The following is a 288,358-nucleotide window of genomic DNA, read 5'->3' on the forward strand; positions in this document are numbered from 1 at the left end:
TAACGGCGGTGGGGTGTAAAAGGAGGTGAGACCAATTGATTTTACTGTTCATAATGTACTTATAAGGAGCTTCCGTTGCTCAGGCGGCAGAGCGCCGGCCTCTCGTAGCTGGGTCCCGTGGTTCAAATCCCGGTCAATCCATGTGACATTCGTGCTGGACAAAACGGAGGCGGGACAGATTTTTCTCCGGATACTTCGGTTTTCCCTGTCATCATTCATTCCTGCAACACTGTTCAATTTTTAATTTAATTTGTCATTCATCGATCATTGCCCCAGGGGAGTGGTTCGGCAGCCGGCAGAATTCCTATTGTCGCCGCTAGATGGGGCTTTATTCATTCCATTCCTGACCCTGTCGAATGACTGGAAACTGGCTGTAGATTTTCGATGTACTTATTCTCATCATAAACCGATCATTTTCAATATTTCCTGGGATCGTTTTCAACAGCCATCTTTTCCTTCGGAGAACGTTCATAGATTACAGTAGATTCTTCTGGCACATAAATAAAAATTTAAACACATTTGAAATAAACGATAAGTATAAGATTGACCGTGCAATTGTTCACCTCTATAATAAGGTCAAAAATACACGGAAGTATGTCGTTCATATCGCCAGAAATCCCGCACACTTTCCTACGCGCGACAATGGTGCTTGTCAACAATGACAATGGCAGCAGATGTAATTTACCGCCAAGTAGCGATCTAGTATTTTGTTGTGGCTTCCAGACCATCAATGATAATAATAATAATAATAATAATAATAATAATAATAATAATAATAATAATAATAATAATAATGTTCTGGACCGTCGTTAAATGTGCGGAACGCGCTGGAAACAGGTCCTGGACGGGTAATGACTACGATTGCAGTCCGGCGGCGGGTTCAGTACCGCCAAGGCACCCAAGATGACACCACGCCAGATCTCCTGAAGGATTTGATCCGTATTAAAAATGCTTATATGAAAATATGGCAAAGATTTTGTGACCCAAATGACCGGGTGGAATACCTGGACCTAGCCCGGGAAGCGCGAAATCGATTGCTGGAAAGGAAGATTGAAAAATGGGAGGAAACTTGCCGTAATCTATTAGGGAACGAGTCAGTTCGCGAACTTTGGCGGATTCTCGCAGGAAACGAGTCGGATCGCGAATTTCGGCGGATTGTGTATCTAAAACAATAAGCATTCAATTTTAAATTTCAGTATAATACCGTAGCGAAGCACGGGTATCTTGCTAGTATAATAATATAAACATTGTAAATTGTACCGACAATATTCAATCGTGTTCAAAATAAACTAAAAGATGTCCCATGAAATCAGCATAGATATATTATTTCCGTCCTACATATAGAAATATCTGTCATCTAAATGCGTTCCTCTGCATGAATCGTCACCTTACTCGAGTGTGTTCTGTCCTCTGTTTCTGATCTGCCACCATCCTTGACAACAATGGTAACAAATTAACAATAATTGCCTTATACTTCCGCATACATTAATCTGCATAGTTGTTTAATATCTGTACTATTGTTTTAGATTTTTACAATACGACATTTTGACCCGTTGCTGGAGTCACCAACACTAAATTGTCACATTTATACAGCCTTAAATTTCACTAGCTACAACTGGGATCGAATCTACTGCCTTGGGAGCAGAAAGACGATGATTAATGACTGGGTAACTGAGATCTGCAATCGAAAATTAATATCGAGTTGTTCAGAATTAGAACTATTACAGACGGGGTTTCAATGGAACAATTACTTTTACCTGCGGTAATAATATTGTTTTCTTGAAGTACTTGGAATAACGCTTCTTTGCAACTAATAACGTGAAACTATGGTTTTCACGGCCAGTACAAGGATGGTGAAGGAATATTCCTGGAGTTGTAGACTTGCACTCACATTTAACACGTTTGGCGTCAACGGGAAAATATATCATTCTTTTTACAATTCTCACTGCATAAAAATATTAAAACGTAGCAAAATGTTAAAGAAAGGAAGCAGTTGAACACGTAAAGAATGTCTAGACGCCCATAATCAAAACCATGAGTGAGGAACAGCAGGAGGAATGAGAACCATCGGCCCGCCACCATTGCAGACCGACCAGCGTCGACCACCTCCACAGAGAAAAATTTCGGACCACAAGGAGAGCACTTTACAATCACGATATACGCAGTGTGAGTTTTCTGCTCTTTCGAATGTAGTTTTAGGCCACACTTCGCACACACACGTTTTATGCACATCCTACAAACATCAGGCCATACCGGAGTGCTCATATTACGGATGTTATTAAGATTCCTACACTCCGTAGAGCTTTACTGGCATTATGCAATGGATTTGGGAGTGTTATCGCTCCTGAACGAACTCGTTAGCCAATCGCAACAGCGAATAAATCCTTTATACACGTGGAAGAGTGCATTAAGTCTACGCCAAGCGTACTGGATAAAGTACAATCTTCCGAAAACTTTTTTTTTTTTGCTAGGGGCTTTACGTCGCACCGACACAGATAGGTCTTATGGCGACGATGGGATAGGAAAGGCCTAGGAGTTGGAAGGAAGCGGCCGTGGCCTTAATTAAGGTACAGCCCCAGCATTTGCCTGGTGTGAAAATGTGAAACCACGGAAAACCATCTTCAGGGCTGCCGATAGTGGGATTCGAACCTACTATCTCCCGGATGCAAGCTCACAGCCGCGCGCCTCTACGCGCACGACCAACTCGCCCGGTCTTCCGAAAACTAAGCAGGACCCTCGTTATCTTAGTGTGAACCGACAGTGAATTCATGAGGGGTTCGATAAAGTGGAAGCTGGTTAGAATCCCCGGAAGTGCTATTTTTATATTCTTATTTCGCCTTACTTCACGGGTATGTCGTCTCATGCAAATGTTTTCAGCGACTGGATATTTATATGGCCCTGAAAGGGGTAATTTTTTGATCAGGTCTGGACGGGAGCAATATGGCCGATGGAAGCGACTTGAGGTACGTGAATGCAAGTTCGCTAAGCCAGTATGTCCTCGAAATGGTTTCCTTGCTTAATGCATATTTGGGCACTCCATTCAACTGCGACTCTGACTTTCTGGAGCTTGTTTATGTGTAACGGAGCTGCAGGCTTCCATCATTCGATTTCGAAGGCTCTCAGGATCTTCCGGCTGTTGTGCGTAGACTAGTGGTTTTAAATGTCCCCACAGAAATAAGTCCAATGATGTTGAATCTGGTGATCTGGCGAGCAGGAAGACAGGTCCTCAGATATCTACCCATTGACCGGGGTGTGTAGCATTCAGGTGGTTACGGACGACTGCCGGTTCCTGCGCTAGAGCTCCGCCATTCTGAAACCACGCTTCCCTACAGACACATCCTCAAACATAAGTGGCAATTAGTGGCGGAGAAAATGTAGGTAACGGGCTTCCGTCAACTGACCGCAAAGAGATGTGAGCCAATTAGGCCGTTACCCAAAACACCACACCAGATACGTATATACCCCATTAAACCTGATATACTGCCTCTCTTATCTAGTGGGGATTATCAAGGCTCCAGTTATGTATGTTATGTCAATTCACGGTCCTATTATTGTGAAACTGTGATTCGTCCGAAAACAAGATTATCGAAACGAAACGCCCCATCATCACAACCTTTGCATGAGCTCCAGAAGGCACAGACGCTTCTCTAACTTGAGGTAGTCGGAAGAGTGACCCTGTTGTACGATGACGATGTTCGACATTGCTAAAAGTATCTGTGGGGTGTTGACGTCTGAGTGGAAAACTCTTTTTGTAAATGCGCTGTGCCTGTAGTGCGTTCGCTCTTGATTCGTCGTAAATTAGGAGTATATCAATGTACTCATCCGGTGAAAATTTAGCGAAGAAATGAACAGCACTCCTCAGACCATACACTACGGTATTTGAGAGGGGCCAGTTAACATTTATATCCCAATAAACCAATGTCCTATTGGTCGAATGTGGCATGTACAGGCTTGTGTTTGATAGCCGAAGGTCCGATTGAAAAGAGAAAAAGACAGACAAAGTATCTTTCGAGGGAAGATTCTAACCATCAATGAACGAGGCGTTTATCCAACTGAGTCACCCCACCAATACATGCAAAACGTCTACAAATCGTACTTAACGTGCCTTCACTTCCGTTTCATCAAGGCGAACACTTTTAATACCAGTGTATCGTTGTTTTCAGCATTCACCTCATATTTACAGTACCAGATCATTGGCACGATCTGCTGACAGTATCGTTTCACAGATAGATGCATATTGTAATCGCTGGGTGCATACAACCACGTTGGTGTGATGACGTAACCTGATGTCACCTAAATTTAGAGGCTAGTTTCCCCTGCAATTTCTATTCAGTGTCATGTTACAGTACCACAGGTAGGCAAATGAATTTATACATTCCATGTTCTAGATATCTGAAGGGTGTTCGAAGACCTAAGATTGGAGGAGGCACATGATTCTTACTGTATAGCTGGACCTCACACCCTGAAAAATATCGGGTACAGTATCCAGTGAAATGCTGAAAAATTCAGACTGAACTGGACCACGGCATACAAGCCCGTAAAACGTCGATTTCAAAAATCGATATCACCGACTGAGGTATATTGTGACGTCATTGCTATGCAGCCCCACATAATTTAAAAGTTAACCTCTTCCTTGAGCATTTACATGGGTTGCATGCGGACATGTAAATGAAAATAGGTATTTATGAATGTTTTAGATAATTTATGTTAACAGTCCCTATCACTCCTTTTTACCACCAGTCTACAAATACTAGCACGTGCTGATCCAATCATTAAAACTATCAGTTTTAAGGATGGGCTTCTGACATTTAAGAAATAATCGGTAGAATGATTTGTGACCTGGGATACGAGGCTGCAGTGTTAGAGACTGGCCAAATAATGAATACAAAAAATAACAGCATAATAGAAGCAGTGAATATGTGAAAGCATCAAGGTAATTCTTGTTTTAACGCTTCTCTGACAGGTGAGGTGGTATGGTGGGTACAGCGTCCATAAAAGCAAAGCAAAGCAAAGCATACAGCACTTTTCAGCCATTCAATGAACATTACGCTTCTGGTATGACCTGTCATTGATTTATAACTTTCTATTTAAGTGTGACATTTTTCATGTTGGACAAACAAAGCGTTTAGTTGAGGTCAGGCTGAAATAATACGAAGATATATCTGTCAGATTCAGGAATATCCGGAAACTAAATGTTTAGTCCTATCCCGTGAATTATGTCTGTAATACATGAATGTTTAATTGATGTCAGAGTCTGAAATTATCCAATCATAAAAAAAGAATCATCGGTGATACGCAGGTGGAGATAAGTATTTGATTTTTAAACTAAGATATTAAACTTAAAACAGAAAGAGACTGGCTTTCTGTTACAGGCCTTTTAACAAGGGAAAGGGAGGACTTTCTAATTAATTTTTTTATGTTATCCATTCCTTAACGATAACGTTTCATGGGCCATCCTATGTTTTCATTTCGTACACACTTTCTCATTTTTCCCCGCATGTTTTCATCGTTCGGAAGGTTAATATCTATCGCATCTCTTTTACTTTCCAAGGTCGCTCATTGGCCTACTCTTTTCTGCTCCAACAACTTCATCATTTTATTCGCGTTTTGGTTTATAACGCTGGAAAGGAAAGTAAAGCAACGACATCGCCGTGTAGGCCATGAAGGCCCTGGGAGGGGTGGAAGGTAAGGGCTTCCAATACACGTAATCTCGGCACTTACTGGGACAGAGCGTTTAACTATATGCCCGGCCGCCTTTTCCTCAAGGTATTAACCTGGTCCTCATTTTTGGAGTAGGCTGAGTTAACCTCAGGGCCATATGCACCTTCAGAATTGGAAATTACTTTTTTAAATTTTTCGCGTTCCTGACGGAGAATCGAACCCCCTTCCTTTTGGGTGAACCGAGCCCACCTTTACAACGTCGGCCAGGCAGCCGCTTTATAACGCTGAAGGGCTGAAAAAATAAACATTTGATGCATTGTATCACACGTCATTGCATAGTTGCCATAGGGAGCAGGCGCAAGTTGTTCCGCTCGGGACGGCGGACTACTGCGTGAGAAGAGAGCAGCGGGCCGGCAGGTTGCATACTGTGGCAGATAACCGCACGGAGATGTTACCATATGAACAACAAATGCCATAATAATAATAATAATAATAATAATAATAATAATAATAATAATAATAATAATAATAATAATACCGGGCGAGTTGGCCGTGCGCGTAGAGGCGCGCGGCTGTGAGCTTGCATCCGGGAGATAGTAGGTTCGAATCCTACTATCGGCAGCCCTGAAAATGGTTTTCCGTGGTTTCCCATTTTCACACCAGGCAAATGCTGGGGCTGTACCTTAATTAAGGCCACGGCCGCTTCCTTCCAACTCCTAGGCCTTTCCTATCCCATCGTCGCCATAAGACCTATCTGTGTCGGTGCGACGTAAAGCCCGTAGCAAATAATAATAATAATAATAATAATAATAATAATAATAATAATAATAATAATAATAATAATAATAATAATAATAAAGATATGGAGCATGGATCGTGTGGAACGAATAGGATACAGATTATATAGAATAACAGGGCAAGAATATTATTAATCGACAAAGGAAAAACACAACAGTATGCAATATGTCTTGAATATATACATTTTTACGAGTAAGTAACTAGAGTTTTGGGACACGTGCATTTATTCAAAGAAAATAAAATTTACGGGAATTTTTTACACATGCTTTAATCTATATTTCAATATACATATATTGTACCAGTAAAAGATGAGCCCGTACTAACTTGTTATTTGAAAAGAGCATGAATTTAATTTCTCAAGGCGTTTCCTAGGCAAGAATCGCTAGGGCTTTGTACAGGAGGATAGGTTATACCTACAATAAGTGAGGATGTACTTTGAATAATCTGTTTATTCAAAATATTGGCAAGATAAAATTCATATCACCTTGGTACAGTGAACCGCCATCTCTCGAATCGCCTTCTCTAACGGTTCTCCCGGCAAATCGTACTCCAGGCTCCTCTCGTCACCATGAAATTGGACTCGTACTCCCAAGTGTGCTCGCCATAATGTAATCGAAACCGTACCTCGTACCTGAAGGTCTCGAATTTCTCGGAGGTCTACGGCGATCCTTATGTGGGGTAATCTCTAGTGGTTTAGATTTATACGAGTGTCCACAGTCGTGCAGCCCCCGACACGATCACAAGCACTTGTCACCAAAATTTGCAAAATACTGTCTTTAATTTATATGGGTAAACAACACGTTGTTTGGAATATGCCGATAAACTTCACTTGATACTTGCAGATAGATTTTAATGAATGCCATTTCATTATGTTTAAATTGAAAATGCGGATAGCATTAATTTAAGAAACGAAGTATTGGAACACAGTTCATGGATACATACCACTGAAAATAATGAAACTAACACAGTTCACTTGTAGTTTGTGGTTATTTTCCGCAACGAAAAATAATACTGTCACACTTGACGCACAAAAAGTTGCTTTACGTCGCACCGACACAGATAGGTGTAATTGCGACAATGGAATAGGAAAGCGCTAGGAGTGGGAAGGAAGCGGACGGTGCCTTAATTAAGGTTCAGCCCCAGCATTTGCCGATGTGAAAATGGGAAACAAACGGAAAACAACTTCAGGGCCGCCGAGAGTGGGGTTCGAACCCACTATCTCCCGTATACTGGATACTGGCCGCACTTATGCGACTGCAGCTATCGAGCACGGTACGCAGAAAGAGAGCTATTAAGGAGTTTATCTGCATGACATTGCTAATAGTGATGAAATAAATAATAACTCTTCAATCATTTTTAGCACAGTGAGTCTCGTAAAATAATAAAGTCACTGAAGAATATTTAGAAGCATTTATATACAAGTATGTCCAAAAATCAGTTCGAATCCAATTGAGATTAAAACTATAATGGATTATCAGTTTAAGTTGCTTGCATTTAACAGTACGGTTGGCACAGTCTAACGTACTCAAAGTTTATCACTAATTAAGGAGCACTTAAATGTTGAATAGTAAGAAATATGCAAACACTTTTGTAATAATGATGAAATGCTTCAAACACTTTTAAATATCACAGTTACCGAAATATTAAATAACGTTCTAACACTTGCACAACACGAAATAAATTAAACATTTTACTTGGATTTTGGTGGAAGAAATATTGTTTCGCAGTTCTAGAGTTACGCTGAGTTCAGTTCTCGGCGTGAGCATTTACAATTTGTGTCTGATATTCTCCACGTCGTCACTCGACTCTACTTCCGACGGAGGGCATCGCATAGGGTTTGACCATGCCGATCCCTTGACGAAGGACGCCTGTCTGTCGCTGGGTAGCTCCGTCTTGTGTATGGTCAAGGCCTACACGTCATAGGATAACGTGATTGTTTTAAAATGGATTTAGTCGAAAATCCCTCGATGGATTTTCTTGGCATTTGAAAATAGAGACGTTCTTGTGATTGGATTCAGAATGGCGCATCTCCCAAGACGGTACGGCCATTATTAAAAACGTTTTATAAATTTCTGAATCGAAAGTTCTCGAATGCATGACTCATGGTTCCAGATGCATCCAGTGCTCGCCACGAGGTAGGTTGACAATTTGGGCGGGATAGCCTGTCTTTCTCCTGCATCTACGCCACGCACAGCTGTTTGTTCACACGCTGGCTCGTCCTGGTAGATGTGTACACATCGAGCTTTGAGTTCTCGGCGCGCGTGATTGTTGACACGACATTGCTCTTAATAAATACGGCATGTACCGTGCGTTCCTGGTACATATCCCTCCATCTCAGGGAAAAAGAAAATACGATGCGGATTTTCTTTTTTTTTTGTCTCGCTTCTCAAAGTACTTTTTTAAGAATGGATGCGTTGTAAATACACTTAGAGCTGTCGTCTAATTTGTTAACCTGGTAGGTACCATCCATAAAATCGCTTAATTACATCTTTAAGCGGACGAGTGTGATCGTATTCTAAGACCAGATGGTCATCGAGAGCGCGAGCATCAAGACACTGCCGTAGACTAGAACTGATTCTTCTTACAATTTTGGGTGGATTAACATAAGCAGTGACACATTTAGAAACAATTCCGACATCCTCCATCTGACGATAAGTACCCTGGTCTCATATTTGTACTTCTCGTGTACCGGGTATTGTTTACGTTTGTAAACATGATAAGGAAGAGATATTTGAACCATCTGATTTCCCCTGGCTTTTTGTCGAATACATCAGGGTAGGTACGATACATCTCCTCTTCTGCCGGAACTAGGTCTGGATTGTGTCCTGTTGCTTCAATCACACTGGCAACATCGGTACAGAAATCAGGTCTTTCGTCACGTAAATTTCAAAAATGGGTCCCTCTTCCTTAAGATCACCCTCATCAAGTAACATGCTTCTCTCTTCTTCCTCCTCGGGATCACCCTCTTCATCTTGTACGTGGTCGACTGGGGCGGAATCGCCAATCGTACCATCGACTTTTATACTGGGCAAATACAGTCCCTTGGAGTCAACTCTCTTCACCATCTACCAGCTGAAATTCTACGGAACCATCCTGCATAGAGTAATGACGTTGGGAGAGTAATCTATAATTTCCTTACAGTTTCATAGAAAATCTGAACCTAGTATAAGTTTGAATTTCATTTGGGAGATTATAAAACAATATGTTCAACATTTCTTCTTCTGTGGCAAACTAAAGAAACTTGTTCTTTACAACATTTGATGTTTCTGTCAGGAATGATACCCTTAACCTTCACTTGTGCCGCTGGTAAGATAAGAATATTGTGTTTATCCTTAATCATGGTTACTAACTCATCTGAAAGCAAAGAATCGGAGCGCCGGAATCCAAAAATGAGGAAATCTGAAAGTCCCTAATGGTAATGGTAATGACTGAGAGGCTACGTTTTACCCTTTGACGAATAGGGGACTCGTCCTCTTGCAGTAATCACGCGTCGCTAATGTGCCAATTATTGACCATGTCCACATAGAATGAATCTGGGTCCTCGTTTTCAGGCAGTCTTGTTTGAGAAAAATGTAATTCCTTTTTTGATAGCAGCACCTGTGTAATCTGATATCTGACCAAATGTGTTGTTTCTTCTATTATTCTCTTATAATTCGATAGAAGTTGCTCGTAGCGGATTATCTTCCTGTTTGAGTTGTTGGATATAGTCCTGCGCCTCTCTCCGTCTCTTATTCAGGTCAGCTCGATTAGAGTCTCTACTCTCTTCTTGCTGTCCACCTTGCCTTCGCCAAGCAGATTTTGGCTATTACGGTGCTTGCCATGATATGGGCGTTTTCCGTACCTTCTATATCGCATAGGTGCAGCTGACTGAGTATCTTTCTCTTCCCTTCTCTCACCCGCCCTGGACTTTGATTAGGTTGTTCAGGAGTGCTGATCTGAACTTAATGTGCAATTAGGTCCTTACTCTTGCTAGGTTTTAGAGTACCTTCTGCATGAGCAGCATCAAGATGTCTCAGTATCACATCTAATTAGTCTAAGTCTTGAATATTAGCAGCTACTAAAATCTCTTGGATTTAAGAAGGATACTGCAAAGTAATAACCTGAATAAGTTCTTTCTCAGGAAAAGGAGGATCCAATTATTGCATCTCCTTTAATTTTGACAGTAGATATGTGAATATCGAGAGGTATTAATCGAGGTGTTGTGCCTTCTCGAATACAGTTGAAGTTTGATTAAGTTCTCTGTTTCTGCGTTCCAAGAGCGCTTATGCACTCTATCCTTCAACTCTGAGTAGGTTTTAATGTTAAATTTGAAGGCAGAATACCACGAAAGAGCCTTGCCTTCTAATAACTAGGTGACAGTTCTTAACTTCCTATACTCACTAATCGTATGCTCTTGGAAGTATTCCTTTATATTAAGCAAGAATTCCTTGGCATTATATTCTTAATTGCCGGAGAATTTAGGAGGTGTTTAGTCTAGGACTTTGATTACTGTCGTCTAATATGACGTCTCTCCTACTCTCTCTATCGTAGTATAGACTGGTCTAGGTATCTCTCGAGACTCTAAGTTGAGAACTTTTTCTGCCAACTGGTCCATCTTTCCTTCCAAATTGGTCTCAAGATCCCCTGAACGAAGTTGGACGATTCCTCATACCTGTTTGACGTCATTTTTTAAAATCCGTCTTTAGTTCACTAACATATTTACAAATACGAGTGATTTGCGTATTCGTCCTTTTAGCTTGTTGCGTTAACCGTTTGTCAAAATCGCCCCGTTTAGATTTTAACAACATTATCTCATTTTCTACTTTGGAAAATACCTTTCTGATTGAGTCTCTAAGATTTTGTAGCACGGAAATAATCTTAGCCTGCGCCTGGGAAAGCTGATCATGTGACTCGTGAAATTCGGTTTTAAAAATTTCATTGTCTCTTGTGAGCCGCTGGAATGAAGGAATAACGTCTTTTATATCTTCCCTAACGACTTATATTACTTGAGGTTTAATGGTTTTCCTCATCACTTCGACATTGTTGGTGAGTTAGGAGGTAATATCTGTGAATCGATCATGAATCTTTTCGTTAGATTCTGCAAACCGTTTCTCTATCATGGCACTTGTTGATGTAGAGGCAACCCCAAATTATCATTGGTTTCAGAAAATCTGTCCTAAAATTGGGTAAAATTAGCCTTAGACTAGGCCAACAGTTCAGCATTAGATTCTGCTAAACGCGTATCTAGTTTAGCATTAAGTTCAACTGAAATGTTGACAGTGGATTCTTTTTGAGGCTGGGCTTAGATCGCTGATCTAAGTTAGCTAGATTAGCGTTTGCTCCACCATTGGATTGGGCTAAGTTACTTAACCGCTGATCAAACTTAGCAAGATGAGCATTAGTTTGGACATTAGATTCAGCTATACTAGAAAGATTGTTATTGATATCTGTAAGACGTCTCTCTAAGTTAGCGAACGTTTCAGTAAGCCTGGTTTCTAAATTAGCATTTGCTTCAGCACTGGATTGATCTAAGTTATTTACATTAAGACTAAGGGCTTCAATGGCTAAAAGAATGTTATCCATTTTATTACACTTTAATACTGAAAAATACAGCACTAGAAATTTTAAACTGTTAATTGTATAGAAATGGCATTCAAAGTTCAAAAAAGCATTCAGTTCTTTGTAAACATCTAAATATCAGACTTGGAAATGTCTTATGTAGAGTATTATGAAGAGAACAAATAGAAAATATACAAACACTTGTACAAGAATAATTTAGTTGCCACTTCCAGGGCATCGATTGAATTTTACTCTAACACCACGTCCAGGGTGTTGCATTAATCTGTCTAACACTGACAGCACTGTTTTTCCTAGCTATCGAGCCCCACGCTCTTGCGGGACTCGTATACCTATTCCTCTCTGTACCAGTAAAAGAGCCCGTACTAACTTGTTATTTGAAAAGGGCATGAATTAAATTTCTCAAGGTGTTTCCTATGCAAACATAGTTAGGGCTTTGTACAGGAGGATAGGTTCTGTCTACAATAAGTTAAGGTGAACTTTGGATAGTCCGTTTATTCAAAATATTGGCAAGTTGAAATTCCTATCATATTTGCGCAGTGAGCCGCCATCTCCCTAATCGTCTTCCCGAATGGTTCTCCAGGCAACTCGTACTCTAGGGTCCTTTCGTAGCCATGGAAATAGACTCGTACTCCAGGATACTCTCGTTACCATGGAACTGGACTCGTACACTCAAGTTCGCTCGCCACCGTGTAATCGAACCCGTACCCCGTACCTGAAGGTCTCGAATTTCTCGAAGGTCTACGGCGGTCTTTATTTGGGACAATCTCTAGTGGTTTACCTATGTACGAGTGTTCACATTCGTACAGTTCCCCGACAGGTTCACTATCACTTGTCCCCAAAATTTGCAAAACACTGCCTTTAATTTATATGGTCGGACAACTCGTTGTTTGGAATATACCGATAAACTTCACTTGACACTTGCAAATAGAAATTAATGAATGTCACTTCATTATGTTAAAAATGTTGATAGCATTGATTTAAGAAACGCAATCATGGAGCACATTTCATGGTTATATGCAACTGAAAATGATGAAACTAAACACAGTTCACTTGAAATACACTGTCTGTGGTTATTTGCCACAACAAGAATAATACTGTCGCACTTGACACAAAAAAGAGCTGTTAAAGAGTTTATCTGCATGACACTGCTAATAACGATGAAATAAATAATAACTCGTCAGTCACTCTTAGCACAGTGAGTGTCGCAAAATAATAAAGTTACTGAAGACTATTTAGAAGCATTTATATACAATTATGTGCAGAAATCAGTTGGAATCCAATTAAGATTAACACTATAATGGATTATCAGTTTAAGTTGCTCGCATTTAACAGTACGGTTAGCACAGTCTATCGTACTCAAAGTTTATCTCTAGTTAAGGAGCACTTAAGTGCTGAATAGTAAGAAACAGGCAAACACTTCTGTTATAACTATGAAATATTTCAAGCACACGTAAATATCACAGTTACTGAAATATTAATTAATGTTCTAACACTTGCACAGCACGAAATAAACTAAACACTTTACTTGGTTTTTGGTCGAAAAAAATATTAAGTTTCGCATTTCGAGAGATACGCTGAGTTTAATTCTCGGCGCGAGAATTTACAAGTTGCGTCTGATATTCACCACGTCGTCACTCGACTCTGATTCCGACGGACAGAATAACATAGGGTCTGACCATGCAGAGCCTTTGCCGAAGAATGCCTGTCTATCGCTGGGTAGCCCAATCTTGTGTATGGTGGAGGCCTACACGTCATAGGATAACGTGATCATTTTCAAAGTGGATTTACTCGAAAATACCTGGATGTTATTTTCTTGGAATTTGACAATAGAGACGTTCTTGCGGTTGCTTACAGAATGGCGAATCTCCCGGGACAAGTCTTTCTCGTGCATCAACGTCACGCACAGCTGTTTGTTCACACGTTGGCTCATCCTGGTAGATGTAAACATATGGAGTATTTAGTTCTCGGCCCGCGTGCTAATTTTACGGCATTGCTCTTAATAAATACGGCATGTACCATGCGCTCCTGGTGCTATATATATATATATATATATATATATATATATATATATATATATATATGTTATTTATGAATTTGACAACACACTAAACATACGAATTTAAACCTATCACTTGTGTACTGCTCCTCCAAAGGGCTTTCTGGTTCGTTTAAATAGTATTGTCTTAATGTTTGGTACCATCATTTGCGTACTGGCAACTCAAGACACATTTTATATTTTCATCGGTGAGTTTACGCGTGCAGATTTAAAAAGATCGTCATTAATAAAACCAGCTGTTCGCATAAATTTGTTGATCTGAATATGCTGAAAGTATGTGCATTACGTTTGTTAGGTGTAGGACATCTCTCTAAGGAAACTAACATATGATTCAGTCCAAGTGTTTGTGTTTGCAAAGTTACATTTTCATTTGAGTATTGCACTGTAAGTCAACCAGCTCTTGCTGGAGTTCTAATTGAATAGTTTGCACATCGCCTGAGAAGTGTGTAGCTAACACTTGAAGCTCTTTTCTAATGGCTACATATCGTAGAACCTATTCCCACATTTGTCATGGTGTGGCACATTTCTCAAGAAAGGTGGTAGGTCATCTTGGAAAAACCGCATAGAGTGTTATTCCGTCATTGTCCCTCGAAGAAATTGGGACCAATGAGGTGGTCACGCACGATGCCACACCATACGTTCACGCCCCACTATTCATGAAAAGTTGCCTGTCGTACCCAATGGGGATTTTCCACACTTCAGTAATGCATATTATGGCGATTACTGGTTCCATTGTTGTGGAACAGTGCTTCGTCCGTAAATATGATGGCCACTAAAATTTAGTATCCGTGTTCACATACTGTAGGCTCCATTGGCAGAACGCCACCCAGGCTTCGAAATCATGACCATGGAACTGTGGTGTAAGTGTAGGTGGTACGGATGAAACTGCTGGGTATGCAATATCCGCACTACAGACGCCCGGGTGATGTTCGTCTCCTGAGAAATGGCTTGTGTGCTCGAGTGAGGGTTATGAGGGATACCGTCCAATGCTACCTCTTCATTGTGAGCAGGCGTCGCGGGATGATCTCGAAGAGGCCGTGTCCTTCCCAGGAACGCAGAAGCCCTCAGACGCCTTTGCACACTCCGAAAAGTCATGCCTGTCGATCGTCATGTATCCGGATAGCGTTCTTGATACAGGCATTGTGCCTGGCATGCATTCTGTCTAGCTTCTCTATTGATGAATAACATATCCACAAACCGACCGCTGGAATGCATCACGAGGCAGTGAATAAGCTTTATGTTTTGTAAACTTTGTGTTGTGTTGTAACTTGCCTCTAAGGAGGAGAGTTCGCGCTGCTACATACCTACATGCCATCGAATGTTGTTATCGTTCCAATGGGACACTCCTTGCCCTACCTGTGGTCTACGAAGTATGGAACAGGTACGACGTAGCTAACTCGTTGCCTGTGTCTTAACCATAGACCATTACCTACTCATCTTCGTCCAATTCAGCTCCATACCCTATGCCATGACACACGGTCCATTACAGGACCAAATAAACAAATCAGTTTGAGGAAGCTATACATTTATGCAACCATACCACATCCCAGGCAGTTGGCATTAAAGAAATATACTTCATTGGGACTCGATCTTTCGAGCCCTGTCAACTACCACATCTCACCGCGCCCTTGCCATGTGAGCTAATGCAAGAACGTGCAGTTCCCAGCCTATACAAGACCCGCTCCTGGACTGTGTGTACACCTCCTGTCGTAAGGTACTTGTTCTTCGTACCTGTGCTCGTTTTACAGGTTCATATGAATTAATAGTGGCGTTCACAATTCCTGCTGTCTTCTAGCCCGTAATCACATATCTCATTATATGTTTCTTAATTTCTACTGGTTTAACTTCGCCCTAAAGCATCGAAGTTTTGCGATGACGGAAGGATGGGAAAGGGTAGGAAAGGAAGCGGCTGTGGTGTTAAAATGGGAAACCACGGAAAACCATCTTCAGGGCTGCCAACCGTGGGATTCGAACTCACTATCCCCCGAATGCAAGCTCACAGCTTCGCGACCCCAACCGCACGACCAACTCGCTCGATCAAGTCGTTAAATTCCACCGGTTTAGAAGAGGTACGGTCCTTTTCGGAATTTTAGTGTACACAGCGTGATGCATAAAACTAGATCGAAAAGGGCTTGTGGACCACCTGGTATAACGGTAGGGCAGTGTAATGCAGTGCGGAGTCTTCCGCCACATTGAACGCACTTTAAGACCAAACTCCGCATACACGCATTTTATAGACCACCTATAATCATCGTTGTGGACATAGTACGGATTTCATTGGGTAGCCTACACTCCATGGAGCTTTGACGGCATTATGCCATAGAGTTCGGAATAGTAGCCCCGCTGAATGAACTCATTAGCCATTCGCAAGAGCTGTTGGCGTTCCATGCAAATATCAACATATTTCATCTCCGTGCAAGTGTCTCTTCATGCAAGTGTCACAAATTCGTGATAAGTTAGGAAGGGGCATCCGCATTTTATTCCTCGTCCGGTTTATTTACAGCGTGCATATCAGGTGTTTTCTCCGTTTCCATATGTTCGCTTGCGGTCAGTGGGGTATCCCCAAGATTAGCTAAACGCTGTATTCTCTGAGTTAAGTGTGTGGATTCCCGGGTTAACGCCAGTGACTGCCTTAGAACACTGCACGCTTCGGGAATATTTACTGCTGGCTGCAAGCGGAACGATTCGGCTCGGATAGTTGTTACATAAATGGTTCGTTTCATTACACATGAGGGCATGTTTGTTCCTGTCCATTATACGAGATGTACCCGGGGTGGCCACCGAAATTTTCTTTTGAGGGAATCGGTTTCTTAATAACCGTAGATACCAAATAAATGCCATTATAAACAGGAAATATATAAGAAGACGACCTCTGTTCTTTACGCACTTCACTAACGGTGCCATATTTAGTGAGTACTGATTTGAATATTTCAGGTGGGAGCTCTAAAGGAACATTGAAAAGAAAAATCGTAGACAAATTCATGTCAGCTGTAGTGATCTCGACATAACACCTTTCCCCCGAATTAGTGTAAATGCAGGGGTTCTGCAACATCCGGAATCCGGTGGCCCCTGGACGAGGCCTTATCCGGTGAGTGACGTCACAGCGCTGTGCGGGCTCCTAGCTAACAGCGCGCTCTTAAACTCACATAACCTTACGCTGGCTCATTGCCAAGGCTTAACCTTACAGACCACGGCTTAGACCCCAAGATTCCTATTCGGGTTACCGAGCTCGTTAGCTGCAGTTGCTTAAGTCCGGTCAGTATACAGTAATCGGGAGATAGTGGGTTCGAACCCCACTGTCGGCAGCCCTGAAGATGGTTTTCCGTGGTTTCCCATTTTCACACCAACCAAATGCTGGGGGTGTATCTTAATTAAGGCAAGAAAGCTTCCTTCCCATCCTAGGCCTTCCCTATACCAACGTCGCCATAAGACCTATCTGTGTCGTTGCGACGTAAAGCAAATAGCAAAAAAAGAAAACCTATTCGGGTTGAAGACTTTTTAAAATTTCTTGTACATCGAAAGTTGGGTGTTTTTTAATTCAACGCTCACTTTCGAAACGCAGTCATTTACTTATAACGATACTCAGTGGTCCAAAGGGAAGATCCCCCGTTTCCATTCCCAGTCGAGTAAAGCACAAACTTCATTTTTTCGGTTCTGAACACAAAATTTTAATCTCAAAGTGATGTCAACATTACAGTAGGCAATTGAAACTCTCTAATGTTCAAATCTATAAGCTCGAATATTACAATCAAAAATTAATTGTTCCAAACACCAAAAAATTATAGCTCGTTACGCACAAGCTCACAATCTAGCATCTTTGACACTGGAGCCGCTCAGCTTTAATAACTTGAAGTAGCTTTCTAAAGTTATGTCCCCATGAATAAAGCACATGTATTAAGCCTTACACCATCTCCATAGTCTTATTAGTACAATGTGTAGCTACCGTGTTGTTTCAACTTCAGCTTCCCCCAAGCTCAGCATTAAAGCCCTTGTATGGGCTTTAGGTTCGAATCCAGAGCCTGTGAGGTTAAGTCTGGAATCGAATCCCTGCCTGTTAGGTTAAGCTTGCACTCAGGAGCAGGAGGAAGAAGAGAAGGAGGCAGTCATACGCTACTTAGTCTATAAGGAGGAGCTCTTTTGCCCTTTGCCAGGCGAATGAGGAGGAGAAGCATTTTAGCCCTTTTGCCAGGAGACTGAGAAGGAGGAGGAGAGCGCGGTTACTCAGGTCCTATAGTCTATATGATAAACTAACACTGGTTTATTTCTTCGTTCCAATAAGCCTGTCCCTTTGATCATCACTCGTATACCTCAATTTAATTTCTACTTTCATCAACGAACACAGGTACAGCTATGCAGAAATAATTTACTGTGCTACAGGTAAGTATTATTTCATGAAGAAGTTTTTAAAATATTAGCCTGGCATCAAATCCGTGCCTGTTAGACCAAGCTAGCACTCTTACCCATAATCAGGTTGGTAGTTAGGTCAAGCCAGCACTCTTGGGCATCAAACTTAAGTCTGTAAAGCCCTTAAAAGGTTAAGCTTGGAATCGAATCCAGAGCCTGCTAGGTTAAGATTGTACTCAGGAGAAGGAGGAGAAGGTAGTCATACGCTACTAAGTCTGTGAGGAGGAGAATGAGAAGGAGGAATCACTTTGCAGTCACTCAGCTTCGAGCCCCAAATATGCCTTCCAATGTTACGAGGCTAAGCTTGGAAACGAATCCGTACCTGTTAGGTTAAACTTGCACTTAGGAGGAGGAGGTAGTTACACACTACTAAGTCCATGAGGAGGAGGAGGTGGTAGTTATACGCTACTAAGTCCATGAGGAGGAGGTAGTCATACGCTACTATGTCCATGAGGAGGAGGACGAGGAGGTAGCCATACGCTACTAAGTCCATGAGGAGAAGGAGAAGGAGGTCATATGCTACTAAGTCTATGAATAGGAGGTCATAAGCTACTAGGTCCATGAGGAGGAGGAGGAGGAGGAAGAGGAGGTAGTCATTCGCTACTAAGTCTATGAGGAGGAGGAGGAGGAGGTAGTTATACCCTACTAAGTCTATGATGCGGTGTAGGTGGTTATACGCTACCAAGTCTATGAGGAGGAGGAGGTAGAGCCCTTTTGCACTTTTGCCAGACGAATGAGGAGGAGGAGGAGGGATCGATCGCTCAGCTCCTAAAGTCTAAATTCATGATTATCTCTGTTGGGCTAATGCCCAAGCAGTTTTAAAGAATCTAAACCTAGCGTTTTGCCGCCTGAGCTACACAGCCTAAGTTGCTTTCATCTCTAATGTGCTAGTCGTCTATATAGCATCAAGTCAGAAACCCGCAGCCTCCCACTACAGTTGCAGCGCGAACTGTTTTTCGATTCTGAACATAAAGTTTTAATCAGTAAGTGATGTAAACATTACGCAGGCAATTAGTATAGCAGCTATCTTGCACATTACACCCTGCGTAGCCTTCTTTTATTATGTTACGCCCCTATGAATAAAGCACATGTATTAAGTTTTATGCCGCTATTTTTTTCCAATTTCAACTCAAAATCCTGGGAGGTTAAGTTACGTTAACGCCTGGTCAGCGTGAGCTTAAACCTGCAGTTAGCCCAGGTAACGAACTTGAAGTGTGGGTCGGGAGATTTTATTCTTTATTCGGGAATTATGATAATACGCGAAATCCTGCGAAGCTATATTCCAGCACCACCTTTTTTTAACGTAATATATTAAGTATTCAGTACGAAGATAGGTTGAGTCCTCCTGTGTGATTGTATCTAAGTCGCGAACTTGTAGAAACAATAAACTTTGTATTCCCTGTGTCAGCAAATACTTCCAAAGCTAGTCAACTTGCACGTGCAGCTATTTTTTGCTGATATGTGCATACTAAGCTAAATGCTAAAACAATGCACTTGTCATATCATGTCTCAGCAAGTACTTCCAAAAATAATCATCATCTCACTCCGGGGAAAGTACAGCTTGTTACTGATTTTTTCTCTTATACACTTAAGCTATTTAGTTTAGTCCAAGTGAGCTCCAGGTTCGAATTCTAGTCAGGTCGGTTCAGTCTAAGAAAAAACTGTAGTGTTCGATATTCCTGGTTAATGTTGAGCTTCAGTCTATGAGAGTTTCAAGTTCGATATCCGTTCTTCTTTTGTTGAAGGGAGTCCTAGACTTGATCTCTGTGTAGGTTAGACATTTCGACTAATGTTACTTTTGTTCAGGGACGCCCCACAACTCGATCTCTGTTTTTGGTCAACTATTAATTATGATACTGTCTTTAGGTCCTACTAGTCGCCGAAGTGCCGGAATTTAGTCCCGCAGTCGTTCTTCTCTTGTTTAGACTCGATCTCCGTTTTAGAACCTCAAGGATGCTTCCCAGTATTGCGCCCCTATGAATAAAGCATATGTATTACACCTTACACCATCTCCCTAGTACTATGTGTAGCCGCTATCTTGTTTTAAGTTCAGCTTCTACCAATCCCAGCTTCTAAGCTCCCTAAAGTTACCCTAGACCATGTATCATCTTGTCTAGTTTAGTCTAAGTACGTTTCGAATTAGGGTATCTACGTTTAACGCCCTTTGGTTATGAGTATAGAGTAACCGAAGTGCCAGAATTTCTTCCCGTAGTCGTTCTTCTCTTGTTCAAGGGAGTCCCAGACTCGACCTCTGTTTAGGCCAATTATTACTAATGACATTTGCTTTACGTCCTACTAAATACGTTTTAGAGTCGCCGAAGTGCCGGAATTTAGTCCCGCAGTCGTTCTTCTCTTGCTCACACTCGACCTCCGTTTTAGAACCTCAAAGATGCTTCCCAATCTTACGCCCGCTATGAATAAAGCATATGTATTACGCCTTACACCATCTCCCTACTCCTATGTGTAGCAGCTATATTGTTTCAATGTCAGCTCCAAAAGCCTCTGGACCATGTCTTATCTTGTCTGGTTAGGTTAGGCCTGGGATCGAATCTCAAAATGGAGTCTGTAACGCCCTTGTAAGGTTAAGCCTGGCATCAAATGCGTGCCTGTTAGTTTAACCTAGCACTCTTGACTATAATCACGCCAGTAGTTAGGTAAACCTGGCATTCATGGGTATCAAACTTGGGTCTAAAGCTAACGCACTTAAGCCTAGGGTCGAATCCACGACCTGTAAAGTTAAACTTGGAGTCCAATCCGTACCTGTTAATCACGTTAGCAGTTGCGACCAGCTTGCACTTTTTAGCATCGAACTTGGGACTTAGGCCCTTAAGCCTAGGGTCGAACCCGGGTCTGTAAGGATAAGCCTGGACATGGAGGTATGTAAGGTTAAGCTTCGACACGTAGCCAGCGTAAGGTCATGGGACGTTAACAGCACGCTGTTAGCTAGCAGCCCGCACCGCGCTGTGATGTCACTCACCGAATCAGGACTCGTCCAGGGGCCACCGGATTCCGGATGTCGCAGAACCCCTGCATTTACACTACTCCCCGATTCATGGGAAAATTGTACAGGATCCTGAAATTTTTTTAAGCATTTCTGATAAATATAAACACAAATTAACTTACTGTACATGGCTCGCTCCTGGGCATTCAGTTGAATGGCTTCCACTTGGTCCTTATAGTGGTAGCAATCCACCGATGAATTTCCATAGGTGAAGGTCGGGGGCTCTGGCTATCCCACAAACCGCGTCGACATTTTCTCGTTTTCTTTTTCTTTTACCGGGCTAGTTGGTCGTGCAGTTAGGGGTGCACAGCTGTGAGCTTGCATCCGGGAGATAGTGGTTTCGAACCCCACTGTCGGTAGCCCTGAAGATGGTTTTCCATGGTTTCCCCATTTCACACCAGGAAAATGCTGGTACTGTACCATAATTAAGGCCACGGGGTCTTCTTTCCTGCCTGTGTCGGTGCGACGTAAAGCAGCTTGTTATGCTGTTGTCTTTTTCTTTCCACTAAAATTAAATAGAGAAGGGTTGTTCACTTACACTTATATTACGCTTTAATGAGCCTTTCTTATGCTGTAGACACTGTTGAAGCACAAGCAGACAAGTAAGACGCACTTCCTCTACCAAATACATAGCAGAACTGCCAAATTAGCAACACCACCAAAGTAAGTCAAACGTCTACAAATCGTACGTAATTTTGCGTTCACTTTCGTTTCAATAAATTTAACACCTTTAGTACATCTGTATCGTTGTTTTCAGCATTCCCCTCATATTTTATAATGTCAGATCATTTGGCAGGATCCATTAACATTATCGTTTGACAAATAGATGCATTTAGTAACCAGTGGAAGCACACATGTTTTAACAACGATATTCTTGTGAAGACATCATTGGAGGCTTATTTCCTCTGCAACTTCTACTCATTGCCATGGTACAATATCACATGTAGACAAAGGAATTTAGACCTTCCGTGCTCTTGACGTTTGAAGGGTGGTTGTAGAGCTAAAATTCAAAGGGGCAGAAGACTTACACTATATAGATCCATAATCTCTATTTAAGTGTTTACTCTGCATAGTGATAAAAATATTTACCGCACTGAGTATCATTGGATAGCAATAAAGTTCATCTGAACAAATTATATTAAAATAGCAAGCACAATGAAATGAATTATAAGCATTACAATGCCAATGAAATATTTGCTGTGCTCCATTACAGACAATAAATAAATAAGTAAATAAATAAATAAATAAATAAATAAATAAATAAATAAATAAATAAATAAATAAATAAATAAATAAATAAATAAATAAATAAATAAATAAATAAATAAATGTATTTGACTTCAATTCCACTGTTGCTTACTAACAAACAACAGCATGGGATAATATTGTAGTGATAGTTCTCTAATTTTACAAGACATATTTCTGATTGAGCTAGTGAAGGGATGGTTAGTGCATCGTGGTCATGCGTAAACGATAGTCCGGCTCCTAGTCTGAATGGCCAGCTTACTGTTCTTCGGTTCAGAGGTTCCGGAATTCGATTAGGGATTTTAACTGCGTATAGGTAATTCTTCAGTCTCGGTGACTGAGTGTTTTTGTTCGTCTGAATACATATCTCTTCATTTACTAACAACGTAGCACATAGCAACCACTTCAGAAACACTCAATAGTGATTACGTCCTTCCACATAGGATTAGAGTGAGAAGGGGGATCCGGCCGTGAAGCTGGGTGCAAAGCACACGAGTGCCAACCTCGAAAACATCCGGAAAAGGCTAAGAAAAAGAAGACGGTTGTATGTTCACGAGGTGGGGAATTACCCCATAGTTAGCCCGTGCGTGTATGTGTGTGTGTGCGCGCGCGCGCTTCTGGTGTTTCCGTTTAGTTCATTGCTTATTTTTGTACCATTAATAACCTTTACCTTCATAACGTGAAACGGTTCTTCCATGTTTAATGGTCTGTAGTTCCGTACAGGCTTTAGTTGAGCCGTTTCCAACCGGTGATTATTACTAAAAGTTCAAAAGAATACCGGAAGTTATCATACATGTTAGAAAGTAGTGGTACCGTGCGCTCCAGTATTCAGGTCATTACATCAAATTGGCTAGAGACTGTTAAATAACGTGAATTTAAATCTGTTCCATTAACTAATGACAACGACATTCATTCCATTATTGACAGACAAGTCTGGTAGTCAGTTTGGAGTTGAGACACAGTCATCTGATTGAAGACTATGAAATGACAATTTAGACAATAATATCTATGACAATCTTACTAATCACTCAAATATTCTGTACCCATCTGAATAGTGAGAAATCTGAGATGCATTGTATGGAAAGGGGAGTGACATGTTTTGTGTGATCAAATCAACATTCAGGAATCAAGGAAACTAATAATAGGTTACAGACAATACATGGAAGACAAATGAAAGAAAGCAACCAGAAGATTTCCTCCCCCTTTTGTCACCAGTTACAGTATCCATAGCAGAGTGTGAACGAGCCTTCATTTAAATGAATGACATTTTGACCCCTATTAGAATCACTCTTTCAATGAAAAACGTAGTGGACTCTCCGTTTATTAATATTAAGTGATCGACACTCCAGCATTTGGATCCAATACTATATGTGAAAATTTGGTTGTCGTCCGGAAGACGCTCAGCAGATAAATTCAACTCCCGAAAAGAAAACTTCATCCCCGGCGAATCCCTGTGGAAAATGCTGAGACATTTGGTGAGTACCAGTATTTAATATTTTATGATTGAAGTATTCGTTTACCTCTGTATTACTAATTTATGTTTTTTCGTAGGCCAATAAGTCACAGTATATATATTTAATTTAATTTTAACTTTTGGCCTATATTCGATTTTTGTGTTATTTGATGCCATTTTTTCAGCTTCGACTCAGTTAATTTACAACAGTTCTCCAGATTGTCAAAACTAATTTAGAATAAATACATTTAGAAACTACCTGAAAGGAAACATATGATAAGAAAACTCTACCTGAAAACGAAACAACGTAATTAAAAATAGAATGTTCGTTTTTGAGATAACATCACCAGATTCTATCAAATCACTTCGAAATGTATAAAAATTTATGTTTATATCCTTAAATACTAGAAATCTGGAACATATCTTAATGAAGTCCTCACTCTACTCCTCATTCTATTTTTTAATTAAGGGCCTGGCTTTCTGAGCCTAACTTGGCAGGGTCGATCATGGCTCAGACGGTGGTATTTGAAGGTAACATCAAATGTCGTATGGCTTTTAGTGCCGCGATATCCCAGGAAGTGTTCGGCTCGCCAGGTGCAGGTCTTTCTATTTGACTCCCTTAGGCGACCTGCGCGTCGTGATGAGGAAGAAATGATGATGAAGACAACATATATACCCAGCCCCCGTGCCGTTGGAATTAACCAATTAAGGATAAAATTCCCGACCCTGCCGGGAATCGAACCCGGGTCCCTCTGAACCGAAGGTCAGTACGCTGACCGTTCAGCCAAAGAGTCGGACGTATTTGAAGGTGCTCAAATACGTCAGATCCGTGTCGGTAGATTTACTGGCACGTAAAAGAACTCCTGTGGGTCAGAATTCTGGCACCTCGGCGTCTCCGAAAACCGTTAAAATAGTTAGTGGGACATAAAAGCAATACAGTTATTATATTAGTAATATTTAAGTTATTTCTTATCCAGGTAGATTATAAATTTGTTTATTCATAAATTATCGACAGAGTGAAGAACCTAACTGTTATAAATTAGATTTACTTATTACCAATAATTATTTTCTGTTAGCAACCGACAGTTTATTTTGAATACCTTCTACATTTTTTACAATTTATTTTACGTTGTACCGACACAGATAAGTCTAATAGCGACGATAGGATAGGAAAGGACTGGAAGTGGGAAGGAAGCTGCCATGGCCTTAATTAAGGTACAGCCTCAGCATTTGCCAGGCGTGAAAGTGGGAAACCACGTAAAACCATCTTCAGGGCCGCCGTCAGTGGGGTTCGAACCCACTATCTCCCGAATGCAAGTTCACAGCTGCGCGTCCCTAACCGCACAACCTACTCGATCGTTTATGATAATGGTGTTTCTTATTTACAAATAAGCCCTGATAAGACGTACTGTTAACAGTGCACTATGTCTTACGGTATGGGCTGCAACAAGTTTGCTACTTCCCCCCTGTCGCATTCACATTCTGACAATATGTAAATGAGTGAAGTGTGAACGATGCTAGTACATTTTGATGACGTCAGTCCCTTTGATGATTGATGTGAAAGTGTCGTTCATAAGTCGGTGGTGTGTGCGGACTGATATGTGATAGAGGCATGTGGTTCAGTCTGAAAAGCAACGGGAAAATACATCACTCCTCATTTCCCTGGATGCCTTTTCAGTGACAGCCAAGCTCTTTGTGACAGCCGCTGATGGGGATCCACCCAGACTTCAAGCTGAAAACTGAACATTCTATTACAAACACACAACAAAGTTCTCAACTGATGAACTTCTCATCAACATTCAGAATAGTCCTGGTGTTCACTTCGGTCAAGACTGCTGATATCTGGAACTCCAAGGAACTTCACCTTGTAACGATTGGAAAAATCATACACACATGAATATTTGAATAGCACCTCCACAATTATTTAATACTTTCCCTCATACATAAATTACTTAACCAGAGAGAAATGTGTCACTTGCACGGCTCTGTAGTGAATGAGACATCGTTTTCTGCTCTAAGAGGTGAGATGTGCTCTGAACACTCGACATTAATATTCCACGCACTCCTCCTTGAGCTACCAAGGTGATTACTTACCATCTGCGAGCAGATTTAATTTGAATCAACTTGCCGCTATGTCTTGCAAGAGAGCAAAGTGAGTCAATCAAACACGAGGTTCTTAAATAACCTCAAGTTGTAAGTGACCTGTATCTAGGACTTCGATTTGCTATCGTAAGAGTGTCGCTCCATATATATCTCAGAGAAATAATTCCATGGACCTTGTTACAAGCCATGAGACCGTCAATTCTAGCCCAAAAGTATCACCGTTAAGTTAAAAAGAAGTCGCTATTTTATGCAACTGAATATGAGCCATGTTCTAATCGCAAACTTGTTCAGGTGAAGGATGGTCACGATTGTCCTGTCTCATAAAAAACAAGTAAACATTTCAGCTAGTCTATGTAAAAATCACTTACAGTTAAAAGTGCACATAGCGAGGACAGATTCATTCCATCTGAGTTGAAGATTAGAAATATTTGAAAAAATATAAGATATTTCTGAAAATAGAGTACAATACAGTGTACACAAAGCATTGACAGGAAATAGGATGGTACATTAGGCATTTGAAAGTGACTGAAAAGTTATTCATGTCATTCCGGAGGAAAACTTTATATTCGGAAGTCATAAAATCCATGTTTCCAATTTCTACATTTTTCTGCTTTTGAAGATCTCGTTGTGTAGGTAGTTGTTGAGATGTATCTAATATTGATTACTGCAGAGTTACTGAGCCGGTAGAGTAATGGTAATACGGCAGAATTTCTTATCTCACTTCCTGTAGTGTAATTTGTAGTTAACATTGCACCTGGTAGAGTATGTGAAACGTAGGCGTAAGTAAAATGCCAGCATGCACCTGATTGTCCCATATGTCTGCCTCTTACCTGAGAGCCTGGTGTTCAATTACCGACCAAACCATGGATTTTAGTTCCAGACTGAGGACTGGAATGGGATTCGCTCATCCTCGTGAGTCTAACAGGGGAACTATTTGATACGAGAGGCATCATACCCGGACGTGAAAGCCAAGGAATACGGCTGAGGATGTCATCAGGCTGACCACGTAACGCTCTATTACGTGCATGTCATTTGAATGGGCAGTAGTCGTCTTTGCAGGACGAGGGCCTTAAAGGCTATTGCTCCATTGTTTCTTTGTATAACTAAACCAAATTTAGTAAAACATTTAACTTTTATGAATAATTGGCAAGAGTTTACTTCTTAATTTTACTTATTACGCAAAAAATGGGTACTTCCAACGTTTAGAAACTTAATTACCAATTTTGTTTCCTTGTTGTTGATGAATTGCCCCCGAATTGTTATTAGAGCCCTCCACTGTTCTGCTACTCACGATCGACGTGGAAGTTTTCAGAATTACACAACCGTGTCTCGACTGTAGACTGGTATCGGAAGTCATTAACAATGTACTGCAGTGGAGTAGGAAAACTCTTCGTAATTAGACTCGGTTAATACCGTTTTAATATGTAAACCCAAACACACCTCCCCGCACAGTGATCAGGACCACAAAGGCATATTCAAACTTGAAATTATTTTCCCACATAAATGATGTTATACTGCACATATTTCAAGAACCTTTGAAGTCACAACACCGTTAGTACAATGTGAAATTCACTTGAAAACGTCCGATTTTAATATATGTAAATCGTTTTAATTCACTGACACTCAAATTTCTACATCAATTTTGAAAAATGTGGAATAAATTCATGAAGTTTCTTCAGAACAATGTTAAAGAGATGTGCCGGAAACCAAACAGATTTCTGAAGTTGCAGAATTCATTTAACTGTTAGCGTACTGCGAGACGGCGGAAAGTTACGGTATTATTTATTTACAAATTGTTAGATAATAATATTATTGACAGTCCATGTTCGCTTTTACAATACTGTGTTGTATTGCTACAGTACAGAATAACGCCTTTCTTACTTACTCATCAGAAACATTGTTGAACGTTACTGTACGCCGATTTTAATGATAATAATCGTTACAATTAAATTTATTATTATCGAACATTTCCGTCTTACAGAATTCAGAAATATTTTCAGTACTACAACTATCTAGTTTGGTACAGTTGGTCACATATACATGAACCATAAATGTCTGTACGAGGCAATAAATGTATACGGAATATTTTCAGCTTCAGTACAGTAGAGGATTAAAGGAAAGTTATTCAGACATATTTATTCTTTTTTAAATTTGTACAATCCATTTAGTCCTATAACAAGACGAAGGGGCCTTTTATATACAACCTTCAATTGGCGGAACTCTTAATTTTGAAAAGTAGACTTATGCTTACGAGAGGAGTTTCCTTCCAAACTCATGAGAAGAGCTATATAGAAAGTTAATAGGAAAATCAAAGTCTTGTAACATATTTTTCCGTCAATTCAATCAACAATGTACGAGAGCTACATAACTTAAGATTGCTTATGACACTAAACACCTTCCTTATTAGTTTTTCTGTTTCCTGCAAGTATTTAATTCAGTTTGTGACAACTGTGAGATCGTGAGTGTAAACATTACCATAGTAGACAACTTCCTCCATAACAGTCATATTCTGTTTTCCTTACTTTGTACCTGTATTTGATTATCACTAAATAAATAAATAAGTGAATGAATGAATGAATTAACTAACTAATTAATACTGACCTTAGTACCATATTTTTGGGGTAGGCGCTTGAAGAAGATTAGTCCTAGTTTTACGGCCAAATGCCGATGTCAACGCTGTGTGGAGGGAAGTATGTGCTTATGTGGTGGTTCGTAGAGTTGTGTGATGTGTATTAGTAGAATATATGTGTTAAAGGGAACACAAACACCAAATCTCCGAGCTAGACGAATTACTAATACGCCGTTTAAGTAATCGATCCGGAGTGAATCGAACCCAGGGCTCTCTGACGATTCAGCAAATAATTTGAACCACAAAAAGTTTTTGAGCAGTGTGAGCATACTTTATGTAAAAGATAGATCTTATGGTGACGATGGGATAGGAAGGAGCTACTAGGAGTGAGAAGGAAGAGGCCATGGCCTTAATTAAGGTACAGCTGACTGGTGGTATGAAAATGGGAAAACACGGAAACCAATCTTCACAGTGGGGTTCGAACCCGCTATCTCCCGAATACAAGCTACGTATAGCTACGTGACCCAAACCATGAATCCACGTGCTCGGTGGTATTAAAAGTAGTGCGATGGAGATTGTTTAAAATGTTGCCGTTAAGATTAATACAGAGGAATATTTCCAGATTAATTTGTAGGCAGCGGTACTGTTGGTTTCCTAGCCCCCAACATTTCATCAGAAACTTTACCTCCGTTTCCAAGAGTACACTATCACCGAAAGTCAGTAGTGATACAGAACAAACAAATCATACGCACTCCATGGCACTAGAGCCCTGGTGGTCAGCGCGATGAATCTCTCAGCCGTTATTCTTGGTTTTCAAGATCAGGACCACTAACTCCCCCTCAGATAGCTCTTCAATTGTTATCACTTACGGTAAGTTGACCTCGAACAAGCCGTCATTTTAAGGCAAAAATCCCCGACCTGTCCGGGAATCGAATCGAACCCGGAACCTCCGGGTAAGTTCAAGTACTTCCATTAGAACGCGCGGCTGGCACTTAGATCCGATACAATTCTGGAAATTTTTTTCTGTAATAGTCGTGACGCCGGCCATGGAAACTTAAGCAGTTATGTTGGTTGCCGTAAACTAAGCACAATATTACTGTTGTATCATGCAGTTATTGCTGCCGTAAAAACACATCTAAATATTCGTATACGTTACCCTGACCAACGTAGTTAAAATTATTCACAATAACTTCGTGTACAGAGATTATTTGTTCTGTTTGTACAACAGATATTCCTAAAACATGAAAAATGTGTTCATAATACGATTCGATTTGCGTAAATCAAAAATTGAAATATTTCAGATTCCCAGATGCTGACGCTGTGTAGTGAAGTAACTCAAGGAATAATATTTTCTCCTTTCTTAACACGGTTCTTGGATATTTGAAAATATATATCAACATAACAATTCCGTTATCATAGAATTAGTTACACTAATCCGCTTGACGTAATCAAGAGTGTTCTTTCGGAATTTTTCTGACATGCGGTATCAGTCAAGATGTCAGTCGAAAGGGTGGTGAAGAAGGGAAGGGATTGGGTACATAAACATAAACAATGGTCTGTAGACACACTAAAAGTCAACATACGACCAGGAACTAGAAATATATATTACCGAAATAATTGTAGTTGTGAATAATATTCCGAAAGGTACAAATTATGAATAGAATAGTGAGCCGAGCATATTCAGTACCGAACGTTGTAATTGATTTTTGACACCTTCCATGCATTATGTATCATTATGTCAGTTGACTATTCGGTAAAAGATAAACAGAGATCCTTGTGATGGTGGTGTTCTAAATCTAAAATCTCTGTCGCCCGATAGTTACTTCACTAGACAGTGTCAGCACATTCGTTATCAAATGAGAGTCACCAGTAATTTAAGGGGAACGAATCAAACCAACGAATTAGAGAGCAGAGGTGGGAGTTCCTACTCTCTCTTACATCACAGCTCAAGCGTCTATAATTTACTTAGTTTGTTTTCCGGGTTGAACCGTGTTGTTGTTGTCTGTATATCACGTACAGTTTGCCGACGTTTGCTCACTTTTAAATGTGGATAGCAAAACATTTAATAAGATGCCTTCTATAAAACAACTTGAAATATATCTAGTATCAACATTTTGTTCACATCTTAACTAGCACACGACAGTCTTCCGTTCGGTTTAGATCATAGCTATAACAGTAATTGCCTGCATGACATAAGATGCAATAGTCCGACGTCAAGGCATCTGAAATACCCCTACTCGATCCGAGGTAATCAATCGGCAAACTGTACGTGATGTACAAACAACAACAACACGGTTCAACCCGGAAAACAAACTAAATAATCTATAATTTACGACTACTATATGGAATCGTACCTTTACATATTATACAAGAAGCCTCTGTTCACATTATTTATTAACACAATGAAAAGCGAAGAGTACAAATTTATTCAAGCGATATTCCATAGATGAAATACTTCTCACAAGTTCATATAAAGCTCTTCACATGAGTTTATATGTTCCTTGCATCGACAGACGAGTGTAAAATTCTTGGCAGTATTTAATACTCTTACAGAGAAAATACAATTCTATATCAATTAAGTACAATGATATAAATATATAAAAATGTTCCCTCTTTGGTTGTTACATACTAGTAAATAATAAACATTCGAGACACACATTATGAATAAATATATGCTCACTTGTAAATGTGGATAGCAAAACATTTAATAAGATGCCTTCTATAAAACAACTCGAAATATACCTAGTATCAAAATTTTGTATATATTTTATTCACATCTTAACTAGCACACGACAGTCTTCCGTTCGGTTTAGATCATAGCTATAACAGTAAATGCCTGTATGACATAAGATGCAATAATCCGACGTCTTTCATAATTTCATGATCACTTAAATTACTAGTATCATAATCTAATCTAAAATTTACCACACATTAATAAAAATAAATGGTGACTTATTTTTCTAGCATAAATACAAAAGAAATAGAAGTAATTTCCTTGAACACTAATCATAACTGACTGTATAACACATTGAAGAGCTGCCCACTGTGGCAAGAATTTTAGTGTTAGTTTAACATCAAACTAAGTAGGATACATTATTTGTAAATGTGGACTGATTTTTTGATACATCTCCATAGTTATAGAATACCTTCCGTTCTGAGGAACATTTACTAACTGCAGGTAGTAAATACATTTTTGTTAATGGAAGAAAAATAAACGAACATAATTATTAAACATGCTCAAGATCTCTAGAGTGTATTCCGTAACGTCACATTTGTTCTAATAATAAATTGAAGGAATTTATTACTATAACACAGTGTACTCGTGAAGAACAGAGCAGAATTAATGCGGAATGTGGTTAGTAACTAATGGAATGAGGAAAATATATACCATATTGTAATTTATAGCCAAACTCATCATATAAAATATAAAGCATATATTGATAATTTCTGTGGACCCGCAGTTCTGAAGTCTGAATAATTAGTTGAGAGAAAATGTCGATAAGTGTATCGTAAAATAAATCTCAAATATATTTTCCTAGACAGAAATAAAGCATATGCAAGGTACGTGCCATACTGTTTTGTAGTTATGACTGATAAGAATTGCCTAAGTCCTTTCCACACCAACGATTAACTAAATTATAAATATGGCGAATTTGTGCTTATTGAAATTTGTTGACATAGAATTGCGTGCACCAGTTCAATAAGCCAAGCTGGTAAGTGATATTTCTGCGGAGGTGCTTCACCCGGTTTTTCGTCCGTGTTTTTCATATATTATACTGCAGTTTATCAATGAACTCGATTATTATACCTTCTGGGCAATTCCTAAAGTTGAAGAACATCAAATATAGGAAATCCTGTACAAATTTCTTAAATTCATATTTTATATAAATAGCCCTCTGGAGAGAGTTTGTAATGGCAAGAAAATTAGAAACTTTCGTTCCCTGACTTTTATATGGATTCGGAAGATTTGGAGAATCAAATTCTCGTCCAATATCTCTCAGTTTCTTGCCCTGTCTCCATCATCACACCAAACTTACAACACTCCCTAAGAACTGAATAAATGTATACATCAAGGACTTCCAAATATTCAACTTCATTATTTTTAAGAAGTACATAAGATGAACAGTTTTACAATAACTGACTGGTATATAATTAATGTATTAGACTAAGGGACGTACTGTAGGTAATGGCAGCATTAATATAAATGATAATCTGTTATTACAGACAAACGTTTCATTGACAGCAGTGACTTCAGTAATTTGCTCTGTACTAGTGGAATGTGTTCGAAGGTGTAAGTAATGGAAGATTAATGAAAAATAAATTGTTCTGCATTTCTTACGTATATCTTAATGGTAAATCAACATAATTGCACTTATGAAATACAGGCATTTTTAAGGAAACACACATACAAAAATATGCCATGCAAATGATAAACTTGCACGTCTTATTGGTACATATTAAAGATCACAATTGTACAGTCCCTTGTAATTGATGTGTGCCTCTGGTTATTGCTTTTAAGGTCCCTTCATTTGTATTGCGTCATGGCGATGACGTAACTCACAACGCGTTCCGTAGTCCTTTTCATATGCAAAGTGCTTGGTGACAATAGCAGCAAGGATGACGCACTTCGATCAATTTCACCCTCACACTGGCCATGGGGTTGGGGATGTAAATAAATGAAGTAACGAGGGGAAGTACTGATCCCTCAGTGTACAGCTGGGCACTCTGTAACAGAGGGAATGTTCAGAAACAACTGGTAAAATAATAATAATAATAATAATAATAATAATAATAATAATAATAATAATAATAATAATAATCGTAATAATAACAACAAGATATGCGAGTAAAATTTCCATCGACAATGATGGACGGTGCCATGAAACATTCAAATATTTAGGGAAGGAAATTCAGTTAGGCTCGACGTTCATTAACATTATATTAAATTATTTAAGGAATGGAGTGTAATGGGCACAATGACCACTACAATATAAAAGTCAGATATTGAAGGCAGGAAGTTTATATTTGCCCAATGTTCACGATAATACGATATTCAGACATTCAGGTAGAAAGATCAGATAAGCGCAATGCTCGCTACAATATAACATTCAGTCATTTAAGGTAGAATTTTTGGATAGGCAAAATGTTCACAACATTATAATACTCAGACATTTAAATTGGAAGTCGGGCTCCATGGCTAAATGGTTAGCGTGCTGGCCTTTGGTCGCAGGGGTCCCGGGTTCGATTCCCGGCAGGGTCGGGAATTTTAACCATCATTGGTTAATTTCGCTGACATAGGGGTTGGGTGTATGTATTGTCTTCATCATCATTTCATTCTCATCACGACGCGCAGGTCGCCTACGGTAGTCAAATCAAAAGACCTGCACCTGGCGAGCAGAACTTATCCTCCGACACTCCCGTCACCAAAAGCCATACGCCATTTCATTTCATTGGAAAGTTTGGGTAGACACAGTGTTCACTACAATATAACATTAATACATTTCAGATTTGCTCAATGTTAACTACTTTTCAACATACAGACATTTAAAGCAGAAAGGTTAGATTGGTTCATACGGACATATAGGCAAGAAATTTCTCTCAGGACTGGCGTTCGCTACAATGTAGCATTCAGATATTTAAGGTAAACGTTTAGATATGCACAATGTTCACCACAGTATAACATTAAGACATTTAGGGAAGTGAAATCAATTAGGCTTCACATTCAGTACACAATAACTTCAGATATTTAAGGTGCGAATTTCAGATGGAGTCTCATATTAGACGGACAACTCTAAGCAGTGTACTGGAAAACATGTGGAATGAGTGATATAACATAGCAGAGAATATGCGGTTTTCAGTATCTACTCATGAAGGTGATAAGTATGCATGAATTAATTGGCACTTAGAAATTACTTTGCCATATTTTTTACCAAGCGAAGAATGTCTCAGTAATCAAATGAATTTGTTGGCATTTTTATCGTCTTCTGACAAGCCAGATAAATGCGAATCCACAAAAATATTTACATTTTATTATTTCAGTGTCCATTATGTGGCACTTGTACAGTAAAAAGAAACAAGACGCTATTCTTTCTTATCCAATAGTGTAAGTAGTGTAGGTGCTTCTCAAAAAGACTATCATATTGCAGAAATAGTTCATGACTTTATAAAACTAAGTAGATAGTTTCGTTCTGTGGTAATTGAATTCCTTGCGGCTATTTCTAGACGAGTGAAGCCCTTGTACGACAGAACCTCCGATTAGGCCTTCCGTGGTGTAGTGGTTAGTGTGATTAGCTGCCGTTCCCGGGGTTCGGATTAGATTCTCGGCTCTGCCACAAAATTGGGAAAGTAGTACGAGGACTGGAACGCGACCTACTCGGCTTCGGGATGTCAATTAAGTACAGGGGGTTCGATTCTCACCTCATCCATCCTCGAAGTGTTTTTCCATGGTTTCCTACTTTTCCTCCAGGCAAATGACGGGATGGTACCTAACTTAAAGCCACGACTGCTTCCTTCTCTCTTCCTTGTCTATGTCTTCCGCGGTGAGGCCACCTTGGAGAGATTCAGGTCCACCTCGCCAATTGTCTCCCCACCGACCCGAAGTCTCACGATCCAGGTCACTGCCCTTGAAGCTGTAGAGGTGGGATCCCTCACTGAATCCGAGGGAAAAACGAAACGAACGCTGGTGGGTATTTAAGTTGATTTGGTTAAAGAAATTTAAGTTTGTTGATGCAGTAAGATCATTATGACTATGGCTTGGGAGGTTTCGTTTTCTATTTACTGGATGATTCCGCTTTTGGAGCAAGAATTCAGCTTTAGTTATTTCATGCTAATGCGTGGAGTAAAGGCTTTCGTCAAATGTATTTTAGGGATACGTTCTTCCCATCACGCGTGATTCGTTTCTGCTGAGTCGGTTTATTTCAGTTAAAGCTGGCTCGTCTTTCTCGATATTCCATAAAACCATTATTTGTAAGAACGGTTTTCAATAAAAATGATATGGATACTATTTTGCTGGGACTATCGTGGTGTTGAGTCCAGCATGCTACTGCAGTTTACTGAGGACACTGCGATTTAAATTCGGATCAGTGAATATGAGATTTCAGAAATGGTAGAGCTCTAAGGTAAAGCCAGTGGGTTCCACGGCGTACGACAAACGAATGTAAATTGGAGTAAACCGGGAAGTTAGAACGTCGCAGTTTGCTGTTGGTACTAACCATTGCAGCCTCTGAATCGCACATCGGCAGCCATCTACTGGGAATCACTACCAACTTCTTTAGCTCTCTGCAGTGGTATGCCACCCGTTTAACAGGCATGCATTACAACCTCGCCTTGTGGTTATGTAGCATGTTGGACACTGGTGGTAAATAAGTTGCAGCACTTTCGCCTTTGAACGCGCGCTGGAGTTCAAAGCTTGAAGTAAAATAAAATCTAGTTCCACTATATTAGTTCTTACTTTCGTTCTGTCCTCGACTATGTCATACATAAATGATGCTAGCAACTGACGAAATGATATAATTGATGGAGAAGAGTTATTCGAGTCGGGGATATTTTGAACATCTATGCATATAGAGAGGACCCTCCGTGTCTCAGGCGGCAGAAAGTCTCAATAGCAAAATTGGAACTGGCATAGAAGCAAAGAATAGGTCCAACCCGAGTTCATTCTTCTTGAAGAACTGTAGCCTAAGCAGTTCGTCATTTAATCTAGAGGGATGTTTTATGGGATTCAGCTTATAGCTCTGGGCTGCCCAGTCGTTTTCTGAACGTTACTATCTGCAAAAAATTTCATTTTCAGCTTAATTCATGCTACAGTATTATGCACATTGGTTACCAGCATCCTTCTACAGATATTCATCGCATTTACACTCTCATATCTGACCCGTTTCACCATTCCAAAGAACACGTTTCCCGTCTTCCACAGCACAGTGTCTCACTATTTACACCACTCTATGCGGCAATTAGCATTCAGTGGAGAAATACTTCATCTAGAACAGCTACTTGTCCACAGAACACCATTCCTCTCAACTCTCGATATACAATCATGTGTAATATTCCAATAACCATTACTAACCCACTATTGGGTGCCATTTGTAAAATAAATAAATATGACAACCATGGAATGAATAAAATAAAATAAAGGAAATAATTAACTGAAATGTCATTAATTTGGGCCCCAGAGTTCACTTAATGGATCTCTTTAATTTTGACAGAGCATAATAATTCTCTCCCTGGGCGTATAGATAAATCTGCGTACTAGTACATCTGCTTCGGGCCTTATCTAACACTCTCAAAGTTATTAAACAGGTAGGAACTGCACCTAGCTTCTCCAATAACTCCTCCATTAACTTAAAGTAACTATCTATATTCTGACCTAATCAGGATCTGTACATTAGCACATCAACAAGACACAGTAAATATAAAATAACAACACATTCAATAAATATTTACAACTGCTGGAAGACTCCCTATATACATTCAATAACCGTAGAACAAAAACTGGAAAATTCCAGCGAGCACTGCACTACCTTTCGTACTGAGCCCAATAACCAATAGTTACAATTCATTTATATGTTATATTGTCCTTCACTGTTTTTGCGTGTCAACGAAAACTGCCGGCTCTCACCATCAACACACGGTACACAACTTTTATACTTTGCCACTTCAAGCACTGACAGTACCACTTGATTTTATAGACACTTTTGCTCGCACAAAAGCACGCTGTTCGTCTATGTGTTGAAAACAGGGCATAGATTACCGAAAGTTGCCATGAGATACAAGAGGACCAAGTATATGCACTAGATAAGTACACTCTTTTTATTCAGTGTATGTATTTTATTTATCACAATTTACAAGGTATGAAACGAACAGACAAAAGTAACACAAGAAACAAATCATAGCCATCCCTCAATCTCTTGTTACAGTATAATGTTCACTTGTCACATCTCCTTTTGATATTTGAACAATACACTTTACATTATTTTTCTCTTACAACGTTTGTCTAGAATATATTCATTTCAACTAATGAAGAAAGAAGAGCGTTGGCACAAAACACACCATAGAAAACACTGCACTGTTCACTGCATGATCAATCGAATGTTATAATGCAACATTCATGAGTTACTTGACGTGATTTTTCTCAGTCGGTGGCACACGTTTCAATAATTTTTGTTTGGCATCTATTAGAAGGGTTATGAATGAGTTCAGGGAGCACTGTTCCTTTTCCTGGACATAATAGAGATACCCCATGACAAGCAAAGTGCTGTGTACTGAAACCGAGCTCTAAAGCTGTTCTCTAAGCTTCCTTAGGATGAGATCATCCTGTCCTCCGTCTTAGCACAGAACAAATCCATTTCCAGACAACTTTGACACTTCCACAGTTAGTAATTTTATGCATCTGTGCGTCCACCTCCAGACATTGTTTACGGAGTGGGGACTGTGTGATTTTATGACGGAAATTTTTATCTTCTGTTGGAATAATTTCGTTAAAGCGTTATATGCGGCTACTCTCCAGTCAGTCGGGATATAAGGATTTTTGAAATTTCTCCATATATCATTCCATTTCCTATTTGGATACTTATCCATGATCTGGGGTCGTGTTTCGTTCTTCTCTTAACAGATGACCGTATATTTGTCTTGTAGAAGGTACGTTGTTTTCTGATACTCTTATCGTCTCTATCGCTTGCAGCGCTCTTCTAAAATCTCGTGTCGGCACTGAATAATGTGGGTTTTGCTGACGTGTATTCCAGAAATACGTATCATGATCACTTCCTAATCCTGTCTTAGCAGTCATTAACTCTCGCTTTGAGAGCGCTTGGCATTTTTCACCGACTGCGATGAGACCCAGCCCTCCATTATCTACTGAATATCTCACTAGTGATCATCCTACACGAAACATGTCCTCGCCAGAAATAATAAGTAATACATAGTTTAACTCCCTGGGTTATTTTTACCGGCATGGGTAGAATTTGCGCCGCATACCACAATTTAGATAAGGCAATCAGGTTTATATACCACACCTTTTGAATGATATTCAGGTTTAGACACAAGCTAATTGACAATGTGGCGCGTACACTTGAAACTATGATTGTCCAGTTTAAGTCAATATTTTGGACCATATTAGAGGTGAATACTAATCCCAAAACCTTAATTCTATCTTTAATAGGTACTGACGCTATTTTCGTATCTATGGACCAGCTGCTAAGTGGTATTATCTCTGATGTTTGATAACTGACTTGGGCTTTAGAGGCTGTCTCGTAAGTTGTTATTATGCACTTCAATTGTGGGGCAATGGTTGGTGCCTGTAGTAATATGTTGACGTCATCAGCATAGGCTGCAACCGTGAACAGTCTATGGGGATGGGGTATGGTGTACATCACAAAGTGGACTGACCGAAGAAAGGGCTCAATATCTAAAGCAAAAGAGTCATTGATGGGCGACATCCTCGTCGTACCGATGTTTAAATTGGAATTGGTCTGGAGAAGTGTCCATTAAGAAGTACGCGAGAATGCGCCCAACTATAAAGGGTTCGAATAAGATTGCATATAGCGGTTGGGAGACCCAAGCCCTGCAGCACTGCTAACAAGTGCCCGTGATGCACTCTGTCGCAAGCTTTTCGGAAATCCAGGTTGAGAATCGCGCCCATTTCAGTTGGTTCTGCTTTAAAGTATAACACTGCATTTCTTACTGCTTGCAGGATGTGAGTTATTTTCCTTTCGGGAATAGCACATGTTTGCCCTACTTTGCTAGTTGCTTTACGTCGCACCGACACAGATAGGTCTTATGGCGACGACAGAACAGGGAAGGGCTAGGAGGGGGAAGGAAACGGCCGTGGCCTTAATTAAGGTACAGCCCCAGCATTTGCCTGGTGTGAAAATGGGAAACCACGGCAAACCATTTTCAGGGCTGCCGACAGTGGGGTTCAAACCTACTATCTCCCGAATACTGGACACTGGCCGCAATTAAGCGACTGCAGCTATCGAGCTCGGTGCCCTACTTTGATGATGTTATTAAGATAAGGTCGAACTCTTTTTGCCAGTATTTACATGAAGAGTTTGTAATCGGTGTTGAGGAGTGTTATCGGGCGGAAATCCGATACAGTTCGCGGTGTTGGGACTTCGGGTATAAGCATTATAATTCCTTCATTAAACCCTGTGCACTCTTCTATATTAGTGAACAACATTTGCATCAGTGTTAAAAGGGTTCCTTTCATGATATGCCAGTACTTGTTGTAGAAAAGGAAACCCAGGCCATCAGGGCCAGGAGCTGATCTCTTACTGGCTATTCGCAGGACCTCGAATAGTCCACTTTCTTCAATTTGACGTAAGAGGTGCTGCCTTTCATTATCATTTAGTTGTAGATCGACAAAGGACAGAATGGTCGTTTGATCTAGCGGGGAATTTTCAAAGTCCTGGAACGTTTCTCAAAAGTATTTCTTTCATTTAGACAGCCTTTGGTAGAAAAGAGTCATCTGCTGTCATCTGTATGAATAATAGACATTATTTTGCTTTTCGCATTCCTTTGTCCATTGGCTACATGATAGAGCTGGGTTTTTCTTCTGCTAATTGTGATTTAGAACACGAACGAACTAAGGATCCTTTTAGGATGTTTTTCTGAGTGGCTGTTATTTTTTGTTTAAGTGCGGCTATTCGACTGTTCACATTGTAACCTGCTTTATAGTGTAGAGGGAGTGTAGAGTTTTCCTTCTCTTACTTGCTTCTTCTTCTTCTTCTCCGTGTTTCTTAAAGAAGATTTGAATCACTGGTTTAACCTTATGCAACCATTTGTGAACAGTTAAGAGTCACTGTTTTGTGAGACGACTGAGCATATCTGACCACATCTGATGAAAGTTCTCTTTCACTTGTTCGTCATCTAGCAAAAACGCATTATTGACTTTCCAATATCCCTTCCCGATAGCAGGTATTCTTCTAGTGGTACTAATCTTCAGTGGGTCAGCGTGGTGATCACTAAAGGGTATTATTTTAACACTGATATCATGTAGATTCGATGCTAGGTCTCTGTTTATGTAAAATCTGCCATATCTAGAGGCATATGATCGTCGTAAAAATGTAAATTGTACGAAATTTCCGTGTTTACTTTCCCATGCATCGCGAAACTGTAAGTCCTGATATATCCTTTCAAAAGCTGGAGAAGGGTTGAATTCTCCTCTCTGGTCTTTCGCGTGTAAATCACAATTAAAATTCCTACTGAAAATTAAATCTTGGTAGTTATGTCGTAATTAGAACGGTAGTTGAGAGGTCGGAAACTCCTCTCGTTCATGGCGACGATGTGTTCCATAGTGCAAGTAGATGTTTACGTACAGTGTGTTATCTTCTGTTAATATTGACGTGATCCTCCCACTCGGGTGTGTTTCTCAAATTTTAATGCTTAATCCAGATCTGTATATAATTGCAGTACCTCTCGAGTCTTCCTCAGGATTGGCAATATATTGGTAATTGTTACCAAGGCAAGGCAATGCAAAGACGTTAACTTCTTGTAGGAAAAGTACATCGATGTCATAATGTCCAATAAATTCTTGTAATAGTACTTTGCTACGACTTTCCGGGCAATTTACATTAAGTTATGTTACGGAATGAAGAAGTAGAATGATTAAGGAAAATAACACAGCGCCAAACATAATGCTGAGTTTGGAGGTGGAGACGAGTGCGGAAGTGATTTATTCGGAACATGTTTGATAATTTTAGTACCTTTCTTTTTGCCATTTTCATCTTTCGGCCGCTTTAACTTAGGATCCCTTTTGCTAACTTGAGGTAGTTTTGTTTCCGCAATTTCCATTTCTTCTACACAGAACCTATGACTTCGGGATGTCCATGTCCCATGACTTGGCCTCTCCGTATGATTCACCAAAATGGTCCCTGGATGTTTTTCCAATCCTGAAGTAGTTCTGTGTTTCCCAACTGGCTGTGCAAAATAAATTTCTAATATCTAACATGGAGACCTCCCAGCTTCAAATATTTTGACATCAATACACCAATGAACTTGCCTTTGCTGGCAAGATGTAGTGTTTACAGTGCACTATGTCTTCTGGTATGGACTAGAATAAATTTGTTACATTCATTGACCTGTCTCAGTCTTATCCTTGGCTTTGACAATATGAAAGTGGCTGAAGTATGTGTGATGCTAGTAATGCCATTCCTTATGTAGTCAGTCCCTGTTATGAATGGTGTGAAAATGTCGTTCATACGGTTGGTTGGTGCACGCATTTAAGTGAGCTTGGCAGACTGATATGCAATAGCAACTTCTAGCCCAGTGAGGAAAGCAACGGGAAACTACCTCACTCCTCATTTCCCTAGTACGCCTCTTCAATGACACCTAGGCAATCTATGACAGCCAATGGTGGACCTGTTGAGGATCCAACCAGCCTTTGGTCTGAATACCCAACACACACACACACACACATACACACACACACACACACACACACACACACACACACAAACACACCAATGAACTAATAATAATAATAATAATAATAATAATAAAGTAGTAGGCCCTAATAATAATCACAATAATAATAATAATAATAATAATAATAATAATAATAATAATAACAATACTTTGTAATAAATACAATGCGGTGTTGTGATATACATACCATCACACATGGTACTGACTGTACAATTAGTGGGACTACGGAACTCACAGATGATTGTGTCACTCTATATCTCATCTGGCGAGTTTTATGAACCACTTTCTTCAAAGCTCAGTGGGTACTCCGTCTCTTTAAACGCAGCTTACTTGAACGTCCAAAGCGTCATTTTATGAAGTTCCTCATTGATTTATTACAAATGTGGCAATCACTTTGGAAGTAAGTGAGCTCCTCTAATGTACACAATCTACTGATATTTCCTACTAATGAACAAAATACCATTCTGTGGTATGGTAAGTGTGATCATAAACACATATATGCATCAGTTTACTATTAACGAGGGGTTGTTCAAATGCAATTCGTGGCAGTTCTAAAAGATCCCTGTCCTTGTTGAGGCAATGACATTAAAATATGCATTATACTTTGTTTTAAAATCCTAAATGCTTTGCCAGGTGACACTAATAGTGTTCAACAAACAGCTTTTGTTCAGGGAAGTTCTCAAACACGAAATTAATGTTTTTATTATTTGTTCATCATATTATAAGTATTTTCGTCTTTCAAAAGTGAAAAAGTAGTTAAAGGGGTGTACAACCAGTAACATTGTTATAAAAGATACTGTAACTATTCAATAATAAATAATGCGCAAATCAATTTTTTTCTACAAGTTCCTTTACGTCGCACTGACACAGATAGGTCTTATGGCGACGATGGGACAGGAAAGGGATAGAAGTGGGAAGGAAGCGGCCGTGGCCTTAATTAACGTACAGCCTCAGTATTTTCCTGGTGTGAAAATGCGAAACCACGGACAACTATCTTCAGGGCTACCGACAGTGGGGTTCGAACCCACTATCTCCCGAATACTGGATACTGGCCGCACTTAAGCGACTGCAGCTATCGAGCTCGGTGCACAACCCTCAGGTCATAATACAACATAAAGTGTATGATAAATCAACGTGTGGAGTGCACTGTCTCTTCTTTATGCTAGAGTGAATACTTACCAAATCCTTGAGTAAATGTTATTAAATAGACACGTAATGCATGCACACGTGAGAAGTAAGAAATACTGTTAAATGATCATCTGTGTTCTACGTAGAAATTTAAAATATCCTCTATCTTTTCTTGCTATAAAATGAGATTGCATTTTCAATTCGATTCCCTAGGATATGATTTCAAAACTCTCACTTGTTTTGTAGGTTTTGAGACTAGAATGATACAATGTTAAAAACACATTTACAGATGAACTACATTCACAAATCTACGAATATTCTTTGATAATAATTGGAGAAGTGATGTATTTTTCCGAAAATTAAAACCTTAAAACACTCGTTCATGTCGGTAACTCTACAGCGTTACACGCATACACGAGAACGACATAAGAAAACGAGCGTAATAATTGAATGACTTCGTTTCCTTATACGAGTCGAAATGAATGACAGATAAGATTATGATCAATCGATTGAATATACCAGTCCGAATAATGAAATTTATAATATTTAATTCATTAACAAAATAATTCATCCACCTGAAATGTGTATGCTAACAAATACTCTACAGACACTGACATTAAGAAGTATTACTTGTGTACTTTGGAAGAGTGATAGCAATAAATTATGATATCATATGTACGAAGGGCTATTGACACCGGGTGAATCAGCCAGCCCTATTTCTTCGGATTTATGCAACCAGCAGGTCATAATCTAACGTAAAACAATTCTCTTGTTGTCCGATAATAAGTCCGTGTGTAGGTACTTTGCTTGAAATATAGGTATTCGTTGCTGAGCAATAAGGAGGTAATACTGAATGAATACATAAAACCGTAAAACGAACGATCCGTGTTGATTAGAAACTGCTTTTACTTTGGTAACTTTACGGTATCAGGACAATTGCAACCGAATCTCTATGGCCTGTTAACTGCCGATGTTGAGCAAGTGTTCATCTGTGTTTGCAGAATATTGATATGCTTTTCGTTCGTAATCTGTTTACCCTCCAGGGTCGGTTTTTTCCTCGGACTCAGCGAGGGATCCCAACTCTACCGCCTCAAGGGCAGTGTCCTGGAGCTTCAGGCTCTGGGTCTGGGGATAAAACTGCGGAGTAGGACCAGTACCTCTGTCAGGCGGCCTCACTTGCTATGCTGAACCGGGGCCTTGTGGGGGGAAGGGAAGATTGGAAGGGATAGACAAGGAAGAGGGAAGGAAGCGGCCGTGGCCTTAAGTTAGGTACCATCCCGGCCTTTGCCTGGAGGAGAAGTGGGAAACCACGGAAAACCACTTCCAGGATGGCTGAGGAGGGAATCGAACCCCGTCTAGTCAGTTGACCTCCCGAGGCGGAGTGGACCCCGTTCCAGCCCTCGTACCACTTTTCAAATTTCGTGGCAGAGCCTGGAATCGAACCCGGGCGTCTAGGGGTGGCAGCTAATCACACAAAACACTACACCACAGAGGCGGACCTTGGTATGCTTTTACTTTATTATATTTATTTATTTTATTTATTTTATATGACCCGCAATCATTCGCCAGATGTGGTGCGATAGCCTATCATATTTGACGTACAACATTTGTTACGCAACATTGTTGTCTGGTTAACATTCAGATCATGTGCAATCGTTAAGGAGGTTTTGTGCGGATTGTTCTCAATTTCGTTATGCATAACTTCTTCGCTATCATCATACGACGCTGTCTCATCCAGAACAGTCCCTTCCAAAAGACATCTTTAAACCCTTCGAAACGTATCCGAATCCGGTGGTATTCATCTAGGAACTCGTTCTTGGTATAAACTTTGTGGTTTTCAAGCAATACGTCCAGCTTCTCCGTAGAGTAATATATGCACGTACTTATTACCTTACGCTTAGTGGTTGCCTGTACAAGAACTATGACTCGAATGTATAGAAACTATCCTAGTCGTTTCACATCCTTGCGTCGCCGAAAATCTTCGCTGTGTAAGTTTGACGTTGAGTCACCAGCAATAATACACTACAAGGTATAGACAGATTTACTACAGCGAGTTGAAACATGCTCCTTGTAAGCCTTGGTAGTTGTAAGCATTCCTAATGAGCGGCGTGTGTAACTATTACTTAGTTTAATGTGTCTAGCATTATTCTGATAATGGTATGGACAATATTGTACGTTTGTCCGTAGTCGGTGTTTATGGTGCGATATTTGTTATTTATTATAACTTATATTTATATTTATTATAACTTCATCGTAAGGATATCTGAGATTTCAGGAATGTCAAATTGTCCTAAGGAGGCCTGTCCGGGTACAAAATGGAAATTAAAAGGTCACAAGTATTGGAGGGGTAGGACCCTCCCTGCTCTGAGAAGATAGATATATCAACCGTATATAATTCCACACAGCTATCGAACGCGTGCAAGGTTTCGAATTCTAACTCTTTATCACTAGGAGACGGGAAGTTTTCAATTCGAAAAATTACTTATGACTCAGCTTTAAGCCTTTATTGAAAACTCTAAAGCAGTAGCAATTACATGACGTAATATATCACACCTACTTTATACTATTTAAGTACCACAGTGCATAACTTAATTAACAAACCAACTTTTCTATCAATGTCTATATGACGAGAATGTGGTGAATAGGCATGTCTGTAATTGGCGGCAGCCAATCACCTCTTCTGTGATACCACTCCGGCATTCTTCTCAAAACTAAATGGCTACTTGGGTCAAGCAGGTTCTTATTCTTCCAGCGACAGCAATAGGGGTGGGTATAGTTTGTACAGTACAGTAATATTTCATGTAAATTTTACATAGAAGTGTTTATAAAAAAGGCTCCGCTCACTGTTTATACATTGAGCGAAGAAGCCTTTATCAGGCTACATGTTCGTAAAATTACTGTAAGATCTCGCCTAGTATACAACTAGAGGATGTTCAAGAAAAAATAGGCCCAGCTGATTCAGTATACAGTTTATTATTCATTTTAAAATGGTGTGTGTATATAATGACTACTCATAAAATTGTTTTTATGATTATGGATATGTTGCTTCTTTTAAAGGGGAAGACACCATGGACGTAGCCATCCACCAATCGTAGTTTACGAACCCTTATAAATTTGGAGTCTTAGAGACGTGCGTGCTTTTCAGCCTCTTGAGGCTCTGAATGCACTAGCCTGTGTGGAATAGTTTAAAATACCATCGTTAGTGGATCATATTTTGATGACAAAGGGACCAATTTGATGGTCGTCATGTTTACTGGTATTTCCCACCGAGAGAGAGTTTAGATGTGCTATTGAACAGCTACTGTTTGGGAAAATTATGTGTTATTCTAGTGTATGAAATGATGAATCTGTTTCACATCGCGTTTTACAGTTGTGTCTCCATGTGCGTAACCTGTGCATCTCTTGGTCTAGGTTAGGAGACATTTCTCCGAAAATTCAAAGTGTATTACTCCAAGATTTCTTTAATATGAGGAAGGACAAAACAGCCGTAACAACTTGAATTGAGGTCACCATACCCTTGGATCGAACCAGACAATTCTGAGTTCTGCACCTTGCATTCTCTCGGGTTTACTACACACTTTTATGTACGTACATGGACAAGTGTCCTTGATAAAGGAATAACTATTTTCATCCATTCATTCCACTTGATGATTATTTGCCTATAGGTGTGTTAGGTTTCTGGTATTGCTAATGATGTGTACTTACTGCAGACAGAACAATGCGCCTCGTCGGAATGGTCCCCACAACCATCTCGACCTGAGCACAGGATGGCAGTTGACCGACAGCGACCGTTGTCGCAGCGGAATGGGCAATAAGCAGAATTTCTCCTCCCTCGAGCCTTGCAGGCTGCTGGTGGTTCGTCGCTGCCATCAGAACATGTCACCACGGCGTTACAATACTCGTACTCCGGTAGACAAGTTCCATCTGAGCACCGGAAACTGTTGTCTGGACAACCTGAAAGGAGAAAACTGATTAGAATACTTCAGCAGTAGCACTTTAATTCTGTTGAGTCCTCACGCAGAAGAATGTACCACAGCCATCTTAATTCTGCTGAGTGCTCATGCTGAAAATTTTACCAGTGATATATTAATTCTGTTTTGAGTCCTCAGCCAGAAGACTACCAGAGGTATTTTCATTCTGTTGAATCCTCATCCAGAAGACTCTACCGGTGTTCTTTTAATTCTGTTCGGTATTCACCCAGAATACTTTAACATTGGCATATTAATTCTTTGAGTCCTCACCCAGAAGACTTTACCAGTGGCATCTTACTTCTGTCGAGTCCTTACGTAGAATACTTTACCATTACTCACTCTGAAGTGTGGTCGGATCTCCAAAAGAAAATGTAAGGGACACTAAAGATGTAAATATCATAACTGAGGAGTGAGTTAATGTTGCGTTGCTTTCTTAATCGAGTTAGGAGTTGCTATTACATATTAATATGCCACGTCTACATACATGTATACATGCGCAAATAGACAAGTGACACTCTCACTTTATTTATCACAGGAAGTGGATGCACAATTGATAAAGCCAAGTATGGAACTGAGACAGATGGACGAAAGTAATAAAATTGTTCTAGACCTCATCACAAAATCTAGTGCACTATAGATCTCACCAGGTAAAAAACTGGGTGCGTCTTTATTCTAAGACTCCGAAAATTCATCACATACAAACATGTGTCTCATATTTATTGCATTTGAAATCTAGAACTATTCCTGAAAAATGTACTTATTTATCCGTTGTTCACAAAGGAAGAAATTTCCTTTTGCTTTCCTTATTGAGGAAGGATATGCTGTCACATATGTGTATGCCAAGTCTACTGAAATGAATTCCTTCATCGATCATACGAATAATACCTCCACATTTTCCATCACACAAACTGTGTGTCACTGTAGCTACTTGTATTACTGACAGTGTCCAATTGTCAAAGCCAGATATAGAACTAAGACAGGTCGCAAAGTAATACATTTGTTTAGTCCATACCGGAAAATGTGGTGCTCAGTAAACGCTGCATCTCATCCGGGATGTGTCTGGGAGCATTTTTATCCTAAGATCAATACGTTTATGCCCCTAAAGGAAAATTATAAATCACCGCTTAAAACTTATTGCGACTAAATAAACGTTACCAAACAGTACAAAATATGGTCTCGTGATTCTCCTACACCTGTGGTATTGTCTAAAATCATTATTGATGATCATCTTGAATTGATAATACACACAGCAATACTCTATGATATTTTATATAAATGTACACAACGTACTTGAAGTAATTAAAACGAAACTCATATTAGGTCTACTTGTGATTGTGCTAAAACGGATGGATCAGTTCTCTGGAATCTCTGCATTGATTTCACAAATAGAGGGAGCAGGAATGAAACAATCGAAAAACAAGAAGCTGTAGGTCAGATTGTGGGCATATGTAGGTAGTGGATATTCAAGCGGTCTGTCGACGGGATTAATAACTACCTAGGACACAACTCCGTCTACATTTCAACCAGGTATATATTCCCCGTCGTTTCCTCGAGTTAAACACGGTTGTTTCGCTACAGGTTGGCCGGAATGTTGCCCATTATGTAACTAAATTTAGACAGTTTGAGATATGAAATGGGAATCCTTAAGCCTGAGAACTCAGATGAAAAGTAACATAACACATAAATTGCAGTCTCGGTCTTAATAGATGTGGTTTTTCCGTGATTACACACTTCACCCCAAGGGGAATGTTGGAATGGTATCTAACATAAACACGCCACAGTTGCTTCCTTCCTAACACTAGCCTCCATTTATTACTTATACATCTGTCAGCTGCGCTGGTTTACACGCAATGAACATGGGGCTGTTGACGACGATGTACCTTACATGGAGTAAACGAAACAAAACAACAGCAATACAGTGTCAACCAGTAAAGCATTCTACAGCAAGTGTTATCAATTGCTCTGAAGTTTTACAGTATATTGTTTCAAAATTTATTTAAAAATTAGGTCTGTATTGCATTGCGAACATGACGTAATTTGTTCGTATTTGAACACCTAACATATAACATAACAGTTTTCGTCATACTAGCCCGGGGGGGGGGGCATATATAGTAGCAAGTGGAGATGCAATTCTCCCCTAGTACGTCGGCACTGCATTGTGCTTATCACACGTATAGCTTGCAGTGGTGTCCTACCGGCGTGCTAGCCGGCCAGTGTCTTGGTAAGGTGCGGTATCCAACTGATGAGCCCATGCCGCACTGGGGCGAAACACTGGTAATTTTTTACGATTGAGTTTCCTGAATTTTATTTACTAAAACATGTATGTTCTGTTTCTGAATCTCCTAACTCACATTCTAGGCTATGCACTTAAAGAACGTGTATATAATGTGTTATAAAGGGAGAGAAAGAGGAGTATAAATTTAAACTTGAGCTTGCATCCGGGAGATAGTAGGTTCGAATCCCACTATCGGCAGCCTTGAAAATGGTTTTCCGTGGTTTCCCATTTTCACACCAGGCAAATGCTGGGGCTGTACCTTAATTAAGGCCACGGCCGCTTCCTTCCAACTTCTAGGCCTTTCCTATCCCATCGTCGCCATAAGACATATCTGTGTCGGTGCGACGTAAAGCCCCTAGCAAAAAAAAATTAAACTGTAATGTGTATTTCTGGAAATAATAACTTAAGACGATTAGTGTAACTGAATTAGGACATTTAAATGGTTATGTTATGAAAGTTATGATAAATAACCCTCTAAGGTAGAACAGCACAACAACAATACTAGTTTTATTCAGCTTTTACAGATAATCGACCACTGGTACTTCTGGAGATAGCATATTTCATCATAATGCTGAAGAATTTGTTTCAATTAATAATAATAATAATAATAATAATAATAATAATAATAATAATAATAATAATAATAAACAATAAAATAAAGCCAGAGACTTGAAATCGCTTCAAGGATAAAATGACATGGACTTATTTAATGTTTAAATTCGTATGAGGTGTCCATAATTTCAGTGGTATGGACGTCACAGTATACAGATGACTATCAGGTGCTGGTGACATGGTCATCATAGTATCCAGATGACTGCTAGTTGTACACAAATCCGGTGGTATGGACGTCACAGTATTAGATGTCTACAACGTCAGTAGCATGGGCGTCATAGAATTCAAATGAGAATCAGGTGTCGAAATCTCCACTGTCATGGAGTTTATAATATCCAGATGTCTATGGAAATGACATTCTGTTTCACTAATGTATGACTGCTGGGAATGGCATTTCCGGATCTATCAGGGAGTGTACCGTAGACTGTAGATAGTCTGTACCTTACTATTGCTATACTGGTAGGAAGGGAGACCATTGAAGATGAATACATTTCGAACTGGGTATCAAAGGCAGAATTTATCTCACCTCTGCAACTTCACATTTCTCGGAATTATGTCTATATTCACGTTCTCCATACGTCATCTGCGTTGTTTATCACTTCACCTCTACCCTTAGGAGTAATTCATAGTTTCATAGACATGTTGTATCAATAAATGTAGATGTTAAAACAATGTTCAGAATGCTGGCCATTGATAAAAGGGGTCCCGGATTCGATTCACGGCTGGGTGGGTGACTGTAAACTTCATTGGTTAATTCCGGTGGCTCGGGGACTAGGCGTATTTGCCGTCTTCAGCATAAGAATTCATCATAGCTAAGGGTCCCATCGTCATAAAGGATCAGTTTGCCTGTAGGCGTCAAATCGAAATACCCGCACTAGGCCTTTCCTGAGGACACACATCCTTGTTATTGGATGTTAAATATTACGACAGCATATCATAACAGCGTAATGTGAAATTCGAGATCACATGATTGTCTATCTTCATAACGACGCCTGTTCAACATCATGAAACTTAGGATTTGAAACAATTTCCATCCGTTTATCCCACTTCATGAAGAGTTATCACAGATATATTATAAGTATTATAACTTACATGCCTCTATGTTGATGTGACTAAATTTTCTTCTGTTCTGCAGCACTATTCGTTATCTTAGAACCGAGCAAGTCGCCGCGAGGCTTTGGTCACATAGTTATCAGCTTGCATTCGGGAGATAGTGGGTTCGAACCCCACTGTCGGCAGCCCAAAAGATGCTTTTCCGTGGTTTTCTCTTTTCACACCAAGCAAATGCTGGGGCTGTACCTTAATTAAGACTACAGCCGATTCCTTTCCACTCCTAGCCCTTTCCTGTCCCATCGTCACCGTAAGACCCATCTGTGTCGGTGCGGCGTAAAGGAAAATGTAAAATTAAAAAAATCTTAGAAGCGGACATTAGACTCAAGTTCCTGGCGGGACATGGTACCTGCTTCCCCTGATTATAGCCTTATTCATAGCAAAACAGACCTCAGGTTGGTCTGTGATTAAACAGAGCGGAAAATTATACCCAAAACATTACCCGTGACTAATATGGAGAGCAATCCTTTGATACCAGACGTCCTGTGGTAATATATTGGCAGTTCCTTACATTGATGTCCTCGTTCCATATATCCTGCATAAGTCAGTCGCATCTGCCATTAGTCATTTGGAAATATGGAAATTAACCAAGTGTGTTATGCTTCTTATAAATAATACAATACCTAAGAATGCACAACTTGTAATAACACTTGTCATGAGGTCGTAATACTAATTTTAAATATGAATATGAAGACAAAACTAAGACTAGGGATTGATGTGGTGCTGAAATTCCTTGGGTCATGAGAGTAAATAGTTGCGGTCGTTCTCTTTATCCAGAAAACCTCATTATGCAAATTCTCATGGGCGACTGAACGGGTGGCCTTTAAATTGTGAACAATATTCTGAAAGAAAAAAAACGTTAAGCAAAATATTATTAACATTTCTCGAATGAAACGGTGATGCTTGATGAATTTATAAGGAGCAATGTAAAACAAAATTATCCATTACGTTCGAAAGTCGTAAATACTTATACTAGCTCCAGTAACCGTCCTTGACGGGAGAATGTTTACGTTGACACTTTTTCCCACAGTTCACATTGTTCCCCAGATTCTGCGGGATGCCTCCTCAGTCAGCGGCTTGTGAAATTTTTTGAATAACTTATAACTAAAATCCTACTCGGCCTTATTCTAAAGTGAAATACGAAGTTTCATTAGAATCCACTCGTCCATTTTCCTGTGATGCTGTAACAGACACGGACAAATATTTAACTGAACTCGACATAGGTCATTACAATACAATATTAACAGACTGGAACCTTACGTTTTAAAGCAATGTTATCAGATGAAAATGTTCGATCATATGGAAAAGGACACAGTTTCTCACTTTAGACGAACTGTACTACGCTGACGTTCTAACAGTACCAAGTCCCACAGCTGGAACGACCCGGGCACAGTCAGCGCTGAACACTCCTCTGCCGTTTTCCAGTAAGTACTCACACTCCCCTTTCGTATCAGTACTTCGGAGCAGACATCGAGTAGTTGGAATACTATGATGAACCAGTGTGTCACGTATCAGAACATGTATGAACCAGAGGAGTTATCTACCTCCCCAGCTACTTCCCGCCAATATTGAGTCAGGCTGTTCTATTCGGGAGGCAGCAGTAATCCCATCTATCGGAGATGAGTGGCAGCAGATGAGACAAAGCACATCACAGAAATTAGTAGTCAATGTAAAGTTATTGATGATCAGTATTATGGGCTTTCGATGTTGAATGCCTTCATATTTAGATTTCTTCCGAATCTCTGATATTAGAGCATCTAATGTGAGTGGAAGTTCTATTCCCGGCCAGGTGAGTGAGTGATTAACCTTCATTACTTAATTCCAACCACTCGGGAGGTGAATGTGTGTTCTGTCTTCATCATTACAACTCATCATATGTAGGGTCTCATCCTCATAGGCGCGCAGGTCGCCTATATGACGTCCACTCGAAAGACCTGCACCAGGCCTCTTCGGACGCCACATGCCATTATTATTATTATTATCTTCACAATTTTCCTCGTCGATATGGGCTGATGATCACGCGATTTCTTACCTCACAATCGCGACAAAACTACCAATACCGCTAGTTAACACGATGCGCTGCTCGGCGTTGATATAGACTGAGCAACAAAATTCTGAATTAATGAATTCTGTTATCGAACTCGGCACGGTAACCCTGTAAAGGACATAAAAGATCGCAAATTGTATTATGTATAACTTTAGTTATGTATTATTTATCGATAGGACAACTAATAAAAGATATTTGGAAAGTATATTTAAGGCTTTCCACTAAACTACCATTTTACCCAGCGTGAACAAAATTATTTATAGGCAAGGCTGTACTGCCTAATTCCGCGACTTTACGACCCGATTTTCATTTAATCCCGTTCCCCCATTTCCCCGTGCCTTGGCGTTCACATGAACTAAGCAACAAAAATCTAAATTCATTAATATCACTGTTGTGACAACCGGCACAGTAAAACTGTGTAAGACATAAATGATCGGAAATTGTATTCTGTATAACGTTTTTATGTAGTATTTATCGATAGGAACACTAATAATACAGATGTATAAGACTAAACTTTTAGGCCCTGAAACTACCGTTTCACTCAGCATGAATACAATTATTTATAGTCTAAAGTGTAGCACCCTTTTCCCCTACTTTATATACGATTTTCATTAAATTCATGATGATGCTTGTTGTTTAAAGGGGTCTAACATCGAGGTCATCGGCCCTACAAACAGACAGATAGACAGACAGAGATGACGGAAAAATAAAAGCTATATTTCCTTCTAACAGCGGACATGAAGGATTCTTAAAAAACATTTTTTTAATTCTTTGTATTTTTCCTATTTGTTTTACGTCACACCGACACAGATAGGTCTTATGGCGACGATGGGACAGGAAACGCATTGCAATGGGAAAGAAGAGGCCGTGGCCTTAATTAAGGTACAGCCCCAGCATATGTCTGGTGTAAAAATGGGAAACCACGGAAAACTATCTTCAGGGCTGCCGACAGTGGGGTTCGAACTCACTATCTCCTGGATGCGAGTTCACAGCTGCGCGTTCCTAACCGCACGGCCAAATCGCCCGTTATTTTTAATTCTGACCAACGTACAGATAAAACTCCTATTTTATATGGGGACGTCTTATAAAGCATGCAGATTTCATTGGACCTGTCACATTTGAATCGTCAATATGCCTCTTAAGTTTATACATGACAAATCCAGATACAGTAATCATGGGTTATGTGTTTCATTGTGGCATTACTGCCTTCGACCTCGAGTGCTGTCAGTTATTTAGCTCTCGTAAGGAACCACTGAAATTGTATGTCTCCTTAATCTGTGCTGAGAAGTGTTCATTGATGAATCGGAAGTCTTTCGAGTTGTAACTGGACCATGCGGAAAAACATAATGTGTAATCACTTTGAGACTCGGCTGAGAACTAGGTGGATTCAGAGTATCCATAATACAGTATACAAAACCACTCATTTATTGAAGTCCAAGTATTTCCTATTATAGAGAAACAGAGTGAACGGTCACCGTTAGCTTCTGTCCCTTGACTTTTGATGTAACAGACAGTTCCCAAAAGCCACTCTGTGCTGGAAAAGACAAAATATGATGTGGTAGGTTATTCCTTTACTTGGCAAAGTATCAGATCTCACAAATTTGTTAGTGGAGCAACTATTTCAAAGAAACTAGCTGCATGAAACTATGAAACTACTTCGCCATGTGAGAACAATGTCATTTACATGGAGAAAAGCTCGATGTTCCCTTTCAGCAGAATCATGTCTGGCAATGTTGAAGAAGACCTCCTTTGGGGGAGGGTATGTGCACTAAGAGACATCCTCAAGCCACATTCGATAATGTTCTTTTATACAGGTAAGGTGGAAATCCAGCCCAGTGAGTTTTTCAACCATAAATCGTGCAATATCGAGATTTATGTGGCATTCGGATGTGACAGTGGTCTGATGTTCGACTGCATGGGAGCGTGAGAGCAGGTATACTCATCGTGTAGGTTCCGGTCGACCGCGTCTGACCACCACAAGGAAGGATCGCCGTTTCATGCACCAAGCATATCGTAACCCCTTCATATCTGCTCCTGCCATCCGAGAACAAGTAATGGACTGCACGCAACATTCTGTGTCATCTCACAGCATTGGTCGGAGACTAGCAGCAGACGGACTTGGCGACCGGTAACACCATGACACAAACGGCTGCGTTTGGAGTGGTGCCGTGACCTTGAAGCATGGATGCCGCATTGTCTTCAGCGATGAATCGCTGTTCTGCACTGCCCCGGATGATCATCGTCTGCAAGTCTGGAAGTATGGCGGCGACCTGAGAGAGGTCCCATTCTTCCCATGTTTTGGAGAGGCACAGCGGTGTTACTCCTGGCGTCATGGTGTGGTGAGCCATCAGGTATGACTTCAGGTCACAGCTGAGGAAACTCTGACGGCAGAATGGTACGTCACGGACATCCTGCGTCCTCGTGTGTTACCTCTCATGCGACAGAATCGTGGTGCCATTTTTCGACAGGGCAATGCTCTTCCACACACGGCAAGTGTGTCTATGAACTGTCTGCGTGATGTTGAGTTACTCCTCTGGCCAGCAAGATCCCCAGTTCTGTCCCCGATAGAACATGTGTGAGACCAGCTCTGTCCCAGTGCCAGTATCCACGATATACAACAGTTGTGGACCAGCTAGCCTCAGGAGTGGGCACAGCGGTTTTATGAAACCATTCCCAACCGAATCAGCGCACGGATTCAGGCCAGAGGGGTTTCAACGTCATACTGGTAAATGGGTTCGTACTGCCAAGTTCTTTTGTAAATATGACTCGATTTTGTAATCACTGGAAATAAAATCACATACCTTCTCAATAAGTGAAGTTCCAATTCGTTTCCTCATCACTTTCTGGGTTCTTTAATTTTTTTGGTCAGGCAGTGTAACATAAGCCGGCCCTGTGGTGTAGGGGTAGCGTGCCTGCCTCTCGCCCCGAGGCCCCGGGTTCGATTCCCGGCCAGGCCAGGGATTTTTCTCTCGACCTGAGGACTGGTTCGATATCCATTCAGCCTACGTGATTAGAAATGACGAGCTATCTGACGGTGTGATGGCAGCCCCCGTCTCGAAATCCCAGAATAACGGCCGAGAGGATGCGTCGTGATGACCACACGACCCCTCGTAATCTGCAGGCCTTCGGGCTAAGCAGCGGTCGCTGGGCAGGCCAAGTCCCTTTCAAGTTCGTTAAGTGCCGTGGGGTTTGGTTTGGTTTTAGTGTAACATAAGGGAAACTAACAGGTAAAAATTAAACCTGCCTTACCAACACTAATAACATTTTGATGTACAAAGATTAAAGTGTCACTGAATCGCAAAATGTGTAACAATAGTTATATCTAAAAATGAAGTGCACTGATTCGTAATGCCCATCGTTAAATGATAGAATTTAATTATGGAACTTGAAAGAGCATATCGTCAGCTTTACCTGTGTCCACCACCATAATGTAATGGGTTAGAACTATTACCTGTCATCCTCGGAGGCCCGGGTTCGGTTCAGGGAACTGCCAGAAATTTAAGGTTGGCAGGAATGTATGTGGTTGAAAAGATGCACGTAGCTCACCGCCATTGGGAATGTGTCTGAAAAAAGCTGCACTAGCTCGGGGCTAGGAACGATCTTATATTCAGTTAAACATCTACCAATTATACTTATTCAGTCTCAGCTAAGCCTGAGATATTCCAAGTCAACTTTTAATATTGTAAATTGATACGTTGTTGAGCATGTAAATGTAAGAACACAGCTCACGTATCGAGTATAGGATCTGTCACCAAAATAATAGTGTGGAATGCACGGAGTGAATGCAAACTGGTCACTCACAAACTACACCACATTTCTCTATGATAACTTGTGAATTTCAAACTCTTACGTGCTTCTCTGAGCGACTCATGGAGTATAGTTCTTCTGTTTCCTCTTATCTTGGTCCCTGACTTGCCCGCCACACTCTTGTCTTTCTTCTTTACAAGTTACTTAACGTCGCACAGACACAGATAGATCTTATGGCGGCGATGGGATAGGAAAGGCTTAGGAGTGGGAAGGAACAGGCCGTGGCCTTAATTAAGGTAAAGCCCCATCATTGGCCTGGTATGAAAATGGGAAACCATGGAAAACAATCTTCAGGCTACCGACAGTGGGGTTCGAACCCCTACCTCCCGAAGACCAGCCCACAGCTGCACGCCCCTAATCACACGGACAACTCGCTCCGTACGCTCTTGTCTTAGAATCTTGTCAGAAATTCTCAACAACCGAGAAGAAATAACTTTAATAATTTTACACTGTTAGAGGTCAATAGCTCCTTTGATCAAGTGCTACACCTTTCTTCAAAGATTTTACAGTTAGATATAGGCTTTGAGAGAGCAGATGAAACTGGTAAACACAACTGAAACTTGAGGTTAGGGGCCCGCTGCTGTGCGCTTGCATTCTGGAGATAGTAGGTTCGAACCCCACTGCCGGTATCCCCGTGGATGATTTCCCCCTGTTTCCCCATTTTACACCAGACAAATGCTGGGACTGTACCTTATTTAAGGCGACAGACGCTCCCTTCCCACTAGGAGGCCTTTCGTTCCCCCATCTTTGCTATAAGGTCTATCTGTGTCGGTGCGACGTTTAAATAATAATAATAATAATAATAATAATAATAATAATAATAATAATAATAATAATAATAATAATAATAAGCCGCCTCTGTGGTGTAGTGGTTAGCGTGATTAGCTGCCACCCCCGGAGGTCCGGGTTCGATTCCCGGCTCTGCCACGAAATTTGAAAAGTGGTACGAGGGCTGGAACGGGGTCCACTCAGCCTCGGGAGGTCAACTGAGTAGAGGTGGGTTCGATTCCCACCTCAGCCATCCTCGAAGTGGTTTTCCGTGGTTTCCCACTTCACCTCCAGGCGAATGCCGGGATGGTACCTAACTTAAGGCCACGGCCGCTTCCTTTCCTCATCCTTGCCTATCCCTTCCAATCTTCCCATCCCTCTACAAGGCCCCTGTTCAGCATAGCAGGTGAGGCCGCCTGGGCGAGGTACTGGTCATACTCCCCAGTTGTATCCCCGACCAAGAGTCTGAAGCTCCAGGACACTGCCCTTGAGGCGGTAGAGGTGGGATCCCTCGCTGAGTCCGAGGGAAAAGCCGAACCTGGAGGGTAAACAGATGATGATGATGATGATGATAATAATAATAAGTATGTGAGAGAAGCATAATAGATGTAACTGGTCGCAGCCCTTGTTAACTAACGTAACTTTAGCAGTTGTCATATGTTTAGTATACACGTATCGTCGGAATATGTGGCAGGCTATGCCCATTCTTTTTAGTAATGGAGATACTCACGGCCCCTTGCAGGGGTACAGCCAGCTTCGTCTTCTCCTGCAGGACAGTCCAGCACGCCGTCACACCGACCGGCTCGGGATACACACACACCGGTCAGGCCGCAGCGGAAAGCTTGGGATGGACATGAGTCCCCGCTGCACTCTTCGTCTGATCCGTCTGTGCAATCCCGTCGTCCATCACAGACGAAGAACCAGCTGATGCATGCCCCAGACGCACGGCACTGAAATAAACCCACCAAATGAACTGTTTGTCAAAATACATTAACTTTGCAATAAATATTATTTACTTGAGGTTTAGTGTCGCAAATTCTCTTTGGTAATGTTTTAATAATGAAGCCATTACTTTGAACTGTGGACTCACTTAATATAACTTATAAGCTTTTGAGCCAGTTGAACACGCATATATTACTAGAACACTATAAAGTACCTGTAAAATGAACGTAGAAAATGAACAATTATAAGTGGAAAAATAGTTCGTTTTTACAGATAGTGTTCTAAGTGTTCGACACACTCACCAACTTGTAAATTATATGTTTGATTATGCTGAAGTTTCCACGTTTTCTTTTTGCACCATTTAATTTATATAAAAGCTCGCATACCGTAGGTTTCAGGAATTTACTAGAAAACATTTAAATTATCACATTCTTTTAAATTACAGTCACAAGTTATAACATAAGAGTGAAATAAAATTTCTGAAAATATTGAACTTTGGACGATGGACATTTTATTAGGCGTTTCTAATAATAGAAGTCATGGATTCAATCTCATTGTTCAATATGAATTTATAAAACACAGTTCCATTAATTATATCAATGAATGGAAGAAGAAAATAGGCCTACGATGCTGCTTCTTCGAACTCAGTTACGAACTCATGTGATTTAAATTAATATTGGGAGTTGACATGATATATTTTAGCGAAGACTAGGAGAGATTTTACATTTTCAGCAAGTTTATGTTTTGTTCCATTAGAGATGATAATAATGATGATTGCTGTTTCAATGGGTCTAGCACTAAAGATCACTCTGTGGTTCAGTGGCACAGTCTCGGCCTCCGCATCAAAAGATAGTGCGTTTAAAGCCGGAAGGGAAGGATGGCAAAATGTCCATTCGACACTCCAGTCATACGATATGGGCATGTAAAAGCTACCTGGTGATACATTTGGTGTTCACCAGAGCAAATTAACTAAACCTCGGACACAGACCAGCGAGAGATATCCAGTTTAATCTTTCAAGTGGCAGAATAAAATGGAACATCGTAACTGACGCATAGGCAGCCAGAAAAGCTTCAAATAAAAATGCCATCACACAGTTGCTGAGGCCATACGATTATTATTATTATTATTATTATTATTATTATTATTATTACCATCATCATAATCATCATCTGTTTACCCTCCAGGTTCGGCTTTTCCCTCGGACTCAGCGAGGGATCCCACCTCTACCGCCTCAAGGGCAGTGTCCTGGAGCTTCAGACTCTTGGTCGGGGGATACAACTGGGGAGTATGACCAGTACCTCGCCCAGGCGGCCTCACCTGCTATGGTGAACAGGGGCCTTGTAGGGGGATGGGAAGATTGGAAGGGATAGGCAAGGATGAGGGAAGGAAGCGGCCGTGGCCTTAAGTTAGGTACCATCCCGGCATTCGCCTGGAGGTGAAGTGGGAAACCACGGAAAACCACTTCGAGGATGGCTGAGGTGGGAATCGAACCCACCTCTACTCAGTTGACCTTCCGAGGCTGAGTGGACCCCGTTCCAGCCCCCGTACCACTTTTCAAATTTCGTGGCAGAGCCGGGAATCGAACCCGGACCTCCGGGGGTGGCAGCTAATCGCGCTAACCACTACACCACAGAGGCGGACATTATTATTATTATTATTATTATTATTATTATTATTATTATTATTATTATTATTATTATTATTATTATTATTATTATTATTACTATTATTATTATTATTTATTGACGCCGTCAGCCCCTTTTGTCCTATCGTGTCCTGTTACTGTGAATATAAGGAGTCATTACATCTACCAAATCATGTGCAACCATTGTTTAAGTCAATATATTTCATCAGTATCTTTGAAGACTTTTTAAGGGAAGAGAGGTAGTGGTCATTCTCCCCAGTTGTATCCCCCGACCAAGAGTCTGAAGCTCCAGGACACTGCCCTTGAGGCGGTAGAGGTGGGATTCCTCGCTGAGTCCGAGGGAAGAAGCCGAACCTGGAGGGTAAGCAGATGATGATGATGATGATAATAATAATAATAATAATAATAATAATAATAATAATAATAATAATAATAATAATAATAATAATAATAATAATAATAATAGAATATTATAGTAATAATAAGAAGAATGGTGCGTGGCCTCCAGAGAGGCCTGTTACTGGACTATCGTGTTGACATCCATACCTGCACATCTGTTGAGATGGGGCCCTAATTGGATGTGTATCACGTGATCACTGCGGCTAATAGCTGCCTCTGTGGATCAGTGGTAGAGTGTCGGCCTCCCGATCCCAAGATAGCGGGTTCCAACCCGGCAGAGGTAGTCGGATTTTTGAAGGGCGGAAAAAAGTCCATTCGACACTCCATGTCGTACGATGTCGACATGTAAAAGATGTCTGGTGACACATTTGGCATTTACCCGACAAAATTCATTAAATCTCAGCCATAGACGCCCAAGAGAGTTTCGGTTTAATCGGTCTGCCATCTAGTGGGCCTAGAGTAAAACGGAACGTCGAAATTGACGAGCAGACAGCCAGATGGCGTCAAATTGAAATGTCTGCACACGGTAGCTGAGGCCATACGATTATTATTATTATTATTATTATTATTATTACTGAGACTAATCTAATGAAATTTAATACTGAAGACGGCATGAACACCCAGTTCCCGCGCCATATCCAATAACCAATGAAGGTTAAAATCGCTAACCCGACCAATATTCAAACCTGGGGCAGCTTGTACCAAAGGCGAGCATGCTAACCAGTTAGCCACGGAGTGGGACGACTGCAGTAGAGTCTCCCTCAACCGACCTTCGCTTATCCGACCTTCCGTGTTATCCGACACTGGTATGCTTAATTTGAACTTTAGGTGGAGGCAATTTTGAGTCACCCTGTGTGGAGGGTGCGACCATGGGACAAGCACTGGCAGTCATGCGGTAGGATTGTTCAGTGTAGTATTGGTTGGGCGCGGATGTTATAGTTTTCATATCCTCCGTGAGTATGGCGAGTAAACAGAAGAAAGTGATTGTTTCTGTGGAAGACAAGTTGAGTGGGTTAAAGAGACTGGACAAAGGGGAAACTCTTCAAAAGTGGCTTCAGATTATGGTCTTGGACGTGTTACAGAGGGAGACTGGAAACATAAGAGGGAATAAATTGAAAAGTGGTGCTCTACCGGAGCAACAAGTAATGCACTGAAAATTTTAAAAAATGAAGAATAATGTGAGTACGAAAAAGGAAGTGAAGCACTATTCCTTTGGTTCGCTCAAAACCTGGAAAAGGGCTTGTCAATCTGGCCCCATTCTGCAAGAAATGGCAGTGTTATTTCCAGAAGGAGTTTAATGAAGGGGACCCTAATTTTACTGCCAGTGCCGGGTGGCTTGATCGCTGGAAAAAACGGTACGGCATTGGGCAGCTTAATATCTGTGTAGAAAAACTGTCAGCTAAATCCGATGAGATCGTGAAATTTAAAAAGGAATTTCAAGAAATAATTCTTGCTGAAAGATTAAACCGGTGATCAGATTTTTAATTGTGATTAGACTGGACTGAATTTCAAGATGCTGCCATCAAAACTCTCTCAGCCCAAGCCAAGACGTCTGCACCTGGCTACAACGTAGTAAGGAAAGAGTTACTGTTCTTGCCTGTAGTAATATTACTGGGAACTTACAAGTAAAATTGCTTATGATCGGTAAAGCAAAGAAGCCTACGGCATTAAAAAATATTTCCGTTAATGCTCTTCCAGTCCATTACATGAATCAGAAGGCTGTCTGGATGTCTGATGACTTCTTAAAATACTGTTCTTTACACAGTTTCTTCCAGATGTAGAAGCATTTCTAGCTTCAAACAATCTCCATAGAAAAGCTCTTCTTCTACTAGACAACGCTCCATCACACCCAAATGAAGAGCAACTTAGAAATGGTGACATCAAAGTCATGTTCCTCTCTCCTAACGTGACGTCATTAAGCCGCCAATGGACCAAGGTGTACTGGAAACATTGAAGAGGAAATATCGGAGGAAACTCCTTTCATCCCTGATAGAGAAAATGGTCAATGGCAAGGACATGATAGAAAAATTAAAGCGAAACAACATGAAAGACGTGACATACTGGATAGCGAAATCTTGGGAAAAAGTTGAAATGACGACGTTAGAAAGTCATGGAACATATTGTTGAGTGAGTTTGAACATCGAGAGGAGGTGGGACAACATTGTTCCCTTACTGAACTGCATTCCTGGCTGTGAGGATGCTACGACTCAAGATGTAAGCAAGTAGTGTGCACAAGATCAGCTATTTGAACTAACTGACCCTGATATTATTGGTTTTGTGAATGCTAACGAAAATAAGGATGAAGAAGAAGAACAACAACAACAAGAACGAGGCATTGCGGAACAAAAGGAGAAAACGATGACTCACAGTGAACGATTATCGTCGATGGCGGGATCTCGCAGCAAGAAAACGTGAATCAGCAGCCAACGAGACATTATTGACAAGTTTCTTTTCCTAAGACATTTGGAATGTTTTCGTTCAGTACTGCATCTACTGCACAATTGAATTTAAAGGTCAATAAATAGAGTACCGTAAAACATAGTAATACAGTATAGCCTTCCTGTTTGTTTCAATTCATTTTCAATGTTATTCTGTATTATCCGACATTTTCGGTTATCCGACGTACTCCAGGTCCCGTTTAGGTCGGATGATCGAGACTCTACTGTATTACATTCAGAGGGTTTCGGGTTCGATTTTCGGTAGGGCTGGGATTTTAGCCGCATATGATTCATGTCGCTTGCTCGGGGACTGAGTTTTTTGTTCATCTTAATACACATCACTTCATATAAATAAAACACATCACACTACCAATCACCACGGAGACATCCCTCCACATTGGGTAGGCGTCTGAAAGGGCATCTAGCCGTAAATCTAAAAAATTTTGCTAGTTGTTTTAAGTTGCACCAACACAGATAGGTCTTACGGCGACGATGGGACAGGAAAGGGCTAGGAGTGGGAAGGAAGCGGCCGTGGCCTTAGTTAAGGTACAGCCCCAACATTTGCCTGGTGTGAAAATGGGAAACCACGGAAAACCATTTTCAGAGCTGCCGACAGTGGGGTTCGAACCTACTATCTCCCGAACACTGGATACTGGGAAATCTGAATCTAATCCGCATGTAGAGGTGACTCCATTTAACTGAGAAAAAGGAAGGAAGATGACATAATATAATTTAAATTATTTCTACAGCAATATATGACGATATCAGTAAGAAGATATTCTTGATAATTGGCGATAAATATACATTAATGTCTAATGCGTAATTGTGTTTTAAAACATTTCCTTGATGACGTAAAAATATCGACACTAATGTTATTTCCAGACATTGATTTCAGTTCAGTGCATTTTCCCTTCAAAATTAGAATACGCACATTCCTAAATCTTACTCTCATCATATTTAGCAGCTGTTCGTTCTTGTCGTATAACTTACAGGAGGAGGCTAGGTCTAATGAGTTTCTGGAGTGGTTTGCTCTGTATTGTGAACTGTTCAGGCAATTAAGAAATAATTTTCCAAGTCGAAGCACGTAGTGCTGACAGGATATAGGTGGTACGGGAACTTGTTTGTATGAGTCAAGTTACTGCTGCCGTCTACAGGAAGAGCGATACAATCAACAGTGCGAGGACGTGCATATTTTTCAAAACTTTGTTTTCATTTGTCCTGTATAATGGACTGTGATTGGCTGCGTGTCAGTACCATTCAGCTGAACAAAGGGATGTGAAGCTCATTTGAACGGAGCACTGGGTACGTTTGACGAAGTAAAGACATGAATATTGCATTCGTTTACAAAGAAAGAAGTACAGAAGAAATGAATTAAGAAACTATGCAAAGGTTGAAGCAAAATAAAAGAAGATAGATTAGGTTCGTCAGAAAGGCTGATATTAGAAAAAAGCTACTTTGAAATACGTATATTTAAATGAGTGAAACTACACGATGTGAAGTTTTCGCTAGAAATGGATAATATTTGGCCCAATCTTATCACATTCCTTTGTCTAAATGTGGGAAAATTCTAACGTAACCACAGCCATAAATGCAGAATCTTAGGATTAGCTGTGATGAATTCTAATGCTGAAAACGGCACACACACACCCAGTCCTTCGATCTATTGAAATTAACAAATGAAGGTCAAAATCTCCGACATGGCCGGGAATCGAGCCCGGTAACTCTTGGCCCACCTTGACCCACCAGTCAACACGCTCACCTTTTAGCCTTGGAGCCTAAAAGAAGGCAGTGATATCTCATGTCTCACACACCTGTAAGCGTTTTGGAATTAAAAATGTAGTTCATGCAATGGTTCATAGCCTATCAATAATATCAGACGAGGTCCATAATTTAAGCAACAACACGAATCTGACGAAGATCAGTATTCCCTATGAGATTTTAATATATATTACAAGATATAGAAAAGTCAGTATAGTAAAACTGCTGTACCATGGAGAGAAGGGGGTATGGTATCGAGAAAAATAACTCATAATATGCGACCCCTGATGGCTCAAATTGCACCCTATACCTGAATAGGTGGAATTATAAAGAAATGGATTTAGAAGACGCATGCATGCTTTCCGATATCAAATGAAGACAAATAAGCACCAAACGCTTCTAACCATTCCAACAGGATGTCATGATTCTTATACTGCATACATTTCATGATGTTGTTTTCAGTTGTCTCATTGTAGACTCTGAAGGCCCCTTAGGAGCAGAAAGTAAACGTTTCACTGTCCGTATCTACGATAATAATAATAATAATAATAATAATAATAATAATAATAATAATAATAATAATAATAGTAATATTGTATGTCAGTCAACTGGTTTTTAAGGATTCTTAAATTAATGAATGTAGATCTACTGGTATGTTAAGGAACCACTTAGCAGGTGAAAATTCTGGCGTCTGTTGAGAGTTTTATTCGATGGCTTTAAATATTAACTGAAACCACACATAGCATAGTTATTCGAATGAACGCTGTGTGAGTTGTGTTACACTCTGGAGTATATGGTAGATGAATACGTCAGAAATATAAGTGAACATTTTACCTTACATCCATAGTGTAGCAAACAAGCAATATACAGTATTTTAAAATACTCTCACGCTTCAGGAAAGTACATCTTGAAACAATACATATTTATAAAAGTAGGGAAAGAATATATTTTACTTTGTTTGCCCATATATTGTTTTTACTGTGAACTTACAAACCATCTCTTGGGGAAGCACGAAAACCTACACCTGTTTACATTTAGCTAACGTTTATTCTATCTGAATTCTTACAGCTTAATTTTGGAAGGAGATAAGATTACTAGGATTAATATCCGTAATCATAGTATAGAATATTTTCAGGATACAAACATGTGTATTGTTTTAAAAATGAAATGGTATATTTTTGAACAATATTATTTTTATATAAAGTCCTGGTGTTTGGCTGAATGGTCAACGTAGTGGCCTTCGGCTTACAAGACTTGTGGGTTCGATTTCTGACCGAGTCGGAGATATTAGCCACGTTTGGTTAATTCCTCTTGCTCGGGTCTGGATCACAACATACAATACTACCAACAATCAGAGAAACATGCACTAGAGGAGACATCCCTCCACATAGATTTGCCGTCTTTGAAGAAATCTGATCAAAAAATGGGCTGACCACCAAGTAATAGGGAAACAGTCCAGGAACCAGAAGAGGAAGAAGAAGAAGAAGAAGATAAATAATGATTTTTCCGTACGTTTCCAGGAGAATCAAATTGTTATATTTAAATTCAAATGTTAACATAAGAAAATAACGTAGTTGAAGGTTAATGCATGTCGATGAGCAGTGCAGACACCTATCGTCACCTTGGTATTTCTTCTGAAGTTCATGACAAGGAAACGTCTCCATAAGACATTGACATGAGGAAAGAGGCAGTACTTATTGAACGTTCCAACACGTAGCCCACCTTTACTTCTGCCAGCACGCGCGTCATCTAACATCTATTGCTTTGTGCTTCTTATAACCGTTACTCCATTCATTTAGTAGGTGCCACTCGCGTGCTGCCTACCAAGTGTGCTTTAGGTGGTCCTCACCTCTGTCGCTGTGCGGCTTCATGGCTAAATGGTTAGCGTACTTTGGTCACAGGGGCCCAGAGTTCGATTCCCGGCAGGGTCATGAATTTTAACCATAATTGGTTATTTCCGCTGGCACGGAGACTGGGCGTATATGTCGTTTTTATCATCAATTCATCCTCATCACGACGCGCGGGTGGCCTAGGGGTGTCAAATTAAAAGACCGGCAACATTCACCATTGTGAATTCGAAACCCATAATCAGGCATCCTCCAAGGCTTTTCCCGTTGTTTCCCTCTTATCTCTTTCCTCTGCACAGCATCACAGATTTTTAAAGACTTTAATCATCACCGATTTATGAATTCTGTCAACATCACTTTTCTCAAAAATACCTGTTGATGATCTTTATTGCAACCAACAACCAATTTCATTGTTTGTAATACTTATGGTCAACCATTGTATGTTATTTTTACGTAGGTTTTGTTCATAATAATTTCGTATGGCTATTTCTAGCCGAGTGCAGCCCTTGTAAGGCAGACCCTCCGATGAGGGTGGGCGGCATCTGCCATGTATAGGTAACTGCGTGTTATTGTGGTGGAGTATAGTATTATGTGTGGTGTGTGAGTTGCAGGGATATTGGGGACAGCACAAACACCCAGCCCCCGGGCCATTGGAATTAACCAATGAAGGTTAAAATCCCCGACCCGGCCGGGAATCGAACCCGGGACCCTCTGAACCGAAGGCCAGTACGCTGACCATTCAGCCAACGAGTCGGGGTTTTGTTCATAATGTTTATGTTCTTCAGATTTCAAACTTCAGATTTTAGTTTAATTTTCTCCATTTCTCCCTGCAATAATAGTTCTGTGAACAGTTTTCAATGTAGATGCTAGAAAAAGGTGGTCATTAGCCCCAGTGGCTCATCAATAAATTCAATTAATTTCAATTCAATTCAATTATCTCCCATAGAAATGAAATCACATTTACAGCTAAGCAAATAAGTTCACCCCGTCACAAGTGGGAAACTGTGATGTTCGGTGAACTATGATTCCAATCCCAGCGCTGGTAGCGGCTGTCTTAAGTGTGATCACTTCTTAAGACTTTTGCACAATCACGTTGCAAAGCTTAAGGATAATATTGAATTTATAACCTGACTATCAGACAATCTCTATATGTTCTTCTTTTTTTTTTGCTAGGGGCTTTACGTCGCACCGACACAGATAGGTCTTATGGCGACGATGGGATAGGAAAGGCCTAGGAGTTGGAAGGAAGCGGCCGTGGCCTTAATTAAGGTACAGCCCCAGCATTTGCCTGGTGTGAAAATGGGAAACCACGGAAAACCATTTTCAGGGCTGCCGATAGTGGGATTCGAACCTACTATCTCCCGGATGCAAGCTCACAGCCGCGCGCCTCTACGCGCACGGCCAACTCGCCCGGTTCTCTATGTGTTCTAGCACATTTATAACAATAACATGTATTGTCAGAATGTATACGTGGCTGGTGATCTTAATGTCTACTGCCCATAATCCTTTCAAAGAAATGACAAATACACTGACTGACAGAGCAAATGCAACACCAAGAAGGAGTGGTCAGAACTTTATGCCAATTGCAGGGTAGACTGACGTCACTGAGGTATGCTCATGATGTGAAATGCGCCGCTGTGCTGCGCACGTAGCGAACGATAAATGGGACCCGGCGTTGGCGAATGGCCCACTTCGTACCGTGATTTCTCAGCCAACAGTCATTGTAGAACGTGTTGTCGTGTGCCACAGGACACGTGCATAGCTAAGAATGCCAGGCCGCCGTCAACGGAGGCATTTCCAGCAGACAGACGACTTTACGAGGCTGAGAAGGGCAGGTTGGTCGCTTCGTCAAATCGCAGCCGATACCCATAGGGATGTGTCCACGGTGCAGCGCCTGTGGCGAAGATGGTTGACGCAGGGACATGTGGCACGTGCGAGGGGTCTAGGCGCAGCCCGAGTGACGTCAGCACGCGAGGATCGGCGCATCCGCCGCCAAGCGGTGGCAGCCCCGCACGCCACGTCAACCGCCATTCTTCAGCATGTGCAAGACACCCTGGCTGTTCCAATATCGACCAGAACAATTTCCCGTCGATTGGTTGAAGGAGGCCTGCACTCCCGGCGTCCGCTCAGAAGACTACCATTGACTCCACAGCATAGACGTGCACGCCTGGCATGGTGCCGGGCTAGAGCGACTTGGATGAGGGAATGGCGGAACGTCGTGTTCTCCGATGAGTCACGCTTCTGTTCTGTCAGTGATAGTCACCGCAGACGAGTGTGGCGTCGGCGTGGAGAAAGGTCAAATCCGGCAGTAACTGTGGAGCGCCCTACCGCTAGACAACGCGGCATCATGGTTTGGGGCGCTGTTGCGTATGATTCCACGTCACCTCTAGTGCGTATTCAAGGCACGTTAAATGCCCACCGCTACGTGCACCATGTGCTGCGGCCGGTGGCACTCCCGTACCTTCAGGGGCTGCCCAATGCTCTGTTTCAGCAGGATAATGCCCGCTCACACACTGCTCGCATCTCCCAACAGGCTCTACGAGGTGTACAGATGCTTCCGTGGCCAGCGTACTCTCCAGATCTCTCACCAATCGAACACGTGTGGGATCTCATTGGACGCCGTTTGCAAACTCTACCCCAGCCTCGTACGGACGACCAACTGTGGCAAATGGTTGACAGAGAATGGAGAACCATCCCTCAGGATACCATCCGCACTCTTATTGACTCTGTACCTCGACGTGTTTCTGCGTGCATCGCCGCTCGCGGTGGTCCTACATCCTACTGAGTCGATGCCGTGCGCATTGTGTAACCTGCATATCGGTTTGAAATAAACATCAATTATTCGTCCGTGCCGTCTCTGTTTTTTCCCCAACTTTCATCCCTTTCGAACCACTCCTTCTTGGTGTTGCATTTGCTCTGTCAGTCAGTGTATATTTGGATATTTGGAACTCCTCTGCAGTGTCCTGGTAGTTTAGACTTGGTGACAATGACTGTGATGGCAGAAGGAAGTAACTAGAACAAATTAAATATCTCACAAATACGTGGTGTTCCTGTTTGAGTAATCACACAAATGTGTTTTGGGAGAATGGAGATGAACAGCCAGCTAGTTATAATCCACATGAGAGTATAATTTAGTATACCTGTTAGAAATATGAGAATTACTTCCTTAGGAGATTCAGTGTCATTATCGATAAAAATTTGTCTAATAAGTTCAGTGTCCTCATTATTGGGCAATAATGACGAGCGGCCTCCGGAGAGGACCGCTTCAGGTCTTTCGAGTTGACGCCTACAGTCGGCCTGGGGGTCTTTCTGGACGGCATCCTATCTACGATGAATTCTAATGATGAAGACAGCACAAACACTTCCAGCTACCGAACCTTCGGAAATAATCAATGAAAGTTAAAATCCCCGACCCGGCCAGGAATTGAATTCGGGAATCTTTATACCAAGGGTCAGCACTGTAAACATTTAGCCATGGCGCCGGGCATTAGTAGATGATACTACTGGAGAGATATTTGGTGTTCGACGTGAAAAAAGTTTTCATTCATTATGCACAAGTTATTATGGAATTCATTCTTTCGTTGAATACTATATTCCTACCTCCACCTCATGGTATCATGATAGCATTGCTATTTGACCTTCAACCCTGTGACTCCAGTATAGCTGGATCGTAAATTCTACTAGCCTTGTGTAGATGGTCTCGTAAAGAGCGAACTTTCTCACCAGTGTCACTGTGGGATTCGTCCCTCACGTGCGCCAGGTTCAACGTCACTCACCTGCCTCTGTGCTCGAGGTGGTCGAAAATCAAAATCAAATAAGAAAAACGTACTCTACAGTACGTAGTATTTTTCATAAGATTACTTGGAACCTTGCAACCCTGCCTGCAACGGCTTCAAGTGAAATTCTTCCGCCATGGGATGTACAGAAGGACTCCAATGCTTATTTTGAAATAATTTAAAATGTCCTCTTATAAAAATTAGGTAATCCTATTACTATTTGTTGATGGATGCAGTATTTATGGCACAGGTCTGAGCAAATGTCTCATTTATCGTAGTAACTGTGCTGAATAACGCATCGGGATGATATGAAATGTGTTACTCGTACGGATCGTCGTGCTGCATTAGAACTTTCTGGACCGAGCTCCATAGCTGTAGTCGCTTAAGTGCGGCCAGTATCCAGTATTCGGGAGACAGTACGTTCGAAGCCCACTGTCGGCAGCCCTGAAAATGGTTTTCCGTGGTTTCCCATTTTCACACCAGGCTAATGCTGGGGCTGTACCTTAATTAAGGCCACAACCACTTCCTTCCCACTCCTACCCCTTTCCTGTCCTATCGTCGCCATAAGACCTATCTGTGTCGGTGCGACGTAAAGCAACTAGCAAAAAAGAAAGAACTTTCTGGCCAGGCAAGGAAAACAATGGCAAACCGCTCCACTTCTCATCATGCATTATATGTTTCATAATGCACCGCAATCGGATTTTGCGGTCTCCTTTAAACTTTGGCGGTGATTTTTGAGGATCCAACCAGCCCTCGGGATTACAGCTACTAGTGTCCCTACAGTTCAACACTTTACTTCAAGCTTTGTTTCACAATATCTAATAAAATTAAAGAAAGAGTAACAGTAAATGAAATTGCATATGGCTTTTAGTGCCGGGAGTGTCCGAGGACATGTTCGGCTCGCCAGGTGCAGATCTTTTGAGTTGACTCCCATAGGCCACCTGCGCGTCTTGATGAGTATGAAATGATGATGAAGACGACACATACACCCAGCCCCCGTGCCAGCGAAATTAACCAATGATGGTTAAAGTTCCTGGGACCCCTGTGACCAAAGGCCACCACGCTAACAATTTAGCCATGGAGCGGAACAGAGTAACAGTATTGGGATGCTTTAAAGCTAACGAACCCCTAAAACATCGGTCAAAATTTTACTTAAATCACCTTCGAACGATTTTAACCACTGAATCCTGCTTCAAAACTATGAGATTTGGTGGCCATCCGGTAAGTGTTGACACCACCGTCTTCGACTTCACTAAACATGCAGGTAACTATCTGCGTTATAAAGTGGTGTGGCGCTTGCATTGTATGTTCAGGACTGTGGGATCGAATCTCAACGCAGTCAGTGGCGTTTAATAGGGGTTTGAAGTAGATTTACTGCCACATATGAACCTATATTAAGTAAAAACGCTGACGTCGTCTTATCTTTTAAAAGCCATTGCAACTGAAGAGAAGTCAAGCAGGTAAACTGGCATTATTATTATTATTATTAGTAGTAGTAGTAGTAGTAGTAGTAGTAGTTGTTGTTGTTGTTGTACATATACAAAATGCGGTTCTACTTGGGTGAGGTGGCGCTAGTATTTATAGATCACAACTGAGAGAGGACAGTGTGGCCATCAGGGGCACGTCAGTTAACACAAGTACGGTCATCACATGAGTCTCGCATTACCGACAGGACATGATGCATTTTAGAGGAGAATTTGTGAGTGCTACAAATGCAATAACAATAGAGTGAATTAAAAATTCGAAGGTGTGTGGATCGTTCTGGGGCTAGCGATGTTATGGTGAAAGGAATCACTCTGTCACCAAGGGCTGAACAGTGATAGATTAAGCGCGCTGCTGTACCAGTCGACAGAACCGGATGACAGAGCACCGAACGTAAACACGCAGTAATTTCTGGCACGGCCGATTGCAATCATATTTTGAACACGTAATAATACTAATATTACAAGACATAAAATCCCATACTGTCTTCCACCTGATAGTTTTCGATGAGCTGAAATATTCTCTAGTTCGTTGGCTGTGTATTCGAATCCCTTTCTTCTAAGTTGATGATTGTTGTTAAATTACTTTCCGGAATTTTGTCATCTTTGGTCATGAGTCTCATGGACTGCGTGGTAGAATCTGCCAAGTTGCCTGCGATTGCCTGGGCCTGCGGTAAAATGAACCAAGGATTGAGATACACTGACTGACAGACAGAGCAAATGCAACACCAAGAAGGAGTGGTCAGAACTTTATGCCAATTGCAGGGTAGACTGACGTCACTGAGGTATGCTCATGATGTGAAATGCGCCGCTGTGCTACGCACGTAGCGAACGATAAATGGGACACGGCGTTGGCGAATGGCCCACTTCGTATCGTGATTTCTCAGCCGACGGTCATTGTAGAACGTGTTGTCGTGTGCCACAGGACACGTGTATAGCTAAGAATGCCAGGCCGCCGTCAACGGAGGCATTTCCAGCAGACAGACGACTTTACGAGGGGTATGGTGATCGGGCTGAGAAGGGCAGGTTGGTCGCTTCGTCAAATCGCAGCCGATACCCATAGGGATGTGTCCACGGTGCAGCGCCTGTGGCGAAGATGGTTGGCGCAGGGACATGTGGCACGTGCGAGGTGTCCAGGCGCAGCCCGAGTGACGTCAGCACGCGAGGATCGGCGCATCCGCCGCCAAGCGGTGGCAGCCCCGCACGCCACGTCAACCGCTATTCTTCAGCATGTGCAAGACACCCTGGCTGTTCCAATATCGACCAGAACAATTTCCCGTCGATTGGTTGAAGGAGGCCTGCACTCCCGGCGTCCGCTCAGAAGACTACCATTGACTCCACAGCATAGACGTGCACGCCTGGCATGGTGCCGGGCTAGAGCGACTTGGATGAGGGAATGGCGGAACGTCGTGTTCTCCGATGAGTCACGCTTCTGTTCTGTCAGTGATAGTCACCGCAGACGAGTGTGGCGTCGGCGTGGAGAAAGGTCAAATCCGGCAGTAACTGTGGAGCGCCCTACCGATAGACAACGCGGCATCATGGTTTGGGGTGCTATTGCGTATGATTCCACGTCACCTCTAGTGCGTATTCAAGGCACGTTAAATGCCCACCGCTACGTGCAGCATGTGCTGCGGCCGGTGGCACTCCCGTACCTTCAGGGGCTGCCCAATGCTCTGTTTCAGCAGGATAATGCCCGCCCACACACTGCTCGCATCTCCCAACAGGCTCTACGAGGTGTACAGATGCTTCCGTGGCCAGCGTACTCTTCGGATCTCTCACCAATCGAACAAGTGTGGGATCTCATTGGACGCCGTTTGCAAACTCTGCCCCAGCCTCGTACGGACGACCAACTGTGGCAAATGGTTGACAGAGAATGGAGAACCATCCCTCAGGATACCATCCGCACTCTTATTGACTCTGTACCTCGACGTGTTTCTGCGTGCATCGCCGCTCGCGGTGGTCCTACATCCTACTGAGTCGATGCCGTGCGCATTGTGTAACCTGCATATCGGTTTGAAATAAACATCAATTATTCGTCCGTGCCGTCTCTGTTTTTTTCCCAACTGTCATCCCTTTCGAACCATTCCTTCTTGGTGTTGCATTTGCTCTGTCAGTCAGTGTATATGTACCAAGATTAGAATGTGGTGCTCCTACACACTTTGTTGAAAGTCGCTGTTATATGATGCAGTGTATAGCTCCTTAGAAAGCCTTTGTCAGCAATGGTATGCAAACCTTGGAATTTTTTCACAAAGTTTTATATATAACTTGCAGAGAAAACACACATCGTGACAAACACTGCCTTGATCACAGCTTCTTCACACTCAGTATTTAATATGATACAAATATGACCCTTAGGGTCAAGATCAACGGTTTATACCATCAGTTTTACTCGTAGCACTAAAATATGCAGGTTTTCAACGACGTTGGGATAGGGACGGACTAGAAGTGAGAGAGTAGCGCCCGTAGCCTTAATCAAGGTACAATTCAAGCATTTACCTTTTGTAAAGTGGGAATACACAGAAAACTAGCTTCAGGGCTGCCGACGATTGGGTCCGAATTTACAATCTCCCGAATGAAATCTTAAGGCTAGACGAACCGCAAATAATGTAACAGCTGTGATTTGGTGGCTCGTAAGCTTCAGCAGTTAGGTGTTGGGAGTTCAAGACAGATAGGGGAAAGTGGAGCAGTGGTCTGAATGCTTCATCATCCGCATTCCGGGAGATTAAGAGGGTAAGTGAAGGTGACTGTGAAATGATTCTCTTCTCTGTTATTGAGTCGGTGTTTGATACAAGAGACAGTGATGAGACCGGTAGTTAACGATTTATTGTAAGAGCAAGTAATATTTTCAATTAATGAACAAGGGGAATTCTAGTTTGAGGGCCTGCGAACATAACTGGGAAGGGAATTAGCTAATAGATTCTCCCTCGGCCATCTTAGAAGTGGTTTTCTATAGTTTTCATACCTCAGTTCCAAGTGAATGCTGCGATGGTACTCAGTGTATAATATATATAATCCAAAGCCTCTTCTTTACTAAAACTGGAGTGAGTGGCTCAGGTGGTAGAAGCACTGGCCTTTTTAGTCCAAGGTGACAGGTTCAATCCCATCTCAGTTCGGTGGTGTTTGATGGTGCCAAAATACGTCAACCTCGTGTTGGTAGATTCACCGGCATATAAAAGAACTCTTGCGCTACGAAATTCCAGCATATCAGCGTAAAACCTTAAAAGAAGTTGGTGTGACGTGGTTTGCTAGTGGCTTAACGTCGGACCGAATTAGACAAGCTTTTGTGGTGACAATGGGGTAGGAAAGGGCTATGACAGGCAACGAAGCAACCGTGATCTTAACAAGGTCCAGCTCATTTACCTGATGTAAAAACGAGAATACCTGGAAAACTGTCTTCAGTGCCGCCGAAAGTACGGTTCTACCCATCACCTCCAGAATGCAAATTAACAGTACAAGCCATGCAACAAAATTCACTGGATATTATTCTTATTATTATTCTTCTTATTATTATTATCATCATCATCATCTTCCTTTCTGAAGCCAGCTCAAATTAATTTTAGGCACATACACCAATAGAAACATCATACATCATGTCACCACTTTATTAAACTACAACAACGGTCCCTCAGAGGCCTATAACTAACTCTTCTTCAGTATGGTCATGATCAAATTAACATACCTCACAATGATAGAGTGCCATTTAATATTACCGCTCCATATGTTGTAATATACGTAGTTTGGTGTTAAACGAATCTACTGTAGAGTCTGGCAGGTGCCTTACTGTAGCCCGATAATGAGCAAAGCTACCAACCAGTTTTACCGGAGTGGCTGGATGAAATATTGTTTGCATAAATCTCACGAGTGGTTTAACACACGAATATGATGCCTAAGAAATTAACTAGAAAACAATGAATCATTATTATGTTGATTTAGGTGGAGTAGGCTAATAACCTACAATATTGTTCTCTAGTCTCAAGAAGTGAGGCCCCATAATCGGCCTTGGCTTACCATGCAACCACTGCTCAACCAGGAGGCCTAGAGATAACGAGGTGACTTGTGGTCAGGACAATTCCTCTCAGCCGTTATTCTAGGCTTTTTATATCGGGGGCCACTATCACACCGTCATACAATTCCTCAATTGTTCTCGCTTAGGTTGAATGGACCTCAAACCAGCCCTCGGAACTAGGTAAAGAACCCCAGCCCCATACCAAGACAGCTGCGTTACGAATCCCGACGAAAGGATGCGGGATTTTGTAAATAAAATGTTGTGCCCCTGTAGTTCAGATTCCAAGTAAAGGTGAAGGTTCTGTTGCTAAAAACACAATATCAACAGTCACGTCAAACTACAAGATTGTTTTCTCTGCAGTTTCATAACTGTGAACGGCAAGTAAACGAGTCGCTCGATAAAATGGCAACTGATATTCAGTTACTCTGCTGATAGAACCAAGCGAGAACCATCCCAGAAGTATCTGGGTCAATTCCTCGTAAGTAATGTTAATAGCTATGCATACGATGATTCGGCGCTTCTGTGTAAGAACAAAGCAGCAGCTGAACATCTTACAGACTCCAAATAAATACCAAGGTCATATTGATGCGTAAAGGTCCGCTGATCACCTCTTCTCTCACAACTCAGGACGGGAATACAATGGAGTGCATTTGACCGGCTGAAGCAATATGGTACGCTGGGTAACATATCAAGACGAAATTACATTTAATCCTGCTGCAGTAATCGATCAGGTCACAGGGAATTTCAACCAGCTGGTTAGTTCACCACTTCTCGTTCTGGATCAGGACCTAAATACACACAACCAATATATTTGGCTATAGCTAATCTATCCATTCCACTGTGCACCTCTTAAAAACCTGACAATGAAATTTCTTGGCGACATTGATAAAATTATAATGAGTTCCGTTAAAGAAATGATTGGATTACTTACTGAAGCCCCAGATGCAATGATTTGCGCACCACGCTGTCTTAGAGGACTTGACATTTTCAAAGCTCAATGGCAGGTTTTCATTCAGCATATAAATATTTGCAAAAGGCTGATGGGTGTGAAAAGCCACTAAAGAGCTCAGTACAAGGAACAGGTTCAACATCTCGAGAACCCTGTTACCGAAATCATCCGAAAAGTACTCCGTGAAGGTTCCTTTATAAGTTGGTACACATTATCATCCAAGGGTAAGGGAATTTTTCTTTTCCTATTGGAAGAAAGGAAACCGTTGGATCAGTAATAAGATAGGTATGTCGTGCAGACAATGGTCTGAAACAATTAAAATGAACTATAATATCATCCCAGTGAGATCTCTCCAAGGAAGGAGCCTTAATACTTCCCATTTCAGAAGATATGACGTGTTCGAAACCTCATCTCATGAATTAGGGTTCTATCGTAAGGGAGAGTTGATGACTCACAAGTAACCTGCGCCTAACTTGGAGTACTACTGTCATCCCTTAGCAGAAATGTACTCAAATATGGTATAAATAATTCCAAATTAAAACAAACACGATCAGTGCTCCACTAAACATGTTAAATTGTACTTAGCTCACTTCTCTATCAGACGGTGGCATCTCTTTGCACTTTGAAACACAAGAGAAACAAAATTCCACCCTATTGCTACAATGCACACCACTCTGGGCTTATCTACAAACTGCACACGTGTCTATGACACTCGCCACCTGTTTCCAGGAAGTATTATAAGGCTCTGAAGGTGTTATTATTATTATTATTATTATTATTATTATTATTATTATTATTATTATTATTATTATCCTTTAACTACCTGCAGTATATGCCTACATCCTTTGTACGTATTTAGTCACTAGTACAACCATTCACATGATAATTGTGTAAACTAATAGTTAAATGGCCTAAACCATAACCCATTAAAATATGGATATTATTAACATCAAAAGGAAAATGTATGAGGTATTTCTGATATAAATAAATCAGTCATTAATATTCCAAACATGAACTGAGGAAGCAAGCCACCTCCTGAATTTAACTTCAAATTGAGCTGACCCGAAACTTATTATCATGATTATTAATTCACAGATCCTAAGCCAACAGAGATGCCGTACCGTTCTACTGTGACATGAAACGAAAACCTCCCTTGACGCAGACTAGCTACATTAGCCCACACGTATTCAAATATGCCTAAAATGGCAGAAACAGCCTTAAATATTCTATTAATAAAATGTATTCTTGTTCAACCCTCCCATTTTAGGAGGGGACATCCCTCCTAGATTTGCCAGGTGACCATCGTGACGACTCTGCTGGATTTAACCAATCATATTAAATCTTCTCTTCTTACATGTATTTTTCACAAATTTACACACAACGTGCATAGAAAACACCCACCAAGTGTAATATATGTGAATAGCAATTAGAATAAGAATTATTAACCATAGCAATATGATAAAAATAATAAAATATGAATGAAATAAATACCTAATCGCTTCACGCTTGGGTGTAAATTGTAATCTAATTCCAAATATATGAATAAATAACTGAATAAATTACTAGAATAAAATTATTAAAATAATTGATCGAAATGTCCGTAGTATGGGCGTCAGAGTTCACCCTCAAATTTTGATACACCGTGATAATTCTTTCTCTCCCAGAGCGTGTACATAAAGCTACGTGCTGGTACATTTGCTTCTGGCATTACCTAACCTTCTGAAAAAGACTAAATAGGTAGGAACTGCACCTTCGTTCATCAATAACTCCAGTGATTCTAAAAATAAGTAACTATATTCTGAATAACATCCGTGCACGAACACTTCGTCAACGCACCAAATTATACGTAAAATACACTCACAAAATATTGCTGGAAGACTCCATATTTACAACAACAACAACAGCAACAACAAAGAAAACAGTGGGTAAACAAAAGCGAGGACCAAGCTACCATTTGCAGTTACTCCGTTGAATAATACACATACACTGACTGACAGTGACAATGCAACACCAAGAAGGAGTGGTTCGAAAGGGATGAAAGTTGGGGAAAAAACAGAGACGGCACGGAAGAATAATTGATGGTTATTTCAAACCGATATGCAGGTTACACAATGCGCACGGCATCGACTCAGTAGGATGTAGGACCACCGCGAGCGGCGATGCACGCAGAAACACGTCGAGGTACAGAGTCAATAAGAGTGCGGATGGTGTCCTGAGGGATGGTTCTCCATTCTCTGTCAACCATTTGCCACAGTTGGTCGTCCGTACGAGGCTGGGGCAGAGTTTGCAAACGGCGTCCAATGAGATCCCACACGTGTTCCATTGGTGAGAGATCCGGAGAGTACGCTGGCCACGGAAGCATCTGTACACCTCGTAGAGCCTGTTGGGAGATGCGAGCACCAAGAAGGAGTGGTCAGAACTTTATGCCAATTGCAGGGTAGACTGACGTCACTGAGGTATGCTCATGATGTGAAATGCGCCGCTGTGCTGCGCACGTAGCGAACGATAAATGGGACACGGCGTTGGCGAATGGCCCACTTCGTACCGTGATTTCTCAGCCGACAGTCATTGTAGAACGTGTTGTCGTGTGCCACAGGACACGTGTATAGCTAAGAATGCCAGGCCGCCGTCAACGGAGGCATTTCCAGCAGACAGACGACTTTACGAGGGTTATGGTGATCGGGCTGAGAAGGGCAGGTTGGTCGCTTCGTCAAATCGCAGCCGATACCCATAGGGATGTGTCCACGGTGCAGCGCCTGTGGCGAAGATGGTTGGCGCAGGGACATGTGGCACGTGCGAGGGGTCCAGGCGCAGCCCGAGTGACGTCAGCACGCGAGGATCGGCGCATCCGCCGCCAAGCGGTGGCAGCCCCGCACGCCACGTCAACCGCCATTCTTCAGCATGTGCAAGACACCCTGGCTGTTCCAATATCGACCAGAACAATTTCCCGTCGATTGGTTGAAGGAGGCCTGCACTCCCGGCGTCCGCTCAGAAGACTACCATTGACTCCACAGCATAGACGTGCACGCCTGGCATGGTGCCGGGCTAGAGCGACTTGGATGAGGGAATGGCGGAACGTCGTGTTCTCCGATGAGTCACGCTTCTGTTCTGTCAGTGATAGTCACCGCAGTCGAGTGTGGCGTCGGCGTGGAGAAAGGTCAAATCCGGCAGTAACTGTGGAGCGCCCTACCGCTAGACAACGCGGCATCATGGTTTGGGGCGCTATTGGGTATGATTCCACGTCACCTCTAGTGCGTATTCAAGGCACGTTAAATGCCCACCGCTACGTGCAGCATGTGCTGCGGCCGGTGGCACTCCCGTACCCTCAGGGGCTGCCCAATGCTCTGTTTCAGCAGGATAATGCCCGCCCACACACTGCTCGCATCTCCCAACAGGCTCTACGAGGTGTACAGATGCTTCCGTGGCCAGCGTACTCTCCAGATCTCTCACCAATGGAACACGTGTGGGATCTCATTGGACGCCGTTTGCAAACTCTGCCCCAGCCTCGTACGGATGACCAACTGTGGCAAATGGTTGACAGAGAATGGAGAACCATCCCTCAGGACACCATCCGCACTCTTATTGACTCTGTACCTCGACGTGTTTCTGCGTGCATCGCCGCTCGTGGTGGTCCTACATCCTACTGAGTCGATGCCGTGCGCATTGTGTAACCTGCATATCGGTTTGAAATAAACATCAATTATTCTTCCGTGCCGTCTCTGTTTTTTCCCCAACTTTCATCCCTTTCGAACCACTCCTTCTTGGTGTTGCATTTGCTCTGTCAGTCAGTGTATGTACTATCAAACAAGAAAAACACTGCCTTGATCACAGTTCTTATACTCAATATTTAATTTGATACAAATGTGACCCTTACAGTCAAGATAAAAGGAACGCTAGCACTTATGCATTCGATATGCTCTCATTTCCACACACAAAAAATGGTCCCGAGGTTTGTTCCGGACGGACTGAACCAGATTTTACTTTTGCGCGCGAGACATACTCTAGCTGCGCAGTTCAGTGTTAGCACTGCTCAGACTCGACTTTTGCTAGTTCACCGAACTGGCAATACTGGTAATCAACGATCCATATTGTAGGTTTAACCACACATTTGAGCACTTATATAAATTATACAAAATAAATTTGGCATATAGAATCTCAGAATCTTACAAATCTCAGCCGCGAAACAGACAAACACAGTTAGCACTTCAAGAATCAGTGACGCCTTAGTGTTTGCCAATATTTATGTGTTCATCATTCCCGCAGAAAATATTGCAAAAGTACCATGATTCAGGAACTTTTATAACCATTTACTTAAACTACCAAGATCTGAACTTCCTTCCACTACACTACAGTTCATTAAGTTAATCCCAGATAAGGCATAAATTGATTTTGGTATTTCGATCGTTTGAAATTTTGTAATTTAATATTTTCACTGTATTTTGTGTCCATTTCTAGCCTCGCCACGCTACGAGGAGAAATTTACGACGTTGTGATGTGACTTTTATACACATATCAGTACTTCTTTAATGTAAAGTCATTTGTTTCAAAAATGGAGTTAATTTTTGCATAAATCTTTCACCATAGGAAATCGCTAGTATCTTGAAAGTAAGCATACTAAGCCCTTAACTAACTTTCTCATGATCGTCCATTAGTAGATTCAAGTTTGAATAGACAATAAGGAAGATTTCAGGCTTCATTGCTGAATGGTTAACGCGCTGGTCTTTGGTCCAGGGGCCCCGGATCCGATTTCCGGTCGGGTCGGGGACTTTAACCTTCATTAGTTAATTCCGATGGCTCACGGTCTGGGTGTATGTGCCGTCTTCATCATTATAATTCACCATAGGTACGGTCCCATTATCATTGATATGCAGGTCGCCGATACAGCGTCAACTCGGAAGACCTGCACCAGGCCTCTTCGGAAGCCACACGCCACTATTATTAGTCAGAAAGGTAGGCGATTTGGAGCATGAAGTATTAAACATAATTTTGGTCATGTCAAATACAACTCTGAATGAGATGGATTCCACCCTTCCGTCATGGGTTCAGTACCGGTCCTGGCTGGTGAACCATTATATTTGACTGAGATAATATCACAGTTTTAAATTATGTAGTTTATGTAATTCTTTGATAGATCGACTCCTTCCAATCGTAATCCAAGTTACTTAGAGATATACTTATACGTACACCGGGCACGTTGGCAGTGCGGTTAGGGCCGCGCAGCTGTGAGCTTGCATCCGGGAGATAGTGGGTTCGAACCCCACTGTCGGCAGCCCTGAAGTTAAATGCTGGGGCTGAACCTTAATTCAGGCCACGGCCGCTTCTTTCCCACTCCTAGGCCTTTCCTATCCCGTCGTCGTCATAAGACCTATCTGTGTCGGTGCGACGTAAAGCCTAATGTATTTTAAAAAACTACATCTACACATGTTAAGTAAGAAACGGTCTTCACACGAACTAAGTCACCGAAGATGTTAAACGCTGCGTCCAAGGCTAGCATTGCCGATGTGGAAGTGTACGGGATAAATTGAGCATTTTAAAAAAATGAAGTGGCGTATGGGTTTTAGTGCCGGGAGTATCCAAAGAAAAGTTCGGCTCGTCAGATGCAGGTCTTTTGATTTGACTCCCGTAGGCGACCTGTGCGTCGTGATGAGGATGAAATGATAATGACACATACACCCAGCCCCCGTGCCAGCGAAATTAACCAATTAAGGTTAAAGTTCCCGGCCCTGCCGGGAATCGAACCCGGGACCCCTGTGACCAAAGGCACGCACGCTAACCATTTAGCCATGGAGCCGGACAAGTGAACATTAAAGGTACCGTACAGAGTCGCTTTGTCGCGATGCGAAGAAGTTGGCGTAATTAAGAGCTGGACTGGTTGTTTAACGTCTCAGTAACAAATGGAAACATTTTCAGCGGAGAAGGGCTACGAATGTAATTAGACTTACCGGACTATTATAAAATTCCTGGCAGCTTTACAAGGATGTTTTTTCTGTCTCAGAAAGTAGAATGACTGGCTGAAAGAGAGAATCAAGCATTTAAAAAACATTAAAGGCGAGAAAGATTCTTTTTTGCTATTTGCTTTACGTCGCACCGACACAGATAGGTCTTATGGCGACGATGGGATAGGAAAGACCTAGGAGTTGGAAGGAAGCGGCCGTGGCCTTAATTAAGGTACAGCCCCAGCATTTGCCTGGTGTGAAAATGGGAAACCACGGAAAACCATCTTCAGGGCTGCCGACAGTGGGGCTCGAACCCACGATCTCCCGGATGCAAGCTCATAGCCGCGCGCCTCTACGCGCACGGCCAACTCGCCCGGTGAGAAAGATTCTAAGAGATGGACGAAGCAAAGACATATTAGGCCTAATATCACTCACTACCACGTCGACATTCATTGAAACTGGAAATAAATTTTGTGCGTTAGGTTTACAACAGTAGTGAGAAGATACATCTAAACTGGTAACCTTCCACATCGATAGCGTTTGCTTCAGGGAAGAAGACAATGATGACGACAGGCCTAACTTCAACAACTTGTTTTGAGTCGGTCTGACACATATGGTGACGATGGGATAGGAAAGGTCTAGGACTGGGAAGGAATCGCCTTGACCTTAATTAAGTTACAGCCGCAGCATTTTTCTGGTGTGAAAATGGCAAACCACGGAAAGCTATCTTCATGGGGGAGCGAACCCACTATCTCCAGGATGCAAGCTCACAGCTTCGCATCCCTAACCTCACGGCCAACTCGCTCGGTACCTAACTTCAGCGTATCCTCAAGTCTTGACATATTCTAACAGCCATGGAAGAAGCGTAGAAGAAAGAGTGAAGGGTAATCTGAAGGACACTTCAGTGCTGGTATGTCATGAAGCCTGGTGCATATAAAAAACTGGTAGCAGATTATAACCCGTTGTGGCTAGAAAATGTTCTTATTGCAATTCTAGAGGGGACAACTGATGTTACTGTATTGACGTAAAACAATATGTTAAGGTCTTCAAAGGCAAATTAGGTGTAATAGACACTAATATGAAGACTGCAAGCATTTGCTATTATTTATTAAATGTAGAGGTTTTAAAACTCATAATTTTAGTACCGAGATATTCACGATTCATGCATGGGATGCGCAAAAATCAGGGAGTCACTGTATGGTTAGGTACCATTTTCAAGGGAGAAATGACTAGAGAACAATGCTGGGTTGACTGAGAATTTGTTTAGAATGAACCTATTAATGTTGTGGTATTAAATTAATCTACAGTAATAGAAATACACAGTAAACCTACAGTATGTCAGGAATTTTACCTGATTCCTTCCCTTGCCAAGCAATATTTTGCCGATTTTCCAGTAAAATATTTTGAATTGTGTCAGCATAATAGTGGCGAGATCTGTGTCTCATATGCCATGTCATGTATTGTTGAACAGTGGATCATTTTCTAGTGACGTTTTAACCAAGAAAGATGTTTCACAGACTGGCTAGACAGCAATAGAGATAACACTTTCAAAATAATCCATGATATATATGCAGAGGCCCAGGTGAAGACAATTATCTAATTTTATTGACGACGTTTGTAATTACATATTTTTTACGTGCTTATCCTAGCAGCTTGTTGACCTTCAACTCAGAGAGTCCAAAGGCCAGAATGAAGAGCAATTTATTATGCAGTATGACGTGACTGATCAATGATCCTAACGGGTTTCTTGCGGACAGAGCACGAAATAGTGAAAAATTTTATGCACATGATTCAAGTATTGATACGGAGACACTTCCTGGACAGGACACTAAGTTCTTACGACAGAGACAGAGGTACAACTGAGGACGTGACGCACTGTCTACGTAAACAACAGCTGGTACCATGTGTTTTGAGTTCGATCCTTGATAGAGGATGTTATTTTAGCGTCATGAAGCTAAATGAGTAAGAAGCAAGGTGAGAAATATTACAAAGGAGCACTTAAATTCTGCCTTGAGGAAAACTTCAGATTTTGAAGCAAGCTATCAGTATTACGTCACTGTCACTGCAGTGATCATAGTTACAGCACCACTAGTTTTAAGTGGAATCCGAACTACGGGGATGCCACTCGCCTATCATGCCCTCATTTCGAATTTCAACTCGACGCTGAATAATAATATGCCGGGCTGAGTGGCTCAGACGTTTGAGGTGCTAGTCTTCTGACCCCAAATTGGCAGGTTCGATCCTGGCTCAGTCCGGTGGTATTTGAAGATGCTCAGATACGTCAGCTTCGTTTCGGTACGCTTAATGACACGTAAAAGAACTCCTACGGGACCAACTACCGGTACTCGGCGTCTCCGAAAACCGTAAAGGTAGTTAGTGGGACGTAAAGCAAATAACATTATTATTATTATTATTATTATTATTATTATTATTATTATTATTATTATTATTATTATTATTATTATTATTATTATTATTATTATTATTATTATTATTATTATTATTTAGTAATTTCTTGTACCATCCTTACCTACCATCGGGACTAATGATAAGGAACATCCCGTGCTCCTAACGAAATTATCAATTTCGTTTACTGTACCCTCACATGAATATAACTTGTAAGTTTTTCGGTCCGTCGAAACAAGAAATGTATCACTTCGAACACTACAAAATATCTGTAATAAAACGAACATTTTTAAGTGGAATGATATGTTTAGTTCTACAAAAAAATGCTGAGATCCTATCAAATCACCCTTAAGTTTACATACGTAAAAAATTGTGTACGTTGCGTAAACGATTTTAAATGATTCTTGAAATGGTGATATTATGAACAGGTGAAGTGAATTATGAATAGAAGTCCTGTGTTAGCACTTAGGAAATGTTGAGGAAGTTTTCTGTACTATCTGACTTAGAATGGTAGAGGCTGGTCTTTTTTTTCACTAGGAATTGAAAAGAGGTATTGTTAATAAACACCACTGAAGCCCAAGGAATGCCGGTAGTTCCACAGAAACCGAGCTTTCTCACAGGATAGCAGTTCAATAATCAGGGACAACAAAGGAAGAAAAACAGCCACTAACATAGGAGCATTCTGAAACGATTTGTTGCAAAGACATAATGACTAACAGACGAATGAATGTATCGCTGCCACCAGTAGAGGATAGTATATCGTCGTTGGGCATAGAAATACCAGAAATACCACTATGTGACAGTATTTCAGCTTAGAACTTTGACTAGAGCTGTTCTGTCATCAAGGGTTCAGTGTTGCTCGAACTAAATCAACGAATTTTCTTTCTAAGTTATTCATGTGCTGCAGGTGGGTATTTCTCCCCCACAACATTGTCACATAGCGGTGTTTCGAGGCGCAACGACGGTATAGTATATGAAGTAGGCCTACTATGTTAAAATACTCCTAGTAAATAAATACAGTACATATATCGGTCGGTGACACCCCTTCTAAAGCATGAAGGTAGGACATAACTGTTACTGTTCACTGGTGGGAAAATTCCGTTGTGTCACTCCCCCAGCAGAGAGTGAGAGAGATCTTCCGTCCCTTCCCTTCCCCGTCAACCACCCTTTGCTCTCCACACGCTACAGTGCAAATTTCCAAATATAGGACATAATATCGTCATCGCGATCGGGGAAACAAGTGAATATCACAGCGCGTGGGCGGATCGTTGCTATGGTAACAGTGGCTATGCTGCCAACGTCACCCACACATGGTGAACAATGGCTTATTTTCAGCCCAGCTACGTCTCGTATTTGATTTGCTTTGTTACATTTACTCCTTCTCGTGTTATTAGTAGTTGACTATTTTACAGTATTGAATTAGATTACTAATTTCACAGTTCAAATAAGTTTTAGAGGAGTTCGGATGATCGATTTCGGTAATGAAAGAGTCAAATTCTGCAGAGCATATCTGATTTACTTTTTGCAATTTCTTCTCCCAAGTAGCTATGATTCAAAGCACAGAGTAGAGGTACATCATTATTCGTCGAGTTTAACAAATTACTGGTAATATAAATCTCTCCGCTCGAGAATACGACCTATTTTACTTCTACTATCGTTGTCACATTTATTATTATTCCAGTGCTCTTAAGCTTAAAATTATTCACTTCTAATTATGAACAGTCCACCCCAAATGTTATATAAAACATTAAATAGTGGAACAATAATGCACAAAGATCTAGTTTCTCCATTGTAACCTTAAAATCCAACGCTTCCACCACGTAATAATTATTGAACTGAATTGCTAATTATAATATTTTGCGTGGAATTCTCAATGAATATATAAGGCCTACTTCAATTATTGTTCTATTTATAAATCTTTTAGTTAATTGTCAAAAATAAATAGAAAATGAATGTCGGTATTATACTTGAATTCCAGTACATGGTATATATTTTATAGTCTTTTATTATATAATTTTTATTGAACCCTTGAACTTACCATTCCATCGTAAAACAATATCGTACCGTTGTATCTTGGGATCGTAGCGAGTTCTTTTCTGTCACTTCATCGACCAAACGATAAGGTTCAGAGGAGAGCATAACTACTTCAAATAAGGAGCAAAAATGTGCTTACTGAAATATTTATTCAGTTTAAATCACGATAATACATTTATTAAATTGGCAAGGAAGTCACTCAAAATGTTCACAACATTTTTAACGCAGTCACAATGCATAAGGTGAGTAGTAAAGATTTATTCAAATATTAATTATTGTCTTTCAGAGAATTAAAACGTAGTGTAAAATTCGTGGACAGCAAAAACCAGAAAACGAGAATAAAACCTGAAAATCGGGCACCATTGACCCAAACAATAACTCAGAGATAATCTACACGATCTGTGGAAAATCTAACATTCAACAAGTAGAATGCCAAGTTTACATTTAATTAAGGTTATCCACCAATCTACTATCCTACCGGATATCGGAACAACCCCCGAATGCATCCTTAATCGAACCAAATCGACTATCATTTGCCTTGGATAGGTTGCGAAATATTACTAGAAAGCATGGTGTTCATTACAAGTTAAGAGCAATTGTCACAATCAAAAATAAAATTCCAAAATATATTGTCGTCTCATGACACCCTTAAGTTACAAAAGAATCCCGATGCTGAAACATGCATCACCCCAACCAGATGTTCAGAAGGAACCAACAACACTTGATACGATGTGATCTAACGTTTCAGCGCCTGAAGGAACAAAACTGCGAAATGCAGGAAAACAATAATTCATTATGTATTTAGAAGAAATGCCAAACACTGAAGTTAAAGAAGAGTGATAAATCATTTGAAAATGTTCTTATTAAACCAACTTTCAGGTTATGAAACAATTACGTCGCTAAATTCGTTAAAATATAAGTCCACAATAAAACACACGAAAGGAAATCTTTCCAATTTTTCTATAACTACGACTACAAAAATATTCAATTCGGTCTACCTACACTTGTCCCATTAAACTAAACTACAAGTGATCGGTAGATCAACGTCTCACATAAATAATGTGAATAACGAAAAATGAAAATAAAATATATACCAACAGCTGACAAATCAAAAACGCATTCGTAACGTAAATCCAACGTAAATCAAGTAGGTGTCAACACACGGCACTATCATAATATACCGGACATCTGAACAATAAATCTTAAAGTAAGGAAAAGTAAATAAATATGAACAAAAGTTCATCGAACTTGAACACGCGCGGCTAAGCAGTAAGGATCAGTCTCCATTAGGTAGGTTTCCACGTGCGACAACCCTTACATTCGTGTCACTACTGGTGCAACGCTATTATGGGAACACCTTCTGGCTGGTAAGAATTACGCCGAATTATGGCCTAAATAGTACCTGCTAACACCTTTCACATTCGTATCCACTACTGCAAACACTAACATCGTTCAAGTCGATTCGCAAAAATTCCTAACCTCTGACTTGACTGTGTACAGACCACGGCCTAATCATGTAGTTGAGTCAAGGTTAGTGTGTCTACTCATCCTAAAGTTATATAATGCACGTGGCATCCTAAATCTATCGTTGAGCCAACGTTATGGTGTGAACACATGATTCATACTGCCAGGCGAAATCGAAACTTTAACACAATGTCCGGATGTTTAGATCTGATCTTCGTTCAAACTGTAACACATGAAGTGAAATTCGCTAAAAAATGAACCCGAACCTGGAAATATTACTGTGTCTATTTTCTACAATAAAAGCGTTAAATCGAACTTAAACAACATCCGAATAGTTTAATCTATTCCTCAATGCAATATCAACACATGCAGTGAAGTCCGCTAAATAAAAATAAACTAAATTCTCGTTTAATATTACGTAATATCACTGAAACCAGTAATCACTACCATCACGATATTCACAGTATAACTCGAGTATGAGGCTCCAAACTGACCTTCCATGTCAACATTCCAAACATGTAGCGTCGTGAACTGTCTAGTGAAGTAACTTCCCATCGATCTACGTAAGCCAAACTCCCAGTCTAATGAAATTCATTTTTCACACCCGCAATGTTTCTAGCCAGCGATATTTCGTCTCGTAAGGATACAGCATGGAATTTAATTTACAATAAGTAAGTATTATCTTAACCGTGCGTCAGAATGTATTTTGTTCGTGCGGTTGGCTATCACAAAATGAACTTCGCTGGTATCAAATAGAACCATCACATAAACATAATTGCCGTTACCTACGGTTTTACATAAAATGGTACACATGGGAGAATATCAACTTGTACTTAAAATAGGCGTTACAACGCGCTCACTTGGATTTGACAACCTTTAAATTCGTCAACCGTTCTGGATTGCTACAGGACATCGTTCACCTTACACAGCCTGTCTCGGAAATATAATATCTCAACCTATATAGCATGTCAAAAAAATTCATCTCCGTCGAAATATAGGGCCTCTTATCCACAGCATCCCGCTTATTCTACATCACTCATAAAATACAGGCTTACTCTGCCTTTAACACCTTCTTAACTATTCTCATAATATTTCATTTCCATTACAATCCATTTCCTTTACACTTGAAACTTTTTAATACAAGCGATCCCATGATCAAACAACTCTATAATGATCTCACAATTAGCTTCTCGAAATTTTTGATAAGCTCAGGAGAAAAATAGCATACCGTGATTTTCTGTATCACAAATACACGGTGTCACGAAGTTTAAGTTTTTCGAAAACTGCCAACTTGATCATAATTCACTGGATTTCGATATAAGCCGCAAATCTCGCTTATAACTGCTGAACGCATAATTTATCATCTCAATTTTATCCTGACGTGAATATTATTACTATTATTGGATAATTTGATATTTGACTTTATCACACTCATAACGGTTATTTTATCGTTATCATTATTGTAGCTTTTAGCGGCCCGAACATTATTTCATCGATTTTCGTTGCAATATTTAACTCCGTTTTATTTTTTAAAGAAATTTAAACACATTTTAAAGACTCGCGCGCTGACATAAATAATAGAAAATTCGCCTCGACACTAGAATGACAAGACACTTCCTCATCAACGCAATATACTTGATTAAACACGCCCCATATACAACGCGATGTTATGATTACTTAATTAATTAGTTAATTAATTTAAAGGGACAAGCATTTACATCTCTAACTACAAAACATAATATTTAAATTAGACAGACCTGTAATTGTAGTCGTTTGGCGTGGAGTTATCTCAGCTTCATTTTATGCCAGACACCTCAAACTTAGCCTCGCATAATTGCAGGATACATTCTTCACTTAAATATTACCTTATGGATACAGATTTTACACTTGGCTTGAAGAAACACGCATTAAACAAAATTTATACTATACACATATAACAATCAAACCGCCCCGCAACGTGTCGAGAACTCAACTAGTGCACTTTGCGGTATCTTCCCAACTCATTTCTATCCAGATGTTTAAGAGGTGTGATTGACCGTGAGAGACAAAGCTTATCTCCACCAGACTATCGTCCTCCCTTACCGATCAAAAAATATAACATTGTCCGCACTAAGTCACAAAAGCTGTCTATGAATCGGCGGTCTCCCTATGAGAAGTTCAGGAATTATTAATTATTATTAATGTTTCAATAGCTAGTTTTGTCTTCGTTCACCATTTACCAATTGGTAAAATATTCATCCCTCATAGCTGACTGGTTTTAGAGATTTTACAAGTCTATTTCACCCACTTCATATCTTCTTCTTAATGTTGCCTGACGTAGGTTCACACTCTCGGAACATAGAATTACGATTGACGCTCCTGGTTGAGGAGGGGCATTTAAGCCTTTTCTAGGGACGCTCTGCTTGGCGTTATCTACTGTGGTGCGATCACTCCAACTGATGACCACTGGACAAATTTCTTCGAAACTCACCCCAGAGATTCCACCCAATTTTCCAGTCATGGTGGTGTTGTTTGCTGATTTTTCCTGTTTCATTAATGGGCGTAATTTATTTATTTCACGCAGCAGAATTCCCGCGTACTTTTAAAGTATGTCCTTGACACGTGTCACTACTCTGCCAGCATGTATACCAACTTCTCTCCAAGCCTAATTTAATACATTTCCATCCTGTGGACTTAAGCTTAATCAGATATTTCCCAAAATTCTTGCTTAGTTATTTCCTTGTTAATGACAATGCCGAAATCTCTCGCAATGAGGGTTATTATCCACAATTTTATTTTTAATTACCCCAGGTGTGCCGAAATGTTCCGACTTCGTTCGAACGTTTGGTGGCTCGCTCCCCAATGTGAGTTGTTACGCCACAGAACGCGAGATGAGCTTGCAATAAAAAGGTCAAGCTTGTAGTTGCAATTTTTTGCAAGGTTGAATTATGGGTTCAATATACGCTGTACATGTAGATTAAAGAACCCTACAATGCTAGAAAATTTTTAAATGGTCTTCTGCCTCCCATTTCTACGTATTACTACGTTATAAGGTGCATGCACACAAATAAGTTATTATTAATTAATATATTTTCTCTATGATATTAACTGAAGGCCTATATATATATATATATATATATATATACGAAAAGAAAAATTTCATACCAAATTTAGTCAACAAAACTGATTTTAATAGGCATGTTAATGTTGAACTAATATATTAACTGACTGCCAAAAATTCTTATATCCTCAAATCTGTGCTCTAAATGATATCTTTGCATATAGGAGGTGGTGGGTTTGGATCCGGCCATCGGCCTCCCAGAAGATGGTTTTCTGCAGTTTCCCATTTTAACACCAGGCAAATGCTGGGGCTGTACCATTAATTAAGGCGAAGTCCACTTTCTTCCGCGTCTTTGTCCTTTCTCATAGTTGCGTATCTGAAAACCTTCGATGTGTTAGTGCGACGTTATATCACTAGCAAGTCTATATATATATCCAATTACGCCATAAAACTAAATTTAAAAGACTACTGAACCACTATTTACAATTTGCAAGTAGGAAACAAAACTAATTTGATTCATAACAGGCAATCTGTCATGCTCGTGTGGTAGGTTCATGACCAAGAGTTAAATTCCCCTCACTAATTAGGTGTATAATAGTCAATGTTTATACAACAAGACCTTCATATCATGATGGGAATAAACCTACTGTATTACCATTTAAGTCTCTTTGGATTGCAGCCTATCCTACTTGTACACATATCCGTCAATAACACAGCAGTTTACAAGCAGACTTTTGATACACACTGATCAATTTAATCACAGACCATGGACGTTTCCACTACGACAAATAAAACGTCCTCAGAGTGATATCTTCTTCACTGCGTCAGTCCGTTACGGCAGTTTTTTTTTTACATAATTATAGCATTAGCACGTATATAAATGTGTAATTATTTTAACGCAGACTTCCGTCCCTCGACAACGGGAACATGGAAAGAAATATTTTAAGAGGTATTTAGTGTTTGGGTAGAACCCGTATACCGCCGAGAATATTTAGCTTGCGATTATTTTTAATGTCTCAAATGACTTACAAAAGAGGAAGCTACCTGTTGCAAAATCTGGGACGTAGTTTTCATGAAAGAGCGCTTCAAATTAAGGCGAAATTTGTGCTAAATATGTGACGTCACACGCATACTCTGTTATAAGATGGCCCTGTGTTGACTCGCTCACTCAGTTGGAGGTTAGCTGTCCTTATGAACAAAACGTGGTCAGTTGTAAAGAATAGAACATTTAACAATGGAAAAAAAATTGATTGCGATTCGGCAAAAACGTGCAAAAGGAAGAGTTGAAACGGGACAAGTGAATGATGTAGGAATAATGGAAATGAAACGAATAATAAGTAAGTCTACGAAACCCTCAAAATCCTGCGGCCATTACAATAGTGACAGCATACCGCCAATGTTCTTCTTTTTCGCAAGACCAGTTCCTGAGTTTTCTGTTTTATGTAATAAAGTCATCGGTTATAGATTCCAAATTACTCCTTGGCGATTAATATTATCCTTGACTATTCTCTAGTTCATCATACGAATAGATTATTAATGTATATACTTCTGAGACAAAAGAGTTAGAATAATAATGTAACTGCCTTTGCATCCCACTAACTACTCGTACGGTTTTCGGAGAATCCGATGTGTCGGAATTTTATCCCGCACTAGTTCTTTTACTTGCTAGTAAAACTACCGACACGAGGCTGACGTATTTGAGCACCTTCAAATACCACTGGAGTGAGCCAAGATCGAACCTGCCGAGTTAGAGTCAGAAGGCAGGCACCTCAGCAGTCTGAGCCACTCAATCCGGCCAGAGCGTTAATTCATAATACATCCAGAAAAGAGTGTCACAAATGAAGATGTATTGAAGACAACTGCTTGTAAAACGCTGGATCAAGTATGACCTGGAACATTCCAGATACCAGTGCTTCTTGCCCAAAATGTAGTCTAACAATTTAAAGTTATTTTAATGAAATGAAAGGGGAAATCCATCAAGACAAAATCATAGTCACGGGATTGAATCCAACTATCAACAAACAAGTATCATTTCATACCTTATTATGTCCAGCCATGGGCAAGATTGCCTATCATGCGGTTCATTGTGTACTTTTTAATGTCCTCTTTAATGCTGCGAAAGCAAGTTTTGCCATACCCTGTGCTTTACTAATGAAAATAAGATTTTAAAGGTGACTGTAGTTTCAAATCGTATCTTGCCCACCGTAATGACGGACGGAAAATTTTGCTATGTCCACGGACGTAGTTTTTCACGTTGGACACAATGGGAATCCGTTGCAATCTTGTTGGATACTCTCCAAATTAGGCGCCATTCGCTTACGACAACAATGGACAGACTGAAATCAGTTGCAGGTGGCTTGGAGATAGCTGAAGAGTAACTGGAATTTAGATTTCCTTTCTCACATTAATGATGCTGAGAATATCATTAGCGACAATGGCCACGGTCCCAATAGAGACGAACACCACCTGGGTGACCGCCCTAAATGCAGATCATTGATTGATTGATTGATTGATTGATTGATTGATTGATCGATCGAAGAAAGTGGGAGGGATGATCAGAATGTGAAACTCCATAAACGAAAGCTAACCACTCTTACCAGGGTTGCACATGAGAAAAATGTCATTTTGTGCGCGTTTTTATCCATAATATAGGCATATATTATTTCTTATGAAAGCATTAGTCTCCTTCATTTACAATAAAGTTTAATCATTTAAGTCATTCAGTGCGTAAATTATCCTATGAAAAAGAGGCGTGGATCGTGTCATGTTTATGTATGAATTATTTTCTTTTCCTATATTTGTAAAATCCAATTCTGAAATGATTCCATTTTCTGTGGTTCCTGGAAACATGTGTGACGTAGAAAAAAATTATTTTACCTGCTTTGTGATAATTTGCTTGGTTTGACTATAATCAGGCTTTCGTTTCTATCAAAAAAAGTTCGTTCAGTGGGCACAATAAACCTAGCAGCGATACTCCTCATTCGTCTTCCATACTATTTCTACATAATTTCCTTCATATCTCGTTTGCAAGAAATTATTTTTGAGATGAATCGTTACATGTTTACATTTTTCACATTTCACGTTTCATATGAAGAAAGACATGGAATACCTGGAAAGTGGACGAGTGGCAGCCACGATTGAGTGCACTGCATCCGTTGGAAGAGTTGTCTCTCCGAGCACAGTCACAGCGTCCCTGGATACATCTGGAATTGTTATCTGCAGCTTGACACTGGGCATCAACAACGCAAGGCAAGCCAAGGCTCACACTGCTCTCCTCGCCTCGAAGTCGGGCTGGTTCAGCTACAAACATGAAAAGCGTAATTGGAGTAGACGTATAAGTTGACAAGTGGACAGAGACACCCAAGGAGTCATTGATATATACCTATTTCTGTCGTTATTCTGTATATGTGAACAGAGCTGCGACTGGCATGGCGTGGCTGTGAAAGATTTTCTAACAATGTTAGTAGACAAGTTATCTAATACCTTCGATAGACAACAAATTGATAGAACTACGAAATTAAATTTCCCACAATTGTTTCGTTTCTCACAGCGAGAATTTCAACAAGTTATTTGTTAAGATTGAGTGACCTCCTTTCGGCCACTCTGAAGGAATATACACAGAACAGAATTTTACGACATAGCAATCAAGTAGAAATGTTCATGTTGTGTCATTTGTGTTGTTAAATTTGATATCCTAGACCTAAGAGAGATAGCTTATTCCATCTCACGTTGTATGTGTAAGTGGTAATTCCAAATAGGAGTTTCTCCTTAACTGAGCAAAGCAAACATCTGCGAGTTCACTTTTTGTCTAAATTCCACGCATGTCCTTTCTCATTTCCTCTCCGAGATTTAATCCTCTTGAAACTAACAAATGGGACAAATTCTCTCGGTTTTCAGATAGTTTTCTAATTTTATGTACGCTCGCTTGTGCTTCATTTACGTCCCACGATTTCCGACAGTTTTTGTTCCATACGTAGAACATTACAAATTTTTTTATCAATAAATTCATGTTTTTTAAAGCTCCTCAGATTTGAGAAAGCTAATAAAATAGAACACTCTATTATGAGTATGCTTCTTCTTCTTATGCTTCTTCTGATTATTATTACAGTAGTATCAGTAATAGTAATTGGAGCAGAAGTATAACATAAGGTTGCAATAAACCTTTTTCAGATTTTGTTCATAAAAATATTTCATTATATAACAGAAGTAATAATATCAATCCAAAAGTCATTGCAACAGGGGAATTTCAAATATACAGGTTAATTCCCCTGTGGTTTTAAAAAGAACTCAATTAAGGATTAACAGTTTATGTTCAACAAGGTGTCAATTTTAATCTGATACGAACAGTGGGGCTTCCCATGTACCCCAATCCCTTATTTGTATTGTTTTCTTTTCTCAGCTGAACATCCTGGACAAGTACTCATGATTCTCCCTCGCTACTAACTGTGCATTTCTACCAACAAAGCTATGACTACGAAATAGAGCAAGTTAGCCATGCGGTTTGAGTCGCATGGCTGTAGGCTTGAATTCTGGAGATAGTGGGCTCACACCCAACTGTCGGAAGATTGTTTACCATAGTTTTCCATTTTCACACCATTAATTAAGCCCAAAGTCACTTCCTCACCTTTCCTATGCCATCACCATCATAATCGCTGCGACGTGAAACCGAAGGAAAAGTAAATGAACACCCAGAAATACGTTACAATAAATGTGTACTGGAAATAGTGGAATGCCATTGACATACAGTATATCGTCTTAAAATAAATGAAAACGTAGATTTTGAGACAGACGAAAAGCACTATTTATGGAATGGAAACTTTGCTTTCAGTTCTTGCCTCAGCATGTTTATTTCATTATGTACGAGTAGATTTCACATTCTCTTCCCATTGAATGGAAAAATAAATTATTTATACGGAAATTTCTACTATTTGAGAACGTGCATAACGTAAGCGAAAGAGAGAAGTCCATTTAGAAATTTGTTCCTCTCTCACTTCGAAATCCCTTCTATAGTAAAATCCAAAATTAATAAATGTTACTTCAGGTGCATCCATATGACACACACCATACCAAATAAATGGCATCGGAAATTAAGGGATGAGTATAAATTCGGATAATAAAAACTACTACTTAAAAAATAGGCATAGTACGAAAATACATATAATAATATGAACTTGAATTCAGATGTATACTACAACTCTCTATGTAATTGGTGGAAAATATGATGGGAAATTACTTGAATATTATGCGGAGAAAAAGTCATGGGTTTGCCTTAATTATATGCGGGGAAAGAGTCATGTGTTTGCCTAACCTGTGTTACAAAGAATGAAGGCAGATTATTGCAAGTGGAAGTAATTTATGATAATACTATCATAGGAAGGACAGGGTGTAATGAAAATTGTGAAAATTTCTACATAATCGATCAGTGGTAACTAATTTTAACCTTGAAATATATTCTCTTAGCTGCTCTACTTACGAGCTATGAGGAACCTGGAAACCCTCTATAACGAGCTGGAATCGATGTCATGAGTCGTAAATAATAATCTGAAATTGTCGGGAAGGAAACAGAGAGTGTACCCAGATTATTAAAACCATCCTGTTTAAATCTGTGAAAATTATGCTTAAACTGAAGAGTGTGATTAAGAGTTATCATACTTGTTACCATAATGTAACCGTGATCCTCGCTGCATTTGGTGAAATTAAAATATCCTAACGAGTAAAATGACTTACCACGAAGGCTTTGTTTTCGGAACTTGGCATTTAGATCTGGTAGTTTAATCATCTGTTCATAAACTTATTTGTAACCTCTTTTAATCTGCAGTAAATGTTGGCATATTACGACTTGAGATTTACTAATATATACAGCGGTGTTATGATAATATGATTCTTTTCTTTTTTGCTAGTTGTTTTACGTCGCACCGACACAGATAGGTCTTACGGCGACGATGGGACAGGAAATGGCTAGGAGTGGGAAGGAAGCGGCCGTGGCCTTAATTAAGGTACAGCCCCAGCATTTGCTTGGTGTGAAAATGGGAAACCACGGAAAACCATTTTCAAGGCTGCCGACAGTGGGGTTCGAACCTACTATCTCCCGAATACTGGATACTGGCCGCACTTAAGCGGCTGCAGCTATCGAGCTCGGTAATATGATTCTTCCCTTCAGTTTAATTTTATACTAAATCCTATGACAAACTTGATAGATAATACTATGATTACCATTTGATTGAAACGTGTATATCTCTAACTGGAGTAGACTATGAACTGTAGCGAAGTAATGGTGAATATCCGGAAACAAAGTGATAAATCCACTCTGTGAAACAGCAAATTTGTTCAAAAGGAATGTCTATATTTATATCTTCCACGATTAGCATGAATTTGTAGTAGTAATTGAAATCCGTTGTTTTAACTTATGTACTATTTACCTGTTAATAGAACAGTGGACGCAGCTAGGAGATCCTCTTCAGTGGTTTCTGATGTTGATAGTACAGGTTCTAAAGTTCCCTCAGACATAGGTTCCATAGATGAATATATTCCCGGTGGACGTGGTGTTGATTTCAAGTCTGATAGCGGTGACCAAAGGAGATGCGTCATCAGAGTAACATCAGGTGGAACTGATGATGAAAGCTGCTCCGTTGGTACTGGCCAATTTGTCACCAAATCAACTGGAGATAACGGAAAAAGTGTGTTGATATCTTGCACTAATGTGGAGGAATTCTGAGGCTCAGATTCGGATGTAGGTGAGACAGATGTTACTCCGACGTCTTCTTCTATCGCAGTAGACGGGAAGTTTGATGAAGAGGGTTCCTCAGTAGCACTTTCTGAAGACGACTCAAAAAATACTGTTGTTTGTGAAGAAGAATCTGCTAAATTCAACTGCTCGTCAGACTCAGTTGATGTTGATGTATCCTGTTGACCATAAAATATAACTGGTTCAGTAACGAACGATTGGTCGTCAGCCACGTGAGTGGATGGTACTCTTGTCACATATTCCCAAGTGGACGATATTGGCTTGGAGGCAATACTCACAGTTTGTGATGACCTCTCTGTGGACGATTCCGTAGATAATGCATATTCTTCAGATGTTGAAGGAATGTTTGGTGAAGATATTTCAGTAGTGTGTGTTGGCTTTGAAGGGCTTCCCTCTGTTGCTGCGGACGTTTCATATGAAACGGAAAGGTAACTTTGCGTTACTGGTTGTGAGAATTTCGTTGGGATATAATTGTCTGCTGTTACTTGTGATGTAGCTTCGTCCTGTTGGAGTTCGATGGACGTAGATGAACCAGTTGTCATTATATCATGTTTATTATTAGTGCCTGACGAAGCAGGTGTACCATTCTCAGTGGAATACTGTGGTGATGACGAACTGGAGGCAATGTCAGCGGATGTAATTAACGCTTGATATTCGTCAGACGTTACTGTCACATTTGTTGATGTTAATGTTACTGCTGATACAGTTCTAGCTGTCGTTGTTCCATCAATGTTTTCAGTCACAAGAGACGGCGCTCGTGTACTTGATTCATATGTATTGTCATTCAGCAGAGCTGGTGTATTATGTGATGTGGAAGTAGGAATATGATGGAAAACGCTGGAGGAAGTGGCATAACTATCTGAAGTACTACCGTGGGTAACCGCTGGACGATGCGTTGAACTCACACTGGAGGTGTTGTCACTGAGAATGGTGGTTGAGTGTGACACTGGGAGGCGATTTTTCTCCGTAGATGATGTTGTATCAATTTCTGCGTCGACAGAGAAACAAGAGTCTCGTTTTTGTTTCAGTGGCGAGTTGCAGCGGCATCGGCCAAAGAGTTTGGGAATTAAGAAATCACAGTGTGTATCAGCATTCCAAAGACGGCAGTGAGCATCACTGTAGCATACTTCAGTGGGGCGTGCAGCTGTAACAGAGATATTAAATTTAATTAGAAAACATTCCGTGGCACAGAGACAGTAAACAGAATTGTATAAAAGGAGGCAAAATATAAACCTGGTGTCTACTTGAAACTTAGAATCCTTGTCTCACGAAATAGGTTAAACGCATTTGCTAAAGGTAATTGATCGGGGATGGATGAATATAATAGGAGAGGCACAGGCACGTTAAAGTCTCCTGTTTTATAATTTTGAGTTGAGACACATTATATTAATTTGGTTTAGAATCACACTACACTGTAGTGTTACTGCCGCCTGGAAAGTAAAACTATTCGTATAAAAACTTTGCAGAAGTACTGGAAAACTATCAGTAACAGTCCGTGTTACAGGAAAATATCACGCGATTTCAACTTCCCCACCTCCCATCTTCCTCCGATATCATACAGTATATTCGTTTAACTTCCTCGTTGGCAGTGTGTGTACTGCCATTGTGGCCTCCAAACATTAACTACTGCTGTAATTGAGGTTATGTTAAAATGACTATCTACATGGCTGCTTAGAAAACAATAAACTCAGAAAAAGCTAGTGCAATTGAAACAGTGAAGAGCGTAGACAAAATTACCCAGACAATGGGAAAAATTGCCAATATTATTATTCAAGGAATTAAGCATCGGTGTTATTCAACAGGAAAATATTGTTAGTGTAAGTTTGTTCGAATGCGAGGAGGCTGCCAACTATGAACTCCTAAAACAACTAAAGGTTAAACGTCATTCAAAACTCTTCGGTAGAGTGAATTTCAGTTTTTTATACGATGTGGAGACGAATCGACAAACGCCATGATAAAAGGTTAGAATGAAATAATATATTCTTGGGGATATTTAGAGATTCATCAAATTGCTAGTGAAAAGTTAATTATATTCCCCCGCTATGGGCTTTACGTCGCACCGACACAGATAGGTCTTATGGCGACGAGTTAATTATATTAAGATATACTGCAAGTACAAATGCATCCTAAATCGGGAAATAAAAGTAGAATTGCAAATACAAGGGATTATGACAGGTAAGAATTATAACATGAGAATGACTGCCAAGGGAGCAAGGAAGCCTATCTCGTCAGTATCTCACGATTTTCTTCTTTGTTAACTTAGCATCTTTAACATTAATTGAAGTCAATCATTTTCACGAGAAAGCTCGTTTAATACATATGTCTCTCATTCTTACCAAAAATTAAGATACCAAGGATGTAGATAGATAGATAGATAGATAGATAGATATGATTTATTTTAATTGGCAAAGTTAGGGACACGTGTCCCTGTCTTACACTTAACCAGTGAAATACATAATTAACATAAAAATATATAACATACTGAATAAATGAAAAAAGAGACTGAAACAAATTACTATGGTACTATGCTATCCTGCTGTACATAAAAATAACTATTATAATACACAAATATAAATTAACATTTTGCTTCCTGCGAAGAAATTAACATACAACAAAGAACGAATTACAATTTCAATACTAATAATAATAATAATAATAATAATAATAATAATAATAATAATAATAATAATAATGTAGATAACCTACTAATATTTACAATTAATTTGTCCAATTCCAGAAGTATATCACATTGACGAATGTTCAGTTTTCATGTGTTTACTGTGGGTGAAAAACATTGCAAAATGGGGATAGGGATAAGGATAACTATGCAGGAAAACCACAGCTGAGTACTTTCTAAATCTACTGAATAATAATAATAATAATAATAATAATAATAATAATAATAATAATAATAATAATAATAATAATAATAATAATCAATAATGATAATAAGAAGAGGAAGAAGAAGAAGGACCATGGGGTGAAGAAGAAGAAGAAGAAGAAGAAGAAGAAGAAGAAGAAGAAGAAGAATGACCATTAGAAGAAGAAGAAGAAGAAGAAGACGGGGGTAAGTTAATTCTTATTCAACATGGACCAGATGTGCTTGGTAGCCTTTGGTCTGTACTGAATATTAAATGCAAATAAGCATTGGTTACGTCAACCATATGCCATATTGAGACATCATACTCCATACTTCGCCATATTTGTGCTTTCCACTATGCAAAATGTCACTCATTGTGACACAAAATCTTGGAGTACGCCACGGATAACAGCATAACAGGCCTCTAAATGAAAATTATAATTTACTACACGGTTATAGATTATGGCGAAGATTACCAAACTGTCTAATTTTGCATTAGATTTATAAATTATTTATCAAATTTCCCCGTAGTACATACTCTTATTACTTAATTTCTATGGCTCGAGGGTTGGGTGTTTGAATTGAGCCAAAGCTTCGCTCTCTAGGAGTTCGAAGTTCACATATTACTTTTACTAAAAGTATGTAGTATTTACTGCGAGCTCTTTGAAGTGTGAAATACGTAGTACAGTCATTAAATTCTGAGACTTGACGCCTGGAGGATAGGCACCCACACGACTCTTTATGTTACACACGATGCCGCATTACATGTCGTACACCTACACAGAACCACATCCACCCTCAAAATAGTCGCCGTTGGCCGTTAACCAATTAAACAGAACCACATCCACCCCCAAAATTGTCGCCGTTGGCCGTTATGCACGTTTGCAAACGTTGGTATAGCTGCTGGAAGTACCGCTGAAAGGAATGAGTGCGTTAAAAACAATCAACCTTCCGAGTCATAGGGATTGACTAGTAAACGTTAAAATCTGCGATGCGATTGAGAATCGAAACCGAAACTCTCTTGGAATGAATACTAGCATACTAAGGTACTTAACTCTAATATAAAAGAAGCTTGGGTTTAATTCAAACACCTAAACCCGGTGCTATGGGAACTAACTAATAAAATTTAAAATCCCGACCCGACGGGCTATCGACTCCGGAACTCCCTTCGACTGAAGACTAGAATTCTAACTACTTATTAGTACGCTAAAAGCATGGGTTCACTCCAAACCCCTAACCCCACGAGCCTTAGGAATTAACTAATAAATGTTAAAATCCCCTACCCAACCGGGAATCCTTAGACTGAAGACTAGCATGCTAGGTACTTAATCAAGCGCAAAAAGGTTGGGATCAATTCAAACACCCAACCCCTTGAGCCACGGGAATTAACTAATAAAAGTTAAAATCCCCGACCCGACGGAGAATGGAACCTGAGACTCCCTTGGGCTGAAGACTAGCATGCTAACTATTTAACTGTACGTTAAAAGTTTCGATTCTCGGTCGCGGATTTTAACTGTTATTAGTTCATTTCTGTCGGTCGTGGAAGGGAGGGAGTTGAGTGTTTGGACTGAACCCAAGCTATTAGCGTACATTTAAGTAGTCCCGGGTTCGATTCCCAATCGGGTCGTCCATTTTAGCTTTTAGTAGTTAATTCCTATGCTCGGGGGTTGTATATTTGAATTGCACGCAAGCTTATACCGCAAAACTCAGTAGTTAGCATCCTAGTGTTCAGTCCAAGGGAGTCCCGGTTTCGATTATCAGTCGAATCAGGGGATTTTAACTTTCATTAGTTAATTCCTATGGCTCGGGGGGTTAGGTGTTTGGAGTGAACCCATGCTTTTAGCGTACGAATAAGTAGTTAGAATGCTAGTCTTCAGTCTAAGGGAGTTCCGGGTTCGATAGCCCGTCGGGTCGGGATTTTAAATTTTATTAGTTAGTTCCCATAGCTCCGGGTTTAGGTGTTTGAATTAAACCCAAGCTTCTTTTATCTTACAGATAAGTACCTTAGTACGCTAGTATTCATTCCAAGAGAGACTCGGGTTCGATTCTCAATCGCATCGCAGATTTTAACGTTTATTAGTTAATCCCTATGACTCGGAAGGTTGATTGTTTTTAACGCACCCAAGCATTTAGCGTACAAGTAAGTATATAGTATGCTAGACTTCAGTACAAGGGAGTCTCGAGTTTGATTCTCAGTTGAATCAGGGTTTTTAACTTTTATTTGTCAATTCGTATGGCTCAGAATTTGGTTATTCTCTCCCAGCTCAAGCGTACAAGAATCGAACCTTAAACTAACGCACAGAAATCGCTAACATCTAAACTACCTCAGCCCGAGAGTTAACTTCGAGCCTGATAAGGCTAATAGGTCTTAAGTTACAAGTTGTGAGCCTCTCAGGTAACGCTCCGGACTTAGTCCTTATAAGCGTAATGTGTATAACAGCCATCTTGCCTAGCAGGGCGTTTAGGTTAAGTCTGAGATCGAATCCAAGCCTGTAAGGTTAAGATTGCACTCTTCTGCGATTAGCTCCTAGGCATCGAACTTGTGTCTGTTAAGTTAACGCTCCTGTGAGGTTAAACCTGGAGTCGAATCCGATCCTGCAAGGTTAAGCTTGCACTCTTATGCGGTTAGACCGAGTGTCGAACTTTAGATCTAAAGTTCCGTGATAGTGTCTACTGATAGGTTAATCTTGCACTCTAGGCCATCGAACTTGAGTGTGTAATGTTAATAACCCTGTAAGGTTAAGCCTCGAGTCGAATCCAAGGCTATTAGTTTATGCTAGCACACGTAGCCAGCGTCAGGTCATGACGTCATGTGAGGCAAAGCACATCCGTGAGGAGGAGGGGGCCGAACTCGTTAATTTACCGTATTTATATACCAGGTGGCTCTTGTACGCCGTACTTTGTACTTATAAATGCCCCGCATGCACAAATGATGAATGGGATGTCTCCCAACTGATTTTCACAAGGGAACTACTGCCAGCGGGCAGGTTACGTCAGAATAGGAAGCGATAAGGAACGGAGTGTCGCTCGCAGCATGTTACTCAGCGCTACCGATCTAATGCACCCCTTGCATTAGTAAACATCGTTTTCGACCGCATAGTTCTAGGCTGGTGTATGCTACAGCCGCACTATATTTTCTGTCTGCATATCAGCAATAGCTAGTATGATCAGCAGCGACGAATACACAGACATTATTTTAATCTGGACAATCTGGTCAGAATTCAACAGAAGCTCCAAACAGACGTATGCCTTCTACACACGTACTTCACCGAACAGTATTAGTTTTTGTTCATACAAGCAACTCTTCCATCGAGTGGAATGTCTACACGGGTATAAATTAATACGTTATTAGATTTCCTTTTCTGCATCTTTGGCGTGTCTACAAATAGTAGAGGCGATTACGGGGTGGGGCGAGGAGGGCAGTCGCCCCCACCCCTCACTTTGTGGAGTAAACATTATATTTTTATTCCACTTAGCCAGCTGGAACTAGGGATTATTTTTAAAAAAGCTGTTTGTACAAACCTTGTTATCTTATCTGCTAATTCCTTCGTTCATTTTCTTTTATTATTAACGTAATTATTGATGGAAATACGCACAAAATGCTGTTCGTCGCGGCTAACCAATTTGTATAGCACTACGGCAAGCAGTGTAGACTTTGCATGTGCTGTGAGGAAGGGTAGTAGGGGTACATATTTTTTTGCCAGTTAGTTATAATTCACCCACTTGTCGCGCGCGTTCATCAGTCTGGCAGTCTCTTTAGTGTCTGTTAGTTTCTTAGTGAGTATTCAAATACTAAGTGATTTTTAATTGCATAATCATGCCGTAATTCTATTTAATTATACCGGGCGAGGTGGCCGTGGGGTTACGGGCGCGAAGCTCTGAGCTTGCACTCGGGAGATAGTAGTTTCGAATCCCACTGTCAGCAGCTCTGAAGATGGTTTTCAGTTGTTTCCTATTTTCATACCAGGAAAGTGCTGGGGCTGTACCTTCTTTAAGGCAACGGTCGCTTTCTTTCCACGCGTAGCCCTTTCCTGACTCATCGTCCCCATACATCCTATCTACATCGGTGCGACGTAAAGCCAATTGTAAAAAATATTCATTTGTAATCGCATTTCAACGGGACCTAATACCAACGTCCCTAAATTATTTCTTTGTGTTATGTTATTTATTAAGTAAATGCCCCGTAGTATGTTTGTGAGACCTGGTGAAAATTTTATTATACAGCATTGAATCAAAATCTCAAAAAACTATTATTACGAATAATCCACGGGGCAAATTAATTACATTCACATTTAAAATAACATAATACAAACGAAATAATTTAGTCCGGTGAAAGTAAAGTTGGTATTCTCTCGCGTTGACATTACAATTACAATTAAATATATCTTTTTTACAATTGACTTTACGTCGCACCGACACAGATAGAATATATGGGAAGGAAGCGGCCGTGGCGTTAATTAAGGTACAGCCTCAGCATTTGTCTGGTATGAAAATGGGAAACCACGGAAAACCATCTTCATCGCTGTCGACAGTGGGATTCGAAACCACTATCTCCCGAGTGCAAGCTCACAGCTGCGCGCCCGTAACCCCACGGGCAGCTCACCTGGTACAATTACATAGATATACGGCATGATTATGGAGTTAAAAATCATTTAGTATTTGAACACACACTAAGAAACTAACAGACAATAAAGAGACTGCCAGACTGACGAATGCGCGCGGCAAGCGGGTGAATTATAACTCAGTGGCCACGACCTCGTCAAAATATATGTACCCCTACTACCCTCCCTCACAGCACATGCAAAGTATCCACTACTTGCCGTAGCGCTATACAATAAAGGAAAGATTTACCATATAAGACAACAAGGCTTATACAAATAAAAGCAAAGCAAAGTGATCTCCGTACAGGTCATGAAGGCCCTTGGAGGGGTGGAAGGTAAAGGCTTCCACTATCCGTATTCTCGCCACTTGATCGGGTAGAGTGGTTAGCTCTACGCCCGGCCACTTTTGGTACTCATCTTTGGTGTAGGCTGAGTGAACCTCAGGGCCATGTGCACCTCCGGAAGTGGAAATCTCGTTTGTTAAATTTTACGACTTCCTGATGGGGATTCGAACCAACGTCCTTCCGGGCGAAATGCCTCGGCCAGGCTTGTACAAATAGCTTTCTTAAAATAATTCCTAGTTCCAGCTGGCTAAAGTGGAATAAAATGTAGTATTTACTCTACAAAGTGGGGGTGGGAGCGACTGTCCCTCCCCATCCCACCCCCTAGCCGCCGCTACTCTTTGCAGACTCGCCAAAGGTGCAGTAAATGAAATCGAATGACTTACTAATTTATGCACGTGTAGACATTCAACTCGACAAAAAAGTTGATTGTATGGATCAAAAACTAATACTGTTCGGCGAAATATGTGTGTAGAAGGCGTATGTCTGTTTGGGGCTAAGGGGTACGTCTGTTTGGAGCTTCTGTTGCACTCCGACCAGGTTGTTCTGCTTAAAATAATGTGTGTGTATTCACCGCTGCTGATCACACTAGCCATTGCGGATATGCAGACAGCAAATATAGTGCGGCTGTACCATACACCAGCCTAGAACTATGCGGTCGAAAACGATGTTTACTAATGCAAGGGGTGCATTAGTACGGTAGCGCTCTTTAACATGCTGCGAGCGACACTCAGTTTCTTATCTCTTCCTATTCTGACGTAACCTGCCCGCTGGCAGTAGTTCCCTGTGAAAATCAGTTGGTAGACATCCCATTCATCATTTGTGCATGCGGGGCATTTATAAGTAGAATGTACGGCGTTCGAGAGCCACCTGGTATAAGAGTTAGGTCTGTACATTTATCAGAATTTAAAAATGATAGTATTTCTGTATCAGTCGTGTCTAAAATAACAAGGAAATGCACTTTTTAATTTTCCATAATGTCTGTCTGTCTGTCTGTCTGTCTGTCTGTCTGTCTGTCTGTCTGTCTGTCTGTCTGTCTGTCTGTCTGTCTGTCTGTCTGTCTGTCTGTCTGTCTGTCTGTCTGTCTGTCTGTCTGTCTGTACACGCATCACGAGAAAACGACTGAAGAGAATTTAATGGAAATCGGTATGCAAAGTCGGGGAATAAGTAGCTACAATCTAGGCTATAAATAATTGTATTGACGCTTAGTGAAATGGTAGTTTAGGGAAGGCCTACAATTTTATTCTCAAATATTTATGTTATTAGTGGTTGTATCTTAATGAAATTTGGTAGAAAAAGTCGGATAATATGACGCTATAATCTAGGCTATAAATAAATGTATTCACTCTGCGAAAATGGTAGTTTAGGGGAAGGCCTAAAATTTAATTCTCAAATATGTATGTTATTGGTGGTCGTATCATAATGAAAATAGGTATGCGAAGTCCAGCAATAAGTAGCTATAATCTAGTGTATAAATAATTTTATTCACGCGAGTGAAATGGTAGTTTAGGGAAAGGAATATAATTTAAGTCTGAAATATTTATGTTATCGATAAATACTACATAACTAAAGTGATATAGTATTAAAATTCCGATCATTTATGTCTGATACATTGTTACCGTACCGGCTATGACCACAGAGATATTAATGAATTTTGATTTTTGTTGCTAAGTCCACATCAGCACCGATTCATGAGAAAATATGTAAGCAGACTTTAATGAAAATCGGTATGTAATGTCGGAGAATAAGGAACTACAGTTTACGCTATAAGTAATTTTATAAGACGCCCTAATATCGCAGTCGTAAGAAAACTAAATATGAAGGGCTACAATATAGAAAGCTCATAAAATTGATCAACAATAACATTTCATTGAACATTGTTTGTTGTGATGTGCTTTGTGTCTTCTGTTGCCACTCATCTCCGAACCGAGTATTTTTTTAAACTTGCTTTACGTCGCACCGAAACAGATAGGTCTTATGGCCACAATGTGTTAGGAAAGACCTAGGAGTGTGAAGGAATCGGCCTTGGCCTTAATTTAGGTAAATTCTTAGCATTTGCCTGGTGTGAAAATGGGAAATCATGGAATACCATCTTTAGGGCTGCCGACATTGAGGTTCAAATCCTTTATTTCCCGGATGCAAGCTCACAGCTGCGCCCCCCTAACCACACGGCGAACTCGCCCGTTCGTACCTAGTCTAATAGCTTGCCTGAATACTGGCGGGAAGTAGCTGGGGAGTTAGATAACTCTCTTCCTTAGCATGCCATTCCTCTGGTTCCTAAATTTTCTGATACTACTGGTACGTAACACGCTGGTACCTCATAGCATTCGAGCTATTCAATCCCTACTGTGAGGGACTGATTGGAATGAACAGTGTGCATATTTAACGGAATAATGGCAGAGGAGTGTTCACGGCTGGTCATTCCAGCTCTGAAACTTTGGACTGTTAGATCGGCACCATAGTACTGTTCGTTAAATGTGAGAAAATGTGCAGTTTTTCAATCGATCGAGCATTTTATATGATAACATTGCCTTTAATCGTTACATTCCTACTGACATTTTTGTAATGACTTATGTTGACTTCTCTTAGGAAAACCACAAAGCCAGTCTTTTTGAGAATCCCGTAGAGAAGCACGGGTACATCAGCTAGTAAATAAATAAGTAAATAAATGCATTTCGTCTCTCATAAAGCATATAGGCTAAACTATTCAATTGATTACTGTCAATTTCCCATCATAACACATATTTCAGCTATCCTGCTTGAATTAAAGCGTCTCCCATCAGGATTTTTATTTGTGTAACGTTAACTTCCATGGTTGTAGTCATGAAATAAACAGTGGCAAAAAGTTCGTGTCAGTAAAGTGTCCTAAATGGACTTATGTTCTTCAGTAGTAGCGCCAGAATCACCAAACACGGTAAGAAGAATATATTTATGCGACAGACCTCTACTTGTGAATTCTCCGAGGGAGGAGAGACAACTATTAGTAAAGCAAGTGGCACATGATGGTGAATCGTGGGGAAAGTTCAAGAGAGGCGCAATGAAAGAGCACATTTAATAACTGAAACCTGAGATTTATCTACTTGTGGTCCTTCAACACCAGCGGGGGAGGCAAGGCAGGTTCACTTCTCACCTTTGAATTGTGTTGAATTCATCTGCCGAAAATGCGTTTTTAGTTTATTAGTCAAGATTTATTCTGTAAGTACAGTCGGTCAAAAAAGTGTAGAGCGTGAACCTATCGCATTAAAACTGAAATAAATAATGCAATGTTCCGTTTAACAGAAAAAACGGCGCTGCTTAGTCTATTTTAAGCTACTATATGAACGTTTTCCACAGTTATTGATTACATGACAAGAACATGTAAACGTAGGCCTAACGCTATCCTTATATTTAGTGTTTTGGTACAATCTTCTAATATATATGTGTGTATAATGATCAACTTCCGATTCATGCACATGCGCTTCGATGGAATTTTAGACCTTTCTTGTAGATAAATTGCACCAAATAATAAATATCCCCAACGTATTAAGCAGAACTATTAAGAATAGCTGACAAATACCACAATGTACTCAATATCACTCTACTCTGACTACACACGTATATATACGCAATGATATCGATGGTCAAAAGATATTTCAGTGCTTTGCATAGTCAAACAAATTTATAATCGTTTAACAAACAGCTAATGAATGCAGTACCAATTTCTTGATTTTTAAAATAATTCAACAGAATAAAAAATTTAGTATGAAAGTTACACACACAGTGTCAGTAACAGAGCACTAACACAAAATTCATGAAATGAATAGCTGTGGGGTTTTACGAAACCGTCTCTTAGGCAAGAATATTCCTTTCCCTTTGAATTAATTGTATGTTGGCTCTTGGCTCTTACTACTAATTTTACTTCCAATAATTGCAACCACCAGAAAAATGTCAAATATAAGTTCTGATCTGAAGTCTGTTAATTGTGTTTAACCAAGTATTTTTATCACTTTTCTTGTTTGTATGTACATGAGACTGCGGAAGGGAAAGTGAGCGACTCGCTTCTATATGGAGATGAACCTTGGTGACTATACTGAATGTGGCCTTCGGAACCTTCTATATAACGTCCAGACAAATCCTGAAACTTTAGTTTCTTGATACCCCTGTGCACTTATTTTGGTTGTTTAGTCCAAAGAATATTGTTTCACGCTGCTGAAGACATCTTAAAATAGGTTATCTGACAATACAGTATCTGTGCACACATGGAGCATCCCTAAACACAAAATTAAAACAAGAGAGGTTGCATATTTTTCGTAATAGACGTCTGCATAATGCTCCAATTACCATATCTTTCTATGTTACAAAGTGGCAATACAATTCGGACACTGATTTAATGTCCCTATAACCACTCATACGTAAGCTTAAATGACACCCGTGTCTCAAAAGTTGAACTTTGACATGTCCGGATATCTCATGACTTAAATCGGTACCACTCAACATTTATCATATATGTGCCGAATTTTCAAAATAAGATTTCTACTTCCGCTTACCAATAAACATAATTTCTCCTTATTATCAGTTTAAGTTATTTCTATATCAAATGTAACATTCAAGGGCCAAATGTGTGTTTATCCTTAAAACTGCATGTTAAAAACGATTTCATACTTTCATTCACTTATTCGTAGATAACGAATTTGAATACAAATACATTATTTAATTTTCCATCATGCATGATTTAAAATCAGTTCACATATTCGATATATTGGTAGAAGAAGACTGCTTTGAGGTGTGGAACCGGATGAAATTAGTCTTGTGAAGACAACTGAAATATTTATGCGTTACTAAAGCGTAACAGCCTTTGATAGCTGATAACAGGTGCAAGATTTGCTGTACTCTCCCTATGAGGCTTATACCATAAACTAGCTGTACGATACATTAATGGAATTGATTGAAGTAGTGTGATTGCCTATCAAGACGGTTGTTGGAATAAAATCATGGCCACTTGAATTCAGGTTAAAGAAAGATTACATCTTACGATTTCAATCCTTCTTTAAAAAATAAATCTACCGACATGTACAGATTTAGTTCTATTATTCACATGTTACCTTCAGATTATCATTAAAATTGATGTAAAATTGATCAATAAGTGTAAAATATCTTGAACACTTTTTAATCGGTTTGTTTAACTCGGAATATGTGTGATGAAATGAAATGGCGTATGGTTTTTAGCGCCGGGAGTGTCCGAGTACAAGTTCGGCTTGCCAGATGCAGGTCTTTTTATTTGACTCCCGTAGGCGACCTGCGCGTCCTGATGAGGAAGAAATGATGATGAAGACGAGAAATACACCCAGCCCCCGTGTCAGGGAAATTAACCAATTAAAGTTAAAATCCCCAACACTGCCGGAAATGGAACTCGGGACCCCTCTGACCGAAGTCCAGCACGCTAACCATTTAACCAGGGAGCCGGACTTCGGAATATGTGTGATGATGTACAATATGAATTCGCCGTATTGAACAATCAAATGCAGAAATACTGAAGTAAATCGCAACATGGTAAAACAGTAGAAAATATTGAATCCCCTGTGAAAATATATTGTCGTTGGTACAGTATTCACAGTCACGGAAATACAAGTAAATGACTTCAAAGCATTTTGTACCCTGGATTTTCCTTAAAGTTCCATCAGTTCAGTTTGCATAATCATAATTCCTGATTGAAAACTGCATTGGTTTCCAATAATTTCTATCTTTCTGTTGGATTTTATAATGGAACAAAGGGACATCGAGACAGACAGATAGACGTATAGTTTCAACTTACCAAGCTCTATAGCTGCAGTAACTTAACTGCGGCCAGTATCCAGTATTCGGGAGATAGTGGGTTCTAACCCCACTGTCGGCAGCCCTGAAGATGGTATTCCATGGTTTCCCATTTTCACACCAGGATAATACTGGGGCTGTATCTTAATTAAGGCCACGGCCGCCTCCTTCCCACTCCCAGCCATTCCCTGTTCCACCGTCGCAATAAGACCTATCTGTGTCGGTGCGACAACTAGCAAAACAAAAGGTTTCAACTTAACTGTCACATTCAAAATAATATTTCGAAGTGCATACATTACAACGTGCACATGTGAGTAGCAGATATACAAGAAGCGTAGAGTACAGTGTCCTCAACGGGCACCTTGCGGAATTTTAAAAAAATAATTCCTACGTTGATTTGTGGGCAAAGGTCTGTTCTTCCAAGATATTGCGGCTGTTTTAAATCGTGTAAGATAGCTCTTACGAATAACCTCGTCCCTTACGTCGCGACGTCCAAATGGGTGTGAAGGGTGATTCAGTGTTTCTTTGCATTTCCGTAGAAATAGAAGCGAGTAGCAGATTCTTTGGCCTTGGGCACTCGGCCGTGAAGGTCGCTCTTCCACCTGACCAGACGAACACCATATGTCCATATAACTGTAAGGTACATTTCTTGCGCAACTTTAAACATTCGCTGAGTCAGTGACCGCTCACTGTAAATAATGTTATAGTTCTAGAAACAATATTATCTCCTGTCAACTGGATGGCATGTACAGGCAAGCCTCATATCCATTTGCTCGTACAGCGCCATTCACACAGAACTGATAACAGTCTCTGCTTCTCGGTTAAACTAAGGGTAAAGGAAGCCGTCTGCAGCTCTCCAACAGCGTTACCCAATGCCTAGAGCAGACACGAACTGTCTACCAGTTAAGAAGCTGAGACAGACTTCTGCTCGACGGAGCACACAGATAAGCGAAAAGGATTTCTCCCTCCCCATAAAAGTACTGAAAATGTTGAGGTTCCGGCAATTTCTCTCTCTCTTCAGTGAAACAAGCCTGCTCAGAGAAGAGATTTGGCGGATAACAAAACTTCAAAGTGCCTTACGTATTTGAAGAGCTGACACAACAGTTCCAAATAACGAATACATTTTTTAGTCTACAAAAAAGAACAACTTCTAGGTTAACAACCAAATTATACAGCAATAGTCTACTAGTTGAGTCAATTTACAAGTCCTCAGGGCTTGATGGACGAGAAATCATTCAGGACTTCAAGGTGGAAGTGTTTGTCTTCATGAGGCCTACGGCATCTTTTTGATTTAAGAATGGAATTATGACCTGAAATTGTGGACAGTAATGTGTTTCCCTCTTTTCAAAACACTTATTTCAATAGCTCCTCTACTTTAACGTTTTTGTAAAGAGAGAAGTGAAGAACGCTACTACATCCTTCAGCTGTGATGTATACTCATGATAAGAAGAATTCAGGATGGAAAGGGAAAGAGGTAACGTTTAGGCGTACATTTTGGCCAACCCTGAGGATGGAGAACAGACGAGGATGAACAACGTTATATAGGTTCTTCTTCCAGAAGGTGTTTACTAGTAGCTTTACGTCGTACCGACACAGTTAGGTCTTATGGCGACGATGGGATAGGAAAGGCCTAGGAGTTAGAAGGAAGCGGCCGTGGCCAGAAGGTGTGGCTTTGTGCTCATACCGCTCCCTCACCCCCTACCCCTTCCTTTCTTCTTTGTTCATCAAACCACTCTGTGTGTTTTGCACTCTGGCTAAGAATTATATCTATACTGCCTTTTCCTAATCAAGGAAAATAGTTAAGTAACTGTGAAGAAATGTTCACAATGTAATCCCGTCCCAATACGTATGGTATTTAAGTGTTTGATCAGCGCTGATAATAACTTCATAGGAACGGTTTTTCAAACACACTTGTGTCTCTCATGATCGTATTTAATGCCAGTTTGTGTTTACTTTGATTGTTGATTATAAATTATGAAATTAATAAAAATAATAATACACCCTTTAGGAAATAAATTCGGCAGTTATTTAAAATTCAACTGCGTTATAAAGGTGGACTATTTTATATCACATGACAGCTCGTGTAAAGTAATTAAAAGAAAACAAAAACTCGCCTACATGGCACGTTTTCGCCTGTGAATATCTTCTAGACCTGTAATTATTTTGTGGCAGTATAGCAATAGCACACATTACCTCGACCCATTCGAATACGAAAACCGATATCTCATGTAATTCTGTGTTTCCAAACTGCTAAAACATCGGAGTTGCATACAAACGTTCAAATGTTTTCTTTGTTTTTGCTCTACGATCTTACTGTCATCTCCGTTCACAGTCTGAGGGGAAGGGGGAAGGAGTGCGGGAAGACACAGACACAACCGACCGTATTAAATGTGAATGAACAAGTCATAACTCCGCAATGAATGGAAGTTTATAAAACACACCCTTCTCCTTCAACTGTATACATGCTTTACACCTGTCACATTCTACACACCATCCGTCATCCTCTATACATCAGAAGTGACTAGAGGACGTATTGTAGGTATGTGATCGTCCGATATCAAATATTGCTGAAGCGATCGGTCACTCAGAAGTCATAGTTAAGTTTTGGGTAAGAAGGAACCAAGAAGAGGGTGCGGAGGGCCTTAAAACTTACAGAAAATAGGGGCAACCTAAGAAGAAAACCGAGGAGTGCCTGTTTAAAATGTGCCATTTTCACTTCAAACTTTTTTTTTAGTATTTCTTCCACATGCATAGCAGTAGTTGAATACGATTGAATACCACGAGCAGTCCAGACCAGAAAGATGTAATTCCTTATAAGTAGTACCATACCCAATCATGGGTATATTCCATGTGCCATTTATTATGAATTTCCTTGCGTTTTTCATAACTTTCTTAGAGTGGAAATTACACCTTTTGAACAGACCTCAACTATGGAGTGGGACAGAGCTATTTTAGAAGCCAGAAGTGAAAATCCTTTCCTTTTAATCAAGTAAGGACCCATTCAGTTTCCGCTTTCCCCTGATTAATTTTCTGCAATTTTTTGAATGCCTATACTATTATTATTTTTGTGGAAAACTAGTGAATTGTTTAAGAGTATAATCTTTTTTTATTTTATAAAATGCAATTATTTTCGTGGGCAGGAAGCGAACATTTTATTTATTTACTTTTTCTCACAAAATGCATTCCTTTGTTTCTTTAAGACAGGTTATTATGACATTGTGAGAATATCTTTTTTTCCTTTATTACAACTCACCTATCGTTTTCCTGTATTTTGTTTGGATTGTGAAGAATATTTATCATGTACACGTTTTTTAAATGTAAGAATTGCCTCTGTTTTTTATTTTTATACGTCATTTTATCCCATTTAATTACTCTCCCATTTCCTATGATTATATTAAGAAAAAGCGTTGTATGATATTGCAGTAAAATAGTATGTCTTTAAATAAACATGAATCACCTGAGTTCTAAATGAATATTAACTTCGTTCATCTTAATGTTTTTAGTTCAAATTTGATATCCATGCATATATTAGGGCAAGATGTATTAATTCTTTTTAGCAGTGCTTGCAAACGTATTAAATTAGTTTAATTTAATACGGCCTATACTGACGAGAATAATGGTCATTCTTCCTTACAAAGGTTGAGCCCAGTGCCATCTGACAATAAAGTCACGGTTGAGAGCGCTAACATTTCAGCCAGCCTTCGCAAAAAAGAAATGAAATGAAATGGTGTATGGCTTTTAGTGCCGGGAGTGTCCGAGGACAAGTTCGGCTCGCCAGATGCAGGTCTTTTGATTTGAATCCCGTACGCGACCTGCGCGTCATGATAATGATGAAATGATGATGATGATTAAGGTTAAAATTCCCGACCCTGCCGGGAATCGAACCCGGGACCCCTTTGGCCAAAGGCCAGCACGCTAACCATTTAGCCATGGAGCCAGACCGCGAACAAGAATTACAAAGAAACAGAGGAATTTGACCCTCAATGAGTTGACGTCTCTCACCTTCATCCTGCCGTGTGGTTCCTCGCCTTATTCCCCTCTCTAGCGCACCTTCTTGGTCGAGCCCGTGTGGCGTTTTGGCAGGCGGGCAGGCGGGCAAGCTGGGAAGCAAGTATTTTCCGAAAAAGCAAATGCGTGGTTCGTTATTTTTAAAGGAGATTCCAAATACTAATTTTCACGTCTGTAACATCTTCAGTTTTTGAGACATAAGTATACTCATAAACGTAACTCAACACGTTTTTCATTCCCCCTTCCTACACGATAAGTTGATTCTCCATTCTCCAAAAGTGTGTGTTCCTTTATTTTTAAAGGAGATTCCAAATACCAATTTTCACGTTCTTAACATCCTTGGTCTTTGAGATATAATTTTCCTCATACAAGGAATTCAACTAATTTTTCAATTCATTCACCCCCTTACGTGGTTTTTACGAAGACCAGAGAACACGTATTTCTTCACTTTAAAAGAAGATTCCAAATACAAATGTTCATGTCTCTAACTTCTTCGGTTTTGGATATATAAGTATAATCATCAAAAGAATTCAACTCCTTTTTCACCCCAGCCCTCTAAGTTCATTCCCCCCACCATCCAAAAAATGCGTGTTCCTTTACTTTTAAAGGAGATTATAAATACAATTTTTCGAGTGTGTAACCTTAAGTCATTGAGACTTAAGTCTCTCCATAAAAAGAATTAAATTATTCACTTCCTTTCACCCTCCCCCCTTAAAGTGAATTTTCTGGAAACCAATAATACTTGTTGCCTTATTTATGAAGGAGCTTCCAAATGCCAATTAACACGACTGTCACATTTTCAGTTTTGAGATATATGTATCCTCATAAAAAGGAATTATTCTCCTTTTACACCGCCCCCGCCCCCAAGTTGATTTTCCCCCAAAAATGCGTGTTTCTTTATTTTTAAAGGAGATTCCAAATACTCATTTTCACGTCTGTAACATCTTTAGTTTTTGAGATGTAAGTATCGTCATACAAAGAATTCAACTAAATCTTCAATTAATTCACCCCCGCCTTAAGTGGATTTTCCAAAGACAAAGGATTACGTTTTTGTTTACTTTGAAAAGAAATTCCAAATACAAATTTTCATGTCTGTAACATATTCAGTTTTTGAGATATAAGTATCATCATGAAAATAATTCAACTCATTTTTCACTCCACCCCCGCCCGTTAAGTTGGTCTCCCTCACCCAAGAAATGCGTCTTTCTTCATTGTTAAAGGAGATTTCACATACCAGTTTCCAGGTTTGTAACCTTCAGTTTTGAGATATAAGTTTCTCCAGAAAACAATTCAATTTTTTTCACTTCCTCTCACACTCCCCACTCAAGTGAATTTTCCATAAACAAACAACAGTACCCGTTTCATTAAAAGAGCTTCCAAATACCAATTTCACGACCAATTTTCATTCCCTCTTCCTACCCTTTGATTCCCTCTTCCCCAAAAGTACGTGTTCCTGAATCTTCAGTTTTTGAAATATATGTATCCTCGTAAAAGGAATTCATCTCCGTTTTCACCCCACCCCCTCCCAAGTTGATTCCCCCCGCATTTTTCTTTATTTTTAAAGGAGATTCCAAACGCCAGTCTTTATTTTTGTAATATCTTTACATTTTTGGTATACATATTCTCATACAAATAATTCAACTAATTTTTCAATTCCTTCTCCTCTCCCCCCTCCGTTAAGGGTTTTTTCTGAAAACAAATGAATACGTGTTTGATTATTTTTAGAGGAGATTCCAAATACCAATTTTCACTCTGCAACATGTTAAGTTTTTGAGATATACTGTAGATGTATTAATTTTAAAAATTAACCACTTTTTTCAATTCCCCTTAAATGGATTTTCCCAAATAAGTATTTATGTTTCTTTACTTTTGCAGGAAATTCCAAATGCCAGTTTTCAAATCTGTAATATGTTACGTGTCTGAGATAATTCACCCCGTTTGCCACTACTGTTCACTCCCTATTCATCGGATTATCCAAAATCACAGAGGTACGTGTTTCTTTATTTTCGAAGGAGATTCCAAATCTCAATTTTCATGTCTGTAACATCTTCAGTGTTTGAGATATAAGTCTCCACATAAAAGGTGTTCAAAAACTTTTCCCCCTTTTTTCACCCCCTTAATGGAATTTTCCGAAAACAAAAAGAATACATCTTTCATTATTTTTAAAGAAGATTCCAAATACCAATTTTTACATTTGTGAACTTTTAAGTTTTTGTGATATAGATATCCTCATTTTAAAAATTCACCCACCTTTTCACCCCCTCAGCGACGGAATATCCAAAAATCCTCCCTTAGCGAGCACTTACATGTTAATATGATGTATCCCCAAAATTTAATTTCTTTACGTCCAGTAGTTTTGGCTCAGCGATGATGAATCAGTCAGTCAGTCAGTCAGTCAGTCAGTCAGTCAGTCAGTCAGTCAGTCAGTCAGTCAGTCAGTCAGTCAGTCAGTCAGTCAGTCAGTCAGTCAGTCAGTCAGTCAGTCAGTAAGGGCAAGTTGTTTTACATATATAGATATAGATTATCTAGCAAGATACCCTTGCATCGCTACGGCTTTAAAATGAAAGTTATTATTCAACGTTTTATTCTTTAGAGAGTCCACTGTCAGCTGAGCCTGTAAAACACGTCCTCAGTTCGTACGTCAAACGGTGTTTGGGGAATGCCAATTTATTTTATGATCTACCACTAACTTGAACCCCGCACGGAAGAATTTGAATGTTTTAAACAATATCTGATTTATCATCTAGAACGTAAAGGGGACCAACCTGTGAAATTTTTATTTCGTACGTCGAACAGTAATGGAGGAATGAATACTTTTTAAGGGGTGAATGTTTTGAAAGATTTACTAACATCTAGGATACAGAAGAAAACCCTTCATAATAAAAGTTACGTTTGTGCCCTAAACTGTTTCGGAAGAATGGATATTATGTTTCTGAGAGTCAACTACCATCTAAACCTCTTAGGGGAGAAATATTTTGAAGTACTGTATATGGTATTTTACACCTAGGACATAAAAGAAGACCCTTCTCGTAAAATTACAAATTTGTACGCTAAACAGTTTTGGAGGGATGAATAATTTAGTTTACAGAGCTTACCTTATTTGACACAATAGCGGTGGAACGTTAAAAAGTATGTTCTATTTCACACCTAGGATTTGAAATATATACCGCAATTTGGAATTATGTCTTCGTACATTAAACCATTTCGTAGGAAGGAATTAATATATTGGTTTTTGGATCTTAACCTAAATTCAACTCTCTGAGGCGTTAAATTTGTTACATACCTTCCGCTATTTAACACTTAGGATATCATTTGACATTTTAACGTCGTAATTCAAACGGTTCCTTATAAAGGCATATTTTTGTCATCATTCCTCATCCCCCAGTCAAAACCCCTTAGGGATGTATTGTTTTAATTCCACTTCATATTTGTAACCTCATAAAAATAATTCAACGCCTTTTACAATCCCCTTAATTTTATTCCCACCCCGCCCCGCAACACAAAATGCGTGTTTTTTTATTTTTAAAGGAGATTCCAAATACCAACTTTCACGTCCGTAACATCCTTCGTTTTTGTAATATAAGTATCCCCGTACACAGAATTAAACCCATTTTCAGTTCATTTACCCATCCTTAATTGGATTTTCCGAAAACAATAGAGTGCATGTTTCTTTATTTTTAAAGATTCCAAATACAAATTTTCACGTTTGAAACATCTCCAGTTTTTGAGATACAAGAATCCTCATCAAAAGAATTCGACCCCATTTCAGTCCTTTTTAACCCCCCTTAATTGGATTTTACGAAAACAAACAAATACGTGTTCCTTTATTTTCAAAGGAGATTTCAAATACCGATTTTCACGTCTGTAATAGCTTCAGATTTTGAGATACCAGTATCCTAATAAAAATAATTCAACCCTTCTTTCAGTCATTTTACCCCGCCCCTTCGCCCCCATGTGATTTTTTCCGAAAAAAAGTATTTGTTACTTTATATTTATTAGAGAGAGAATACCAATTTTCACAAACGTAAGGTTACGTTTTTGAGATATACTCATTTCAAGAATTCACCCTCTTTGTCATTCCTGTTCAACACCCCCCTAAGTAGGTTTTCCAAAAACAAAAAACAATACGTGTTTATTTATTTTTAAAAGAGATACCAAACAAAACTTTTCAAGACTGTGACATATTCAGTTTTTGAGATATACGTGTCCTCAAGAAGGCATCCCTTTCTCACCTTTTTCACTCCTGAAGATGATTTTTGAGAAAACAAAAAAGGTTTTCCTTATTTTTAAAGGAGATTCCTAATACCAATTTTCACGTCTGTAACATCTTCAGTATTTGATGTACAAGTATCCCTATAAAAGGGATTCAACTAAGTTCACTTCTCTTCACCCACTTCGCCACCTTAAGTGGAATTTCCGAAAAGAAAAACTACGTGTTCATTTTTAAAGGAGATTCCAAATAACAATTTTCATGTCTGTAACATATTAATCTTTTGAGATATAAGTCTCCACATAAATAGAATTCAACCCCATTTTCAATCCCTTTTAACCCTCCCCCCCCACACACACACAAACAAGTGTTTTTTCGAAAACAAACATATACCTGTTACTTTTATTCACAAAATATTAAAAATACCAATTCTCGCGTTTGTAACGTGTATAAGTGGTTGAATAATTCAACAATTTCAACAGTAACACAGGCTATCAATTAAGTAATACCTGGTTGCCAGCCATTAAGAATTTACGTAGGTATTTCCCTTCCCTGTCCCTTCACTATTGTTATTTCGTCTCAGTGTTTTCCAAATTCGTACGTTCCTCGTCGCCAGATGTTTCATTCTAGGCTTGTGTCTATGTCATACACCTGTCAATGTCATATGTTATATACACACGTTATGTGAACCGCTTAGACTGGTTCTGATGGCTCGGTCAGCTTCCGCTTCGAACGCTAGCGTTGTGCCACGTCCTGAGACCCATCTGATCACGAATGAACGTACCATTTCCACTTCTATTATAACGTCTAAATTCAAAGAGTCATTGTTTAAGAAGCCTTTCTCGTGGACAATCGAGATTTCTTCTGAGGACGCAGAGCACAGTTATCTGCGAAACGTAAAGCATTTCACCTTGTTTTCTTGACACGGCATACGCCCAAAAGCCTATACAGTACCATGTCTATCAATACCATTATTATTATTATTATTATTATTACTCGAAGGTGAAGGCCAAATATCATCATCAATACTCCTTATCAGAAAGATTTGCTAAAGCATTCTGCTGAGTACTGTGTGACGAACAGGTCTCGATAGTAGCCCACTATAAGTACCGTACTTTATTCTAGGGTGGACACATACATTTTGTAAGAGCTTTGGAGTTAAACCTGCTACAGCGTACACTGTGTCTGAGTTCCACGGTGCCGTATATAGCAACAAGTGGCGCTGACAAGGTTATCAATAGTATTACCTGACTGTGAACGATATTTCCTTTCTTAACGAGATAGATGGCAACTGAGAAAGGGAATCTATTTAACGTGGTATGGCACGAACAGCGGGGAAAGTATTATCGCTGTACATTGCCACTGTTGCCCAAGGCCAGGCAGCAAATGACTGGACATGATGCTGCTAAGCCCTGGTGACCGAACAGTGTGGGAGGCATGCACTAAGCTAATAAACATTTCCTTATGGAAATAACGCATAAATCCAGAAGTAAATTGGTAGGACAAACGTTTCCTGAAAAGTGTTATGGTACCAGATCTAACCCAAAGATTCAGATAGAAGAATAATGTTCTTATGAACAACTAGTCAGGAAATATTACGGACAAGAATTTGCTATAGTTAATTAATTTGAAGATTGGATATAAACTTGGGTGCGGAGGAGAATGTACATTGAATGAAGGAGAGAAAAATTTCAACTCTTCGAAGACATGGTATAGGTAATCGAAGATGAAAACGATTTATGCAGTAAAAATTTGAGGTGAACAGACAAAATTGTGGTTTTCTTTGTGTGGATGTGTTCTATTCCTTATCCATGAACAAATTAGCGATTACTACAACTTCGTCGAAATCGATTTAGATCCCCGTTGAGGATTATCAAATGTGAATTTCTGTAACATGAATGTTGTTTAAGATACGTATGGCTTACTTATTTATTCAGCATCATCTTACACGTCTGGGGGTAATAACATTAACAAGGTTGTAAATGAAGGTTGCAAATCTCTTCATAAGGTTATAAGGGTATTTATAGGTTGTATTTAGGATGTAAAGGTAAGACCTCTATTAGAGTATGGATCCTGTGTATGGAACCCTCATCAGGATTACTTAATACGAGAAGTGGAAAAGATCCAATGTAAAGCAGCACCACTTGTTCTGAGTGATCTCCAACAACAGAGCAGAGCTGGGAAGACTTGGGAGTAAGTAGACGAGCTGCTCGACTAAGCGGTATGCTCCGAGCTAGCAGCGGAGAGATAGTGTGTAATGACATCAGTAGACGAATAAGTTTGTGTGAAGCTTTCAAAGGTAGAAAAGATCGTAATATGAACATAAAGTAGGAATTCAAGGAGACACATTGAGGTAAATATTTACTTACGAAGCGAGTTGGCCGTGTGGTTAGGGGCGCGTGGCCCTGAACTTGCATTTGGGTGATAATGGCTTCGAACCCCACTATCGACAGCGCTGAAGATAGTTTTCAGTTGTTTCCCATTTTCACACCAGGCAAATGCTTGGACTGTGCCTTAATTAAGGCCACAGCCGCTTCCCTCCGACTCCTGGCTCTTTCCTGTCCCATCGTCGCCGTAAGACCTATCTGTGTCTGTGCGACGTAAAGCAAATTGAAAAAAGTATGTATTTACTTATTTATAGGAAGGGGGATTTGGGATTGAAATTATTTATCAAAGGAAATGGCCAACTTCTTAGAAATTGTTTAATAAAAGACCAGGGATGATTCTGCCATCTGGGCGACAGCCCTAAGTGCAAATCAATGATGACGATGATCGACTGATGGTCTTTGGAGCTAGAGAATTCCTGCATCTGGTATCGTTTAACTTAACATTGATTTGAGAAACCTCGCCATCACCTGGCGTGAATCTCCTAAGAGAATAGAAATGGAGATAATCATTATGCTAAGCTCTTAATTGCACACTTTTCTACTGTTATTTCACAGTTATATATAATGTCCATGAATGCGAGCCGTCAAAGGTATAGCACAGTCTACCGCTTATAACCAACTGCCTCGTCACGCTAAATAACGATGTTGGGTTTGCTTCCTCGTGAGAAAAATTATAGTACTGACTAGTTCTCTATAAAGATTGGAGCGGTAACTGACAGGAAGTGGACCGCAGAAACATTGCCTTTGTTCCGTGTTCTACTTGGTAAACACAGTATTTAGCGAAATACAGTCTACTTTAGGAAGAGCCAATAACATAGTCCGAAAACCAACCAGATGTTAACCAGACTGCATGACGAATGATTTCGCACCTTCTTGTGCTGGTGTAATGTGACATTTGCCGCTATATTTCAACGGTATATTTACATTGTAAATTGTACATTTGTGGGTTACAAGGAGAAGCACTGTCTTATATATATATATATCAACAAATTAGGAAACGACTTGGCTTAAAAATATACTGAAATATGCAATAACACTGGATCGTCTGGTTCATTGGCTGAATAGTCATCATACTGGTCTTGAGTTCAAAGAGCCCTGGATTCGACTCCTGGCCGGGCCGAGGATTTGAACTACGTTTGGTTAATTCCTCTATCTTGTTAGAAACATACCATGTAGACTGTAGGTAATTAATCAGACTGATTCTGCAATAACGGAGCGAAAACCGCGCCGATTCAGGATAGTTTATTCATAAGATGAAGGTAAGAGAAAGAAGAGCAGAAAATAATTTTGGTTTGAATAAATAGGAATAATATCAGGGAATGTTCATTATGAAGGGATAAATTCTGTTAGGGTGTAAATGCAGGATAAAACTGCCTTTTCGGTTCGACTGGGATTTTGAATCCGAGTGAAGGAGATGAATGAGGAAAAATTTCCCAGGAGAAATGAGGGATGAATACCAATAGCTAGGGGACAATGGATAAACATTGTAAGAAATCGCCTGACAAGAATTGGGGTAGGGGCGGAACGTGGTCCCTATTTCAAATGTGCGAAGAAGATCGTGGGGGTGCCATTCATTCGTTCGGAGGTTTGTAGACAGTACACTGAAAGACAAAAGGGCCTATGATATATTTATGCCTTCTGGTTCAATAGTTGCTGTTCCACATAAACGGGAAGAATAATGTACCATTAATATAAATGAATGGTATTTGGAGAAACGTATACACTGCGGTGTTTAGTGACTGAAGATGAACTTTACTGCGACACTAATGTCCTACTGCTTTGTCCTAGTACTGTATAATGGAGATTATTCAAATTGCTGTTCTTTACTCAGTGTTACACGGTAGAATAGTCTGGAGAAAAATTAAAGCGCAATGTAAGAACATTCCCTGAAGAAGAAAACTACAATTTGATAAGGAACAAACAATGACGTTGGAGTGCACCAAATTTATTCACATTGTTTGGTAAAACAATTACTTATGTAGGATTCAGACAATGTAAATAAGATGTGAATGTGTGCACACAACACAGTTGGAAACTGGATCAAGAAAGTGAGAGACTGAAAGAATAAAATAAATACAGACTGCATATAATGAAGGGAGAGATTACACATCCAAGTTCAATGCTCATATACAATACCGTGTTCCCTCCCACACATTACTAGACCTGCAATACCGTGTTCCTTCCCACACATTGTTAGACCTGACATTATCTTTCTCTTCCCTTGATTAAGTGTTCTCCCTGCCCAAGTGTTACACTCTCCTTGTCTGTTGTTATATTCTGTCTACTTAAATTTCATGAACTTAATACAGATACTCTCAGGAACCACTTTTTAACACAAATATGGTATGAGGAATGGAGTACTTACGACTTAGACAAGTATGTCTCCGAAATTGTAGGAAGCCTGGCTGACATCGACACATGCCCTGAATGCAGCTGCTGTTGGCCACTTTGAGAGAACATTGCTCCTTCACCAAGCATGAGAATCCCAGGAGGGAGGCTGAAACGAAAAATACATTTATATTATTATTATTATTATTATTATTATTATTATTATTATTATTATTATTATTATTATTATTATTATTATTATTATTATTATTATGCCAGTTTAATCAATTTTCCAACATAATAACATTGTTTTCCATTTGACAAAATAAATCCATTTGTCACTGGAAGTACTACGATAATTAAACATACGGAGAAAAGTAGGAAACCAAAGTACTTGTTATTTTAAAATTGTATTTTTTGTGTGCTTGCATGCTATTTAGCACGTATTGTATCCCATAAAAAACAAGTGGAATTTTTTAACTTGGATTGGAAAAGTGACAGGGAGAGACTGGCATTTGGTGGAAATAATTAATCAATACTTTTTACAATTACGGCAAATATTCGATCGAGTTGAGCGTAGAATCAATATAACTACCCTCACTTTTCTTGTTATGTATGATTACACCTTCAAATTGAAATACTGGAAATATCACTTATTGATAGACAATTTTTCAATTTGTAAATTGCAAATGAGTTACAAAATTCAACTTTAGATACGAGATCCAAAAGCTATATAACACAGTGATTGTTGGTTATTGTACATTGCTTCCCAATTTTAAAACAGTAGCATTATTACAGTAATTCATTTACGTACACCAACAAGATCCAACACTTTCTTTCACGTCGCACCGACATCGATCGGTCTTATGGCGACGATTTGAGAGGAAAGTGCTACGAGTGGGAAGAAAGCGTCCGTGGCATTAATTAAAGTACCTACATCCCCCAGCATTTGCCTGGGATGAAAATGGGAAACCACGGAAAACAATCTTCAGGACTGCCAACAGCGGGGTTCGAACCCACTATCTCCCGAATGCAGGCTCACGGGTGCGTGACCTTTACAGCACGGCCAACTCGCTCGGTAATTCAATTAAAGTTATGCAATGAAGCAAAAGGAGTACGAAATATTCACTTATTATTTAATGAACTGCTTCTGATATGCCCTCAGTGTATATTTGAGTAAGAAAATATAGAAGACGCTACAGTGCCCCATTAAATTTGAAAATTATTTCCTCATGCAAATTAAAGGAAATATTAAATTATTTGATCTAGATCACTGCTTTTGTAAACTGGCCATTTTAGAGCGTACGTATGTGCCACTGAAGAGGATATTATGATCATTTTAACCCTGCTGTAATTCATGTTTGTAATATTTTATCACACTTATAATAACAGCTTGCAGAAGTCATTATCATTTAGTTTCAAACATCAGTGTGTATGTTCAGTGATTAAACCTTCTATTTGGGTACCTTTCACTTGAACTGAATTAGTAAAATCACTTGTATTCATGGATATAAAAATACCTTTCCACTCAGATTAGGATTGTTTATTTCTGCTTCTCCCAAAATTACATTACATTCGTTAAAGTCCTCAACTTCCTATATAGAAGTTATAATTTCCTTTTCTAAAAGGCTGTTACCTTGTAAACACATTATATGATATACTGGAGATAATTAAGTCAAATTCAAATGTTTGAATGATTAGAATAGTTGGTGAGACTCCTGCGTCTTATTTTTAAGGTTTCCAAATCAAATATCTGCTCAGTCGGTTGAAATTTATTAGTATAATATGAGTGAGACCTGTCAGTAGATTAGCTAATCGTAAAGCACATAGCATAAATTCAAATGAAAATATATTCTATAAAGACTCAAAATAAGTGTTGCACAGTTGCGAGTATGTTTGTTATTCGAATCGAAATTTGAGCTCCAGAAAGCTGGTATATAAATATTGGAAACTAAATAATTTGTAACGGAGTATTCCATTTAAACTCCCCGTGTAACGACAGTGTTACAAAACGGCATACATATAACAGTAATTACATGCACTAGTGAGACAGCATGCCTTGTTAACGAAAATTACGGATATTACCAAGAGCAAGCTGATATGTAGAAAATAAAGAAGTATCATGATGACAAGGAACTAACTTTTAATAAACTGAAGAGTGGTGCTCTCTTACAGAAACATGCAAAACACTGTAAACTACACAGTGTAGAAGACGTCAAGAATGCTATAAGACGTTAACGATCATACAAGATGTTTGGATTGAAGAAGAAAAAAAGTTTTCGATTTTGGTATTGTCTCATCGAAATTCAGATGAACGCGCTTGCGTTGCGTACTGAGTCCCAATTTCTGGAGAAGTGCTACCGCGGCCGGGCTGATGCCTGTTTTTGATTACAAATTGTTGGAATGTTTTTCTATTCCAATCAACTCTCGATGTAAACGTGTATGGGACTGAACATCTATTTCTTCGAAATTCATAGTTAAATGCATATTCGGCTGCATCAGATATTTCGAATTGGATCAGAAGACAATGTACTTGTGTTCCCCTGTTGTCGCTATCATCACTAACAGTTTAGCGTCGTACTGAAAATATATGTTTTCGGCAACGTTCCTTTGTTGTCGCTATCATCACTAATAGTTTAGCGTCGGACTGAAAATATATGTTTTCGGCAACTTTCCTTTGTTGTCGTTATCATCACTAATAGTTTAGCGTTGGACTGAAAACATATGTTTGCGGCAACGTTCCTTTGTTGTCACTATCATCACTAATAGTTTAGGGTCGGACTGAAAATATATGTTTTCGGAAACGTTCCTTTTATCTTGTATTTACACTACCTTTTTGTTCCTATATACACCGCTCCGCAAGAATATAGAATGCTATAAACTTCAGAGGTGAATTGGTGAGCCTATGGGTCATTTTCTCTACGTAACTGATGAGCTGTATCAGACGCAAAAATATGAACCAAAAAAACATTTGAAGCTCATTAGGGAATATAGGAAGGAGAAGAAATGCCCAACAATTATATTAATTATGCCCATTAAGATCAAATGAATATTAAATGAGAAACGTGTAATTATCTCAATCAGTTTAAGTCCCTAATAATAACAGTAATAATAATGATAATAAACAATTTCATGTGGCTATTACAGCCGGATTCAGCTCTAGTAAGACAGACTCACCGATGACGTGTATGGGAATCTGCATGTTACTTTGGCGGAGGATAGCGTTGTGTGTCACTTGTACAAATGTTGTGTAGAAAGCACAAGTATCCATTCACCAAGCTAAGGGAACTGAACGCTTCGATGACAAACCCACAACCCAGCCGGTAATAGAGCCCGGTGCTCCGAGGCCTGAAGACCAAGCCCTAGATCATTCAGCCATGGAGCCATTTAAGTAATTTATTCCTCAAGACCTTAATTTACTTTATGGTGATTTGCTTCATAAATGAAATAACGTAAAGATGCTGAACGGTATAATTCTAGTGAAGAGATAGTTGTATTTCTGTACTGTTCTACTGTAACGTACCTTCAGACTTATCTGTTGATGCACTAGGTCTATTTTTATAGCAACGACAACACAATTCTTTGAAAATTTGATATACAGATATGAATTATCGAGTGCAACAGAATGAAGACTGTGGTTGTTGAGAGATCTTCTCATATTATGCTCTGCGGTTGTTGAATTGTGAGTTAAATATAGAAAAAGATTTGAAGATGGCAACTTCTGTACATACATGATGAGAAGAATCGTCTCAAATGATTTACCTATTCATTCATCTCTTTGTTGTGATAATTCCAATTACATTCCAAAATAGGTGTTGTAAAATAACATTTCTAATATTTCCTTAAATATACATATATTTGATGAAACATTTTGATTTGATAAAAATAGCAAGTAGTATAATTGGATGGTTCGGGCGCCGCCGCCGCCGCCCGCCTCCTCCTCCGCCGCCGCCCGCGGGAAATTTGAATTTTGGCGGGAAATTTGAATTTTGGCGGGAGATTTGAATTTGTAAACAAAGCCACGTGCTTTTTGACAGCTGTCATCGACAACAACGCATCGCTAACCTCACTGCTGCCATCTTGACGGGCCTAAACCTCACTAGTGCCAACTTAACCTAACTAGCGTGAGGTAAACAAAGCCACGTGTTTTTGACAGCCACGTGCTTTTTGACAGACAACAACGCATCGCTAACCTCAGTACTGCCATCTTGACGGGCCTAAACCTTAGTGCTACCAACTTAACCTCACTAGCTCGAGATAAACAAATCCACGTGCTTTTTGACAGCCACGTGCTTTTTTGATAGCTGTCATCCGCCATCTTTAATCTATAGAGCACAGTGCTGCCCTCTTTAGCTACTTACCTTTGAAATGTGGTGGCGGATAATTTGAAAAATGCTTTTCGACAAGCAGCCATCTTTAATCCAGAGAGAACAGTGCTGCCCTCTATGTGGTGGCGGCAAATTGAAAAATTCCACGTGCTCTTGTTTGAAAACAAACTCACGTGCTTTTTTGACAGCTGTCATCTGCCATCTTTAATCTATAGAGCACAGTGCTACCCTCTTTGTTGTGGCGGTAAATTCCACGTGCTCTTGTTTGGTAAACATAGCCACGTGCTTTTTTGACAGCTGTCTTCTTGACGAACCCTAACCTCACTTTGGAGGACAATAGAGCGTCGCTAACCTCACTGCTGCCATCTTTACGGCGGTAAACCTCAAGGCTGCCATCTTATGCATGTTATAGCGGGGAATTTAAAATCCAACAACAGAACATTGCTAACCTCACTCTTGCCATCTTTACGGCGGTAAACCTCAAGGCTGCCACCTTATGCATGTTATAGCGTAGAATTTAAAATCCAACAACAGAACATTGCTAACCTCACTCTTGCCATCTTGAAAAAGTTCAGTGTTCCAAACACTAGTTCGAAAAACGTGACTCATCGCACCTCAGGGATTTTATTAGGTAAGACGTAACCCCTAGGTTCCATTCCTTGTTCTGAACATAAAACCATTTACCAATAAAGATTAATATTCTACACTTAACAAAGTACAAGCGTTCTTGCTGATAGCGATCGATGAGGTTGTTGCTCCTTTAGCCCTTTAGCCCATTAGCCCATTAGCCCTTCTGCCCATTAGCCCTTTAGCCCATTAGCCCTTTTGCCCATTAGCCCTTCAGCTAATTAGCCCTACAAGGAATGTGCGGTAAGGAGGAGGAAGAGTCCTTTCATCCTTTTTGCCCTTCTGATAAGATGTAACCCCTGGGTTCCATACCCTATCACGATTTTTTTTCAGCCATGTTTATGCGATAACTTGTTCGACTGATTTTCACATAAGACGAATGATGGAAGGAAAATAATTTGAAGTTATACTTCGGCTATATCGTTTACCGAGCGAGTTAGCTGCGCAGTATGGGTACAGTGTGTTTTTGATTTTTTACACTATGCAAATCATTGAAGTTGTAGTTTTGCAATATTGCTTACTGAGCGAGTTAGCTACGCGATATGTGCACAGTGTGTTTCCATAGTTTTTGATTTTACACTAAGCAAATCATCAAAATTGTACTTTTGCTCTGAACACATCAAACAATGTTCTGATCATATGCTGAGGTTAACAACATCGATTACAGTGTTCGATTCTAGTATTGTTATGTTTCATTCTGATCTTCTTAGAACAAGGGTACCCCCTAACATGTTCTAAACACATGTTGTATTGAGTACAGTGTTCGATTCTAGTCTGGATCACTTATTTTGTGTTCTGAACACATCGATCAATGTTCTGATCACATGTTGTATCGAGTATAGTGTTCGATTCTAGTCATGATCACTTATTTTGTGTTCTGAACACATCAATCAATGTTCTGATCACATGTTGAAGTTAACAACATCGATGACAGTGTTCTATTCTAGTCTTGTTATGTTTCAATCTGATCTTCTTAGAACAAGGGTATCCCCTGACATATTCTAAACACATGATGTATTGAGTACAGTGTTCGAATCTAGTCTTGATCACTTATTTTGTTTTCTGAAACGCATCAATCTATGTTCTGATCACATGTCGTATGGAGTACAGCGTTTGATTCTACTCTTCTTATGTATCGAAAGTCTAAACATGCACAATAATGTTATCGCTGCACACGTTTGCCTTCGCGATGCAGGTTTAAACTTGTTCGATATAAAGCTATGCCTTGACATAAGAGGCGGAGGAGGAGGTAGAGGAGGAGGAGGGGGAGGAGGAGGAGGAGGAGGAGAATGATAAGACCTTAACAGCCTATGTATAGTCGCCATTGTTTTTAAAGATGATAGCTGTCAAAAGAATTTTTCAAATTATCCACCACCACATTTCAGCTAAAGAGGGCAGCAGGGTGCTCTGTTGATTAAGCACATAGAATTTCAAATTGCCCTCCACCACATGCATAACAGCAGCTGTTATCTTGCGCAGTAGCCTCTAAGCTAGCTTTCTTCATAAGAGTAACCGCCATCTTGTGCGAGCACCCCTAGGCCGTCTCATAAGGAGCTATGTATAGTCACCATTTTGTGTCTGCCATCTTGCGTAAGCATCCCTAGGACGTCTCAAGGCATCTTGTTTCTCATAAGAGCAGCCACCATCTTGTAGAAATAGATAGCTGCCAATGCCAAAGGGCTTAAGTAGGAATCGAACCGTTGATCTCATCATTAGACTATGTTTTTTCTTGTTCCTGATACTACGAACCTACGTATTAAGCGGAAAAATTTTGTCCGTTTTGCTCTACGATGCATCGTTTTCGATATATTTAACATTTTGCATTTAAGCCTCCAAATTTAATGAATCGAGCCAGCACGGTACGTTATACTCTCTACCATAGCTAGACCTGATCTTGTTACGAAGACTCGCTTCAATACAAGCTAAAACAGAGCAAATGCCAAAGGGCCTAAGTAGGAACCGAACCGTTGATCCCATCATTAGACTATAGTTTTCTTGTTCCTCATACTGCGAACCTAGGTATCAGGTAGAAAAATTTTATCCGTTTTGCTCTACGATGCACCGTTTTCGAGATATTTAACATTTTGCATTTAAGCCCTAAATTTAATGAATCGAACCTGCACGGCACGTTATACTCTCTACCATAGCTAGACCTGATCATGTTACGAAGACTTGCTTCAATACAAGCTAAAACAGAGTGAATGCCAAAGGGCCTAAGTAGGAACCGAACCGTCGATCTCATCATTAGACTTATGCTATCATATTCCTCGTACTGCGAACCGAGGTATTGGGCAGAAAAATTTTGTCCGTTTTGCTCTACGATGCACCGTTTTCGAGATATTCAACATTTTGCATTTAAGCCCTAAATTTAATGAATCGAACTAGCACGACACGTTAGCCTCTAAGCTAGCATTCTTCATAAGAGTAGCAACCATCTTGCGCAAGCACCCTTAAAGCGTCTCATAAGGAGTTGTGTATAACCGCCATCTTGTGTCCGCCATCTTGCGCAAGCATCCTTAGGGCGTCTCAAGCCATCTTGTGCAAGGACCCTTAAGCCGTCCCATAAGAGCAGCCGCTATCTTGCGCAAGCATCCCTAGGGCATCTCATAAGGAGCCATGTATAACTGCCATCCTGCGCAAGCATCCCAAGGGCGTCTCATAAGAACCTGTGTATAGCAGCCATCTTGCCTAAGCACCCTTAAGGAGTCATGTATAGCCGCCATCTTATGCAATTAGCGTCGAGAGAGGGCTGCTGTAGAATTTTTCTTTTTAAATTATCCACCACCACATTTCAAAGGTATCTAGCTAAAGATGGCAGCACTGCGGATGACAGGTGACGAATTTACATCTACTACGATAAAGAGGGCAGCACGGTGCTCTCTGGATTAAAGATGGCGGATGACAGCTGTCAAAAAAGCACATGGCTTTGTTTCCAAACAAGAGCACGTGGAATTTGCCGCCACCACATTTCAAACTAAAGAGGGCAGCACTATGCTCTGTTGATTAAAGATGGCGGATGTTAGCTGTCGAAAAAGCACGTGAGTTTGTTTCCAAACAAGAGCACGTGGAATTTTTCAATTTGCCGATACCACATTTCAAAGGTATCTAGCTAAAGATGGCAGCACGGTGCTCTCTTGATTAAAGATGGCGGATGATAGCTAACAGAACTTTTCAAATTGCCCGCTACTACATGCTTAAGGTAGTAGCCATAAAGAGGGCAGCACGGTGTTCTTTGGATTAAAGATGGCGGATGATAGGTGATGAAATTGCCCGCATGATAGCAGCACGGTGCTCTGTTGATTAAAGATGGCGGATGACAGCTGTCAAAAAAGCACATGGCTTTGTTTCCAAACAAGAGCACGTGGAATTTACCGCCACAACAAAGAGGGCAGCACTGTGCTCTATAGATTAAAGATGGCAGATGACAGCTGTCAAAAAAGCACGTGAGTTTGTTTTCAAACAAGAGCACGTGGAATTTTTCAATTTGCCGCCACCACATAGAGGGCAGCACTGTTCTCTCTGGATTAAAGATGGCTGCTTGTCGAAAAGCATTTTTCAAATTATCCGCCACCACATTTCAAAGGTAAGTAGCTAAAGAGGGCAGCACTGTGCTCTATAGATTAAAGATGGCGGATGACAGCTGCACGTGGCTGTCAAAAAGCACGTGGATTTGTTTATCTCGAGCTAGTGAGGTTAAGTTGGTAGCACTAAGGTTTAGGCCCGTCAAGATGGCAGCACTGCCGATGACAGGTGATGAATTTTGCAGCTACTGCGATATAGAGGGCAGCACAGTGCTTTGTGGTTTAAAGATGGCGGATGACAGCTGTCAAAAAAGCACGTGGCTGTCAAAAAGCACGTGGCTGTCAAAAAGCACGTGGCTTTGTTTACCACGCGCTAGTTAGGTTAAGTTGGTACCACTAAGGTTTAGGCCCGTCAAGATGGCAGTACTGAGGTTAGCGATGCGTTGTTGTCTGTCAAAAAGCACGTGGCTTTGTTTACAAATCTGTCAAAAAGCACGTGGCTGTCAAAAAACACGTGGATTTGTTTACCTCGCGCTAGTGAGGTTAAGTTGGCACTACTGAGGTTTAGGCCCGTCAAGATGGCAGTACTGAGGTTACCGATGCGTTGTTGTCTGTCAAAAAGCACGTGGCTTTGTTTACAAATCTGTCAAAAAGCACGTGGCTGTCAAAAAGCACGTGGCTTTGTTTACCTCGCGCTAGTGAGGTTAAGTTGGTACCACTAAGGTTTAGGCCCGTCAAGATGGCAGTACTGAGGTTAGCGATGAGTTGTTGTCTGTCAAAAAGCACGTGGCTGTCAAAAAACACGTGGCTTTGTTTACCTCACGCTAGTTAGGTTAAGTTGGCACTAGTGAGGTTTAGGCCCGTCAAGATGGCAGCAGTGAGGTTAGCGATGCGTTGTTGTCGATGACAGCTGTCAAAAAGCACGTGGCTTTGTTTATAAATTCAAATCTCCCGCCAAAATTCAAATTTCCCGCCAAAATTCAAATTTCCCGCGGGCGGCGGCGGAGGAGGAGGAGGGCGGCGGCGGCGGCGCCCGAACCATCCAATTATACTACTATAGCACTCAATATGTCCATCATTAAAACCAAACATTTACTGTGTAGACATTTGTTTCTGCTCACTCTCAAATTTCGATGCCCTATTTTCAACAATATATTCCAATCAGTTCATGAAGAGTTAAAATGTATGCATTCTGACGGGAACCTCTTTTCCAATCTATCTCTACTATGATATGAATAGCCGGGCTGAGTGGCTCAGACGGTTGAGGCGCTGGCCTTCTGACCCCAACTTGGCAGGTTCGATCCTGGCTCAGTCCGGTGATATTTGAAGGTGCTGAAATATGTCAGCCTCGTGTCGGTAGATTTACTGGCACGTAAAAGATCTCCTGTGGGACTAAATTACGGCACCTCGGCGTCTCCGAAAACCAGAAAAGTAGTTAGTGGGACGTAAAACAAGTAGCATTATTATTATTATGATATGAATACATTTCCTCTCTCCATATAAGTTCGTAATTTCAGAGTTGGGAAATTTTGGGATTCGAGTTCTTACATTTGCGTAAATACACTCATCAGCATTAACCTAAGTACTGAGAGTGAAACACGCGAAAGTGTTTCTTCCGAAGTAGTTATGTAGGGCCTATAAATATGTTCCTTCACTTTTATGTTAGTATAAGTGTAAATTCACGGGGAATAAACGGATTCTCTGTACTTAAAATACATTCTACATGATGTCATCATCATCATCATCTGTTTACCCTCCAGGTTCGGCTTTTCCCTCGGACTCAGCGAGGGATCCCACCTCTACCGCCTCAAGGGCAGTGTCCTGGAGCTTCAGACTCTTGGTCGGGGGATACAACTGGGGAGTATGACCAGTACTTCGCCCAGGCGGCCTCACCTGCTATGCTGAACAGGGGCCTTGTGGAGGAATGGGAAGATTGGAAGGGATAGGCAAGGAAGAGGGAAGGAAGCGGCCGTGGCCTTAAGATAGGTACCATCCCGGCATTCGCCTGGAGGAGAAGTGGGAAACCACGGAAAACCACTTCCAGGATGGCTGAGGTGGGAATCGAACCCACCTCTACTCAGTTGACCTCCCGAGGCTGAGTGGACCCCGTTCCAGCCCTCGTACCACTTTCAAATTTCATGGCAGAGCCGGGAATCGAACCCGGACCTCCGGGAGTGGCAGCTAATCACGCTAACCACTACACCACAGAGGCGGCTTCTCCACGAGTATATGCGGTTTCAGCAGGATATGTTATGTGATTAAAAAAACATGAAATGATAATTATGTGAAAAATCATATACTGCTAAACCTATAACCATGGAGGGCTGAGTGGCTCAGACGGTTGAGGTGCTGACTTTCTGACCCCAACTTGGCAGGTGATATTTGAAGGTACTAAAATATGTCAGCCTCGTGTCGGTAGATTTACTGGCACGTAAAAGAAATCCTGTGCAACAAACATCCAGCACCTCGGCATCTCCGAAAGTGGTAAAAAGTGTAACATGAGAATTATGTGATCAGAGTGATGCGTCACTCAATGCAAGCCCTAGAGTCCCACAACATACTGGCGCCAATATTCACTTGAGTTCAATTATCCAGTAACCACGAGATACTATAACAAAACCCATTGTGCTACAGTCCCGATTGGCTTTGCTCCACCAAGAGATTGCTCCTCATCCCGAAGGCCTGTAGATTACGAGGTGATGCGTGGTCAGCGCAACGAATCCTCACAATCGTTATTCTTGCTTCCTGTAGTGGGGTCGCTAGGTCACTGTCAGATAGCTCCTCAGTTGTTCTCACGTACGCAGAGTGACTTTGAATTAGCCCTCGGATCCGGGTAAAATCCCTGACCTGGCCGGGAATCGAACTTGAGGCCAACTCCCCTCCCCCAGGCAAGAGTTAGACATGCGATCCCTAGAGTGCGGAGCCACCATGAGGTACCGTACTACATGTCAGTTATACTATAATCCTGATTGTAAGGAGAAACGATTCATCAAACCGAGTGAAAGAGCTAACATATGACGGAGACGATAAGGAGCTACGAAGATAGTTGCTTTTTCTTCTTTTTTTTTTTTTTTTTTTTTTTTTTTTTTTGCTAGTTGCTTTACGTCGCACCGACACGGATAGGTCTTATGGCGACGATGGGACAGGAAAGGGCTAGGGGTGGGAAGAAGGAAGCGGCCGTGGCCTTAATTAAGGTACAGCCCCAGCATTTGCCTGGTGTGAAAATGGGAAACTACGGAAAACCATTTTCAGGGCTGCCGACAGTGGGGTTCGAACCTACTATCTCCCGAATACTGGATACTGGCCGCACTTAAGTGACTGCAGCTATCGAGCTCGGTACGATAGTTGCTATGAAGGCTTAAAACAATTGCAGAATGTCAGGATGATTGCACATCTTAGAGTCACTCAACAAACCTAATAGAATATTTAATAGAAATAAGTGTCATTCTAACACGAATGTAATATGTAGGGATACTAAGAGTAAGAAGAGCAAACAAACCATAAGAACCTTGGCCTGACAAGCTCAGCCTGTTTGCCTACATGGTCAGTGCGTCAATCTCAATCGAACCACTTAGAATTCTGTCTCTCGTGTCAGAGCTGAACTTACGACGGCAAATGAACCCAGTCCTACGTGTAAAGACAGACAAGTTACTCCTACATAACTGTAAGCATATCATTATATGCATGGAAATTTGTATTGTTTTAATCCGTTAATGCCTAGGATGGCAAATTCTGGTGTTCTAAAAGTAGAACACCTTGATAATAGAAGTTTTCTCATCATCTCAGAAACAAAATTGCTAATGAATGGCCGGGGTGAGTGGCTCAGACGGTTAAGGCGCTGGCCTTCTAACCCCAACTTGGCAGGTTCGATCCTGGCTCAGTCCGGTGGTATTTGAAGGTGCTCAAATACGACAGGCTCGTGTCGGTAGATTTACTGGCACGTAAAAGAACTCCTGCGGGACTAAATTCCGTCACCTCGGCGTCTCCGAAGACCGTAAAAGTAGTTAGTGGGACGTAAAGCAAATAGTATTATTATTATTATTATTATTATTATTATTATTATTATTATTATTATTATTATTATTATTAGCTAATGAATGGTCCGATTGTGAATGGCTTATATCTACTTAATGAATACCTGAGGGTCTTCAAGGTCACATTTCCAGCTAATTCACTCGAGGAGTTCATTAAATTATGTAAAATTTATAAATGAATGGCTCTAGAATTCAGATGCATGTAATTACCGTAACATTTGCCGCCACCTCCGGAAGGACTGCTTAGCTTCCTCGCGTGCTAACGGTAATGCATACTGGTGGTTCACAGGCTGGACAATTGAATCGTCATGGGAAGGAAGGACGAGAAGTCACTAAGTGTCAGGTTAATTGTAGCACGTGGTAGTTTTCACCATGAGAAGGCATCTACCGGAATCACGGGATGGCAGGAAACAGATAGCCATGTAAGCACCTGCTCTACCAGTTCAGCTAGCACCGGGCGAGTTGGCCGTGCGCGTAGAGGCGCGCGGCTGTGAGCTTGCATCCGGGAGATAGTAGGTTCGAATCCCACTATCGGCAGCCCTGAAAATGGTTTTCCGTGGTTTCCCATTTTCACACCAGGCAAATGCTGGGGCTGTACCTTAATTAAGGCCACGGCCGCTTCCTTCCAACTCCTTGTCCTTTCCTATCCCATCGTCGCCATAGGACCTATCTGTGTCGGTGCGACGTAAAGCCCCTAGCTAAAAAAAAAAGTTCAGCTAGCTGATTAATTTGATCTCAGGGCTAATCGTTCTATTTGAAAACACATTTCGATCAAAGTTACTTCTGACTGGATGAAGGAAGATGTCTTGCAAGAATGGATTAATTGAATTAACGTACAGTAATGGAGACAGGACATAGAAAGAAAACGTATCCTTCTCCTACAGATTCAACGGTCCTTGAAAGTATAGTTCACTATATCACATGTTCAATGTAAGCTCCATTGCTGCGTACAAACTCTTCAAGTTGAACAGAAAATTTCCCATCACTGTTCCTCGTATACCTCACCGCTGAATAGTCCCGGCACACATTTGCGTAACAGTTTGAGTCATTAGGGGATATATTTTCTCTTCAAATAGCGCACAGAAATAAATAAGGAGGATTTATGTTAGGGCTTTAGGGAGGCCAAATTTATCCGTCATGATGGCACTGTGGGTAAAAGTGGGATAAGAACACACGACAACCCAATGTCCAGTACAGAGAAATTTTCCACATTGATTCCTCACAATCTTATAGAAATGTGTACACAGATTGTGCATTTGTAGGGTGAGACAGTAAGTAAACTCGTGTCCTCGTCCCAAGGTTGTGCAGCGCTATTCAAGCACATCCCCAATGGAGGTGAGATGTACGTACCATTTTCACCACATACCAGCCGGCCTGCCATTCTTAACTCTCTGACAGTAATGGGAATTAAACCCATACCCCCCGAGGACGGCAGCTAATAACCCTAACCATTACGCTACGGACTCTGATATGCGGTGAGATTAATAAGGAACAGTGTCGGAAAGTAGTTAGGAATATGCCCACTCATCTTAAAGAGATTGTAGGCCCCCCATAGAGCCCACATTGTACATGTGATATGGTCAACTTTATTTACAAGGACCATTAACATCTGCGGGTGAAGGCAAGCTATTTATTTCATTAGATAAAGTTTTTTGAAAGGATGGAATGTGCCAACTAGTTGTGAGTCACTTTGTTCAAGACAGGGCGCCAGAGAGTGTTACAGTCGAGTGATATTGTTCGAATCCCGATCAACGCATATTCTTGAAAAGAAGCGTAATATCCTATTGGAACGGATTCAGCGTAAAATTGGAGGTCCAGTGTCGACTGTCACGGTTTCAGCAGTCATGTAAGAATACAAGATTACTTGTTTACATCACAGGTGTATCCACAAAGAAAGAAAAGTACTACCACGCTGAGTGGTCAATTCCAGTATCTTTCTCCACTATGATTTCGCTGTATCCTTCCTCATTAATGTAGATAAATGCTTGAGCAGTAACTTATTACGTGCCATGTGACATATATTCCTATCCTCGAGCGAATGATCACTGTACATTACACTGCTATAAGGATTAGCAGCAAAGAACTTACTGAGCAGGTTTCAAGTTCACAAGTACAGCGAAAGTGTGGCGAGAAAACCGTATATACACCTGAAAGGCGGTGGCAAAGGTCACGTTCACTGACACAGAGAATTGAAAAGAACCATCGGAGAAATTTGTAATGATTGTTATTGTATTGGACAAAACAATGACATGATAGGAATCTGTATCTTGTGTGAGCACAGTATTTCTAATTTTAATGATATTCATAGTTCATTTGTCTTTTCCTCGAACTATGCACCGTATCTAGATCCAGACCGTGGCACTAGTTGGAATTTAGTCACTTGTCTGAAGGAAGCTTGTAGTTTTAGGCGATTGTTGATGTCGTTTGTATTGGCACGGGTCCTCTAGTTACACGTGGAATTCGAACCACAAGGACGTAACGTTTTGTTGAAAAACCCCAATAGGACCTCATTGGTAGAATCCAGTGACAGTGTTATTCGGCTCTCACTTCACCCCACCTAATTCACTGACTAAAATCATTAACTTTATTATTAATAGTACTGGTATTAACGCCCCACTGGCTATATTGTTATGACTTTAGGAGACGCAGAAGGGTCGAAATTTCATCCCTCATGAGTACTTTTACGTGCCAGTAAATCTACTGACACGAAGCTGACGTATTTGAGCACTTTTCAAATACCACAGGCCTAAGAAGGGATCGAAATTGCCAAGTTGGGGTCAGCACACTGCCACCTAACTACTCACCCCGGCATTATTATTATTATTATCATTAATTGATTAATAATAATAATACAGGGACATTTAAAGAATATAGCACATAATCTGCCCGAGAGTCAATTCAAAATTTGTTAGTGGTCGTAGAGAAATCCATCGATGTTTTCCACTTTCCTGATATCATCATATCACCCTAGAACCAGCAATACTGTAATCTTCACGATGAGTTTTTTTTTGCTCCATCGATGATCCTTTACCATGCTAAGGACCGAAGGGCATGTTACCTATACTCTGATATAAATTATATGCATATGTATTCACTAATATCATAACTGGTCACATCACTTACCCATATTAAGTATTTGGATCCGTTGTTCACGACATCACTTGCTTCTAAAAAGCAACAACTACTACTGCTATTGCCTCAGTAGCAAAAGCAAAGCCATTTCCGTTCAGGCAACGAAGGTTTTTAATGGAGTAGAAGGTAAATACTTCCACTTTCTATAATCAGGTCACTTAGTTTAATGCAGTCGCTCTATGTACCGCCACCTTTGACCCCGGGAATTAATTTGGAACTCATTTTTGGCGTAGGTTGTGTAAGCCTCTGGGACAGTTGCCTCTTCAGAAGAGGAAATCTCGTTTCTAAATTATTCAACTTCCTGACGGGGAATAAAAAACACGCCCTTCCGGTTGAACCGACCACTTCTTCACTGCCTCGGCTAGGCACTAGACAGCCCATAATTCATCAGCAACAAAACAACAATGAAAACAATAGCAACGCAAGAGTGTGAGTTAGGTTTCGCCAACTACGCATATTAATTAACTGAGAGAAAATGCCCGTGTACTGTCATGGATTATCATTTAATTGTATAGAATGGATGTCGTAACATATCGCTCAGCTTTGTTGTTTTTAATATTTCTGTGAATGAGAAACCTTTGTATTTCAGCTTGAATTACCTTGTTTAATAGTGTATGATTTTACAGGTATTGCACCCACAAGACCTTGAAAAGGGCACAGTATGTATAGTGTGATATTTATATTGACTTTCGTGTTCGACGGACTGAAAAGCTTTTAGGTTACATTTAACTGAGTCGACACAGGAAAATATGGCTTCCTACTTAACAAAATGGTAATTCACTTTCGTCTACGCTACTAGGTCGTGTCGAGAGATGTTAAATACAGAGGTCAACCGGAAACCGGAAGGACATGAACCGCAGCTTTCGGATTCGGCGTCCGATGCAGTAGCCACAAACAACTAACAAAAATATGTCATTAAATATAAATATTTACTTAACGACATCTGTAGACTGAGAAACGCAGGAAGAGAAATATACAAAAACCCTAGCCGCTGCTGAGTACACCTAGTGACTTTGCAAACGACATTCATCAGCGGATATGTTTGGATCAAAGTGCACCTAACTATACTGAGAGTCAACTCAAGACCTTAGCGGTCCCTTTGATGTTAGTCAGACTTCTGGTCGGTGAAAAGGCTTCCGCAGCGCCAAATAGTTCCCTAGGTTTGTTACTTGTTCCTGAAGTCAGGAGCTTTCTTCAGTTTGGTTAGATATTCTGGTGAACTGACTTGATGAATTAAAATTTTTGCGCTGCATAAATATGGAAAATATATCACAGGTTGTATGTTAATCGGGCTCGTTACCAACTCTCATATTTCATACGTAGATGGCTATGAATAGTTATTGTTCTCAGTGGTGTATGTAGCAAAATAATAATTATTTAATATGATATTGATATCTTATTGCACTGCGTACTTAGTAAGTATGTTCGAGTTCATTCTACTGCTGATAAGTTCGCATAATATGTGCGACGTTGAAGATGGATCCACGAAAACTGTTGGCAATACTGGCTGCAACAGCGTGTTCAATATTCATAATGGCTGCCAGCTGTGAGCAAGACGTGTGTGATGCTGTGACGCTTGAGTCCTCTGTGAAATACTTAAAAGCTAACAAAAGTGGAGAAAAATAAAGTAGAAAATCTAAACCAAATTGTTTTAAACGTTTACAGTAGCCTACGAGGTTAGAATCCACTAGACTGTGGAAGATGTGAAAAAGACCGCGCAGCTGACCGGCGTTTCTGTGTACAGTGTTTACGCCGCTCGCTTGGAATTTAAACTCCACGGAAATTCCAAGTCTCCAGCGAAAGGTCGATGTGTCAGCTCAGCACTCGCCGTAGATAAAACAGGAAGGGCCTTAACACGGTATGGGAATAGGATCCTTGGCTTATTCGATGATGATGGTAATAATAATAGTAATAATAATAATGTGTACTTTACTTTATATTCGTAACCGCCCTCTACCTGCAGAAATGTTGTCATGAGAGGATCATGAGTTCGTTTTTACCTTCCGAATGACGAGACTACAATATTTATAACATTCCTGGAAGCATTGTATTTTGCAATCCCACTAACGGGTGGGTTTTTCAGCTTTTCTTAACTGTGAGAAACTGCCACTGACAGTCGTTGCACGAGAGCCGAATCGTATATTTATGTTGTAAGTCTCCATGTGCCTCACACAAATTGCATTATGAAATAAAAATAAACCTTGCTTCTCTTGCCTCGGAATTCGTCAGTAATCTGTAGGTTTTACATGGTCAATAAAGGAATAAATAGTTATACTACGTAATCAAAGTACAGCTATGTGAAAGGAAGTGATTTTGTTTGATGCTTCACTATTTCAGAATGAAGTACTGTACTTGTCAGATGGACGCACGGCGTTAATGATAAGCTGGTTGTGGCGAAGATGGAGAACGGTGACGAGACGGGAAGGAGGAACAGGAGACGTGCTCACATGCGGAAGGATACTTTTCCTAAGCTCTTGACTTGAATTTCAGTATAGTGGCGTGCATTGTTCGAACTTGAGACGGGTAACCAAGACGGACCAATATGTGCCTTGCTGCATATGCAATCGCCATCACGTATTAGTAAAGTATGTAATCTAAAATGTCCGAGTATGGTTTATTTCGTTCGTCGGGACATGTTCGAAGCGAAGCCTGCCGACTAGGGAGAATAGCCTTGCTTGCTTACTGACGTTACAAGCAGTGTGCTTCATCCAGTAAACCCTTGTTTACAAACAGCAAAGGCCACGAATTCGGAGGTATAAAAGGACGATGTAATGGTTGAATTAAACATTAGTTTTGAGCTGAAGTTTACCACGTCACGTGAATCGACGGGTAGCGTTCTGGCTATTATTAAAACAGTGAATATAAACTAATCGAGAGAGATGGGCTCAGTTCTCGTGTTTGGAATAAGGTCCTGCTTGTGATCACTGTACACAGTCAACGGATAGGGTATATTTCCTGTGAAGCGTGCAATGCACTGTTAACTTGACTATCCGGTACAACTCATTAAAAAAATAAACTCGTTTGCAAATTTAATGCTAGCGCTTCTTGCCAAGCATTTCCCGGCAGTACAAAGCAAACCATAAATAGCGCGTTTGTTTCGTGTGCGTCAAATATTTCCGACCATTCAATACCGTTGCCGGAGATGGCTTTAAAGAATTAGGGCAAGAATTGATTAATACCGGTGCTAATTTTGGCAATATTGTTAATGTGTTGCCATATCCTCCCACCATAAGTAGAAACGTCAACGGAAAGGTATATGAAATACGGAGTGATGCAATGCCTCTGATTATTTCTGCCATGCAGGTCAAATGTTGCTCCGCTATTGTAGATATGTGGAGAGACCAGTTCAACCATTTCTATTATTCGACGCTGACTACGCAGCGCACAGTCACAGACTGGAAGCTATTCAGCAACGTGCCTTTTACTACAAAATTTCCAGGTACAAGAAAACAAGTGAACGCGAGGAAGTTTACGAGAGAATGTCTGATTTAAACATTCGTCATTATGATTATAAGGACATGTTTGTCGTAACAGACTGGCGTTCAAAGATAAAGAGGTTTGAAGATCGTAGACGTCTGCCTTGTGCTGCTCACTGCATTAATACAGCAATTTCACACTTATTTGATGAGACGAGATTATCTCTTGTGGAAGATGCTCCAGTGTCTGCAGATACAAAAACGTCGCAAAGGCTGTAGTGATGTATCTTAAGAAAATGCGGTCTTGCTGCTCAGCTTCAAACAACGGTACAGCAGGAAGTAATTACGATTTGAAATATTCTATATATACGTACGATGTTACAGTCTGTTTTTAAACAGTATGATCAAATTTTTACAGTCTTGAGAAATCGTAATGCCTTGCAGAAGTTAGATGGCTTCAGTTATGAGGTTGCAGATGACCTGGAACATGAAATAGCTCCAACAATTCACTTAGACCTCTTGTGGTACCATAAACTGCGGCAGTACGGTTGTCATTGAAGCAGACTGTGAGGTATTCGTAAGTGATTGACTTCTGCAGTTATGTGAAATGAAATGTCGTATGGCTTTTAGTGCCGGGATATCCCAGGACGGGTTCGGCTCGCCAGGTGCAGGTCTTTCTATTCGACTCCCGTAGGCGACCTACGCGTCGTGATGAGGTTGATGATGAAGACAACACATACACCCAGCCCCCATGTCATTGGAATTAACCAATTACGGTTAAAATTCCCGACCCGACCGGGAATCGAACCCGGGACCCTCTGAACCGACGGCCAGAACGCTGACCGTTCAGCCAACGAGTCGGACACCAGTCAAGTAATATGCATGTAGTAATTACATTAATAATATGTTGAATCTTGATTTAGCTTTCAGGAAATCCGTAACAGGAAGATCAGAATTCAGAAGGTCTTAAGTGAAATGGAACAGGTCTCAAATGTACACAAAATAGCCACATTTCTATGTCCGTCGTTTGGCCACCTGAAAATGCTACAAGAAGATGGAAGGAAGGCCCTAATGGGCGAAGTTACACGTACCTGTGGGACATATGATATTTTAGGTTAGTATTATAATTTGCTGTCTGTAGTTATTTAAAGTAACAGTGTTCCAACGTCCATCAAACATTACCTTATTCTAATTTCATCTTTTCCCCCTGTAAATCCTTCACATCGTCGCCATAAGACCTATCTGTGTCGGTGCGACGTAAAGCCCCTAGCATTGATTGAAATCCTTCACGTCGCACTGTGCATGCATCGACCAGCCTACAAGAACCTCCAAAGAAAGAGAACAAATTCAGTGAGTGGATAAGCGACAGTTCAGCTGCTGAAGACGAAGTGGGGATGTACCGTGATATGTATGCTGGTGGTGATGACATACTGCGGTGGTGGAAGGAGCATGAAATCAGTCTGCCTACTCTGTCAGTAATTCCCGGGTGCATTTTGTACATTACAGCAACCAGTGCAAGCAGTGAAAGAAACGTCAGTAAAGCTGGAAGGCATTTAGCGAGTCGTAGGAGTCAGCTAGTTCCAGACCAACTCAACGACTTGTTATGAATTCATAACAATCATAACAATAAATCATTATTTTACAATTTATTCCCAATTTAGAACTATCTCCTGGTCATATCTCCTTGGAAAGAAAATCTTGAACAAAGAGGATTTTCTTAAGTTTTGCGGATTATATTTAACTTTACGCGGTATAATGACAATAACTTGTACAGTCATTATTTAAGGGTTCATAAATAGTGGTTATTTTTAATAAACTTAGTTTCATTCGCGCGGAATTAGGCTCCATGGCTAAATGGTTAGTGTTGTATGTCCGGCGCTCCCTTTCTCGCTCCGCCAGTCAGCTGCACGCGCGCCTGTGTATCATTCTGCTAGCTTCGACGCGCAGCCCTCAGTGCGCGTGCCTGACCATCGAGTGTACTATAAATAGGAGCTCCCTGCCTGCTCACTTGCCCACTTGCCCCGGTGTCCAGCTCCAGAATACACCCTACGTCGAGCACGGAGGCTACTCCTCTTGAAAATGTGCTTCGACCAGGTGGACTGAATTTCTGGCAGTACGAGGTTTCACCTCTGGTCACCGCTCCCTTACCTGTTTCCACTGCCCATGTTCCGTAATTCTTTTACAAGCCACTTTCATTCCCTAAGTTATGCAAGCTCCCTTAGTTTCGCTAGGTGGAATTTCTTCAATCAATTGAACTTGCTTTTTAGGAATTCAGGCACTTCAACAAACAAGGACTCTCAAAGACATTTATGTTAGTGTGCCAGATAGTTCTCGACTATCAACGTGTCAATTCACAAAGACTATCTTTTCAAGATAGAAGTGTATATAAAGACTGTAAACCTGTACATATTGTATAAAGACAGACTTTTCTCAAGATTCAATATTCTTTTTTGCTTCAAAATAAATTTCTGTTATTTGTGTAAATATCATAAAGTGAAGCAAATAAAAGTTGTGTTCTGTAAATTTCAACCTTGGTTACAACACAACTCTATGGCGACGAGGTAAAAAGCACCAACCTACGATTCTTCGACCCCAGTTGCCAACTCTATGGCGACGAGGTAAAAACGCAACAACCTACAATTCTTCGCCCCAGTTGCCAACTCTATAGCGACGAGGTAAAAAGCAACAAACTACACGTCATCAGCCCCAATCGCCAACTCTATAGCAACGAGGTAAACACGACACTACAATTCAACAGGCCCAGTGGTCAACTCTACGGCGACGTGCTAAACAACAACGACACTCCAACCAGTTCTGACACACAGCTTACCTTACTCTTTCTTGCACGCATCTCGCAATGGCTACTGCGGAACAACTCGCTACGGTCTTCCAAGCCTTACAGCAGCAACAACAACAGTTTATGCAACAACAACAGGCAGCATTAATTCAGGCTATTCAAGCTATTTCTGTCTCTACACAGCCATCAGCTATTCCTCCGTTCTCTACTTTTGATCCGGCTAAGGAAGAATGGTCAGTTTATTTAGCCCGTTTACAACAGCATTTCATCTGCCATTCTGTCACAGATGATCAACGCCGCCGCGCACTATTTCTTAGTTCGGTTGGCAATGCTACGTGTGAATTACTACGTAAATTGAGTCCGGAAGAACACTTATCTGAGGTACCATTCACGCAGCTCTTGGTCCGTCTCACGGAACACTATGCCAAAGCTCCTCACATAGTGGCTGCTCGCTATAAATTTTTTCAGAACAGAAAGCAACCCCATCAGACACATACTGAATGGATAACTGAATTGCGTGGTCTAGCTAAACCCTGCCAGTTCATCTGCTCCAAGGACGGTTGTGGTTCATCCTACACTGATTCTCTCATTCGGGACATGATAATTTTACATACTCCTGAAGACAAAATACGTTTTGACGCTGTCAAGCAGAGTAACCCTTCTTTAGAAGACGTCCAGCGTATTGCTACGGTTTATGAGCTTACTACCAAGACTGCCGCAGCCATAGCTTCTCCACACGAAGTTGCACAAGTCTCGCCTCAGGCCCGCAAGTCCTCTGCTACAGTGAACCGTACGGATAAGGCGCTCTCCACCAAGCATTCTCGCCAGGTTCCCTCTCGTAATGCTACACGGAAACCCAATTCTAAAAGCACCTCGAAACTCCTGCCTTCCTGCCGAGGTTGTTTCAAGCATCATGAACGTCGTGACTGTCGTTTTTTCAAAGCTACTTGTGAACGATGTAATAAACTTGGACACATTAAGACTGTCTGTCAAAGTTCGCTCCGCCCTGCTAAGACTCCTGCAGCACGCCGGAAGCATATACAGCCCCGCCAAGACATGGAAGTTGATCAGATCAATCTTATTCTTCCCACAAAGGATTCTCACAAAATCATCATTCCTCTCTCATTCTCTGATCGATCTGTCGATTTTCAATTAGACACTGGATCACCTGTCTCTATTATTAACCTGACTACCTACCACGACTTAGGTTCACCTTCATGCTCTCCAGCTGACATCCAGCTCGTGACATTTAACAAGAAGAAAATTGACATCAAAGGTCAAATCAAGCTTCAGGCTAGTTATAAAGGAATTCAGAAGGCCATTCCTCTTCTCGTAGTTAACAACTACACTGCATCAAACATTATGGGCATGGATCTATTTAACTTATTTGGTTTCCAGATACATGACAACATTAACGTCGTATCTACATTGCATCCTACTTCTGACGTTACCGCTCTCCTAGCGCAGTTTCCTGAAGTCTTCGACTCTCAGCTCGGAACAGCCAAAGACTATACAGCTCACATACAGCTGAAATCCGGAGCTAAGCCTCGCTTCCTCAAAGCACGTCCAGTACCCCTAGCACTTCAAGACCAGGTCACGAAAGAATTAGAAAGATGGATACAAACTGGAATTGTTGTACCAGTTACTTCTAGTCAATGGGCTACTCCACTCGTGGTAATCAAGAAACCTGATGGTAATGTTCGACTTTGTGGCGATTTTCGATCTACAGTCAACGCACAACTCGACACAGATATCTTTCCTATTCCACGTCCAGAAGACTTATTCCATCCTGGTAATAAGATCCCAGAGAATTCCCTCAGAAAGCTTCAAAGATGGTCCATGTTCATTTCTGATTATTCCTATCAGATTGTATATCGAGCCACATCCCAGCATTGTAATGCTGATGCCCTCTCCCGCTTACCCGTTGGTCCTGATACTGCCTTCGATTCTCAAGAATCTGAATGTCTTCAGTTGGACATAGAACTTGAAGATACTGTATCCAGTTTTCCTATTGATGCTACCTGCATAGCTAAAGCTACGGATAAGGACAGTACACTTGCTACTGTACGTACTTACATCCGCAACGGTTGGCCTCTTCAGAGCACACTTCCTGCCCACCTGGCACCTTATCATCGTATGCAGCATCGTCTCACGACTCGTGCCGGAGTTGTATTACTAGAAACAGGCACCATCTTCCGAGTGGTTATCCCACTTAGCCTACAGAAACAAGTTCTCGAATTATTACACCAAAGCCATTGGGGTATCTCCAGAACAAAGCAACTCGCCCGTCAACACTGCTACTGGCCCGGTATTGATGCCGCCATCGAAAAGCTAATACGTCATTGTGAGCAATGTCAAACGAATCAGAACGCCCCGTCTTCTGATCTTGCTTCATGGCCTCCTGCTACTACTCCATGGGAACGAGTTCACATCGATTTCGCAGGTCCTTTCCTCAATTCCATGTGGTTAATAGTCATCGATTCACTGTCAAACTTTCCATATGTCGTGGATATGCATTCGACTACTACAACCCAAGCTACCATTCGTGCTCTCCAGAAAATCTTTACTACAGAAGGTTTACCGCAAGTACTCATTTCAGACAACGGACCTCAATTTACAGCTACTGCTTTTCAGAACTTTTGTACACATAATGGCATTCGTCATATCCTAGCACCACCTTTTCACCCTCAATCTAATGGTGAAGCTGAACGCTTCGTACAAACATTTAAAAGAAGTATGAAGAAAGCTGTCTCTTCAGGCTTAACTAAAGACCAAGCCTTGCTCCAACTCTTAAACAACTACAGAACTCTACCCGGCGCTGATAATATCACTCCTGCACAGAAGCTCCATGGACGACCTCACAGAACTTTACTTTCTCTGTTACAGCCTCTTCCGGCCCAGCATAAGACCTCACCAACGAAGTTCTCCCTCAACGACAAGGTCTACACCAGGACATTCAAATCCAACCCACTCTGGATACCTGGAGTCATCTGCAGATCTTTGGGTCATCGTCTATACGAGATACAGACTACGGAGAAACGTATCTGCCGCCATCAAGATCAGATACGTCTGCGCTACCGCCCCTGTCCAGCTATTGATGCTATTGCTAAACCAGATAAATCTATTGCTGAACGAGCTTTAGATCATTTAATAACAATGGGTTCCTTTCAGGACGAGACAGCGCCACTCCGCCCAGTTCCAGCTCCGGACAATACAACAGAGACATCAGCAGCTCCGCCCCAGCATCGCAGTCGCCGCCAGCGCCGCCGCCGTTTCACGCCGTACCGGCGTATTTAGGAGGGGAGGGTGTTGTATGTCCGGCGCTCCCTTTCTCGCTCCGCCAGTCAGCTGCACGCGCGCCTGTGTATCATTCTGCTAGCTTCGACGCGCAGCCCTCAGTGCGCGTGCCTGACCATCGAGTGTACTATAAATAGGAGCTCCCTGCCTGCTCACTTGCCCACTTGCCCCGGTGTCCAGCTCCAGAATACACCCTACGTCGAGCACGGAGGCTACTCCTCTTGAAAATGTGCTTCGACCAGGTGGACTGAATTTCTGGCAGTACGAGGTTTCACCTCTGGTCACCGCTCCCTTACCTGTTTCCACTGCCCATGTTCCGTAATTCTTTTACAAGCCACTTTCATTCCCTAAGTTATGCAAGCTCCCTTAGTTTCGCTAGGTGGAATTTCTTCAATCAATTGAACTTGCTTTTTAGGAATTCAGGCACTTCAACAAACAAGGACTCTCAAAGACATTTATGTTAGTGTGCCAGATAGTTCTCGACTATCAACGTGTCAATTCACAAAGACTATCTTTTCAAGATAGAAGTGTATATAAAGACTGTAAACCTGTACATATTGTATAAAGACAGACTTTTCTCAAGATTCAATATTCTTTTTTGCTTCAAAATAAATTTCTGTTATTTGTGTAAATATCATAAAGTGAAGCAAATAAAAGTTGTGTTCTGTAAATTTCAACCTTGGTTACAACAGTTAGTGTGTTGGCTTTTTGATCAGGGGCCAGGGTTCAATTCCCGGACGGGTCGGGAATTTTAACCTTCATTGGTTAATTCCTAATGGTTCGGGGGCAGAGTGTGTGTGCAGTCTTCAAGCATTAGATTTCATCACAGATTTGGTCCCATCCTTACAGGCACGCGGGTAGCCTATACGGCTTCTACTCGAAAGGCCTGCTCCGGGCCTCTTCGGAGGCCCCATTCCTTTATTATTATTATTATTATTATTATTATTATTATTATTATTATTATTATTATTATTATTATTATTATTATTATTATTCATATGTTTATAAGAATGCCTTTGGCATGCCCAGTGTTTCACTATATGGCTCTCATATATATATATATCAAAAGTAACATGTCCTGACTGACTGATTCATCATCGCCGAGCCAAAACTATTGGACAGAAAGATATAACATTTTCGGAATACATTTATATTACATTGTAGGTTGGATATTTCATCGCTAAGGGTGTGTGTAAATGAGTGCAGTATACTTATATCTCAAGAACACGTGTTCTTTATTTTTCTGAAAATCCTCTTAAGGGGGGTGAAAAGAGGTGAAAAGTGGGTGAAGTTCCTTTTATGAGGATGCTCATATACCAAAAACTGAAGATATTACAGACATGAAATTGGTCTTTGGAATCCCCTTTAAAAATAATCATGTAACGTTTTCGGAAAATCCATTTAAAGGGGTGAAAAGAAGTGGAGATGTGGGTGAATTAAAAAAAGAGTAAATCTACAGTATATCTCAAAAACTGAAGATGTTACAGACATGAAAACTGGTACTTGTAATCTCCTTTAAAATAAGGAAACATGATTTTTGTTCAGTGAAAATCCACTTAAGGGGAGGAGGGGGGGAGGGTTTCGAAAAGAAGTGAAGGAGTTGATTTCTATTTATGAGGATACTTATATCTCTAAAGCTGAGGACGTTACAGACGTGAAAATTGGTATATATCTATATAAAAGGTACCCACTAATGAAGAGTTTCAAAAAAATGTTACCCCTAACGGGATGAAACCGGGGTAAAAACCTAAAGATCAAAATATTCATTCGTCCGAAACCGTTGACCACAAAAAGTTGAAATGGCACTGAATGATTGCTTACTTATGTACTGGATGTTAAACAAGACAAGTTCAGATCTAAATTCAGCCCGTAAAGGCAAAATGGGTGTTAATACCCAAAAACAAATATGTTCATTTATCTGCAATCGTTTAACATACGAGGTTCAAAGTTCATACATCATTGTTTCTGCTATATATATTCGATTTTAAATGAGAATTAGTCTTGAAACAATATATTCCTAACGGAATTTGACTGGAGTTTGGGGCCTGATGACAAAAAATTAGTCATTTCTCTAAAACCCCTTGGCATACGACGTTGAAACTTCTCATGATGATTGCTCCTATGTGCATTACATTTTATCTAACTAAAAATAGCCTTAAACTGGGGGTTTTGACTGGGGGTGTGTTATGATGATATAATATCCTTTCCTATAAAACCGTTTGACATTCGAGGTTAACATTTTACATGATGGTTGCTCCGATATGTTTTAGAATTTAAACAAGGAAAGGTCTTAAAACAATACACTTCCAACAGGTTTTGGCCGTGTGGTGACGACTTATGACGAAATTATTCATCCCTCAGTCCGCCTCCGTAGCGTAACGGTTAGTGTTATTAGCTGCCGTCCTCGGGGGCCCGGGTTCAATTCCCTGTACTGCCAGGAATTTAAGACTGGCAGGAGGGCTGGTATGTGGTTGAAATGGTACATGCAGCTCACCTCCAATGGGGGTGTACCTGAAAAGAGCTGCACTACCTCAGGATGAGGACACGAGTTTACTTTTATTCATCCCTCAAAACCGTCTGAGGTATGAATTTGACTTTTTATAAGATCTTTGTAAGTTGTAGGTGTCAAATATGTTATCATTCAAAATATTTCACGTATACGGATTGGAATTGCGTAGGAGTTGTTGAAGTTGTAAAACTAAGTCTCCACAACAGCCAAGGTACTCGACCGAATTTCCGACCCCTTTCCTTCATTGCCGAAGGAAGTCATTTGTAAAACTCAGGCGTTTAACTGAAACAATCTTGGACTTACAAACAACTGGAGGAAGATGTTTTGAGACCTTATACCTTTAATCGTATCTATGCATTCTTGCACATGTTGAATGTATAATATTTAAAGATTTAAATCTCTCAAATTACTAATCACTTTCCACAAGCTTAATACATATAACAAACCAAAATAATAAAGGAGGTTTCATCTCGATTTTTTATCAGATATCGGTGCTGCCCTCTGTACACACTAAATTCTATGTCTTAGATTTGAAATAAGAAGTGGACTTCAAACAGTACACCCCTATGGGTTCATGACTGAGGGATGTGGAATGTTGACAAAAAATTCAAATCTATGAAACCATTTGAATTTCGAAGTTAAAATTTCAAATCATGCTATACTACGGAAAGTTTGAGACAAATTTAAATTTAAATGGGGGTTAAGATCCGAAAACATATATATTCATTCCTTCCTCCGAAACCGTTTAACTACGAAGACAAAATTCCAAATAGCTGTATACATTTTTAATCGTAGGTGTGAATTAGGAAATATTTTGAAACATCCCGCCCTTAAGGTGTTATATGGAATTATCTCCGCAAACAAAACTATTCAACCCTCCAGAACCGTTTAACGTACAAATTTGTAACTTTACGAGATGGTTCTTCGTTTATGTCCCAGATGTAAAATAGCATATACTTCAAAATATTTTATCCTAACGGATTTAGATAGCGGTTGACTCTCAAAAACCACAATATCCCATCCCATGAAACCGTTTCAGGCACGATCTTAGCATTTTATATGAAGGGTAGTCTTCTGTGTCGTAGATGTTAAGTAAAATTTTTAAAACATTCACCGCCTAAAAACATTCATCCCTCCATTACTGTTCAACATACAACATCCAAATTTCGCTGGTTGATCGCTTTTACATCTTACTTGTTAGATGTTTGATAAGATGGGGTTTAAAACATTCCAATTATTCTGTACAGTGTTCAAATATCTGTTAGATAAGAAAATTAATGATCGTTCACCTAAAACCGTTTTACGAACGAACTGAGGGTGTGTTTTACAGGTTCAGTCGACAGTGGACTCTCCAAAATATAAAATTTTGAAAAATAACTTTCAATTTAAAACCGTACCAAACCACGTGTATCCTTCTACTGTATTAATATAAATAACCGAATAATGTGGGTTTATGTTCCATATATAAGTGCTAGCCAGGAGGAATACGCTTAGCAGTACGTCAACTTCAATAACCATTTCTTCAACAGAAGTGATATTTACTAACGTATTTCCAGTGTTGCTTACATAAGAGATAGACCCAGCCCAGTTTGATGCAGAAACACAGTCTAAACAATTTCATGTCCAGTCATGAGTCCACCATTGAGGCAAAAGCGTAATGTTTCGAGAGATAAAATTATGCGAGGCAAACTTACGTAAAGTACGGCTCAACAAGGACGGTGGGAGGGGAGCACTTCTACCTGTGACTGAGATAGCGCGTGAAGGAGTGAGTAATAAGGCGCAAGGTCGAAAAAAATTGCTCGCCTCGTCTTTGAGAAGACGACTTCGGTCATGGTCATGAACTAAGCATAGAGCGTGTTTTGCATGACACTACACCCCACTGCAAATATCGTCCGTACGATAACCAGGAGTGAAACGTGTACTGGATGAGCAAAATACAAACTGACAGATCAACAAGTTACAACCAACCTCATATTGTACTGTGAGACAAGGCGTCAGAGGTGACATATCTGATCGATATTGCAATCCCAGTTCCTGGGAACATCCACACGAAGATCAGAGAAATCTTTCATAAGTACCTGCCTCTGAAAATTGAAATAAAGGACATCTGTCGTCAGAATATAGTTGCTGTTTCAATAGCGCTAGCAGCAGTAGTACTAATTGTCCACCAGATATACGATGCTCTTCAACTGCTAAACTTCAAGAAGTACATCTACACTGAGCTTCAGAAGACAGTGGCCTCAGAAACCTACAGTATTATGAGAAAAGTGGTGAATAGGGATAGGAAGGATACATAACTGGAGAGCACCGTATGATCAATGACGTCAATATAACTGAACATGGGAGAAACTTAGAAATCCTCAATAATAATAATAATAATAATAATAATAATAATAATAATAATAATAATAATAATAATCATAATCATAATAATAATAATAATAATAATAATAATAATATAATATTAATATTCAGGGATGCTAATATTTTATTATTATTATTATTATTATTATTATTATTATATGCCGGGCTGAGTGGCTCAGACGGTTGAGGTGCTGGCTTTCTGACCCCGGCTTGGCAGGTTCGTCCCCGGCTCAGTCCGGTGGTATTTGAAGGTTCTCAAATACATCAGCGTCGTGTCGGTAGATTTACTGGCACGTAAATGAACTCCAGAGGATCTAAATTCCGGCACCTCGGCGCCTCCGAAAATGGTTAAATTAGTTATGGGATGTAAAGCTCATAAATTATTATTATTATTATTATTATTATTATTATTATTATTATTATTATTATTATTATTATTATTATTATTATTAGACTATTATTATTATTATTATTATTATTATTATTATTATTATTATTATTATTATTATTATTATTATTATTATTATTATTATTATTATTATTATTATTATTATTATTATTAGCAAACTTCACAGTCATATCCAAGGAAGGGAAAGGTTACCATACCGTCACAAAATAACTTCAAACCGAGTGAGTAGCTGCGTGGTTTCAGTCACGTAGCTATCAGCTTGTATTCAGGAGATAGTAGCTTCGAATCCCATAGTCGGAAGCTATGAAGATGGTTTCCCGTGGTTTCCCTTTCCGTTTTCACACCAGATGGGGCTGTGGCCCTTTCCTATCACAACGTCACCATATGATATATCGGTAACGGTGCGATGTAAAGCAAAAACACTTCCGAAAAGCGGGGAAGGCAATTTGGCGCAAGTGAACTAACCAGGTATGACACCATACCTTGGAAATAGCCCAACAAGCGGGCTCACCTGTATGTTGTCAGGCAAGGTTACTCAACACCCACAGAGGTCCTCGACCCAGACCCAGTCTGGGGAGGTTAACGGGCTCTACATGTTCGACGATGAGCTAGTTCAAGGGGTAAGCTCGACCGCAATGGCACTAGGTCAAGCATATGCACGCAACGAACTGGATAATTGTGTTGTTCGCACCAAAACGAAAACAGTTTCTCCACCTCGAGGAAACCAGTACGGAAGATTCATGTGTCATTATGGAATTTCCGGCAGATACTAAATCTAGCGGCAATGTAAACTTAAGAGATGTTCTTCAATTGCGAGCGGGAATTTAAGAGACGGACGTATGTTTCTACCCTGTCTGTCTGTGGGAAAGTAAGTTGCTTCGAAATCCCCTCAAAAATGTATATTTTAAAGGAGATATTCGATGGCATAGTTATGTATTTAAGGTCCGGCCCCGTGGTGTAGGGGGCAACTCGTCCGCCTGTCACCCGGCGGCCCCGGCTTCGATTCCCGGCTGGGTCAGGGGTTTTAATTGTAATTGGCCTGGGGACTGGGTGTTTGTGTAGTCCTTAACATTCCTTGTCTCACACTCAACACTTCCGCAATTCCACTTAACGCAGGTTCTTCTCAAGGGGTGCAAGTAGTGGAAAAATATCCCCATAGGTCGACGCCACGAACACATTTTTAATAAAAAAAATAATAAACAATAATATATATTGCAGACTTCGAATACCCGTTTCTTAAATATTTTAAGTGCATGCAGAACAATATCACTCTCTGTGATTAATTTCAATAATGATAATTCCTAGCACCGCAGCCGGAAATAGAATTCCATCGTGAAAACTTAAGGAATATATTTCCTTTTGTCTAGTAAACAGTACAACGAAAAGGAAACTGAAAAGTTCATTGCAATAGTGACCAAATCATAAAGAAATATGCCAATGAAAATTTTGCTCTTTTATTTCAGTTATCGTACCGTGAATTCTCTGAAACCAAATACGAATGACAATGGTTTCTCATTCTGAAACACGAGCTGATTGGTATGAATGAGTCTTATTAAAGAGAAGAGACATTTCCTACGTTTTGATTCTTTTATATAGAAATGTCTCCAGTTTACTACCTGTTAAATGTATGAAGACATACAGTAGAGCAGACCTCGCGAGCTCTGTATGGAATGCTGTGAGAGGCCACACCACATTGCAGCTTGCGAGTGCGTCATTACTCTAAATGACCGGTACGGTGAGAAAGTCATTGCAGATGGCAGCCTGACATGATGATCATTGTATTCCTCATGTTGGAATGCGCTTTATTTCTTTCTATTAAACCATTTTAAGTCATTAGTTCACCAAATTAGTGGATCGGCAGGAATACCTTCTTGCACGCATTCAGACAGTATATAACGTGATCAGAGTACATGTGTCATCGTTGTGCTGTTTGTAAATTGACATGTAATGTTGGAATCAGACGTTCACTTAGAACACACTGTGCAGTCACAAATACTATTTATTTCATATCTGTTATAGGAGCTGAGCTGAGACTGTAAAATTATGTGCTGATATCCTTTTGGATTAAAAACACACCATAAAAATTTGTCATTTTAATTTTGAAAATAATTTGCTATTCAAGTAGCAATCCTTTCTTTAATAAGTATTAATTGGACAGCTTCTTAAGGGTTAATAATGGTTACACTTCATTGACCTGCGGTAGATCTACTCCATGTATTTCGTGACATTAATTCGGGATCGGACATAACAACCAAGAATGAATAATAATAAATTATTGTTTTTACGTCCCACTAAGTACTTTTGACTGTTTTTGGAGTCGCCAAGATGCCGGAATTTTGTCCCACAGGAGTTCTTTTACGTGGCAGTAAATCTGCCGACACGAGACTGACGTATTTGAGCCCCTTCAAATACCACCGGTCTGAGCCGGGATCAAGCCTACCAAACTGGGGACAGATGGCCAGCGCCTGAACCGTTTGAGCCACTCAGTCAGGTGATAATAATAATAATAATAATAATAATAATAATAATAATAATAATAATAATAATAATAATAATAATAATATAAACTTTTTACGTCGCACTAACTATTTCTACGATTTTATGAGACATTGAGGTGCGAGAATTGCTTTCCGCAGGAGTTCTGTTATATAGCAGCAGCCATCTATCGAAACGATACTGATGTACTTCAGCGCACCCGCAGATTGTTTACAAGCTGCTTTACATCGCACACACAAAGATAAGTCTTATGGCGACGATGGGGCAGGAAAGAGCTGGAAGTGGGAAGGAAGCGGTCATGGCTTTAATGAGGTACAGCCACAACATTTTCCTGATGTGAAAATGGGAAACCACGGAAAACCATCTTCAGGACTGCCGACAGTGGGGTTCGAACCCACTATCTCCCGAATACTGGATACTGGCCGCACTTAAGCGTCTGTAGTTATAGAACTCGGTGCACCTGCAGATACCGCTGGACTGAGTCGGGCTTCGGCTCAGACATGATTAAGACTTGATTATTCTCCTAGCACTTACTTGATACAATTCCTGATTTGTAGAGCTTATTGCAGGTCCTAAGAAGAATGCTACCCTGCCAAAGGCTTGTGGGCATTATAATATTTCATTATCAGTGGCATAATTCCCTCCCCCAAATTACTTGACATTTAAAGAAAACGGTTTCGCTATTTCTCATATTATACCGTTCGTCAAGTGAACTCATGGGACAAAATGGCGATTGCTTCAACTCTCAGAGTAGGTTTTAAAACATTACACGAGACTGAAAACTAAACCGGAACTTCCGTGTAAAAGGTAGAGATATTGACACACCATACGCTACTATACACAAAATTACTCGATCAAAAGTTCTAATGCAAAACTTGTAAGGACCAGAAAGCAATATGTCGAAGGACTCTTAGGAATACTGCCCTTAGATTCACTGTAAGAACGAAAGTTAGAAGTAATTTTGAACAATCTACACCTTGTGATTGTTTTAAGTCTTATATTAAGATATCTTCGAACCTGGTGCCCACATAATGTGAGACGTTTTGCCTCGTCACTTATAGATAAAGCTAGTAATTACTTCATTTGAACTAGAATCCTCGTGTGTAGATATCTGCTAGCCGTTTGGAAAACTTAATTCAAATTAAAAGCTTTGTAGTTGGCGGCCTCTTGAATGAGACCTCATCCAAAAGTGTCGAAACGTCTGATACTCTGAGAAACTTAAAATTAAAGAAAGACTATATTAATCATTGTTACTAACGGACTTTAATAGTAATGCCATCCAGGAAAAAATATTTAAAATGTCTACCATTAAGGAAATGAATACTCATTAACCCATCATTGTCCTGTGGATAAATAGCCGAGCCGGCTCAAAATTCTGTATAAGTTATCTGTATAACTGAGCATTGGCTTCAAAAAGATGGAGGTACAGTTATATTCACAACGGAGTCTTTAAATTGAGAGGTTGTTTCTTCTTATATGAAGAGAAAATACTTTGAGGTAGCAGAAGTATTCCTTCATGACCTATGTACAATTATGATTACTTCATATCGATCACCAAGTGGGGATGTCAATACGGTTTTTTTTGTCAGACTTGAAGAATTATTCACAAAATTATAAATGAAAGCTAAGTGCAGTTACAAAGTGTGTCTTTGCGGTGATATTAATTTAGATGTAACAATATCTGAGAGGAACGTAAGGTAATTTCTAAAAACTTTAAAGGAACTTAATTTATACTGTGCAAAACAAAATCCTACCACGGGAAGGGCAGTGTTTGAAAATATTATAACTAACATCCATCACTCTGAATTTCAAATGAATACAATGAATATGGGTATCCTGGGATGTGATCATGAATCTATACGGATGAAGTTTCATAGCAGCTGTCTGGAACTGTCTTCATTCTCACCTAAAATACTGTATAAACGATTTTTTTCACAAAGTACAATGACTAACTTCATGTCAAGGTTATTATTGGTTGACTGGGACGTAGTGAAAGGGGATTCATCAGATTGTGTTGGAAATAAATTTGACAGGTTTTATTCAGGCATTGAACGTTTTTCAGGAAAAAAAAGCAAAAACATCATTGTCTGCAAGGCTAAAATGGTACACTCCAGAACTCGAAATTATATAAAATATAAACCTTTGCTTAATACTGCCAATTCACACAATTAAACACGCCCACCTGATGTAAACAATTCTTTTCAAAATTCATTCACTAGCTGAATTAAAACACACTTTGTGATGGTTTCAGGTTTGGTTTTCTTCTTGCACGGATCTACTTGGGCTGTACTGAGGTGTAAAGTTATACTATAATAGTTGTGTCCAATTCCTTCTCATTTCCATTTGTTCTTGGCCTTAACGTACGCAGGGACCAATGACTGGTTGTGGCGGCGGCTGTAAAGGCTGGTGCATTCGTATTGATGTATACCTCAGTCACTACTGATCTGCATTTAGATCCGTCGCCCAGGTAGCGGATTCCCTTTCTGTTATTTCCCTAGCCTTTTCTTAAATGATTGCAAAGAAATTGGAAACTTATTGAACATCTCCCTAACTCCCCTTCCTATAAACGAATATTTAACCCATTTTTTCCTTTGGATTCCAACTTTATCTTCATATTGTGATATTTCCTACTTTTAAAGACAACACTCAAACTTGTTCGTCTACTAATATCATTTAACGCAATCTCTCCACTGACAGCTAGGAAAAATCGCTTAGTCAAGCACATCGTCTCCTTTCTTCCAAGTCTTCCCAGCCCAATGTGCTAGGGACACGTTAGGAAATACCTTTCCTAATTGTCAGAGTTCTGTATCGTGTTTCTACACATATCTCGGAAACACTGGACTCACACTTAAACAGGCTTTCCATACTCTTTCTTAATACCAACTGCCGGCCAGTTTGCTCGGTCATTAAAGTTATCTTATAAATTTAACCATGTGTACGAAACTTTCATAATTTTTATGTTGTCATTTGTGGACTTTTATCAGTCTGGCAATAAATAATACATAAATTAAAAATATATTTTTAAATTATCTAGAACTTTTTCAAAATTCCATATACTGACATTAAACCTTCTTGAAAGCTTAAATAATAATCGGAAATCGGTGAAGTACGTAAAAGAATGTAAAATAAAAATGTGTTATTATAGTTTATTATATCGCATAATGAATTCGTATACTAATGAGCAAATGGCTAATGAAAAGGGAAATAAGAACCATTTCAACAACATACACTGCTAGTGACGACTGTAACCAATACGTATATTAACAGTGAATTACTTAAAGTCTTTGCTTACAAAAACGAAGTCAGACAGAGAGGTTACACTCACCACTATAATACAAGCTCTAATAATCGAGCCGATATACGTCGATGCAGACTAAATACCGCATCATCGAGCCATCATATTATGGGTTTGAAATTTCTCAACGAATTACTACCAGGGCTGAAAGAACGCTCATTTAACAAGTTCGAGTTAAAATTTAAGAAATTATTGTATTTAATCATACAACCTTGTTATTATGTTCAGGAATATTTAGAATTTTAAAATATTGTTGTATAATATTAATATAACCGTAAGTATTTTTATTTCTTTTATGGATAATTTGAATTAATTGAAATTGTGATACGATAATTTGAAGGTGTTTTACCGCGTTGTGTGGAGAGAGAGTAAGACATTGCAATATAATCATCTCAGCATATTTTAGTCCATACTTGATGTAACATTAACACAATCTTTTTTTTATTCTGTGTACATGAATGTACTGTTTTCATACAATAGTTAAATTATTTACCTTTGCTGGCAAGACCTAGTGTTTACAGTGCACTCTGTCTTCTGGTGTGAGCTAGAACAAACTCGTTACGTTCAATCACCTGTCTCAGTCTCATCCTTGGCTTTGACAACATGAAAGAGACCGAGGCACAAACGATCTTAGTAATGCCATTTCTCATGCAGCCAGTCCCTTTTATGAATTGTGTGAAAATATTGCTCATAGGGTCGGTTGGTGCAGGCATTTCAGTGGGCGTGGCAGACTGATATGTAATAGAAACTTCTAGCTCAGTGAGGAAAGCAACGAATATATCATACCTCATTTCCCTAGTACTCCTCTTCAGTGACGCCTGGGCCACCTATGACTGCTAGTTGCGGAGCTGTTGAGGTTCGAACCAGCCTTCGGGCTGAGGACTCAGCATACATAAAGTTAAATCAGAATATTACACATGTAATACATATTGTATTTAATGACCAATAACATTATTATTGTCATTATCATTATCATTATCATTATTATTATTATTATTATTATTATTATTATTATTACTAGCAACATAACCGTGCTTCGCTACGGTTTTAAATTGTAACTTATTTTTCAAAATGTTACATTTTCAACAGTCTACTGTCGACTGAACCTGTAAAATACACCCTCAATTCGTACGTCAAAACGTTTTGTGGCAATGATCATTAATTTTCTTATCTAACAGATATTTGAACCCTGTACAGAAGAACTGGAATGTTTTTAAACAATATCTTGTTTAACATCTAAGATGTAAAAGCAAACAACCTGTGAAATTTAGATGTACGTCGAACAGTAATGGAGTAATGAATATTTTTAGGCGGTGAATGTTTTAAAAATTTTACTTAACATCTACGACATAGAAGATTACCCTTCATGTAAAATGCTAAGATCGTGCCTGGAATGGTTTCACACTAATGGATATTGTGGTTTTAGAGAGTGAACCACCACACAAATTCCTTTAGGGTAGAAATATTTTGAAGTATATGATACTTTAGATCCAGGACATAAACGAAGAACCGTCCCGTAAAATTAAAAATTTACACGTTAAACGGTTTTGGAGGGATGAATACTTTTGTTTGGAGAGATAACTCCATTTAACACCTTAAGAGCGGCATGTATCAAAATATTTCCTAATTCACACCTAGGACTTAGAATATGTACGCTACGGTTTTAAATTGTAAGTTATTTTTCAAAATTTTACATTTTGGAGAGTCTACTGTCGACTGAACCTGTAAAATACACCCTTAGTTAGTTCGTCAAATTTTGTCTTCGTAGTTCAATGGTTTCGGAGGAAGGAATGAATATATCTGTGTTCAGATTAACCCCATTTAAATTTAAATTTTTCTCAAACATTCTGTTATTTTGTTAAGAATCAAGCCATGTTTTTTAAATGTAACAAAGGCTTTTCAGTCTGTCAAACACACAGCAAATATAATGTAAATTATAACACTATAAACATACCTGTAAAAAACACACTAACGTACAAAGAATGCCATGTTTCGTTCTACAAGAACATCTTCAGATTCTATCAAATCACTTTAAAAACAATCTTATATATGTACAGAATTGTTTACGTAGCGTAAACTTGTCAATGATAGAGAGTTTAGTGATAACATGAAACAGTAATGACAAAAATACGTACGTAAGTTTTCATTATATTAATACTAGTATATATTTTTATTTTTGTCATTACTGTTTCATGTTATCACTAAACTCTCTATCATTGACAAGTTTACGCTACGTAAACAATACTGTACATATATAAGATTGTTTTTAAAGTGATTTGATAGAATCTGAAGATGTTCTTGTAGAAGGAAACATGTCATTCTTTGTATGTAAGTGTGTTTTTACAGGTATGTTTGTAGTGTTATAATTTACATTATATTTGCTGTGTGTTTGACAGACTGAAAAGCCTCTGTTACATTCTGTTATTTAACATGATTTGAAGTTGCAACTTCGTAATTCAAACTGCTTCATAGAAGTGAATATTTTGGTCATCATTCCTCATCCTCCAGTCAAAACCCCATAGGGGTGTACTGTTTGAAGACCACTTCTTATTTAAAATCTAAGACAGAGAATTTAGTGTGTACAGAGGGCAGCAACGATCTCTGAAAAACATTGAGATGAAACCTCCTTTATTATTTAGGTCTATTACATGCTTGTGGAAAGTGATTAGTAATTTGAGAGAGTTAAATTTTTAAATATTATACATTCACCGGTTGTAAGAATTCGTAGGTACGATTGATGGTATACAGTCTCAAAAAATGTTCATCCAGTTGTGTGTAAGTCCAAGACTATGTCAGTTAAACCCCTGAATTTTATAAATAACTTTCTTTGGCAATAAGGGAAAGGAGTCAGAAATTCAGTCGAGTACCTTGGCTGTTGTGGAGACTTAGTTTCACAACTTCAACAACTTCTACACAGCCCTATTCCTTATATGTAAAATATTTTGAATTGTAACATATTTGACACCTACAACATCTAAAGATCCTGTAAAATGTCAACTTCATACGTCAAACGATTTTGAGTGATGAATAATTTCGTCCTAAGTCGTCACCCGCCAGCCAGTACCTATTAGAAGCGCATTGCTTTAAGACCTTTTCTTGTTTAAAATCTAGAACATATAGGAGCGACCAGCATGTGAAATTCTAACCTCGTATGACAAACGGTTTTATAGAAATGCCATCAGAAATCACCGATAGTCAAAACCCTTTAAGGTTGTCTTGGTTTAAGACCACTTTTTAGTTAAAATGTAATGCACATAGGAGCAAATTTCATGTGAAGTTTCAACGTCGTATGTCAAGAGGTTTCTGGGAAATGACTTATTTTTTGTCACCAGGCCCCAAACTCCAGTCAAAACACCTTAGGAATATATTGCTTCAAGACCAATTCTAATTTAAAATCGAAGATACATAGTTCAAAAAAATTTGGGGAACATGCTTTGCAACATCTGTTATGTGTACGTTAATTTGGCAGATGGGGTTCCAATGGTCGTACAGCATACCTTGAGATCTTAGCTACTCAGGGTATGTCAAATCGAAGTTATATTCCATCTGTAGGCGTAGCCGTGCATTAAATTGTCAGGTGAACCCTCAAAACAAAGTGACTAGCGGTGCATCCGTGTGTTGTTGTGAGATGCACAGACTACTGCGGTCATTTGAGCACGTTGTATGTCAACCAAACCATCCCATGGGACATCTTAACGAGGTTCAAGACGCAAGGGCCGTCACTTTAATCCAGGAAAGATCTCAACGTCTCCCCGTCATTTATTTAACTCTTGTGGAATCTCTACAGTGAGACAGGCTAGTTCACATTGAGTGTTGGACAAGGTTGTGGACGCATGGCAACCCCACATGATGATCGATATCTGATCATCTGTGCGTTGCGGCGTCGTTCAGCAACTGCCAGAGAACTGCAACAAGATCTCAGGAAAGTCACTAGAGTTACGGTGTCTGACCAGACAGTAAGAACAGGTTGGAAGAAGTGTCCTTACGACTCAGACGTCCTGTACGAGTGCCCCGTTTAACGCAGCAACATCGCGCAGCTCTCCTTCTGTTTGCCCGTACCCACGTCAACTGGCAACTTCGCCAATGGAGACCTGTGTTGTTCACAGACGAGTTCAGATTTCCCCTGACACAGCGTTATAAGCGTCAACGTGTATGGAGACGCCGTGGGGAGCAATACATGCCAAATGCTGTCCAGGAAGGCGACCGAATCAGACAAGGTTCTGTGTTAGTGAGGGGTGGCATCAGTATTGATGACCGTAAGGATCTTGTCGTTGTCCGTGGTAATCTTACCGCTGCGGGGTACATCGAGCAAATACTGCTACAGCATGTTTTTGTTGCTGCATACGGTGTTGGCCCTGAATTCGTACTCGTGCACAATAACAGGGCTCATGTAGCGCGCATCACCAGAGCTGTCTTGCGAGAACTGGTCTTTCAATAGATGGAATGGTCAGCAGTGAGTCCCGACCATAAACCCATCGAACACGTGTGGGATAGGTTTGACAGAAGTGTTCGTAGGCGTCCTGTTCCACCACAGACTCTTCAAGACCTCGAACAGGCTCTCATTGGAGAACGGGACCTGATACCGCAACGTAACCTCCGTCGACATATACGGAACATGCCTCGTAGGTGCCAAGCTGCGATAAATGCTCGTGAAGGACGTACACCATACTGAAGCTCTCCAACTGTGATAAAAATCTACCCTGGAGAACTGTTATCACTTTGTTTTTGCCCCTGTTTGAACATTTCCGTTTGTGTTCTGAAAATGAACGTGAATCCATCGAGGTTCTTTTGTATACTTCAACGGTGAAAAATAAAGGTTTATTTGGAAATATACCTGGGTCTGACGTATTGCTTTTTGGAGCATGGCATACGTTCAAAACATGTTCCCCTAATTTTTTTGAGGTGAGTATATAGGATCAACAATCATGTGAAATTTCAACCCCATATGTCAAACGGTTTCAGAAAAATAAATATGTTTGTCATCGGACATTATTCTCAGTCAAGACCACTTAGGGGTGCGTTGTTTTAAGACCAATTTTTATAAAAAGCTAAGATATTGAGTAGTAACCACTGTGTGAAATTCCAACCTCGTATGTCAAGGAATTTCAGAGAAATTGATATTTTTGTAATCAGGCCTCAACCCCAACCCCAGTCAAAACCCCTCAGGGGTACATTGTTTTAAGATCAATTTTTATTAAAAATCTATTACATAAAGGACAACCATTTTATGAAATTTCAAGCCCACATGGGAAACGGTTGTGGAGAAATGAATATTTATGTTGTCAGCAACCATCCCTAGTCAAAAACCCTCAGGAGAGCATTATTTTAATAGACATATGGCAGGAGCCATCATGTTAAATTTCAACCTCATATGTCGAAAGGTTTCAGAGAAAGGAATATATTTGTATTAAACACTATTTTACCTTTAAGGGTTGAATTTATATCTAAAATTGTCTTATTTAACATCTAGTACTTAAAGCAGCAATCATTGAGTGCCATTGCAACTTTTTGTGGTCAACGGCTTAGGAGGAATGAATATCTTGGTCTTTAAGGTATCATCCCCGTTTCATCCCCTTAGGTGTGGCACTTTTTAAACCCTACCTTGGTGGATGCCAATTGCCTTTTAAATAGATATATAACCCATTTTTACTACTATAAAGTCTATTGTTTTAGAGATGTAAGTATCTTCATAAAAAGAATTACACTCCTTCACTTCTTTAAAACGCCCCCCCCCCCCCTCCCTCTGCCCCTTAGGTGGATTTTCGCATAACGGAACAACATGTTTCTTTAATTTTAAAGGAGATTCCAAATACCAGTTTTCCCGTCTGTAACATCTTCAGGTTTTGAGATATACTGTAGATTTATTCATTTAAAAAATTTACCCATATTTTCACTTCATTCTACCCCTTTAAGTGAATTTTACTAAAATATACGTGTTTCTTTATTTTTAAAACAGATTCCAAAAACCAATTTTCATGTCTGTAATATCTTCAGTTTTGTCATATGTGTGCATCCTCATAAAAGGAACTGAACCCTTCTGCAACTCTTTTCACCCCCGTTAAGAGGATTTTCAGAAAAAGGAAAAACACGTGTTTATTTTTAAAGGCCATTCCAAATACCAATACATTTATTTATTTATTTCTTAATCTGTTTACCCTCCAGGGTTGGCTCTTCCTTCGGACTCAGCGAGCGATCCCACCTCTACCGCCTCAAGGGCAGTGTCCTGAAGCGTGAGACATTGGGTCGGGGAATACAACTGGGAAGAATGGCCAGTACCTTGCCCAAGCGGCGTCACCTGCTATGCTGAACAGGGGCCTTGTGGGAGGATGGGAAGATTGGAAGGGATTGACAAGGAAGAGGGAAGAAGCGGCCGTGGCCTTAAGTTAGATACCATCCTGGCATTTGCCTAAAGGAGAAGTGGGAAACCACGGGAAACCATTTCGAGGATGGCTGATGTGGGAATCAAACACACCTCTACTCATTAGACCTCCCGAGGCTGAGTGGACCGCGTTCTATCCCTCGTACCACTTTTCAAACTTCATGGCAAAGCCGGAAATTGAACCCGGGCCTCCGGGGGGTGGCAGCTAATCACATTAACCACTACAGCACAGAGGCGGAAAATCCCAATTTGTACGTCTCTAAACTGTCAAGTTTTTGAGATACAGATATAGGGTGGGGTGGCCAATATCCGGACAGCTCCTATATCCGGACACTCCTAATGTCTATGTGGTTTATATTTGAAGTAAGAGTCAGATGTGTTTTAGAAACAGATAACTAGATGACAGCACCGTCTTGCAGCAGAGTGAAACGGTAGTGAATGGCAGGAGTCACGCGGTTCTTGCTCCAGACAATATGAAAAGAAACACGGGAAGACACGCCTCCTATACTTTTCCTTCACTGTATATTAATTCTGATCTTTCGTTTCACTTAAATTGAGAAAATTTACAACCTGACGGTAAATCTGTAGTATTGAAGATAAAATGTTAAACCACGCAATGTGTGGGTGGTAACATGTAGGCCACGGCACGTGTGATCATGGCGCGAAATTTGAATGATTGACAGACTTGTTCCTATTTCCGGACGCTCGATTGTTCCTAATTCAGAGCACCAAAACGTACCAACGATATATCCAAAGCTGGTTAAAGGTACATGTTAAAGAGACCACCGGCATATATATAGATAATTATTAAATATTATTACTATTTTGCGTTGATAACTTTGGTTCTCAAACTATCAGTTCTACTTATAGGTGTGTCCAAGATAAGGGGGTATGATTTTTTCTTCACATATCAGTACAGTAGGGTAGTGCTGTAGATACATTCTTAGAAGATGAAATTACTCAGTAAACGCAAGATACTACAGGCGTCTGACTGGTAGTCGCGGCAGCTTGCAGGTACGGCAGGAGTAACAGATATTGTACTCATTACAAACATTAGACGTGACAGAAAAATAAGATCCGTGTTCATTATTAAGCTGTTAACTGTGCAGTACTTATAGGAAATGTATAACTAGGCACAATAACTGTACTACCACTTCAAATCTCCACAACAGCACCTCAGATCGCAAGAGACACCGCGGACGGAACAGATGTTTATTGTCAGGCCTTGACACTTGAGATAGACACATGCGTGGCAGCAATGCTTACCTCTCGCACCCCTTACCCCGCAACCATACGACTTCTCTCACTTACTGCTTATTCGAATGCCAGGTGGAAAAAGGAAGATACAGTTACAGGGAAAACGCACCCTCAGAAGCAATTTCTCTAAAACCATTGTGTATTGACTTCATGATGACTGAACCCTTATCAGGTACCCATATCAGGCAATTTAGCACTTTTAACAGGACAGACTTGATATGAACCTTAGGGATGACCAGCTTAAGAGATAGAGGGGAAATGAGGCTCTACTTCAACCCCGTCCTGAAAAATTAAAAAATGATAATTACAATGCATGTTTATGTGTTTTAGTGATATTGACTGTGGGTTATGGATTCAGTCCGTCTTATGCCAGATATGGTTTCACGAAGTTTGTGTGGGAACATCATGTAAGCGTGATTTTGTGTGTGGCAAGTGCGTTGTAAAACAGTGTGAAATGTAAATAATAACGTACTGTGCATGTGTTAAGTTGAATAGTGGGTCACTTAACCGTCGTAACTGGCAAAAATATGATGTCCGGAAAATGGCACAGTATGTTTCAGTGATGTCCGGATTTAAGAGCACCGGTTCCTATTATCGGACGTTTGAAATTAATTTTTAAAATATTCTTTTTGTGTAAGTATGTAATATTATCTAAATATTATTAAACGCACCAGTATCATTAAATCATATTATTTCTTTCTTAATCTGTTTATCCTCCAGGGTTGGTTTTTTCCCTCGGACTCAGCGAGGGATCCCACCTCTACCACCTCAAGGGCAGTGTATTGGAGCGTGAGACTTTGGGTCGAGGGACACAACTGGGCAGGAGGACCACTACCTCGCCCAGGCGGCCTAACCTGCTCTGCTGAACAGGGGCCTTCTGGAGGGATGTGAAGTTTGGAAGGGACAGGCAAGAAAGAGGGAAGGAAGCGGCCGTGGCCTTAAGTTAGGTGCCATCCCGGCATTTGCCTGGAGGAAATGTGGGAAACCGCGGAAAACCACTTCGAGAATGGCTGAGGTGGCTCATTTGACAACCCGAGGCTGAGTGGACCCCGTTCCAGCCCTCGTACCACCTTTCAAATTTCATGGCAGAGCCGGGAATTAAACCCGCTCCTCCGCGGGTGGCAGCTAATTACGCTAACCGGTACACCACAGAGGCGGACGCAAATTATATGAAACTGTAAATATTTCAATGGTAGAAATATTCACTGTCCGCCTCTGTGGTGTAGTGGTTAGTGTGATTAGCTGTCACCCCCTGAGGACCGGGTTCGATTCTCGTCTCTTGCAGGAAATTAGAAAAGTGGTACGAGGACTGGAACGGGGTCCACTCAGTCTCAGGAGGTCAACTGAGTAGAGGTGGGTTCGATTCCCACCACAGCATCCTGAAAGTGGTTTTCCGTGGTTTCCCACTTCTCCTCCAGGCAAATGCCGGGATGGTACCTAACTTAAGGCCACGGTAGTTTCCTTCCCCCTTCCTTGTCTATCCCTTCCAATCTTCCCATCGCAAGGCCCCAGTTCAGCATAGCAAATGAGGTCGCCTTGGCGAGGTTCTGGTCATCCTCCCCAGTTGTCTCCCCTGACCCAAAATCTCCAACCGCGGAGGGAAAAAATATTAAGTAAGTAAGTAAGTAAGTTACGTAACCAGGTTGGATTACGACGTGGTGGTCTGTAGATAGGAAGCAGTGTACCCTCCATATTCAGAGTTTACAGTGTTCATTTAACTTTTTACCATTACGGAGCACGTGACATACATTTTAATTCGACAGCACTTTCTCCATAAATGAGTAACAATTAAAGGTACTCTTCTTCTTAATTTGTTAACAATCCAGGGTTGGTTTTTCCCTCGAACTCAGGGAGGGATTCCACCTCTACTGCCTCAAATGCAAAGTCCTGGAACTGGAGATTTTGGGCCGGGGAGACAACTGGGGAGGAGGACCAGTACCTCGCATAGGCAGTCTCACCTGCTATGCAGAACAGGGGCCTTCTGAGGGGATGGTAAGATTGAAAGGGATAGACAAGGAAGAGGGAAGGAAGCGGACGTGGCCTTAAGTTAGGTAACATCCCGGCATTTGCCTGGAAAAAATGAAATGGCGTATGGCTTTTAGTGCCGGGAGTGTCCGAGGACATGTTCGGCTCGCCAGATGCAGGGTTTATGATTTGACTCCCGTAGGTGACCTGCGCGTCGTGATGAGGATGAAATGATGATGAAGACGACACTTACACTCAGCCCCCGTGTCGGCGAGATTAACCAATTATGGTTAAAATTCCCAACCCTGCAGGAATCGAACCCGGGATCCCTGTGACCAAAGGCCAGCATGCTAACCATTTAGCCACGGAGCCGGACATTTGCCTGGAGGAAAAGTGGCAAACCACGGAAAACAACTTCCAGGATGGTTGAGGTGGGAATCGAACCCACCTCTACTCAGTTGACCTCCCGATACTCAGCGGACCCCGTTCCAGCCCTCGTAACCCTTTTCAAATGACGTGACAGAGCCGGGAATCGAACGCGGGTCTCCGTGGATGGCAGCTAATCACACTAACCACTACACCACAGAGGCGGCTTCATAGGAATACATTGTGAGAAAATGAGTAAACTCTGTGATGTGACCTCGTAGGAGTGGATTATTATTTGCGTGCGTTGAATTCGATAGGTTGTGGATTTGAATCCCATGCTGGCCGTCATGAATAAGGTTTCCTTCCATCGGTTTCCCATTTTCACAACCAGGCGAATGCTGCGACGGTACCTTTATAAAATACCAAGGCCGATTCCCTTCCCAATCCTTCCCCCACCTATCTTTGGGAGGGGCTGCCTGACCGAGGCGGTAAACGCGTGCTCGGTTCGCCTGGAAGGACGTGGGTTCGAATCCCCGTCAGGAAGTCGTAAAATTTAAGAAACCAGATTTCCACTTCCGGAGGTGCATATGGCCCTGAGGTTCACTCAGCCTACACCAAAAATGAGTACCAGGTTAATTCTTGGGGGCAAAGGCGGCCGGGCGTAGAGCTAACCACTCTACCCCATCAAGTGCCGAGGTTAAGGATAGTCGAAGCCTTTACCTTCAACCCCTCCAAGGGTCTTCATGGCCTGTACGGAGATGACTTTGCTTTTTTACCTATCCTTAGGGAATATATGCCAAATCAGAGAGCACCCCTTAAAACCAATAGCAAAAAATATTATTGTCGTATTCCCGATAAAATGGTGCACCTCCGTCATTTAAATAGTATGCTCTATGCCGGATTCGAACCACTACTTTGCCGACGCACACATATCTTGCGTTCCAACACTTAACCGACTCAGCCGCGAAAACAACATATATTATGCTTGCTAGAAATTTAGTACTTAAATACGGCCGTTCCACCTCGAAAGATAATATGCGTGTCAAAAACTTCAGTGAAGTCACATTACAGTGAAGTTACATTACAGAGCACATGGCATAACCTATTAATTAGATCGTATTACGGGTATCTGTGTTATTTCAAGGCGCAATAAATCACGTGTTTGCAGAATGGTCCTTAGTATTAGTATTTAGGCTGAGTGGAATCCGTTCCAGCCCTCGTATCACTTTTTCAAATTTAGTGGCAGAGCCGGGAATCGAACCCAGGCTTCCGGAGATAGATCGCAATACACCCAGCACTACATTATTCTTCATCATCATCATCATCTGTTTACCCTCCAGGTTCGGTTTTTCCCTCGGACTCAGCGAGGGATCCCACCTCTACCGCCGCAAGGGCAGTGTCCTGGAGCTTCAGACTCTTGGTCGGGGGATACAACTGGGGAGTATGACCAGTACCTCGCCCAGGCGGCCTCACCTGCTATGCTGAACAGGGGCCTTGTGGAGGGATGGGAAGATTGGAAGGGATAGGCAAGGAAGAGGGAAGGAAGCGGCCGTGGCCTTAAGTTAGGTACCATCCCGGCATTCGCCTGGAGGAGAAGTGGGAAACCACGGAAAACCACTTTCAGGATGGCTGAGGTGGGAATCGAAGCCACCTCTACTCAGTTGACCTCCCGAGGCTGAGTGGACCCCGTTCCAGCCCTCGTACCACTTTTCAAATTTTCGTGGCAGAGCCGGGAATCGAACCCGGGCCTCCGGGGGTGGCAGCTAATCACGCTAACCACTACACCACAGAGGCGGACACTACATTATTCTTGATTATGGTAAATACGTACATTTCGTTTTTACATCGAAATTTACAACTCATTACACTAAGTACAATACTACTTTCCTATCAAAATGAATGTTTCTCGCTGAATAAATGAATGAATGAATGCTATTGTGAACAGCGAAGATAATTATTCAGTCTAATTGAGTCACCTGAACGTTGTGTATTATTTTCTTGTTTTCAGTATAAGAAAACTTCCTATAACATAACACTACTTGTTTTGCATAAGATCCTAGAGTTCACCAAATCCAGCAATTTCTATTTTAAGTAGCCTTGTATTACAAATGCTTTACTTATTCTACACTGTGATAGATTCAGTTATCTAGGGCTTTCAATAAACATCATCTACAAGCACTATCTTCACCTAGAGAAATAATAATAATTTCGTGTGGCTATTTCTAGCCGAGTGCAGCCCTTGTAACGCAGACCCTCCGATGAGGGTGGGTGGCATCTGCCGTGTGTAGGTAACTGCGTGTTATTGTGGTGGAGGATAGTGTTATATGTGGTGTGTGAATTGCAGGGATGTTGGGGACATCACAAACACCCAGCCCCCGGACCATTGGAATTAACCAATGAAGGTTAAAATCCCCGACCCGGCCGGGAATCGAACCCGGGACCCTCTGAACCGAAGGCCAGTACGCTGACCATTCAGCCAACGAGTCGGACACCTAGAGAAATAAGCCAATTACAACAGTATTTCACGTGCAAGCAAAATGATTGAAGTACAAACTTCAGACATTGAAATTAATTCCATCTTGTAGTCATACTTACATGGTAGACAGCGTGTGGTATTATACTTTGCAAAGTAAGGCTGACAGCTGCATATGCCATGAGAGCAGCGACTGTGTGGCACGATAGAGGCACATTCGCGATCGCTATTACATTTCGATCCCAGATGCCCCGCAATGGTCTCGCAGCAAGCAAGAGCACACGCTACCTGAAAGATGACAGAAACATGACTAAGTAAGCACTTGAAAAAATGTGAAAATATATATCATATTTCAGAATTAAACTCTGAAGAGGTGAAAAGAGATGAAAGTGTGCAGTGTGCTGATTATTAATTTACGAAAAGAGAACAAGCAAACGGCTATATAATTTACTGTCATTGCCAGCAATAAAGTGGACAAGTGAAAATATGCGTACTGTGGCAAGAAAATTTGGCTTAGAAGTTTTGCGGAAGGTGTCTTAAGATCAAGTTACTATGTTCAGAATTAATAACATAACAGACAAAGGTAATATTCAATCTCAAGATAAATGGTAATAATTTTCTGATTCTCAGCTTCGTTTACATACAAGGGATACCTTATTTGTACACGTTAATTTATATGTCTGGGGTCAGTTATTGTTGCTTCAAATCTGGGGGACTGTAACTTTCGGTGGCCTTCTAGAACGCTTTTCCCTTCATGCACTCCGTTATTTACAGGAAGGATTTCGGACTTCGTAATAATTGGGCATCTTTCTCACACCTAGACCAGAATAATTACATGAATAATGTTGTTATTTGTTTAACTACCCTTCAAATGCTATACATTTTAAGAGACATCAAGATTTCACAATTTTGTTCCCTAGAGTTATTTCACGTATTGAAGGCTAGATTCACGATTAATGGCATTTAAACTCCCTCAAGTACCACACATTTCATCCAGAAAGGAACCGATTACCATGGAAAGAAAGGAGAACCTGGTAACCGACCGTGCTACTAAATCTGGCCAAACATTATTACAGTTGCATACGTCGATGCAGTGGCCTTACTGGGATAGAAAGTTGTAATATTTCAAAAATCACAAGTAAGCCGGGTGTCAGGTAGTAAGAGATTTCTAAACAAGAAATGTCCAAAATAAAAATACATATCCGGATACTTTTATAATTTATAGCCTCAGACCAACGTCACTGATTTGGAAATCCATAACCAATGGTAGTTCTTACCACACCCTGATCATGAAAAAATGCAAATCCTTTTCCTGAATTAAGGCATACATTTTCAATGTATCGAACGAATATAATTTAGGTAAAACTATACTAAACATGTGAAAATTCAGAGAAGTTCCCACAGGTTAGCGTTCCACTGCCTTGGTGAAGATCAAGTTACTATTTTCAGAAGTAATATAGTACACTTTCCCAATCTTCAACTGTGTTGATTTGTCTCTTCAATTTCTGGTGTAGTGCAGTACGTTAGTTAGTTCATTTATTAGTTAGTTCTAGTTAGTTAATTAATTATGAAAGATTTTAATGTCAAAGGAAGACAACAGAAGATCAGCAGATTCTTCAAACCAGTGAGCGTGTCAAGTGTGGTCAGTGAAGGTGTGTCTTGATTGCCATTTCCTAATTCCGTACTGCATTAGTTATTCTGTATTTTGTAGGGCCTAATACTATATTACATTGTATGCTGTATACTAAAACCTTCGTATTTTTAAGTTTAAAATACTGTACTGTACACGTTCTCTTTACTGAACACAGTGTTTAAATATATACCATGGCTCATTTAATAAGTCATTGTTTAATCCGGACAATTTAGAGCCCCAATTAGTTCGGATTAATGGGGTTTTATTGTAATTGCATAGAAAGTGATATTTATTTTCATCACTGAATTTCTATCACACTACGCACGGTAGTTCAGACAATGGTGGAGCTCTTGTTTGGACGTGATAAGCTGAAATTCTGCTCCCGAACATTTCAACGCCTATATCATTCGTTTCTGATGCGTAGATATTTATATCTTTCTCACTCATCTTATATTTTTGGATTAATTTATTAAGTTTTTGTTCCTTTTAACTCTGCATACCCGAAGGGGAGTTACTTATGATTACATCGTTTTAACGCTACAGTAATACAACATGAATTATATGAAATAATGTCTCTAAAACTTTCGTCCATCATGATATGTGCAGATATGTGGGCACTCTGAGAATTGCTGGAATAAACAGTAGATTAGAAGGTACTAAGTATCCCTCAAAAGAACTTTCCACCTGTATGTCACTCTTGCGAACCATATGACGTTGCCGCAGTGGGGAGGTTTGCGCTCCCCAATGAAACAGATAGCCGAGTCGTAGATGCAACCATATCGGATGGGTATCTGTCGAGAGACTAGACTAACGAAAGGTTCATCGAAAGGGGGTAGCAAGGTTATGGACGTCGCAAGAACGGCAGTCTGGATTATTGACTGATATGGCCTTGTAATAACATTTAACATTATTAACTGAGTTGATAGTGCTACACGGTTGAAAGCAACGGGAAACTACAGCCGTAACTAACTCCCGAGGACATGAATCTCTCTCTGTATGGATGAATGATGTACTGATGACGGCTTTATTCAGCGTAGAACATTCCGGAGGTGAAATAGTCCGCTATTCAGATCTCCGGGTGGGTACCATACGAAAGGGGGCAAACATCAGGAAGATGAATACTAACATTTAGCGAGTCGGAGAGTGGAATTTTAGAAGTTTGAATCGCTGTGGTAGGTTAGATAATCTGAAAAAGAAGATGGATATATTTAATGTAGATAAGTGAAGTACGTTGGAAGGAAGAACAGGATTTTTGGTCAGGCTACTACAGAATTATCTGCACAAAATCAAACATGGGAAATGCAGGAGTTGGTTTAATAATGAATAAAAATATAGGGCAGCGGATAAACTATGAAAACCAGAAAATTGAACGAATTATTGTTGTCAATATAGATACCAAGCCATGCCACTACAATAGGGTAGGTTCATTTATGCCTGCTAGTTCATCACACGGGGAGGTATACATAGAAATTTTAATATAATATGGAAAAGGAGACAGAAATCTTATTGCGATGGGAGACTGGAATGCAGTGGTAGGCCAAGGAAAAGAACGTAATGTCGTAGAAGAATTCGCACTGGGGCGAAGGAATGTAAGCGGAAGTCGGCTAGTTGAATTCTGCACCGATCATAATTTAGTCCTTGCTAATACTTGGTTCAAACACCACAAACGACGACTGTATATGTGGACGAGACCTGGATACACAGGAAGAATAGACGTCATTATGATTAGGCAGAGATTCAAAACCAATGTAAGATTGCAAGAAGTTCCCAGGGCAGACGTGGGCTCTCACCACAACGTCACGAAATGTCATTTGAAGTTTAAGAAATTGAAGAAAGGAAACAATGCAAGAAGATGTACACTAGATAGGTTGAAAAAAGAGTGTGAAGGATTATTCCAAGGAACATGTTGCACAAAGAAGAAATGAAAAGGCTGAAGGAAACACAATAGATGAAGAGTGGAGAGTCGTGAAGACAGAGGTCAGTAGGATTGCTGAAGAAAAGTTAAGAAGAAAGGTAAGATCAAGTAAGAATCTCACTGATTCTCCCGAAATACATTAGAATTGATTGATGAACGGTGAAAATACAAGAATGCAAAAAGAGAGGAGGCAGAAAAGTAGATAGGAAGTGTAGGACAGCTAAGGCTGAAAGAGAAGTGCAAGGATTTTGAAGATTGTATGATGGTAGGTAAGTAGATGCTGCATAAGAGAAAATGAAGGAAGCCTTTGGAGAAAGGAAAACTAGGTGTATGAAAATTAAGAACTCAGGTGGGAAACTTCTTCCAGGGTAGAAAAACAAGGCAGAAAAATGGCAGGAACATTTTACACGATTGTATCAAGGGAAAGAAGTACAAAATAAGGTTCTGGAACAAGAAGAGTCTGTTGATGCTGATAAAATGGCAGACCCAATTTTGAGGGCAGAATTTTACAGAGATTTTAAAGACATAAATAGAAACAAGGCACTTGGAATTGATGACATGCCCTCAGAATTACTGCCTGACTTAGGAGAAACCAGCATGGCGAGCTTATGCCATTTAGTGTGCAAGATATATGACACAAGGGAAGTGCAACCTGATTTTAGACAGAATGTTGTCATACCTATTCCTAAGAAAGCGCGCGCCCACAAATGTTAAAAACTACCGCACCATAAGTTTAGTATCACATGCTTGCAAAATTTTAACTCGCATTATTTGCAGAAGAATGGGACAAGTTGAAACTGTTTTAGGAGAAGATCAGTTTAGCTTCAGAAGATATGTATGAACACGTGAAGCAATCCTGACTTAAAGACTGGTCTTGGAGGATCAAAATAAGGAAAAAAAGAAAACAAGCCCACGTACATGGCATTCGTAGATCTAGAATGGACCAAAGTATGTTGAATGGACCAAAGTATTTGAGATTCTGAAGGGGATGAGATCAGATACCGAGAAAGAAGTATTATCTACAATCTGTACCAAAATCAGTCTGAAGTGATAAGAAACGACGGCTATGGAAAAGAAGCATCAATCCAGAAAGGAGTGAGGCAAGGCTGAAATTTTTCACTTCTCCTTTTCAATGTTTATATAGAACAAGCGGTAAAGGAAATCTAAGAGGAATTTGGAAAAGGAATTACAATCCAAAGAGAGGAAATCCAAAGTCAGAGATTTGCCGATGATATTGTTATTTTATCTGAGTCTGCAGAAGATCTGCAGAAATTGCTGAATGGTATGGACACAGTCTTAAGAAGGATTACAAGATTAAAATAAATAAATTCAAAAGAAAAGTAATAGAGTGCAGTCGAATGAAGTTAGGGAATGCAGGAAATGTAATATTAGGGAATGAGGTATTAAAAGAAGTAGATGAATATTGTTTCTTGGGTGGTAGAATACTTAATGGCAGAAGTAAGGAGGACATAAAATGTAGACTAGCACAAGCAAGGAAGAAAGGAAATGTGTTCACTTGGAACACTGATATGACAATTAGATAGACTTCCGTCTGGAGCGTGGCATTTTATGAAAGTGAAACGTGGATAATAACTTGCTCAGAAAGAAAGAGAATATAAACATTTAAAATGTTGTGTTACAGATGAATGCTAAAGGTGAGATGGGAAGATCGAATCACAAATGTAGGGATACTGAATTGAACTAGTGGGAGGAGAAAATTTGGCGAAATTTGACCAGAATAAGCGATATAATGATAAGACACACCTTAAGACACCAAGAGCTTGGTCAGTTCTTTTCTGAGGGAAGTGTAGGCGGTAGATATGACAGGGTTAAACCTAGGCATGAATACGACAAACGGATTAGAATGGATGCAGAATGTACTAGTTAAGTAGAATGACACACAGGATTGAGAGCTGCATCAAACCAGTCTATGGACTGATGAACCAAACATCAACATACAATATCATGATCTGATTGAATCCATATCATATATTACAGGACGTAGGTGGTAAATATATTAAATTTGGAGTAATTGTTATATTTATTTCTGTGTAAAGTCTATTAATGTCATTTTATACTTTTATATTAATGAAATAACAGCATATCAGGCATACGAAAATGTAATTGATTCTCTCGGTTTATTACATTTCCGCTGCTACTACTATTAATAATAATAATATTTGAACGTGGATCCAACTTGATGGATGTATCCCATAATTAAACATTCTTCTTCCTTCATTTTCTATCCAACATGGTCCATGGCTTAAGATGTTCATGAAATACACTGCAAAGATGAGCCAAGCGAACAGCATCCCAATTTCATGGCTTTCAACGAAAGTAAATGGAAGCCCACTGGTTGTCTTGGCATCATACGGTGGCTAGAAATATCTTGAATATTTGCTTCCAGTACATGTCTATCATTCGATCTACCGGTATGCTATTCCAGTAGTATATTTACTTGTACCTACTTGGATCTGAGAAAAATAATGGACCAAGGAGCCCGAATAACTGAAAACAATTATGATTTCATTTCCTCACTTGGGGGAGTGTGGAGAAATTCTGGTTAATTTACTCAGAATAACCACTGAAATAACCGGGTTTGTATCTTGAATATCTGACAGTCACAATTCTCCATTCAGCCCGTTTGAATCCAAACTACTCTAGGTGGTAGCACTGCAATGGTCAATTTTGTTGAGAGGAACTGATAGTTGGGCGTAGAATCCTAACATAACGGTCATTATTCATGAGACATATCAGTAGATTTAATGGTAAGTTTTTGGATTCCAGTTAGAGCATAATGGTAATATTATTATGACAGTAAGAACGTAAAAGTGGATATTGGTGGCTACACGTGTTTAGAAAAGATCCTTACAAATTTTGGGTGAGTTTACATTCCTGCCACATCAGAAGTTTATTTTTGTTACATGACAAGTTACTTGCCCCTTGTTTTTATAAAATATTAAATAGTAATCAAACGGGTTATCAGGCCGTAGCTCTTACTTTTCGTAAATATATTTTTATATTATTTTATTTTGCTTTACGTCCCACCTACACAGATAAGTCTGATGGCAACAATGGGGAAGGAAAGGTATAGGAGTGGGAAGGAAGTGGCCGTGGCCTTAACTGAGGTACAGTCCCAGTATTTGGCTGGTGTGAAAATGGGAAACCACAGAAAACCAACTTCAGAGCTGCCAAAATTAGGATTCGAACCAACCATCTCCCGATCTCGGGCTCAAAGCTGTGAACCCTATCCGCACGACCAACTAGCTCGGTTTTATGTGATGTATGGATTATGTTATAGCATGTGAATTGATATTAAATGTGTCGACATAGAAAGGTTCAAACAGCAGTTAGTGCAGAAAGTATCTGTTTAGTTCGTAGTGTGAACTATTGACGTACAAGCAGACCGGCAATGAAACACCCTAATGGACTTAAAACATTATGGATTTCTTACAAGGTAAAACTTAAAAGTTCCGATATTCCTTGAGAGATTTTGTCTTTTCTATCGTGCACGACTTTGTTATAAGTAAAATGAAAGTTGTTATTAAGCGAGTAAATTAAGAGGTACTCCGAGATCGAAATGAAGTGGATCCTAGCAACAGGCTTTAATGAGCGAATAAAATTTACGAGAAATGTTTACTATAGAAAATTAACTAGAAATTCCACCATAACCTGGTTTTTTTTCTATTTGCTTTACGTCGCTCGCACCGACACAGATAGGTCTTATGGCGACGATGGGATAGGAAAGGCCTAGGAATGGGAAGGAAGCGGCCGTGGCCTTCATTAAGGTACAGCCCCAGCATTTGCCTGGTGTGAACATGGGAAACCACGGAAAATCATCTTCAGAGCTGCCGACAGTGGGGTTCGAACCCACTATCTCCCGAATACTGGATACTGGCCGCACTTAAGCGACTTCAGCTATCGAGCTCGGTTAACCTGGGTTTAAATAGCTTAACCTCTAGATTCGAGTTCTCTATTGTTAGCGACTCTTTGGCGATACCAGAGATGACTTACGATGACGAGTTCTGTGTAATTATGATTCCTCAAGACGCATTGTTAAGGTGGTTGAAATGTTTCAATACAAAAACGAATTTCCTAGCTTTTATACCTTTTCAGCGAGTTTGAAGTGCATATGTTAAATGGTTTGTTTAAAACAGCAAACTGAACAGCATCAGCAAATATTTGCTCTGCGTCCTAGGTAAAGCAGCCAAGCAGTTCATTGATCTATATGTGTACACAGAGATGTCCAGGAAATGAAGTACTTGTGCAAATAATTCTCTGTCGTGTTGGTTCCTTGAGAAGATATACTTCATCTTCTGCAAGTCACTTCTTGGAGATATTCTGTCAGTTCGCCATCAGTGGAGTAGGGAGCTATAGACATAACTCCTAACTTTACTAAGAGGGAAGGCAAGTAATTTTGAACCCTTTCATGTAAATATTGCTATCAAAATAATACGTAAACTTCTTCACCAGCACTTGACCTCATACTTGATCACCGTAAAATTTGATGATGGAAGTATTATTGTATATTCTTTCAGCTTTCTAGTCGAGTTTGTACATATTTTTAAACTTTGAGTATCTTTGGAGGTTGACAGGTGCATTTACAAGGAAGGGGGTATTTAAAATAGAATAATTTCTAATAAATAATTCAATTGTTATAGGTAAAAACTGCTCTGATTCGTCACGGAAAGTTAAAATATCGCATGTAGTTACGTTTCAGGCGAAGTTAGGTTTAGACTTATGAATAAATGAAGAGTCGATTGTTGGATTTCTTGTTGTTGGTTTAACTTGGTCTCATTGACTCACTTGATGGTATGTCCCTCTCGAAAATTGGTAGTCTCCGATTTAAGTTCCGGTGAATAATGCATTTTAAGCACATTTTCTTAGCAGATTGAATACCGTTTAATGGAGTTTCTTGCCTAGTTTCAAATCTTCTCTGTGGAAAGCGAAAGAGCATCATATTTTAATTTTAATTTTAATTAGAGCCAAGAAAAGAATACACCGGTAAATGGAAAGATTTATTCACTCCAGGCGGGGCTCAGGGGACTTTCCAAGGATAAAACATCTATTATTAATGTTTAATTGCATACCTTATGCTCAAACTTGAAAGTACAGGATTCATGTCATTTGTTTTACGGAAGGTGCAAAAGTATGGTATCGTCGCCTTGCAGGTCTCACTTGCAATTTGGTTGATGAAAAATATCTCGCAGAAGAAATGAGAGGTCGGCACTTTGAACGAGCCGTAATGTCTCAGTGACCTCCAAGCGGGCGATTTGTTCCGTAGCAGATGGGCACAAGTTGTTGGCTCTTTTCAGAGCTAGCTTCAGATGCTGATGCCTCACCTTTTGTAACGAGTATCTCGAATAATAAATTATCACACCCCATATCTATCAGAAAAAATGTTATCACACTATGTTGCAATATATTGCAATGTCCATTACTTGGTTGTTCCTAACATGAAGTAAGCGTTATTTACTTAGTCGAATCCTTGGCAAATGTTCTCTTTCTTTCTTTCTTTCTTTCTTTCTTTCTTTCTTGAGTGTAGACAAAATATGAGCCCTCATTCCTATTTGCTCTGTGTCCACATGCATATGTAATTTGCCGTAATCTATTGCCTCTGGTGTTCTTTAGCACATGACATCTTCTTCCATCAAATGGAGCCCAAGAATTTCCATTTAATATATGGATTTTTCTTTGAACAGAGCGTGCCCCATACCAAACAGCCGAGGAAAAGTGACGGCGTTGCAATGTTAAACTAGTAGTAAACTTAGCCTATGGTATTGAAAGCCTTAGTTTTAAGTGCTGGAAATGCTTACGTTGTGTGTGTGAATTTGTATATGTTGATGCTGGATTTCAAATGTTAAACGAGTAGCATTTCTTGTAATAACTTCCTTCCATGGACATGCATGTTGTACTCTTGTTGCTGCTGCTGTTGGTGTTGTTGGGTAATTATATTTTAATTTTACTTTATTATCACACTACTGTAAATGGTTATTGCCATCGGGATATTTCCAAATTTCGATGCATTTAATAATAATAATAATAATAATAATAATAATAATAATAATAATAATAATAATAATAATAATAATAAGTATTAAAGTAATACTGATTGGATACTGGCAGTATGTCTGTTAGGTCATCAGCCCAGAGGCTGGTTGGATCCTCAAATAGCACCACCAAAGGTTATACGGTTATAAGGAAACCGTAAAAACCAATGGCAGCACAAAATGAGGCGTACTAGGCAAGACGAGGAGTGGGGTAGTTTGCCATTGCTTTCCTCACTGGGTCAGAAAGTGCTATTGCAGCACGACTGACCCTATGAGCAACACCTTTCATAACACTCAGATGCACTAGTCATGCTCTGAATGTCATTACTCAGCACTACCCATACCCCAGCAGCTTCCATATTGTCACAGCCATGGATGTTGACTGGGACTTCGGTGGAAGCTACACTTTACTCTGGCCTGTGCCAAGGGATGGATCCAAAAGTACTGTATCCATCAAGAAATGGCAACAGGCACTGGCAGTAATAAGAAGGAAACAAAATTAGAAGGAAGTACTTCATTTCATGTTAGTTGATCTAATTCCGTGACTCTGTACACCGAATTTGGTGACTCATGTTTCGTCTATCACTCTTACTGTGTTATTCTTGCACATTATTACACATGAAAACATTAGGTGTGTTGATAATTTTTTGTGGTACCATTTTAGACAAAAACAGCACTGAATCCACGAGTTTTTATTCCACCCCCTCCCTCCCTCATATATTTCTGTTTGCATGAAGTAACAAACTAACCTCACTTTCCCGAAAACAAACATTTTCTCAGCCAAACCGATTGCACCATCGTGCTTAATGTAACACGAAGAGCATCGCTGATTTTTGTCGGTATAGTTCTGATACATGCTGAACCGTTCAGTGAACACAATTAACCCAGCGATTTGGCTGTGCGATTAGGGACACGTAGCTGTGAGCTTGCATTCGGGAGATAGTGTGTTCGAATCCCACTGTCGACAGCCCTGAAGATGGGTTTTCCGTGGTTTCCCATTTTCACACCAGGCAAATGCTGGGGCTGTACCTTAATTAAGGCCACGGCCGTTAACTTCCCAATCCTACAGTACTGTATATTGAATTTTAAAGTAGTGTTAGGCGTCTGAAGAGCCTGTACTGGTGGCAGCGAGCGGGACAGTACAACACTTGTGAACTGCCTTCGGAATAATAGTAAATGTGTTGTTATGAATTGCCGTCAGAGATCAGTTGTTTTCATTTTACTTTTCTGTACGTTAACAGAACTGTAGCTAATTTTAGAATGGAAACGCTGCAAATCAAATCACGTAAATTGATCCGTTCTCAGAGTAGAAAGATCATAAATCAATGCTCTAAAATCAGTGTAAGGAAAAAAAGGGGAAGGGTCTCAGCATAAGATATGCTATAACTCCGTGTAAAACTTAAAAACAAATCACAAAATCACCGGGAGAGTTGGCCTTGCGGTTAGGGGCACGCGGCTGTGAGCTTGCATCCGGGAGATAGTGGGTTCGAATCCCACTGTCGGCAGCCCTGAAGATGGTTTTCCGCGGTTTCCCATTTTCACACCAGGCAAATGCTGGGGCTGTACCTTAATTAAGGCCACGGCCGCTTCCTTCCACCTCCTAGGGCTTTCCTGTCCCATCGTCGCTATAAGATCTACCTGTGTCGGTGCGACGTAAAGCAACTAGCAAATCACAAAATCAGGTACATCACGGAATTAGTTAGGTTTACCTATTAGAAGCAAAAAATTATTAACTGATTGTATTACAAAGGTCGCCGGATTAATCCATTTATAAAATTTTAACCCAGAGGTGAAAAAAAATTTGTCTGTGCGGAGACAGCACTAGTTATATTGTCCTCCTAAGTGCTGGCGATGAAGCAGAAATTTGAAATAAAGATATATAGAACCATTTAATCCAGCATGGTTTTTAAACATCGTGTGAGATTTTCGAGACAGACTGTGTGGAGCAAAAATGAATTTCTCTCGGACATTCTATGTACACTATTCCATTCAGCTCCTACGTAATCAAGCTTATGACGCGTTTGACATTATATTTTCAGCAAGTTTCTAAATCTTGACTTCTAGTAATTACAGGTAGAAACATTACAGTACAATTCACAGTCATGAAAGCACCAGGCAACATTGAAGGCGGGAATAAGGATGCAGGCCTGAGTCTTTACCGATAATGGTCACTGCTACAAGAGAGCTGACGGAAGTGGAGGAAATGCTCCGAGACGAGATGCCTGAACAATCATCTCTCTGGTATTTAACATCCGGCCAGCCTCGCGTGCCATCTCCTCCTGCATTCAATTCGCATTCAAAGTACGTGACTATGAAGCGTGTTGTATGTTAATTAGTCTGTTGTCTCCAATAAGACATAACAAATGTGCTTAATTAAATATTGTATTTTCAAATTTGTTGCCAATATTAAGAAACGGACGTAAACGCTGAGAACAACTGAAGGATATATTTACATACACAGGCTATGTAATCTGTGCAATTAACTCAGGTAAAGATAAACAAATTTTCCTTTCCCTTGAGACTGGGACTGATAATATCCTTTACTGTGGTCCCTAAATCACCACCAGTACAACGTCATCCCAAGCTCTACGAAGAACACAAGTCTAATTTCTCATTTTGTGAGAGGGTTTACTAAGAAATGAAACAGTAGTTAGGCATCAACCTCATCTGAAAAACGTTTAGTCCTTGTTAGGAAACATAACTTTGCGGTGTTGTCGAAACATGTGTTTGCCAGAGACGACCTAAGTCACTCAGTAGCTTATGGGTCCGCGAGGCCTCTGACGGCATTGGGTTTAATTATTTTTATTACAGGACAAGGGATTACTATTAGACAGAATATTTAATAGTTTTAGTTTCGTTTAGAAGATATACTATATATTAAATTTTATAAAATGAGTCATATACGTGAAGGTAAGGCAATAATAATATTCTATTTCCTATAATTTTGTGACAACATTGTACCAATAGGATAACCAGTGCGTTGAAAATTAAATAACCCCAATGAGGAGAGTATAAGTTTTAAGGAAAGCTCCTTTACATTCACATTGCTGGCTATAAATGTCTTCCTCACTTCTAGCTTTAATTCATTAAAACAGCCAGTAACTATTAAAATGACTAATTTTCAATTCTTGAGCTCTTCTTCATTTACTTTCTAATTCGCATGGCGATAGTGTCGATGTAAACACTTCCTTGTATGAATTATTTATGTCGTCGGATGTGTCCGGTTTCCTCTCCTGTTAATTCAAATACAAAGTATTGTGAGAAGGAAAGTATTATTATTATTATTATTATTATTATTATTATTATTATTATTATTATTATTATTATTATTATTATTATTATTATTATTATTAATGCCGGCCCCGTGATGTAGGGGTAGCGTGCCTGCCTCTTATCCGGAGGCGTCGGGTTCGATTCCCGGCCAGGTCACGGATTTTTACCTGGACCTGAGGGCTGGTACGAGGTCCACTCAGCCAATCCACTCAGACAATCATACCGGTAATTTAGCGAAGAACGATTTCTGCATATCTTTGCGCATTCGATAAACTATGTATAGAATACTGTAAACTCCGTTTTAGAACATTGTAATAACTCACGCTGCAAAAGAAGATTCTGGGTTTAACCGATAGCCCACTTGTCTGCAGCCCTGAATACGGTTTTCCGAGGATTCCCGTTTTCACACAGTTCAAATACTGGGGCAGTACCTTTATCAAGGCCACGGTCGCCTTCTTCCCAGTCCTGGTCCTTTCCTATCCGCCATCGCCATGAGACTTATCTGTGTGCAGGCGACGTAAATCAAATTGTAAAAAGAAAAAAAAATAGTTAACAGCTAGTACCTATCCTAAGAGACACTCTTGACACATTCGTTGACATTGTCTTAGTCCAAGTTTCAGAGCACTTATATAAGTCACTGCCCTAAGAATTTTAATAAGAATTATACCGCCTTCACCACTGTCCTGAGTTACTTTGTTGGAGTACATTTTCAACCATTGGAAAGCGGTCGTCCACAAGAACGTCTCCAGGGACAGGAACATTTCTTGTCTTGTGCCCGATACGAACATTTTGATTAGCAATTCATTTATGAATAAGGTTTTGTAGTGTGTGTGATATGCAGATTTGTTGTGAATGTTGTTATCTGATATCGCAATGTTGATGAGCAATACAAAACAGAAAATAGTCGTGACTAAGGAGTCAGTTGCCGTAGGTGGCCACTATTAAACGATTGAAAGAGATCTATGTAAGTATTTAATTTACTGTTCAAAGACGCTGGGTAATCCGGTATGATTCCTTCTACTCGAAATATTGATCTCCAACCTTGATAAACTAAAAGTGGCTGTAGTTACAGTACCACAGACCGCATGAGAACACAGTTTTTCAGACAGATTTTTGGGTCGATGACTTTCGTTAGGCCCCTTAAAACAACAAGCAAGCAGACAGATTTTTCGCATCGAAATATGAAGGATAAATATTCAGAGATGTATTAAATCCTCAAAATAAATCTTCGTAGCCGGGCTGAGTGGCTCTGACGGTTGAGCCACTCGCCTTCTGACCCCAACTTGGTAGGTTCGATCCTGGCTCAGTCCGGTGGTATTTAGAGGGGCTCAAATGCGACAGCCTAGTGTCGGTAGATTTACTGGCACGTTAAAATCTTCTGCGGGACTTAATTCCGGCAGCTCGGCGTCTCCGAAAACCGCAAAAATATAGTTTGTGGGACGTAAAGCCAATAACATTATAATTGAATCTTCATCAGTGAAATGAAATGACGTATGGCTTTTAGTGCCGGGAAATCCCAGGACGGGTTCGGCTCGCCAGTTGCAGATTTTTCTATTTGACACCCGTAGCTGACCTGCGCGTCGTGATGAGGATGGAATGATGATGAAGACAACACATACACCCAGCCCCCGTGCCATTGGAATTAACCAATTAAGGTTAAAATCCCCGACCCAGCCGGGAATCGAACCCGGGACCCTCTGAACCGAAGGCCAGTACGCTGACCGTTCAGCCAACGAGTCGGACATCTTCATCAGTTAAAACATCATTAACATCATCAATGAAATACGACCCTCGGCGGTGATATTCTTGGGGAGAACGTGATGAGCAGCCCACGAACCGTTCTTGGTCTGCGGGTGGCTAGTCTGATGTTTGCAGGCGTTTACCAAGCGTTCCAGAGGTAACGCTCAAGCTATTTATTAGTTGCAAGTACGCTCGTATTCTTCAAATTTTCTGGACTGATTATCCTAAATGTAAATATATGTCGAACACCACATTACTGGAAGTCATTATTCAACAAATCAAGAACATGATGAATTAAATAACTGTATCATAATATAACTTAGAGCTTGAAGAAGTGGCATTTAGTAAGATTAGACAAATATTGTACATCATACTACACTATAACTAAATACACTCTGCATGCATACCCGGAATTTAATAGGTGTTTTCAGTAATTTGCCTTTCCACTAAATTTCGAAACTTTTCTTGTCATTCATAGTCTCAAGGTTGGCATAAATATGTGCTAATGATTCGAACGACCATACGATTTTCCTAGGAGAAAAAATTATTTGGATGTTCTTAATTCATGATTTACTTATGGTCTTTACAATGACGATTTATACGATCGTACTGCCGTAAGGACGTCTGGCAAATTATCTGAATTACGTGTTTGTAGCTGATATAGTCACAAGGATGTAAAACAGTAATTGCAACCATGTATTATATTATATCCTTACCCGTGTTGAAAGTATTAATGAAACTAGAAGAAGCCAAGTTTAGGATGATTGACGTGGGTCCTTGTACGCACTTTAGAACCATTCCTTTTTTTGTTAAAGTTCTGCCAGATGGATTTCCTCATTGTGTAAAATGTGTAGCTAATAACGTTTTAAATATTCACATTCAAAACAAGAGATTTAAGTAGAATGAATATTTGGCTGAATTTCAAAACACAAGGTCAGTAGCTCTTTCAACACATTTCAACAAGTTGTCTGGTGTGATCGAATCTGGACTGCGTAGTTGTCATATTAAAGGTGTTCGTGATTTTGGTGAACCATGGATAACCCAGCACCCTGAAAAGTCATAATACTAAATTTCGGGCACGGACAACGCAAAGCGTGCTGGTGTTCGTGTTTCCACCACACACCATTCATTAGGCCATTCTCTCAGCTGCGGTATTAGCCACTTATTCAACATTCTTGTATAAGTTGCAGTATTAACTCTGGGTTCATCGGATGTCCCGTATTGCTAGATTTACCGAAGCGGTCATTTCGACAGCTAAGTTCTAGGTAGTTTAACTTTAGGATATTCTTTTCTGCCAATTTTTTGATACTGGCAGAAGCTGTGTCGCACCTCTAGATCTGGCACGGTTTTCCGGCCGAATGCCCCTCCCGACGCCAACCCATCATAAAGAGATTAATTCACTATCGTGTGTTTATGTGGTTGTTGATAGTGTGATGTGTTGAATGAATAAGAAGAGTAATATGTTGGAACAAATACACCTACCCAGTCCCCGAGCCATATGTATTAACAACACACAAATGTTTCCAGCCCGGGGTCATATGAATAGGAGGCCGTTACGATGATCATTCAGGAAATGAGCCGAATGGTTTAATTTTAGGATAATTATGTTAACTATAAACACGTTTAATGCAGCACCATCACATCATACAAGAAAACAAAATATTTTTATTCATATAATAATGACGTTTTGCTTCGGTGGAACATAGTGTTACGTCCTGGTGCATTATTAGTACTGTGAGATAGAATTTTGGTGGCTCTGACAGAGAAAGGAACTTCTCTCCCGCTTCTGTTCAGCGTTCATAGGATACTAGACTTCTTACTCCTCGATATTTTACCCAGTTTTAGTAAGGTAAAGGAAGTTATAACAGGTAACATTTCTTTCGTGATTAAGAAACGACTCTGAAAGACGCATAACAACGCGTTCACTGAGAGTTCAATTGCAGAACCTTGTTTCATATTTACGAAGATAGGAGGAAAAGCATTCCGAACGTAATTTAGCTTGCACGTCAACAGCTGTCACTGAGACGTTACAACACCAACGACCAACCACACAGGGCTTCTTTTGTTATAAATGAGTTACGAATTGAGTAGTTTGATGTGTGACAATTTACCTGGAGTAAGAGTGGATCATTCCTTTCATAAGAAATTTTCCTGCCAATTCCTGCCGTTCGAAGTGTATATTTGCCTTATACATTCGACGTTTATTATCTTGTTTGCTTCACGTGAACTTTTGATGAGCTACGTCTGATGGTGATGTCCTAATGCATAAGATATGTCAATATCTCTTCTGGAGAGAGTTAGGTAAAAGGCGCCTTTAGGAGGGTATCGGATATTGTCCTCGGTATGGGGTGCTATAAATCAGTTTATTTTTCTATTCCTTACGCTGCAAATACATTGGAATACTATGTGCTATTTTGTGAGGTTGCACATGCATCACTGTTTTTATGCTTGACATTAAGTATATATTGATCGTATATCGATGGCCTAGATTGAATACCTCGTATCTCACGAAGTTCTTCCTATCCATTATTTCTCTTAAGACTGGTTACGCCTCCCAGCCACACATGGATATGCAGTTCATCAGAACAATGTTCGTTGGGTTTATTTTCCTATGCTTACGAGTAAAGGAAAATGAACCTTATAAAAATTATACTCTAGGAGTTAATAAACACGTCACGCAAACATATTTTCCTATATTACCGTACAGTAAGGTTCAGTTTCCTTCACACATCGGCATAGGAATAAAGAACACTACGGCCATTGTTCTGATGGACTGTATATCCATGTGTGACTGGGAGGCGTAACCAGTCTTAAGGGAAATAATGGATAGGAAGAACTTTGTGAGATACGAGGTAAGGGTTAAAACTACTAACTAGTGTTTAAATTTCTTCAGCATAGCCGTGCTTGTACCATTAAATAATTACGACTGCCCCAAATGACACACTCCATTATTATTCTACTACCAGTGTACAGCTGCCGTTATTTGCTCAGTCTTTTCGGAACAATACGTAACCACCCCATCCCCGCGACATTAGCAGAACAGCCTTTGAAGTACGCCTGGAGGTAAACATCAATTACAGGAAGATCTAAAAGAATTCAGTGATTCCCTGAAATATGACGAACATAAAACGTAAGATTACCAGACTCAATATTCAGTACAAGGTGTGAAAGAAACATTTTAAATATCTTTGGAGGTTGAAGGGAACGTCAAAGCCAGCAATCTTGTATATCACTCCACAGCTTGGAAAACCTCCTTCATGTGCTTGAAATGCTGTCACGTAGATTTTTATGCACTCTGTCGCTGGAAATGTGGTAAGGAGGAGGTAATAAGAAAATACATTTTTGTGAAGGTTTGGAAGTAGTACACTGACACACTGACGAAAATAATGCACTTACCAAATAAAAATAAAATAAACATTTCTCGTTGAAACATATATTATTATAGGTTATTAAGAAACATTTCTTCGATTACTAAATTAATCTAGTTATGTTTGAGTTGAAAATATTGGTTTATACTAATGTTTATGCCACGAAGGGAAGAGAATCCGTCCCCATAAAAGCTAAGAATATTTTACCTTTCCTGTTGTCTACCAACCGATCACAGATAAACTCGGTTAGCTATAAAATTAACATAGAATTAATATATTCGATATAAGGGCAAAGTGTTATTAAGTTCTAAATATAAATAACGTTGGGAAATAAAGGGTACCTTACACGTATTTATTTAAGTTTACTTACGAACATTGTGTCCTTTTTATAAATTTGATTTGAAACCTGAAACGTCGTTACCTAAGTTAATTTTGGAGCTTCTTGATTGTGCTTCCTTGGCATCACGAAAATCCAGTAGACTTTTGAATGCCATAAATATTTTTTCCTGGCTTATGTTAATAGCCTTATTTGTTCTGATCGACTGGGTATGCTAAATGTTAAATTTCTGTGCAGCAACCATTATTTCCTCAGTTGGAAGTACAGATTATTAATCTTGTTAACATTTTTAAAATACGTGTGTTAGAACAAAATTGACGAGATGTGTGAACTGCTGAAATATTGATCAAGAATATTGTACATAAAATGCGTGTGGAATTCCGCCATTGATTCATCAAATACACATTTTTATCACTAAGTAAATTGTATGTGAATTAATGTTCCGTAAATTTTGTAACCTTCATAATAATATAGATTCATAACGAGTGTTAAGACTGGTGTATTAGTCTACTCTGGTATATTTTCTTAGAGAGAGGGTATTGCAATATTACTCCTGCCAAGACCTCTTCTATGGCTTAAAGTGTATTTTAAAGGAATGATTATAAGTGAAACTGGAATAAAAATAAACGATGGAGTAATTTTACGTTAAAACAAGTACATTTAAATAGAGAAACATATTTAAATCCACCGCGCTACGGTTATAATATCTTGTTATTTTCAACAACACTGTGTGTTTCAACAACATTTGGTAATCTTTATGTGTTTAACAATGACCATTCATCAACAAGTGACAATCAAATGGCATATGAATATTCCTTCCTAATTGTATTTCAAGTTCCACAAATATTTGCTCGTTGAAATATTTTTATCTCGTTTGCCATTTCACCATGCAGAAAATATTTCAACTTACAAGGTTTCATTACTTTGAGGAAAGGGATCATTAGTGTACGAGATGTGTGATGGTCAATTTCAGCCTAAATTCGTAGCTTTGAAAGGCGGTTTCTGAGCTGTAGCATTGATGATCTGTTTATCTCTTCCATATTTTTGGGAAATCTATTGCCATCTTATCACCTTAACGCCTCTACGAGATAAAGGAAGTGTTCAGTAAACGTAAACATAATCTAGCTCCGTCCCTCAAACGTTATTACGTAACTCAAGTTCCCCTCGGAAAGTTCTTGAATTATTCGCAATTCTTTAGTGCAAGACCCAGTGTGCAGGAACTATGTGCGATACAGCCTAACTTCCTCGTCAGTTTTTGTGTACCAAGCTCAGTTGTGAGCTGTCTGAAAATTCAGTTACTTAGTCCGTGTCGTTTGTTCCATCCTTCGTAACTTTACGCTTGATCAACGAATCTTTTCATGGATATTTTATTTGCTTTGTCTTTACTCAGAGCTACAGATATTAAAAAAATGATAATTGTTACGTTTACGATATGTTGACATACTTCTTACTGCTGTATGAAACTGTCATTCACAAAAGTGGCCACAAAAATACCTCTTACATCACAAAAGCTTCTTGCACTGACTTAACACGCTTAATTTTTTCTCAGTATCGCCACTGGCATTGAATATCTACTTCAGTAAACTTTACAGAATCCTAAGGTGCAAATAGAATCTTTGTAAATATTTTATTACTTCAGTAAACATTTCTCCTGCAAAACTTTATCCTAAACTCCATAATCTTATGCTACCTCTAGGAATAGAAACCCAAAACGCCCTCTTCTCAAACTACTGTGCTCTAGTACATATAAAATCAAAATAAACCATTTCTTTGCACGTAAAGGAACATATTTGTGGTGACGTTATTTCACTTTTCGAATATGGAATAAATATATTTCTGTCATGACCACGTAAGCACCTTCATGGCTGTTAAGGAGAGTATTCTAAAGGACGTCTCTACATCGTAGTCTGTAATTCCTATAAGAACACATCACTTTTCAGGAGGTTAGTGGGGGGACAACGTTTTGTGTTGTATACTTGGAATGAGCTTTTTACGGAGGCAAGTACCAACTTGTTCTATCCACTTGCCTGACTGAAATTTCCTTGGTAACTTCAGGCAAAGTTCACGTAGCAATATATATCTGAAGTTACGAAGAAAATTGTTACCATTGACTTTTGATTATGTATGTGAGTTCAGACGGAACACACCTAGAATATATAGAACATCAAGTTATTAATTTTCAGAACCGTCTTTGTTTCCCCAAGTATCATTGATCTCTGTATCGCTGAAGGATACTTGCACGAGATGTGACTTCAGAAGTGGAGAAAGGACTTTGCCGGGTCACATTCGAATAGAATCAATATATATTACAGCGACCACTCATTGTTATAAGTTCTCTGTTGATGACGCAGCACCTAACAATATTAAAGCCCCAAATCGTTCACATCATTCTCACTGAATGGAAGTCAGATGTTTCAAGCACTAGTCTTCAATATCTGTGAAAAAACCACCTCATTGGTTTTGTAGAAGTTCCAGATCTTCATATATGTACTATGTATGGTTTACAGAGTCGCTTAAGAATATAGTGATCAATTAGAAGGGATTTCATTCCTTAGGGAATCAAAGATAACAGAATACTCGTGCTGCCATACGTACTAAGGTACTAGAAGGAAAATAACTGCATTGTAATCAAGAATGCAAAATCTCACATTTTATATAATTTTCTAAATGTAATCAATCATTGTTCACCAGTCCTGTGTTCAGAGTAAATTAGTGGGTGTGTGTTACTGAAAGATGACTGATATCTCTTGTATTTAATTCCGTATACTTGTGAATCCTTGTAATTGTTTTGGATCTACTTGGGGAATGGAGCTCGTCGAATTGAAATTAGTATGGCATTGCAGTATCTGGGGAAAATCAACAATCCATCACACTTTCTCTGTCATATTATGCCATATTCACGAATAGTCTACTCGCAAAATTTTGATTACTCTAAGTAATATTTTAAGGTAAATCTAGATTGAAATTAGACTTTTCATTCGAAAGCTGTACCAGGCGGCCCGCGAGCGCCGTAGTTTCTACTTACAATTGTATTGCATGCACTAGTGATGCATGGGATGCCTAATCACTTGTTTTCGAAGGAGTGCTACAACGTGCTGTATTTTGGATGTTGTGAAACAATAGAAGTCATTTTACTGCACACGCTCCATAAGGGGGTGCATTTGTAAGTACTCAAAAGATGCAGAAAAGAAAATTTAATTACTTAATTTATACACATGTTGACATTCTACTCCATAAACGAGTTGTTTTAATGAAACAAAAACTAATACTGTTCGGCGAAATACATGCGTAGAAGGCAGACGCCTGTTCGGAGCTTCGGCTGCATTCCAACCAGATTCTCCATATTAAAATCATGTCTGTGTATTCGTCGTTGCTGAACACACTAGCCATTGCTGATATGCCGACAGCAAATGTAAAGCTGCTGTACCATACATCAGTCTCGTACTACGCGGTCGAAAACTAGGTTTACTAATCCAGGGGTTCGCATTAGACGGGTAACGCTGAGGAATATGCTGCGAGCGACCGTCCGGTTGTTATCTCTTCATATTCTGACGTAACCTGCCTGCTGGCAGTAATGCCCCTGTAAAAATCAGTTAGTAGGCATCCCATTAAACATTTTTGCATGCGGGACATTTATAGATAGAAAGTACAGCGCTAGCAAGCCGCCTGGTGCATGAATGTTTACTATACAAAGCTGGAAGTTGCATGCACTAGTCAACTAAGGCTGTCTAAAATTAAAGAACCATGAGTACTACTAACGTGAGATGTGTAGAAATTGAAAATTCACTGAAGTAATTTGATGAAAACTGCCAAAATTGACAATCCTTACATATGTGAACATCTTACATGAAAGAAATTTGTTGAAGAGAGAAAATTTCGTTAAGACTAGACCAGGAATTACCAGTATCGTAATATAATTTCCCAATAAGCATGCTGTGATTCACGCATCAGAGAATCACCTAAATAAGTTCCTTATAAATCAGCATCTTATTTACTGCTGATCCGATGAACAGGTTAGTCATTTGGGGACCTCAGTATTTATCAAGACCTTAACTGAAACACGGACAACAAAAACAATTATCGTAGTATTAATATTCTGGCAGCCGACACCATCTTTGGTCAAAATACTGTCCGTAAATTATCAAGGTGTCCTATTTTAAATAACTTGGATACAAATCACGCGGGATACGATCGAAGAGCTTCGTTTATAAGTATACTTGGTACATTTTTTATATATTAATATCTAAAAAATTGTGGAAGTTCTCCATTAACCATTTGTTTGAAATAAGACGAGCAAATTCTGAGAATAACCACCACTGAAGACGCACATCATCGCTTACTAATATCAGAATTTAACTCACGCATCTAAGGGTCTCAAGAGCCAAACTTTACAAGTTACTATTAGAGTAGGTATACACTGACTGAGCAAATGTCATGGAATAGCGGTGCACTGATGCGCAGGTGTGTTGTCTGCTCACCACACGCCCCCTGTGCCAGCGGCAGTTGTATAGGAGACCTTGTGAGCACTGGCTGTGCATGTGACAGGTGTAACATGGAACGTCGTCGTGAGCTGACACCGTCCGAACGGAGTATGTTGGTCGGTGCCCTACGGATGGGAAGTGCGATTTCGGAAGAGGTGCGGGAATTCGGCTTCACACGATCAACCGTGTGCAGAGTGTATCGTGAATGGTTGAATGCGGGTGTCACCGTCCACAACAGATGAACGACCGGCCGTCCAGCCACCCTCGATGACCGTGACCGGCGACATCTGAGACGGATTGTCAATAGTGACAGACGGGCAACCGTGCAACAAATCACGGCTAGACACGTCTCCCAGTGGACAATCCGTACGAACATATGTTCTATGGTGTATGGGAGCCGGTGCCGCACACGGGTGCCATTGTTAACCCAACGTCATCGGGCACAACGACGCGCATTTGTCGCCAGTCACCAGGGATGGACACTGGAACAATGGCGCAACGTGATATGGTCGGACGAATCACGATTTCAACTGCACCATGCCAATGGGAGGCACCGTGTATGGCGCAGACCACATGAAGCGATGGATCCCGCCTGCCTCGAAGGTGTGGTCCAGGGCGCTGGTGTCTCTGTTATGGTCTGGGGTGCATTTTCCTGGTATGGAATGGGCCCCCTAGTTGTTCTGGAAGAGACTTTGAACGGTACGCGGTATGTTGAGCTGCTCGGAGACCATCTCCACCCATTTTTGGCCTTCCAGCGCCCAAACGGTTCTGCAGTGTTTCAAGATGATAACGCGCCTCCACATCGCTCCCACGTCGCCCGGGAATGGTTCCAGGAACATGCAGTGGAGGTCCAACGACTGCCATCGGCACCCAGGAGCCCCGATATGAACCTTATCGAGCATGTCTGGGATGTCCTGGAACTTAGGCTCCGTGCCATGGATCCTGCACCCACGAACAGACCAGCATTGGCGGCCGCTCTGCAAACGATTTGGTGTCAGCTGCGTCCAGAGGACTACCAGGGACTTGTCGACTCACTTCCACGGTGTCTCACTGCAGTTCGCAGGGCCAGAGGAGGCCCCACATGTTATTAGTTGACTATCCCATATACACTACAACAGCATTAATTACAAATTATTAATATCACCTTCATTTGTACGAATTCGCTTTATCGTACAAAATTTAAGGAAAGTCGGATTCTGAAGTCAACAGTGACAGCATTGCATTACAGGTGGGAGACGGTAAATGTTGATGACAATTTCTTTACTATATGAATTTTCCCTTCAATTTGACTGAACATTCGTATGTTAATTTGAGGGACTCTGAAGCAAAAGAGAAATGTAGACCTTGTTTCCTAACAGTATTTTCAGAATGCACGCTATAACTAAGAATAAGAACAGGTAAATATTCAGTTTCCAGTTATTGAAGTAATGTGTGTTAAATATTGAACAGTTGATGGAAGAATAATCCCGGCATGTACCAGTGAAGTGAAGTATTTCCAAACAGTTTGTAGAAAATAATATATTTTCCCGTTTTCGACGAGAAAGGAGATCCATGCTCGTGTACTAGGAAAATATGGGCATGGTAATTCAGAGATATTATAGTCACCCGCTTACTTAATCGGCGTTGGTTCGAATACTAGTCACTACACGTCCCAATAATTTGAATTTCACATAAATCTATATTTTCATATTTCTTGAAATAAGTCTTGTATTGCTGTAAGCTTCCTTCTTTATTTGCTAATTGACTGATCACAAATGTAACACGTGGGGGAAATCATTTGAAAGAATGTGAACTTTATTTTAGATCTATATTAAATAGATATATTGTTATCGTCTGTTTCATAATTTGATTAAATCGGTATAAAATTAAACATCAATACAACAACTGATTATAATAGTAATATAAAAATTATAATAGAAAATCAATAACTATGATACTAACATTAGTGCTTAATTATAATAAAAATATGTTTGATCATTACAATAGCTCTGAAACAAATTCTAATAGATATATAAAATAAGTACAACAATAATCGACCATTTACTTGAATATACATACCTCGTCACTACGCAGGTCAGTTTGATTAATCAAGCAAGTACCTTTAGCAATCGACCTTAAATGTATTTAGAGAAGTCACTTCCCTAATATAGGGAAGGAGTTCCATGACCTTGCATCAGAGATTGCAAAAGAGTGGCTGCAGACAGCAGTGCGGTGTAAAGGTATGGTAAGAGAAGAAACAGATCGTGTACTGTCGTGATGATTCGATAAGTGGAAATTAAAATGTGACGTACGTTAATTTGTTTATCTGATTGAAGGATTCTCTGGAGAAGAGTTAATGAGTGCAGTTTAAGATGGTCTTGCACTGGAAGCCATAGCAGTTTCCTACAATAACTTGTTATGTGGCTATCATCATGTATATAAGAAATAAATCTAACGCAGCTACTTAAGGTTCACTCAGTCTATACGAAGAACGTGTAGCATGTTAGTTCCTGTGGACAAAGTTGCCCGAGCACAAAGCTAATCAGTGTATCTCAATTAGTGTCGAAATTACAAATAATTATTATGATTAGAGTCAATGATAATCCTGTCCCTAAGACTAATTTTCGTGGTGAATCTAAAAGAGTATTATATTCACCTCTTTCTAAACCTGTACGAGGTGTTGAATATTCCTGAAAATTTTCGAAACTTTTTACCATTTTGTTCAGCTCATTGTATGCATCTATAAACCTCACATCATTTGTAGGGACGCCAAGTGCGCTGTCATATTCAGGCTTCCACAGCAAAAAGTCATCCTTTGTTTCGCAGTTGGGGCGATTGTAGTATATATCACAGGCAGGGGAACAAGTGGGGAGGCATCTGGTTCAGAAGCGAAAGGGGAGGGCATGGGAAGGAGCGGCACACTTTCGTGACACGAAACAAAAGAGCAGAATACAAACGGATGTTTTTGTATTGATCTATCACTCCCGGTAGATTATCAGATCAAAGCATTTCTTGCGTGCCTTAGGAGTAGAGGCAAGAGAATGTTGCCTGTTATCGCACATCCTTTCTTCATGTTGGAGCATCCATAGTGGATAACACTGGTGTAACTTTCTTTCACCAGTATGTCACATTCCACCAGCTCCTGAGTCATCATAGCTTAGGAGTGAACGTATTAGATAACGACTGAGAACGTACTGTATATAACAAACCGGTGTAGGATAATGGTTTTCGGAGCACATTTTTACATATTAACCTACGAATGAAGGGGTACCATTTCCATGGTACAAATCTATCGGTTGTATTATCTTTTGTAGTAGAATTTTCTTGCTAGTGGCATCGTTATACTAGTCGTACTTATTTTCCTACGAAATGGTATCTATTTGCTGTAAGCAAGATATGCACCTACAAACGTTGACCTACAATGAAATGATTGGTTTTCATAGCGAATGTACACTGTATATTCAAGAGAAAAATTAGTTCAATTGTCATGCTGTACGTATTTCCTTATTTGTACTCCTTTCCTGCGTAAAGCTTTTCAAAACAATTTCCAGGACGTAATCCAGGTTTCCTTTCGCAGGTGTTGCAAAAATACGCTTTTAGTTTCTTCCACGTTTATTATAACCATTTTACACACAGCACAACCTTCTGTGTTTCCTTTAGTTTTTCAGAATATGAAGTAAGGTTTCCCATTCATCCATTCTTCTAGGTTACTTGTTGACAGTCGATCTCTCTCGTAGACATTTCTGTTGCAAACATCTTCCACCAGTTCTCGCACCTGTTGTTTATATACGCAGTAAGGTGCTTTGAAACTCATAGCAGGTATATCCCGACATAGACCGGAATAGAAAAGTACGACGTCGGGACGTGCCCGACAGTCCGCAGCATAGGGTAACCTGTAGCCTGCTGTTGAAGAAACGGTTCATCAGTATCAACGTACTTGTTTGACTACAGTATTGCGGCGTACGACTTAGGGATCGTGACAGTCTCTAGAACCAGAAATGTTATCTAAGGGTGTCAAAATGACTCACAATTAACGGACGTATTCGTTCGAATAATACATATTGCACCCGTAAGGCGAATAGCCAGGTGAATAAATTAATTAAATTATCAGTTTCTACACGTGAACACTGCAGACGGTAAAATCAGTGGAGATATTTCACAAGTTTGCAACAAAGAGACCTCACAGAGAGAAGATACATCCCATCAACTTTCTTGAACATTCCCGTGAGAAAGGGGACTTTGGAATTTACCACACCTTAATGAGCGACAAAGATAGCCCATGAGACAGAGTTATACCTGAAATGTCATATGGCTTTTAGTGCCGGGCTATCCCAGGATGAGTTTGGCTCGCCAGGTGCAGGTCTTTCTATTTGACTCCCGTAGGCGACCTGCGCGTCGTGATGAGTATGAAATGATGATAAATACCACAATTATTCTTTGATTGTCTCTTTTTGTATTTTAACCCAGTTATGCGACGTAGTTGTCTCCTGTGTTCGAAATTGCGCGAGCGAATCCCAGCACATTGTTTTTAGATAAGAGAGGGGGCGTGATAGTCGAGTATCATCAACATTGACTTTTCACCATAGCCACTGTTCGAATGCACATGAAATGAGCGGTCAGGTCTCTGTGGCTAAAGTCCAATGGGTTTCATTCACGATATCTAACGTCACAAAAAAGTACACGCTTGCTTGGTTTTAGTTTATCTTGTATGAGTGCTTAATACGACAACCTAGTGAAAATATTTACTGGCAAATTCACTAACACCTTCTAGGGTAAAATGTTCTTAAATCCGAAGGGACGTTTAACAGATAGAGCGGATATTCTTTGTCAGACAATTTTTGCCATTTGATATATTGTATTGTAAGAAAGATTGTGTACAGTGGCAAATTACTTATCGAATGAAATCATAACGAAACGACATTAGAAAATCAGTTCTTGTGAAATGTGGTTATTTAGGGAATACGAGTACTGCAGAAGAATAGGACGATCCCCTATTTAAAAATGATGTGAACCAACTTATAAATGCCTTTAAAATGAAACCATATAAGGGTAACTGAGAATATTCATGTTGCTGATGCTACGATTTGAGTTAATCAATTGGTTTAAAGGTGCTGCCTATCCGAAGTGTTAAGGATACGCCCAGTTCAAGCAGTAGTATATGGGATCGAGTTCCACTCAAAAACTAGGTCAAGTTAGAAACGTGACAACCACTTCTGGAGAGGTCAGTCACTCTGAGGTTTACTCAGCCTACTGTATAATAAAACTGAGCATTCGCGCCTGAGCTAAGATAGACCTATATCCGTACTAAACTCATAATTTTGGGGTTATGTATATAATAAGCTTGTACCTCGCATTTTTTCAGAGGGAAATGGTTGTGGATATACTGCAATATTTTTTAGCTTCTTGTTTATCAAATCAGTCAAAAGTAATTCTCATCACTCTCTCTCTCTCCTTCTTTCTTTCTTTCTTTCTTTCTTTCTTTCTTTCTTTCTTTAATCATTTCCCTGCCACCTTCATCACATATTGTTGTGATCGCGGGTATGATGTGTGGCTTACATGTGGACTTGGTCCAGTTTTGCATCTTGATGCAATTCCTGGTGATGATTGTTTTGTTTTAAGGTGACGTACTACTAGGTAACGATCTTGTATGGCCTTCGCTAGAACACTTGGCTCAGTCGATAATCGAATCCAGTACCTTCTGAACAGAAGGTCACTGCGCTCTCTATCCAAGCTAAGCTCCAGATTCATTGCAGTAATGGTCACATATTTAGCACTAAGTTTACTGAAATATTTAAAGGAAATAATAATAATAATAATAATAATAATAATAATAATAATAATAATAATAATAATAATAATAATAATAATAATAATAATAATAATAATAATAATAATAATAATAATAATAATAATAATAATAATGTATGTCCTCCTTAGAGACTTGGTGCATGTCTTTAGAGTTGACGCACTAAATACAACCTACGTGTCTGTGAGGATGGGGTCCTACCTAATTTTAATTCTAATGTTGAAGGCAATGGACCCGGACTCAATGATACATCATACAACCTCTAACCACGAATCCAGTTCATTCAAAACTGTCTGAGAAACCAAAAGTAAAGTTCGAACTAGAATCAGGAACACGTTAGCAGTTAATCACTTTAATTTCTGAACTTAAAAAACTTCCTTTCACTTTGACTGCTATAATGATATTCTCAAACAGTTTCTCATAATGTACCGTTATCAAGTCATATCAGAATAATTCATTTCCAATTAGGGCCTATGAGCTTTATATTCTGATTGTCTCAAGTACTTCATTATCATGAACTCTCTCTCTTGACAATTTAACATTTCTCAGGTTTCAAAATACTATCAAGCATGAGCCACTTCTAACAAATAATGACTTACTCAAGACTGTTTCATGTATTCTCTTATTGCACTAACTACAGCGCTCCACAAACACTGGTCTGTTTCTAATTCGATAAAATCAGGCATTTTCCTTGTTTCAGCTGGTGCCAATATTACGAATAATGTTGTGGAAACATGGTATTCACTCTTTGGTTAAAACTTCAACAGTTAGGCCTTCGTTCCAGAGGGGTCCTGGGTTCGATTCCCGGCTGGGTCGGGGATTTTAGTAGCGTCGGATTAATTCCTCTGGCTCCGGGACTTGGTGTAGGCTATGTGTATGCCCTAACGCAATCCTCTTCATGTCCACATAACACACCACAATACCAACCACCGCAGAAACACGTAATAGAGAATACATCCCTCCACACAGCCGTAAACCAGAACCAAATCCACATGTGCGACTCAGACTGCAACCCCACCAGGGTATGGGAAATGCGGAAGAAGAAAAAATTATGGAAACATAGTACTACATAGTTTTCTGCATTATTTAGACTCAGAAGTATATCCTGCTTTTTGTATTATTCTAGACATCCTCAAAGTTGTATTCTGTTCATTGTGCCATGAGTAATAGGAGATTCGAGGAAAATTCAACACTAGAATTTGAGTGTTCACACAATTTTATTCCAATTAACACGGCTCGTAAAAAGGAAATTCTCTTTAATCTCTACTCTTAAGAAGCACATTAAAACGTACAGTACATCTTGAAATGGTTTCATTACTGAAATCCCCTTCTCATAGTAATTCGGTAAATAGTACTTCATAATTCTCGCTAAGAAAACAAGTTTACATACTGTACTCTTATCGCCTAGAAAGTGGTGTTAATATTAGAGTTCTTTTTCATTTATTTATCTATTTATTTATCCGAATCCGAAATGTCTACAATATATTTACAACTACTCTATTTACACCTTGTTTCTCCAGTATTTTTTTTTGCTAGGGGCTTTACGTCGCACCGACACAGATAGGTCTTATGGCGACGATGGGATAGGAAAGGCCTAGGAGTTGGAAGGAAGCGGCCGTGGCCTTAATTAAGGTACAGCCCCAGCATTTGCCTGGTGTGAAAATGGGAAACCACGGAAAACCATCTTCAGGGCTGCCGATAGTGGGATTCGAACCTACTATCTCCCGGATGCAAGCTCACAGCCGCGCGCCTCTACGCGCACGGCCAACTCGCCCGGTTTCTCCAGTATCCAGCTGTTGAGATGGCACATTCATTGGCTACCACCAAACCCTTCATAGTACATGGTTTAGACAGATTTGAACAGATGAGAAGGTGTCCATGATATTGCTTTTCACCAGACTCACACAAAACTTGATCACCGTAAACCAAACCAGACCAAACACCATGGAGCAACCGCCCCGAAGGGCCAGGGCCTACCAAGCGACCGCTGCTCAGCCCGAAGACCTCCAGATTACGAGGTATCGTGTGGTCAGCACGATGGATCCTCTCGGCCGTTGTTCTTGGCTTTCAAGACCGGGGCCGCTATGTCACCGTCAGATAGCTCCTCAATCGTAATCACGTAGGCTGAGTGGACCTCGAACCAGCCCTCAGAACCAGGTAAAATTCCTGACCTGACCGGAAATCGATTCCGGGGCCTTCAGGTAAGAGGCAGGCACGCTACCCCTACACCGTTGATCACCGTACCCCCACCTTTTCTAGTTAGATTTACATCGTGCACTCCAGATCATAATCTGTTAAGCGTCTTCCAATGTCCATATTGAAGATGATGTCCTGCAGCTGGCGTCTTTTTCACTTCCCGTAATCCTACAGGCCACTTCCTTCTCCAGAGATCCTTTCGTCGAGATTCGGCTGATGACTGGATTGATGTTGTTTTTAGGATGCTCTTCCTCGATTTCAATCTTGATGGATTGGCGTGAAGTCCAAACATTGGGTTTCTTGGATCTGTTTCTTGCTTCTTCTTCTTCTTCTTCTTCTTCTTCTTCTTCTTCTTCTCAATCTCTGCTGCAACTTGTCTCCTTACATCTGGAGGTGCTACTCCCATAAGTGGAAAGATCTTATTAACAGGAGTTGGTCGTAATCAGCCTGTAACAATGCGACCTGTCTCGTCGAGGGCAACATCCACTTGGTTTGTCTGAGCGGAATTCCTCCAGACTGGAGCAGCATACTCTGCAGAAGAGAAACACAGGGCAAGGGCAGATGTACGGAGGACATTAGGCTGTGCTCCCCATGCTGTGCGTGTGAGTTTGCGAATGAGATTATTCCTGCTGCATACCTTCTGTTTGGTATCTATATAGTGCTGTTTATAAGTTAGGGCACGCTCCAACATTACACCTAGATATTTGGGTTGATCACAATGGTTTAATTTGTGTCCTTTCCAGGTTACGTTCAACTATTTTCTTGCTTCTTTGTTGGGCAGATGGAATGCACATACCTGAGTTTTCTTCGGATTGGGTTTCAGGTGCTTCTCGTCATAGTATACAGCTAGTTCTTCAAGAGAAAATGTCAGTTTTGATTCTACTTCTTCAAATATCACTCCCTGAGCAGCAACAGCTGTGTCATCTGCGTAGATGAAAGCCCTAGTTCCAGTGCAAGTGGCTGATCGTTTGTATAGACGTTATATAATATTGGAGCCAACACACTTCCTTGGGGGAGGCCATTCTTTTAACATCTCCATCGGCTTTTTTTGTCCTGTTCTGGAGCAGGCATTGAAAAAACTGTGTCAGTTGATAGTCTCAGGTTGCTGAATACAACTTACTTGTCATTCTCTTATGATTCACTGTGCCATAAGCAGCCGTGAGATCAATAAAAGCAACCCCTGTTATTTGTTTTCTATCCACCCTCGATGTGCTGGGTTAGATTGAGTATCTGACCAGAACATGACTTCCCCGGTCTGAAACCTCACTGTCCCTTTATAATCGTTCTATCAGAAATATGATTCAATAACATCATCTCCAGAATTTTGAAAAGATGACAGAGAAGAGATACGGGTCTGAAGTTTTTGGGGTCATTTGGCTCTTTTCCTGGTTTAAGTTAATGAATTAACCACAAACATGGATTGAATTCCTTACTAAATCGATATGAAACTGGGGCTCTTCACAAATTCATAATTGTATCACAGTGAACTTCAAATCAACAATCAATTTATAAACTACGTAACTACCTTCTTAATATTTTTGAATTACTTTACCACGTGGTAAACTTACTGATCTTAAAATCTCAAGTTTCTTCGAGTATTTATGCTGTTTGATGTACATCGCACCGACACAGACAGGTCTTATAGCAACAATAGGATAGGAAAGGACTAGGACTGAGAAGGAATCAACCGTGGCCTTAATTCAAGTACAGCATTTTCCTGGTATGAAAATGGGAAACTACAAAAAATGTCTTCAGGGCTGTCGCCAATGAGATTCGAACCCACCACATCCGGAATGCAAGCTCATAGCTACGTGACACAAACCACGGCATTCTTTGAATTTCTATTCTTCCCCATCCTTTCGTTTTATCAACATAGGTTCTTCCGTTTGTGTTATTCCCAACTCTTAAATGAGGAATATCAGTAGGCATCTTACAATGAGACATATTCACACATTTTTTATAAGCACTTTGTTGCAAACACTGAATAAACTAGTTCTGCAATGAACACCGTCACAGCAACTCACCAGTAGATCACACTTCTTCAGAGAGACAACAATATACTGTTCTTGTAGAATATCGAGGTGTTTTTTCTTGTCGTAGTTATAAATGTATGTAAGCGGCTAGGGACATCTTTCCTTATCAGACCCATGGACGAATGTGCGTTATCCGGTGTTGTGATGTCTGTCATGAAAAGTAATTTTAATTACTTAAACGTAGAGTATCGGTAGACCTTTACGTATGGTAATATCGCAGCATTAATCAGTAGGAAGTTTCAAATAACCAGGAAATCCTTACTTATCCTAGCTACTAGAAGGAAAAGAAAATCTAGTGTCCACGTTAGAGTCTTCATGCAAACTTCAAAAGGATCTGAGTTGCATTGTAGTTTTTAATCATATGTTAGCACTCTGGCCCATCTTAAATCTCTGTAAGTACCGGAATTTGAAACCAGGACTCCTGGGCGACAGCTAGTAGCACTGCCCTCTGCACTGTGAATGAGGACATCCGTGCCGTGATTCGAACCTCAAACTTCACATTGCCGCAGCTTTTCATCACTAAGTGTGAGTGAAATAAATGATACGTCCAAACTCTGGTCCGAATATGTTACAGCACGCCTAGCTATTTCAAATCTTAACATCTTTAACACGCAAAATCATTATATGTAATTCTTCAAAAATAACAAATGACGTCATTTTATATTTCAAAATTATATTTAGAGTGTATCGTTTAAAAATGGAAATATCTTATAATATTGAATCCAAGGTATACTAGTGCTTTGCAAAAGTGAGTAATTGACTTAACATTTTCAGGAAAGCTCTAACAAACTTTGCGCATGGGAGTTTAGGGTAATTCAGTATGAGATTACTTCCATGATATCATGTGTTGCTCTAACGAAATGTAGAGAGTTTCATATTTTTAACAATTACTTAATTAGAATGAATTTTTAACGCCTTGAATAATACAGACATGTTTTCTAAATAAATATACTCTTCATATATATTCGCATACAGAAAGAAAAACCCATAACGTTTATCTTAGATCATATGTACTGCACGACAATGCCCATAAATGATAATAGACACCAAGACGTTGTCTGCCTCGTGGACTATTGATCTGTTGACAACACTGGAAGTGGCCAACTCAAGAGCTTCGCTGCTGTCTAATATTTATTTCCTCGATTGGAAGCGTTACTTACTGAATCAGGTAACTTCTTGATTGCTCAATTGCATACCCATTCGATGCCATTAAATCGGTCTTAAATGCCTGCCAGAATCGAAGATCGGAACCTGGATCACAAGGATTAAAACTCTTAATGCTAATTGCTAGACAAGGGAGGTGATCGGAATATGTCTATATGAAATGAAAACATCCATAACGGACTGAGACGTAATTAAACTGGTATTGATCTTAAAAGAAACGGGTGGGCCATAATTTTGCTCTGGGAAACAGCTCTTCAACATCCTGGTGGTGATTATTATGTGAGGGGTGTTTTCATACTCTTGCTCAAAAAGAAACTGAGCGAACACTGGATTTCACTATGTATCCACCAATCGGTTACTGTAAATGGTGATATCGATTCTTGTATTTATGAAACTGTTAGCGGTTTCCAGAAAATGCATTGAGTGACTTCCTCAGTTCTGAAGTGGTTTCGATTAGTTTTCAGTACTTTTAGATTAACGGGAACTTATGGGTGTTTTGTGAACTTAATATTAACCCTTAGCCCTCTTTTTCTTCTGAACACTGCTGCCTCTTCAACTTCATTTAAGAATCTGCTTCCAGAGGGATAACAGAGAGCACAAATATACTGACAGCATATTTATAAAAATCAGCTAAAGCAAACACAAAATAAATATAATACAAGTACAATACAGTATTCAGGTGGAATTTTCAGCATTTTCAAACCTAACATTATCTCAGACAGTCACTTTTTGTCTGTAATAGTGCATTGTGTGAAACTTCCCAAAACACTCGCCGGGATGTAATCCAGGTTTTTTTCTGCAGGTATTGCTGAAAAAACCACTCTCGCATCGTAATTTAGGGTTAATGTTCATTGCCACATTTAGGATTGCGCCTAAAAATGCTTTGAATTCAGGAAAAGTAACATCCATCCACGACCCCCTAATAGACTCACGTGTGAGAGGCCTAAACTTTTGAATGTTTACACTAGCATACCGGTTAGTCTCGCGCACAATTTTCGACAATAACTCGTCAGTCAAAGGTAATAATTGGAAAAAGTCAAGTTCATTCAACCATGCGGTTGTTTATAACCTGACGTACCTATGAATGAGCTTTTGAAATCCAAGTCATTGTCGCGGTATTTCCTCCATCCATCAGAAGAGGTACCAGCATTGCCATTCATCATAATTTTCTCATTATCCGGAATTTTATCACTCAACTCACCAACACTATCTCATTCCGCAATATCAACGTTACTTTCACCTAAAAGTCTGGCGATTTCTTTCTCACGCTGCTCGAACGACCCCATGTTGCTGAGCAATGTTTGTTTAGAAACTCACATGGTCTGCAAAGAATCTGCACAAAGCCTGATTTCAGAGAGATTATAGCTATACATGATTTCAAATTTTCGTCGAAGGTTTGCAGTACCTTACTGTACCTGTAATTCATGCATGCGTAACCCGACAAAGGAGTTATATACGGAAGAATGTCATGTCGGGCATTGCCCTACATAGGACTTATGCGGGAAATTCTCGTTGTCGGGCATGGCCCGCCGCGCGAGTGCTAAGGGTTAATGATAAATAGTGGTGGGGAGTTGTTTTTACTTTAACCATGGACTTATCAATTCTTGACTTTAAGGCACATCTACAGAAAATGTCTTGTATCTCGTGCCCGTATATATCAAATAGGTGTCTGTTGATAGAAGATAAATTAAAACTCAACTTAATGCTGGGATTTTAATAAACAGTTAAAACGGAATGGAAGGATCAAGCCCTTGGCGTGAGGGGTAGTTAGCTGGTCATAGGAATCAATTTAGGCTATACATACTGAAACAGGACTCTAAAGGTCACGATCTTTGATACGAAAGACGGCTAACCTGACTGTGAGAGGGAGTCGGTATGCAGACAATTACCTGTCCGTGTTAAGTCGTAGTGCCCTTCAAAGGCTGTAAAGGCCAAAGGCTAAACTAATGAGAGATCTGCTATAACAGAACTGGCTGTTCCTTCCGTGATCCCAACGAGATGAAAACACTTATTAAATTTTATGCCGTACAAGTTCGCGCCACGGGCATACTCATTTCCTAGAGAAATAGAAGCAATATTTATAACTTAAGAGCAATAATTGAGAGCCTTTACACTGTTTATATTTACTTCCTGTAGAAGCACGTCAATACACACGATTTGTTTCTCCTCTTTCACCTAATTCCTAATTTCATTACTTACGGAAATGTATTGTTAAATGAAGCTTTCACAGAAAATTTAAAAATGGAATATTTCGCCTTCTCACTTCTATCATTTTCTCAACCAAATTTTAAAATCCTAAACTTTCTTGGCCTCGATAATGTAAGATTTCGTCCAAACATCAGGAGAAAATATTGCAAAGGAGGTGCTAAAGTTGTTAAGTCACATTTGGTGTAAAGTGATGCGCGGGTAGGGAATCTACTGTATTTGCTAATGCGCTATCACCCAACCTCCCTCTTACACTGCAAGAAGAAGGTTCCGTGGCAGAAATGTCAAATGAAATTTAATTAAAATTACAATTTTCACAGTTACCACTTACGACTTTCTGACTTATGGTCGTGTGTCATAACAGACTATCAAGAACCCTCAAGAAAAGCTCTGAAGAGTTCCCCACTACTTATTTGTGCAAAACAGTACTCACCCACTTCGCGTATTTTAAATCGAAGTTAAGAAATAAACTTGAAATTGAGACTGATTTAGCTTTGAAATTTTCGTACATTATACCAAACATCGCCGAACTAATTGTTCAAAACCAGCTTGATTGTTTATATTATATTATGTTTGATGTCATTAGTATTATAATGTTGTCAATTGAATTGAATTAATGTCAGCTTAATTATGAGAGTTTGTAATATAATTTAATTTCAGTTTTGTTTTATTTTATTTTATTTTATTTTATTTTATTTTATTTTATTTTATTTTATTTTATTTTATTTTATTTTATTTCAAAACTGAGAAACGGACGCGGAAATGTTGGGAGCCACTGTTATATAGGATAACAAATTAGCTTCCCGCTAGGGTAGACCACGGTCGCTTCCACTCTCTGCTATGGGTCTAATGGACTAAACCAAGGAGCACTTAGGCGCGTGTGAAAGAAGTGTGAAGAAGAAGAAGTAGAATCTCATCCTCGACCATCCTCAAGGTGAATTTACGATGTTATAATTCCATTGCCGGAAAATACCAAGCACACACGCTACGGCTGCTTACTGAATGGTTTATACCGAAGGATTTCACTTTTGATTTGGGTGGAGTGAACTTTTGTTGTCAATGCGTAACGTATTCTCGCTGCTCATGGTGCAAGAAATTTTATTTTATAATTTTGTGAACTCTGACAGTGACCACTTTGTGAAGTATAACTTCTCTCTCCTCTATAACACCTTCCTATTCACAGGCCGATGCTTCTCACACCACAGAAACGCAAAATTTGCATCGTTCTCCCGCTTACAATTTCCATCAGCAGCTAATATTGTGCACAGGAGCTAGACGTTGTGAGGTGCTTTCAATGATGTAAAAAACATATGTCTTTCGGCTTCGAAGTGTGATGGGTTCCTTGCAAGTCAGTGCACCCAGGAGTTAACTTCCTGTTTATTTCCTTTGTAAACTCAGTAATTCGCAAGCCATGGGCCTAGTCAGAAGTGGAATTCTAATTCCTAAATTTTATGACTTCTACACCGAGTATTAAACCTTCTACTAAATGAACCAACCACCTCTTTACTACCACATCTGGGCCTCTCTTTGTAGCTGTATTCTTCTCAGAAACTTGGCCTATTGTACCTCCACAGAAGACACATTTAAGGATATTCCTTATCCATATGTCTTACCAACACGGATCACTGACGAAAATTACGGAAACGGTATAAATAATAATGATTTAACGGAGATGTCACTTGTCAACAAGAGGCAGCGTTAGTGTATTACGCTACAAACTTGTCACCTCGCACGGAAGTATCCAAGCGTTTAAAAAACAAGGCGATCGAGTAACAAGTCTTGATCAGTTCATTTCAGTCAGTTCAGTGAATGAATGCTATTTATTACGTTGTTTATTTTAACGTAACATCAATTGATGCAGATTGTAAGAAACACTGTGGTATGGAAATGTTGTCCTGAAGGAGGTAATTAACGTGCCGAATTCAACGACAGAGATTTGCCTGGTTTAACACCCTTATATATATAATGAATGAAGGGACAAAGACTAGTCTGCTGCTCCAATAAGGTGAATGAAATCAGAAATATCCGCCTTACCATATTTATCGTTATTCCAAGCTTCGTGATCAAAATAATGTATTTGCTTTATTGCGACAAAGGATATGTTCCCTTGGACTCGACTAAACCTGCTGGAGTGATGACAGTACTTTTGGTTGTACTGTGGGGATATTATCCTTCTATGTAAGTTAGGAACCATACTGCAACGTATCCAGTTATATATTGGATATATATCAGAAATAAAATTAAGGGCAAATATCGCCGTAAAAAATATCGAAAATATGAGCGTTAATTCAGAGAATAAAATGGTTATTTTCTACTTCAGAATTCCCAAAAGATAGATTTAAAACCTTTGGCTTGCTATTTCCTCTGTGCTACATGCTGTATCACTTACTCACGAATATTAAGTAACCCTTTGGGAACAGGGAAGTCACATAATTTAAACCGGGATGGCCACAGTATGTAACACTACGAAAAGAAAACTATTCTTTGGTCACAGCCCACGGGAATGTTCGGAACTTTTTTCTGAGCAACATGTAGATACGTGGAGGAAATCGCTTCTCAGAATCACCATCCTTAATGTGTTCCAAAAGGGATTCGAAATACAAGTCGCTACAGTGCTTTTAATCCTCTACCAGATGAGTTATACCGATGAGTTCGATTACTATTAATGAACTAACAAATTTTTGCAGTGGTGCGAGGGCTTGCGACCGGAAGTGTCACCTGGGTCACGTGACTGCCCAGCATTGTATTGTTCCTTGGGAAACTAGAACCAGACTGAGACACCTCTCCAAGTCCAAGGTTGAAGACTGATGTCAAGGAACCTTAGAGGTTATTCAACGGAATGACAACTACCAATTAATTTCCCTTCTATTGAGCCGTCTCTTTATTATGGTGTCAGCCTTGTTAGGTGAAGAAAGCACCAATCATCAGCTCCCGCACGTTCATTCACTCAGATAGATTCTTAAGAGCAGGCAACTTGACGGCAAATTCCCGCCGGAACTAATTACAGCTCTACAGCTGATGGCCAAACCACAATTGACTTCGGGGGTCTCAACTCCGGTAGGCGGGACACGTTTCGACCCATCAGATAGTATCCTTTGCCCTTCGATCGTAGTATGGGGTTGCCCACAAATGAAGTAATACTAAGTGTTCTAATGCCTCTTACGTATCGAACTTAAGAGATGCTATAGCATCGGGTTATTTAAAACACTTGTAAATCTGATACGAATCAGCACCGGTATTCGATTTCACAACACTGAGCGTAGAAAACAAGTTATAACTTACTACTTCATAAATTCATAAATTATGAATACATACGTACATTACACGGCTGCACGATTTGAGCCACACAGTTTTGAACTTACATTCGGGAAATGGTGGGTTCAAACCCCACCGTAGGCAAATATGAAGTTATTTTTACGTGGTTTCCCAACATAATGAAGGCAGTGGTTACTTACTTCCCAATCCTAACCCCTTCCCATCCTTACATCGATGGAAACATTCGATGTGTTTGTGCCACGTTAAGCCCATAGCAATAGTAAATACACATAAATACATACATACATACATACATACATACATACATACATACATACATACATACATACATACATACATACATACATACATACATACATACATACATACATACATACTCCTGTAGTAGATCAAAAAGCACTGTACTAGCAGATAGCCTGCAGATATCGGAATAGTCCGTGGTCAGTGCCACGACTCTCTCGACAAGGTCCACTGACTCTCAATTCAGATACGTTATTTACTCATTGGTACGTATTTCGGAATTCTGTCAGCGAATATTTGTAAATGAACTTAGCTCATCCACAATTATCTATAAGCAGTTCACTTGTCCTCATCTACTTATGCATCTCTTTTAATGAAATCTGTAAGATCTTAGTCAAATGTAACCTGTCTTTCACCGTTCGCCTTATATTACCTTACCATCAAGGCTGGATATCAGCACATTTATGCTAATTGACTTAATTTCTAATTTTGTGTTTAGCTCCTGATTACGAATACCCTTTGGTTTTAATCTCACATGATGGCAGTAGTAAGTGTTTTGTGTCTCTTGCATCTAGGTTGTGATAAGATATCCCGAGAGATTTGAGTTCCCACTGCCGTACAACCAAGTTGACCAGAGAACACAACGATGTGGGGATAATTTTGTTTGTGATCGTACTTACACTTTAAAAACCTGTCGTTGATCACGACTATGAATTTACGAAATTAGCTTGAAGCGACTTCTCTCCCTGTCTGACATTCTAGAAGAATACGTATTCTAACCACATGAAATGATCTACTTGCACTGATTTCGTTTTCCCCAATCGACAACTCTACATCACTAACAAGCGTGTTAGGGTCTCCCAACTGACAACTCGTTAGTCTTGGAAATGCAGATTTCCGTATCATGTTGGTAAATGAATTGTAATTTGAGGGAATTAATTAACATTAAGTCAATACATTTTTAGTAAATAACTAATTAATACATGGGAGGCTTGCAGTGGTGTCTCAACGACGCACTAGCGCCAGCGTCTTGGAAAGGCGAAGCATTCCAACTGATGAGCCCACTGCTACACTGGGGCGAAACGCTGATTATTTCACGGTTGGAAAACCCCAAAAACTTAATGAGCTTAAACAAATTAATAGTCAGGATCCTTTGCTAAATGGTTAGCGTACTGGTCGTAGATTCAGAAGACCCCGGATTCGATTTCCGCCCGGGCTTGTGTTTTCAACTGCGTATGGTTAAATCCTCCTGCTCGTATACTGGATGCTTGTGTTCCTTTTAATACACTTCTCTTCCTTCTCACACAACATATCACACTACAAAACCCCCAGTAACACGCAACTGAGAATATATTCCTCCAAATAGGTTGGGGGTCAGGAAGGGCGTCCTGTCATAAAACTGTGCCAAACCCACTTAAAGTGTCGACCCCAATAAATTGGTAAAAATACCACCAATAATAATAATAATAATAATAATAATAATAATAATAATAATAATAATAATAATAATAATAATAATAATAATAATAATAATAATAATAATAATAATAATAATAATAATAATAATAATGGGTTAGGTAAAAGTCAAAGTTACTTGCAATTGTCTTTTGTGTTAACTGTCTTATTGCAAACAGTTTTGGTTCATACGCCCACTGCTTCCGCTCTCAAACTCATGTCTTCTGCTACATTCTGTGAAGATGACCGATTGATCTAAGAACTGCTAATAAAATCAGGCATATTATTTCCATGACTTTCTGACAATTTCCATGATGTTAGGTCCCATAAACTTAGAATCAATATCGATTTCTTCTCTTTGCCTTACTATTATTATTACTGGCATTTCTCAAATTTTATTGGGGTCAGGACCTGATGTGAACTTGGCCCAGTATTAGGGTCGGATGCCCTTCCTGACACCCACCGTATGTGAAGGGAGGTATTCACCATTACATGTTTCTGTGATGGTCGTCTGGTGTGTTATATGTAGTTACCCAGTCGCCGAACCACAGGAATTAAACATACGGAGGCCTTTGAACCAAAGGCTCGTGCGTTGACCGTTCAGCTGAGGAGCAGGGCAAGACTCATCATCATCATCATCATCATCATCATCATCGTCATCAGTTTCTTTAAGATGTTCTTGAGCCTTATGCACCAAAATGAATGTCTCTCACGCAGAAAAATGAAATGGCGTATGGCTTTTAGTGCCGGGAGTGTCCGAGGACATGTTCGGCTCGCCAAGTGCAGGTCTTTCGATTTGACTCCCGTAGGCGACCTGCGTGTCATGATGAGGATGAAATGATGATGAAGACGACACATACACCCAGCCCCCGTGCCAGAGAAATTAACCAATGATGCTAAAATTCCCGACCCTGCCGGGAATCGAACCCAGGGCCCCTGTGACAAAAGGCCAGCACTGTAACCATTTAGCCATGGAGCCACACTTTCACGTAGACATGTTAATTGTCACATTTTGCACTACGGTCTCATGTTTTCATTGCCAATACTAAATTAACTGTGAATATTCATTCAGTTACGATAATTGTATCAAAAACATCAATCAGTTCTAAAATTCAGTGTTACAGTAGTTTATGCAAACAAGACTGAAATGAGAATAAATCAATTGCTTCAATATTTCAGAGTATGAGCAATACCACCTTCAGGGCAGGCTTCACTAAGCGGTCTCGAAGGAAACACTCGACATTTATTTTTTTTTTGCTAGTTGCTTTACGTCGTACCGACACACGTCTTATGGTGACGATGGGACAGGAAAGGGCTGGGAGTGGGAAGGAAGCGGCCCTGGCCTTAATTAAGGTACAGCCCCAGCATTTGCCTGGTGTGAAAGTGGGAAACCACGGAAAACCATCTTCAGGGCTGCCGATAGTGGGGTTCGAACCTACTATCTCCCGAATACTGGATACTGGCCGCACTTAAGCGACTGCAGCTATCGAGCTCGGTAAAAATATTTTTACAAGTAACTTATTTTCTTGGAAGTTTGTATTATAGAGATGATAGGTCTTTTGTTTGTAAGAAGGCAACAAATGTAAAACAGCCCAGTGTAGAAATGGGAATAGAACTTGTTGCTGTAAATGTAGAATTTGGAACTGAAAAATTTACCATCATTGGTATGTACAGGTGCGCAGGAGGTAACGTAAACTATTTCCTTGAAATTTTGGATGAGTTAATGGCTGATAGAGTGGGCAGAAATAATAAAGTTGTAGTTCTAAGACATCTAAACATAGATTGTTTAACTGAAAGTGTTTCTTATCAAAAAGTGTATGATTTAGTCAGAATACACCACACTAGAGATATTTTGCAATGTCCATCAAGAATTACACAAACCTCAAAAACAGGAATAAATCACATTATAACAAGTAAAGTTTGAAACCCTTAAATTGCCCAGGCCGTATTTCTGTTCACAGTGGTCAGTCAATAGATATATCATCAAAAATTTCAAAAAAAAGAAAGGCTTCAGGCAGAAATGAGGAATCCAGTCCTCATAGTCAATAATGTTAATAGTACGTGAGATGTGTTTTAAGAGAGCAGTGCCTTGAAGTAAGTTATGAAATAGATTACGAGGTAAAAACGTTAGATCTTCCTTCAAAATCCCAAATAGCGCTATTCCACAAGATAAAATTTTGGGAGCTATTCTCTATCTATGTATGCTATTGAAATGTCACAAATTGTAGATCCGTTATTACTTGGGAAAAAAATGGGGAATCAATAGTACAAATATATTTTACCTTTTTTGAAGAGCAACTTAGTGTGAAGAAAAATCAAGCACAAAGCTATATTATGAATCCAGCGGATAAAGCGGAATATCTGGCGTTTATCAGGTTTTGTGCATATATTGAAACGTATAAGAAACATTTTCCATGGTGAAGTAGATCTGTCTTACAGAAAATATATCAATTTCGACGTTTATAGGGAACTGCTTAAGGAAGATCTCTTTGGGTATGCATGACTTTGAGCTTGCCCTAAGCTGACGACAGATCATTTAGATCTCTCCTCCTTGCAAATAATGAATGCCAGGCTCGCATTCGAACTGTTCGGCGATAGTGCCACCAAAAGACTGAAATTACATGGAGAAATTGGACTGACAGGGTTCGTAGTCAGTAAGGGCACTGAGGCATTTACGAATGACCTGCATCATATTTCCGATGCGCTCAACGCATTCATGTCTTTTAAGGCTCTCTATAAAAATTCATCATCCAACAGAACTGCCGCAACATTTCTTCAAACTCTATATAATAATTATAATTTCGTGTGGCTATTTCTAGCCGAGTGCAGCCCTTGTAAGGCAGATCCTCCGACGAGGGTGGGCGGCATCTGCCATGTGTAGGTAACTGCGTGTTATTGTGGTGGAGGATAGTGTTGTGTGTAGTGTGTGAGTTGCAGGGATGTTGGAGACAGCACAAACACCCAGCCCCCGGGCCATTGGAATTAATCAATGAAGGTTAAAATCCCCGATCTAGCCGGGAATCGAACCCGGGACCCTCTGAACCGAAGGCCAGTACGCTGACCATTCAGACAACGAGTCTAACCGCACGGCCAACTCTCTCGGTCATGAATCTGTATTATCTTTCTAAAACTTACCCCAAAATAAACGGCATGCCTTTCCTAAAGCTAACTCCTGATTACAAACTACGAACGACCAAGAAGACTTAAGTCATTAGTTGATAATTAAAAAAGGGTTTAAGTCAGCTAAGATTTAAAACATTATTTAATAAAATAAAAGTCATAAATTCTTAACAAACTTATAATTGTGTTGTTAAAATGTATATAAAGTATTGTTGCCATTGATGCTTTCACGGCCCGTACTTATGGACCTGATGTAGGCTTTTGGGCTTATGCCCTGTCAATAAGGTAGGTAGGTAAGGGTTATTCTGCCCGAAGGCAGGTCCGAACCTCCGCAGAGGTGTTCCTGAGCCGGAGTTTACGTGCGGTAGGGTGGCCAGTTCCTTTCCGCTCCTCCATTCCCTTACCCCCACCAACAGCGCGTGGCAACCCATCCAACTCCTGACCACGCCCAATGTTGCTTAACTTCGGAGATCTCACGGGATCCGGTGTTTCAACACGGCTAAGGGCGTTTTGTCAATAAAATAAGGTGACATTCTTTACGTTTTGCACAGAACTATGCTCTGTGCTATCAGAAAAAAAAAACCTCGACTGTCCTCGAGAAAGGCTTCTAAAACAATAACAAATTATAAACAATAAACATTGTAAACAATAAAATATCATTTTAAAATATAGAACGCGTAGTCAATAACACGCTGTTCCAGATCTTTCGGAAATTGCTTTCATTCTCCTCAAATGAAAAAAGATATTTGACCAAAACCTTGCTCTACCTAATACCACAGATATATACTCCCCAATTCACCTCACATTGCTCCACCACCGAAGTGGATTCATATACACAACTTCATTCTCTGTATTACTTTCTAAAATAGCCTTTATCTTGGAAAGTGACCTGCTGACATTGTTCTCCCGTGTTTCGCTCCTGTAGTAAAGTAGGTGTGATTATGTGAACCCTCGATGTGTATGAACCAGATGTCAAGGAGCTGTGCAGTGCTCCAAGATTTGAAACGGCCCCTGAGGCAGCGTAAGATCAAACCACCTCTCTTGTGATCCTGTCTAGCACATCTTGGAATAATAGTTAATTCGATATGGTTTATAGTGAAAAATCTCTCCAGTCATGCATGCGTTACCATGAAATTCGCAACCTTAGCTGCTCCAACGTAAGCCACAAATGCCTTGTTGGTCGTCTTGAGTGTGGACTTAAATGGGTCCTGTTACACCCACCTTCATGACTGAGTTATTTAGCCAGCTCCTCGTAGGAATATGAAGCTGTGTCCGTCGAATATCCTAAGTTCAAATTCTCGCATCCACAATGGCTATCTAAGTTTCAGTCCTCTACAGAGTATTTTAATGCATACTCCAATTACATGCAGAAGTAGCACCTTATTTCAATATATTTATTATCTGTTTCAATGACAATGTTCCATGGAACTCACTAAGGCCTTTGGTCTGTCGAGTCTGTCCAAACAGTTTACAGATATTGGAGTGGCAAGTGGCTAGTACCATACCTTCCCAGTCTCATTTTTCCTGGCCAAGTTCGCTACCAAATCCTCAGTGGACCTCGCGAGACTGAGTAAATTTCAGACCAGGATTATACTCCCTAGATATTCCAGGACAGGTAGAGTAAGAGACCTTGAGGACTGCCTAAATACTCCAATGTTTAACCTGCACATTAAAAATTACACATATTACAATGGGCTCCATAACAAATACGTACAGATGACTGGCGATCAGGCATATCACAGGGCTCTAGTATGAATCAACAACAAAAACGCGATCCGATTTAGTGCTTGAATATTGCCTCGACTTTATATTCTCCGGTTTACTTCCCAGTACCAAACAGCATATTCATAATAGACAAAACCAGCCACCCTACACTCGCCCCCTGAATGAAAACTCATGGCAAACGTCGTAGTCTCAAACAGTTTCACACCGTAACCTGCGTAGAAAGAGATGAATTTCCAAAAATCTTTGTCACTTATTCGTGTGCCACTCAAACGTTGCTTGGAACACACATTAAGGTACTTCACCTACAGTAGACTTGGAGATTACCTTCTGTTACCATTCACAACGGTGTGTACACACATTGTATTTCAACCGGAAACTCTGAATTCTTTTCTTTCCTATGAACAAAAATAATTATCAGGATAATAGAAGCATGGACCGTAGGCTATGCTTATATTGTTTACTTTACGTCCCACTAACTACTTTTACGGTTTTCGGAGACGCCGTGATGCCGAAATTTTGTCCTGAAGGAATTCTTTTACGTGCCAGTAAATCTACCGACACCAGGCTGACGTATCTGAGCACCTTCCAATACCACCGGACTGAGCCAGGATCGTACCTGCCAAGTTGGCGGCTATGTCTCATCTGGCTCGAGCACGATATTTCACTACACTACCTTTGAAGAATATATTTGAAGTTCGTATAAAGCCTTATCACGGATCTACATGTCCTTACGTCCGGTCGGCGTTCCTTCATGGTGCTATTAGCCTCATATACGGACATTTCCGCTCTCTGGATCACGTCATAGACGACCCCTTGTTAAACGTAAACTTAATTCTATTACATACATGGTTGTTGCCAGGTTATTCATTCATCAAAGATAGCAGGTGTAAAGTGAGAAGTTATAATCTGGGGTACAATAATTGAGATACTTAATTTGCCTCACACACCTAACTCGAAACACGTATTAATATGAATTCCTTCAGCTCCGAGACGGCAAAGCATAGCCCAGGTGTTTATGTTTCAATGTGCTAAACCAGGGGCGGAGAAAGACCATTCTAAGTTAAATCCTTCGTGTATTCTCTCATGAAAACATACTTTGAACTAACATCCGGATGGTAAATTGTTCGATTTACTGAACATCTTCATAACATAATGATAACACTCGCTCCTAATGCACGCACGTACACAGTCATTTTCAAGGTTGTAGAGCCCCTAAGAACAAACTAAGATGTATTCACTCTTTAGGCCATACATGGTTCCGTCGCAACCGGGAAGGTAAACAAAAAATTGGAAGAAATTGTCAGAGATATTTACTTCTGATTTTCCTAAACTCGCTCGGTATATTCACCTGCGGAAGTGGTAGTGACCGTAAAGGAAACTCAAGCAGTTAAAACATACAAAAGGAAACTGGTAACATCGGAGAATTAAATTCTCGTGGATCCACTTCCATTTTACGTTGTCATGCCATATGTAATGTACTACACTATAATTCCGCCCATGATATTTGTTTGAAATGGATTGTTTTTGGTTTACTAGCGTACTACTTCATTCTCGGGACTCAGAAAACTACTTGCTTGCAAACACTCACAGTGGACTAAAACACTGTGTGGAGGATTACGTTTGATTCTAGTATGAAGACACGAAACTCGTCTGCGTGATGTAGGAGACACAACGAAAATGCAGGAGAGTTAGGACGTGAGACATGAAACAATTACCCAAATACATATAATACGACTTATGTGCCAACATAACGCAATTATTCAATTATATACCTACTGTATGTCCTATGTGCACAAATTCAATTAATTATATTTACAATATATAAGCTACAAATACTGGTTGCTGTCTTTGATCAAGATGTCTTTTTGGATGCCCTTTCTGGCGACAACCCTGTGTGGAGGGATGTATTCACTATTGTGTGTTCTATAATGGCTGGTTGCATGTGCTGTAGATAAAGATAAGTGTATTAAGGCGATCACAAAACCCAGTCTCATGGTCAGAAAAATGAGTCATTCTCGTTAAAATCCTCGGTCTTACAGGGAATCAAACCCGTTGAACTCTGAACCAAAGGCCAGTATGCTCACGATTAAGTCCCACCAACTACTTTTGACGGTTTTCGGAGACGCCGAGGTGCCGGAATTTCGTCCCGCAGAAATTCCTTTGCGTGCCCGTAAATCTACCAACATGAGGCTGACGTATTTGAGCACCTTCAAATACCACCGAACTGAGCCGGGATCAAAAGTTGGCGCCAGGAAACAAGTGCCCAAGCAACCTGAGCCACTCCGCCCGGCAAGCCGAACTCGAGATTAGAGAGTATCTCATGTATTAGAACCCTGATCTAATAAATTGACAGTTACGTCTTAATTGTAAACGTATGAATACACATTCATACATCTTCGTTTTAGACTGTTATGCCCTTCAGCGTTCAGTCTGCAAGTCACTCTGAATTTACTAACTGCCTCTACAATTCCGTATTTATAACTAGCTCTGTGTCCTCAATCATTACCAAACCTCTTATATTTAAATAATTAAAAAATGTGTCTAAACATCGTCGTCCTGATCCCTCTCTACTTCTCTTAACCACAATGACCGACTCTATCAGTCTCTTAGGAAATCCATTCTACTCCATTCGCCTCACATGAGCCCACCACCAAAGCCGGTTGATGCATCCCACATAATCTATGGAGTGTATTACTAACTTAATATTTATTCCTTCACACCAATTTGCTCTCCTGTCATTGTTCCCACCTGCTTTTTTTTGCTATTCGTTTTACGCCGCAGCGACACAGATAGGTCTTATGGCGACGATGGGACAGGAAAGGGCTAGGAGTGGGAAGAAAGCGACCGTGGCCTTAATTAAGGTACAGTCCCAGCATTTGCCTGGTGTGAAAATGGGAAACCGCGGAAAGCCATTTTCAGGGCTGCCGACAGTGGGGTTCGAAGCCACTATCTCCCAGATGCGAGCTCACACCTGCGCGCTCCTAACTGCACGGCCAACTCGCCCGGTCCCGCCTGCTTATACTAGCGATCATTCTCACTACTCTCATGTCTATTACATCTAATTTGTATATAAAATGACCCGAGGCCACCAAGATTTCACTCCCGTACAACAAAAGTCGGTCTGGAAACAGAGTGGTGCAGAGATAGTTTCGTCCGGGAGCGGACTTCTTTCTTACAGAGTACTGTTTATTGCAACTGCGAGCTCACTGCATTATCTTTGCTGCACCTCGATTCAACCCCACTTACTATACTACCATTCTGAGAGAATACACAAACTAAATACTTGAAATGATCTGCCCGATCCAGTCTTGTATATTCAACTTGAAATTCATTTCTCTTGAATTTCTTCCTCATTGACATCAATTTTGTCTTGGATATACTACTTTTCATATCATATACCCACTGCAAGATCCAAGACACTAGACCGCAGGTTTTCAGCACAATTTGCCATTAAGACCAAATCGTCTGCATAGGCCAAACCGCTTACTAAATTTCCACAAACCTGAATCCCTCCCTGCCACTGCCTTCCTATCTTTCAGTAGATGGTGCATGTAAACTATGGTATAATGATGGCGTGTGGCCTCCGGAAGGACCTCGTGCAGGTCTTTTTATTTGACACCCATAGGCGACCTGTACATCGCGATGAGGATGAAATGATGATGAAGACGGCACATACACCCAGTTCTCGTGTCAGGAAAATTAACTAATTGCGGTTAAAATTCCCGACCCTGCCGGGAATCGAACTCGGTACTGCTGTGATCAAAGGCGAGCATGCAAACCATTTAGCCATGGAGCCAGACATGTAAACTAAGGTCAACTAGGAGAACCCTTTTAGGTATCTTGAACCACGAACTCATTCTACTATCAATTATTTATTGACTGTCAATATAAATAACCTGATTGCTTTTAGGATTCTACCCTTTATCCCAAAATCCTTCTCGGTACCCTGTCATAGGCCTATGCATTCTCTAGATCTACGAAACAAAAATGTCTCTTCCTCTCGCACATTTTTCATTTACCTGGCGTATACCAAAAATGTGATTCTGACAGCCCCTTTGTGGTCTGAAATCCACCCTAGTTTTCATCCAGTTAACTCTCAACAATTGATGGCATCCTCCTTTCCAAAATGTCAGTGAACACCTTGTCAGGTATACTGATCAACGAAATACCTCGATAGCCGTTGCACTCCTTCCTGTTCCCGTGCCACCGGTGCAATTACTGTTTTGGTTCAAAGCGCACCTTACTAACATTTCATGTTACGCTTATTCTGTGAAGCCATTTCATCTCTGCCTAACCAATATATTTTATCATTTCAGGTCGGATTTCAACTATTTCTGCTGCTTTATGATAATGGAATTTATTTACCATCATTTCCACGTACTCAAGCGTAATTTCACCAAAATCATTCTCTTCCTCTCCATAAGGTCGGTTGCTCGCTACCTCAATGGAAGGATTTCGCTTTACGTTGACAAAATTTTCAAAATATTCCTTCCACCTGTTCAGTGATTCTCTGCGATCTACTCTGAGATCAGCTGACTTACCGAAAACGCTATTCATTTCTTTTTCCCTTCCTTTCTGAGATTCTTTATTACTGTTCAGAAAGGTTTCCCCTCCGTTTGACCAAGCCTTACCGGGTTATTACCGAAATGTTCTCATGACTTCTGGAATTCAACAATTATTTGTTTCGCTCTGTTACTTTCATCCTCGTACGGTTCCCTGTCTGCATTAGTCCTAGTTTGGAGCCATTTCTAACACTCTTTCTCCTGCCCAGAAGATGGCTACCCAGCCAAATGTCGCAGAGTCACGTGGTAAGCGTCAAGACTTCTCGCCCGCATTGCCTTTCTTGAACGAGTTCTTTACCTCCCACATCACCCAGCTCGTCAGTGAATCTCACATTTTTGATGGCAATCCTCAGATGAGGATTGAAGGTAGACCTTACCATTGACATAGATATTATTTCTTTAACACGGGCCTGGTTTCATCTCTAATTCATTCAACTGAATATAGCCCAGGGACCCCCTTACCACGGAGAGCTAAACTACATTTTTGATACTCGTTTCACTGAAAATCACAAGCAATTAATGGGTATTTCTTCGTAAATAAAGGTTTCTAGATCTTAGTACGTAACATGGACTTCATAGCATGTTCTGGGACGTTCAATGAATGAACTACTGGTTACAGTTACGGTGGCGATAAACAACAGGTGGCTCAGAGCAGCTGTAACTTCTACGGAACTGTGGATATTATTCTACCTGGCTAGCAAGTTGTCCACTTGTTGAATCAAGCAATTTACGAATGTTTGACTGCTTTAAATGTAAATATGGGAACGGTACTTTTTTTTCTTTAGCCAGTATTTCTTTCTTCTTCATTTTATTGCCAATTTGCTTACGTCGCATCGACACCGACGACGATGGGTCAGGAAAGGGCTCTGACTGGAAAAGAGGAGATCGTGGCCTCAATGAGGGAAGAGCTGCGGCATTTGACTGGTGAGTTCGAAGCCTCTGTTTCCTGAATGGAAGCTGACAGATACGTCACCCAAACCGCGTAACCAACTCGCTCGGTGCTAGTTGTTCAGGGCCGATGACCTAGATGTTAGGCCCCTCTAAACAACAAGCAACAAGCAAGCTAGTTGTTCAAGATCGCATCAATTCAAATACCGTACTTTTTCTGGTGATAATGAAATAAAAAATAGCTAGGACTGGGAAGGAAGCGACCGCGCCCTTAAATGAGGTACAGCCCCGGCCTCATGTAAGAATCGAATAACTACGGAAAACTGTATACTGAGCTGCTGATAGTGCGGTTCGAACCCACCATGCCCTGAATGCAAGCTGGGAGCTTTATGTGACTTCCAGCGGTCGTATTCCTAATAACTATTTTTCGCACATAATTTATCTACATTTGATTTCAGGGTTCAATGATGTTCCTCGCATTTAATATTTTGTCAGACTAAATTTTAATTATAATCAGAATATAATTCACCTCTCATGTATATGTAGATATAAATCCTGTGGATACCCACAACAATCATTATATAAGTGCTGCCCAAATGGAGCTAGGACTTTTAGTACTAGACTCGTTATTCGTTAGTATGTATGTATGTTTAGTCCTCAGCCCGAAGGCTGGTTGGATCCTCAACAGCTCCGCCATCAGCTGTCATAGATGGCATGGGCATCACTGAAGAGGCGTACTAGGGAAATGAGGAATGAGGTAGTTTCCCGTTGCTTTCCTCACCGAGCCAGAAGTTGCTATTACATATCAGCCTGCTAAGCCCACTGAAATGCATGCACCAACCGACCCTATGAGCAATATTTTCACACCATTCATAGCAGTGACTGGCTGCAGAACGAATGGCATTACTAGCATCACTCATACCTCAGTCACTTTCATCTTGTCAAAGCCAAGGATAAAGCTGAGACAGACCAATGAAAGTAACAAAATTGCTCTAGCCCATACCAGAAGACATAGTGCACTGTATACACTACATCTTGCCAACATTCGTTAGTATATCAGGAAGAAATCTCGTGTCGTCGAAAGGTGTTATTCTGCTGTTTTTGCGTGCGTAAGTAAAATGACTAGGCAAGGTTTTGCCAAGAATTCGTTCAGAATTACCCAGCGTCGGTTATTTAGTTCATGGTGGTAAATGGCGTTAGTGGAGCCAACATTTATCATCGTATGAAGAATGTGTATGGGAGTGAGTGTGTATCTCGCTGTGCGGTAAAAATGAAATGGCGTACGACGTTTAGTACCGGGAGGTGTCCGAGGACATGTTCTGCTCGCCACGTGCAGGTCTTCTGATTCGACTCCCTTAGGCGGCCTGCGCGTCGTGATGATGATGATGATGATGATGATAATGATGATGATGAAATAATGATGAAGACGACACATACACCCAGCCCCCGTGCCAGCGAAATTAACCAATGATGGTTAAAATTCTCGACCCTGTCGGGAATCAAACCCGGGATCCCTGTGACATAGGACCAGCACGCTAACCATTTAGCTATGGAGCCGGACCCGCTGTGCGGTTTCCACATGGTATTGGGCATGTCATTATGGACGAGTAAGGTAATACCACATTAGGTCAGGCACAGCAGAATGCCTGGTGAGAAAAAAGAAATTAAAGTAAACAAGCAGGGAATGCCAGTTCGCGAGCGTCGCTGAAGAACGGTAACGCCGCCAACCACGGACTTTGCTCTTCGCTAGGGTTATCCTTCGTCACGTGAATCGTTGGGACACTGCTTGAAACAGCCAACAATGTGACTCTTTTTAGGCATAGGTATTACACATACTTAGTTCTTTACTACCTCCATATTCGCGTATTCTAAGCAATGAACCATCATAGAAACCAACATAAGTCTTAGTTCATTTCGCCAACACTTATATCTCCAGGTTCAATTTTTTTCTGGTGGAAGTGTACCTACGAGGAACTTACACAATACCGTGTAATCGTTCTTTCTTTCAACGACTGTACATTCCAGGAAGGATCCCCAAACTATGGCCGTTAGAAGTATCGACACTTTTCTTTACAAATCACGAGTTTCGTGGCCGAGTATGTGGACTTCAGTACAGTAGAAAATCTGCACAACGAACCACACAATTTATAAGCAGACTGTCATTAGCCAATCAAAGTCTGCTACAAAACCTTGAACCTTGTGCTCCGAGATCGCTACCCAGTACTCACGTGTTTCCCTACCGTTCATTTAAATTCAAGTGTTACTTTTCTCAAAGATATATCATAAGGCCAATGACAGAACGTGACACCTCGCTTCAAAAATCTCGCATACATTGGCTGGAGTTCGTCAGTGGCGATGTCATGTCCTCATATATTACGATTCGAAACATGCCACTTCCCCAGGTACATCCTCTGTGAGTCAGTGGTAGAGTGTCGGTCTCCAAATCCCAAGATTAAGGCTTCAAACCTTGCAGAGGTAGTCAGATGTTAAAGGGCGAAAAGAAAGTCCATTCGACACACCATGCCGTATGGCATCCCCTCCTAAATGATCTCTCGTGACACATTTCATATTTGTCCCACAAAATTAATTAAAATCGCCCAACAGAGCGGTTTCCCTGCTATATGGTAGTGTAAAACGAAACGTCGAAATTGACACACAAGCAATCAAAACGGCGTCAAATCAAAATGTGTGCAACACGGTAGCTGAAGAATACGATTATTATTATTATTATTATTATTATTATTATTATTATTATTATTATTATTATTATTATTATTATTATTATTATTAGTAATCTGCTTACCCTCCAGGGTCTGTTTTTGCCTCGGACTCAGCGAGTTATCCCACCTCTACCGCCTCAAGTGCAGTGTCCTGGAGCTTTAGACTCTGGGTCCGGGGATAAACTGGGGAGGATGACCAGTACCTCGCCCAGACGGCCTCACCTGCTATGCTGAACCGGGGCCTTGTGGGGGGATGGGAAGATTGGAAGGGATAGACAAGGAAGAGGGAAGGAATTGGCCGTGGCCTTAAGTTAGGTACCATCCCGGCATTTGCCTGGAGGAGAAGTGGGAAACCACGGAAAACCACTTCGAGGATGGCTGAGGTGGGAATCGAACCCCCTCTACTCAGTTGTCCTCCCGAGGCTGAGTGGACCCCGTTCCAGTCCTCGTACCACTTTTCAAATTTCGTGGCAGAGCCGGGAATCGAACCCGGGCCTCCAGGGATGGCAGCTAAACACACTAACCACTACACCACAGAGGCGGACATTATTATTATTATTATTATTATTATTATTATTATTATTATTATTATTATTATTATTATTATTATTATATCCGTAAATAGAGGAATGTATTAATTACGTACATTTCAACGGAAGTAGAACAAGCTTTATATCAGAACAATGTTCGTCTGCATACTTTCATAAGAGTTCTCATTATCGGCTATTAAATTTTCCTTACTTTACATTTAGGCCTATATCTTCTTTTGGATGAAAGCATCTCTCATCAAATTCAACTCGAATGTTAAATCTGTGTTACTGTATGAGAGTGAGACCTGGAAAGTAACCAAGGACATTACCACAAGGTTACAATATTTTACACATCGGTGTTTGAGGTACATTATGAGAATATGGTGGCCAAAGACCATCTCAAACAAAGACCTTCCGGAGGCCACAAGTCAAAGACCCATACAGGAACAAGTCAAAGACCCATACAGGAACAGATAATGAGAAGAAAATGGAGATGGATTGGGCACACCCTGAGATGACCACAAGAAAGTATCACAAGGCAGGCATTGAGCTGGAATCCACAAGGTAGTCGCAAGCAGGGCAGATCGAGGGTTACCTGGATAAGAACCATAGACAGGGAGATTGCTGGAGTTAACAAGACATGGAGGGAGGTGAAAGCATTGGCGGCAGATAGAACAAGCCGGAAAAATTTCGTTGAGGCCCTATGTTCCACCTTGAATTAAAAGAAATAAGCTGAAGCTGAACCCTCACCAATCCCTATTCACAAATGAACCTCTTGATTGAGAAGGAAGGAGAATGGTCATACGTTGCAAAGATGTTTTCGTTTTCAACCAACTTCCACCTGGCTGGCTTAACACATGTGATTTCGGGAAGAGCTGTAGTCTTTATAGGTGAAACTTTGGGCGTAGTATTGTCAAGAATATGGAAAACGGTGGGCTAGTCTTCCTTGTCCTGTTTAGTTGCTGATCTCACAGACGTGTATAAAAAATATCATAATAATAATAATAATAATAATAATAATAATAATAATAATAATAATGAAAATCCACGGCCTGTTTCCAGTCATTCGACCGGGTCAGGGATGGAATGAATGAAGCCCTCATCTTGCGGCGAGGATAGGAATTGTACCGGCTGCCGAAGCCTGTCGCACTCCTCTGGGGCAATGATTAATGAATGACAGATGAAATGAAATGATATTGGACAGTGCTGCTGGAATGAATTATGACAGGGAAAACCGGAGTACCCGGAGAAAACCTGTCCCGCCTCCGCTTTGTCCAGCACAAATCTCACATGGAGTGACCGGGATTTGAACAACGGAACCCACCGGTGAGAGGCCGGCGTGCGGCCACCTGAGCCACGGAGGCTCTAATAATAATAATAAGAATAATAATAATAATAATAATAATAATAATAATAATAATAATAATAATAATAATAATAAATAATAATAATAATAATAATAATAATAATAATAATAATAATAAAATGATGGTTTTGTCCCACTACTTATTTTTACATTTTTCGGAGATGCCAAGGTGCTGGAACTTTGTCCCGCGGTAAATCTGCCGACAAGGCTGAGCTCGTTCAAACGCCGACAGACTAAGCCATGATCGAATCTGTCAACTTAGGCTCAGGGAGCCAGCGCTCCTACAGTCTGAGGCTCTCAGTCCGGCGTCTCTGAACGAAAAGCGCTTCCAAGATATTTTCATAACACTTTTAGCTCATTGTTTTAATTTCTCCAAATAATTTTGACCGGGAGAAACTTTAAAATACACTATCCCACTTCCAAGAAAAATACACAATAATTCGCGAAGATGATTCAGTCCAGGATTTCATTTGCTTAAAAAGGGTCGTGCTCGTAATTTCGTAATTCAACTGAATTCTTCTTCAGTGTTCTCCATTTAAAGGAAATTAATAATTAATATATATAGATAGATAGATATATCAGTTCTTCGAAGAAAAGTAACACTTGCTACAGGCATCTTCTGGTGGATCAGGATTTCAGGCGGGAGGATTTACGTTTGAAGGACTGGTTGCTGAATATTGACTTCTTTCTTCGATTATTATAGAATTTAAATCGTGTGTAAGTAACACTAGGATTGCAGGAGAATCCAACATAACTGAAGATTATCATATACTCTACAATGCTTACTTTTAGAAACACATTGCGCTTGCACAAGTATCAATTTTGAAAATCTGATTCAGTCAAGAGTAGTTCGGTTACAGGCTACGACAATATTCAGTGAAGATCCTGAGCTCTGTTGTCCCTAGGATTTGTCCATAAATATCGACGAAACACGTAGATAATGCTTAATTTTCGAAGTAATTACCTGAAACTAAGTTCCAACAATTACAGTTACAGACGTTCTAATAACCCAGGCTCCACACTGTGTCTGACGTTTATGACTGAAGAGACCTAGGCATAAAGAGTTATCAACAGATACAAATTTCTGTGTCGAATCATATCCGCCATCTTGTATGAGAATTTGTTCCCTTCATTGTTAATTTTCATATTATAATTAATGGAGTTGAGAATGAATTTCCTCCTTTATATCTTCGTGGCGTTTGAGAATAGCCAAACTAATTTAGATAATTACATCTTTAGAATGGTTACGGACGTAAGTTCAATATTTACGTAATAGTGAAGAATCCCTTGCAATTTTAATAAGAATTTAAGATAAGTAATAATCCGTGTTGCGTTGTAGTGTATGTAGTGGTAAATAACTATTTTGAGACAGAAGATGTTGTGGCCATTATGAAGTATACCGTAGCGACATTCTCATAGAGTAAAGGACAACGGCCGGGAACCATTTAACAGAATAACTCTCCTAGAATGGCCAAATGGGACTTAAGCTCATTTCGTTTCCTAGTTGTGGTAGTTTGAGAGTACCATATTCCAAAGCCCTCCTGCCTTAAATTCGTAGAAGGCTGAGATATCTAACTCGGATCAACTGAGTTTAAAGCTTTGAAGCTTACCTGTAAATCACGACAGTAGCAAAAGATTCGAACTAGTTAAGTCCTTGATTGATTTATAATTTGAATTATTCCAATAAAGTTCGGTCTCATCGACGCTTCAAAAGGAGTTTATTTTTAATTTGTCTTCTTGAAATAAGGATTCCTTTACTAACAAGGATATTTTGGTGTTCGACTTTTGATTGTGTTTGAAGTTTTTGGTAGAGGGGATAGCGACATTCCCCTCATGTGCTCTGAGTAGTCCTTATTTAATTTGCACCATCATGGTTTCTCTTTTGGTAATCAATTGAATGTTAGAAACCAGAATTTACGAATAGACTCGGCTATTGATAACTTTGAATTAACAGCGGTTTCAAAAACTTAATGCTTTAAGTCTATGGTGCCACATCGACGCCTGTCAAGGAGAGAATCTGATCAGTGTCTTTTGCTTTTATTCGATTTTAGGTTTATACCTAGTATACCACTCATCATCTGTGCAAATGCAAGTATGAAGTGTGAATTAACATAAAAACGTGATTTACTATAAGGTGATTAAATAATTCCAAGATTTCAATTTCTTTGAAGCATTTTTATTTATTTATTTTTCATTAATGGTAATATTTATGGGAATACTTTTCTATCACGTCGTCTTACTTTGTTTGTAAATAAGAATCATTTAGTTTAGTCACCTTCAACCTTAATCATAGTGTGTTGAACTTCACTTAAAATTATGCCCTAAGCGACGAATTTACGGGACTGTCATTGCCTGAAAAACGCTTATTTGAAATGGGCAAAATGTTTATAGTGAATAATTTTACCATGATTTCAAAAATATTTACTCAATTCGATTAATTTTGTCGATGGTTCTTTTCTCAGTAAAATTTTGAAATTTATGTAATGATCTTCTTGTCCTGAAGCTAAATTCTTATTATCCCTACTATAGTCTGAATCAACTGTATGAAATCATTGTTCTCACTGAGGAAAGTAAGTGAATGATCAATTACTGCAAAATAACAACAACATTATGATAGCGCTTGTGCTACGTGCGATTTGATATTATTCCAGGAATATCTAATCCCAACATTCTGTCAGTTATACGGAGGTGAACATTGAGGCACCTTGTCCAGAAATTATTTCACTGACCATTGTCGAGTTTTATTATTATCATTGCGTAGTTGAGTTATCGTAGTTATTTCCACCTGAATGAAGTTATTTTGCTCATTCTGCTCCAGAAAAGCGAAGCGAACATGTAAAGCTGCCACGCGCAGAAATACAGTATCCCCTCGTCCCTTCAGCACGGGGGCGAGTATTAGCATAAATCACTTTATCCAACTTTAGGGGAGGGCAGGGCTTTCTACTCTAATGAAGTTAACAAAGCTTGCATAGAAATCAGAAACAGCAGACTGCTATTCATAATTCGTCAGAAATGTCAACCCTGATTACTCAGCGGGAAACGTACATCATAGTAAAAGAGCTTGTCCTTAATATTTCATCGAATTCCTTTAGGATACTAATTCCTAGCACTTTCAGACGTAAAATTACGTGTCGAGTTGATAAGCAATGTATTATGGTGCAATGAGACGACCGGCATATTCAATGGTAGCATGCTATGAACTACAGATTCTGTGTTATTTACGTGAAGTCATGAAACTGCTATTCATTTCATTTTAATATATGAAAAGGGTATAATTTCTCATCATATCATCAGCATGAATGTATAGCCTGAGAGGCTCCACATTCTAAAAAAATTGACTAGTTTTGATCAATTGGATCAAAAATAATTTACCTTCCTCTTCGATAATCATTTTCTGTTTCAAGTTAATTACTCTACGAAGATCATGCTCCCTTTATCTTATTATCACTTACTTGATGAAACGAAATCTTACAACAATAATTCATTCAAAATGAGTAAATTATCAATTTTTTAATATTTTCGTTAGTTAACCGTATTGTTAGTTTTTGATAATTCGTCCTGTTTTAATTTTATGAACATGCATATTTCCTAGAACCTATTTTTCAATCCACTTACAAGGGTTCTTTTCATGAAAATTAAATTTATTTTAGAAGTGCTTTTAGTTATGAATTTATGACTTCCGTAAGGGCACAAAACTTGAATATTTTGTTAGTATGGAGAGTTTAAATATAGTTCAAAATTAATGCAATGATTCTTTCAATTAATTTGGAGAAATAGTTGCACGCAATATAGGTTGTATTTTCAGTTAACGGTCATGAGATAGTTAGTAAAATCATATATTAAGCATTATAAATTTGTTATTATTTTTACGTACTTGTAAAATTTCAAAGTTTTATCCGAAAGCATTACGAAATTTAGAAAAACTGCATAATCAGGCGTATGTCCGAATATCCCCTATTTTTTTAAAAAAAGGAGAAATTTGGAAAGGGTGAGTAGGGTATCTTACCAGATATATAAATGCGGACTTGGTGATGACACTATTCATTGCCGGGTTGATGAGATGCTTGGCGCGACCAATCGATACAAGATGTGATGTGATGACCGCTGCTGCTGCTGTTGCTGTCTGCACCACGAGACCACGACCGTGTTACTGACTGCTCCAGCCACTGCCGGTCGCGGAGCCAACAAAGGGGGGCTCACGATCCCCGCTTGCCTTCTCATTGGTCGCTTCTCCCACTGAAAAAAAACATACTACCACATACAAACAAACTTCTCATCAGCTCTGGCGTCCGGTGATTGTCTCTTCATCAATGAAATATATGTGCACTTTGCATATCTATGACATAAATGACAATTCTCGGCGCATACTTGGAGACATCTGATGCATACCTACTGCAGGTTGTTTGGGAAGTTACAAGGAACGCATAATGATGTCAAAAGAGGCGGAAGATTCCGTTACTATAGTGGACGAAGTGACTTCTCACGAGAACCACCTGAGGAAAGAAGGAGCGGAAGTTGCTCGTTGTCGTCACACTCATTGCATAATGGTTCCGCATACAGAGAAACTAAGCTCCTATAACCTTCATACTTGGCATTGCAACTTTCTAAGAGGCCGTTGATCTTCATACGCAGGAGTTATTGCTAGCGACACAGACATTATGGTTCGCGTTGGTATGTTCAGGAAAATGGTCCTCTCGTCTGTTATTTTACGTCGCACCAACACAGATAGGACAAGAAAGGGCTAGGAGTAGGAAGGAATCGGCCGTGGTCTCAATTAATGTACAGCCCCAGGATTTTCCTGATGTGAAAATGAAAAATCGCTGAAAAACATATTCAAGGCAGCCGACAGTGGGGTTCGAACCCACTATCTCCCGAATACTGGATACCGGCCGCACTTTACCGACTGCAGCTATCGAGCTCGGTATCAATAAGATCTTTAAGATTGAACATTGCTCTCAATCATCCTGGAAGTTGCTTGCTAATTGCACCGAACGTGCAGGGCATGGCAGTAGATGTTCATTAGGCCGCAGCTTAAAGTCTCTTTAACAAGAAATTAACAATTCATTTAACCTGAACTTAATAATAATTGTGTTGGTTTTTACGTCCCATTCACTACGTTTCGCAGTTTTCGCAGACGCAGAGATGCCGGAATATTGTCCCTCTGGAGTTCATTCGCGTGCCGGTAAATGTACTGATATGAGGCTCTTTTCTGAACTTGCAAATGGAACTCTTAAAAACTGAATGAATCCATCTTCATATCTACACTTACTGCTAGGACTGGGAAGAATGCTGAGGTGTAGCAAGACTAGGTAGGTATCCTAAATCCGCATTGTCCCTCCGTTATCCTCGTCCACACTGAGGGTTGATTTGATGTTTTCCCGCTGAAAGCAATTGGAGATATTTGTGTTAAGCCCCTAACTCTTAGCTCCAGATGCTCATACACCGTTGTCTGAAATTCAGAGTGTTTAGTATGGAAAATACAGTTCATCTGTTGGCTTACATTTTATGATGATAACATGTAACAACTCTGCGATATCTCATGTGATGCAGAAGTTTATTATGGTGCTTAAGTGGTATTCAGAGTATAACGCATGGACTTACTCCCCCCTTCCCTCATTTTACCTGTAACTGATGTATTCGTTCCTGTTACTAGTACTACATACATCAGTTTCTGAAAGATGGGTGATTGCTTTCCATAGCAATGCACTTACAAAGAAAGAATCGGAAGTAATTTTTGACTAGATGTAAACGAGTCGGAAAAGAAGTTCCAGAGAAATTTGCTGATGATCACTTGCTAGAAGAAGATAGGAAGAATGGGGAAAGTGCAGATAGTGGAATAAAGGAGCTCACACGAAAACACTGGAAACTTACTACGAAAGTGACAATGTTAGAAAATTAGAAATTTGATTACGGTCAACGGTGGAAATTTGTTAAATGTACCGGTATAATAATTGACAATAGTGAGAGTTAAACAGAAAATCATACACATTGTGAAATGTTTAATAGAGAATTCCACTGCAATTCCATGTAATGGGTTCATCGCGTGAAGAATATACGTGGGCGTCTGACCAAGTAGATAAAACAGGAAAAAGATGAGTAATAACTTAATTATTCCAATAAAATCAGCGGAACGTTCAGATCAGCTTGCCTTTTGTCCGAGAGTTAAAGACCAGCTGCATTTCCTATTGCAACACGCAGGACTTACTCAAAATCTCATCCGAATTCACAGAGACTCGAATCCAGGACACTCAGATTGGGAAAGGAATGGTTAGACCACAGTAGTAGTGGGGGTCCCTATTTTAAAAAAACGAGATAAATGATTATCTGATAAGAAGTATTTCCGTGTTAGTTTAAATTGCTGGCTTTGCAACAATCCTTCTCGATACATAGTTGTCAATCACAAGCCTGGATATAGGGGAGAGGAGGAAGTTGCAGAACGTTATACCCTAATCGAGACTTTAAGATACCAACTCTCATGGCGATGAGAAAACTAGGATATTAGTTTTCATTGAGTATTCTATCACAAGAACTTCAAGTTGGTCTAGTGTTTAGAAGAGCAAAGTTCGAGTCTGGACTTCAGATTTCCCATTAATTCAAACATTGTTTCAGGTCCAGGAATGAGTACCTTTAGCTTCGCGAGGACTACTGAGGAGCTATGTTCTAGCCTTGTAAGCTAATGTCGACAAAATACGAGATAGAAACAGCGCATTATTACTTCTAGAAAGTCCATGATCATTTCTCTACTGAATTGCTGAATTTGCCCACTTAAGTCCATTAAACCATTTAAGGTCCTTGAGGGAGCCGGGAATCGAAACTGGATAAACTGCATGGAAAGCTGCTATATAGTCCACAATCTACGGGGCATTCGAAACCTGTGGTACAAAAACAAAAACAAAATAAAAAATTGTATATTATGATGCTGGATTTTGAGAGCCTCCGTGGCTCAGGCGGCCGCGCGCCAACATCTCACTGCAGGGTTCCGTGGTTTAAATCTCGGTCACTCCATGTGAGACTTGTGCTGGACAAAGCGGAGGCGAGACAGGTTTTTCTCCGGTTACTCCGGTTTTCCCTGTCATATTTAATTCCAGCAACACTCTCCAATATCATTTCATTTCATCTGTCATTCATTAATCATTGCCCCAGAGGAGTGCGACAGGCTTCGGCAGCCGGCACAATTCCTATCCTCGCCGTTAGATGGGTGTTTCATTCATTCCATTCTTGACCCGGTCGAATGACTGGAAAGAGGTCGTGGATTTTCAATAATAAAACAATCCTGTTTCATCCATGTTAATGTGATCTGGCTTGAGTCATTTTGTGATCTATGCCGAGGTAAATCCGAGAATGGTAGTAACGATTCTCATTCCTGGACGAGCATGAGTGAAGCTCCTCCACTGTGGAGCTGAATTCTGCGCCTGATATTCTGGCAGAACTAGACTAATTCTAATGTCATGGCTATCATTCGTGCTGCTAAGCTCGATAGCTCCAGTTCTGGAGCACAGATCTCGCATTTGATAATCGTTTTACAACAAGCTGAATTTCCGAGCAACTTATAACAAAGCCGAGAGATCTTCGTTACAAGCTTGGGCTGAACAGGCAGGAGGCAACAGCACTCCATTTCCCTTAAAATCTAGATGGATAATTTATTCCAGAAACAGTATGAGTCAGTAACAGTAAATGTTCAGCAATTGCAAAACAGGAAAGAATCTCACCAGGATACTGTTAACTTTAACATAGTGACACTGTTGTAAGGAGTTCTGTATCATACTTCAGATGGGTCTGTCATTTTTATCTGTGAAAACCGTTGACGTATGGTTTCCCGTAATAAACACATGAACCTGCTAAATTTTAACGACTTTTTAATAATATATTGAAGTATATTCAATCAGAAAACCCTCGAATTGTAACTTAAGCGTTGTAGATATATGGAAACTATAATTCATTCAAAATAACATATTGTTATTATTCCACTTTTCCGACACTCGAGTTGTGTCGCGGGTGGGGACTCTGCCACAGATATGAACTTAGCCCTGATTTGCGGCTGAATGCCCTTCCTGATACCAACCCCATGTGGAGATAACTCCAAGAATTGCTGATAAATTCATGGCTTATAATACTCATCGTAGACTATAAGACATGTCGTTTTAAAAAATACCCCACATGCTATCCTATCATCACGAAAAATTAACAGCAAAACTCACCTCATCCTACCTTGAGAAATACACTACTTGCGGCTATGTTGGAAATTCTGTCGTCAGTTCTACTGTGAGTAGTGCAGGTGTGTTACCTTCAGCAATGATTAACAGCAAATAATGTTCATACAGACGTAGCAGTAAAGGAAGAAAAGTCAAGAGCTGTATTTAAACTACAGTATGTAATCAATATTTTGATACTCTTCCGAAGGAAAATGAAAATATCGTATTTTACTAAAACACAGTTTCTTAAAACAACATTGGCAATGACGATGTCAGGGTGTTCTGCTGTCAGGTAGCACCCCATTCTCACAGACGGGCAGGTCGCCTATATTGCGTCAACTCGAAAGACCTGCACCAGGCCTCTCGTAAGGCCACACGCCATTATTATTATTATTATTATTATTATTATTATTATTATTATTATTATTATTATTATTTAACACGTTACTCGTTTATGTTATGAAACATTGCTGTGAACTTGAACTTTATAACAGCTTACTAAACTATCAAAATTTACCATATCTAGAACTGTCGCAGGCAAAACTTGCCCTTATCCGCAATGGAATTGCGAATTATCGCTGTGTTACTTAATAGTATTATTTGAAGTAACATATCACAGATTAAGACAGTAAAATATGTACTCGTAAATATGTAAATGTTACTAGATGTAGTTTAATAAGGTAAATTATTTAAGGAGATTTAGTTATATTTATTTATTTATTTATTGATTTATTTATTTATTTATTTATTTATTTATTTATTTATTTATTTATTTAATTTTCTTTATTTCTTTAGTTAGTTAGTTAGTTAGTTAGTTAGTTAGTTAGTTAGTTAGTTAGTTAGTTAGTTAGTTAGTTAGTTAGTTAGTTAGTTAGTTAGTTAGTTAGTTAGTTAGTTAGTTAGTTAGTTAGTTAGTTAGTTAGTTAGTTAGTTAGTTAGTTAGTTAGTTAGTTAGTTAAGTTGTAAATATGCATATATAATGGCATCTAGATTTAGTTCAAACTTGGTTATTATTTTAGGAAATTAGTGTCATTTATTTAAGGTGTATGTGTTGTATATTATGTTTTATTGAATCATCTTTAATTGGGAAAATATCCTGTTGATGGTAAATAAATCTATCTATCTATCTGTCTTATAGGAACACTAGCAAGATACTCGTGCTTCGCTACTGTATTATACTGAAATTTATAATTGAATGCTTATTGTTTTATATATAAACCGCCAAAATTCGCGATCTGGTAGGTTTTTTGAGAGAATCCGCCAAAATTCGTTTTTTAATAGATTACGGCAAGTTTCCTCTCATTTTTCAATCTTTCTTTCCAGCAATCGATTTCGTACTTCCCGGGCTAGGTCCAGGTATTCCACCCGGCCAGTTGGGTCCCTAAATCTTTGCCATCTTTTCCTTCAGTTGGGTCGGAACAATTCCTTCAGGAGATCCGACGTGGTGTCTTCGTGGGTGCCTTGGCGGTACTGAACCCGCCGCCGGACTGCATTCTTAGTCATTACCCCTCCAGCACCTGTTTCCAGCGCGCTCCGCACATTTGACGACGGTCCAGAGTATTATTATTATTATTATTATTATTATTATTATTATTATTATTATTATTATTATTATTATTATTATTATTATTATTATTAGATATTCTGGACCCCACAGAAAGATGCAAGACCGCTACTGGGCGGTAAATTACATCTGCTGCCATTGTCACTGTTGACAATGTGACCAGCACCATTGACGCGCGTAGGCAAGTGTGCGGGATTTCTGGCGATACGAATGGCATACTTCCGTGCGTTATTGACCTTATTATAGAGGTGAACAATTTGACGGTCAATCTCATTCCTATCGTTTATTTCAAATGTGTTCAAATTTTTATTTATATGCCAGGAGAATCTACTGTAATCTAAGAACGTTCTCCGAAGGAAAAGATGGCTGTTGAAAACGAACCCAGGAAAGATAAAAAATGGTCGGTTTATAATCAGAATAAGTACATCGAAAATCTACAGCCTGTTTCCAGTCATTCGACAGGGTCAGGAATGGAATGAATAAAGCCCCATCTAGCGGCGACAATAGGAATTTTGCCTGCTGCCGAATCTGTCGCACTCCTCTGGGGCAATGATTAATGTATGACAAATGAAATGAAATTATATTGGACAGTGTTGCTGGAATGAATGATGACAGGGAAAACCGAAGTATCCGGAGAAAAACCTGTCCCGCCTCCGTTTAGTCCAGCACGAATGTCACATGGAGTGACCGCGATCTGAACCACGGAACCCAGCTGTGAGAGACCTGCGCGCTGCCACCTTAACAACGGAGGCTCCTGATAAGTACATTATGAACAGTAATATCAATTGGCCTCACCTCCTTTTACACCCCACCGCCGTTAAGTTTATTTACCACACCCCGCCCCAAAAAATTAAAAGAAGGCAAGTTTCTTTATATTTAAAGGAGATTCCAAACCCCAATGTTCACGTATATTACCTTCAGATTTGAGATATAAGTATCCCCATAAAAATAATTAACTTTTTTCACTTCCTTTCACACTCCTCCCCCTCCCCCCCTAAGTGTATTTTCCGGCAAAAAATACTTGTTTCTGTAATAGAAAAGGATCTTCTAAATAGCAATTATCACGACTATAACTTCTTCAGTTTTTTATTTATGTGTCCTCATGAAACGAATTCAACTCCTTTTCAATCCCGCCCCCAAGATGCCCCCCCCCCAACCCATTTTTCTTCAATATACCAATTTCACGTCCGTAACAACTTTAGATTTTATTAGATGTATGTATTCTCATAAAATTAAGTCAATTCATTTTTCAATTCTTTCACCCCCCCCCCTCTTCATTGGATTTTCCGAGAATACGTTTTTCTTTGCTTTTAAAGCAGATTCCAAATATCAAGTTTCACGTCTGTAACATCTTCATTTTTGAGATATCAGTAGCCTAATTAAAAGAATTCAATACCCTTTTCAGTCATATTCAGTCGTATTTCCGAAAACTAAAAGTACACGTTTCTTGATTTTTAATAGAGATAAAAAAATACCATTTTTTACCTCTGTAACATGTTACATTTTTTTTAGATATACTATAGAATTTCTCATTTTAAAATTTCTCCCCTTCTTAGTTCCCCTTAAGTGGAGTTTCCAAAAACGAATCACCTATGTTTCTTTACATTTACAGGAGATTCCAAATACCCATTTTTTTACCTCTGTAACATTTTACATTTCTCAGATATTCATTAGATATATATATTTTTTTAAATTCACCCCAATTTGTCACTCCTGTTTAACCGCCATTAATTGGATTTCCAAAAACAGAAGATACGTGTTTTTTAATTGTTAAAAAGAGATCCCATATACAAATTTTCAGTTCTGTAATATCTTCAGTTTCTGAGATATATGTATCCTCATTAAAGGCATTCAACCCATTATTAACCCTTTTACACCCCTCCTATTGGGATTTACAGAAAACAAAAAATTATGTGTTCCTTTATTTTTAAAGGAGATTCTAAATACCAATTTTTACATCTGTAAACTTTTAAAGACACACTCATTTTAAAAATTCACCCCCCTTTTCAGCCCCCATTATTTGGATTTTCCAAAAACTAAACAATACCTGTTTCTTTATTTTTAACGTAGATCCCAAACACCAATTTTCAGGTCTGTAATATCTTCAGTTTCTGAGATATAAGTATCCTCATTAAAGGCATTAAACCCATTTTTCATCCCTTTTCACCCCTCCTATTGGGATTTTCCGAAAACAAAAAAATACGTGTTTCTTTATTTTTATGAAGATTCTAAATACCAATTTTTACATATGTAAACTTTTAAAGTTTCGAGATATAGATACACTCATTTTAAAATTTCACCCCCCTTTTCACCCCCTTAGCGACGGAATATCCAAAAACCCTCTCTTAGCGAGCACCTACATCTTAATATGAATATATTCTCAAAATTTCATTTCTTTATGTCCAGTAGTTTTGGCTCGGCGATGATGAATCAGTCAGTCAGTCAGTCAGGACAAGCTATTATATACATATAGATTATAGCATTAAGATCAATGACAAAATTCACTACTATGTCCTTTATATAAGACCTTTACTTGCTTTCTGGCAATGAATTTGACCAGGACAAGCCGACACTTGCATTTGAATGGAGCATATAACTTATGATTTGTATTCACTTTACTTCAGGTTCTGGAAGGACTGCAGGTATCATTTGTACCACTCTGGACGTTAAACCCATACAATAATTTGAGTCAGTATGGCATTCCTAGCCTTAAGATCATTTGTTTCTGAATCTATCTAGATGGTATTACAGTACAGAACAAGGGACACGCAGTTCTGGTAAAGAAAACCCTGTCAGTTGGCATGTTAAAGATCAACGGGTTCCGGGATGTAGCAACTCCATTTAGACTCGGCGTATGAACTAACAGCAGGTCAATGGAAACTACCTCGAAAGTTGAGGACACTTAGAGAATATCAGGTTTCATTGTAGGTCTTGAGATAACTTATTTTAACCTGGTTTCTAGGTAAGCCAGTAAGTAAACTGTCGACGATATGTTTATCTATCATTATGATGAGGAGAATACTTCATTTATAAGCATACGTTTGAAGTACAATTTGTACACGACGCTTAAAAATACATTCATTTAAGGAAATTTAATGAAATAAAGTTCAATTGATCATATTTTTCTTAAAATTACCACAATATGCTATCGGTAACTCTGGAATGCAGTGAGTGTGCGACAAATCTTACGCCCTTTAGTAAAAGTTTAAAATTAGCTAATAAACTACCTTCAAAGTAGAACCTAATTATAAACTGTCCTCATCTTCCTCCATAAATCTATGCCATAATACTGCGTGATATAAATGGTTAAATATGATATTGTGGTGACGGCGAATATTAAGAAGACTAATAATTAATAATAATGAAATAAAGGAAAGTACTACAATCTAATGTTTACCATGGATTATACACTATTGGGCGAGTTAGCCGTGCGGTTAGGTGCGCGCAGCTGTGAGCTCGCATCTGGGAGATAGCGGGTTCGAACCCCACTGTCGGCAGCCCTGAAGATGGTTTTCCGTGGTTTCCCGTTTTCACACCAGACAAATGCTTGGGCTGTACCTTAATTAAGGCCACGGCCACTTCCTTCCCATTCGTAGGCCTTTCCAGTCCCATCGTCGCCGTAAGACCTATATATGTCGGTGCGACGTAAAGCAACTAGCAAAAGGATTATACACTTAACAAGGAGTAAAATGTTTTCACTTATTCCTTGCTCATTAAGCCAGAGATGTGACGTCACCACATACTCCCTCCTCGTTGACAACAGAGAGATATCGTTGTGGAAAGCGAACAGCGTTTTGGCTGCAGCAGGTGGTGCTGAAGCTTCGTCTTCTTGCTCCTGGTAGTTAGGTTGATGGTTAGAACGAAAAAAACAAAAACAAAAAAAACCAAAAAACTCGGGATCAACCAAACACACCTGTATTTTTTCGGCTGGGATGCCCTCACCTCTAATTGCAACTCAGTCGGTCCAAGAGAGCATAAATAGGCAGACGCCTAGTTGGCTGTCGCCTCCCCACAACACCATGTATTCCTGCCTCCTCACAGGTGTAAACACCGATCTCACAGAACATTTTATCCGGACCCAGCTTCGAAGGGGCGGCTACCGTGTCCACGATGTGCGCAGACTCATGGATCGTACAACCCCCCGGCCTTCAACGCAGGTCCTGGCGTATCTACGCGACGGAGACGATGCAGCAGTCCTGGAAGCCTGCGGAGCGAAGATCGACAACAGACAATATACAGTGGTGCCAACCCCAGAATATACTATGCAGCAAATGTGTAATAACCCTAACACTCTCCCTACCGTTATTGAATATCAACCTAAAACAACCCAGAAGCCCCTACCGACCCCCCACCACCATATCGTCCATATCAATTACTACTACTACTACCACCATCACTACCTCGACCTTCATTCCTCCCCATACTTCTATCATTACCACCACGACCACCCATCCCTCTCCCATAATGTCAATACCCATTACCTCCCTAAGCTCCTCACCACCTAGTACCCAGCAAACCCCTGCCAACCAAACAGACGCAACCAGCGCAGCCCAGCCAGCCACACAAGAATAAGCAACCGTCACAACACTAGCACCTCAGCAGCCACCAGCGCCGAGCTGTGTCATTCGGGGTATTGACCCAGCCATAACAACAAGAGACATCCTGGAAGAACTCCAAACATCAGGCATCCCAGTCCTCCGAGCATACCGCATCTACAACAGGAACGCCCCGACATTCTTGGTACTAATTCAACTCCCCTCCAAAAAAGAAGCACACCATCTCATAACCACCGGCGTCCGAATTCACAGCCAGCACCACCGAGTAGAGCACTCCCGCTCCCCACCTCAAACTATGCGCTCACCTTCCAACAACTCTCACCGTCGCCCCCGCCCACCCCCACCCTCTACACCTCCGCCAGCCATGCACCCACCTATTCTCCAAACCAGCTTCTTCCTACCACCCCTCGCCTTCTAGCTACATCCATCACCAATATTACAACAACCCTCCACTTCCTAACATCCCAGCTCTACCTAAGCACCCCTTACTAAACCATCACGTTTAACTGGCAACTGTACCATCACTATATGTATTTGTAAAACTGTATCGTAAAACCTATATGTAACCAAATGCAACTCAATATGTAACTCGTGGAAATTCTCAATAAAAAGCACGAGATCAGAGCTGCACTCCTTAGCCAAGAGGCCAAACCTTCACCACAACTCCAAAATACATCACCGTTTTTCCCCCTCATCCAACTCCTACAAATCCTCCAAACCCGCCAAATCTCCTGGCCAGAGAGAAGGCGTTACCTTCTAGGTGGTCTGCCCCTCCCCGATGAAAACACTCCCCTTGGTCCTTGGAACGGAGACTACAGTGATCGTGCGGAAGAAAAGCAGCCTTGAGTCTCACAATAGATATAGTCTGTTCACCTTTAACTTTGTTAACCACAGGGCGGTTTTCTTGGTCGCTTGGTAATGTCCTCCATAAATAGCTGCAAGGGCTTGGGGACACATCATGACGGATGAATACATGAGTGTAATGTAGGAGTTCACAATGCTTAAACGATCGTCTTGCTGAAGGGACCGAATAAGTTCCTTGAGCTTCAGGACGAATGAAAGATAAAGCTGGTTGGTGCCTCCTTGATGAAGTTTGCTGGCAGCGTAACAGGTTCACCATAGATGAGAGTATCTGACATTTCGGCCGGATGCCGTTCCTGACGCCAAACCTATCACTATTGCGTGTTTCTGTTCTGATTGGCAGTATGTTGTGTTGTCTGAATATGAAGAAGAATGTGTTGGGACAAACACACAAACCCAGTCCCCAAACTAGATGTGTTAATCAGACGTGATTAAAATTCCCGACCCGACCGGGAATTGAATCCGGAACCATCTGAGCCGAAGGCCTCAATGCTGACCATTGCACAAAAGAGTAAGACTCTCACGCTAATAATAATAATAATAATAATAATAATAATAATAATAATAATAATTGTACCGGGCGGTACACCTCCACGCCGCTTACTTAAAATTTGCGCCAGTTGAAACTCCTCTGCTGGAGGAAGTCTGAACTTTATCTACGGTATTAATTTTCTACTTTCTCAGAAGATGTCACTACCTGGAAATTTTGGAGTTTTTGAACTGTGTCATTTTCGACGTATTTTTGTTTTGCTTGTAGTAAGAAGTGTGAACTTTCTCTTCTAGAGGACACTACTGAAGATCAACAATAGTGCACCCTAGTGCGGAGTGAAAGAACTGTTTTTTTTTTTTTTTTTGGAGAAAAATTAATTTCAAAAGTTTGTTCTTTGCTAAATTTCTTTCAGTCATTGTTTAAGTTGGCAATATTAACCCTTTCTTTCCCCTTGTTTTGAATTTAGCCAATCCCGAATTTCTTAAATTATTTTTCCACCAATGATGTGTTTCTTCTTCATCTTGTGTAGGGGTTTTCTTTAACCACCAATAAAAGATTGTGGGCGGGTGTTTTCCTTCCTAAAACGCCTCGAACTTTCCGCGAGAGTGTATAAACTGCTGATTTTAGGGTCTCTGCGCCACTTCTGTTCCATCTTTTCGTGTGTAAAGTACATAGCAGGGGGCGGGAAGCGCCTCTTTCTTCGGCGGCGGTCAACAACAAGGTAATGGCCGATTAATTATTTCTTTTCTTGCTTGCTCAGCAGTTTAACTCTCGGGGCGGGTCCGAAGTTTTTCCATTATGTAACCTTCCTTAAAATGTAAAGAAACTTGTATCTACTCTATCTTTTAAACTACATATTGGGATAGAGTGTGCTTAACCATTTCGAGCTCCCACTCATATTGTTTTGAGGTGAACTTATTTTCTCAACCTATTCTTCCTTAACATTATGTAAATTTGTTTCTTTCTAAAGTCACCTCTTTAGTATGGGATTAGCCCTTGCATTTATGGCCTAGAGCCAGATTAGGTTTTAAAAGCAAATGTATTAGGAGTGCAGTTCGCCTCCTCTCAACTTGGTATTTTAGAGGTCATGTAATTATCCTTTTATCGCTTAATAGACCTCAGTAGGTTGGGTATTTTACCCCTGTGCTTACGTCCTTAGAGGACAGCTTGAAAGTAGAGTTAGGTGTGGCCTTGTGATAGGCTTAAAACTTTGAGAGCGGATCGCTCTTTTGCAATTTGTTTCTGCGTGCCTCTAGGAGGTATCACTGTGTAATTCGGAGCAAGTGCTCCTGGGCATGATTGGGGTTTTCTGCCCCTTTGCTAAACCTTATGTACATGTAAATTCGGGCTAACTGCTCGAGAATTGGAAGTTCGGGGCCCGAAGCCCAAAACCTGTAAATACTATTGTTGCTCTTTGTTGCCTTGCTACTCTGTACCTGCCATTCTTGTTATTTCTGAGTTTGAAAATAAAATATAACCTTGTTAAATTTTAAATTAATTTTACTTTCGTAGCTTGAGACTTGTTCACCACCCCGCACCTTCTTTCACCTCTAACTACCACAAAAACACGGTAACAAGTGGTAGCAGAGCGTGGTTGAATGGGTCTCAATTTAGCCCCTTTTGACGGCTAAGCATTGTTTTGTTCCGAACTCTAACCATTTTCTCAGTTGCTGGAATTTTTGATCTTTCCCGTTTCAAAATTGTTCTGTCATCATGCCCGGCCCTCGCGATGTTCTCCATCTTAACTATTTGCGCAAAGAGGAGTTGATCTATGAGTTAACTATCAGAAATGTGCAATCTGGAGGCACGGTTGCAGTAGACACAAATAAGCTTAGAGAGTCCCTTGATTTGCCCATTTCCATCCCCACCTTGGGAGAGAAAGAAATTGACGACTCTCTTTCCACGATCGTCCAGAATATTACTGGGATAGCATCTGTAGTTAGTTTTTTTGATGAAAATTATCCTTCTCCTAATCAAATTAAGCGTGTGCAAGCCAGGCTGTTTCATTTTTCAAATAGAGTTAACGATCTGTTGTCTCTAAAGTTGAATGACGTTCAGAAGAAGGAAGCTAGTACGCTGCTTGAAAATATTTCTGAATTATCTAGCAAGGTTACTCAATTGTTAACTGGGGAGGTTCCTCCCAAAAGCGATCCACCCACCACAGTGAATGTAGGTAGCGAGGAAGAGCCTCCTAAGGGAGAAGTAAATAGGAAAACCATCGCTGCTCAAACAACCTCTGCCCCATTGGACGAGTCTGAACGCCGTAACTCATTAAATAATGTACGTTCTGAATTAAGTTCCTTGCCACTGAAACCTTTACCTACTATGTCACCCGGGTTCAGCAGTTTGCCTCATCCATTGGCAATGTTGCTCAGAGGTATCTCTAAGTTTTCCGTTAATACCACCAGTGAAGTAATTTCCTTTTTAAGATTTTTAGTTGAATTTCAGGATCATGCCCTTGTGTTTTCTCTTTCTCCATGTCAAATTTTGCAAATTATCTATCCCTATGCAATTGGCATTCTCTCTGACAAAATAGTAAGAGCCATTGCCGAGCAATCATCTATTGAGGATTTCCACGCCCACTTGCTAGCTAACTTCATCCCGGCTAGGGCCAGGTCCTCCCTTATTCAGAAGTACTATTATCGTGTACAGCGTTTGGATGAAAACTTGGCAGACTTTATCCAAGATATTAAATTCTATACTAGGGTGTTTGCTCTTCATTTTCCTGAAGACCAGATTGTACAGCCTAATGTAGAAGGAATTTCACCATCCTATAGGTCATATTTGTGTTTCGCGGCGTGCCCGCAAACCCTCTCGGAACTTGAAGCATTGGCCGTTTCAGCGGAAGGGGTTAGATACGCCGATTCCTTGCGTGTCGCGAAAGAACCCCCACCTTCCTTTAGTAATACTCGGCCTCCACCTCGCCGATGAGTCACTCCTCGTAAATGTTACGCTTGCGGGTCGCCTGACCATCTGCGGAACAAGTGTCCATTGGTCAAATCTAGTAGGGCAAATAATGGAGCTGGTTCATCACAAGGCTGTTTTAAATGTGGGGCTTTCTCACATATCGCCAAGAATTGCCCAAATTCAAATAGCACCCCCTCCTGCTCAACTTCCGGTGTAAATTCCACCAATGCCAATAATAAAAAATGACTAGTGGCTTCGGCTGAGTCGACTAATCCTTCTTCCCGAGGCTCAGCCCCTGGTAAACAGGTCGAAAATTCAGGGAACGATCAGTCTTCAAATTCATCTTTTGAATGCCCTAAAGAGTGTCTTAGGATTGCGGCGGATACCCCCGCACCGGTCCCCTTTCTCAAAATTGAGGTAAATAACGAACCTATAACAGCTCTATTAGATTCAGGCAGTGTTTGTTCTATTATTTCGGCCGAATGGTATGCAAAATTGAAATCTGTTTGTAAACTACCTGACTATGACTCATCTCCTGTTCAATATGTTTCGGCTAATTCATCCCCATTAGAAATTCTAGGTTCTTTACAGGTCAAAATTCGTATTTTTAAATTTACATGGAAAATCAAATTGTTTGTGGCCAAGCACTTGTCTTGCCCCATTATATTGGGAGCTGACTTCATTTCCTACACTGGTCTTGTGCTCGATCTCCAGAGTAGGTCGTGCTCTTTCAAATTTGCGTTTAAATGTAAAATCCCATTATTGAAATGTAATTCTGTATCATGTTCATCTATTTCGCCTACCCAGGATGAGATGTTGTTAGACCTTAGACATCTACCTGAGGAGCAGGCTGATAGTATTCGTAAGTTGTGTCAGTCGTTTCCAGAGGTGTTCTCTGATACTCTTGGTGTTACTGACCTTATCGAATACAAAATTGAGGTCACGGATTCGATTCCTGTCCGTTTTCCACCTTATAGGCTATCTCCACCTAAAATGAAGGCTCTGAAAGAAATCATCGATCAGATGTTGAAGGATGGTATTATTAGGCCCTCTAAGTCGGCGTATTCGTCGCCTATTTTTCTAGTCCCGAAACCCCAGGGGGGCTTCAGGCCTGTCATTGATTATAGGGCTCTCAATCGGAAGGTGGTGTTACAATCTGTGCCCCTTCCCGACCTTCATTCTTGTTTTTCATGGTTCCGTAAGGCCAAGTTCTTCACCATCTTGGACTTGAGTCAGGCCTACAATCAAATTCCTCTAGCCGAAGAGTCTAAACATCTTACAGCGTTTGCCACGGACTGGAATTTATACGAATACAACCGCGTGCCTTCGGGCTCCCCATGGGAGCAGCTGTACTCACTAGGCTGCTAGATAGGGTCTTCTCCGACATCAAATTTGAGTACTTGTACCACTACTTGGATGATGTCGTCGTATTTTCAGAGACTTTTGAAGAACATCTAGATCATCTGCGAGAAGTTTTCGATCGCCTTCGTAAGGCTGGGTTAACTGTCAAGTTGTCCAAGGTTGCCTTTGCTAAGCCCTCTATGTCATTCCTAGGGCATATTGTGTCACCTGATGGTGTAGCAGTCGATCATTCGAGAACACAGGCCATCCGTGATTTTAAACCACCTAAGGACATCAAAGATATCGCCAGGTTCATTGGAATGGTGAATTTCTTCAGGAAGTTCATTCCTAACTTTGCTAATAGAGCGGCGCCCTTGAACCTTCTTCGTAGGAAAGGCATCAAATTCGAGTGGGGACCTTCTCAACAAGCCGCTTTTGAAGATCTTAAATTAGCTCTCTGTAATGCCCCTGTCCTTGCTATGCCTGATTTCTCAAAGAAATTCATTGTCCAAACCGACGCGTCGTCGTCAGCAGTAGCTGCAGTCCTTCTTCAAGAGACTGAACTAGGGAGGCGACCCATCGCCTATGCATCTAGGACCTTGTCGGCTCAAGAAGCCAAGTATTCTATTTATGAGCTCGAAGGTTTGGCAGTCTTATTTGCCTTAGAAAAGTTCCGTCTCTATCTTGAACATGTCAAATTCGACCTGGAGACAGATAATCAAGCCTTAAGCTGGGTCTTAGGTAGGCCGCGTCGTACTGGCCGTATAGCCCGTTGGGCCATCCCTATTTCTGCCTTCCAATTCGATGTCAGGCATATCCGAGGCACCGAAAATGTTGTTGCTGATGGACTCAGCCGTATGTTTTCCAACGACGTCGAGACCCATGAACCGGTCGACAGTTCATCACCTTCCGAGTCCATACTATCGGATGTTAATGCCATCTTAACAGATGCTCCCATGCTCTTTACTGATATCGAGAAATACCAACGTGAAGATCCAACGCTGGCTCCGATAATGGAAACCCTTTCTTCTGGGGAACATGTGCTCCCTTATGTTCTGAGGAATGGTGTTTTATGTTGCCCATCGAGGCATGATAAGATGATGAAAGTGGTCGTTCCAGCTGTTCTTGTACCTATGATCTTCAAGTATTATCATGAGACCCCATTAGGAGGGCATCTTGGTATCTTTAAAACTCGTGAGAAGATTCGTGAAATGTTCATCTGGAAAGGTATGGACGGTGAAATCCGTGAACTAGTGAAGGCTTGTAAATCCTGTTTGCTTAGTAAACCAACCATGTCCACCAAGGTAGGCCTTTTGTCCTCTCATCAAGCGTCGCGCCCCATGGAACGCCTGTATATTGATTATGTAGGACCCTTCCCCCAGTCTAAGGGAAATGCTAACAAGTTTATCTTTGTATGCGTAGATGGCTTTACTAGATTTTCCTGGTTATTTCCGACTAAGCTGGCTACAGCTCAGTCCACCATTACTTGCTTAAATTCTATTTTTGCTTCTTTTGGTCCGTGCCAATATATTGTGTCTGATAATGCTAAGGCGTTCACATCAAATCTTTTTCGTAAATTCTGTTTCGACTTGTCCATCTCTCATGTAACTACTTCTGCTTATTACCCTCAACCATCTCTGGCTGAACGGGTTAATCGTAATCTCAGGTCCGCGCTTATTGCCTATCATCATGAAGATCATTCCAGGTGGGACACGTCCCTGCATTGGTTAGCTTTTGCTTTGAATTCGGCGGTTCATGAATCTCACAAGTTTACTCCAGCTTCTTTGATGTTCAAGTTCGTTCCCAACACGCCGCTCTCTAACCTCTGGTCTCTGAATGACATTCTACCCGAGACAATAGATCCGGATAATATTAAAGATCTTTGGAAGAAGGCTAAAGCCAATCTTAAAGTCTCTCATGAAAAGGTTAGGGAAAGATATGATCGTGGACGGAGACCCACCCATTTGAAGGTAGGTGACCAGGTGATGGTCAAGAATTTTGTTCCCGCGGGCAAGCTTGCCCCCAGATTTCATGGGCCGTGTATCATTCTAGATTTCCTTACGCCGGTCACATTATTATTAAGCAATCCAGCCACCGAGAGGATATTTAGGGTTCACCTGTCACAGGTGAAACCGGTGTAATTTCTGGGTTAACTTGCTTCATATAATCGTGAAAGGAATATGAAAGTTATATACTTTTTTTTTTGAGTTTTCACTTTTAAGGCATTCTGCCCCTTCTATAATATTTTGTTTCATATGTAAGTTTTTTGTAAACCTTCCCCGCACGGTTAAACTGCCATCCTATCCTTGCCACGGCCATTACCACGCTCCCGTCTCCTGCTCCACTACACACAGTGGCTCGCATCTGAAATGAATTTCTGCACGCCGCTGGCCCCTCAACCTCTCCACAAAGCCTGTGCCCTCAAAAAATGATGATGGACCAACAATTCTGCCGCCTAGCTTTAATGTTTCAGTGTCCCCGCAGCCGCGCGGCGCCGTGCTGCGACTGGGATAGAGGAAGGGCCCCCTCTTCCCCAGCGAGGACGACATGTGCACGGCGAGCCGGAGCCCTCCTCCCGGCCAAGGTTGATGTGCGGCGCACGACCTGCTACTGGCCCGCAGCCTGTATATGTTCACCGCGGGCGCGGCGTGCTTCAACACCTCTACTCCTCTCATAGTGCGGGCGAGCGGTATCTCAGGGTACTTGAGGGGTCCGAGCGGCCTCCTCTGGACACAAGCTGCAGCGGCCGGTCTGGCCATCCAATTTAATTAACTACATGGACAATTACTATCAGCAATTACTACACCTGAGAATTTAACAACAATATCTGGTGGACTTAGAAAATTTTTCCTCAACTTAAAACTAAAGTTTTCCTTCTCAATTCAACCTCCTACAAACATTAAGACAGTACTTCCGCTGTTACTACAAGAATTTTTGAAACTGAATCAAACTAAATTTCAACCATTTCGATAAATGCTTCTGCAATCAATCTTCATATCCACATCATAACTTGGACCTTGTTTTCAAACAAATTTCATATGTCACCCCTGGAGGAACCTTTGGGGGGGGGAGGTCTGTACCGGGCGGTACACCTCCACGCCGCTTATTTAAAATTTGCGCCAGTTGAAACTCCTCTGCTGGAGGAAGTCTGAACTTTACCTACGGTATTAATTTTCTACTTTCTCAGAAGATGTCACTACCTGGAAATTTTGGAGTTTTTGAACCGTGTCATTTTCGACGTATTTTTGTTTTGCTTGTAGTAAGAAGTGTGAACTTTCTTTTCTAGAGGACACTACTGAAGATCAACAATAGTGCACCCTAGTGCGGAGTGAAAGAACTGGTTTTTTTTGGAGAAAATTTAATTTCAAAAGTTTGTTCTTTGCTAAATTTCTTTCAGTCATTGTTTAAGTTGGCAATATTAACCCTTTCTTTCTCCTTGTTTTGAATTTAGCCAATCCCGAATTTCTTAAATTAATTTTCCACCAATGATGTGTTTCTTCTTCATCTTGTGTAGGGGTTTTCTTTAACCACCAATAAACGATTGTGGGCGGGTGTTTTCCTTCCTAAAACGCCTCGAACTTTCCGCGAGAGTATATAAACTGCTGATTTTAGGGTCTCTGCGCCACTTCTGTTCCATCTTTTCGTGTGTAAAGTACATAGCAGGGGGCGGGAAGCGCCTCTTTCTTCGGCGGCGGTCAACAACAAGGTAATGGCCGATTAATTATTTCTTTTCTTGCTTGCTCAGCAGTTTAACTCTCGGGGCGGGTCCGAAGTTTTTCCATTATGTAACCTTCCTTAAAATGTAAAGAAACTTGTATCTATTCTATCTTTTAAACTACATATTGGGATAGAGAGTGCTTAACCCTCTCGAGCTCCCACTCATATTGTTTTGAGGTGAACTTATTTTCTCAACCTATTCTTCCTTAACATTATGTAAATTTGTTTCTTTCTAAAGTCACCTTTTTAGTATGGGATTAGCCCTTGCATTTATGGCCTAGAGCCAGATTAGGTTTTAAAAGCAAATGTATTAGGAGTGCAGTTCGCCTCCTCTCAACTTGGTATTTTAGAGGTCATGTAATTATCCTTTTATCGCTTAATAGACCTCAGTAGGTTGGGTATTTTACCCCTGTGCTTACGTCCTTAGAGGACAGCTTGAAAGTAGAGTTAGGTGTGGCCTTGTGATAGGCTTAAAACTTTGAGAGCGGATCGCTCTTTTGCAATTTGTTTCTGCGTGCCTCTAGGAGGTATCACTGTGTAATTCGGAGCAAGTGCTCCTGGGCATGATTGGGGTTTTCTGCCCCTTTGCTAAACCTTATGTACATGTAAATTCGGGCTAACTGCTCGAGAATTGGAAGTTCGGGGCCCGAAGCCCAAAACCTGTAAATACTATTGTTGCTCTTTGTTGCCTTGCTACTCTGTACCTGCCATTCTTGTTATTTCTGAGTTTGAAAATAAAATATAACCTTGTTAAATTTTAAATTAATTTTACTTTCGTAGCTTGAGACCTGTTCACCACCCCGCACCTTCTTTCACCTCTAACTACCAAAAAAACACGGTAACAATAATAATAATACTGTAAATAAACTCGTGTCCTCATCCCTAGGTGTTGCAGCTCTTTTCAGGCACACCCCCAATGGAGGTGAGCTGCATGTACCATTTCAACTACATAGCAGCCCTACTGCCATTCTTAAATTTCTGGCAGTACCTAGAATCGATCCCGGGCCCCCGAGGACGGCACCTAATACCACTAACTGTTACGCTACGGAAGCGGAAATAATAATAATAATAATATAATAATAATAATAATAATAATAATAATAATAATTTTAAAAATTAATAACAATTGTACCGGAGTTACACCCGCCCCGCGCATTTAAATTATGCGCCTTGGAGAATGCCATCTGAAATATAAAGCTTGCAACAACTAGTACAAGAATTTGAACATTTCTCAACAGATGTTGCTACTATAAATTTATGTTGTGCCCTCTTGGGTGAAGCTGAACTATTAAAATTCAATAGTAAATTTTTATCTTAAGGTTTCCTTAACTGAATTCTTTATACTTTGTTTTTGGTGTGCTACAGTTTACGACACTTCTATCTCTTCCCGCCAACTTAAATTGTTGGCCAATGACAATTTTTATACATTTATTTTTCGGCCAATCAAAACTTTCTGGTACTTATTTGATTTTCCAATGAGAATTGGGGGTGTGTCGGGCCCTTGGCCCAGAGTTTTCTGGAACATTCTCCTCTGCTATAAAAGCTGGCACGTTTCGGACCAGGTTGTCTTTGTAATCGCTCTATTCCACAGCCTAGTGTATGTTCGTAACGGAGGCGGAGGCCCCTCGTCCATCTTCGGGAGGTCCACCAGCTCAAGGTAATGGCAGATCCAGTTTAAAATATGATAGTCTTTCAAAGCTAGCTGAAGAGGAAACTTTCAAATCTTTAGTAACGTAACTTTACTTTGTAAAATATAAATTTCAAACTCTAAATGTAAATTTCAAACAAGCCGAAAGAACTTAACCGAAATCAGGGAATAGAGGGTAAGGTACCCTCTCGTATTCCCTCTCAGCTTGATTTTGAGGTGACTAAGATTTTGTAACTTTTACTATCTTGTAATTTCTGTAATATAAATATTCTCTGCATCTAGTCACCTCCGTAGTGCAGGCTGAGCCTCTGTAATGTCGGGCCATAAGCCCCAATAAGGGTTTTATGCAATTATGTAAATTTTAAGAAGCGCAAGAGTTCGCCTCCTCACCATTTTGGATTTTCGGTCAGTAATTTAACCTTTTGTTTTCACCAAAGGCCTTGTAGAATGGGTACTGGTTACCCCTGTTTAACTCCATTTCATTTATTTCATGTTAAGGATATCAGACTGTTGAGCAGTTAAGACAGTGAATACTGTATAATTTTGTTAAATGTAGGTTGTGCCTTTGATAGGCCTGGAAAGTGTGAAATATTGAAAATAGATTCCTAAGTGTAAATTTGTAGAGCAAGGATGCTCTTCCTTCTTATGTAAAAATTGGGAGATCCATCTCCTTAAGCGTTGATTGAATGGAGCTGTAGTGCTCAAGGAACATTTTAAATTGGGAGCTTCAAGCTCAGCCTGTAAAATTGTTAGCGGATTATTTTAGATTGTATTTATAGCTCACGAGCTAAAATATTACCTGATTTTGTCATTTTATTGGCAAAGTAGAGAATTTGAAAAGATAAAACTGTAAAAGATTAAGCAAAGAAATAAAACGGCCAATTTTAAAATTTTAATTCAATCATTCGATTTTCGTATATCCATCCATTCATGCCCGCACCTTCTTTCACCTCTGCGTTCCACAGAATTCCCGGAACAACAACAACAACAATAATAATAATAATAATAATAATAATAATAATAATAATAATAATAATAATAATAATAATAATAATAATAATAATAATAATAAACCTTCATTACGTGTCACAAGAATTCTTAAGAGCCCTGGATGGTTATTTTAACAAATTAATATTTTTGAAGATATAGTTGTTCAATGAATGAACAATGAATGGAGTACATGCGTAGTATGCATGACTCGTACCCTCAGACCCTGAGTGCGATTACCGGTTAGATCAATGATTGTAACTCTGGACTGAGGGCTGAAACAGGGTTCATTCAGCATCGTTAGACCAACTGAGAAACTGGTGTACTTATATGAAACGCGACGGACTCAGTCACGGAAGTCGAGCAAATATAGCTGAGAATATCTCCACGTAGATCACGTGACATCCCAGTATCTGCAGGCCATCAAACTGGGAAGCAGGCGTTTTGCTACGAGTTCTTACTCGCTTGACATCCTATCAATTGCTTTCGCTCTTAACCAATGTTGGGGTGTCGCAATTTATCTTGTGTGCCTTTACATGTCGGGAGCCAATGAACGGAAGTTATCTCATTTAAACACCCTTACATGTTATGATTTGAGCCAACCCTGATCCCACTTTCATGTGACCCGAAGACCACTTACTAGCAGACTCTGCCTCTAAAAGTGGTGTGCGACTGGGTAGAACTCGGTGACGATCCCGGTAGACATATAAAGCGTTCAGTTGCTAAACTATTACCGGTAAATATCTAAACCTTATGGCACATCACGAGTCACAAGAATTCTTAAGAGCACTGGATTGTTATTTTATTCAATTAACATTTTTGAAGATAAAATTGTCCAATTAATGAAACCTACTTTCTTCACTACTTTTGAATTCACTACCGGAAAACAATTAGCAGGATACCCTTTGAGAGACTTCCAACTGACTTAAGATTTATTACAGGAACTAAATACATACCGGTATGGAGTACAAGAAATGATTTCATTTTAAATCAATATCTCAAGTGGTTTCCAGGTACCAGGTATGGACCCTCACTGAAAAAACCATACTAGCACGGGTGTAGCATTCACAGGTGGCAATATAGGGATTGAAACCGGCATGCAGACGATCATAGATGTGGCAAGTAATGTCTTGGGATAAGTAATTCTACGCCTGTTCAACCTGTTCGCTTAACTCTGTACGTGTTGTAGGTGAACAAGTCGTACGAGTCACCTGGCGCCCTTCATGTCTCACATGTAATCGAGTAGTGTCAAGTCCGGATGCTGCATGTCTTGCAGTGCAATGTGTGGGCGATAATTATCCTGTTGGAACAGCACATAACCTTCCGTTGCAAGAACGGCAGAAGAACGGGTCGAACAATATTCTTCTGGACATGCCGAGTGCTGGTCAGCGTTCCCTCCACAAATACTAAAGGTAAACTAGAGTTGTACTGTAACTTATCGCTACCAGTGGGTCTTGGACGAATGCATTCTACCAGATGCCACACACAAGTTTTAGGTCGTGGGCCCGAACGACCATCACTTGCGTGCAGGCAGAATCTGTCATCATCGCTGAAGACCACAGCGTGCCATTCCATCCCCCAGGTGATCATCTGACGGCGCCGGTCGAGCCGTGTACGTCGATTCTGTGGCGTGAGCAGAAGACGGTTTTTAGGTGTGCGAGACTGTAGTCCAAGTGCTAGTAACCGGTTACCAACAGTTCCTGTAGACACTTCTGCGTTCATATTCTGTGGCGTGAGCAGAAGACGGTTTCTAGGTGTGCATGCTTGTAGTCCCACTGCTAGTAACCTGCCCCCGACAGATCGTGTGGACACTTCTGCGGTCATATTATGTGGCGTAAGCAGAAGACGGTCTTTAGGTCTGCGTGCCTGTAGACCCACTGCTGGTAACCGGTTCCCAACAGTTCGTGTGGACACTTCTGTGGTCATATTCTGTGGCGTAAGCAGAAGACGGTTTCCAGGTGTGCATGCCTGTAGTCCCACTGCTGGTAACCGGTTCCCGACAGATCGTGTGGACACTTCTGCGGTCATATTCTGTGGCGTGAGCAAAAGACGGCCTTCAGGTGTGCGTGCCTGTAGTCCAACTGCTAGTAAACGGTTCCCAACAGTTCGTGTGGACACTTCTCCGGTCATATTTACGCTTATCTGTGCACCGATGGTTGTACGGTCTGACACTACTGCCCTTAGAATACGACGATCTTGGCGGGCGTCTCTTCTAGGTGCACGTCCAGAATGCCGTCTATCGAGAGTGAGAATGGTCACTTGTCCACTGTTTCCAGCATCGCTTCAAAACCGATGCGGCACGTCCAACTTGTGTGGCAATTCTCCGAAAGGACCATCGCACCACTCAAATGGCCACAATTGGACCCCTCTCACACTCACTCAGTTGGCTGAAGGAACCATTGAGTGCTTCTCCGTGGCATGCTCTACACGTCTGCATCACACCGTGTCATATGGCAGAAGGCATTCCTTTTTAAATAGTAGACAAGTAATTATTATAGTGCAATTCTATCTATGCCACGACGTCACCTGCTTGCGGACGATGTCCAAACCGTTATCATACATCTACTATTCCTCAGCTGGCGAATGCCGTCATCAGTTCAAAATCGACACCGTCCCTCCAGTTGTTTTTCTTTTTTTTTTCCTGCTGTGTGTGACATCCTCGCCAGTCCTAACTAAATGTCGCCTTTGTATGTTACTATTATTGTTGTCTGGCGTGAGACACACTGGACATCATGTTCGAAACAACGTACACTTCATACATATGATATCGTTTTGATGAAAAATAATGATAATCACCGCTTCTGTGGTGTAGTGGTTAGCATGATTAGCTGCCACCCCTGGAGGCACGGGTTCGATTCCCGGCTCTGCAACGAAATTTGGAATGTGGTACGAGAGCTGGAACTGCGTCCAATCAGCCTCGGGAGGTCAACTGAGTAGAGGGGGCGTTCGATTCCCACCTCAGCCCTCCCCGAAGTGGTTTTCCGTGGTTTTCCACTTGTCTTCCAGGCAAATACCGGGATGGTACTTAGCTTAAGGCCACGGCTGCTTCATTCGTTTTTCCTTATCTATCCCTTCCAAACTTCCCATCCCCCCCCCCCAGCAAGGCCCCTGTTCAGCATAGCAGGTGAGGCCACCTGGGCGAGGTACTGGACCTCATCCTCAGCTGTAACTCCCCGGCCCAATGGCCCACGCCCCAGCGCACTACCCTTGAGGCGGTAGAGGTGGGATCCCTCGCTAAGTACGAGGGAAATCCAACCCTGGAGAGTAAGCAGATTAAGAAGAAATAATAATAATAATAATAATAATAATAATAATAATAATAATAATAATAATAATAATTCACTTGTGTGTAAATTTTTTATTAATTGAGCCTAGAATTTCCATGGACGATATACTGGTTACCATCCCTGCGTTTGCCGGAATTCGTAGTGAGGAATTCACGGTAAAATATTTCTAGGATGGCTGAGAGTAAGATTCTAACCCCAATCTTGACTGGTATACTCAGGAAGTAAACACCCTCTTGTGGAAAACTAATATATCTGAAAACCGTGGCAGAGCCGAGAATAGAACCCGAGGCAACCAGGTGGGATAACTGTTTGTTAACCCCTAGACCACCATGGCTATCATTTTTGTAGCCGACCTCACTGGCAAAGTCGGTCAGAAATTATATTTCTGTTCACAAGATAGTGAGTTCGATCCCGGCATCAGCAGTTGAGAATGTTGGCTTTCGGCTAGTCAAGGAACTCCTTTGGGATCAGTATCTGATCTTGTTATTATTATTAGTATTATTATACCTTTAAACAAGAAGTCTTGCTTCCCATTTTCGTACTTTTGACACCTATGTGTTTAAATTAGCTTCTCCTTAACGTGAAAAGACCACCACCCAAGAGCCTGTTGTACTAAAATTTATCAAGAAATAATGTGTACTCCGTGATATGTTTAAAGGAACATATGCACGTTAGCAACATCCTCGCGTGAAAGCATTACTACACTCCTCTTGTTGACCACAAAAGTCTTGAGAAATAAAGTAAAGGATTCCCACGTACATTCTCCACGAGAATAACACATGTTCGCAATGCTATTGAAAGATAGGCTGACATCTGTCTCTTACAGGCAATTTCTATGCGGCACAACGTATCTTGGCAACAGTTTCATTCCAGTGACATTCAAGAAATAAGATTCTTTTTTTACTCTTTTTGTTCGTCTGATGTTTCCCCTTCGATGGTGTTTGTAGCAAACTTGTTACGACTAAACAACTCCAGCATAACATTGATAAACGGTCCGGCTCCTTGACTCTTCGGGGCAGAGGGCTCTGGGTTCGATTCTCGGTGGGGTCGGTGATTTTAACCGTAAATGGTTAATTCTCTCCACTTGGTGACTGAGTATTTGTAACGATCAGCGAGGTGCAGGGATGTTAAGAAACTTTAAAGAAATACAGTTTCCTATACACAGCAAATGCCGCCTAAACTCATCGGAGGGTCTGCCTTACATGGGCTACACCGGGATAGAAATGGAATTACTTTTCTTTCTTTCTTTCTTAATCTGTTTACCCTCCAGCGTTGGTTTTCCCTCGGACTCAGCGAGGGATCCCACCTCTACCGCCTCAAGTGCAGTGCCTGGAGCGTGATGGATACAACTGGGGAGGAGGACCAGTACCTCGCCCAGGCAGCCTCACCTGTTATGCAGAAAAGGGGCCTTGTGGGGGGAAGTGGATATTGGAAGGGATAGACAAGGAAGAGGGAAGGAAGCGGCCTTGGCCTTAAGTTAGGTACCATCCCGGCATTTATAAGGATGGGAAGTGGGAAACCATGGAACACCACTTCGGGGATGGCTGAGGAGGCAATAGAACCCTCCTCTAATCGGTTGACCTCCTGAGGCTGAGTGGACCCCGTTCCAGCCCTCGTACCACTTCCCAAATATCGTGGCAGAGCCGAGTATCGAACCCGGGCCTCTGGGGGTAGCAGCTAATCACGCTAACCTGTACACCACAGAGGCGGACTAAAATGGAATTATTATTATTATTATTATTATTATTATTATTATTATTATTATTATTATTATTATTATTATTATTTTCGGTAAAGGAAACGGGTGCCTCCGTGGCTCAGGCGGAAGCGCACTGGCCTCTCACTGCTGGGTTCGATGGTTCACAACTCGGTCACTCTATGTGAGATTTGTGCTGGACAAAGTGGAGGCGGGACTGGTTTTTCTCCACGTACTCCGGTTTTCCCTGTCACCTTGCATTCTAGCAACACTCTCCAACACCATTTCATTCGTCAGTCATTAATCATTACCTCAGGGGGATGGCGCCAGGCTTCCGCAGTCGGCACAGTTGCTATCCTCGTCGCTAGATAGGGGCTTCATTCGTTCCATTCCTTACCCGGTTAAAACAGGAAACAGACTGTGCAATTTTATTTTCATTATTGGAAAAAGAAATATTCCTACGAATTCGTAAGAAGTAAAACATATTACTCGGTCTCAGGAAAGAGAAACCGTTTAACTCATTCCCTTGGAGTGGCGGATAAAGCTGTTCTGTAAATTTAAGAACACGTTGATCTGCAGTGTCGGGCATCTAGGACATGCGATACCCTTTTTCATCTTATCTTGTGTCAGGATTTTGATATGATGATGATGATGATGATGATGATGATGATGGTGGTGGTGGTGGTGGTGGTGGTGGTGGTGTTGGTAATAATTCTAGCACCATGGCTAACTGGTTAGCACGCTGGGCTTTGTTCAAAGGGGCTCCGGGTTCGATTACCGGCTTGGTCGACTACCTTCACTTTCATTATTTAATTCCTCTGGCTTTGGGACGGAGTAACTGTGCAATCTTCAATATTAGATTTCGTCCTAGTTGAGATCCCGTCCTCAGAGACAGGCACGTCGCCCATGGGAGTCAATTCGAAAAACCTGCACTAGGTACCTCCGAAGGTCATATGCTATTATTAATATTATTTTTATTGTTACTATTTCAAGGCAGGAATCTGAAATGTAAGTCCAATATTCCTGATTTTAATATTCATAACCTGAAATTTGCAGGAATAATCACTTTTAACGGCGTGGTTCTATGTGAAATAATCGAAAGTCAGTGCGTTAACTAATTCTGATGGAGATTATTCACAAGTACGTACTCACTCGCACATTCTCTTTCTACAGTGTATATCTGAATATTAAAATGAAATGAAGTCCACATCCTGTTTCTAGTCATTCGACCGGGTCAGGAATGGAATGAATGAAACCCCCATCTAGCGGCGAGGATAGGAATTGTACCGGCTGCCGAAGCCTGTAGCACTCCTCTGGGGCAACGATTAATGACTGACAGATGAAATGAAATGGTATTGGAGAGTGTTGATGGAATGAAATATGACAGGGAAAACCGGAGTACCCGGAGAAAAACCTGTCGCGCCTCCGCTTTGTCCAGCACAAATCTCACATGGAGTGACCAGGATTTGAACCACGGTATCCAGCGATGAGAGGCAGGCGCGCTACCACCTGAGCCACGGAGGCTCCACATTATCTTTTTCTCCTCTTATTACTTCCATCACTGTATGTTTCCTTTGTAATGTTTGCAGCAGCTACTATAATTAATCACCCTAACTCACTATCACAACGACGTCTCAGTAGGCTATCATCGAACAGTAATAATAATAATATTATTCGCTTTATATCCCACTAACCATTTCTAAGGTTTTCGGAGACGGCGAGGTTGTGGAATTCTTTTACGAGCCAGTAAATTTACCGACAGTACGCTGACGTAAGTGACAACCTGTCTGAGCCAGGATCGAACCTGCCAGGTTGGGCTTAGAAGGCCAGCTTTCTACTGCCTAGGTTACTAAGCTCAGCCGTCGAGCAGTACCAATGTGAACTCCTTTCAGTTTTCCTACATACCGGGCGAGTTGGCTGTGCGCGTAGAGGCGCGCGGCTGTGAGCTTGCATCCGGGAGATAGTAGGTTCGAATCCCACTATCGGCAGCCCTGAAGATGGTTTTCCGTGGTTTCCCATTTTCACACCAGGCAAATGCTGGGGCTGTACCTTAATTAAGGCCACGGCCGCTTCCTTCCAACTCCTAGGCCTTTCCTATCCCATCGTCGCCATAAGACCTATCTGTGTCGGTGCGACGTAAAGCCCCTAGCAAAAAAAAAAGTTTTCCTACAGCCAGATATATCGTAGCTCTATTTCCTTTCGAGAGCCACTAGGCACTTCCCATTCTCCTGGTCGGGGTTCATTCGCCAACCCTTTCATACGGGATTTAAATTCCTTCTTTAGGTTAGCAGTAGGGTTCACTCTGCCTCGTGGGCACACGTAACAAAATAAAGTGAACGATAATGCAACTCTTAGCAAACCTACAAGTGTTTCCTGTGGCATTCTTTATCACTCACGGCCACGTTCAGCTTCACCGTCGCCAGAGAGACACCTCACATTCTAACTACATTGATTGTTGATGATTTTTCTCTAATTTGCGCCAAGACTATGGAAGTATCCCTCCATTATTTTGAGTTGACATTGTGAACACATTCCTCAGCCATCTGAGCCGTTGATTTCTAGAAACTGACCCTCAGCCCGTTTACTTGGCTATGAAAATCCTCTGACAACATAGCACTTCCTCTTGCTCTTCCACCACTTTTCCAACACCTTACTAGGGTCACAAGTGTGAACTGTTTCACACATGTGGACTTGGTCGTGTTTTACGATTGTATGTTCTTCCTGACGCAAACCGTATGTGGAGGAATGTGTTCACGATTTCGTATTGTTGTGGTAGTTGGTAGTTTAGTGTGATGTATGTATGTGAAGAGGTGTAAAATGATACAGACCCAAACCCGCAGACCCGAGCCAGAGGAAATAACTAAACGCGGCTAAAATCCACTATCCAGCCAGAAATAGAACGCAGAATCGCCTGAACCGAAGGCCGCGACGCTGATCATTCAGCCATGGAACCGGACTGGCAACATATGGCATGATGTATAACATTATGTTTTAAAATACGATCATACGATCAGATTCTTCTTCTTCTGCTTCCTGGCCTTTCCCCAATTTCTTGGGGTCGATACTTTGTATGCATCGAGCCCAGTTGTATAGTCGGATGCCTATCCTGACGCCAAATCCCTGTGGAAGGATGTGTTCCATACCGCATGTTACTGCGACGGCTGAGAGTATACTGCATGTGTGTATACGTTTGAAGTTGTCCAGTCTATCGAAAATAATGGTGGTAGTGTGTTGGGTTATGTATAAAATGAGATCTGTATTAAGGTTAACACAAATACCCAGTCCCAAAGCCCGAAGAAGCAACCTGACGTCTTATTTTCTTTTTGCTAGTGGCTTTACGTCTCACCGACACAGATAGGTCTTATGGCGACGATGGGATAGGAAAGATCTAAGAGTTGGAAGGAAGCGCCAGTGGCCTTAATTAAGGTACAGTTTGGTGTGAAAATTGGGAAACCATGGAAAACCATCTTCAGGGCTGCCGACAGTGGGATTCGAACCCACTATCTCCGGGATGCAAGCTCGCAGCCGCTCGCCTCTAACCGCGTGGCCAACACGCCCGGTACCTGACGTCTCGAAGATCCTGGGAGTCAACGCGGGACCCATTGGACCGAAAGTTTTTATGCTGGCCATTCAAAAAAAAAACAGTTGTATATTATGATGTTCAGATTATTGCAGTTGGAATCTCTGGTACTTTTCTCCGAAGTCTGAAATAAGTAATCATTCCGGCTAAAGACCTTGTGTGCGCGTTGTTCCCAATTGCATTCTACCCAGCTTCTTTGTTATCATCAGATGTCACTGCCACATTCTGAACTGATCCTTTCCAATAAGCATCGCTTCACGCAGCCGTCTTTCAATCCTTCGAAATGTATACGAAGCCGGTAGTCTTCGTTCAAGAAATAATAATAATCATAATAAAAATAACAGTGAATGTCAGTAATAGCTTAGAGGTTATTACAGCTTCCTGTTCTCAGGCTAAATCTGCCACCTGTTACGTGCATTCTTCCATTGAGCTTTCAGTGCCGCGATCCTTTTTACGATATTCTGTTATCGTCCCAAATTAGACGTCAGGTAATAATTCATCACGTCGCTGGCTGAGCAGGATAATATACTCAGAGTCAAAGGAATCCTATAATTTACTCTCCATTGCTCTGCTAAACTGATATGATTTATTGCGCGAACGTAGTAAGCCATTGTAGTTTCCTTGAGCTCTACAGGACACCTTATAATACTAACAGTAGCCTTGAATTTCTGCTAAAATAGCATGCATGAGGCATATTCTAATTAATAAGTCATACTTTATAACCTAGCACAGCGCTGCAGTGACGAATCATTCAGTCTACTTATCATCAGAACTACAAACCAGATACAGACAGATATTCGACATGCTTTAGTATTCATTATTTTCCATTTTTACTGAATAATCCAAATGCTCACGTATTTGGAAGTTTCGGCATTTATCCGATATTCTGACATAATTTATTCTACAATCTTATTTTATATGCGTATTATTTTATGCATGTATTGCTTCTTCCAACCACATCCATGTGTAATTGAAAGCGTAATGACAATCCCTCCTTCATATGCAGTTTTCAAATCAACGTTTAACAGTGTTTGCTGCATAGTACATGCAGATTTTTGTATGGCTGGGATCAGAGCGACCATTAAAACTCTGATTCATATAACGTGAAAATCCAGCTCCATTCTTACTCATCCTTTTGATATATGCCATCCCCGAGGCCTAGTGCTTAGCACAGTATATTCCAGATATGTTGACTTGTGTTTGTCCCAAGACAATTCGATTAGCCAAAGTGAAACGAAATGTTTCTTAACATATGGTAGTCCCAGTAATGAGTACTTTGACTCGAGATAAAAGGGTCGCGCAGTTGTGAACTTGCATTTGGGAAAAAGAAGAACAGGTTAAATTACTGGCCCAAACTCAAAAATGTATGGAAGCGTACACTTGCGCTCCTTGAAAAACCAAGTTTTTAAAACCCTACTTGGGCTTGTGGCCCGATGATGCAGAGGCAAATCCCACACTACTGAGGTGACTAGAAGGACAATTTACTTAATGATTTACAGGAGAAAAACAATTACAAAATCGTAGTCACCTCAAGAAAAATTGAAGGCGAATTCGAGAGGGTAGCGCACTCTCTATCCCCGATTTACAGTTTAGGTCTTTATGAAATTATACATGAGAAAGAAGAAGTTTTACATTTTAGCAATAGACGGTTACATAGTTAAAGGTTAGAAACTTCCCCTCGGGTCAGTTTGCGGAGTTAGCTACAGGGATAGAAAACTGGTGGCCATTATTTTTGCTGATGTTCTGCCTTCCGTAGAATGAGGAACCCCGCCTCCTCTCTTAACACACACTCAGTAATTCGACGATCAATAAGACAAGTTAACTTGAAAAAGCCGCAGCTTTTATATCCGAGAGGAGGGTTCGAGAAGGCTCTGGACTAAATCCGGACACACCCTCTTATTTTATTGGCAGATAAAATAGGCACAAGAAACATTTGGCTGGCTGAAAAATAAATACAGAGAATGTATGATTGGTTAAAAACCAACGCTGGCGGGATGAGAAGGAAGTGTTGAAAACCTTGAAGTATCAAAATAATGAAAGTCCATTCAGTTGGGAAAACCTACGAATACAAAACTTCTTTAAATTTCTAATTATTCCACTTTGCACCAGAGTACATGACCTCAGCTTTTTAGTAGAGACATCTATGGAGAAAAGTGCGAACTTCAAGAAATACACCAAAACAAAACAAAGAAATCCAGTTATTTTAGGAAACTTTGAAATAACATATTCCTCGGCTATTTAGTAGTGACATCTTCTGATCAATGTCCGAACTTCATGCACTAGCTGTTTCAAGATAGCGTTCCTTAAGGCGCTTCTTTTAAATGTGCGGGGTTGAGGTGTACCTCCTGGTACAATAATAATAATAATAATAATAGTAATAATAATAATAATAATAATAATAATAATAATAATAATAGTAATGTTATTGGTTTTTACTTCCCACTAACCACTTTTATGGTTTTCGGAGACGCCGAGGTTCTAGAATTTATTCACACAGGAATTATTTTACGTGAGAGTAAATATACTGTCACGAGGCTGATGCAGGTATTTGAAGACCTTTAAGTATCACCGGACTGAGCCAGGATCGAACCTGCCAAGTTGGGGACAACAAGCCAGACCCTCAATCGTCTGAGCCACTCAGTCCGGCAAGAAGTTGTTTGATTTCAGGAGATCGGGACATTGTCTGCCAACAACCACATGTAACTGATGTGAGTGAATTCTCTTCGATAACTTAAGTGGCTGCGTTGTCAACACTGGCTTGTATATTTCTACTTCATTGGGGAGGCATTTCTTGGACGATCACAACTAGGATTCTCTCTAAATTATCTCCTTAGCCGACCTCTCGAGGTAGAGAGATGAAGATTCCTGTTTTATGTACTCTAATCTGTAGGTCTTCGGCCTCCTGATGGCATGAAGTAGCATGATTATTTAAAATGTACCTACTGACTAGGAATACTATTTACATGACTTTAAAGTCATCCAATGAAATTATGTTTTTAATGTAATAAATCTTATTAAGGTATTGAGTTTGAAAAATCGTCGCCATAACAAATTGGAAATTCTCATATAAACATTACAAAAGAGTTAGTGAATTTAAAAATATTCACCTTGTGAATAACAATATTAAAAGTTTAAGAACTGAAATGGGGGCCGATGACCTTCGATGTTAGGCCCCTTTAAACAACAAGCATCATCATCATCATCAAGCAGAACTGAAATGAGTAGTTTAGCTTGAAACATGTCATTAAAAACTGAAATAGAACTACTGAAAGTAATAGAATATTTCTAAACCAGTTTATTTATTTATTTATTTATTTATTTATTTATTTATTTATTTATTTATTTATTTATTTATTTATTTATTTATTTATTTATTTATTTATTTATTTATTTATTTATTTATTTCGTAAAGGGAACCTGAGCCATGGCTCATATAGCTGCAATACATATCTGATATACATGTAGCAGAATTAGGAGATAACACAGAATCTTAAATGTTTTACATGAGAATAAACAGAAAGTGAGTTAAACTCATTATAGAGGTACGACACATTTAACTTATTCATGTTGCATATTCAAGATATCTCAGATGTTCATAGCATCTTATGTAAATATTTTACAAGTTTCTGCTTAAATACAGAACATGAAGCAGCCTGTCGAATATGTTCAGGAAGTGAGTTATACACATGTGCTGAGTAGTACCATACAGATTTGTTGCCATATTTAGTTGAGTTTATTAATTCAATGTGAATTTTATTGATACCTCTTGTATTGTATGAATGTATGTCAGAATTTGTCACACATAAATTATTCGAGTGAGCCAGATTATTTATCAATTTATAGACCATCACAGCTGAAGCTTTCTGACGTAAAGCTTCAAGTAGAAGAACATCACAATGTTTGTATAGATAAGCTGTTGGTGTCAATGTAGGTAGTTTAAACAGTATTTTTAATGCTCCCTTGTGTAGGATTTCAACAGTCTGAAATAGCTCTTTACTGCAACATGTCCAAATATGCACCATATAAAGTATATGACTTTGAATAAGAGCGTGATAAATATTTTTTTAGTAGAGTGTTAGTAAGTTTGTATTTAAGTCTATTAAGAACGCCAATTGCTGGTGTAATTTTATTACAAACCGCCTGAACCTGATCACTCCAAGAGAGGAATTCGTCAAAAATTAATCCTAGGAACTTTTTCGCCCTAGCTCTAGGTATTTTGCAGTTAATTTTGAGTGTAATATCCAGGGAAAGCCTGCATGCTGGTTTATGAAAGATGATACAATTAGTTTTAGTCAGATTAATAGTTAGACGATTTACAAGAAGCCAATTCTGAAGTAAAGTTATATCGGACTGCATCATGATTTCGAGGTTATCCGGAGAAGTGTCCGTGTAAAACACGTCAGTGTCGTCAGAAAATAGAGACAATCGTCCGTACAATTTTAGTGATCCTATATCATTCATAAATATGAGGAAAAGAATGGGCCCTAGTACTGAACCTCGAGTTACACCGATATTTATAGCCAATGGGCTACTGTTCACATTATTACAGGACACAAATTGTTCTCTGTCTGTAAGGTAACTGATAAAAGTGTTTAATGCTGTTCCTCTAACTCCAGCAGCTTCCATGGCCCACTGTATCGAAAGCTTTCTTCAAGTCAATGAATAATCCCGCAGCTATATTTCCTGAGCCTAAATTTTCCTGAAGTTTAATTATTATATCTTCTATTGCATTGTAAGTACTAGAATTCGGTAAAAATCCATACTGATATCTGTAAAAATAATTATTTTTAAGTAAAAATCTCGGTAATCTCTCTTTAATTATGTATTCTAAAATTTTAGATAAGATAGCTAGTATAGAAATTGGACGATAGTTATTTACGTCAAATTTATCTAAACCTTTGTATATTGGTACAATTTTTTCGATCTTCAACATTTTGGGGACAGTAGCTTCATTAAACGATGTATTTATAAATTGTGCAATATAGGGGACTAGGTACGGAGCCAATTACTTTATAAGGTTGTTACTTAAACCATAACAGTTACGGCTACTGGTATTTTTCAGTTTTCTGATTGTATTTAATACTTCATTATCGTTGGTAGAGTGTAAAAATAGAGAAATACATGGACCTGTACCTAAATTGGGGGATGGGGGTTTACTTGGAATATTAGCAGCTAGGTTTTGGACCAATATTAGTAAAATATTCATTAAATGTTGTTGATATTTCTAGTGGATTTGTGATAACCGTATCCTGTACTCTCAAGTGTATTTCTATACTATCATTATCGTTGTCGGTGGTTAGGATTTCACTTACCACTTTCCAATAGTCTTTTGTAGTATTTAATCTGTCAATAAAATATGAATTCTCTACTTCCCTTTTCAATTTAGTTACTTTTCTACATAGTGATTTGTACTCCCCTACCAGTTCTTCTGAATAATATTCACACCCCATTCTGTTTCTAAGCTGTTGCCTTTTAATTTTGGCATAAAGCTTGTTCTTTTGTTCAACAAGTTTCAAGAGTTCAGGTGTCATCCATGGGCATGTTGGTCTCTTATTGTTATTGTTATAACCACCTCGGTTATTGACGAACAGCGTACACTTTTCGTCTATATAGCTAATTAGTTTATTTACTACTGTGTTACACTTGTCATTCCTATCAATTATTAAGGCATTACTAAACATGTGTTCAGTTAAACGTTTAACATCTATTCTTTTGTTTTCAGGACGTTTCTTGTTTGTTTGGATGGCTATCTGATTTTCTAAGTCAAATATTAATATATTATGTTCACTAAAATGATTAAAAATGTTGTTCAAATGAAAGCAGCGGTGTTCGTTTATACATATATGATCTATCAAAGTTGCACTACTGTTAGTAACTCTAGTGGGAAAAACATTATTACAAGATATTTGATTATAACATACACTCAGCCTGTACAATTCCTCTGACTGCTGGTTTTGTTCCAGTTTATCTATATTAATGTCTCCAACAGTAACAAACAACTTCCTGTTATATTTACTCCACATCTCTTCAAGACAAGTGATGAATGAATCAGCATATTTAATATTTGGATTATAGCAAGCTAGAACAAGAAACTCTCTATCAGATCCAGAAATTTCAACTAATAACATATTACACGGCACATCTCTAGATTTTACAGTTGTTAGGACCTTAGCTTCATAGCACTGCTTGACATAAATGACAATCCCACCACCCTTTTTAATGGTCTTGAACAAAAATAACCTTCATAATTTGGTAAGTTATAATATATTTCTTCATCTGGATTCATCCAAGTTTCTGTAATAACAATAACATCCGGCATGTGTGCTTGCACAATGAGAGTTGATAATGTTATCTATTTGTTGCGTATACTCTGAGCATTAATATATAACATCCTAATTTCGTTTCCTTTATCATTAACTTCTCCTAAGCTATTTAATTGATTTTCTGACCTATCCATTGATTATGGTGATAATTTTCGTTCAAGTGGCTAAACTGTACAATGCATTATTCTAATCTGACAATATCATCAATTGTTTTGACAATGATTACTTGGGAGGTATCATCTTTTCGCATCCCGGGTCCACACATATTTATACCCCTTTACCCTCAAGTCTTTAGCTCTCTTTAGTAGACCTTTAGTTTTAGGAGTGCGGTGATCATTTATGTAGACCGTGTGGCTAGCAGCATTTATTCCAACTGCTGAGGACTGCAATTGTCTAATTTTCTTCTTGGCCATCATTAATTCGTGCTTTTGCCTCCTGTTGACGAGCTTGACGATGATTGGACGAGGAAGTTTCTTGTTAACAGATGAGATCCTGTGAATAATATCAAGATCAGTCCTCTCGATTTCCCACAGCTGCACCTATATTCTTAACGACTTTATAAATGTCTTCTCCCTGGATTTCTGTCGCACCATGTATTTCCACATTATTTCTTCTTAGATATTGGTTCACTTGTTCTACGTCTTCATTTGCCGCGTCATTGAGCTTGCAGACCTGCTCTTGAAGTTCTCTGATATTTTGATCACGTTTACACAGCTCTGCCTTCAAGTCCTCAATGACTTTTGTATTAAAATCAATGCTTTCACGCAATCTAGTAACCACTTTTTCTACCAGTCTCTCAGTAAGCGAGTCTAGGAAGTTGGAGCTGCACATTATATTGCTAACAACATCTACAAGATCGGTCGATGCACACCCGTCATTGGAAGACGAGGTAGTACCATTTTCTTCCGCGTGACATCGCTCCGGTCGCTGTTGTTTCTCCGGCATCTCCTTACCCCCTTTATTCCTTTGTTTGCCACCCATAACCTCACCAAATGTTTCATAAAGATAACTTAACAATTCTATTTAAACAGTATTTCTGAAATTACCAGTGAATTTATTATTCACTTGCTACGGTTTTATGTTACATTAGTAGTTACCTCTTAAAGTTTCCTTCTCCTACGTAAACTGGTAAAATAAACTCACAGCACTAAGCACATGTTATCTCCATCCGCCATGTTACATTCAATTCCATTCCAATAAAAAAATGAAAATTTAGTGTAAGGTATTAACATATTTACAGTTAAAATTGATTCTCATAAAACGGATGACTAGGTCTATTAATACCTTGTCATATCGCAAAATGTGAGACGAAGTGAAGTAGTTTTAGAAAACGGCGAAGTTCGGCCAGATCCCACACTCCAAGAAGACATGTACCAGCAGCCCCGCAAGTTGAGGTACAATACACACCTTCCTACAGTCATACTAATTTTTAAATCCTCCATAGTAAGCCCGAAATCAAATTCGGATCTACCAGGTGGAAAACTACCATGCAATCCCCAAGACGACGGCTGCAGTGAATTATGTTTGGATGGCGTGAATGAATGAAAATGTAGTACAATGTTATCCTTGATGACAGTTGTTAATTCTGAAGGTAGCATGTTATGCATCGTCCGCTTCATTATAATTCTTGTCTCATGCTCTTACCGTCAACACTTTTCACGACTTGATGGATGGTAAGCGGAGATCTCTCCTTAGGTTGTTCAACTGTACCTCACTTAGGTTGAGGGTCAGTTTATTTCCTCGTGACAAGGGCAGCAACGAAGCAGTGCAGGAACAGGGTCATTGGAAACGTTTTGAAATGAACAGTACACGTAAAGCGGTCAAGACACTGCATCAGGACACGTTAATACAGCAGTCCACAAGTGACCTTTATTTTAAGAATAATTGCTGTCTCCATTAGCCCTACTGGTTTAACAGCATGCTCATTTGGTACAGATTAAAATGGTTAGTAAATTTCCTCCTTTTGGAGTAAAGTGCAAGTCTCCTAGCCTTGCGGTATATATTGCAGTAACCATCATGCAATCTCCATAAAACAGAGATACATTAAATCTACATTATCGTGTTGTACTACGCCGAAGATATGCCATACACGTAATGCAAAATCGAAAATGGGATTCACTTTGGGTATATTTTAAGCACTCATCCGGTATACTCCGCACCAGTCTCTAATTAGAATGTTCTTCGATATGTTGTGGGATCACTTAGAACACCATCAGTCACCACTACGAGCTAGGTACAAACAAAGCGGCCCACTGTGTCCTAGTCCCTGGGGAAAACCTATCCTATTAGGCCTATACGTTAAAATGGACTTCAAACAAAAAGTTACCAGAATCATACTTACCTTTTAGGAGATTTGGTGTCCGACTCGTTGGCTGAATGGTCAGCGTACTGGCCTTCGGTTCAGAGGGTCCAGGGTTCGATTCCCGGCCGGGTCGGGGATTTTAATCTTCATTGGTTAATTCCAGCGGCCCGGGGTCTGGGTGTTTATGCTGTCTCCAACATCCCAGCAACTCACACACCACACATAACACTATCCTCCAACACAATAACACGCAGTTACATACACATGGCAGATGCCGCCCATGTATGCGGCATCTGAGGGTCTGCGTTATAAGGCTGCACTCGCTAGAAATAGCCACATAAAATTATTATAGGAGATTTGGTTCCAATCTTGCTATGCTGAAGGAGGACCTCTCGAATCAGGTTTTCATAATGGATTGTAGTTCTTGAGAATAGTGCATGGTAGGATACTGCGATTTTATTTACAGCCTGTGTGGGGCAATTCTTCGAGAACTGCACTATATTTTTCAGGTATCCTCAAAATATGAATGGTGAGGCTCGAACCCCCTATCTCCTTAATACGAGCTCATAGTTTTAGGGATATAGGGGCATACATCTGACAATTTCAACGTAAGTATTCTAGAGTATTTCAGTTTAACGATACTCCAAAAATACGACATTCCTCATAGAACACACTTTGACAACTCCGGTAGTAGGGTGCATATTATATCAGGACTGTGCTGAGTTGAGAGACACTGAAAATTGCAATGAGTCATACTTGTAACATCTGCTAGTGGGCGAGATCTAGGAGATTTTTTTTAGCTTCGTTACATTTAACATAAACTTTAATATCCTAATATTCCCATATTTGTATACGTTGTTCATGAATACTCAGATATAAATCTAAAAGTATTTCATATTTCTTATACAGTAAGAAGTATATCATTTAAACATTTCCTGCTCATTATTCTACTGATTGCGGTTCAGAATTGAGGAAAGTTGAACAACAGTAACGATGTGCAGCTACTTGACAGACAAAGATAGTTCTACTGGTCTTACTGGGTTTAATATCAATCCTTAATAACCAGTCGGATATACGAAACCATGAGGAATTAACTTGTAAAGACCAACGAGGACAAGCGGATGGGTACATTGCATTAAAAATTGATACTCAGAGACAGTTTTGGACGTCTACATCCCAAATCAATAGCTATAAAGTTCTCTTTAAGAAGAAAGTTATCCCGAATTAATAATACGAGTACTTCTTCCAGCAGTTATATTCCAAGGAAGCATGTTAACTTTCGAGTTTTTAGCTACGCACAGTCACACTAATTTATTAGTTTATATATACGAGAGCTTTTGGCACACATGCGACCTACGCCTGTTAAAAGAACTAATATCAATACGAAGAAGGAAATATTAAATCTAATAGTCATTTTGTAGTACTTAAAAACACGCTACTAGGTCTAATTGGCGTATTTCTCACATTACTTACCCGCACACACTGAAATATGAACGTCAGAAATGTTTATTCGAATAATGTTGTCAGAAGTTGTTATTCCATTTACCAGCCAAACCAAGGTACTTTCTGATCCGGGCCGACAACATTCGGTTTGTCTACAACAGAACAGAAGAAGTACGAATCATTGTATTACCGGTAGAGATCCCCATCCATCTAATGCTGAAAGGAGTTCAGAGTTTTCTTAGCAATGGTTTGGAAGACTTACATCCACATAGCGGGTTTCCTTTCTTTACTGTTAGCCTTCGTTTGAATCATAAAGTGGTTAGCTGAAGTGTACACCTGTGAAAGTCAATTATTTCACGTTTTACGTCAAGACTGAGTATCTCATTAAACTAATTTAAGAAAATTAGGTTGCTGTAATACTGGTGGCAGTAGTACCAATGAGGTTGTTAAAAACTACGCATTTTTCCATAATAGAATAACGTATCGTTTTGTACCTGTAGGAACGTAGTAATTAGTTCCACAAGATAAGTTATCGTTCAAGCTTCTTCTTATATTTATACTAGCTGATGTACCCATGCTTCGCTACGGAATTCTACATGGTATACAGAATATTAGGATAGGTAGTGTACACGTTCTGAGCAAGATTGTATTAAATTGCATAGCTCTTAACGTTATCCTGGAAACACGAACGGAGAAATCACCAAACGTCTTTTCTCATTTGAAGGCTGCGTTAAGGAATTTTCATTGTAATGGTAAGCCCGCTTGCCTACCATCAGTCACAATAAAAATGAATGTAGAATTTATTAAAAGTGAAGAGAATAAGCTCTTTTTAAGAACCGGCTCTTTTCTGGGTTGAATTTTGAGTTATTTCGTGAATTACGGTGCTAATGCTGATGATGGCGGACGCGTTAGAAGCGAACTGCAGTATTGTGTACTTCTAATGTGGTTTATCTTTCCGATACGGCGCTTTATTTGTATGTAAGTACACTAGCAATATTTAAGGCACAAGTGGATATATTGGTATTTACGAATTAAATTTACAGACCACAAGAAACGATATCGTAAACCGATACAGGTTAGAACAAAAGAGTCACTAAAAGACAATCGCCATTCTCACGGAAGTCACGGTGAACTAGATTCACCGAACGCTGAAAATGCATGACGTAGAGGTACAGAGTGATCTAGTGGAGCCTTGCAGAATATGTAGGCGTAGTTTTGAAGACGATGAGGACTCGGTGGAATGTGAAGCATGTGAGAAATGTGATCACAGGAAGTGTGTGGGTTTGACTCAAGGCGAATTTGACACACTTAAAAGGGCTAATTGTAAACTCACATGGTTATGTAACAAGTGTAAGCCAAAAATGAGACAAATGGAGGTTCAAGAGGTATTTATTCATAAACTTCTAAGATCCATGGAGTCTATGCAATCTGCTATAGATCATATGCAGCAATATATGGAGACTTTACTTACAAGAAAAGTTCAAGAAATAATAGCGTTAGAAATGGACAAAATCACTCGTCCTCAAGGAAAAACAGACGTTGCAAATTACAAGACTTTGGACTCCCCGAGAATACAGGAAAACCATAAGCAGAAGCCGAGAAGAAATTTGACGGAATCACCAGCTGCATCTACACGTAGGAATTCCTTAAATGATCAGCAATCCGGGATAACCTCAAATGCTGTCACAATCGCACCACAAACTTTGGTGACAGAAACAGAAGATACAGGTGACCGATTCGTTGAAAGGGACGCCCAGCAGCCCACAGCTATGGGACTTAAGCGTAGACAAAACAGTCAATATCCAGGACAAGAATTGCAATCAAAAATCGGAAATTCACCAGACTTCCAAAGAGTTACTACGCCAGTCGGCGTAGCGAGAGAGGCGGATGTAGATGAGGTAGTTGTACAACCCGGAAAAGAGGAAGCCCCATGGAACAAAGTCATAGGACGCACACGTGGACAATACAATCAATATCCAGACCATCAGGTGCAATCAAGACGCATAATACCACCAGACGTTCAAAGAGGTACTGCAACAGTTAGAGCACTGAATGCAGCAGAAAGAAATGTATGGATATATGTGGGTCACCTTAGCAGCGAAACAACTGCGTTTGACATCACCCAATATCTGAAGGAGAATGGTATTGATAATGTCACCGAATGTTCAATGTTGACCACCCAAGGATCAAACAAAGCCTTTAAGGTTGGAGTTCCCATCAAGTTTAAGGGGAAAATATTCAGCCCTGATTTTTGGCCAGAAGATGTGACTTTTCGCTCCTTTCGTATCAGACAGCAGTGAAGTTACATGCCTTCTATGGAACGTCGAAGGCCTCAAGTCACTTATGCGCACTCCTGAGATATCCATATTAGTTCAAGATTTAATAATCCTAACTGAAACTTTCCTCCTGGAACCAGTCAGCATCAAGGGCTACTATTCGATTCATTCACTGGCAACGATAGGACATCAAGGCAGACCGTCAGGAGGAGTATCCTGTTTCTACAAGCCGTCTATGGGTCAAATAGTTAGTGAATACACAGAATTCGACATCGTGATCGTCACTTTTAGACACTTTGCTGTAATCGGAATGTACATAAGACCCAATGTTTCTGCAGAAGTTGTGATAGAAACCATTTTGCATGCTTTAGAAAAAGTGAGTAATAACATGCCAATACTACTAACAGGGGACTTTAATTGCCGTCTGGACAAACTCGACCGTAAGGCTCTAACTGTTTTCCAAGCCCTTGAAGAAGAACGATTTTCTCTGGTCAACCAAGAACAACTCCCAAGGTACATAGGTTACAATGGCTCGAGTGTCATAGACTTAATATTCTTCAGAGGTAACGAATTTCACATACTACAATAGAAACACATTTGGTTACCGATCAGAAAGCACATTCCAATACATACTAGTTTCAAAATAGATGACTTGGAAATCATTGACATTAAGCAACAATGGGCTCCACGGCACATCAACATAGCATTGCTGGAACAGTCACTAGATAAAAACGCAATAACCTCATGTGTATCTAGAGGGAATATCGATAAGGCCTTAGACCTACTAGAAAATACCTTACTTAACTCAGCGGGAAAGATGCCCCGGAAAAGAATAAGCAAGCCCTGGTTTGACGAGGATTGTTACACCCAAAGGAAAATAACCTTGGAGAAACTCCACAGATGCAGAGAACACAAAACAGAAATAACGCTGAAATAATATTCAGAAGAAAGGAGTAAATACAAGGAATTAATCAGAAAGAAGCGACAAGACTTCATTGTAAAGCAAGAGCTGAAGACAATAGCAGTAGCAGAATCAAAACCGTATAGAATACTTGAACCCCACAGGACGAAAGTGAATCCCACTATACCGATGAAAATATGGGAGGAGCATTTTTCAAGTATATATCAAAGGACCCAAATGGCCGTCATGCAGACTCGAACCACGCAGCAGGATCCAATCGTGCCAAACACAGTGGAAGAAGTATGGAATGCATTTCAAAGATGTAAACAAGGAAAACCGCCAGGTCCGGACAACCTCACAAACGAGCTTCTAAAGGAATCGGTTTCTCTAACTGTAGTTATATGGACAGCAAAAGGGCCAAAGGACTCACCAGATTCTTACCGTGGGATAGCCCTCGAATGTGCTCCTTTTAAAGTATTTACCAAGTTAATATTAGATCGCATCCTACCACAAGCCATGATGTACATACCAGAAGAACAATATGGATTTACTGCCGGTAGATCAACAATCCAAGCAATTGAGAGGGTACTTAGCATCATATGGGATGCTACAAGCATAACTGGAGGCTTCGTTTACGCTCTCTTTGTGGATTATACTAAAGCGTTCGACGGAGTTAACATAACCATTCTATTTAGGAAACTATCTTTTATCTTAGGACCAGGGAATCCACTATTGCACTTATTGGAAGATATACTAAGTTCTAACTGGCTTACGGTTAGTGATAAAGTAGGCCGGTCTGGACTTATAACCCAGACTAATGGCGTACTCCAAGGGGACCCTCCCAGCCCAATGCTTTTTAATCTGTTGACTCACGATGTCATCAGTGAGGTGGTCTCGGAAGATATTGCAATGTTCCTGTACGCTGATGACATGATATTGCTATCAAAGAACAGAAAATCCCTGCAGCAAGGACTCAATAAGCTGAACGAATGGTCTCTGAGAAATGATCTAGAGATAAATACCAGCAAAACAAAAGTTATGAAATTTAGGAGAGGAGGAAATATCTCTACAGAAGATGTCTTTGAGTGCGGCAATAACAAACTAGAGCTGGTAAACTCGTATCGTTATTTAGGCTTAACCTTGCAAGTAACTGGGAAGACGTTTACTAAACACATAGAGGATCGTTGCACTGCAGCGATCAAATCCATATTTGAAATAAAGAGGATTGAGAAGCTATCAGTAAGATCCGCCCTCATTCTCTTTAACATTAAGATAGCTCCAATAGCCTGCTATGCCATCAGCAAAATATGGACGCACCTCACTATGGCCAACCTGGGGAGACTGGAAGCTGTGAAAGCCACCTACTTGAAAAGAGCATTACGGCTACACAGAACAGTTCGGACACGGTTAGTGTACAAACTGGTAGACACGGACTTTTTCATAAGGGAGATAATGATAAGCAATAATATAGAATCCACCCCAGCATATGAAGCCCACATCGAACAAAGACAGCAAAAGCTTGCAGCAATAGATCCAGACTTCTATGAAACTCCAGCAATGAACACAGATGTATGGAAAGAGTCCAACTTTGAACTCCGACATGTCTTCACGCGGACTGCAGCGCACGGCTTTCACCACAGAATTTGTCACCAACGAGGTTACCATCATGCTTCAACCCAGTGTTCCTGTACGCTCTGTGGCTTGTATTACCCTCAGTACCACTTGATCGACTGTAAGGAGAGGATAAATTCCCTGAATTTCTGTGCAAACGATGATAACTTTCAAGGGACCTTATAACCATTATTTGTTAAAAGTACACAGTGTGTTTAATAAATTTATATATTTATAATTTCGAATATGCCTAAATTGTAATTCTAGACCAGGTCATACTACTACTACTACTACTACTACTACTACTACTACTACTACTACTACTACTGCGACTACTAAGTGAGACCCTGCCTTAAGTGTACACACTGCTCATTCAAAACAGTGCGTCAGAGTAGGGATCGAATAGCTGGAATACTACGATGAACCAGTGTGGTACGTACCAGCAGTACGGTATCAGAAAATGTATGAACCAGAGGAATGACATGCTAGAGAAGAAATTTTTCTAACTCACCAGCTATTTCCAGCCAATATTCAGTCAGGCTGTTATACTCGGTACGCCGCAATCCCGTCTATCGGAGTTGAGCGGCAGCATGTACATCAAAACAAACAATGGTCAATGTAATGTTATTGTCGATCAATGTTATGCGCTTTCAGTATTGTAGGCCTCCACATTTAGTTTTCTTCAGATCTGAAATACTACTCTTATCATAGTCGGTACGGTAAAACTGAATAAAACATAAATGGTCGGAAATTGTATTCCCTATAACTTTTGTTATGGAGTACTTTTCGATAGGAACAATAACATAGGTATTTAAAAATTAAATTTTAGGTGCCTTCCCCTAAACTACAATTTCATCCACGGTGAATAAAACCGTTTATAGCTTAGACTGTGCTTTCTTATTCCCAGACACTATATACCGACTTTCACTAAATTCTGTTAACCCCTCGTGGCTCGGCGTTGATATTGACTTGGCAACAAAATACAAATTCATGAATATGTGTGTTATCAAAGCTGGTACGGTAACAATGTATGACATAAATGATAGGAAATTTAATCCTATATGACTTTAGTTATGTAGTATGTATCGATAGGACCATTAATAATATAAATGTTTGAGAATTAAATTGTAGGCCTTCCCTTAAACTACCATTTCACTCAGCGTGAGTAAAATGATTTATAGCCTAGATTGTAGTGGCTCATCCCCCGACTTAACATACCGATTTCGTTTAAATTCTCTTCAGCCGTTTTCTCGTGATGCGTGTACATACAGACAGATAGACAGACAGACAGACAGACAGACAGACATTACGAAAAAAGTAAAAAGTGCATTTCCTTCTTATTATGGACATGAGCGATACAGAAATACCATTATTTTTAAATTCTGAGCAATGTACAGACACAACTCTTATTTTATATGTATAGATATTTTTTCAACTGGTACCTGAAATATCGGTAACTTGCTTACTACATTACAATAAACCACAAGGGTTACATATTATATGCCACATGTATTGTAATAAGTGTAAACAATAAGTATCTCTATATGTTAGAAAAAACAATATATAATTTCACATTCTTTACAGGTCATTTCCTACTACGGCACATACCCGTTATTTCCAGCACTGCAAGGCCATTAACAAAGCGTTTCACCTTTACATAACGTTTTTTGTATTTATCCTCCGCTATGTACTAGGCCCGCCTGTTGCCATTTCTTGATGGATGCAGTATTTTTGTATCCGTCTCTTGGCACAGGCCAGAGCAAAGTGTAGCTTCCACCGAAGTCCCAGTCCCATCCACGGCTGTGACAATATGGAAGCTGCTGGGGTATGGGTGGTGGTGAGTAATGACACTTGGGGCACAACTAGTGTCTGAGTGTTATAAAAGGTGTTGCTCATAGGATCAGTCGTGCTGCAGTAGCACTTTCTGGTCCAGTGAGGAAAGCAATGGCAAATTACCTCACTCCTTATCTTGCCTAGTACGTCTCATTTGGACTCTGCCATTGGTTTTTGCAGTTTCCCTATAACTGCATAGACTTTGGTGGTGCTATTTGAGGATCCAACCAGCCTCTGGGCTGATGACCTAACAGACAGACAGACATGTACTAGGCTACTGAAAATCACTATCTTACAAGTTATGGTATTGCAAGGCAGATGGCCGAGCGAGTTGGCCATGTGGTTAGGGGCACGCAGCTATGAGCTTGAATTCGGAAGATAGTGGGTTCAAACCCTACTGTCCGTAGCCCTAAAGATGGTATTCTTTGGTCTGCCATTTTCACACCCGAGAAATGCTGGGGCTGTACCTTAATTAAGGTCACGACCGCTCACGTCCCACTCCTAGCCCTTTCCTGTCCCATTGTCGCCATAAGACCTATCTGTGTCGGTGCGAAGTAAAACCAATTGTAACAAGGCAGATACTACATCTCAATTATATAGTTTCCTTATTACCATGAAACAATTTAATCCTAAATATTGTATACAGATCATCATAGGCTATTAATGACTAATATGAGACATCAAGTAATTACCGCACTACTAGTATAATTTAGTACACCGTCATTATGAAATGATTTTGATACATAGAATACAAGCAGATATATATACTCGTATATTTCTATTACTGGAAACATTCTTTTAAACTTTCCCCAGCAGTACTAAATGGTAGAATTGTGGACCATGACACACTGACTCACAAGAGTTTATGGGAGCACAACACGATGTGCAACGTGAGAGAGCGCTCTACTTCCCATGAGAGGTTAACTGCGAGCTGACGGCTATCTGAGGTCAGTTGCATAAATTTGAAACTTGGGCAGCATTGCTAGACTGCGGACAGGAAAAAGAGATGAGACAGTTCTCGAAAGTTTCATCTGGAAGTACATTTTTAGCCACAGTCAGAGTTGACAGTCATGGAAAGAAACGTTTCATAAAGCTGACCATCCTGAGGCATAAGTGTTTTGATTGTTGCTCCCATGTATCAGAACTATGGACATGATGGTTTTGGGTTCATTTCGTGCGTACTGTTTGACTCAGTAATTGACCATGTTTGACTGTCTAAAACACAGCTGTATAATAGAGAATAGAAATGTCTTAAAATTGTTTCCCTAACTGTATCTCAAAATTGACAACGTATCCTTAGGAAGTGTAATTAATTTTTGCAGCCAAATGTGTATATAAATCACGATATCTCCAATTAAGGGCAGTAAATGGTTACATTATGCAAGTAGATCAATCGAGTTATTCTGAGTGACAACAAATGTTACTGCGTCAATTCCCTTCTTGATTGTTCTTGAAGAAAGTTGAAATCGCATTAACGAAGCTCATATGGTACTCTGTCCATAGCTTGGAGACTGTACAACTCGAAAATTAAAGGTTAAAATTCCTGTCTCCAAGATCAGCTACTGGGGTTGATCACCCTATTCTTTTGACCCTTAAAACACCATGAGAGGACAAATGCATGCAGTTTATCAAGAAGGAAAATTAAAATGTTTAACTTATGAACGAAATTTCTTCTACCATTTATTACTTAATTCCTATTTGTTTCGTGTTGATGAAGTAGTGTGTCTCGAATTCCCTTACATCTGAAATTCCAAAGCGTAAAGTTTTCTTGTAATTTCTCATTATATTCGAGGGACTTGCATCAAAATGCCATAAACGATTATGACCGACTAGTTTATTGATAAGAATTGGCGAATGTTGCTCGCCTGTTTTAAGGAAAACTCAAGTAATCCCATTTAAATGATTTTTGTATGTTAATTTTTATATATCCGATTCTTTGGGACTGTTACGTTATATTTTATAAGTATTGCACGCATGACCACAGAGGGAAGGTTAATTTAAATTGTGATTACTTATTATTATTGTACCGGGCGGTACACCTCCACGCCGCTAATTCAAACTTTGCGCCAGTTGAAACTCCTCTGCTGGAGGAAGTCTGAACTTTATCTACTGTGTTAATTTTCAAGTTTCTCAGAAGATGTCACTACTTGGAAATTTTGAAGTTTCTGAACTGGGTCGTTTTCGACGTAGTTTTGTTTTGCCTGTAGTAAGAAGTGTGAACATTCTCTTCTAGAGGACACTACTGAAGAACTACAATTGTGCACCCTGGTGCGAAGTGAAAGAACTATGTTTTTGGAGAAAATTTGAATTCATAAGTTTGTTCTTTGTTAAATTTCTTGCAGTCATGGTTTAAGTTGGCAATATTAACCCTTTCTTTCCCCTTGTTTTGAATTTAGCCAATCCCGAATTTCTCGAATTAATTTTCCACCAATAATGTGTTTCTTCTTCATCTTGTGTAGGGGTTTTCTTGGTTAACCAATAAATTCTTGTGGGAGGGTGTTCTCATTCCTGAAACGCCTCGAAATTTCCGCGAGAGTATATAAACTGTTGATTTTAGGGTCTCTGCGCCACTTCAGTAACATCTTTCAGTGTGTAAAGTACGTAGCAGGGGGCGGGAAGCGCCTCTTTCTTCGGGCAGCAGTTCATCCACAAGGTAATGGCCGTTTAATAACTTCTTTTCTTGCTAGCTCAGCAGTTTAACTCTCGGGGCAGGTCCGAAGCCTTTTACCATGTAACTTCCCTTAAAATGTAAAAACACTTGGTATCTATTCTATCTTTTTAAATTACAAATCGGGATAGAGAGTGCTTAACCCTCTCGAGCTCCCACTCATATTGCATTGAGGTGAACTTATTTTCACAACTTTTTCTTCCTTAACGTAATGTAAATTGTTCCTTCTATAAGTCACCTCTTTAGTATGGGATTAGCCCTTGCATTAGCGGCCTTGAGCCAGATTAGGTTTTAAACAAAATGTATTAGGAGTGCAAGTACGCCTCCTCTCAAGTTGGTATTTTTGAGGCCATGTAATTTTCATGTTTCTTTACTTAATAGGCCTCAGTAGATTGGGTATTTTACCCCTGTGTTTATGTCCTTAGAGGACAACTTGAAGGTGGAGTTTGGTGTGGCCTTTGATGGGCTTAAATTTTAAGAGCGAGTTGCTCTTTCTTGAAAAAGTGCGTTGTTGAATGCCTCGAGGAGGCTTTACCGTGTAAAGAGGAGCAAGTGCTCCTAGGCATGTTTGGGGTCTTCTGCCCCTTTGTTGACTTCTGTATATCGTAAGGTTGGGCTTATAGCTCAAGAATTGGGTGTCTGGCTCTCGGAGCCCAAATCCTGTAATCACTGTAATTGTACCTTTTCGAATTGTGTTTCGGCTACTGTGTACCTGTTCAATTTGTTATTTCTTATTCTTGATTTTGAAAACAAAATATAACCTTGTTAAATTTTACCTTAACTTTAATTTTGTAGTTTGAGACCCGTTCACCCCCGCACCTTCTTTCACCTCTGCTGTTCCACAGATACCTCGGAACAATTATAATTTACCCTTCTACGAATACAATGAAATATGAGTAGTAAATTATGAATCTAAATTCAATTATTAATCTAGACAAGCCTAGTTAAATGCCAATGAATGTACAGTCAATAATAAATATGAAAATAATTTTACCTGAGGTACCTATATGATCATTGAAAAGTTGGAAATGATTGTAAAACCACACAGATGTAAATTTTAAGTGTCTTATTTGAGCGTTTTCCATCTGATGATACGATTAATGAAATTATTTACTAGATTATTATAGATTACTTTTGTCAATATGACCTTACTCATGGTATGATACCATGTACTGTATATCATTCAAGATAAGATGTAGATGTATGAAAGATTGAACTGTCTTCACACCATTTCTTTCATGTCAAAACACCACAAGAGAGCTTTATTTTCCAAGTGACTTTATCAAGAAAATTTACTCTCTGGAAGCGTTTCTAGCATTTAATAATGCGATATAGATTCTCCAATACATATGTTCTTCTGTATAACAGACCGAGGGACTGTGAGGGTTGCTACGAGCACACAGGAGTAAATCCTGTAGTTCATTTTAAGTTTTGGACGTCCTTGTCGCCTAATCAGATGTGTGAATTTTTATACACGTATGATAATATTTGACAGCATCCTAATGCGGTTTCTTCAGTAGCCTGCCATTCTTTCGAATAACACTGAATTACACACCCCGGGTACTGTAATTTAAATACAATTCTTGGAGTGAGTGGGGAGAACCCTGGAGAAAAGGCACATTCAATACAACTGTGATCGCAGATCGAAACAAGCAATTTTTGCTCATAGACCTAGTGATTTCTGGGATCGAAGTTCGAAGTCCTCGGCTCAATTCACATTAAGTTAACGGATTTTATTGCTGCATAAATGACGTAATTCTCTGTATCACAATGGAAAAATTCTTCATTCGTGGACATAGAGCGTTGTGCTTAATGAATATTAACTGTAACATAGCTGAAGGAAAAAACAAACCTTGCATATAACGCGAAAATATATTTAAGCGCCACTAAGCGGTCTCCAACGTACTTGAGACATCTCTAGAACGTAACAAGGGTGAGTATAGTTTGCTTTGATTACGCTATATATGATTTATATGGGGTTGAAGTCACACGAAGACAATCCGTTCATGAGATACTCACTCATCCTTGTCCTCTATATATTGTCTAGCTGTGAGCTCGCATCAGGGTGATAGTGGGTTCGAACCCCACTGTCGGCAGCCCTGTAGATGGTTTTCCGTGGTTTCCCATTTTCACACCAGGCAAATGCTGGGGCTGTACCTTAATTAAGGCCACGGCCGCTTCCTTCCCATTCCTAGGCCTTTCCTGTCTCATCGTCGCCATAACACCTATCTGTGTCGGTGCGACGTAAAGCATACAGCATATACAGGGTGTTAGGTGTATACGTGCAGATATTAAGCTAGTCGGCTAAGAAAAATACATCTCATAATATATGCTATGTACTTTTTATCTTGCCCTATTAGTTTGCCCATAACTGAGCCAAATATTTCAGGACCTAATGTGTTTTGAACGGCCGTAGCAGGATACGCCGGTGATGTCATTCTGTCCACGCGTAGCGGAAGTACAGTAGCCGAGTATAGGGCTTGTTGAACCTGTTTCTTATCGCAGGCCAACACATGTTGTTGTGCACTTCCCCTAAAGGCTTGGCAAGTAGAAGAGGATGACTCACGTGCCAGGTCACTTGCTGTACTCGAAAACCGGTGTAGGGTACTCTGTGTGAAAAGTACACAGAATCCTTACAGTGACGTCGAAGATCCGTACAAGCACATACGTGCGAATCAAGTGTTGTGTATTTGTGTGCGATTTTTAAGACGTCAATGGCATTACTCAGTGATCCAAGCTGACAAAATGAAAGGAAATGGTTAATAAGTAAGTGAAATATGGGCGCAACATTTCTGTGCTGTTATTGCGACAGTCTACGATGAATTTTTGAGAATAGACAATGCGGGTTGTCTATGCTTATTCATAAACTTTTTAGGTCATTGAAAGGACGGTGGACACTGAAAGAAAAGGCTATAAGTATTCAGTGAAATTGTTATTAATGAGACACATTTCAAAAACCGTAGTTGCATCCATCGTGAACATTGCTCGAAGGAAAAAGACCTACTGTGGAATTGCCGCCGGGCATTTCTAATAGAAGGCTTATTCTTCTTTTTCCTAATCTGTTTACCCTCCAGGGTTGGTTTTTCATGGGACTCAGCAAGGGATCCCACCTCTACCGCCTCAAGGGTAGTGTCCTGGAGCGTGAGACATTGGATCGGGGATACAACTGGGGAGAATGACCAGTACCTCACCCAGGCGGCCTCACCTGCTATGCTGAACAGGGGCCTTGCGGGGGTATGGGAAGATTGGAAAGGATAGACAAGGAAGAGGGAAGGAAGCGGCCGTGGCCTTAAGTTAGGTACCATCCCGGCATTTGCCTGGAGAAGGGGAACTACGGGAAACAACTTTCAGGATGGCTGAGTTGGGAATCGGACCACCTCTACTCATTTGACCTCCCGAGGCTAAGTGGACCCCGTTCCAGCCCTCGTACTTTTCAAATTTCTTGTCAGAGCTGGAAATCGAACCCGAGCTTCGGGGGTGGCAGCTAATCACACTAACCACTGCACCACAGAGGCGGACGGAAGGCTTTTTACTGAACAGTAAGTACCGATAGGTAAAATGATGACTGTAATGGACCCGTTTAATTAGAACTTCCGTAAAAATAATATTACTACTACTACTACTACTACTACTAATAATAATAATAATAATAATAATAATCATCATCATAATATCTTTACGTTCCACTAACTAATTTGCACGGTTTTCGGAGACGCTGAAATGCCAGAATTTTTTATCGCAGTATTTTTTAATGCAAATAAATCTACAGACACGAGACTGACGTATTTGAGCACCTTCAAATACCACCGGACTGAGCCAAGACTAAGCCTCCCAAGTTGGGTTCAGAAGGCCAGCACTTTACGCAGTGCTGCACCAATCATCTTGCCGGGCTGAGTGGCTCAGACGGTTGAGGCACTGGCCTTCTGAGTCCAGTCTTGACAAGGTGCTCAAATACGTCAGCCTTGTGTCAGTAGATTTACTGGTACGTGAAGAACTCCTATGGTACTAAATTACTGCAAATCCGCGTCTCCGAAAACCGTGAAAAGTAGTTAGTGGGACGTAAAGCCAAT

General features: G+C 40.2%; 1 protein-coding gene across 1 annotated transcript; it reads right to left on the bottom strand.

Annotated features, from left to right (window-relative positions):
* Positions 1–31,235: 31,235 nt before the first annotated feature.
* Positions 31,236–234,234, bottom strand: ImpE1 (Ecdysone-inducible gene E1). The gene is made up of 8 exons (XM_067139507.2): positions 234,112–234,234; positions 174,166–174,331; positions 125,416–125,547; positions 98,528–99,997; positions 95,218–95,408; positions 58,717–58,936; positions 47,102–47,350; positions 31,236–33,574 (listed from the first exon to the last, which is right to left on the bottom strand). The coding sequence occupies exons 1-8, from the start codon at positions 234,148–234,150 to the stop codon at positions 33,555–33,557; spliced, it is 2,487 nt and encodes an 828-aa protein (XP_066995608.2). The 5' UTR covers positions 234,151–234,234; the 3' UTR covers positions 31,236–33,554.
* Between the last annotated feature and the right edge of the window lie 54,124 nt (positions 234,235–288,358).

Source organism: Anabrus simplex, chromosome 2 (assembly GCF_040414725.1).
Source record: "Anabrus simplex isolate iqAnaSimp1 chromosome 2, ASM4041472v1, whole genome shotgun sequence".
NCBI classification, from domain to species: Eukaryota; Metazoa; Arthropoda; class Insecta; order Orthoptera; family Tettigoniidae; genus Anabrus; species Anabrus simplex.

Bases quoted from the DNA above. Each gene is read 5' to 3' on its own strand.
- ImpE1 (XM_067139507.2), bottom strand. From the start codon at position 234,150: ATGAATAGTGTCATCACCAAGTCCGCATTTATATATCTG. The intron at 174,332-234,111 runs GTAAGATACCCT...GTCATCTTTCAG, and splicing joins AGTCCGCATTTATATATCTG to GTAGCGTGTGCTCTTGCTTG. The intron at 125,548-174,165 runs GTAAGTATGACT...TTTTCGTTTCAG, and splicing joins TACCACACGCTGTCTACCAT to CCTCCCTCCTGGGATTCTCA.